Source organism: Hetaerina americana, unplaced genomic scaffold, assembly GCF_022747635.1.
Source record: "Hetaerina americana unplaced genomic scaffold, ioHetAmer1.1.p SCAF_70, whole genome shotgun sequence".
Lineage (NCBI taxonomy): Eukaryota > Metazoa > Arthropoda > Insecta > Odonata > Calopterygidae > Hetaerina > Hetaerina americana.
The window spans coordinates 1-288,358 of record NW_027287317.1 but is presented as its reverse complement, the minus strand read 5'-3'; the positions used below and the strand labels follow the sequence as shown (position 1 = coordinate 288,358).

Genomic DNA, 288,358 nt, shown 5'->3' with positions numbered 1-288,358 from the left:
CCCGGAAGATCTGAGGGCCGAGCGGTCCAAATCCCTTGATGCAAGAACTCCTTTGGAAAACGATTGATCATTAATGAGGGAAGGGTAACTTCCACTCCTCCCTCCACCCTGAATGCGTACATTTTTAAACACGCCCCCTTAGTGCTTAGTTCGGGTAGAGCTCTACCCAAACCAATCAAATTAACCCTTCGGATTGGTTCATACATTATTCCAAATATTTTACATTTGGCATTTCAGGGAGAAACACTCGGTTTCCAAAAGTTCAAAACTACACAAGTCTTCAAAATTTTGATTACAACGGCAGCCCCCCCCTCCCCAACCCACTTTACCGTTTCCTCCGCTTGCCGGCCGTTTCGCGAATCAGGTGTACTGCCGGCCATCTGGCAATTCCAAGTGTCACATGGATCTCGGCTAGGATAGAGCTACGTGCGCACGTCGTGCACTCTGGCCAAAAAGGCTCCAAGAGAGTTCACGTGAGGATTTCCTTCCTATAGCTAAAGCGCCTAGGAGTATGCTGAAACATGGATGAATACGACATTCATAGGATATACTAATTGCAACCGGAGGAATGTCACCAGTTTTCACGTATATATACTGACGTCAAGAAGAGTTTTCTATTTCGCTCTTGTTTGAGTTAATGCATAAAATAAAGAACAAACTATATTCGCGTGGCAAAAATTATGATTTCTATTCTTTACTCAACCTCCACTAAAACATACCGTTCGTTAGTTCTGGCATCTCCATTGTGTCGCTATCTATTGGCGCACAGCTGCTTTCAATATTTTGCCTCTAAAATGGCAACCAAATCCATCAACAAAAGTTAGAGCAACAAAATATCCCCCCTTATCCAGGACTCGCCATCCTGTGAATGAAAGTTTTCTGGAATAAATACTATATGTTGTAAATGGTAATCCTCGTAGTCCCAACATAGTGCCAAAATGTCTCGTCTTAATTTTTTGCAGAATGTCGCATCATATCTTATTTGTATTTTATGCACATCGAAACTAACTTCCCATGATAGTAAAACGGCAGTAGGCGCATCTTTTTATTTAGATTTTTTCCTCTTTTCCTATTAATTAAATATTTTAAATTTTATTCCAGTAAAAATATTCTCACAACAAAGTCGGTAAGTGGACGTTAATGAATAACCGAAGATTCAATGGAGATGAAGGAGAGGTTAACAGCATCGTCACTTTTCGTTACAAGCGGATAGACTGATGGTCATTAGCATGATGCAATGCAATGTTTATATTTATTTTGACACTAAAAATTCTCAAGCACACCATGTAGCAACGCAATACAGCTATCACATCGTATGCACGTTTCTCTGAGGCGACACTGCGGTCGTACTCAATCACATTCATCGTCAACATGTCATTAGTGCAAAATTTTTTTTTCCGTTACGAAATTTGAAGGGTGGGGGGACTATTGCCGGGCTGGGCGATTTTCTCTGTGGCCAAGCATGGAATGGAGGTGGAAAAAACCCAAAAAGTTGCGTTACTCAATGAATGGAAGGAATTCAACTACATGGCTAAATCGCCTGACTCGTTCATAGTACTCCGCGACGCGGATTCGATCATTTATACGCTCTACTCGGGTGTACACCGCGCTCGTTGGATTGTGTTGACCTGCCAACGAGCGCCCGAGTGACAATTAGAGAAGAATGTGGGGATTAAAGCACATAATGACCGGAAATGTTATTTTCATTCCAATTTTTGCATGGAATAAAATCTATTAGTTTCACCGCGAACTTCCACTAAGTGATCTACAGGTATAGCGCCTGATTTCTTGGTGTTTTGAAACGGTGAACATGAAGAAATATACGCTGATCGCTCGCAACGCAGAAAATAAAATCGATGCATCCAATCCATCTCCCGGTGGAGCCCGGCTTCACTAAATGGCGACTGTGAGCACGAGAGAGGCACGCTGGAATTGGAGACGCTTAGACCCGCACGTTTCGTGAGACTGTTTTAGAGTAAAATTTCTATGTATCGTAAGTCACATCGTGAACCAAAGGCCTTACGTTACTTTTCAATATTCAGAAAGAAGCCTTTATATCATCCGTGCGTCTATTTATTCGAGGTTATCTAGATCCAATTAACCTCGTGCTGTCGAGGCTTCGTTGACCACCCTTTTGGAAAGTCGTCACGTTGCTTGGTTCAAGGAACTCCTCACTCTCAATGTTTTCCAAGGGGAATTGAGCATCTGAGGAGAAAAAAACGTGTACACACGTAAAAAAAACCAAGACCGCGGAACGAACAAACTCGAATAAAATTTCTATCCCTGCGATCGAATTGCACTTTGGCGACACTCTTACGGATTGAAATTGTGGTTTGATTTCTAAACTCAGTAGAGTATGGTCAGGACAAACTACCGCAGTGGGTTGCGCTCCGAGCCGCGTGGACCCCCGCGGCCGCAGCTGGAAGGGCGAAAGGGGGACCTTTCCAAAACCTTGCGGAGGACGAGAATTCGACCGCCCGCACTCTCTCCCAGCGTGGCCTTCAGGGAACCACAAGAAGGGATAACACGAGCGGGCTTGCGTCTCGGGCTTTCGCTTTCATAGCGATGGCCGTGGATTTTAGACCATTCAGTTCTCAAGTCGAAGGCTGATCGCTCAGCAATCACACTTCCGAAACTAAGCGGAAGGGAAACCTAATTTAATTTAACGCATGTGGTTTTTCTATCAGTTCTAATTCCCTCCCGGACCACGCGCGATTGTGTAAGAGTTTATGGGCTGCACCTGCACACTACTTCTGACCAGTGGACGTCCACAAATCAAAAGAAGAGGAATATGGAGCACAGTTCGACTGCTGCGGACAAAAGAGCGAGAATTTTGCAGAGCAAAAATGATTCCACCAGGATTCGAACCGGGCTACTTCGATTCCCGATCGAATGCCTAAACCAGTTGCACCACCGACCTTCTTACACTGTTAAATTGTAAGAGGAGACCCATTGTTAGTTTGATAGGCTAAAGGGTTCGGATCCGAGTTCAATACCGGTCAATGTACATCATTTTTCCCCCATGAAATTTTCGTTTTTGGGTACACATTAGCGGGTGGCTCCGCTGAAGTCACTGTTTTGGTATTTCCTGAAGTTTTTTTGAAGTAAGGAACGACTTGTGCACTCCCACCCACATTCATAGCATAAGAGTCCCCATCAAACCAAATACCTCAAGTATACTTGAAATTTGAAGGATCAGTAGAAGTACCTATTGTTTTTCGAATACGTGGTTCTCTCCGTCGTGGTCCCTGGAGACTGTTTAAAATATGGAATCTAATTATCCTCCAGTGATTATCATCTTCAGCTGAAGTACGATACTCTCTTTATCCTTTACAAAACGGGGGGCATTTGTTATATTAGAGCTGTTTCCAGACTCATCATTTAGGCGCCTAAATCGCCCGATTTAGGGTGCACGCCATCTTGAAGTGTATCCAAACTCGTTAGGCGGCGAGAGGGCAAAAATTTAGGCACTTAATCCGGCCCCCGGATTTAGGTCATATGAAGTTTAAAATACGTCATATTGCAACCCCATAATTCGAAGTACTAAAAGCTAGACGACTAGCCGAAGAATAATCGCCATGGTGGGAGTGTATAATATTTGTTGATTACAATTACTTTGGTTATTTCTTTAAGACACTCTTTACTCGTTGAAAAAACATAGGGCTTTATTTATACAAGTTCGAAAAAGTCAGATCTTTTCAAAGGGAAGAGAAATTTGGCGTCTTCCGCATGAATTTGGTTAAATTCTTGTAATAACATTTTTTTATCAAGTTATCGGATACAGATATTTGGAATGTAGGGATAAGAAAATTTCATTGTTTGGTGCTTCATTTTTTGACTATGAACATCGTCTTTGTCATCGTGTTTGTATCCATGCCTCGTTTTTGTGCTTGTTAACTTTTATTTTGGTATAAAAACATTGCGGAAAATACCCTTCGAAAGTAATGTACTTGGAGAGCGTAAGCATTTAATAATACCCTTGTAAAAAGAAGGCTGTCTCTATGTATCCAACAGTGTAATCATAGGTCGTTCGCCAATCCTTTGCCAAAGGAATCTCCGTTTCACTTCGAGGAACCACAAAGTAACAGTACCAACAAAAATGAAAAAGCGCCAACAAAGACTAATTGTAGGATAACTATTGAATTAATGCTAAGCTTAACTTATAAATATAAACTTATAGCAAAAAAAGTACGCATATATATAAATAAACTAATCGCGACACAAATAATATCTTAAAACAATTACTGACTAGGATTAATGACCGAAAAATCACCCTTGAGTAAAATACCATATAAATAAGATAAGAAGTTTGAAATCATTGAAACTTAATACAATCTGGCCTAATAATCAAAACAAAATATTAAAAAAACGGATAATCTATAGAGTTAAATAAAGTCCGATAAGAGAAAATGAATACGAAACTAGTACTAAATATCACCCAAGATATTAAAATAAAAGTAAGAAATCGAAAACTTTCATAAAAGATTGCCGCATGAATTGTAAAGTGAACTCAGAATCACGCACAAACAAATATGCGGTTTTGCAACAAAACACAAATGTTTGCAGAAGCTATCTCAAATATCATAACATTTACACTCAGATATGGGTCGCGGTAGTCCAGTGAGTAGAGCGTTGGACTGCTGAACGGAAGGTCCCGAGTTCGATTCCCTATTCTTAGCTACAAAGATGTCAGTACTACTGCGTAGAGTGCCCAAACTCAAGCTACCTTCTGATCAGGCGCCTAGCATTTAGGCACCTGAAAGCATGCTCCCTAATGCCTTTCGAATCTGGACGCAGCTTAGGTCAAACTTTCTACCATGAGCAGACAACAGTGATTCTGAATGATACTAAAACAGTGAATTAAGTGTTTCTAAAGTATTGGGCCCGGGGCAGAACGCCCGACAGGCAGTAAATACCTTCGAAACGCACGGTGCTTATGGCACCTTTGGTCTAGAGGCATTTTTTGAGAAAAAACTCAAATGAAGGACTACGTGACCTCCTTTGCATTCACTGAAAGGATAATGACTACTAATATAATATACGGGATCAAATATAAAATTATAAAAACTACACGAACATATCACTTAAAGTTTTAAAAGCTGAAATTAAGGCAATAATTCTTGCGAGTCCATTTAGGATTAATTTCCTTACACCAATGAGCTCTTTCGGTAAATTACATTAAAAGTCTCGACTTTTCAACACAAAAAACGCACTAAACAAAACCTAAACTTAGTCACCTTTATAAGAATAATGTACTATGGATATAAAAATGCCCAGTTTTCATATGGTATATGAAACAAAAAAATTGCAAACTGAAATTAAAACCTACTCCGTTCAAACGGCTGACTACGACAGCTTAAAATGAGATATTTGCTCAAAAGTCAAAGAAAGCAAAAGCCGAGATATGCATAGAAATACGCAGATTATTACCCAAGAGATCACGTGCTCCTCAGTGGGCAAATTAATATCAAACATTTGAAATAGGAAAAACCGGAAGCTAAATGCTATTACGCGAAATGGCGAAAATTTTTAACCGAAAAAGTGTGGGTCACACCAAATTTCCGTATGAACGCAATGTAAACGCAAGCAAAGAAATTTCTAGCGAAACGCGTAATTAATTGCATGTATGTCACAAACATTTTTAAGCCTAATACATAAAATCTTTTCGAATTACCTGTGGAAGACCAATATTATTGGATGGGAGCGGAATCCCAGGACAGATATGTGAAAGAAGAGCTAACGCTTAGACAGGAGGAAGTTGGCCTAGTTAGTCTTGGGTTCCCATGGTCGAAGATACACAAAACAAGGATACACGAGATGCCTTAGAAACAGAACTTAGAATTCCGAGATGCACGAGATGCCTTAGAATTAGAACTGTGGGAAACGCGAAAGAAGTCGGAAGAGAAAGAATTTTGAAAAGGTGAATAAGCTCCCAGAATTAAACTTAATTCGGGATTTAGGGTTTTTTTGACTTTTCCACCCCTAATGAAAATGGCGGGAAGGGTATTTACGTCGTGTAGGGGTATTTACTTGATGGAAGTTTCTGATACCTACAGTAAAAAAGAACAAGGAATTTATCCAGTGTTTTTAAGGAAGAGATTGACTTACTGACCTATGCTGTACCGATAAATGTAAATACGGTGTACATCAATGCCGTGGTTTCATTTTCATAATCGATTGAAACAACAAACTTTTATTTAATTCGATGGTTTGAGGCTCTACTTTGCGAAAATTTACTATCAGTGAATATATAAACAGAATTTGTCAACACACTTTCACTTTTTTGTGTGAAAAAATATCAAGTTTATTTATTTAGCAATCATGAATTTTTATGAAGTTTTTTGTGCTTAAAATTAATAAGTTTATTTATTCGGTGAATATTTGACTCGGTTTGATATCCCAAGCAGCTAAAGTTGTTCTCAGGATCATTAACAAATGGATAGAGCAAGGCTAATGATTACTTAGGGGATGATCAGTTTGGGATTAGGAAGGGGAGAGGTACGCGTGATGCCATTGCAGTAATGAGATTATTAATGGAGAGGAATATAGAATACAAGCAGGAGGTAATTGCCTGTTTCGTAGAATTCGAAAAAGCGTTTGATAGAGTGAATTGGGAAAACTAATGAGTATATTGCAGAAAATAGGAATAGATTGGAGGGATAGGAGGCTAATCCGCAACCGGTACATGTCTCAGACTGCTCAGGTGCGGGTGGGGAACGGGGAGTCAGGATGGGCAGTGCTAGGAAGGGGTGTAAGGCAGGGTTGCCCATTATCGCCGTTGCTGTTCAACCTGTATGCAGAGGAAATGATCAAAGAGGCATGGGAAGAAGTCGAGGTAGGAATGAAAGTGGGCGGGGAATTCGTGGAATCAGTTAGGTTTGCTGATGACCAAGCTTTAGTTTGTCAGTCAGCCAAGGGGTTGCAAGCATTGCTGAGTGAATTAGAAATTCAGTGCGACAGGTATGGGATGAGAAACAATATTAATAAAACAAAGGTTGTGCGATTTTCTAGAAAGAAAAAGACTAAGCTAAACATTCAAATAGGAGGGCAAAAACTAGAGCAGGTAGAACAGTTTACGTATCTCGGTAGTGTTTTGGACCAACACGGTCAAAGTAGTAAGGACGTAAGGAGAAGAATTGCGCTAGGCAAAGAGGCTTTCACAAGGAGGAGGGAGTTGATGACGGGGACGTTGAGTAAGGATGTTAAGAAAAGACTCGTAAAAACTTTGATATGGAGCGTAGCTATGTACGGCGCGGAAACGTGGTCATTGAAGCAGGAGGATAGACGTAGACTGGAGGCTTTTGAAATGTGGGTGTGGAGAAGAATGGAGAAGGTGAAATGCACAGAGAAGAAAGCAAATGAGGAAGTACTGGGTATGGTGGGCGAAGAGAGGGGTTTGTTGGGAGAAATCCTATGGAGGCAGGAAAAGTGGATGAAGGGGGTATTGACCGGCAGTGGGATGTTGAAGACTATAATTGAGGGGAGAATGTTAGGCAAACGAGGAAAGGGAAGGAACAGGATAGGGATGTTGGACGGGGTGAAGGGAGGAAGAAAGTTCTCAGGGATGAAGAGGGACCTAAGGTAGAGTAGGATGTTCTGTTTTGCTAGGGGCCACAAATTATTTAATTAGTAAATATATCCTAACAAAAACCTATCTTAACAAGTAGATTACCTAATAATAATAATAATTCGGTGAAATTTTGTTTGTTGAGATAAGTCGAAAATATTTGTTCCATGCGGTGATTAAGCACTTCAATTTAAAAGGCTTTACACCGAATGAGATCAAAGTTGAGTAGCATGAAGTTCATGGAATATTTGGTCTTGTGTTCACGACTCTTTACAATTGGGTGAGTTTAAGGGTGGTCGTGTATCCAAAAATGTCGTCATCCGAAATGATTGGAAAAACGCACGAAAACATTTTGAGTGATCGACGAATCAAATTTTGCGAAAAAATTGAGGCCACAGACATGTCATAAGGTACGGTGTTTCCAACTTTGCACGAAAATATGGCGTAAAAAATCTGGGTAAGATGGGTGCCGCGTTTGCTCTTAGTGGAAAATTAACGCAATCGTGTGGTCAATTCGGACGCTGGATTGGCATTTTTTGTCGCAATCCTGACGAGTTTCTATGTCGATGCACTACTGTTGCCGAAACATGGATATACTTCTACACTAACGTTTGTAAAGGCTATCCGGCTCCGAAGAAAGCGAAGACGGTGAAATCGCTCGTCAAGGTGAGGGGGCTGCCCACACGGGCTAAGATAAACCGCTCCGGTAGGAGAGCCCCATATCTACCGGTCTTTTCGCGTGGTTCGAAACAATGGCGGGTTCAAAAGAATGATGTTTGTGTGTGGTTTTTCACTAGTTAGACCATTTTTCCATTAAAATAAGGGATTAGAATAATGATCAATCCTCAGGAAGTAATGCTCTATGCTAGGAAGCCGCCGTTGGAAGAAATTTGTAAGGGCAGAATAAGTGGATGCTGAGAGGCAATGGGATGGTAAAGACGTTGATAGAGGGGAGAAAGCTTGGAAAGCAAGGTAGAGGGTGGAAAAGAATGAGCATTTTGGGTGGAATTATATTGATTTTTCATGTAATGTGAGTCAGGAATGGGGAGTATTGTAGCGTGTAATACCGGGATCCACCTACCCTTAGCCAGAAGATTATTGGAATTTCAATAATACACTAGGTAGCCATTATTCTATCTCGCTCTTATTGTATTGTGAATATTACAACCAGGTGGTCTCACATGCGTTATGCAGAGCAGGTGAAAAGTTAGTGAAACCTTTTTTCTTAAGTTATGTTACTTCTGAGGTAGCCCTTAGAATATAGTATATATAACGTATAATATTGATCGTATGTAATGCAATGTACTGCACGTGTTAAAATACACTGCAGACGAAGAAGGAATGCCTAATGACTCGATGGGAGTAGAGAAGCTGACCCAGGCTAATACCTTCTGATACCTTGGAAGCATAACTGCACCCAATGTAAAGAGTGAGACCAGGACGACAGAGTAAGAATTGCCAATGGAGTATTTTAATTAAAATTCAGGATAAACTCAATGGAATCAGGCTTGACTACGTGAGAGTTCATCTTGAAGATTGAAGAATACAAGATATTAGTCCACACGCTTTCTATCTTCATTCCTTAAAATCAGGATATCATACATAAAACATATAAGTACATACATATAAGAATACATACATACAATATGTATGTATGTCTTCTTATATGTATGTACATATAAGAATACACAAAAGAATCAGCATATAACTGGCTATAAGTTCCATAAAAACATATTCGTGGAGATTGCTAGTGTCTGCGTGTAAGCCAGTAAGCTGAACCCATAAAGACAAAAAAAGTCATACTTTTGAAATCTGGTTACAGCACCGCTTGTTAAAAATGTACTGGACAGTCAATTCAAGCAGAGATGGAGTTCTGAAGACTGCGAGGGAAATGTACCGGATGAGAGAAGCAGTAGAAAACGGAAGAAGTAGGCTAGTATCTGATAAGGAATTCAGGTTGGAGTGTAGATCAGGGTGGGGAAGAATGGAAGCAAAAAGGAAACATGAGAAAATCTGATAAGGGTATTTTATGGTTGGCATAAAACAAAGATGTTTCCTGGTTGATGTGAAAGAATTGGAATTGAACAAAGAATTCATTAAGATATGATAACACATGCCTCCCACCAATGCTACCAGTTGAGGATATGGAAGGAGAATCCTGATGCACGTCCAGTAATCACCCCCTGCCATACATCGCAGCAGCTCGCAAAGTAATACATGTACGTAGACGCAGGCGAATTCAATACCTCTAGCATGGTTCATGCCCTGGGTTGCTGCATCCAACCCATTCGTTTAATGCACCACCAGATGAACACGTGATCCGACGGAATTGTGTAAGTTGCATTACCGTAATTACTGGTATGCGTTTATTAAAGGAATGGTTGAAGCCAACGAATTCTTTCGGATAAAATGATTTGGACTTGGTTCAGTCGTACTCGCGGATTTTCAAGTTAAGAATGAGAAATTTATTACATTATTTTGGACTCTTGTTCCTTTTGTTTCATGTTTGGTTCAACCTACCGCAGTAATATGGGTACTTCAATGTTTCCATAAAATTTTTCTACCTACTGCCTATGAAGCCATGTTTCTTTTCGACGGACCCGTGTCATTTCCTGCTATATGTAAGACATGGAAATTGAGAATTACAGTATGTAAAATTACTGAAAAAGTAAGCATTTGACTTCTTCCGAGTTACTTTAATCAATACTGAATACATATATGGTTGTCGCATTTTTAAAAACGTGTTTTCCACTCCATTTACTCCAATATATGTATCCATGAGTATTTTCAAAAATATGTAATTCTAATCCATAATCTTAGCACCATTTATTAAAAATTGCATCAATCTTTAGAGATTATTCAGTAATTTGCTGTCCTTTTTACTTATCTTGATGTTAAAATTCTATCGAAAAATAATCTAATACTATAGCACACAAGTAATGTTATGGATTTTAGGAATAGAAGTGGTCTCATTATTGTTCCTTGCGACACCTCGGATGTTATCTATGACGGTTAGAGCATTAAAATCACGCCTCCCGTGTGAATGAAATGCCGCCTAGATGTCTGCAAACTCTCATGCCCGGTACACGAGGCACCTTTCTGTTGTTTTCTCCTCGCACGTTGGATGGCAGCCACATGGCGCACTAGATCTGGTCGACGTCATGCATTTTGTGTCTCTTATATTCACGTCGTATTTCTCATTTCACAAGAAACATTTCCCCTCGGGGATCGGAATTCCCCACTTTGCAGGGCGTGAGGCGCTGAGGGACCTGCCCATCCACCCTTTCCCCCCCCCTCCCGGACGGCGGGAGTGTCCGGAATGCACCCTTGCTCTTCACATCAGAGACGCTCCGTCGAAAAATGAGACCAACTGCGTGTCGGCACATAAAGCCAAGGCCGCGGCACAAGAGGAGCGGGAGTAACAATAACAACTCCCATTTAACAGTGTCACATACACACACCTATTCATTCGCTGTTCGAAAATACGGCTGTAACTCTTTGAGTCTCGAGTTGAGTTGAAATGAGGGAAATTTATTTTCCGTAAGCTTTTCTAACTCTCGGAGAAATGGAACGAAAGAGTGCGCAAATATAGGCCACTGCTGGTAAACATACGCCTTTAAAGGCGAACTTTACGGTTTTAATCCCTCCACGGGAAACGCTGCGGTGCAGGTAGTAAAGTGGTGATTTAAAACATGAATGCGCGCCATCGTGCAATCTGCGTCATAACTTATGAAAGAATTTTATTGTCTTCCTACTCAGGTTGCACTACCCATGCCAAGGAAACTCGTATCTTTTCAGGAAATCAGAGATTCGGGCATACTATCTGAAAATAAGACGGTACGTAGTGAAAGGGTATTGGGGAAATATTATGAGAAGGCAAAGGGCACTGTTGATTTTTTTACTTGTTAGGCCTCACTTAGAATTTAGCCCATTACCAGTACATGGAGACATTGTGAGGAAAATTTAATTTCAGAAAGGGTAGTAATGAAATGAAGGACAGATTAACGTGTAAATTACACGAAAATAAACTTAATGGTTAGAAAATATTACTGGCGTAATTAGGGAAAACATCATAGATCGAAATAAAATGTCTACTCCGAAATATGATTACTACATTTTAACCATAAGTCTCTTCTGCAGATGCCAAAATCGAATTCAAAATTATGTCTTTACGTCACATCAAGGCTGCTTTGACATAAGTAGAAGACCAGAAAGATTGAATGTAGGACTGACGGGTTTTGTGCACGTAAGGAGAATTATGATCATTGAAATCTTACATCGGATACTTAGTGAAACTAAGAAGTCTTAAACATTAAATGCTGTCATGCATTTCAGGGATATAACATCGCAAATTTGCATCAGCTGTTTTCCTTCTTCCAAGAAGAGCTTGTAATAGAGCCTGCGATAACGAGGACTCAATTGAGCGATAGTAGTTCTATCTCCCAGCTTCGAGTTTAGAGAAAATCCTTAAGTATTTCTCATGCATGAATATTTGCTGGAACATGGACTTATTTTGAAGAAGCACAAGACTTGATAGAAATGTAGGTGAAATGTGAACGGTTCAGTGTGAAAGAAAAGGTGTCGGAAAGCAAAACAAATGTATTCGGAAAATTAAAGGTTGGTTATTAGGTGTCTAACTGGAGGGTAGACTTCTCAAAAATTAAAACTTATACGGCGCGTGAAAGTCACACATCAGGGTAGGAGAGCTATTTCCTTCCTCTTTGCTTCCAGGTGTTCCCCAGGAAGATCCCTTGCCAATAAACTCCACTACTTGGATTAAGCTAAGCTCACCTATAATCGAATCCGGGTCTTCAATCAGTTGCCGTACGTCGTACTCGTTAGGGTACCACGCTCCATGATTAAACTACAAGTAATTTTCAAAAGTGCCTTTTCATAATGATAAACTCATCAGTAATTTATCAACTGGAGAGTCATTGTAAAAATTTTATCACGTGTTCACTGTAATCTGTCAGTTGAATGGAATCAGTAAAAAAATCGCAACGCCTAGGAAGAGTAGGTACTTCATCTCCAATGTAACCAAATGAGAGGCGTCGAAATGTATTTATAAGACGATCTGGGAATATTACGCCAACCTATCATTCCTGTAGCATAAAAGAAATTTACTCAACGGTAAGTAAGTTGAAAAATAATGAATAAATATTGTACTCGCAGTTATTTAATTTGCCTTACATTGCAATTGCCAGCGTTGTTTTTTTGTCAATGGAATACCATAATGTGTCAACCTAAGGGGCATTCATATGACGCTAGGTGCCGTGCATTTCAATTCATATGTTTCACAGTTCACTTGAAAAACCTGACATTTTTTAATATTACAGGTATTTATTTTCATTTCGAACACTTCCAGCCAACCTGGAAGTTCCAATTCCCCCTTCCAGTCCCTTTCGCGACCTTCTCAAGAGGATTTGCGCGCTATCTACTTCTAAGATGTCAATCTAGTCGACCTTGGGTCGCTGGATGGGAAGCGAATACGATTCCTAACAATCAACTCGCAGTTTCCTACTCTTACAGTCTCAAAGATCACAGAACATATTTGCGGTTTGAGACCACGCAGATGACCTTCGGTGGCCATGGAACAACTGCACTTTACTTAAGGCACTTTGCGTCAAGCTGTAGCTCTGATACTCGTATGGGAGCTCGCTTCACTGACCTCAATACTCAAATTAAAAGAGCCGGCCTATAGCATTATTATATAATCAATTATAAAGTACTCTTTCAAACGACTAATAAATAAATTGAAAATAAATGCACAACCTGGGTGACCAAGCATAGTCCCCTTAAAAAACCAAAGGAGAATCTTGAGGAGCAGAAATGTACACATTCAGGTTGATTTTGATTCATAAGTTAAATTTCTTTTTGCGCGTTGTGCAATAATATGCCCTTAATTAAAACTTCCAAATTTCCTTGATAAGGTCAATTTCTTGAAGAGTCGACCTGGAATGAGCGCGAAACCTCGAACAAATATGTTCCCATTGCAGGAGCCCCGGAAACCAAGTATTATTTAAATAAATACGCCGCCGAAATAAGTGAATGATTTATCTTCCAACTCTGCGATCGAATTAAATTCGGCCACGGCAATTCAGTGGCGCGTCGCCCTGGCAAAGGTCACGCATCCTCGAACATCCATCCTCTGGCCTGGATGCTGTGTTTGCCCCAGGATTAAGCGCGATGGAATTCAAAAGAACGTAGAACAGTCCAGGCGACACACCTTCGCAGGGAATCCATAAAGTCCACTCATCCACTTCGTTTCTTCATCCACTATTCCGTGACGGAGTTCAATAAATTATAGCTGTGCGCATCAAAAATTTCCTTTTGAAAAAAATTGATCTTCATATAGATTTTCGAATAAAATTTTCATTCGTATTTTTACATGAGATGAAATTGTTCATTGATTTTTAATCATTGTGTTGATGAGTACCTTTACGGAGGAGACTATGCCAATAAACTTAGCATATTTTAACACCTAGTTTCAGCGCACAATCTGAAACGATTTAACTCCTTTTTTCTCGCTTATACCCACTCGTGATCCCCTGAACTATACATCACTTAAACAGACCCGAATAGGAGTGAAAGGGATTAGGCTTAAAGAAAATTGAATTTGAATTCCGTAATAATAACGCAAATGGTTTACAAATGTTTCACCTGCTAGTACTTGCCTTAGTACTAATATGGGTTAGTGGTGTAACTGAGATAACTGCTTTAATGAGCCATAGCGGTTGTGTGGTGCCCAAACAAATATAGGATTAGCATCTCGATAGCTCTATATGAATTTATTTTTTCGCCATTAAACACCCACATTTTTTTCTAATTTTGAGTTCAAGATGAAAATAACCGATTCCTGCTTTGATTTAATTTCTCCCAAATGACGAAAAAGAAATTTAGCCCTTGCCTCATTTTTTTCTACTGAATTAATTCATTACGCCTCTTGTATTTCATTCTTGTCTCTGCAATGCAATCCGCTTATTTTTCGCTAACACTACTCACGAAACATGGCTTTGGCTGGATGCGAAAACTTTGGTAAAGTTTACTATTGAAACACCTTGGAAAGCTTTACAGCCTACAACTATTTTTGCCAAGGATCGTGATGAATTATATACTTCATTTGCAGAGTCTATATGAATCCATAATTTGTGACAGCCGGACTACTGACACAAGCAATAGTGAATCTGCGTATGGCCTTTAATAATGGTTCTCCAAAGGGCAAAAATCCTGCTTTTCGTGTATATTTTTGCCAAATGATTACTGATGCTGGTAGGACTGAATAACTTGATGAACACTTAGGGCACTTAACAAATTGGCGCATCCTTGAGAAACTAAATAAAATAATTAACCCCATGGCAATGAAAACAATTAAATGGCTTACACACTGGCATGCATTTCAGTGGTATAACCTCGCGAATGTGCATCGGTTATTTTTCCTCTTCAAAGAAGAGCTCTTAATAAATCCCCCAGTGAAGAGGACTCAATTCAGCGATATGCGTTCTATCTCCCGGCTTCGAACTTATGGATAATCCTCAATTATATCTCATTCACGAAAATTTGCTGCTTCACGGACTTGTTGTATGCTCTATGGGTGTAATAATAACCTTCAATTTGCAATTAATACATAATTGGCTTTTTGAAGAAGCCTTTTATTTGAAGAAGAAGAACCATTCCAGTTTCCTTCGAGTGAACGAATATTAATGGCAGTGACCCCGAATAACTTAACCAAAGTGAACATGGCATGATTCTGTTGAGTTGATTGACTTATAGTTCACGTTTAGTCACTGTTATTTTCCCTCTTATTTCCCAAATATTTCTTTACACTTTCCCTACATGAAATGCACATAGTAAATAGGGCAAATGCCGGAATCGAATCAGCGATATTTGGCTTAGCAGACGCTCACGCTACCTACATAACCAGGAAGAGTATTCATTAGTTTAATCCTGACTCACTCCTGTAACTGTCATAACGAAAATGAAACTGAAATAATATAGCAAATACAAAGATAAATAACACCGGTAAAGACTAAAATCTATCAGAGGAAAACATACAAAATATTTTAAGCCATTGAAAAAATCTTTGTAATGTTGAAATCTATAATAAAGAAACTTCAGGGAGAAGTTTTGGGAGAACGGAAAATTGAAAACAAAAATAAAGCGAAAAAACTCCGATAAAAATTCTATAAGCAGATTGGGTAGAATAGCAGACCATAAGAGGACTTATTTGAACGTTTACACTTTACCAAATGGGCGCTGCATGTCAGATATGACAATTAAAAGAACAATAGTTATCTATTAGATTTGACAGCTCACAAGTGAGGGTAGAACTTACACCATACTAAACCCTACGGCGTATGAAGAATACCTAATACAGGGTGAAGCAGAATTCCTCCATAATTTTCCTATTCCTACAAAATTTTCCTTATGCAGGGTTATGACTCATTTCTCAAAACAGACATTTTTTTCCTCCATTCCTTAGCAGATGGTTGTGAGAAGTAATGAAAATTTTTGAGGCTTCGGCCAGTTATTAGTGAATACACTGATCTATTGTAAATGAAAGGAATTTGGAAATCTACAAATCCGTTTATTTCCGATCAAGGTTTTGACCGAATCAAAGGCCATTTTCGAAGTCGAATTTAAGTTGAAACCAATACCTTACCGTACTTAACGGTCATATTACGAAACCGGATTTTTAAATAAGAATTCTTGTTGACAACCTTAAATTTCTTACGTTTACAACATGAAAACCCACTAAACGTCGCCCGAAAAAAATTAATGTTAATATTCATTATATATTAGCTACTACCTTTTCAGTAATAATTCTTGTATTTCACATCAATAAGAATACTGTAATAAAAATTATAAACGTTTTTAAAATTCTACTGTGAAGCATTAAACATGCCTATTTTCTCAAGTAAAAAGCATACCATTTAAAAAATCCGCCAATGTAACAAATCATTGTATTAGATCATTCATTAATGTGTATTTTATGTGATATATGATATTCAGGTGCCTGTATGTACATATGTATGTCCGATCTCGTTTTCCCCCTTTTCCGACGATGATTACCGAAAACCATTACTTCACTGAAAATATGGTTTTGTCACACTAGCTTCGCTATAAACACGGACGAAAAGAGGACAGGAAATTTCTCGACAGAATCGATAGCAAAAAATAGTTTTGGATAGCGGAAAGAAATTTTTAAAGGCCTATAGTATCAACTTAAACATTTAAAAAAACTCTCAAAACTTGTGTGCAGATTTGTTTTCTGTGGCCGTGAAACATTGAATGCAAAACGAAGGAATGCAGAAGACTCGAACCCTTCAAATACATCACGATATCCAATATTTCTAAAGGCAGATAAGGAGACAAATTTTAAGATCCTCCAAGAGAAAGAAGAGTCAACGTTAATATTTTATTGCAGGGGTGAATGGCTAGGGTACGCGAGAGCCTCAACAGAATCATAATCGAGGGGGGAATAAATGGGAAGAATTTTTCAGGGAGAGCTGATCAAAGGGAGATGTGGAGAGAATGAATAGGGACCAGAAACCGACGGAAAAATTTAGCAACCGCATTTTAATCAAGGGGTTCAAAACCAATAAAAAAAGAAAAAACAGCAACCAACCGCTAGGAGTTCGAGTTTTCAACCTCAGAACAAAGGCGATAATATGATCTCGAGCAAGGCGATCCATTGAAATGCCCGAGCATTTCGGGGTGAATGGGCGGGAGCTGCAGGGGAGAGAGGCGGGCTTTGAGGGAGGAGGAAGAGCAATCAGCAATTGCACAACACTCCCGACCCGGACACCATCCTCTCGCCCCCTCTCTCAAACACGGCGACCCGCTCAAAGCGGCTGATGACGTCGCGCCGGTCGAGGTGAGGAGGTTTTTCGTCAACAAGAGTTCAAACCAATTCATCGACGGCATTAAGCCGGAGCATCTTCCAACCCCAACCCTCGCCCCCCCCCCTTCCCTTCCCGCCACTCGTTGCCCTTACAGTCCCATCAAAGGAAGGAATGACGAAAACAAACAAATTGACTGAAGGCAAGAGCAGGCCGAGAGAGGCACGTACACGTGAAGACGCATTTCACGGAAGATATTTATTTGGTCATGACCACAGAGCGCTTTGCCAAGCGCTGAAACGCAAATAAAAGTTTCACTGGATTAAATCTTCCCAGGTACCCAGTGCAATCAATCCTTCAGGCTACGTAGGATGGGGCAGCATGGTAGCCGAGTGGGTGCGGTCCGGCTACTTCCTCGGATTCAAGTCGGGACAGTTCTTCTGAACACCCTCAATTCAAATTCAAGCGGTGCCATCTGCTAAGCATTAGAAATTTGTGAAAACTGAGGTTGTGCATTGAGAGGAAACTGGCCTTACTTCGTCGTTGGAAGCTGTTCGTTAATCACCTATGCCCCTTCACCAGCCAGTCCACAACTACCCAACCGGTCCATTCTCCTTCGGCAAACTTCTGCATATTGCCATAGAATAGTGTTTTCAGATAAAATTAATAAGGCTTCCACGACGTCTATCTGATAAAGGATCCATGCTGCTTTCGGGAGTTGCCGTCGCGTAGGTTGATTTTTAGACAACTGTTTCGCCCCCAGTCCAGGTCTAAGTGATCTGCATCGCGATTTGAAAGAACCAATCTGAGCACTTAGGGCTAGCCAGCGTCTCCTATGGCAATTCCCGGAAGCAGCATGGATCCTTCATTAGTGTTTTCCGATACCATACAAGGGACGACATTTTATATCCCCTTAGTCGTAGTATTATTAGTTTTAGGTGAGGCTGACAGCTGATAACATTTGCGCCATTAGGGATGGGCAGGAGGGGATAAATGGTGGAGAGAAACCCGGCGTCGGCATTAGCCTACTCTAAACGAAAGGCGCCAAGGGGCTCGCGATGCCTTTCGTTAACGGACGGCGTACTCACTCAAAGTGCTCTCCACAAATCACCTCAAGTAGGGATCGGGATGCCGCTGAAAAATATTTGCCACCGACGGGAATTGAACCCGGGCCCACAGCGTTGGAAACCAGCACTTTAGCTACCGCAAAATTCCGATCCTTACTTAAGCCTTACTGGATGAAAAGTATGAGGGAGGAAAACGGCACGGATGCCAAAGAACTGATTCGTCCGGAAATTGAGGAACATTTAAAAAGGTTCACGGTACATAGGTTCAAACATTAAAAATTTACTATGCGTACATCCCTGGTTTAATATTAAGTCGCATCCTGTGTACCCTGTCTGCTTGAATTGAATACCGAGGTGTTCTATGCCCCCAAATACGTTCTTAAGGTCGCGGGGGAAACGCACACTCTCCTTACCTTAAGTTGTACATTCTGTGCGTAGATTTGCCTCTGTGGTATAATTTAATGACTTTAAATGAATTTAGGTTATATTTATCAGTTTTGTGTTCAAGTCCTCAATTTAACGTCTCAGTAGGACCGGGTCACCAAATTTAAAGGTCATGATCCGTAGGCATGGAGCTACTTTCGAATCAACCTAGACTAGAACGCGGGAATCTTAAGTCAGTAGGCGTTTTACTCTACTTTGAACATTACTGCATCCGAGGCCACTCTACCACTCACGGGAAATAAAACTTAAGTACGTGTCGCAGCGATCAAACCTTGCGCGAAGCGTCAATCCCTTTTCCTCAAATAATGGTTCAATACCTGCACATTTATTAGATCTTGATGAATTTCATCTCCCTCATTGATCTCTATCTTCTTCTATAGCGAGTAAATAAAGGAACTATTTTTTCTGTAAAATTGTGAATAAATAAATGGTTACATCACTTGTATGGTATCATCGTTCTAAGACAATTTCAAAACAAACCATCATAGAACTATACAATTTAAAAAATCATTTAGCTCTTACGTTCTCATGAATACATACTTCCGTGGTCTTTTTCTATGCATTTCCTCTCGGAATACCCACATGCAGATCCTATCTTTCCATTCATCACAATGGCTTTTCCGGGTGCTGATCACAAAATTATGGTGTTCCAGGTTACTGTATGCAGCTAAACCCAGCGCGATAATTTTATATAAGGGCACCGAAAAAATTTAGTTCTAATGATTATGTTTGAATACTGCTAATGAATATAAGCGAAATTGAGGTATCTCGTCACAAGGTTCTTTGGCACACTGGATTCAATCCAAAATCACCGTAGTTTATGACCATTTTCCGCTTATATTAAAACAAGAACAAACAGAACCTTCATTCAATGCGATATTTCATTTATTACATAAAATTTAAGCTTTACATACATTTGTGTGGCAAGCAACTTTTGAATGGCTGGTATGGCATCTGATGACTGTATCCGGTATGTATTTCCCTCCTCGATCTTATAAGGCTCAAATAAGACATCTAAATGATATGCGAAACACACCCATTTTATAAATCCTAGTTGGCATCGGTTAAAAATATACTCTAAAATACTTGAATATACCCTAAAAACCCCCGCCACACGCCCTTACGGCGGCTTGTGGGCTATTGTGATAATGTACTCTTACTATCGAAAAAGAGCATTTGAAACTGGAACTGAATTGTCCATAAAAGTTTGAAATATTTCGAGGTCAATGATGCTGTCTGTAGTTATTCGTAGGATCTTCATTATTTGGAAATTTTCATAAGGGAAGAATGGCAACTGACTTACAATCGGATTAAAATGAACCTATTGCCGTAAACTTGGGGAGTTTAAGCGTAAGCGCTGTAAGTTATGTGCGATGGTTTCAGCATGCCGCTTAAGAACTCTTTCAGAGCTGAAGCTTTATTGGCGTCAAGTTTCTGGAGTTGTTACGCAATCCCTTTTGCTGATGCCGTTTTGCTACCAATCGGTCATCAACAGTTTAAGGGATTTCGTAGGGCAAGCTATCATTCCCCTAAGGCCAAGCCATCTTCCTACTCAAATATGTTTGTAAAACTACCAAGCTCAAACCAACAGAAAAATTTCGATAAGTACCAAAATATTTCCACCACTGCGTAACTTTGAATATCGGTGATCTCATAGCATACAATGACAGCAGGCAATCAATCCAAAGGATGCTTTGATCGGTGATAGTAGAGTTCTCCTAATACTAGGCCCTATTCGGAGTTGGAAATTCACACATTAAGGCCACTGGGCGCCAGTTCCTTTCCCTGTGGCCTCCCAAGGACATCTGATACCCGAAAAATTACACAGCTATAGTCTACGGAGGCGTCAACCGGGGAATTGAACCCGGCACCTCCAGTGCATTATCCAAGTGGACTACCCACTTGATCAACACAACATCTCCCATTAAGAGTAAAAAGTATATTAAAAGAAAATTATAATTTCCTAATGCAAGATACACTTAATGATATTTTTAAAAGCTTATCAAAGTTGAGTGAACACAACAAAGATGGCACGTTGTATTTTTCTGTAAAGTTGGGATTTTAAACACTATCGCTCAAAAGAGGAGAATGCCAGAGAACAAGATCGGAACTTGGCTTAATCGCCAAAATTTGTTAACAATTACTTCAGAAACATTCCGGGATCCATTTTTTTTCATCTCTTCCCTCACACTTTTCCGTTTCTATGCTATTCCAGTCATGGAATTGCTACCATTGGTTGATGGAGCGATGAAATTCTCAACCAAGTCATTGCCCAAATATGTTCGCAGAAATTGGGCCGTTTCGAAAAAATGGGGTCATAGGCTGGCTTTAGGAATGATCACCTATGAGAAAAGCTAACTAAAAGAGTGTGTCATAACTTCATAACGCACAGAATATTAAAGGGGATGTAGTGTTGGGTACTTAAATGATGGGCATAACAATGAATCGTAAAGGGGATTCAAAACGATACTAAATTTTCCATTTGCGGAATAACAAGGAGAAGAAAATTCTCGGATTTGGTGTGAATCATCGGTCGTTAAATCGAAAGCACCTCCGTTTCATCCGAACTCGTCGAAGGGAATAATTACCTTAATTGCCCTAATGACATCTGGGAATGAGATCTGGGAACTGGCATGGAGGTCATAGTTAATGGATGCCTGGCTTATCCTCAACTGGGGATAACGCACTCCGTGCGAGGCAGACCAACAAAGGAAAATCATAAAACGCAGAGGGGAACACACTTTCATTTTTCACAGTGTTGAGTTGATCATTTGATTCTCAGGCTTAGGACCACATTTGTTGACTTAGCATCCTTGGTCTAGAGAGGACAGTAAGGAAAGAATGTGCATCCAACATCCTGGTTAAGCCTAAGAAGAATTTATGAAGAAGTGGGAGATTTTTCATCAAGTCCGTGTTTTTTCTTGAACGAAAAGTATATGAGAGTCCATTTGGTTTCGCTACTGAATGAAGACAAGGGTTCAACACTGGACGCTCAGGCAAATCCAAATCACGTGATTTTATGATAACCATTACTTTCTGAAAAGTTTTAGGCAACATAGGGAAAAAGACCTGCCATCCCTTAATCTGAAAATGCGAAATTCACACAAACACATAGCCTAAAACAGGGCTGTTTCCACCCATATCGATTGCACTGACTTTCTATATATACAGGTATATACACATTTATAGTCAGTATATATATATACATTCATATATATTACATATACATATATATAAACTTGGACAGCAGCAAACAATATAAGAACACATAAAAAGAGCACTCACACATTATTTCTTAATAATTTTGACGGAATTTAGCTCCGTCTTCCTCAGAAGAAACAGCAGTGCTGCTGAAGACAGCTAAATTCCGTCAAAATTATTAAGAAATAACGTGTGAGTGCTCTTTTTATGTGTTATTATATTGTTTGTTGCTGTCCAAGTTTTTTTTATTCAACACTTCCGTGTTACTTCGACGAAATCATATATATCTATACACATGGTCATTGAGGCAAGAGGATGAGAAACTTTGGAAAATAAATGTGGCATTGGTAAATATGGAGGAAATAAAGTTGAATAAGGAGGAAATAAGACTGAAGTTTTTAAATGTGTTGGGCGAACAGAGGAAGCTATTGGGGGAAATCAAGAAAAAGGTCGAGAAAAAGGGAGAAGGTTTTTGAATGCTAGTAGGTGTTTTAGAGATAAAGGCCGTGATACCTGTAGAAGAGAGAACGTTGGATAAGAGGGGAAGAGAATAAAGAGTCCCAAATCATTATTTCATCAAAAAAATGTTTAATTTTTTCCGAAATTTTAGGTCTTTTAAAGGAACAAAATGCATGACCTGCATACAATGTCAAATGTATTCGTAATCGGCCAGATATCGAGGGATCCGCGTTCGAAGCCCGGTAAAGGCGAATTATATTTACACCTTGAAAAATTGTGGCAAGAATCTAAAATTTTAAATGTGGTTACTTCCTTTTGTTTGTATCCATATAAATACACCGTTTAATCACTTACCACCCACATAATATTTCCAGGATCATCTTTCAAAGTCGACGATTGACGTTGATGCAGTGGGACATCTTTTCGACTAATACGGCAATAGTGTCATCCTATATACTGTACAATAGTGTCATACTCCTATCGTGTCATCCACCAGAACTATAAATTTAACGATACGAGGACCGTAAATGCACCTATTACCTCTGAAGTGAAACGAAGAATGAACCGTCACTGCAGGCGCTTCCGCTTTTGTCGCCACCTAATCATAGGCGTCTCAAAATGACCAAAGTGGAAGGTGAAGTTGATGTAGATTTTGTTTACGGCTGCATTCAAATAGCGTGAGATGAGTGAATTCCGAACGACCCCGTTCGCTGTAACTACCCTGTATTTACACGCAATTCTGCCATATTTAAATCGTGAAGAATGCCACTTACATATTCTGACGTGAAGTCATTGTTGTGCTTGGTAGGGAAGCATAATAGTTGTGGAAAACATTCGATGAATTATTTAGGAAAGTTCAAACTTAGGCTGAAAAATGAGTTTTCGGGCCTATAAGTAAATTTGAATGCGTTTAGAATCATGGTAGGCGCTGTGACGCGATGAAACTTACTCATAATGAAGGATCTCAGGTTTTCCCGGCGTATGGTATTCAAGAAATTCTCTCGGGTTTCCCACCGGGTCAGGTTGCAGTACACCGAAGTTTCGATGGCTGACTCTGCCATCGTCTTCAGGGTGAAGTTCAGAGCATGAAAAAGGCCTGGTATTTATACTCTCCGCCAAGGCTCAGGTGTGCCCTGATTGGTTGGAAGCGTTAATGTGCTCCGCGAAATCTGCGGTCGCCGAACATTGCCTCAATAACGACCACAGAATCAACTTCACCGGCACGAAGAGGCTATGCCACGCTAACGGCTACTGGGATCGCGTGGCGAAAGAAGCCGTTGAAATCCGACTAGACACTAACAATTTCAGCAGAGACAACGGATTCCAAGTCAGTAACACTTGGAAGCCAGTGCTAAAGAAAATAAAAAAATGCACGGGAACGCACCCGATTGGCCGTAGCGGAGCACATGAACGCTTCCAACCAATCAGGGCACACCTGAGCCTTAGCGGAGAGTATAAATACCAGGCCTTTTTCATGCTCTGAACTTCAGACAACAGGGGTTTCTTGAACTGGACCGAGGGTTACTCGTAACCATTCTCCCCTCTTCTCTTTGAGAAGTTGGTAAGTGTCCAATCAGGAAACTTCTGGCGATCTTTCTTGAACCCAGGCGAATCTTGGCAGGTTTTTAAAAATTTTTTACATAGTCTCCCACGAGAGATAGGCCCTAACGAAGTGAGCGCCCGGTGGGGGAGGCTAACTTAGACCCTCCTTCTCACCATCGGTGTGGTGTCACTTTCGTGTCCCCAAAAGGTCGCACTCCTCTGCAAACTGGAAAGAGGGCTTGCACCTCCTTGCACTTCCAGGGCAACAGGGGAGTTCCACTCATTAGGGAACTAGCTGGTAGGATAGTGAGATCTCTGGCTCAGACCAGCTGTGCCCTGTCCGCTCGTCGGACAGGATCGGTTGGGGGGGTCACTACGGGGTCTCTTAGAACCGCGTTCCCTCCCCTTTGAATAGCTTTCGAGTGGGAGACTAAGATAGGACAAAATGATCAGGTCCCCTGTTAAGAATAGCAAAACTGGGAATAATGACAATGCTGGGAAGCGAATACTTCCCCCGCAAATTACTTCGATTCTTTTTCCCGCTGAAAACAATAGCAAACGGCCATCACAAATAAGGAACGCAACTAGTTCAGAGAAAAAGACAAGGGAAATTGAATTAGAAGCGGAAATTGACCACCCTCCAATCACGGAAGGAACGTGTAACAACATGGACGACATTATTTTGACGGAAAATGACGCCGATACGCTCTTTGAAACTGTTGAACAGACAAAGAAGAAGAGACGAAGGGAAGATCCATCCTGGAATCGAGAAAAGTTCGCAATAGACACGAGAAACAAATATTCCCCCCTCCTAAATTTAAACGAAAACAAAGACGATAAAATTGACGCAATGCCACACGCCGATGCAAAGACACACGGAGTTACTCCCAGAAGTAAGTGGCCACCTTCTATCGTCATATATAAAATTCTTCATATGACGGAATTTATTAGAAAAATAAGGAATTTGGCACGGGACAAATCATTTACTATTAAAAAAACAAATGACGGGACAAGACTGCAACTAAAAAATAAATCCGATTATGACGAAGTCATACAATTTCTGGACGGAAACAAGGCACAATACGTAACCTGGTCACAAAAGGGAGAAGGGATAACAAGATATGTTATCCATGGACTTGACAAGGGCATTGATCCTGAATTCATCAAAGACGAACTAATTGTCCAAAAGGTTCCTTGTTTAGACATTAGACCAATTAACGAAAGAAACCAGGATATATATGTGGCAACCGTAAAAAAAGGAGGGGAATTTGACGTAAAAATTTTTGAAAAAATACGATACTTATGCAGTCATACAGTATCGATAGCTCCATTTATATATAGGACACCGCAACGTTGCTACCGTTGCAATAGGTACGGTCATGGTTCCAGATACTGTAAGGCAGAACCCCGATGTTATAGGTGTGCGGGAGAACATGAAGGGAAGGACTGCCCAAAGACCGGACCAATCAAGTGCTGCAATTGTGGCGGGAAGCATGAGGCAAATACCTCCGACTGCGAGGCTTATCAAAAAGCAGCAAAAAGGTACGACAAACGGCCCTCGGAGAAACAACCCACAGAAGAAAAGGCGAAATTATTCACCCCAGCGCCCAAGGATAGCCCGTGGATAAAAAGAAAAGAAGCTAAGGAAATTAAAGAAAACCCGCGAAATATTGAACACGGAAATGAGGCCGAAACGAAGGATAGCATGAATGACCTAGTGAAAGCCCTGACGAACTTTGGGTCAATGATGCAAACACAAATGCAAATCATGCAAGACATGATGACAAAAATCAGTGACATTTTAATAGCAGCATTACGCCAAAATGGGCCGTAGAACCGCTAAAAAATCATTGGTCATAATGATTTGGAATGCGAATGGTGGACTGGGTTACAAAACCCCAGAACTTTCGCACTTTCTAAATCGTAATAAAATAAGTATAGGCCTCATTTCCGAAACCCACCTCAGACCTGAGTCCGAATGGGAAGTTACGGGTTATAAAGTTAAACGGAAAGACAGAGATATGGACAAAAATCAAAAAGCAGCCGGAGGCGTAGCCATCCTGGTACGAGATAATATGGCCACAAGTGACATCGTAATCGAGGAAAATAAAAATCTCGAGAGTGTCGGAGTAACAATTGAAACCGAGGTAGGGTTAATAAAAACCTACTCGTGTTATCTGCCGCCAAATAAGAAACTCCTAACGGAAGAATTAGACAAAATTATTGACAAAAAAAATATAACAATACTCGGTGGAGATCTAAATGCAAAAAATATTGACTGGAATTGCCCCAATAACAACAAAAATGGAAAAATCCTCAAGAAATGGACCGAAGACAACACGGCTGCCGTAGTTGCCCCCAGAGAACCAACGAGATTGGGGGGTAGAAGCGTAATTGATTTCGCAATCACAAAAAACCTACGGAGACCAGCCAAGGCGATTACTATAAACAACCTCACAAGCGATCATTTTCCGGTCGTAATAAATATCGGGACAAAACCTCTCATAATAGAAGGAACGGCACCGGCAACTAAAATGTGCTATGGCCTAGCTAACTGGAATCTTTTCAGGAAATTAATAACTGATGAACTGACTCAGGAAAAAGAACCTACAGAACTGACTACGAAAAAAGAATTAGACAATATGGCCGAAAAACTATCGGAAGCTATACGAAAGGGAATGGAAAAAGCCATCCCAATAAAAAAAAAGAGACCAGAAGGTGCTCCCAAATTAGACGAGGCTACGAAATGGCTAATTAAAGAACGGAATTTCTATAGGCGAAAATATTTCCGAGTCGGTACACACTTCTATAAATTAAAAGTAAAAGAATTAAACAGACAAATCAAAATAGCCATACAGCAAAGCAGAGAGGTCTACTGGCAAGAACAATTGGAGTCAATCAGCGTAGAAGATGGATCAGTCTGGAAACTAGCAAGGCGATTGAAGAAAATCCCTCCAGCTGATCCAAATATAAAGACCGGAGAAAAAATCATCTGTGACGCCAAAGGTAAATCTAACCACATGGCAGATTACCTAGAAAAAACTTTTCAGCCAAACAAAGCGAGCATGAAAACACCAATAGTACCCATAAGTTACGGTCCAGACGAAATAAACGAATTACCAGAGATAACAATGAACATGATAGTCGAGGTAATAAAAAATCTGAAAAAAAGAAAATCGCCTGGTGACGATAAAATTACGAATGAAGCCATTAAACAAATTCCAATTACCGCGGGCAAATTCCTGAGGAATATCGCCAATGCATCAATCAGACTAGGCCACTATCCCGGAAATTGGAAACACTCTATCATAAGGTGTCTTCCAAAGAAGGGAGGGAAAACGATCAGTGAGAAAGATTTCAGGCCTATCTCACTGACTTCGAACCTTGGAAAAGTGCTAGAGAGGCTCATTGCACCACTATTATTAAGACATGCTAATGAAAACAACATAATACCGCCAGAGCAGTTCGGGTTTCGTGAGAAACACTCAACAACCCATCAAATCCACAGAGTGGTAGACTTCATCAGTGACTCCTTTAGCAAAAAAGAATGGACAATAGGAATATTCCTTGACTTGAACAAAGCATTTGACAAAGTATGGCACGATGGAATTCTACAAAAAATGGATAACTGGAAATACCCTGAATGGTCAAAAAAATGGATTAAATCATATTTGGATGATAGAAAATTCAAAATTAAATGGGACTCGGAACTGAGTAATGAAAGGGTAGTGAAAGCAGGAGTACCACAGGGATCGGTCCTTGGCCCACTCCTGTTTAACATATTTACGGCGGATTTCCCGATAGATGATGACAATAGGCAAATTTTGACAGCACTATATGCAGACGATGCAGCGATAATTGCGAAAGGTAAAAACTTAAAAAAGGCCCGTGAAAGAGCCCAAAATATGCTCCACTCCATAATTACATGGTACTCCAAATGGAGAATGACGGTCAACCCGAGTAAAACGAAAGCCATAATTTTTAAAAGGCCGTATATAAAATCCCCAAAAATACCATGTATTAGAATACGAGAACAACCTATTGAGTGGAATGTGGAAGCCACTTACTTAGGGGTAACAATCGATAACTGTCTTAATTTTAACAAACATGTAAAAAAGATAACGGGCAACGCGTACGCGAGCCGAGCAGGCTTAGCGCCAATTCTCCAAAACAGGGCTACGCCTCCAAGCATTAAAAATCATATTTATAAGGCAGTAATTCGTCCAACTCTTACTTATGCAGCCCCAGCATGGATGGGCCTATTAAGTAAGGGATGTTACCGAAAATTGGAAATAACAGAGAGGAACATACTACGATCCATTCATAGAACTAAACCACGGGTTAAAATAAAAGATATGTATATCCAGATTGGAGTGAACGAAGAACTGGACAAAATAATAAAAACATCATGCGAGATCTATTATGATCAATTAAAAGAAAACAGCAGCACGGCATTAGCTTATACAAAAATTGACAAAGGATCAAAAAATGACAAACAAAAGAGACCGCATAATATTTTAAAATAGACGACTACCAATATTCAGGTACAATAACAGTGGGTTAAACAAGTCATCAAAAAGGGACATAGAGCAAAAGCCGATAAAAGGCATCCTCTGCAATAAAGCCGTGAAAGCGGTATGACACGCGTTCGGCTCTGAACTTCACCCTGAGGACGATGGCAGAGTCAGCCATCGAAACGTCGGTGTACTGCAACCTGACCCGGTGGGAAACCCGAGAGAACTTCTGGAATTACTCATAATGATTGGAAGAGACTTGGTTAATTTCCTTATTTATTTATTACAACACTTAACCGGTTTCGACGCTTCGAATATAGTGCTTCTGATAATGATGTGAAAGCGTCGCATCAAAAGGACATCGCGCTTTCACTGACATGAAAAGTAAATTGGTTAAAGAGTAAATTCTTTAACTGGCAAAGCATTACATTAAATGGGTGTGAAAATTTACCTGGTGTTTTTCAACGATTTTGAATGCGTTTGAATGATTGTGTGGTTGAAAGCAATAGTTGTCTAGTGTCCTGTCTTATGGGGATACATGCGAGACTATTGACAATGATACCCGACGTACCTCATGAATATAGCGACTGAACTGAAGAACTACACTCGGAACTTCAGTGTACGTGTACACCAAAGTGATTCCTAATCTTGTGGGGGTTCAAAAATCAATACGTTATTTTTCTGGCGGTGACTCCTCTTTTCTAAAGAGAAAACACTTTGAATGGAATTTTTATAATGATTCGCATAACATTCACAGGGCTGGAAACACGAAGAGAGGCTCACGGTGTAATATTTCTTGAGAAAGAGAATTATATTACGGAAGCCAAAGAAATGAAGCACAAATAGGGAAACAGGCGATTCGTTACAGTTTCTCGCTATCTTAGAAAACAAGACATTGCTTTGCGTAGGCGCAACGAAAATTAACCCAATTAAAATGGTGAAATTTTATTGGGTTCTTCAGTGAGGAATTTAAGGGTGACATTTCATAAAAGAACATCCTCAAACATTAATAATATCTCAAGTTATCTTTGGTGATATAAAGAAAGACCTCACACTTCCTGCAAGTAAACTCACGGCTCGAGGAATTAAAAATGAAATTTCGAAAAACAATTGCGTGGCGATAATAATTGATGAATCATATCACTTGGCGATTTAGGATGCAGACAAAAATTGTTCACCCATACACATGACGGAGCCGTTGTGACTTCGGTGGAATTTGGAGGGCTAAAGGAAAAATTACGATTACATTGTGAGCATACTTTTTCATACACTGCTACGCTCGTAGATTAAACCTTTTCGCAATATCTTTCGCGTTTCTTTCTTAATCGGCCTTCTTCATGAAGTTCATTGAAGAGCTGTTGATCAGTCTTAATTGTTTCAGTAGCCCTTGGTTAAATAAAACAAAAGACTGAATTATGATTGCATCTACATAAATCTAAGTCTATATAAATATCCGGCGATCCACCAAAGAGGTATGTGGCAGATGTTTGTGGGGATGGGTAAGGGAAAAGGGAAAAAATATTCACTAAAAACTTCAAATAACGTGTAAATTTATGCCGGAAATCGTGATTGAAAACGAGTATTAATTTCACCCAATAATTCAGCTTTTTTTTACACAAAAAAGGAGGTAATGAAAATGAAGCACAATGATTAATGTACGATAGACCTCCACCTTACAGGTTATGCAGAACTGGAAAGTCCTATCAATTCATGGAGATGCAGCTCATGGTCCCCGCTACTGAGGTCACAGATTTGGGAGCCTATGTGAAAAAGAATTTTCTGTCCCTCGTTCCAACACGAGGGGACTTTGATAACCAGATATCGACAACAACACGCGAGCATAAAAATAGCATCGCTAACTAACTGGAGAATTTTTCTGAAAATTAAAACGCTGAATGAGATCATGCAACTGTGATTTCGGCAGGATTCTCAATCGATTTTTCATAGGCTCTAAATTTCATTCGTTTCATTCCTCATGCTGACATTTTATTTCAAAATATGCGTGAAAATATAGATATTTTATGCTTCAAATTAGGCAGTTTTCGAGTTAAAATTGATTATATTCAAAAGTTAAGGACGGCATTTTATATGCTACGAGGGCGCATGGGCGAGGCCTTTCTCGTTATAATTCATTATATATTTAATAGAAATAACGAATTTTCAAGACTATGTTCTTTGAGCTTTGAAGATCAAACATTTAAAACAATTTGAAGTGTCTTTTCTGAACGGGTACTATCATTCTTAAAAGAGAGCTATGACAGCTGTTTTTGTCATAATGATTCTAAGTAGAAAACCTTTGGTCATCCACACAGATCATGACATGAGGAAAAGTGATTTTAATTAAACAAATATTTACGTCCACTGAAATTATGTGGCGTAAGAGCGCAAAAACTTTTTCAAATATTTTAATTGTTCCAATCTTAAGTGCAAAGCATTCGTCTCTTGCCTAAAGATAATCACAAAATATCCTGGCAAAACCCAGGATAAAGATGTCCTCTCTTCACTGGCGTTTTTTCGGTGTCGGTAATTCACTTCTGGAAAAACTTCATACTGCACCGGCATTTGTAGATAAATCATTCCTATTTTAACCGATAAAGAGCGAAGACCAACGAATAAGTAAACTTAGTATTTTTTCGCACTAAAACTTATTCCACTACTACCGGTGACGATGCATAGGCGACATCGTCAAGTCGTAACTGGCTGTAGTGGAATATGTTTTAGTACGAAAAAATACTAAGTTTACATAATTTAATGATCATGAATTTTCATAAAGTAGAGCCTGAAACCATCGGATTTAAGGAGCGAAGAATTGAGTTTTCTCATTAGAAGTCAAAATAGATGAAATTAGTTCTTAAAATATTATCGAATGCTTTATTTTAGCTTATTACCCACGCATATGCGCATCCAAATTGGAAGAATGATGTAAAGACAGTAATCTGGAACAATCTTGCAATATACACCTCTGGCATTAAACTGAAGTATGTTGCATATCCATGTGGTAGTGGAATTTCGCTATCTTTATCAAATTCTAGTTTGCACGTTTTTGGATAAATTTCTTACTGCATGCTAAGTTGCCATTATTTGTTAGATAACAGTACATGCATTTGCATGCGCGTCGAATGAAAGGATTTTTGCATGAATGTATACGCCACTGTGGGTATAGTTTTGCATCTATGTGTTGATTTTGCATGTGGTTTTATTCCTTTTCGCGGGCGGTGACCTAATACCCCTCGCCACACGCCCTTGCGGTAGCTTGCGGGGTATTGTGTAGATGTAGATGGTGTTTATCATTGGTAAACCAACCAACCAATTATATTTTTTTAAAGATTTGCAATATCCCTTGATGGACATGGTAATTTTCAATAACCTTCAACAGAAAAAGTACATGGTAATATTTCCTTTCCATTGGACTTGTGCTGCAACTATATCTACTTAATACCCCGCAAGCCGCCGTGGCATGTGGTGGGGGGTGTTAGGGCACCACTCGTAACTAAGAAAAAAACCGCGCGCAAAAGCCACAAAATCATACAGTCCACAAACAAAACATGTTGTACATTCATACAAAACCTCCTACACCCCACGCACATACAAACACACAAACTATCAACAAACATACACATGCCATTGTTGTTAGGTGATAAAAAGTTACATGTAACAACTGCCTTTGAATTAACCTTGAGATATAATTCCTTATTACTATTACGTTGGTCGCGATAGCCCAGGAGTAGAGCGTTGAGCTACTAACGCGTTCGATCATGACCCGACGAACTTAGACTAGCGTTGGGTTCGACTCCCGGGCAAGCAGCTCCACCCAAACTGTGTAATTTTTCGGGCACAAGATCTTCCTGAGAAACCATAACCGGCACAGGGAAAGGAACTGGCCCCCCTACCCTGATTTTTGAATGTCACACGCCGTCTGGCTTAGTACTGGGCGAACTTTACCACCACCTACCAATACGACCTTAGGGTCGATTACTGTGGTTTTCATTGCCGTTTATTATTTTTATGGAATCAACTTATTATGTACGTGTCAATAAGTTTACAGCTAATTCAACAGCTGAAATGCATTCAGGATGACTCTTATTTCATTGACTTAATTCGGAAATTATACACTGACCACAACTTCTTATGCAGTGATTTTGTCTACGCTCAAATATTCGTTCATGATTTATCAATGACTAACATTGTTGTAAAATTTTGTTTCTTCGAATGCTTGCTATAAATTTAATTTGAATGGAAAGAAATTGATCAAGCCTATCAACACTTCCAAAATCCGAACTACCGAAGCAGAGAAAACTGAACAGTAACATGGAACACAAATTTTACTACTTACGCAAATAACAAGAAGGTCGACTTGAAGAACCATACTAAAAGAAAACAATTTTTGTCGTCATGGCTACGTGGTTCAACATTTGCTATTTGATGAATGAACCAATTCAATTTCATCATAGAGGTATGAGAAATGTTGACACCTAAAATGTCCCATCTCATAATGAACGCAGAGAAACCTTTCTTTCAGCATATGTAAACATTATTTTTTTGTGACTTGTCAGCTTTGTGGACGGTGTTTACAAAATTATGCTGGAAAAGTTGCCACACGCAACGGTTTCGGTATGCCCAGGCGATTCACTCGTATTACCGGTTTAACGGGAATGCTAGATTTTTCACTTTTTAAAAAAACCAATGACATTTTGGCCAGTACACACCGTATCATTTTTTGAACATAACAAAATTCCTTCATTGGCTTATTTTAAGTGTAATGTATTTTGTTTGAATTAAAATTTTGAATAGAATTTTGTTTGAATTAAAATTTTGAATAGAATTTTGTTTGAATTAAAATTTTGAATAGAGACGATGGTGAAAAAAGCCGAAGGATGATTGACAGTCTCTTATCGTAAAGATTACATGATAAATTTACAAGATAGTGTTGGGAGGGGTGCGAGCAAAATCTAGGTTCCCCGAAAAAGTCAAGATGTTAAATGAAACAGGGAAGCTTGGAAACCAGCCAAATTTCATGGTATCCCCTGCAGTTTTTTGAGTTTTATACTGAAAGCCTAGGAATAATTCTCCAAGGTAGAGTTGGGAGGAATGCGATTTAAGACTCAAATAGGCGAACGACCTGGATGAAGCAAAGAGAGTTACAGTAAGTGACAGAGTAGAATAAAAGGAAGACGTAGGAGTAAGAAATGAAAATTAAGAGAAAAGCTGAATGTGATGAAGCTTCCTTAGAGACTAAACTAGAAGAGGATGAGACACAACGGAATAAATGTGAGTATGATCATTTAAATACCTGGGAAGTGCTATCAATTTGAATGAATTTTGCACGCAGGATATTCGAAATAGGACTGGGAGCATGATTGGAAGCATAGGAGTATCAGCAAATAGCTAAGGAGAAGATTTGCAGCGTAACATATGCAGCAACTTTCCATGTATGTGAACGCGGACAATTAGTAAGAATGAGCTGGAGTATATCGAAAACGTTGTAGTGTGGCTGCGGCGAAGGATAAGATAAGAATGAGGAAGTAATTAAAAGGACTCGAGAGGTACAACGTATATTGAAAATCAAGAGGAAGGGGAAGGCAACCAAGATTAGGCGCGTCTTTACGTCGAGGGACTTCATGCAAAGATCCATCAGACACGTAGGAGGAAAGATTTCTGGGATGAGAGGAAGTGGGAAATTTGGAATGACTACCGATATTATGAAGGAAACAATGGAATATTTGAAGTGAATGGGTGCAAGGAAAATAAATGTCTAGAAGCAACAAGTTTATTAAGAGCTACCGTGGGACCGATGGGTCGTGATAATTACAAACTTAGGTAAAATAGTTTTCTGAATGGATACTCACTTCAATCTCCAATACTACCTCTCTAGAGACTTTTCAAATCATGTTCTTATGATTGATCTTTAACGGATAAGTTGGGTTTCATACCTCGAAAACTCATGGAACACTACACTTTTAGGAGCAATATTTTGATCCGTGGAAGTGAAATTAATCGAAACATTGATTTCAATATCGAGTAGGAGACTTGAATGCCGCACATGCTGCGAATTATTATTCAAGTTTCAACTGCTTAATTTTACTTCATCCAACTCTTTCCGCTTCGCCAAAACATAGCAAGACAGTGGCCGAAAAAATAAAGGATATGAGAGACTTTGTAGTAGTATTTATAGCCACGCCATCATTCATGAAAACTGCGGCACATGCCCCCGAGGTACGTAAAACCATTCCTAGTGAAGAACGTCGCAGATTTTTTAAATGTTTTTATGTCACAAAAATAGACACACTACAACACAAACCTTGAAACCATGCTTGGTTCCGCTTGAGAAACAAATATACAACGTAGTTAAAGTTAAATTATTTCGAAGGTCATAAATTAGAATAGCCATCGGTAACCAGAAAATAGGTACTTAATTTTGAAATGAAATGTATCCTTTCCTTTCATTTTGATACCCTTTCAAACAATGCCATGCATATTCAATCCAAAACAATAGATTTGCTAGCTACTTCACTCGCGCGGCTATTAATAGAAAGGTTTGCATCAAGAGTCGATAAGATTTGCCCCCAAGAATTCCTTCTTCATACTCTAACATGCAGGTTGTATTCGTCAATGGAGCCCTGTTCTTGAGGTTTTGGGTAATACATGTATGTCATTCAAGTCCAACAATAAGGTCCTGTTCTTTCTGACGCAGGGACGCTGTCACACGGTGCTACGGTGCTCCCAGAATCGCGCTCCTGGGGTGATATTACCTCGACATCGATTCCTTAACCCAACAAGCATCTCGTTTGGATTGAAAATTTGTCGAATTTCGCATTTAAGAATTCGCATGAAAATATTTTGTTTTCACCCTAAACTTGCCGAGATATGATAAAAAATACTACAATATTTTCTCAGAACGGTATTGGCTTCATGGGTCCAGGGCATCATAAATTTGCTTCCGATGACCAAACAATATGTTTATAATATTCTTAACATCTATGGAATTATATCATAAGAACGGCGAAGCTCTTTCGAAGAGACAATTGGCCCCTTTTAAAAACAGCTTTTCTGATAACACTATTATTTCTATTTAAGATTGTTTGTCGGAGAGAAATATCCCAACAAGATCTCCCGGGGAGTTTGGTGCGGACGACGCACCGTTCTCCTTTCAATAAATACTTAGCCAGTCGATTCCAACAAGAAAAGTTGCTCAGGAGTAGGGCACATAATCACCCCAATAAACTAAACAAGTTACGATCAATGGCACGAACCTACTGTCTTACAAAATCTTACAGTTCACATTTGTAAGTAATGTAATAAAATACCTCAACAGTCATTAATTGTCTTCAAGCAACCAGCAGGGCTTTAGAAAGAGCATATCAAAATATTTGCAGTGCCAAAACGAACACGGGTGAGAAAGTAAGGCGTCTCTTGAGCGAAGACTTCCAGTGATGCTTCTAAAACATTGGTAGGAACAGTGAAATATTACATTTTACCTGACGGACATTACTTGGAAGACAACAATTTAGCAAGAAGTAGCAGATCGTCCCCTCCCAAGGACTACAACCTTGACGTGGTGGAAGGGCTTGAGCGTACCGATGTCCCCTAGAGGTGAGAGCAATTGCTCCTGGTAGGGTCACCCACGCCAGATAGGTCAATGGCTAGGAGCTAGACGAAAGGTAGTCCACGCCGCGTCTGTTCCTCAGTGAGGCGGATGCAAAGAAGCCTGACCCCAGTGGTGCGGCCATTAAGTGATGGTGTCATGTTAAAATCATTATTTAGGGAGGTAAAGGGAAACCACCTCAATTCATATTCCCAAGACATTTATGATGCACAGTTTAGAGAATACCATTCCTGGAAACTACGAGACTCGGCCCAATCGGCCGTGTGTCGTGCCCAGCAGCGGGAGAGGCCAGGGTCAGGCCAGGGCTTCCAGGGTCGCCATCTCACGAAAGCTTTAAGGAGCAAAACCGACAGCTGCAGCGCAGGAGACGCAGAAGATGAAGACCGCATCAGTTAGAATAGGAACTTGGAATGTTAGGACAATGTTAAGGACAGGTAAATAGAGAATGCAAAGCGATAGCTGGAGAAAGCAAATATACGAGGGTCATCCGGAAAGTAGTACCCGTTCGTGAAATAAAGACACAAAAGTAAATATTAACAAACATAAAAAATTTTATTTGAAAGAGGATACTTTAAACTACTTCTCAACATAATCTCCAAGCAAATTAAGGCATTTGTCATAACGTGTGACAAGTTTCTGTATTCCTGCTGCATAGTCCTTCGCCGCCAGCTCATTGAGATACGCGAGGGACCCATCTTGCACAAATTTTTGCATAATGCAGATGGTGTTTAACAATTTCATGAACAATTGTTCGAGAAACATTGGGAAAATGCTCACAGATGTCATCAATTGTGACGCGCCGATCGTTCCTCACGAATTCGTCAACTGAGCTCACCAGTTGGTCTGTAATGACAGACGGTCTCCTCGAACGCTCATCGTCGTGTGTGTTCCCCCTCCCCATGTTGAAGTTGCGACACCACCGCCGAACAGACGACTCGTCCATTACATTGTCTCCATACACCTCCTTTAATTGGCGATGAATATCACATGGGCGAACGTTTCTTGCATTGAGGAATTTAATCACTGCCCTCACTTCACAACTGGCGGCGTTCTCAATTTTTTTAAACATTGTAAACAATCACAGAAACAACACAGGCAATGCTAGCGTCACGCAACTTGGCTCAGAGAAGGCAGACAAGCCACTGAAGCTATCTGACCTCGTCCAGCGGCTACTCGCGTCGTCAGCACTTCATGCGGCACGAACGGGTACTACTTTCCGGATGACCCTCGTAGATATTGTAGGTCAATGCGAGTTGAGATGGAAGGATAGCGGGGATTACTGGAGTGATAAATATAGAGTAATAAACGGCGAAGGGGACCATATCCAACGAGGGGTAGCCATTACATTGAATGAAAAGGTAAGAAGAGGCTTCGTCAACATATGGCAAACAATGAATAGAATATTACTAGTAGAAATAAAAGCAGAATCGACGAACTTGGTCATTGTTCAGGTATACATGCCACCAAGCAATCATAAAGAAGAAGTCGACAGGGTATACGATCAGTTAGAGGGCATAATCGCGTGTGTTCCTCCAGGGAAACATTTGATAGTAATGGGGGATTGGAATACGGCTGTAGGCGAAGGAAGAGATGGTGAAGATGTGGGGGACTACGATTTAGGTACGAGGAATGACCGCGGGGAGAAAGCAATTGAATTCTGCAGGAGACAGGTGTTAGTCATCATCAACAGTTGGTTTAGATACCACTAAAGGCGTAGGTATAAATGGAAAACGCCAGGTGTCAGAAAGGTATCAGTTAGATTATATTCTGGTTAGGCACAGATTTAGGAATAGTGTGATCAATTCGCTCAGCTTCCCGGGAGCGGATGCGGACTCTGATCACAGTTTAGTTGTTATGAAATTTAGCATCCGATTCAAAAAATTAGGCAGGGGCGACGGGTTAGGAAATACAATTTAAAAGTATCAACTGGAATGACACGGAAAGATTATTAGCGGGCTGTAGAGAAAATATCTCTCTGACTCTGATCACAAATAATCATTATGAAGTGTAGCATACGTTTCAAAAAGATAAGGCAGAGACGGTGGGTTAGAAAATGGAAGATAAAAGCATTAACTGGATTCACAAGGGAAGTGTATCCGCAGGTGGTGGAGAAAATCATGAATGAGGGAAAAGAGGTGAGTACTACCGAGCAAAAATAGAAATATTAAAAAAAAAATTTATTAAATAGCTGTGCCCATCCAAAAACCTACCTTAACCGGTAGATTACCTAATATATATATATAAGAATGTAAATACAGAATTAGGCAAAATGAAGTACAAAGAATTAAACAATAAATTGAGGCGGGCAACAAATAAAGCAAAAGAAGCATGGTGGAAGACGCAGTGCGAGGATATGGAAAGTCTGCTGAGGAAGGGTGAAATCGGTGCGCTTTATAGTAAATTTAAATCTTTATCGGGAAGTCAGAAAGGGAGATCAACGAAAGCAGTTAGAGATAAGGCGGGTAAGGTAATAGTTGACGCAGGAAAGATCCAAGAGAGATGGAAGGAATATGTAGAGGAACTGTATAGTAAAGAGCTTAGTCCAACAAAGTTAGACATAGAAAAGATAGAGAGTAGGGCAAATGATAACTTAGGGGATGATCAGTTTGGGTTCAGGAAGGGGAGAGGTATGCGTGATGCCATTGAAGTAATGAGATTATTAATCGAGAGGAATATAGAACACAACCAGGAGGTATTTGCCTGTTTCGTAGATTTCGAAAAAGCGTTTGATAAAGTGAATTGGGAAAAACTAATGAGTATATTGCAGAAAATAGGAATAGATTGGAGGGAAAGGAGGCTAATCCGCAACCTGTACATGTCTCAGACTGCTCAGGTGCGAGTGGGGAACGGGGAGTCCGGTTGGGCAGTGTTAGGAAGAGGTGTAAGGCAGGGTTGCCCATTATCACCGTTGCTGTTCAACCTGTATGCAGAGGAAATGATTAAAGAGGCATGGGCAGACCTCGAGGTAGGAATGAAAGTGGGCGGGGAATTCGTGGAATCAGTTAGGTTTGCTGATGACCAAGCTTTAGTTTGTCAGTCAGCCAAGGGGTTGCAAGCATTGCTGAGTGAATTAGAAATTCAGTGCGACAGGTATGGGACGAGAATCAATACTAATAAAACAAAGGTTATGCGATTTTCTAGAAATAAAAAGGCTAAGCTAAACGTTAAAATAGGAGGGCAAAAACTAGAGCAGGTAGAACAGTTTACGTATCTCGGTAGTGTTTTGGACCAAAACGGTCAAAGTAGTAGGGACGCAAGGAGAAGAATTGCCCTTGGCAAAGAGGCTTTCACAAGGAGGAGGGAGTTGATGACAGGGATATTGAGTAAGGATGTTAAGAAAAGACTCGTAAAAACTTTGATATGGAGCGTAGCTATGTACGGCGCGGAAACGTGGTCATTGAAGCAGGAGGATAGACGTAGACTGGAGGCTTTTGAAATGTGGGTGTGGAGAAGAATGGAGAAGGTGAAAAGGACAGAGAAGAAAACAAACGAGGAAGTACTTGGTATGGTGGGCGAAGAGAGGGGTTTGTTGGGAGCAATCATATGGAGGCAGGAAAAGTGGCTGAAGGGGGTATTGACCGGCAGCGGGATGTTGGAGACTGTAATTGAGGGGAGAATGTTAGGCAAACGAGGAAAGGGAAGGAACAGTATAGGGATGTTGGACGGGATGAAGGGAGGAAGAAAATACTCAGAGCTGAAGAGGGACCTGATGTAAAGTAGGATGTTGTGTTTTGCCAGGGGTCACAAGTTATTTAATTAGTTATTATGTCCATCGAAAAACCTACCTTAACCGGTAGATTACCTAATAATAATAATAATAATATATATATATATGGACCCTTGACTACCGCGACCCATATATGTATATATATATATATATATATATATATATATATATATATATATATATATATATATATAAGAGTTTTTGGCCAGATATCGTCCGATCAGCATAAGTTTCCATGACAAAAGTGCGAAAAACAGCAATATGTTAGCTTTGAAGGACCTTTAGTTTGTAATCACACGCAGCTAAGAAGTAAGTCATTAACAAGAATGAGACCTTAGAAGTAACGGAAACTCTGATAGAAATAAATATTATATACATATAACTAGGACGTTCTTGTTCTTTTGTGGATTGCGAGATGACGTTTTAAGAAATATATAGGTATAATTAATGACTGTATTACAGAGTACGAGTAGATGGAAGGGATAGGTGACTACTTGGAAACCTGTAACTATTGCGCACTGCAGTCCAGGTAGCGGATAGAAAATCAAGATGGACCAGAACAGAAAGGGCGGGAAGATACAGTACACAAGGTCTGTCCCAAAGATAGTGGAACTAATTTTTTCCCAGATAGACGGATGGACGGGAGGTGGTTTCTTTCGAAATAGGGGAGTCTCGGGAACGGCTGGAGGCCGGTGGCAGATGGCTCCCAGCCTTTTTGGGGAGCGGACCTTTCGGCTGCGACACCTATTCAACTTGATCTCGTTACGCTTCGTCATGAACTGGTTATTGGAAAAGCGCTACGCCATCAAATTTCGCGTGAAACTGGAAAAAACCGGGAAAGATCCTCATGACATGCTGAGGGCTGCTTACGGTGATAACGCCATGGTAGATCGGGTGTTTTTGAGTGGTACAAATTATTTCGGGAGAATAGAGAAGATGTTGAAGAAGCTGAACCTTCAGGACGTTCTTCGACCTGAAAAAGAGACGAAAATCTTGCAAGGATGATGGTTTTGTTGGACAGGGATCGTAGATTAAGTGTTCGCATAGATCTGATGATTTTGAAATCCCTAAAAGTGATGTGCATTGAGTTTTGATCGAAAAAGTGGGCATGAGAAAGGTGTGTGCGAATTTGGTGCCGCGAGTGCTCTCGAATGAACAAAAGAAAACTCGCGCGCGGTTCTGCCAAGACCTTCACGAACATGTGAGTGAGGGTCCAAATGTTTTAGACAAAGCCTCACCAGACTTCTTCCTCTTCCCCCGCTCAAATCTGTGCTGAAAGGACAGAGAGCCTTACAACAGGCTAGCAGTATCCGGGCGCCGCCTTCCAGAAGGTTTACGAATCGTGGAAAACCCGCTGGCAGCGGAGAGTACTACTTCGAAGACTATTGAGTGAATGTATCAATTCTGCCAATACATTTTTTGTAATGGACTCAGTCCTACTACTTTTGGGAGAGACCTTATATTATCACCTATTTTGCCAATTATATATGAGGAGGAAATTTTAAGTGAAGTATGATTGGGGCTGGAGGAAGTTGAAAAGGAATGAAAGTTGGAGGGTAACTCAACAGATCAGATTCGGGGATTATCATGCTTCGGTCAACCAGTTTGCGAAAGAGATCACAATTACTGCTGAGTGCAATGCAGAAGCAGTGTGATATATATTTAATGATAAAAAAATAATAGCGAAACGTTTTAGATGAAGTTTCCAAGGAACATGAAGGATAAGATAAACATTGAAGTCTTATAGGCATGAACAGAGCTTGAGGAGCAACTCATGTGTTCATGAAGTTTTGCATATGGAGGTGAGCAATTCTGTAATTGCATTAAAAGTATAATTTAATTGAGTAAAAAGAGCTTTAGAGATGAGGAATTATCTAAAGTGGATGACAGAGAATGCCATAAGAAGATATGAATGAAAGCTTTGATATGCAGTTTCGTTATAGATTTTTCCGAAACATGATTATAGAAGCCAGAGGAGAGGTGTAAATTGAAGTTGGATTTGGAGGAGTAGACAAAAAAGTGAGGTGACGTGAAATAAAAAAACAAACGAATAGTATGCTGGGCATAGAGGAGGAGGAGAGAGGGAGTAGTTGGGAGAAGTTAGGAGGAGGCAAGAAAAATGAGAAAGAAAGGCATTCTGAATGGCGATGGAATGCTAAAGGCCGAAAGATGGGCGAATGCTGGGTAAACGAGTCACAGGCAAGAAATGAATAAATTTGGACGGAATTAAAAAAGGCAGAGACTACGTGAATTTGAATGGTTTATTGGAAAGGTGTTTGGATGCAACGATCACGTAGTATGTTAAGGTGCTTTGTTTCGTAATGAACGAGGCTCGGCTGAGGTTTCTGTCGCTGTCCATCATACGATCTACCATATAACCATTATTCAACTGACAAACTCGATGTTTTCAGGCCTGAAAATTCATCTTGAGGAATGATGGATGCAGGGTATTTTCCGCATATCTTTTGTTTGCGTCCACACAAAGAGTGTGGAGAATATATATGTATTCTTCATTCCTCAAGTAAAATGACGTTCAAAAATAATCACAGGGGAGCTAGCAATGAAAACACTGCTATCAACCCTTAATGTGAAGTAGATAATTAATAATGGCGATTATATTCAACAATGGTCAAAGCTAATGGGTCAAAGCTAATCCAAGACAGAGATTAATAATTACATTTGTAACGTACTCCATTTGGCTGGCGCAATTGTGTACCAGAGCTTCAACTTTGGAAATGTTATTAGGTAGGCATTACACAGCTTCCTTTAACCAGAGAATTACTTAGATTCGGCCAATCCACCGAGCCCATCATTCACCAACACAAGGAAGAGAACCTATTTAACACGTGGCGTTCATTAAAAATATGGAAGGAAAGGTATTATCATCATAATCAATGGTCATCACCCCCGAGGTGTTGGACACCGCTCTCCAGTTCGCTTCCTCACTTCCTTCATCTGCTTACTTCTTCAAGTCCACATCTTTCTTCCCTTCGACATCCACCCTTACGTTTCTGTTCCATGCCTCTCTTATCCAGGGTCTTCTTATGAAGTTCCTGCTCACGTCTCCTTTGACATTTCTTCCATCCGACGATCATGTGCTGAAATGTGCCCGATTATCCCTTCCTCTGTTCAGAGTTTCCCTTAAAACTGCCTTCTCCTCCTACTCTCAGAAGAGCATCATCGTTAGTGAATCGATCCTTCCATTTGATCTTTTCCGTTCGCCTGTAGCTCCACATTCTCAAAACCTCCAATCTTTTCTATCTGTCATAACGCATCCCGCACACCCATACGGAACCACGTTCCAGAAGCATATTTCAATGAAGTACTTCACTTACTTGTAAACTTTTGTTCCCGGTTTCCAGTAAAATTTTTCTCCTGGTAGGATATCCTCCTTGTCTGGGATTTCCTTCAAATCATTTCCTTCCATCGGTGCTGATTCTGCTAGCCAAATCACAAAACTCTTTCAATTATTCCGCCATTTTATTCTCCAGTTTAATATTTGCACTGCCTACTGTTTTTTCTGCCATAAATCAGAGCCTTTGTTCTTTTTCATCTTCAAAGTTGTAACTCTTCGCTACCTCTGAAGTTAAAAAGTGCATTCTTCAGATACCCTTCTATCTCTACCGAAATGACTAATTATTCTGTCGGAAACACAGCCCACTTATTTTTTCGGCACCGAGGTGCAACCAGAAAGATTATTAAATTGTCTTTCTCTTTTACGTTTTGTACACTTCCATGATGCATATGTAGACTCTTCTATGTACTTCCTCATCTTCACATAACTTCGTAGGGGTGTACCTTTGTAGCGTAATGAGTTCCGTGGACTTGGTTGATATCTTAACCGAGACTATCCGTTCGTTACACCACAGGAAGTTCTCCACCAGCATCCCGGCACTCATCCTCTTGACTCCGTTTCCGTTTATATAACAAGTGGTTTCTTGTAGCTTCCGCTTTATGGGTCTTCTCCGAAAAACTTCACGACACTTAAACCTTAGGATCTAACTCCACGCTTTGCACTGATACTTAAATTTTTTCCAAATACATCTCTCCGGATATTGTACCGGATATTGTCCATCAAGAGATCCGAATGAGGAATCAGTTCGAACGTAAGGGATAAGGTTAATGTATAATTTATTCCTTAATGTATATTTTATTTTTCAAACCTGAGACTTTTGAGTCAGCAGGCGACCATGCTACCCACCAATTGGCTAACCCGCCCGGTATTTTAAGAATAAGATTATGAGAAGATTATATAAGCAATACCTTTTTTTTCCAGTATGCTACACGATATCATTCATGAGGAACAAAAAATAAATATTAGGAAGTTACTCCGCAAAATGCGTTGATACATTCGAATATGTAGTCGTAGTTTTAGGGGAGGCGACCGACAGCTGAGGTGATTTGCACCATTAGGGATGGACAGGAAAGGATGAAGGGTGGACCCGGTGTCTGCATTAGCCTACTCTTAACGAAAGACGCCAAGGGGTCCGCAGCTTAACGTCCCATTCGAAGGACGGTGTACTCACTCTAAGTGCTCTCCACAGAGCACCTCAAGTAGAGATCGGGATACCACTGAAATATATCTGCCGCCTCCGACATTCGAACCCGGGCTCTCTGGGTGGGAAGGCAGCACTTAAGCTACCGCACCATCCCGATCCCCTTATTGATTCGACTTGAAAAAATTAATTTATTAATACATGCCAAGGAAGACTGTTTGTGGCTCTTAACTAGTCAAGAACTTAATTTCATGCTTTATGCTTGTACACTCCCTATGCTTGTTTGCATGTAGAACCTTTGTTCAGAAAATAGACGATAGAAATTTGAGAAATGGTGAAGGGTTCTCAACATCTATTTAAATTTGCAATTGAAATCTGAACTAAGCAAATATTTTTAGAGATTCTAAATAAGAAGTTTAGATATTTTTCCGCAAGTACCTATTACAGTGAAGGGCTTAGTCATCCTAGGAATTCCACATAGGCTTGCGCCATGATGAAACAATATCTAATGAATTTTCATCAAGATATTTTCATTATTCCCAGTGCTCTCTACGACGTTCGAGACCAATCTCACCCTCCACATTCTCTCGCCCATCAGAATACACAATGCAATGGACCTGAAAATAGCCCCCCTGGCTGATAACTGGGTAGAAAAGACATTCCTGGACCAGGGTTGGCAAGCTCACTGACTATAGTGATAAAACTACCGAGAACTATGACTATAAAAAATTTCACAATTTTAATTACTTCACCACAATTTTTTCCATTTGAATGGATAGGTCGAGCATGTTGTGAATCAAGTTTTCTCGTAGAAAAAGAATGGAACACAGTTGTAACATTTTAGTAAAACCGTGCTTTCCATAAGCTAAAATGACTGTAAAATCAGTCACATACAAGGTAAGAATTGCCTCTACGGAGAAGTGTAATATTCGTAAAAATTGATACATGGTATGTTTAGTTCTGCCATTTTGAAATGTCTATCAATTGGAAATCCCCTTTATGTGCTTTTAGAAACTTTATATATGTATATATATAAATATATGTATGTATGTATATATATATATATATATATATGTATATATATAAATATATATGTATGTATGTATATATATATATGTATATATATATATGTATATATATATATATATATATATATATATATATATATATATATATGTATATATATATATGTATGTATGTATATATATATATATATATATATATATATATATATATATATATATATATATATAGGGAGATAGATTCCAAGACAGATAGGTACAAATACTCATTCTTTCCCCGAACAATCAGTAATCATAATAGCAAGAAACCGAAGTCACTTTAGAAATATTAAAAACTTTGAATTTACAAGTCGGAACAAAATTAAACACTATAGAGATGTTAGGTATACTTTCAGGTGCATGTGTATGTTAGTTGGTAGTTTGAGTGTTTGCATGTGTGTGGGGTGTAAGTGTTCATGCATGAATGTATGCCATGTTTTTTTTATATATGATTTTCTCGTTATTGCATGCGATTTTTTTTTTCTTTTCTAAATTATGGGTGGTGTCCTAGCACCCCCCGCCACACGCCCTTGCGGCGGCTTGCGGGGTATTGAGTAGATGTAGATGTAGATATATGTATATATATATGTATGTATGTATATATATATATATACAGAAAAAACATATATATTATAAGGTAATCTACCGGTTAAGGTAGGTTTGAATGGACAACTACTAAATAAATATTTTGTGACTCCTAACAAAACACAAAATCCAATATCCTACTCTACATCAGGTCTCCCTTCATCTCTGATTACTTCCTTCCTCCCTTCATCCCATCCAACATCCCTATCCTGTTCCTTCCCTTTCCTCTTCTGCCTAACATCCTCCCCTCTATTACAGTCTTCAAAATCCCACCGCCTGTCAATACCCCCTTCATTCACTTTTCCTGCCTCCATAGGATTTCTTCCAACAAACCCCTCTCTTCGCCCACCATACCAAGTACTTCCTCATTTGTTTTGTTCTCTGTCCATTTCACCTTCTCCATTCTTCTCCACACCCACATTTCAAAAGCCTCCAATCTACGTCTATCCTCCTGCTTCAATAACCATGTTTCCGCGCCGCACATAACTACTCTCCATATCAAGTTTTTACGAGACTTTTGCCCCAGTTCGTTCGCGAATACGAATGAGCATATTGTTCCTTTCTTCGGACACCCCTGGTGATCCGTGAGCCCCTTGGGATCCCGACCAGTTCTCAGGTCATCAGGTTTTCCAGGGGCCGAACCAAATCAGCTATATCCGAAGTGGGATACGAACCCACGACCTTTGGGCTAGTAGACAAACGTTTTAACCACCGGGTTTACTCTACCGACTTGCTGTAATAACGCAGTGTCTAAATGCTATATATATCGTTAAAACGCTCGCCTACTAGCCCAAAGGTCGTGGGTTCGAATCCCACTTCGGGCATAGCTGTTGTGGTTCGGCTCCTGGAAAACCTGATGACCTGAGAACTGATCGGGATCCCAAGGGGCTCACGGACCACCAGGGGCGTCCGGGGAGGAAAAAAGAAACAATATGCTCATTCGTAGTCGTAAACGACCTAGTGCTATAAAAAATTGCAAAGCCTTCGCAAACGTCAAATTCATTGTGGGCCGACTACTAAAAATGGCTCCCACAGATTTCGCGGGGGCCAAAAGTTTGAAAATGTTTTCATATGCTGAAATGCGATGCTGTTGTATTTCCATGCTAACTTAGAATATATCACAAAAAAGGATCACTTATTTCATAAAATAATTGATGACAGTACTCGTATGCCACATCATCAAATGACTGCTCGCACGGTGAATAAATGATCTATGTGATATTTGTTTGCTGTATTCCGTCCTTTCTTCATCAGAGGTGACTTCGGGATGGCGCCAGGAAATATCTCAAGTGCAGCAGAGTATCCGTCGAGTATAACCGTAGATGCCTCACACAGGGAGTGGGCCAATGCTGACGTCGGGTTTCCCTCCCACTTCCTCCGCCAGCTAATATAATGTCTATCTCTTTCGGGTACAAGCATAGGTGGCCTAGCGGGTGAAGAATTTTACGAATGGTTTCCAGGTTCAAATCTTGGCCGATGCTCTTGGACAACCCCATATAAAATCAAAGTGGTACGACTTTAAGGTCAATAGACCATAGTTATGAGTTTGAAAGACGGTCGTTAATTTATTGTCGAAGGAAATATAGTGAAATATGTTCCTATTAAATATCTGGATAGTTCAATAATATGAGATTGGAGTAGTACTGAAGATGGAAGGAGCAGGGTGTAAATGAGAAAGAACAATTGTTGACTGCTCAAAGGATTCTAATCGAATTGAGGAAGAGATTTGCTAAGTGTTTTGTGTTGTTGTGGTTTCGTATGGATGTGAAACTTTGATGATTTGGAAGACATAAGAGAATTATTTGGAAATATTTTTAACTTGGCCTTGGAGAAGAATAAAGAAAGTGAGACGCATTAAAAACGTGAGAAATGGCGATGTGTCAGGGAGAATAGGTGGAGAAAGGAAGCTGTGGAAGATGATAAGGAGGAGGAGGGCAAATTGCATGGACTGCGCTGAAATTGTATCAAGTTAGGATAATTGAAGGGGGAGTACGTAGAAGGAACACGAGAAAGGAGGGGATCGAGATGGCACGGAGGCTAATGCAGTGGCATCCCACCCAGACGGCTCCGGTTCAAATCCTGCTGGTGGCCGGATTTTTCAGAGGTCCTCACTTGTGGCGAGCACCTTGAGTACACCGTCCGTCGGATGGGAAGCTTAATTGTGGACCCCTCGGCGCCTTTCGTTAAAAGTAGGCTCGTTGACGCCGGGTTTCTCTTCACCCTTCCTCCATTCCCTTAATGTCCTACCCATACCAAATTACCCATAACCTCTGCTGTTGGTAGCCTCCCCTAATAACTGCTACAATTACTACTGCGTGAAAGAGGAAGGAAAGGGAAAAATTATGCTCAAATGAAGATGGGTGCTCAGGATTGAAAGAAGCAGTGAGAGCCCAGTTGAAGCCTATCAGAATACGGATACACCAAAGGGGAAGATGAACTCCGTAGAAAACCCAATAGTGGCACGGGAAGGATCATTCATCTTAAATCTCAATGTATAAATTTTATATGGCTCAAGGCCCAAAAGAAACCTTGAGGTTTACCGTTGCAAATTCCCTTATCTATTATACTCACTCAATCCTAAATACGAAGGTTACTTTAGCTTTTGATTGTTTCTCTTTATGAACACTAATACCTGCCTATAAAAATTACAATTACATTTACAAGTTCGGTGAAAAAGATTTCAATATCCCATATATACCCATGTGAATGAATATCTGTTCGCCATGTGGTGGGTTTTTTAAATTTCATTTCAATATAAAATACTTCTCGCAATATAAAATTTGGTTGGGATCTTCAACCCGGAGGACATGTTTGACATGCCCATATCACCAGCCCCGATTATCCACCTAAGCAACTGGCTCGAGGATCTGATAATTAATGCATAATGACAGTACATCCAAAGATTGGACAGCTTTCACAACAATAATCTTAATGTGCATAAAAAATAAACACCTCATAATAATATATTTCAACGCGCAAAACTAGATGGAGGGAAATCTAAAACGTGCGTAGTTGGTAACTGGTTAAACAGGGAGTTGAAGTTTTCAAAGCTTCGGGCCACACCGCAACACAACGATACCCCCGCACAGCAGCGGAACATCCCACCGCACGACCAGAACCGTCTGAATCCCTCCGGGTCATCCATCGACCTCCGTCCGACCGAACCCGCTATGGCACTTGGGGGTGGACTTTTTAACTCCGCATGTTTCGACCGACCGGGCACAACGGCATCGGTGGCGCCTCTGGCATCCTACGGAGCGGACACCTTTCGGGGCCTCGCCACACAACAAATCATTTGGCTGTCTTCACACAACGCCAACTAGTACATCCATCCCCCTACCCGCCCCTCCACTCCCTCCCACCAAGCCTCGCCTCGCCAACATTACGGCTTCACCAGCGCCGCCCCTCGGGGAGATTCGAAAGGGGGGGCGACGTTGGGAGGGGGTGGGGGAGGCATAGGAGCGCGGCGGAAGGGAGGGAGGACGGAGGAGGAAGAGGCGGGCACTATTAGTTAGGGGACGAAGAAGCGAGCCGCGGCAGTGCACCTCCGAGTGTTGCGACCGAGTGTTCGTCGTTTCACCGCTCGCCGAAGGACCGACCGTCGTCGCCGCCCAAGACACCATCGCCCACAGGTGAGAGAGTGTGGACGGGGTGCCGTGCTGTGAAAGGCCGGCCAGGGGCGATCTCAATTCATCCGTTGCGCGCTCCCCTGGGGACGCATCCCTTATGACGTGCGGTTTTTCCTAACAGGGAACCCCTCTTACGTATTGTTAGAAAAGGTATCCGCCCGCGACTAGAAGCGTGGGCTCCGAAGGAGGGAAATTTGTATTTATTTATATCGGCAGCTGAATTAACAGCAGTTAGTTACAACACAAATGGGAAGGTGACCACGGGATTGTGAATTAATTTCGGATCCGCAGTATCACCTCATGTGGGAGTGTTTCGGGGAACAAGAACTGGGGAGGGTACAGTGGGACCCGAATTTAGTACAAATTTTGGTTCGTTTCTTACTGTGCTGTTGATTAGACAATTATTTTTCCGAAGGTATGTGTGTGCTTGTGTTTAATATTCTGGTGACTTCTAGTGCACCTAGTGAAGGTAGAGGGTTCGGCTACCGACTGACTGACGGGAGGGCCAGGTTCGTGTCCCGGGGACGCCTCTGAAAACACTCAGCGTCACCCAAACTGTGCGGCTTTTTTCGGGTATCAGATCTTTCTTGAAAACCACTGACGGCACAGGGAAGGAATTTGACCCCCTGCCCTGTTCTGTGTTTCACACGTCGTTAGGCTTATATTGGGTGAACTCCACTCTAACCAATCAACCCACCTTCGGGATAATAACTACTTTTGGTGATAATGTTCTGTAAATAATATCATATTTTTCCAAATTGGTTTATTTATATCTTGAAGGAAAGTCTCACGGATATGATTAATAATTTAAATGGAGAAGCGAGATAGCGCCCTATAGGGAAAGTCTTTCCCCAGAGGAAGGTGTTTTGCCACCGAAAATCCGGAATACGTGTGAGTTTCATTTGTACATGTTTCTGTATTTTTGTTTGTTAGCTCTATCTCGTAACTCCGTTTAAATTATATATATATATATATATATATATATATATATATATATATATATATATATATATATATATATATATATATATATATATATATATATATATATATATATATATATGTGTGTGTGTGTGTGTGTGTGTGTGTGTGTACACATGTGTGTATAAGTATATATACACACACATATGTACATATATTTATATATATATAATGCTCAAATATTCTTCACCGATGCTTCTTTGTAAAAACGTTTATGTGACACACACACACTGAAATATGAATACGCGGAAAAGAAACATACAAAAGAAATAGCGACTCATTACTCGTATATTTTAGTTGGTCCTATGCGCCATCATCAGTGTGAGAGGGAGTTAGAAGCACACGCATCCACATTCATATGCTAAGGCGAGTTATATATAATCGGTATAAATAAGCATACATAAACATTTGTAAAAACGGGAAAATGGTTTTGAACATATATTTATATTTCCACTTTGAAAATTTCCCACGGAACGTAATCAGATAAGGCATTGTGTGTGGCGAAGCTCGCGTATGTTCCTCTTACCTCCGCCGCCGGGAAAGAGTGTTTGTGGACAATTGGAGGTGAGGGCGGAGTGTGCGTAAAAGGCAAGTCGTCTCACGGGCGGCGACATCAGTGGCCGGTCCATTAGATATCAGTCTCGTGGAGAGCTTTTTCCAACGCGAAAGTGTCCCCAGGTAGAGAATCCCCTGAGGGGCCGAGGGGGAGGGCGGGTGTGGGTAGGAGGCGGCGAACATTCTCCTCTCCTTGTGAGATCGTGTTCGCGCTAAGTTTCCTCACCGCCACCGCCGCACCTCGAGATTTGAAAATGGACCGTTGGGAATTACGTCCACGTCGAGATCTCATTGCCCCGTGGAGAACGTAATTGTTCTCTTTTTTTTAATCGCCGTTCTAAGCAGATGCTGTTAACCTCGGCTTCTAGCGTAATTTGTACCGGTTCCTGGAAAAAAATAAATGCTCTCTTTCAAGAAGCCGTTGAAAATTGTAGCCCTGTGCTTGAACAGAGCGCGTCCCGAGGATTTCCGACTGCTGGGCGTCATCCATTTGCGCGCGTGGTCCGTTATCGAATTGCTACACGATTGATGTTTTTTTCCCGTTTTACTTTAATGCCGACGAAAAGTGAGAGCAGTAAATCTTCCCCCTCCCTCCCCCCACCAGGGCAGGGCGACTGTAATAATAATCACGCGCTGAAACCTCCCTCTCCCACTCTCGAGAGACAACTGGGGTTGAAGCAGCGATGATGCCCCGAATTGAGAAGATCGCGGGAGAACGTTTACAGATGCGCTCTAAGCACGAAAAAAAATCGCCGCAATCGTCGCGAAAACAAATATTTTTAGACTCCTGGAACGAAATTCCGCAATGAAGCAATATTTTTCCAACCTTGTAGTTACAGCGTTCCGGCGCTATTCCGTAACGATGGCGTGTTAGGTAAGCTGTTTTCAGGACCGTTACCCGTCTCAGAGCAAGGACCGAAGTGATTACTGGCGTACCAGCGGGAATGGTCGTTGAATTTTCAAGTGCGCAGCGGCGGCCATCGTCGACGTGTGATGTTTACGGCCACATCTCGCTCCCCTTGGTCTTCGCTCTCTCACGAGAGCGAGCGCTCTTCCGCGTACGACCTTGTCATGGTACGGCGGGGAGGATTTCCTTTCTGCTTCGCGAGGGTCAACACCTCATCCACTCCACATACGCCTTTTCCCTTTCTCATCACCGTATTTCATTAAGATGGCTGCGGGCCGCGACATTACGTGGTCGACGCATTCCTTGACACCGTCCTCCGATATATTTCAATCACGCGCCGCAGTCCTTGATCCGACCACCCTGATGCTAGCCTCACTAATTAGAAGTGACACGGACGTAAAGAAGCGGATGGATAGTGTTTTTTCACACATCTGTGGCTGTGGACCATCGACCGAGTCAGTCAATGACCACGGTGTTAAAATGAACGTCAAAGCCGTTGAGAGTAAGTTTGGCGAAGTCACGCTTGTGCATCGCGAGTGTATTTTGGTTTACATGATGCCGCAAGATAAATTTCGCAAAAAAATAAACTTAGTACATAAAACTATGATAAAGCAAAATGTACATTTTCCGACGGACAATATACATTTTGCGGTAACCCTCTGACGTGAATATAAATTAACCACCAATTATCATCTATGACAAATCCAAGACTACTTACTCCTATATTTGTGATGCGCAGACCTTGATGCCACGTGCTTTTTTCTTTCGCGAAAACTTGAATACATACGTAAAATAATCCATACAATTCCGTCATCAACTCTTTTCTAAAGGCCTCTTGATATAACTCAAGGCAGTTCGCGAAATGCGTAGTTGTAACACCAGCAATGTAACTCAAGCCACTTCAATCTGCCGGGTTGACCACATATTCTAATGAAATGGCCACTGAGAGCTCATGACAAACGGAAATGATTGCTTCTGGCTTTGACTTGTGAATGCTTATCATACCCTGCTGTTACTGCACTTTCGTACGCTTTTCTGCTCTAAAAAAATCATCCCACTAAATCGAAAACAGTGATGAATACTGACTTTGCTTCTACAAAGAAACATATGCTGCTTTAACAGCATTGAGGGCTTTCCACTAATTTGTAAACCTAACTTTTACGCTTACCCTCTCGCAAATGAACTGAAAAATTAAATGATTTTCTCCTCTGAAACTGAAGCCTTGACGAACTTGGAACTGTTTCCCTGCTGTGTCATACCATTTGAACTTCACATCCGTTTCGTGTAAACGGTCGGCATAGGGGTTGGTCGCCCCGTTCCCCATCCCGCAGTCGGGGCGGGTAATTCACGAGGTATCATCCGTCCACCTTTGCGCAGCCCACCTGATGCTACGCGCAAACCAAGGTCGTAGACGCCATTCGTTGTCGTCTTTGTCCTAAGGGTTGTTAGCTTGTGGCCCGAGGGAGCAGAAAAAGCCTCTCTCCTCCATACCGCCCAAGGTGAGGAGGGCTCCCGCGCACTGAGGCAGACGCTCGCTGGAGTAACCCGTTTGACTGCGTGGGTGTGACAATGAAACCTGTTTCCCTATTGGCGATTTTCATGACCGCGGAGGTAGAAGTTCAAGGTTTCCCATTCGAAAAAAAATCGGACTAAGCGGAAGATTTAACCTTCCCTGAGATTTTTGACTGTCGAAGGATTTTGAAAAAAATTCTCTTTCCTGAAATCAAAACTGGGTCAAGGTGGTCTTGATCATATTGGAGAAACAGGGACTGGAATTTCATGGGTGGTCCTCGTTTATCCCCACCATCCCTCACAACTCCGATACCCGGAAAGGACGGACTTGGAGGAAAAATTTGAATTTTCCCCCGGGAACGAATGGCAGTTGTCGGCAGCTTTGATCGCGACTTTTGGCCGGCGACTCAATTTATGTTGTCGAAAATGAAATTTCCCGAATGATGCAGGGAAATTAGACTCTGAGATTTTAGAGATTTACAGGTAGAATTAACTCATCATTGTTCATTTTAATGCAACAATTTCAGAGCGTAAAAATCATTCGCCTTGACTGGGACTCGAACCCAGATCCCTCAATATCCGGTCGAGTGCTTTAGCCACTTAAGCTACCGAGGCGTCCCTGGACACCTCGGTAGCTTAAGTGGCTAAAGCACTCGACCGGATATTGAGGGATCTGGGTTCGAGTCCCAGTCAAGGCGAATGATTTTTACGCTCTGAAATTGTTGCATTAAAATGCACATTAGCGGATGACTCCGTTAAAAGTTACTGTTGCGGCATCTCCCGCAGTTTCTTTGGAATTCATCATTGTTCCTTTAATCCCCTCACTTTAAAAATGTCCATCCCTCATTTATGGTATATTCCCTCAGCCCTACTCCGCAAAGATTTGTTGACTTCAGCCGAGCACTCTTCTCTAGCCAGTTCTGATTGTCTTCCGTAAATATGTCTCTTCTTCGGTAATTTGTCCGTTGGTCTTCCACGTGTAGCTTTTCCCTCCACTCTTTTTGAGGTGAGATTTCAGGGGAAAATGAAACTAGACGACTCATTCCCAACGAAAAAAAATATTTTTCTTAGTTATAAAAATTTATGACGCCTTCATATCTTATTCTATTCCACATTCGCGAGCTTTTATACATACATTCCCAGACACCAAACTGCGATGCAACGAAAATATTTATTTTTAAGTGGACAACTTCAAATATGCGGAATACTGTTTTCATTCGTATAAAAAAAATCAGGTTAGCCATGATGCATCCATGATTATCCAAGTTCCTGTACCAAACTTCATGACATTTACATAGGAGTTTTACGCTTGACAGACGACTTGCGATTAAGACCGAAACTTCCGTCCAGAAAAACTATTGTTGTCCAAATTCGTTCGGATTTAATATGTCAACTTATGCAATCTCTGTGCAACTTCAGTTTGGTAAACGGACCCTCTAGCGATTATTTCTGCACTATTTGGTGGCCACCAAATGAAGGCTCAAACAAACATGGAGGCTGCCATCCACCCGGAGCATTGTAAGTTAAACAAATGCACATCATAATGGAAAAAAACTAATTTTAGAATATTGGATAAATGATAAGTTATTGCCGTGCGGCTCAAACTATATAGAACGGTGGAGCATAATAGTAAAACTAAAATCACTATACATTTCCTGTATGGGGCGACAATAAACACAGTTGTCGGTGCATTTGATACGGTAAAATTAAAAAATTGAATATTTGGGCTAATAGACGTTCTCATGGTTTTTTATTAGCAAAGCCTTAGCATGGTAAAAAAATTTTAATGGAAAGGGTACACAGGGTTAAGGGTACAAAATATTCATTCTTTTATTTTGAGTACCTTGTTTCAACGGCATCACTATAGTGTCAATAATTGGCGAAAAGGTTTTTTTGAACCCCCTTTGCGGACTAACTACTTTTAATGGATTTAATGTCACCAGGCAGGTAACATTTCAGTGTTCATTTATATTCCGTCAATACATTCACATTATGTGCATGGTCTGCTCCAAAATAACCAGAATAAACCCGGTAAACAAATTACTGCAGATAAAAATACAAATTACTAAAATTCTTCAGAATATCACCCTTGTGCATCGATACACCGGTGCCAGGCCCTCTGCTAGTCGCCGTACCCTTTCTCAAAGGAGTCAGCGGGAACCTCTTACAGGCACCTTATCACGGCCTCTTTGGCGTTACATACGGTTCCAAATCGGTTGCCTTTTGATCTCCTTTTTATTTTTGGGGACAAAAAGAAGGGCGTCGGTGCTACAACGGGGCCGTATGGCGGCTGGGGCAGCGTTGCCCCCTTGAGTTGCCTCGGTACAGTCCAGGTACAGGTACGAGGAAGGCGGAGTGTGAAGCCGTGTTGTCGTGGTGCAGCTCCAGTTGACAAAGATCTCCTTCCTGACGCATTGCTTTCTTTTCCGCGGCATTTCGAGGACTCCCACGTAAAACTTACCGCTGATTGTTAATACATGAGGCTCACACTCTATGTGGATATCATCATTTGAGTCGAAAAAGGCGACGAGAAAAAGACTACTTATTTTTGGGACAGACCATCAATATGAAATACAATTGATTGGATTTACTTGGAAAATAATCCGTAAACAGCCAGATAGCCCTTAACATGAGTCATTTTTAAACAAGGAATAGCATCAAGGATAACACAAGCAAGTTGACGGATATCCCTCCTCGGCGGAATACGAACCCATGACCTTTGGATTAGCAGGTCAGGCTGTCAAACTGTCACTGTCAAATCGGGTCTTATTTATCAATTAATTTAATCAAGGAAGTTTGTTACACGCACAAAGCACGCAACGTTAGTAGATTATTCACCGGCAAAAGGTTAATATTCAAAGAGTACACATTAGACGGATTCTGCCCCAGCCTAGTTCTGCTCTACACCCTTCTACCACCGAATGCGATGACACTCGCATTCCAGCAATAAAGATATTGCCATCGATACCAACTGCTCGTATTTTACACTCACTCTTACTTCTCCCACCTGCGCGACGCGTGAGCTAAGTCGTCGGACAACAGTTGGAAGTGCATTTAGCTGGCGACTCGATATACACCTGTGTGCCTGCTCTTGAGAGAGTCAGGCAAACGACCACCGACAGGGCCGCAGACCACATCGGGGCTGGCGGCGGTCCGACGATCCTTATTTTGCCATTACCCTGGAGAACCGGCCTCAACGGCTTACAAGAAGTGAACTGAGAACGAACAAATCCCCGGTAACTCTCCAGAGCCAAAGTGTGAGAAGGATCACACTCCCCAGTCGGGGTGCTCGGAAGTTGGTACCGCCGGCCAATTCTCTATTTTCACTGAGGGCCCAGTGAGCAGGCACACACATGTATGCACGTGTATGCTACTTCTAGCCAGCCTCACCGAAATCATGGCAAAGGATGCGTTTAGCGGGGCCTGAGACAAGAGAATCTGCTATATTGTCTTCACCTCGATAACAACCTTCGAAACAGGTTCTTTTGACGTCCTACGAGTCACTGAAATTTTCTATGCACCATCCGGTAACCCTGCAGCAGAAAAATCACCATTAATTCCCACCATTGTTCCTCTTTTGATTATTATTCCGCGTCCAAGGATGTAGCCACCGTCATCTTTACTTCAAATCCGCGAGAAGACCGATGCATTGCAGCAATAGTAACGACCTCTTCACTTGACATTTCCCATCGGGATGGATTCGAATGTCATCGTTTGGGAAAAACGAACCGATAGTCCCACGACCCAAAGCGCGTACTCTTCCGACGAACGAATCAGGAGTCGAGTCGCTTCGGGGTGGGGTGACCCCTCACTCGCACACGCCCCGGGTCAAATTCAACGTGGAGATACCCCCCCCCCTGCCCTTCCCGTTAAGCCCTTTATTCCCTACGACAAGGATGACGGCATGTTTGAAGAACCTGACCTCAGATCGTTATTTACCAATTTTTTTAATCTAAAGCCAGAACGCAACACTTTCCAGCATTTGTTTGACAATTGTCGAACGGTTTCCTTTACGCAACCACTATGGATCAATTGATACTTGCACGACGGTGAGATTACTTGGCGGGAGTCATAAGCCCTGAGATTTTGATACGAGGAAGAAATATGCTGGCGCATTGTGTACTTGGATGTAAATATAAATGCAAGCGATGGTGCCTGGGAGAGGAAGCGGCAGTCGGTTCAATGACAATCTCACCTGTTTGTGTCATTAGTTAGCCTTAATCAGAGAAACACCTATTCCTAAAGTGTGCTCTCCCGAAATGACAAACTACCGCAGAAAAAACCGTGAAAACGATAAAAACCGTGTCATTATCTCTCCCCGAATAAAACTCGCGTTTATTCAGTACTTTTATCGGATCACACTCTTTAGTGCATGGGCACAGATGAGGTGGAGATAACAACGACCGAAGACGTAAACACTCCATCAAGCTCGGCGGGCTTAAGGACTTGGATCTGCGACATTTGCTTACACGTATGCGCCATATCGGGAACATAGCGAAGGTATCCCCAAGGGTTCTAAAAATAATAGTTCGAAAAATAATAGGGTCACTTCCAATATCTTGATCGCAATCCGTTGCTCTCCTTCCGAATCGATCGTTTCCCCATCGAAGATATTTTAAGGTTTGCTAATGGACCAGGGAGAGATCGTCACGCAAGATCACTTCCAATTTTCAGTTCGACCATCGGTCGTAGAAGAAATAGCCGTGGCCACTGTTGTAAGAAATTTTACCAGATTATAACTGGCCGTCTAAGGTGAGGTCAACCATAGTTGATATATATTAAGACGAAGGAAAGATCTTTTTTCATGAATCAGCTGCTAATTTATATCGCCTTCAAGGGTATATTTGGATAGTATGTCTTCGCAAATAGTTTCTTTTTTCACTGATGATGGACAATTGGATTCGAGATCAATGCGATCCATCCCATTAGCACATCTCATTTCTCTCAACCTCAGTAGAAAATTGACGGCAGCAATTTGGTTTCCCGTAGCGGCGACTCCTGATTTCAAATGTATAGACATTCACGTATATTAGTCGGCAATATATTCAGAGAAAGTAATGAAACCTTTCATGGACCCCGCTGCAGTGCAGAACCCGGTCTACTTGACCCATTGGCCATCATTTTAGTACTCTAATAAAACTTAAACGTACGGGCATGGAGGGAATGAATACATCAGGGGACAAAACAAGCGACAGGTGTCATCTTCATAATACCATGTGATGCAATAGGTAATAGATGGTGCTGCATGAATGTGCACTCACCGAAATCAACGACATTCATGAACAATTGAGCATGAAATAGATCAGTGGCCAAAAATATTCAAAACTATTTTCGGCGAAGTATCGTGAAATTGATTAAAGAACCATGTGTAACGTATTTTTGGTTCACGAATAGCAGGGCCATAAATCTTAGCCGGGAGAAAAATATCCAAAGTTAGCCTTTAGTCTAAATTGCAGTTCCGATGTTTATAGATCCATTGCCACGAATATAGAAAATAAACAATCAATCGCCAAACTGACTAGCGCCGCAGACGTGTGTAATCTGTACTTTTACGTTAGTGCATTCAGGATTTTAGCCTGTCGGTTGATTTAATTTGCGAGGGTAAAGCATGTCTAGGGCGCGTGAAATTCACACATTGACGTAGGGTGGCTCCTTTCCCTGTGCCGCTTTCAGATTCACTGAAAGATCTGGTACCAGAAAAATCATTGAAATTTTGGGAAGCTGTGGGTCCTCAGAGCCACCATCCAGATTCTAACCTGTCAGTAGACCAGTACCCTACCCGCTGCCGATCGGTTTAAAATATGTAGTTCTGCAGTATGGAGAAAACCATTGACAAACCTCGAGAACCATCGTGCGTTTCAATGCATTTTGACCAAATCCAGGCCCCAATCTAAGAGATCAATTTATGAAAAATAAATAAAAAATTTGCTACTTTGTTGTTCGATTCATATATTTTAGAAAATGAACCTACAATTCTGTAGCAAAAGTACTGCGTAGTTAGTACCACACTCATCGGATAGACGAGACCCATAAAATTCATTTCCAAGAATAGACATTGTGGTAACTAATTGCAGTACTAGTGCGATGTAATCGGTATAGTAGTTTATTTATTATATAATAGTATATTTATTCTGTTAATTAAACCTTACTCTCTCCATCAATCCGCTGAGGACTGTGTAGCGCACCGACCCCCGGTTGAGATGTCTCACCGTCGTCCCCTTTCACTGAGAGACCAAACAGCCCAGCGCCGGCCGACACCAAGTTTCTTCTCACCCTGCCCCCAGCCTCCCTAAATATTCCTCCTCACCCTATTTTCCAAACTATCCTTAGAGACGCAAACGACTTCAGCAGCGCCTTCACGGATTAATGGTTATGAACCTGGAGAATCGAGTGAATGGAGAGGCGACACGTTAGGCTAGACTGTCAGCCCATAGCACGTCAGAGACAGCTGCGTTGACGTTATCGATGCTAATCATTTAAAAGGTAGCTAGTCATATAATTGAGTTTATTGTGGCTAATATACACGTACTTATAGCACCGAATGGGACTAAGGGAAATTGTCCAAGGAAAACGCTCATTTGTTTGGCTTTAACCTCGTGGAACTATGGCACTGTGCGCATGATTACTTGACTAAAGTTTTTGCGGCACTTCCCACAGTTCCTTTAAATTACTGATAAGGTACCAGATGCGCTACCGGTGTATCACAAAGACGACACTTCCGCTCCGATGAATGAATGCGTCGTTTCCTGGCAATGTGACTCATGAAACGGGCTTAGTCCGAAACTTAAGAGTAATGCCGTCAACCGTGTTAGGGAAAATCCACATCCATTTCATTCTGATAAAACAATGCACAGTCAAACTATGAATAACAATTATTGATTTAGAAAGTAGTATGCTTACCAGAACCATTTCAGCTTAGTAAAAATCAGCAACCGAAAAGTCGCTTACAAGACACATTTCGAGTTGACAACAACCATGTCATAAATGGAACTTAAACGCGATATGAAAAAACATTCCCAACGGATTCTTAGGAGCACATCACCGTTTGCAATTGAAACAGAAGAATATCCAAATTAAATTCTCATCAGATATAATTACATGAACATAATATAATTCCATCAGTCGAAAGCATGATTGAGAGAGCAAGAAGCTGTAAAGATAAGAAAACTTGGGCACATCTGGGAATTTCTCCCTTTTGATGCCTTCCTCGAAAAGAAATTATAAAGGATAGATGGACGGATAGTCGTCTTTCTTTTGGGGCGGGATTGAGACTATAGAGTCTCTTCAACCAACTAACCCCTCGTCACACATTTACAAGATTAAAATTACATATACATTTCACAAAGTATACATAAATAGCATATCAAATTAATACATACAATAATAGGACTAACATACAGCAACCCAATACATTAGTTGCCTAGTTCAATCGCTAGCTATAACACAATATATATGTATAGCGTACACACATACTATACAAACACATACAAATGCATGCAAACAATACCTGTAAAATAAGGAACGGAAGATGAAAAGGAGTCCAATGATAGGAATCCATGGTGAAATTCGCGATTAACGCACGATATTTTGACAATTAAACTGGTATCGATTCTCACGCAAGTTTGCATATATGCTCGTGTGACCATATGTGAAGTGATGCAAGGAAGGTAAGGCCCGAGGGCTAACTGCAAACCACTCGACGCGTGAAATCACTTGAGGGAAGAGGGTGTAATCCGTTTCCCTGCACAAACTTAGGGCTTTCGAGTAATATAGCTGATACCCAAACACGTCCAAATAACGTTTTAAATCTCCAAAAAATGCAGTTTTTTGCCGGATAAAATATTTTATTCGAATTATCATCAGGTAAATTGGATAGGCAGAGCAACAAAAGACACAAATTACTCTGAAGTGCGGGTAGGCAGTAAAGTCTATTGGAGCGCACCACAAGTAGAAGAGTGTAATTAGTTGGGCGATGGAAGTAGTTGGAGGAAGAGGGAAATTAGTTAGCTCATTGAAGAACATAAATAAAGAAATATTAAGGTGTAGTATTATCGAGGAAGGCTAAAGGTGAGCTATGAGAAACAGGCAATGGAAAATGTCTTCATAAGGAGCTATGAGGGAATGGAGAGATTGGCAGGGAACAAGAAAGTTTGGAGCAGCAAACCAATCCTCTGATTGAAAATCCGTGATGATGAAACGTAATACATCGATGCTCAGGTATCAATAAATTATTTTAACCAGTGCAAAATTTTAGTTTTTGTCAATCGTTATGTTTAAAATTGGATTACATCACACTCGATTCCAATCAATTTATTCATATTTATGTTCTCAATGAGTGGAAACGATTTAGAACGTAAATTATGTAAAAGGACAATTTAACATCCGGATGATCCCAATTTATCATCGTAGAAACAATTTGAATGATCTCAATGTTTTCAGGCACATTTGGGATTACAGAATACAGGTGAAAATGATCGGGATTGGAAAACTAAGGGAGGAAATATCACGTGAGAATTATCAACAGATCCTTCCGGATAGGGATACAAAAGGCGGGCTATCACTCTTACGACACGATTGTATTCATACAGGAAAGGGCGGTGCAAAATGATGTCGCCAAATTTTCAATGACGGCAAACAAATATATCGCAATGTAGATAGACGAAATCATACTTATGGTACATGAGGATGGTATGACTTTGCGGGATGTCAATTTGTAGACCGTATGGACGCCAGCAACATACTAGATTCATGAACGTATAGTTCACCGTCATAGGTAGCCCACCCATTCAAGGTTACGTCTTGAGTGACCCCTGACAACTATTATTCATACAATTCACCTGTACTTCGTCTTTAATCGCCCTACATAATTTAATTCTTTAGTTCTTCATACTTTTCCAGCGGCAACCATGCCGTCTAAATAGCCTATCTTCTTCTCTCCTTTCCTTCCTCTCTATCCACTTATTTCCTCCGATCTCCATACCCACACTTCAAAAGCCTCTCATCTACGCTCATCTTCTTGCTTCAAAGACCAGGTTTCAGATCCCTACAGCTCTCGTATCCACGTTTCAGTCTATCTCACTTCTCTTAACCTGTTTATTGGCGCACCCTCATCAATTCACATCTCTTTGCAAATGCTTATTTCGCATACGCAATTCTTCCCTTCATGTTTCAACTCGGTCCAATCGCCATTGAATGCCTGCTCATATATATGTACTCACCCATCTGCTCTAGTCTCTTCCCACCGACTGTAAATGTTTAGCTTAACCTTACTACTTTTTGAGAATCTTATCACTTTTTACGTGGATAAGGACGACACAACCCATAACACCCGCTGCTTTACATCGTAGTCATTTTAAAATCTAATAATAGCGTTAGCGCATGGTTAGCTTATTTATTTGCGGCCCTAAAGTCTTCCAAATTGCATTAGGATATCGAAACGAAACATTGCGCACCGCTATAGAAACATCACTTAGTGCCATTGCCCTTCTCCCCGAAGCGCTAGACGCAATGGAGGGGCCATTAAAAAAATCACCCGTTTTACGGGCCAATATGCGGTCCGTCATGACGCGGTCGTAAGAGTAAAGGTGTCCGCCTGTAATTGCGTTGCGAAATATAACGAGTGCGAAGACGCCGAAAGGCATGCGCCGGGGAGGAGCACCGCAGCACAGACGGAGTCGAGATGGGGAAAGGAGTGTGGGCGGCGAAACGAATGTCGATGCCGGCGGTAATCATCAGCCTGAGGGGTGTTGTGTTGGTTGATTAGAGTGGAGTTCAGAAGGTTCAGGGCCGGATGCTCGTAAAAGGTAAACAGGCTCAGGGCCTCTGCACTTGGAATGGTCACCTTCGAGTTGGATGCCGACCAAGAGCCTAAGGTATGGAATTTATCAGAGGTTGCAGACTAAGTATTACGGCCGGTTAATGCGTCGGATAATCCCGTGAATAATTATGCAAATAAAAGCATTCATCACCTAAACCAGTCAACTACGTACGCACTCTCGCACGACGACGGTTGTATGGACATTTGCATTAAAATTGAATACGATGTAACTCGTGGGCGTATTGTCGACTATGAAGTCACCTGCAGGGCAATGAAGCACTGAGTTGCTCGATTATTATTCATCGGATCATGCCATGTGACGAATGACCGGGCCGCAACCGCCATGTAGTGGGTGGCATAACAGAGTTAATCATTTCCCTCAGATGCGATTCTTTCCCGAGCTTCTTAAAAAATTCAATAAATTCTTCGTTTAACTTCATTAAATTGGTGCAAATCTGTGACTTCTACCGAAACTCCTTCTCGCTCGGAGAAGGAGTAATAAAATCCTTGGCCTAGAGAATGCGTTCTAGAACGAAATCTCCGAACAAAAAAGGGACCACATTTGCTGTTCGCGGTTACCTTGTCTCTAAATTAGACGTCTACACGCCACAGCACTGTCACACGTGTTAATGCGAAACAACTAACCGATTCAAAGAAACTGAACGAAAGTTACCTACTTAAACATGATAAAATCTGATTTCAAATCATTTTAATTAAGGGAAAGACCGTTATGAGTATTAACTTTGGGGCACAGCAGTTTTTAATTCCGTCTCGGTCAGTTTTAAACCCGGCCTACCTTGTATTGAGTCTAATACGGCTGAAATCGCACATTCCGTCACTTTACCTCGATTTCTTCTGAGACTACCGCGGTACTTACCACCCATCACCCTTTGTTCGGTTGTGATGATCATAAGGGAACAGCAGAATTCGAACTCAGGACCCTCCAGATCAACATGTTCCAGCTCCATTACGAAGATGAATCAGAGTAGGAGGCTGTAATTTGCACATAGTGTCGACATATAAGAGACAGCATCACTGGAATGCATAGAAAATACAGTGCTCGATTTAAACACCTTAAACTTTCCGTAGTAAGCTTAATTCTGATTCAACTATGAATTAACTGAATTCAACTATGTACATAACCTATTTTTCTCCCCCTTCTATCATGCACCATCTTAAGTAGGTATAATTCGGAAATCTCATACAGTATATACCATTTGCATACTAGATATCGTTTTCAGAGTTATAATTATGCTATGTAGGGGTCGATTACAATTCAATATTCTGCTGCCTATTAGAATATTGAAAAATACACTAAAAATGGTAATTTAATTGTCATTAGAAGGAATACAAAGATAAGTTTCTGTGGTCGGGGCACCAAAATATCTCGGAAATGGGCCTAGCAATGATGCACGGGCTAGTGTTATCACTTGTGTTGGGCAGTGCGCTTCACGGCCATGTCAAAGTTCATGCGTTCAAATCCCCATCAAGAGAAGATCTCAACAGCTTTATGGCTCCCTACAAACTTCCAATAAGGCCGGTGGCAGGAGGTGACTCCACACCAGGATTGCAATTTCCATTTTCCGTAATTAAGTGTTAGTCGAGAAATTGGAGGTGGCGTTCCGAACAGTTTTACAAGTACAACAGTAGCTAAGATCCTGTGTATGTAAAAACCCAGTCTCCAGTCTAAAATAAATATAAATGAGATGTTCTGCCAGTAGTAGTTTAGAATATGGAGGAATTAGGGAGTAAGCTGTGCAGACGATGTCATCATGTATGGCAGAAGATATGATGGGATTGCTGTCTATGGCCGAAGACTTACGGGGAGTCATAGCCAGTACACACAACTGCTTCAAAAGCTTAAACTCCCATGCATTCGACCATTTGAACAGCTAATAATAATAATAATTGTTGCTAACTGTACTGTTCTGGCGAAATATTTGTATTCGCATTTGCGACCGCGCGCTTCATCGAGAAAAACTAACCGATGGTTACATTTTCGGTGTTTCTCAAATTTTAACCACAGACATAAAGTAAGTTCCTCGGATATAAAGTAAGGTAAAATAAAATCTGCAATACTAAAACCAATGGTTTTATACGATGAGAAAATGAACTTAACTTTAAACAAGCTTTTGAAACATTTTGATATAGACGCTCTTTTTTAAATGGCTGAATATTTTCCATCTGTTTTTGTCTTTTAACCGCCCTGCATTCGGATAAGGCCATATCTGATTGATGTGCTCCACTCCAGAGTGAGAGCTAACCATCAGGAGGCGCTTTAATTGCCCATCGGTCAAGGAAATCAGAGCAAAGAAGATTAGGTGACGTGCTTATCTAAAGAATGCTCTCTCTTTACTCATTTGCAGAAAATTGGGTTCATATTCATAAAGATCCCGCGTGACATAATTGGGTCTCAGCCAAAAAATTCACAAAAAACCGGTGACAATAGATTAATGACATCGGTTAATCCCACCAAGACAAAACAAGGAATGTTGTGGAGGGAGGAGAACAAAAGATAATGTCATTCATTCATATCTGTTGGAGCTAAAACGGAATCCTCGCTAAGTGAAAATTGAAAAAGTGCAATTCCATCCATCCTGTGGCATAGAGGTGCAGGGCTAGAGCCTACCGACGTACACCGCTATCTTTGTCAACTTCTTCATTTTATCTTTCTTTCGTTCTCTGCCCCCTTCTAGTCCGAGCCCCCCAGACCATGCTGGAATCCGCGATCGGCATACACCCACCGCTCAGAGGTCTAGACGGCAAATCTTTCCCGCCAAAACAAAACGTTGCACTAGTTTCGTAATCCATCACTTTTATGTGCGTCAAACTAGAATATAGGTAGATTCATAAACCTTAAATAAAATGTTTCTTTGGAGTCAGAGAAAACCGATCATGAGCATGCCAAATATGTAACTATCTGCCTGGTCACTGCTCCTTTTCTGTGTGGAGGCGATTTTGAACGCAATAGCAATTTGATTTCGAGTTTCCATTCAACATTATGTAACACTCTCGCATTGATGTTTCGTACAAATCATTGCCTCACATTTCATTATTGAAAATACGTAAGCACATCAGTTTACGTTAATATGAGATTTTCTTGATCTGGACTATCTTCACCCGCGTCTCTTTATGTTATGATGGCTCAAATAAATTTCAATTGCCTCTGAAAGTTGCAGAACTACTGAAGGCTAAGGTGATGATACGTTAAATGAAGGGAAAATCAATTTGAGTAAAGTGGCCGTAACCAGTATCTTAATATTATTTTCATAATATACTCTTATTTTATGTCATTAGGCTTGCAGTATTGCCACAGATATAATTTCATTTCTTAATTAGTTTCCCGTCGCTACCTTTTCATTGACAACTATAACGTAAAATGCACGGACTTCAAAACGCATATAATGATGACAGTGAGCTGTAAAAAAATGATACAAAAAGGACAGAGCACAGTTACTAATTTATGGGAAGTCATTCCGTCTTCTAAAACTTAATGGGTCCAGGATTCAAAACGGAGTCATGGCTGCCTGTTTAACTCGAGCTGCGTGACGGTCTGTGTGCGAGTACCAAAGCTGTAGTGGAAGCCTCCGGAGGCGCAAGGGAATTATCTACTCAAAGGCTTTGAATGTGTGCTGAATTTAGCTGTGTCATTTGGCATTGCACGACAGGGACTTGACTCTTGCTGCCTATCAAACTATAATTTCTGGTTCAAGACTCGTTGGCACCCTTATTTAATATTACCGGAGAGTTTATGGCTCCATGCGCGGAGAAAGTGATATTATCTTCCAAGGTCTTATCCCAGTGGCTATATATCTAACGGTCTGTCTCCGTCTCAGGTCCAAGATATTGAAGAAATACGGTGGCACATTGAACGGCCGTAGGTATACTCTGCATGATGATGAGTACGAATTCTCACACGTCTATGCAAATTTCAATTATTTCTGCTAACTTCCAGGGGGGGTTAGAATGTTAACGCTTTCACGGGGGATCTTCACTGTGAAAATATTTCATCTCGAACGGTATAAAACAAAAACTCGTTACATTACCACACCTGAAATTTATTTACCACGTCTACGGTTTGTCTACTGCGTAGCATCATTAGGGAGCAGAACGCGGTAAACGAATACAAGCACGCCATGCATCAAATGGGCTTCCCACTCTGGGAGTACACAGGAATTAGGTATGGCAGCAAACAATGGTCTATAGGTCGTGTGGTTACCGCAAAGGGAAGTACATTCCGGAGACGAAACAAGTAACTTCTTTGTGCAAAGTCTGAGGTAGAGGCGTGCTAATCGACAACATTCCTATTCAACGGGGTATCAATAAAGCAAAAATAATTATAACCTTGCGAAGAGATTTGCGATGTAACGAGCGTGTAGTCCCGTAGATTTGCCGTGCATTGCGAATGTGTCTGATGACATCCCTCCTCCTCACAACCTGCTTTTTTGCATGACATAAATTTTGACACACGTAAATCATCTGACCTTCGCTAAACAGCCAACAAGTCACAGGCGTCTGGAGCGAAACACATCGGTCAGTGTAGTGTTACGAGTAAAACAAATCAGGCAACATATCGAAGATGCTTACGTTTTACTTTCCGAATATGTTGAGAGGAAATAAATTTCCAACACTCGGAAGACCGTTTAACATGAGAAATTACTTTGTGAAGGTTCATCCGAATAACATGCGCATGACGATAATTTTCAATGTAGTTCAGAAAATGCAACGAATCAAATACCATACGCTGTACCTTATAAAATGCTTTACTTTTTAATCGAATGACTCCGTGAATGATCTAACAGTGCACGATTTCCGCGAAGGCAATTTCGGTGTGAAATTGCTTTACCTGAGTAGTTGTACTTTATATTGTCCATGTTTGAAATAAAATTGAGCCGTGTTAATGCTAATGGATATCGTGTATCTGTAGGTATACATCACGCAATTCATTTTATTTTCATTTTGGTGCATGCCTCTGTGACAGGAAGTACCTTCTCGAACATTATCCAAAAACTAGTTTCAACTACATCAAAGGAATCTCCGAAAACACCAACTACATGTATATGTAAAACATATGCAAATAAAATATGCGAGGCCATGAAAGTATTGGAGGAAATTAGAGTAAAAGGGAGTTGGTGAGTTATTTGAAAGAAATTAAAATTTTCTTTTGACTGTTCATAATCAGAAATCAGACAACGCTGATTGGTGTACACGAAGCTACCCTGCATCTAAAACCACTGAGCTGGAAATCTCGAATTAATCCATTTATATTGAACTTGATAGGCCTTAAACAACAGATAATGGTTCATTTTCGTAAAATTTCAGCCCGGAATAATCGCTAAAATCATTCGCCTTGTAATACGAGACTCAATCAGGTAAACCAATGTTGGTTCCTATCAGTTTACTCGAATCAATTCATGCAGTATAATGCGCAAGGTAATGCACCTTGTAAAACGGCCATAACGCATGGACTCGTGTTATTTTACTCATTCTTCGTGCAGCATAAAATACCAGTTCTTCTCCCCCTTTCTAAAAGACGCAGCATACTTGTTCATAACTTCTCCAAGTTCTTCCTCACCATTCCAAATCTCCCCAAAACTTCTGCGAACTCCTTGGTTTACCGAGGGGATCGAGATGGTGCGGGGGCTAACGTACTGGCTTCCCACCCTGAGGGCGCGGGTTTAAATCCCGGCGGTGTTGAATATTTTTCAGAGGTATCTCGATCCCTACTTGAGGTGCTTTGTGGAGGGCACTTTGAGTGAGTACGCCGTCCGTCGGATGGGACGTTGCGGACCCCTTGGCGCCTTTCGTAAAGAGTAGGCTAATGCCGACGCCGGGTTTCTCTCCACCCTTCATCCTTTCCTATCCATCCCCTATGGCGCAATTGTCCCTCATTGTCTAATGTATTCGGCTTCCCTTCCCGACAAAATTACTCCCTCCAACGCACTAAACCACTGAGGTTATAAGTCGGGGAAATTATTATTGGCAATGTGGGAAGATCACAGAGACCCCACATAATTTTAATCCGTTAGGAATAAAATAAATGGGCGTTAGGTACGAATTGAAAGAAATATTTGGAGGTTAAGAAATTCCGTGTTATCCTGATGTTTTCCAAGAAAGAGGTCGATGGTTCCAGGGGCCAACCCGCTGGATAGAATACTGCAGTTTGAAGTGATCTTCTCCACGGAGAACCCGTGCAGGAATTGGACTAAGAGAAACCGGAGAATTCATCGAAGCATTCGAGCCGGAATTCTCGCGCGTGAAGATGGCACCGAAGCGAAGTCATCGTAGATCTTTCGGACCTTTGTTCTACATTTACTATTCCAAGCACCTTTTTCAGAGGTGCGAATATTCATTTTACGCCGATTATGCTACCAATCAATTATTTCCCCCTGTTCAGCTCTTCTTCCTCCGTTTCTACCACTTCCTCCCTTAAAATAGGAAGTTGAGTTAATTATAATATATATATATATATATATGTATAATTATTTATTTACAATTTATTTATTTAAGGTATTTACTATCGGAGGCGACCTAGAGCCGAGTCTATTAACGCCGTTGGGGATAGTCGGGTAGGTTAGGTACAGGTTGGGTAAGAGGGTGAAATTGGCAGAGGTAGGATGTTCAGAAAATAGGGAAGAAGGGTGAATAGAAAATAAATTACATAACCCACCAATTTGACCCCCTCTAATGTGAAACTAGTCAAGCAGCGCAATGCGTGACTTGAAATAGTAGACGATCTCGCTCTATTCGCGAGGAGGCATGATTAAATCGATAAATTATAATAATTTAAGTTTGCAAATGATTTTTCCATAATCAATCGTAGAATGATATTCTGCGAGTCCTAAAATAGGTTCCATATCGAGTTAAAGAATTCGTTTTCTAGTACAATCGAAAAAGTAATCTCAATATTTTGCTGAAAGAGCCCAATTTTCCCCCCTTAGTGCATACGTGGTTCGTATAAAAAGTATCGGAAAAATAGATTGATTTCTGATATTACTACAATGCCTCGAAATTCTTTAAATTACATCCCTTGAGCGTCTACACACTTTTGCCAGCGGTTTTTCCACGACCCGAAGGCTTCCTGGTTGGTGGATTCTGGACGGTCTTTAAGGGAATGCGCGCAAGCTTCTTTGACGGCACTTAGGGCCCCATGGTGGTGTCCTTTGAGAGAGGATATAAATTTTGGGAATAGTAAATAGACTGCTGGTGCCAAGTTGGGACTCCACGGGTGTTGGGGAATCGTCGCGATGCCGTTGCAGAAGGTCTTCGCTAGCACTCTACTCTGCTCTTGGCCGTCCGTCAAGACTTTCGGGACGAGTTGAGCGCAGATTTTTCGCATCACTAAATTTACAGTGACAATGATGTGTCCTGTCTTATCAATCCCAATACGATTTGTGATCATGCGCACACTTAACCGACGGTCTAAATTCAGCACTGCACGCACTCGTCAGGAAAATATTATTATTACCGATACTTTTAATACAAACCTTGTATTCAATCCCACTGCAATGAATACGGACATCAAATTCAATCTCAGCGTATAATTTTTATTTGCAATCAGTAATACAAGCACCATCCACGCGCCACGGCGAGCGATTACAGGGTGAGAGGGTTTGACGCTGAAGTATTTGCCGCCTCAACCTTGCACTTCCTACCCGGCAGCCTCGACGCATGACCCGTGATAATGCCATTACCTTCGACCTCTAAATGTAATATTTTTTCGCCCGTTTCCGGTGACATTGTAAACGACATCAAAATTGCAGTCAACATACCGATTCCTAGTTTGTGTCAATTTGGCACACGCATCCTCTAAATTCAATTGATTTCGACAGCGTCACGGCATTACCTGGGAAAGTTTGCGACGATCGGGGCAAATCACCAGCTCCCGCATTTTCTCAAAACCCTCATCAACGCACGACATTCAAGACGTAAACTTTGGCAACGAACCACTTTCCCAACACAAACATGAATACACACATGTAAGCAACACAGCAAAACAGGAAATTCGCAAACTCAGAACAAAAGAATGAGAATCAGATCTTTCTTCATTCACATTAGAAGACAACTCCCTCTGGGAAATGACATAGTCACTCAGGAAACCAAACAAGGTTAACTATTATCCTTTAAAAATAACGATAACCTATTTTTTGATCCAAGACGTAAGCCGAAATATAAGCGGACAGTTTACACCAAACAATAACACTGGACCCCTCTCCATCTAACGTCAATGACAAAACAGACGAAACCTTACACTTCCTATCTCAAAACCCCTCTGGCTTATCTCCTATAACTAGCACCTTCGAAATTATGTCCATCATCAAGACACTGCCATCCCACCAATCCTCAGGACTAGACTAATGCCCTTTTTAATCTGCCTCTTCTGTTCCTAAATTCCTCCTCTTCCAAGCCGACCTATTCAATCATTGTTACCTTGATTTCTATTTTCCTTTATTAGTCATCCTTATTCCGAAACCAGGCAAAGATCCCATCATCCCCAGCAATACAGTTAGCAATAGCAGACCAATTACTTTATTATCCAACCTTTCCAAAATTTTCGAAAAAACTATACTCACTCACCTGGAAAACCATGCTTCCTCCCACAATAATCTTCCGCCGGAACAACTCGGCTTCCGGCTAGAAACTTCCTCAATAGATCAAATTCTTCGACTGGTTGAATCGATCAGCCGAGGTTTTACTCCACGTCACCCCACAGACGCAGTACTCCTGGATGTCGACCGAGTATTTGACAGGGTCTGGCACAAAGGCCTCCTGTACAAAACTACATCGTAACAACTTCCCGCCTCATTTAATCCATCTTCCACGGAACTGCCTAAACCGTCGCATTTTCGCAGTCGCCGATGGGCACGTCCTGTCATCGGTGCGTCCAGCATCTGCTGGCGTCCCCCAAGGCTCCCCGCTTAGTCCACAACTTTTCAATATATACGTCAATGACCAACCCACATTACAATTCACACATGTACGCAGACGACACAGCTATATCCGCCACTTCAAGATCTTCCGATATGAACATAAGAAAATTAAACGGCCACCTTACAAAAATACATCGCTGGATGAAAACATTGAACATAGAAATCAACGCCACAAAAAGCACACTTGTACACTTCGAGCGCGGACGCAAACACGGCACTAATAACTCAACATGAATCAACGGAACACCAATCCCGAGGGCCTCAATTCATCGTTTCCTAGACGTAATATTGGACCGCGCACTCAGCTACCAGGAACATTTAAAAAAACCGGATATTAACTGCTCATATAGCAAGAATTAAATTGATAAGCCTGTTTACTGACCATTCCCCACTGCCCCACTCCACGAGAGTCCGTCTCAATAAAGCAATAATCCGCCCTAAACTGCTTTACGGTGGCGAAATCTTCGGTGCTGGAAACCTTCCAGAATAAAACTCTCCGTCTTCTGCTCAGACAACCTCGACGTACTAACATGCAGCACGTACGCTCGGCTCACAGACTCCCTAACATAGATTACTTTCTCACACAAACCGTTAGGAATTTTCGAAAATGCCCGCCACATACGAAAAACCCCCTGTTAACGAACATTTGGGACTATGACATCCCATACAACTCTACAACTAGATCGCCCAGACAAATTACTCGCCTTAGAGTCTATCATATCATTCTTTTCAGCTCTTAAGACTTACTAAACTGAACTGCTTTCAATTTATCTAAATGTTAGAAATTCTACTACGTGTATCTGTTAAAGTGATTATATTGTAGTATTTATTTGCATTATGGAAAACATACATTTGTCAATATGGGATTGTAGATTTTCGCGGCGTTCAGATGAAAGACTCTCCATTCTCGGGATGTCGACCATTCTCGATTCTGGGGTGTTTTTCGACCTGAAGACGCTCGTTGAAACACGGGCGAAACTGTTGTCAGAAAAACAACCTACGTGGTGACATCCCGAGAATGAAGAGTCTTTCATAAATTTGTCAAATATGTACAATTAAAAAAATAATAATTATAAACTTGTAATAATAAACTAATAAAAATGAAAAAGAAAAAAATGAATGAAATGAAAAAAGAGGGATATTTAAAGTTTTAAAAATATTCAAATAAAGTAATAATGATTACAATAATAAAAAAGTATACCTATCTATATGTAAATCATGACACTCTGTTCTCCACTTATATGAATATTCAAATTTATGTCCTTAATTTAGCACAGTCTGTAAGTTTCTCTTTTCACACAAACATACACCAACATATTTCACTCGTCACTTCCTCACTCAGCCGTAATTACTATCGATAGTGGTGGGATTTCCCCACCGGAACGGATAAACCTATTCGACACTATGTCGCATCAGACTGGTCTGGCTGTTTTCTTTCTAGAATCCCCCGTGGAGGTGAAGTGGCCAGTGTGCCCTGGCTTCCCACCTTAGAATTGAATGGCATAGTTCATAGAGGTTACCGGAACCCTGCTTAAGGTATCATGTGGAGAACACTTCAAGTGGAGTGCGCCGTCAGTCGGATGGGACGTTAAACTGTGAGCACCTTGGTGCCTTTCCTCCGAGTAGGCTAATGCCTCGCAGTGCACATATTTTTGTGTATATAGCAACATTCGTTCATTTCTATATCGACATTGTGTTGTCCGTACGGGACCGGTAAACACAAAAATTCTAGGATAAGAGTTCCTCATAGCCTCTTTCCACCCACTCTCCCCGTCTGTGCTCCCAACCCACTTCCCTTTACGACAGTGATTGGAGAGTACCTGGTCCAAAAAGGAGCGCCATGCCAAGTCTCATCGTGATTTTTCTTTAAAACTTCCAATGCCGAGGAAATACTAGATCTGTGATAGCACCTATTGATATTTAAGCACCATACAAACGTTAGGGGCAAAGTAAACGTGGTATCGGTACTTTTTGCTTACTCAGCCTCTCCGGGCCATTTCATTGGTTGTCATGTTTATTCTCCATCCCCTTGGAGAAGCTGACGTTTTGATGGTTTTTCTTCACTTAAAGGTTTGTCTCTGTACGCTGAAAGATACACCCCTCTCCGTAAGGGTGCTTGATTTTCATCGCGGTATTTCAAGTGCAAATCAGCTAGGTACTCTGGCGACAAGGCTATCGAATGTTGGGAGCTTTCGACTATGGAGCATAATTTTCAAACCCATGTAATGTATGCCTCTAAATCCTCCAGCATCACCCAAAGTTTTGCTGTGTTTCGGCTGACCGATCTCCCGTGATACTGCAAGCGACATAAGGAAAGAAAGCGCCCAGCAGCTATGGTGTAAATTTACACGCCGTAGGTCTTAGAACGAGATCATTTCTACTCACGCATATCAAATCATTATAAGGTCTACCACAATTTTTGGTTGATTATTGTGGCATTGTAGACGGGCAATGCCTCGTTTTAAGCAGCTATATCGATTTTTTTTAGTATTTCAATCCGAGGATAGGTTTACTGCAGCACAATTCTCTCCATTATACTGTATTTTAAATGCTAGACAAGGCTGCATATTCTTGGGAGAATAATGTGGTGGTTTCCCGTTGCCTTCCACATCGCAGTACTGCGGCCAATACCGTGCAATTCACTCTCGCCCGCAACTGTGGCAGCCGATGCCGGGCCGACCCACTCGGTCTGCGCCACCAGTGCTTAATGGTGGAACGTATATCGATATATGAGAATCTTTTTAAGGCAGTATCGATATCTTATCGAGGTTTCAATGCCCTGGGCACTTCTCTCATAACAGCTCTCCAACTCGAGCGATAAAAGGATTTGATACTCTTCTCAGAGGTGTGTAAAAGATCTCTAGTCATCGGTGGTAATCTCCCGGCGCCTCGTTGTTTTAGATGGAAGCGGAAGGCTTCGCGTCGACTGTCTCGCGAGGCGGCGTCTTGATCCATCTTTCGATCGCGGGAACTCCTCTACGTCCTCGCTACGAGGAAGTGATGGGGAAGTGACACACAGTGGCGGCATTTAAGAACTGATAAGATATCTTCCAGTTCCTTCGTTGAAATTCCGCTTAGCAACGCGCAAAATAGAGTAAACAAGAGGCGCATAGGCGTTGTGAGTGGAGGGTCATGGAGATTAAAGGCAGTTCACATGATTCGTCTTGTTTTGGTTTCCATCCTTTTTTATTTTCCTGTGTCATCAAGCCCATTCCAAATCCCTTGTAATAAAAGATCCACAGGAGCCATAATCGAGATTCTTGTGTAAATGTTAGCAGTGTGGGTGATTCCTGTGAATGTGAATATACTACAGAACAGCTGTAAGCCTTGGGCTTGACGGTAGTGTATCCGCGACCAGTCCAAATGATGGCTTGGTTTTCACGGACATGCTATCAATGTCAACGCACGTACAAGCATAGAGATGTAACATACATCAGAATGCATATTAGAGTTAGAGGGAACACGCATAAAAAAGAAACAGTTTTAGTTTAAGATGTAGAAGCAGTAACGCAGTAAATACTATTTTAGTAGTAATTGTTTATAAATTTAGACAAATGCCCTTTCCAGGTACTTCGCACTGCTACACGCTTTAATAATCAGAGAAGTATCATATGGAATTTGCAGGCGGAATATGAACCCGCGACCTTCAGTTTATCCAACGAGCGTATGGTTCAACAAATGAATCAACAGGGTCCACCAAAAGTATCCTTATTATTCTCGATGCATAACTTTAAAGATAATTTCCAACTTATTTTTAGATATCGAAAAAAAATGAGAGTGGCATATGTTAACACTTTTGGGGATAGATATGTGGCTTTTATATTGAGAACATCTTGGGGGCTCTTCATAGCCCGCCACTTTCCCGGTGAGTTGGAGGACTTCAATTGCATTTTTTCACGAGGCGAAAATAGTTTTTTTACGAGCCTGAAACTTGCCATTATTTCGTTACATGACCAAAGATTGTATGCGAAGTTGAGAAAAATGCTAATGTGGTCGTCGCGAACTTTCAATGCAACAATTTCAGAGAGTGAAAATCATTCGCCTTGACCGGGATTCGAACCCGGATACTTCGATGAACGGCCGAGTGATTCTGCCAGTTAAGCTACCGAGGCGTCCTCTCACACTCCAAAGTTTATTCAGTTACTGTGTCGGCATCTACTGCAGTTTCTTGGAAATGCGAACTTTCGATTGTATGATACCAAAGAACGCCCCGAAAAACCTTTAACCATGTGTTAGAACCACCATGACGTCGAAGCTAACCCCTAAAGAGGAGGATTCCCTCTCCCGAATAGTGACTGAGGAAAGGCTAGAAGGCGACAAAATCAGTATTCAGCGATCGTGCTCTATCTTTCAATAGCGGGTCGGTGGCTGCTCCATGACTCATGCATTCGCTCATTTACTTTCATTTCCTCTGAGTAACCGTGGACTCCATGCGATGAACTGTCTGGGGTAAGTCTTCGGGAAAATTCATTTACGACGAAATTCAACCCACACACCTATGGGCAGCATTTAAAATCAATGTGAATAATTAATATAGGAACCTGATGACGAATCAAGTTTAGAAGTCTTCATTCGTGTCCGAAAAGGAAGTCTTTCCTCTGTTAAAGGATATTTCACGCGAGCTCTTTTTTTTTCCCGAGCCAGTTATTCCAGAAAAATTTCTACCGATTAAAAGTCATAATTCAAGCAATCAAACTTTGTTAGGCGTTCCGTTTCCGATTGTACGTTCCAGCGAATGAGGGAAGGCTAAAAACGCGTCATTTACACATTCACAAATTTGTTTCTTGAGTCACTGAATTTCAGCTCTTGAAGTTCAGTTTTTCACCCTTATAAGTAAAATTGACGCATAAAAATGCCCATGGCCATGATATTTTGGTTGACAGTTCTCATTCAATGCATTTGTGTGTGCATGCCATGCCTTCTATTGCATTTTTTTCGATTACTAGCACTCTAAATCTTTACTTACGAACCTTCCGGAGATGTGAAATGATTTTTAAAAGTTTTAAAAGGTGCTTTATTATCGCGATTTCACGAAAGGTCTGTGACATATTACTTACCAAAAAACGCTTGCGATCCTTCCAGGAAGAGATATGAGAAGGCTCTTAAAAATATTTTAAAAAGTGCCTTATTATGGTGTTACGGAAATTCTGTGACATAGTAATTACCAAAGTATCCCAATTACTTTTATTTTAGGCCCTAAAAACAATGACCGAATGTGAAATTTATAGTCATCTCAAAACTTGGTGGCATTTGCGCAAAACTTTTCAGTGGAAGAGTGCATTGTTTAAAACACTTGCTCGACACGAGGGGGGATCGAGATGGTGCGGGGGCTAACGTACTGGCTTCCCACCCTGAGGGCGCGGGTTCTAATCCCGGCGGTGTTGAATATTTTTCAGAGGTATCTCGATCCCTACTTGAGGTGCTTTGTGGAGGGCACTTTGAGTGAGTACGCCGTCCGTCGGTTGGGACGTTAAACTGCGGACCCCTTGGCGCCTTTCGTAAAGAGTAGGCTAATGCCGACGCCGGGTTTCTCTCCACCCTTCATCCTTTCCTATCCATCCCCTATTGCGCAAATGACCTTAGCTGTCGGTCGCCTCCCCTCAAAACTACTACTCGACACGAGGGCGAAAGGCAGTCGTGAGCATGTCCACCAGGGTCGCTATCCTCCGGTGCATGCTCCCAAAATGCTCTTCCTAATAATCTCCTTAACTATAATATAGTATTTCAAAAATATTTCAAAGTGATATATATTATGAATAGTCTAAGGATTTGAATATTTAAAAAATAAGAATAACAAAGCAGTATACCAGAACAAAAAAATGCAGATATGAAAAATTACTGTCCGGCAAATCTCTTTTTTTAATCTAAATCAAATGATTAAAAATATAATGGAAAGCATGATGATAAAACCACAAGCTAAATTTGTAACACTGATTTGCATTCGGAGATTTTTTGCAAATTTCTAAACTCGCAAGTAAAAATGTTATTATTAATAAGCATCAGTATGTTTGTGAGTTAAAATTTGAGTTGATCTAGCGTAATGAAATCTGCACGTGTATAGTTAGTCTACGCCAAAGATGGGTACAAAGGAAACAACGAAACTGCAGAAGTGGAAAGAAATAGAGCGATATATGCATTTACGCGAGGGTATTGCGTCAACTCTCGCAATCGTGTTTTGAGCATGGAAAATTGTTATTGGCCTTCTGCATTCTTCGAGGGAAATACAAGTGATTTGGCTGTAGAGCCACAACGCGTCCTCCCATCCCTCTCCCTCCCTTCCTCACGTCACGCCTCGAGAAGGCAATTGTCACCATGTCATAACATTCCTATATCTTAGCCGAATATTTGGCCATCTTTGCGTAATTTCATATATAATAAAATCTTCTTCTTTAAATCTTTCAATAGCTTTCATTTATTACGAGTACTGCGAAAATTATGCATTCTCTTTTTTTATTGAGCTTTCATACAGGTATATATATATACATATATATATATATATATATATATATATATATATATACATATATATATATATATATATATATATATATATATATATATATATATATATATATATATATATATATATATATACATATATATATACATATATATTTTTACATATATATACATACATATATATATATATATACATATTTTTACATATACATATATATATATATATATATATATATATATATATATATATATATATATATCTTTTTTTTTGCTTTCGTAGACGTAACACGGAAGTGCCGAATAGTACATTAAACAGTAACAATATAGAAACACAAAAAAGAGATCACTCACATGTTTTTTCTTGATAATTTCGACGGAATTCTACTCCGTCTTCATCGGAAGATATTACTTCTCTATCTTCCGATGAAGACGGAGTAGAATTCCGTCGAAATTATCAAGAAATAACGTGTGAGTGATCTCTTTTTTTGTGTTTCTATATTGTTTGTTACTATGTAATGTACATATATATATATATATATATATATATATATATATATATATATGTATATATAGAGTTGACTAAGACCAGATTGTATTATTTTTCGTAAAACTGAAGGTTACCTTAAACCTCCAATTAAGGTCAAAACTTATGACTGCTAGTTAAGCTCAAAAACATCTGTTAAACAGCTCAATGGCGTTACTATAGTTGCTACGTTCACATGTACTTCTTCAGCGTCTTATTTTTTTACACAACCAGATTCGTCTATATTATCTAAGTTACGCTAACGTTATCATTAACTAACCACTAGATTTAACAGTATATTATGAAACCAGGCCTAAGTACCATATTCATGTAAAAATTTGGATCAACGCGCAGTTCTGAAATGCTTGAGTCACCGCTTCTATATATCTTTGATTTATACTCTTCTAGAAAACGCGTTCTTTATTCAACTACAACTTTCCTTCGATCGAAGCAAATGGGCGGGAGGGAAATCTCAAAAGAATCGATGAGCAATGAAATCGTGACGTCGGTAAATAATTAGTCGAGCTTGCGCGTACCCATTAAAATTAATCCATGACCTGCACTTATTTTCCCCCACGCGTTACGTTGCGAGCCAGGTCAATGCAAATGGACCACGCAATTTGCACATCCTCGGCAAACTGGCTCAATGCGGAAGAATATCCGCCAGAATTCGGACGGAAGTGCTGAATTAGCCGAAGAGTTAAAATGGCAAAACGCGGCGACTCGGCATTTAGTAGCCAGTGGGTTCATGCACACTTCCCACCTCCCTCAGGAGCAGTGCACGTCCTTAGGTCAGGTGTGATGAGTGGCACCTGAAGGACGGGGGAGGGAGGGGGTCGTCAAGGTCACCATGCAGGCAGGGAACATTTCGGGCCTCGCGAGTGTTCGCCGCCCAAGCAGACTTCCTGCTCGCGGGGCACCTGAAAGCTCGACGGGCCATGACAACACCTCGCGCGCCGGTTTTGTGGTGGAGTCGCGATTGTTTTGGGAAAAATCAGCGGAGAGTGTCCCTCATTCATCCTAACCGATTCACGGGCGCACGTGTGTGTATGTGCGTGTGTGTTGTGACTTTCGCGAACCTCTGGGGGGACGCCGACACAATTGAACTCCCTAAAGACTCGATCGAAAGACCATCATCCTCTCACGCCCGAAACTCTCAAAGTGTCCCAGGAACTCACGAGTCTTTGCGGAAACTGTCTCCGTAAACTTTCGCCCGCATGGAATGAATTTTATTTAGAGACCAGACGAATTTTCGAGATTTCAAGAGTTTTCTCATACCCCCAATTCCCCCATTCGAATGTCCTGGGGGGATCGAGATGGTGCGGGGGCTAGCGTACTGGCTTCCCACCCGGAGGGCCCGGGTTCAAATCCCGGCGGTGTTGAATATTTTTCAGAGGTATCTCGATCCCTACTTGAGGTGCTTTGTGGAGGGCACTTTGAGTGAGTACGCCGTCCGTCGGATGGGACGTTAAGCTGCGGACCCCTTGGCGCCTTTCGTAAAGAGTAGGCTAATGCCGACGCCGGGTTTCTCTCCACTCTTCATCCTTTCCTATCCATCCCCTATGGCGCAAATGACCTCAGCTGTCGGTCGCCTCCCCTCAAAACTACTACTACTACTCGAATGTCCTTGGCTGGAATTCGAATCTGGAGGGCCGATGAATGAGCGAAGCAAGTTTTCCGGTAGAATTGCAACGAATACTTCGGTGAAGGGAATATGGATGGCGGCGATATTTCGATACATTTCCCGATTGACAAATATTTAAATATACACTTGCATCTGTCATTCAGCGCGGCGCTGAAATTTCGCTCTTTCGGGGACAAATCGGCGGCCGCGGCCAAAGTATTGCTACTGGAGGCTTATTGAAAGACTATTCTTCCATGAAGCATGCTCATAAAATGGTTTAAAATGTTTAAAGGGTGGAGGCAACCAGTTTCAATGGATGGTGGATCCGCAGTGGAACTAAACAAAACCGCTTTTCTTAAATATTCAATATTGGCTGGAGGACCTTCCATATAACAACGCCATCGTAAGATAAGATCGCCGAATGGCATTAAGAGTACCACGAACAATATTGATAATTTCATTGGGTGCCACCCACACTTTGATAACAGAAAAATTGTACATGGTAAGTGTTTGTGGGCGGTGTGTTCTCAGGATAGAATAATTATATAATTATTTATATCTAAAATGTTTACTTCATATTATGGTCATCAAAAATTATTATAGGGAAAATATAATTAGAAATGACTCTGAATAATCGTTTAGAATGACATATCTACACTCCCGTTTTGAAAAAACCACAAAAAAAATGAAAATTGCGGCGTAATTTCGGAACTCCGTCTCTCCGAAATATTTCTTCCTGACAAGTCACCATATACCCATGAATACAATATACATATGATAGGGGACCCAGGGTTAAGAGCAGCGGAAACTGAATCTTCCCCACCAGGTGGCCGATAGAGAAGTACAAGTTACCGGATTTCGCATTGTTATCGGTGTTTTTCTTTCGCGAGAGGGTAATGGCCATTACTATCTTCGGACCAGGTGCGAAGAACCCAAATGCTATAGTAGCCTACCATATGCGGGCTCTTGCGTATCCTTGGGCCGCGAGCATTCCCGGTGGAGTATTGTTCGCTCGCTTCCACACAGCCAAAACACCGGATCAAATCGCTCGATTCCCTCAAACAGTTTTCATGTTGTAGCAATAAGGCAAAATTTTAGTTCGGCTCATCCTATTTCCATTTCACACGATACGACTCAGTGGAGACGAGATTTGACTTGGGCCGGACTTGAAAATGTAGGGACGCCGTAATCCCACGGGCAGAGCCTGGGGATGCTGACCGGAAGGTCCAGGTTCGATTCTGAGTGACGCCTCTGCACACCGTTGGCTTCACACTCGCGGTATTTCTTCGGGTACCAAATCTTTCAGGGAAACCCAAAGGTGGCACATGGAAAGGAACTTCCCCACCGCACCGAATGTGTAAATTTCACCCACCCGCATTTGGACTTAGCCTGGTGCAGCTCATATAAGTATATCATCATACGTAATCAAGTATCTTTCATACGGCAGTAAGACAAGGGATGTCAGAAATGTAGTATATATCCTTTAAATGTTGTATGGTGAAACTGTTTGTGAAATTTCAGTAAATTTAGCAGGGTATGACAACTATTTTATTAACTATTATGTGAAATCCACCCTCACCTATTAAATCGTCATGACGAGTTGGTAGCTGGGGATTTTGGTAAACGGAATTTATCGTTTCGTGGGTATGAACTGATATAAAGTAATTTTACCTTACAAATGTTTAAAGTGAATGTATCCGGCTTCAATAGACGAATAACGGATCGGGAGGGATTATACGTTTGTACCGTACGGTGCTTACGACAGCATGTCCCTATTAAAAAATAAAAATTACACCCACGGCAACTATCGTCTCTGTCAAACGCCCAAACACCACGACTTCCTCGCCCTTGGCCGTCGTGAAGCGCTCTTGGCGGAAATTTAGGCCATGCCCTAAACTGTTCTCGCCCGAGCTTCCGCGTGTAGTCCGCAAGATTTGAATCGGAGTTCGCGTCGGAGTCGCAATGTCGCGAAACATCTTACGGAAACTTACGTCGTGTGTCTTGATTCTGCAACAGCGTGGTGGGTCGGAGATGACCAAGGGTGAAGCAATTATTATGCGTGACGTTTAATTTCTTGCGAAAAATAAACTCAAACGTAATGGCATCCCGATTTCACCTCACCAGATGTTCTTTTCGGTGGTCCTCGGAGGGTCGTGGAATACAACCGCGCCGTCCTATTTCGCGAAACCCCCCACGCCAGGTCCCACGCGATTCTGTAAAAATGCTGACCACTATCGTGAAGGAGCGAAATATTTGTCGCCACGTCGGCATTTCATGTCATTTGGAATGCCAGCCGTGCGAAACGGCGGAGAAGAACAAAAAATACTTTCATTATAAGATTTTTTCATTGGGTGGGATCGAAGATGATACTCGTGTCCCTCTTAGAATTTCTGTGTGCTTAATTTCTTGCGCACAGGTTTCTTTTTTTTTCGGCAGTTATGCCACCCCAACTCATAACCACACTCCCTAAAAATTCTTTTGCAATCGCAAAAATTTCACATCTCCATCGGAAAATGTGTTGGGTGAATTATTGCGTATCCACTAGCTATTTCGAAAATAATATTTTAAACTTCAGCAAAAGATGTGCCATTTATATAGATATCTTGAACCACATGTTCATAATACCTCTTCAAAAGAATATTAGCTATGAACAGCTATTGATATCAATACGCACCGCAGAAAAAGTGAAGACTCCACATCAAAAATTTATCGATTTTATTTAAAAGCTTTATCTGGCATGGATTTTAAGCTTGTGTACTTTCAATTTAATTCAATGCAAAACTTTAGCAATGCAACGAGTCGTTACCATATGTTTTAAGCAACTTTTTGGCATACGTTTATGATGACTAAAATGCATCCAACAGCCGAACTGCGTGCATACACCGACATATTTTATATTTAATGTCCTGAATGATCTCCTTGACGGGTGCTTTGACGTTGATATAATTATCAAAATATAATCTTCACAAAAAAATGGAATAGCATTTCAACTGTCCGGTAACCGAGCCAAAAAGTGATACGGAAATTCTGATTTGTTGATATTTCAGGCATTTCCTTAAGAAAAAGCTTAACGAAGTTCAATTTTACGCAAATAAGATAAACCCTATGAAACCCATGTGCAAACACTGAGGTCAGCAATTAAGACGATCATCATCAAGACGGCCAAGTCGTGACTTACGATCCGGATATGAATATTGTCCCTTGAATTCAAATTTCCCCACGTCAGCGATTTTCAAAATCCATGCAATAATTAATATACGGAAAAATTTTCACTTCATCGCCGAAGCGTTCGGTGGCATTCTATTTCACTTGTATTAAAATATTTCATCCAACGTCTTCAATCACACTCTATGCGCGTATTGCTACTTTTTGGTTGCCATGTCGTCCGAGAACCCTCGTCGCCTGTGGTGTTCCGGGACTGGCTCCAAGTGATCACCGGTGAGGCGATGCGCGCCAACCCAAGCGTGGAGGCCATTCCGGGTTGATGGGACATCCCTCACCACCATGCAAAATTCTTCTCGCCATGTCAACTCAGCTGATTGATGATTTAGCCCCCTTAAAAGTACATCTCTCATCACTGAAGCCCATATATCCGGAAGCAAAACTTCACTTACTTTCCATAGTGATCTTTTGCTTTACTGGGAAGATTTAACGTGCGTGCTGACTATAGGTCTCTTTTTACAATGAATGACCTCAAGGAAAATTTACAGGTGCATAAAACATCGAGAGTTTATATCAGTCGACTGTACAATGATTGAATATTCTCCGCATTCCGCATAAGTTCAACATTCATCTCCTGATCGGAGCATCCGTGGTTCTGATCAATGTGTTGCCGCCGGACGGAGATATATGATCTTTACTTTTGGAGTCTTGACCCGCCCGTTTTATTGCGGCATGACTGAAAAATAATAAGTTTTCCTATCTAGAATGGAGAGAAAGCGGTGATCGGGATAGTGCGGTGGCTAACGTACAGGCCTCCCACAGAGAGGGCCTGGGTTCAAATCGTGGAGGCGACTGATATTTTTCAGTGGTATCCCGATCCCTGCTTGAGCATTTTGAGTGGGTACGCCGTCCGTCGGATGGGACATTAAACTGCGGACCCCATGGTGCCTTTCGATAAGAGTACGCTAATTTCGACGCCAGGTTTCCCTCCACCCTTACTTTCCCTTTCATTCCTAATGGCGCAAATGACCTCTGTCGGTCGCCTCCCCTAAAACTACTACTTCGGGGTAAAAGTAGAGAAAAGTTCATGATAATGCGTACATAATTAACTTAATGAAATTCTGCGATAAAAAAAATTACCTCTTTGAATTTGAACATAAATGTAACTAGAATGAAGTAGTGATGAAGAGGTACTTTTTCATGTTACGCTTCAGCACCAAATTTCCTTGACTGTTGTTCACATAAGATTTGTTCTAAGGTCGAGACAGAGTCGCGCCGATTGAAAATGTAGAAAGCAAATACATGCTTGTAGTTTCTCACTATGTTATCAAATGACTATCACTTTACAGCAATCTCGACGCCGTATAAACATATTTTCATGCTGATAAAAAGGCGATCATTAAATGTTAAAAGAATTTTCATTCCCATGGCAACCATTCCCTTGAGGTGCACGTGTCTAATACCATAGAACCGTATTTATTTCTGTAAGGGCCAAAAAACAATAAATAAGAGGGTGGCAGTAATCAGCAAAGTATTTGAGTATTTTTAAATGATAAACCACACCAGAGTTCAAACGCTCAAATTGTCAGGGAGAAAACAGATTTTCGAAATATTTTGATCGTCAACCGCGGTGAATTGCCACATTTGGGGAAATAATTGCTCGCGTGGACGACGGAGAGGTTGTTTTTGTGGCAGTTTTGGTCAAAATTCGGAGCTCACCGTAGGTGTTTTGGTTAAAAGTTGTTGAGCGAGATTTTCCGGCCACCTTCAAGGATTTCACGTAAAAGGCTATAATAAGGTAATGAGGAAAATAACTCATGCTACAGAGGTCACGCATGATTATGGAAATCTGTCGAGGGATTCGTCAACAATTAGCCATCTCTTTCGAAGGAAGTGAATTAGGTCACCATTAGCAACTTTTTGCAATGAAACTCCCAGAACAAATTAGACAAACCTCTCTCTTACTTTTTTCTTTTATGTCCTCCAAAAATACCCTCACCTTTTGCATGGAATATTTTCTTCTCCAAAGAGCGTACACTAATTTTGAAAAGACTAATTTAATATAGTTTGCATAGACAAATCTAATTAAGATTAAAAGACTAATTTTGTCAAACATTGTCATTTTTAAGCTCATAGAGGATTTAATGTAAACATATTTATCCGCGAAGAAGTAATCATTGGTTTTAAGTATTCATAAATAAAAGAAAAAATTATCGTGAATGATTTACGTCAAATGTACTTCACTTCAACTTTTTCCCCTTGAAAATTCATAATCTATTAAGAATCCGTTTGCATAAATTTAGGATATTTGCAACAACAGAAGGACTTTTGTGTGCTTGCTTACTTCTTGATAACATTACACGCAATTACCGATGCCAAGAATCATCAATATAGCAATGATACGTTCGCTACGAGTGAAGAAATTTGATTAAAGAAAAATCTGACACATGATCCATTGGAATTATACGCTGTGGAAAGGGAATCGTGACGATGCGGTGGCTAACGTACAAGCTTCCCACCGAGAGGCCCCGGATTCAAATCCTAGAGACAACATAGTTTTCAGAGGTATCCCAATCCCTACTTGAGGTGCTTTGTGGAGAGCACTTCGAGTGAGTACGACGTCCATCGGATGGGACATTAAACTGCGGACCCTTTGGCGCCTTCCGTTAACAGTAGCCTAATGCCGACGCCGGGTTTCTCTCCACCCTTTATCCTTTCCCATCCATCCCTAATTGCGCAAATGACCAGAGCGGTCGGTCGCCTCCCATAAAAACTACTAATACGCCGTGAAAATATCGACCAGTCTGAGGAGACCAATGGATCGGAAACAGTGACATATAGTATACAATATGAGACCAATTGACCGAACATAATATGGATACCGGATTTTAATCATTTTCTAAGATCACCGATTGCTCAATCCTTCAATGGTATCCAGGAAATTGAATTTGATCGAGAGCCTTCAGCGATTGAAACCATTATTGAATCCAGTTAATTAGGTACCATTATTTATGGAGATGAAGTGAAAGTATAGTGCTATATTTAAAGAGCACATTATGTTAAAAATACAAACATCAAGTGCCTGGTAATACTAGGCCCCACCCAAAACATTACCATGTGCCAAATCCGCGTGTCGGAAATTATTCAGGAGATGGGGATGTAACGGATCTCTCTAAAAATCGAAACTCTCTCATCGTTGCTTTAGTGATTTGGCTTTCACTCCTGGTGGCCGCAAAGCACCCGCGGCCCAATTTGAGCGCAAAATCGTTGGAATACGTTGTACCATGCGTAGGTAGTAAAAATCAATTTGGAAAATTGAGACTACGCCACTTGTGCTCACCTTTTGTCCAAACCCTCCCTTCCATGTCCTACCTTCGTCTGCCTGAGGGTGCGTCCTCGGCCTTCAAAAATCCTGTAAAGACAAAGCCTTCAAAGACACCTGTGCGAGAAGAAGAGCACATCGTGATTTAATCTTCCCATCGAGTTTATGTTTAGGCTTAATAATGTTTCTCGGAAATAATATCCGTCACTTTTCACGGAAATAATAAAACAATTAAGGGCGTCGCCTTGGAAATAAATTTTTTCACACATGGTTATAATTCCCAATTCTTACAAATTGATCATTTTAATGCTCTTCCTTCTGGATAGTAGACATTGACCCTTATTTTTCTATTGAATTATTTCATTTCGTTGGTCAGACCCAAATTTTTCCCTTCTTAAGTATTTTTTTCTGAACTTTAACTCCATATCCTCGGAACCTGTTTCGGAATCATCGAGAACATTGCTCACAACTGGTATCGTTTAATTTCGACTTCATAACCTCTTCAACACCTATCCTATGCAATATTACGCATACACTATGTTTCAAAGTTGATGGCATTTGATGAGGAAATTTGCAGACCTTGAAAATAACCACACTGGCCAAGGTCGATACATTTCCACTTCAAACTAAAGCAATTGACTAGATAAAGTGTTATTAAATAATTTTACCGTTTTATCTTTATCATTAGTATCATTATTAGTATTATTTTAATTTTCCCGGATTCAAACCGGTGTTTGCAGCACATGTGGCAATTGAAAGGCTTCAGAGCTGTCACATTGAGGCAACCACGTGCTTTTCATTCCTATCTATTCAGTTATCACTCGACTTGATAGATAACTTGCAGGGTCGACGGAAAAATCGCTGATCACAGAGAGAGACTCCCTCCCGTTTGAACAGATACACTCAAAACCCTTTGGTAGTCACAACGCACGTCCAAATCACGAGGATCTCATTTGATGCCACTCTTTCATTTAAGCTATCGTCTTAATATACGGGGAAAAACAACAGATAGCTCAATTCAATCAATGATAAAAAAACATTGACACAGTGATCAACCCTAAGGTGGGTTCGGTAGGTCATGATAGAGTTCACCCAGTACTAAGCCCTATACGGTGTGAAATTCACACATCAGGGTAGGGGGGTAAGTACCGTTCCCTCTGCCGGTTATGGTTTCCCAGGAAGACCTGGTACCCGTAAAAACACAGTTTGTGTGGAGCTGAGGGTGCCCTGAGAGGCTTGCCCGGGAATTGAACCCAGGCCCTACGGTCAGTAGTCCAACGCTCTACCCCTGGACTACCGCGACCTAATTAATAAACAACATATCACTCAAAACCATACGGAGGAAATGGATTCAGAATGGCGATAGTCAGAATGAAAATATGTATAGATGGCTCTGTGGCAGGACTGGTTGGGTAAGCATGTTTGCGGGACGGTATAATATAGTTGGTTTGCGTTAATCTGGGCGATGATGTCACGCGGGAGGGGAAATAAGGACAGGAGATAGGATATGAGGGACGTGAATCGACTTTCATCGCCGTCGCCATATCGTAGGGATATTGAAGACGCATCAGGCTAACCACGACGGACGCTGGTGGTCGGTCCGCAGTGGAGTCATGTGCGCCAACCAGAAGGCCCACGACCATTCGTATGCCTTCTGAAGGTGCATTATCTGAAGCCACTTTCATCATCTTTTACGTGATGAGCGAGCGAGTTGTCTTTTAATTATCTAAATAATCAACATATTTCTTATGTCTAAATAATCAAAATTACTTATCAAAAGTGTAACATTGGTAACATTTTCAAACCTCGTAGATGATAAAGTGATAACAATCGAATAAAATAGCTGCTGAACTAATTTCAGAATGACACTATGTATGCCACTAATGAAAGTAACTAACTGCTAGGTCTACATTTACGGCATGCATTAAGTAAAACAAATTTGTCATATGTTTTGCAATAATCTGCTGGGTTAATGTAGGTTTTCAATGGTATCTGGCACTAAACACTACTGCACTCCTAAGCCCCGAGTAACACGACACAAAATATCCCTAAACCCATTCCACGTATCATACTAACTCATTTTTTTAACGTTTCGTACTTTCTTCCTTTAATTTCATCCGAAGTTCCTCTTCTTTTTCACCCTCTGCCTCGCTCTCCCAGAAAACTCCCCTCCATTACTGTCTCCAGCATCCCCCTTCTTTTCATTTTCTCCTGTATCCACTTGGCCTGCCTCCTTTAAAGTTCTCCGAACAACCTTCTCGCTTCCCCAACCATGTTTTTAGCTCTTCATCGTTGGGTTTCATTTCCGTCCATTTCGTTTTCTTCGCACCCACGTGTCGAAAGCTTCAAATCTACGCTTATCTCTTTGCTTCAATGGCCACGTTTCTGAGCCATAAATTAAACCATACAAAAATGCCTTCCTTATTTAATTTTTCACTAGTATTTTCTTTGAATTTTTAATATAAATACCTACCATCAATTTGGTGATTCTTCGTAAAATCATGTTCACCGAACGCAATTCTTCTTTTAATGTCCTAGCTTTTGTCCTATTTTCCCCCCTCTTGATTGACACTTCTTAATTAGCTGAACTTTTCTACCTGATCTAATGTATGTCCACCCAAATAGAAATTGTACATACCTTCGCCTTATTCTAACGGATATCGCAATTTAACAACACCCTCTAATGTAGTGGTGTAGCTTCAGAAAAAATGGGACGCGGATGACCGCACGAGTACTCAGTGAGACGTGTCAACATATATATGAGTAAGGGATCGGGGATGAGTAGGACTTTTTGGGCGTGAAGGAGAAGTGGAGAGAAACAATGGCACCGGCCATTATCCTGTCCACTCTTCACGAAAAGTGCCGAGGGCTATACCGTTTCACGTCCTGTCCGAAGGGAAATCACCTCATTTGAATCCCTCTCCCTGAATCACTTACAACGGAGAACCGGAATATCACTGAAGGATTGATCAATTAGTGGCCTGGGAAGAAGGTTAAAATCCCGAAACCAGAAGTGCCAAGAATAAATTCCTATTTATATATATATATATATATATATATATATATATATATATATGTACAAGATATGATGGTGGATATGTACAAGAATACAGAATTGCAGAGAATATATATATACACACACACACACATATATATATATATATGAAAATATATATATATATATATATGTATATATATGTGTGTGTATATATATATATTCTCTGCAATTCTGTATTCTTGTACATATCCACCAAAAATGGTACTCGGCTTCAAATAAATTACCTAATTAACTACATGATTGCTGGGTAAAAATATTTTACACACATTTCCTCAAAGAGATGTATGTTCATGAGATTGCTAACCCTGACTCACCGCTTGATGAATTAATGGTGAGAAAGTAACTTTTCACTAATTAAGGTAGATTTCTTTATGCTTCACTTCCATTGAATTTGATATTTTTTAATCTTCTCCTTTGGTGTTTTCAGTGAACCGAAATGAGACACATGGCTTCTTTTTTAAGAATCAACTTTAATGACCCGAGTAATAATGAACTTTATTTTCCACGAGATCAGTCTTCCTTGTACATACTTCTTGAGTTCATAAAATAATTTTAAACTAAAAAGAAACATAATGCAACTGTTCTATAGGAAGTAATTATTTACAACAAAACGATAAAATACTCTTATAATGCTTTTCAACACGCTCGTTTTTCGGCGAAAAGTGGAGGACGTAAAATTCTTATTTTATTGCATTATTGTATGTGTTTTTTATTCGGACTCAATTCATCGGGCATCCTTAAAAGAATGTTCGTGGGTCACTTGCGGTTGAGTGTGTCGCAACGTGGAAATATATTTTTCATATTCTTACAAAGTTTACAAAAAAGAAGCCAGTGCCGTACAAATCGGGGTGAAACCGACAAATTCTAGACATCGTTAGGCTTCGTCCTAAACGCCAATGGCAAGATTAAGAAACTCCCTCATCCCTATTACTCATAACACTTCCATGTATTAATGTTTTTAAATGCATAGTACGGATTGATAAGTCATCAAATTCTTTTGAATAAATTCTACTTTTTATAGCAGGAAATACGCGTATCCTAACTCTTATCCAAGCGTTATTTTAAAAGTAAACCAGATCGAAACCCTGAGTATTTTGAGGAACATTGGTGCCTATTCAAAATATTTGATAATATACGTTTAGCAATTAACGGCAAATTCAGAACATTTCTCATTCAAAATAGGCCCAAGGTGGGCGACCAAGTCCGATGATGCAATGTCGTTAATCAGAATACATACCTCGGGCTCAACCTCATTGAAAGATTGAGGGGCGGCAAAACTATTTGCAACACAATTAGATGTTCAGTGAAATTAGAAACGAGGGTATTCTATTAAAATTAATTACTTTTATGGGTCCTGAGGCATTGAAAGGAACATCGATAGCGAAAAGTTAGTCAAGGATACAAAACCTTCTCGGTCCACCGAAGTGATCAACCTGAAGGTTGGTTTGATAGGTGAGGGTAGGGCTCACTTCGGACAAATGCCTACGGCGTTGCGTGTGAAATTCACCCACGAGGGTCGGTGGGTTTTTTCCCTGTGCCGCCCGCGGCTTCCCTTGGAGATATGGAATGTGAAAAATTGCTCGGCTAGTGGGTTTCTTAAGTCACTGGAATCCGAAAACAGGTTCTCAGATCAGTAGTCGACGCCCTAAACATTAGAGTATCTCGCCCCCTACATACTCGATAGAGCATAACATTTTTCGGCAACATCTTTGGAAATTCATTTGGTTAAAAATCGTCTATTCTCTTCGATCGCCTTCGTGAATAAAAAATTATCTGAACGTGTTCCCTCTCGTCAAGCCTTTTTTTATTTCATTGGTCATTAATATCATGGTACAATAATTATCTCGTTTTATCGGAGGGCGGCATTTAAAATTCGAGGGAAACCCTCAATTTAGACGACAGGCAGTAGCAGCAGTTGAATGCTTGTGGTATGATTTGGCGCGATTCGCCAAAATCCGTAATCCTGGTGGCATACTCTATTCTAAAGGAATATATTCAAAATCTATATTATGAATTCTATTTTCTGAAAACTAAGGCCCAAGAATAAAAAGATGAACAGCGGCAGTTGCGGCTTTGGGTCAAGGTGGAGGATCGGTTGGGGCCGATGTTCGCTGGATTTCACACATTTGCCTCACGGAAATAGAAGCAATTTTCTATCGTTAAAGATGTGCATATTTGGCCCCAAGAACAAGCATTTAAATTAAAATTCAAAACATCCCGATTAAAGAAAATGTATACTCGTAAAAGTCATATTATTAGTGGAGGTAGCCTGGGTAGGGGTAGGTCTTTGGACGAGCCTGGCACACCATTGCAAATTCTTGTAGACTGCTTGTATTTCCATTCGTATGAGAAATTAAACCCAAACCCTCTCGTTAGTCTCGAACCTATAGTTTATCCGGAAGAAGATGGTGTATTTTAGCCTTTGAGACATCTGTATTAATCAACGCCACCTGGAGACAACCCTGAGAATTTTTCTTTCATCCAATTCGATGGGAAAGGTCTAATTTGATTTTTTCTCTAAGAAAATTAGTAACTTAGCCCAATTATCTTTCGATTTCAATTAACCCTCATTACACGCAGTAGTAATTTTGATGAGAAGACATAAAAGTGCGATAACTCTAATTCGAGTTAGCCGGTAAACTTGTTACCCCGTGTGTTCGAGGCCGGTCAGCCTTACTAGACTTAAATGAAGATTCAGAATAGGGTTATCAAGGGAACCATTCCTATCTTCGTTCAACTATCAGATAAAGAATAGTTTCATTTTAAACTACTAAATATTTCAGTTGAGATAGCTCATTGTGACCACATCAGGTCCATGATATTATTGCGTGAATGAGACAAATAATTTACAGCAGTAGCAATTAATAGGGCGCTCCCATTTCTTTCTAACACAGAAAAAATAATTCAAGTTCCACAGTAGTAGTAGTAGTGTTTAGGGGAGGCGACCGCCAGCTGAGGTCATTTGCGCCATAGGGGATGGACAGGAAAGGATGACGGGTGGAGAGAAACCCGACGTCGGCATTAGCCTACTCTTAACGAAAACTCACCGAGGGGTCTGCAGTTTAACGTCCCATCCGACGGACGGCGGGTTCACTCAAAGTGCCCTCCACAAAGCACCTCAAGTAGGGATCGAGATACCCCTGAAAAATATTCAACACCGCCTAGATTTGAACCCGGGTCCTCTTGAGTGGGAAGCCAGTACGTTAGCCACCGCACCATCTCGATCCCCAAGTTCCACAGTACATAGGTAGATATGGCAATCCCGATAGAATACAGGAAAAGCATTGACAGGCGTAATCCTGGAGATCGGGATGGTGCCGTGGTTAATGCACTGGCTTCCCATCCCGAGGATCAGGACTCGAATCCCGATGGTTGAAGTACATTTTATTGGTATCCCGATCCCTTCTTGGCTATGGGAGCTATTGGGTGCTATGTGCAGAGCACTACTAGTGAGTCGGCCGTCCGCCGGAAGAGACGTTTGTGGATCCTTTGGCGCCTATCTTAAGAGTAGGCTGATTCCGACGCCGAGTTTCTCTCGATTTTTCCCCTTTTCATCAAAATACAACCCCTACCAAATTAAAAACCAAACCCTGACGGCCTTAGCTGTCGGTCGCCTCCACTTTTAGAATGACTACTACATTGTTCGTTCTTCTTGAACAATTTGCGACCATGGAGCTAAAACAGCCCGAATATTTTTCAAGGGAAAACCTCGTTTTCATCCACTTTCCCTTTTATGAATGCTTCACGATACACGAGAATGCATAATTATTGACAATATGAACAATTAAAAACATTAATCCTAACATCACCTTCCGTACGCCAGTGCGGCGATTTGCAATGTAACACTCTGAAAATCACCGCACTGGCGTAAATATGGTACGCTGTAAATTTCTGAACCATCATTACTTTTCCACCCAAAGGTTGAGATATGCGGATGAACAGAAGAATGGAAATCCCTAAAGATGCATCAAAATACAGGTAGGCTTAATTTTAAGAAGCATTAACGGGCCTTAGATAGGGACGTTACTTTCCTGACTTGGCATTCGGATTCCATCATCTTAAATAATTATGGGAAAATAATTTGTTCCTTGGTAAGGGAAGCGGTTTTCTTGCTCGTTCCAGTTTTTTTATAAACAGTTGGTAAAAGTCAATATATCGGTTGAGGATTAATAAAGAAATAGAAGTTTACGATAAATTTAAACCTGACGGTTTGCAATACGACTTTGATAACATTTGTTCAGCCGCAGATATTCAGGTTAATATCGAATTAAGGATAACGAGAGGGAATGTAACGTATCGAGTTAATCAAGTTTAGTAATTCTTCTTCACATCCGGTTTTCACATCATATGTTAGTAGGTACGTATTAAGACTGCGGAGGGTCACCAATAGAATGGTTCTCCCGATGAATTGGGCAAAGCATTCCAACTCTCTTCCCGATTCCCTTTTATTTCCTTCAATCCCTTATGACCCTTTTTGTCACATCTTCATCAATATCCCGAAACTTTCCCTTCCCCGGTTTTTCTTTCAGCCGGAAGACTTATCTTCTTCTCCCGACTGTCGCCATGATCTTCGCGAAACCATTGTCTCCAAGGGCGGGCCCAATTCAATGCGTTCCTAATTCGCATCGTGTGCCACGGAGCTTTCTCCTCTCCCGCGCACATCTTCGTGCTCCACTTCATTCGCCCACTAGTTTGCCGAGTGTCTCCCTTTACACCTACGTACGCGGAAAAGGAACTTAGAAAAATTTACAACAATTTTTCCCAGCAGAATTATCCATACAAGAGGGAAGACTAAGGGACTTCAAAATGACCGACACGAATTGAAAACGTTCACAAGGGTGGAAGGAAGTTTGAAATTAATAGCAATCCATTGGTCGTTTGCCACTGCAATTTCTGGGGTGCCTCTTCTCCAGCTCTCTCGCCTTCCGCTCTCCACGTTTGCATATCCTCTTTCTTCCCGAAAACTGTCCATAATTATCCTCTCCCTCCCTCTCCTCGGCTTTCCCAATGAAGTGCCTCAAACACACCGCTCTTGCGTTTCCGATCTTGCATTCAATTCAGTATTTTACTCTCCTATACCCTTCTTTGAGAATTCATTCTTTACTTCATCCGAGCAATTAATGTTTAAAGCTTTTTCCTCAATCCTTGCCCAAAAAACCCAATTACTTCACTGTTATTTTACTTCCACGTTTCACACATAAGCAAAATATATCTCCTGATTCCCTAAAGCATTTCAATTTTTTCCAACTCACGCTCACTCTTCTATCTTGCTTCAAGCATTCTCTTCCCGTTTCTTCCGCATGGACGTCGTACAATGTTTAAATAAACAGTACACCCGTCCCACGCGCCTTTTAAAGCCTCATAATCCTGAATTTACTTACTGTTGCCCACTTGATTGAGAACAATCTCCCATTACACCTACGCACGCGGGAAAAAAATGGAGAAAAATTGACCTCGATTTTTCTCCGCAGGTGTATTCAAACAAAAAACCTGGGAACTTCAAAGCGTCTAATACGAATGGTAAACGTTCACAAAGGTGAAAGGAAGTCTTATCGCGCCTTATCTTTGCAATATTGATTCCTTTTGTGCTTCCCTTCTCTTCAGTAAACTCCCTTTTCCATGGAAATGAGTATCTCTCTCTTACAATATTCTTCGTAACAAACAATTACGGTCCTTCTGCAATTCTACGAACTATAAGCTTACAAACATTTCTTCTTCCATTGGAAAATATAATTTTCCAATATAGTACCTCTTACTAACCTCATCCTATCTCTTAAGTTCATAATTTTTCTCAAATAATACTGGTCTCTGCCTCGTCATCTTCCACCATTCTTTCCATCCGCCTTTCAGTAACTCGTGAAAAGATTTTGAATGAATGATTCAACTGAGTGCTTGCTGCTTCTCACATTCCTTTTCTTCGTCCTTTTTTTCATTCAATTGGATAATTTCGGTACTTCGGTACTTTCGGTACTAAGTAATCATTCCATGATACAATCCTCTTTCAGCCCTTCTTCCCGTAAGTATCTAATGAACAAAATCGGTTTGCCATCTAACCCCGATGCTTTACCATTCTCTCAGTTCCCAATTAGAAAATTATCGTCCAGTGAAGAAGGTGGAGAAGAGGCGAGTACAAGGCAAACGATGAGTGGGCGAAAACCAAGGTATTATATATTGAGGGACTAAAACAAGAACTTATCAACTGAAGGTCACGCAAAAGGCTTTGAAAGTAACATGTCATGCATCCTCCTCAGTGGGTTCTTCGCAAGGGAATACGAGTGGGGGTAACGAACCCGAAGGTTTCGTCGTAAGTGCATGTGGAGGTGTTCGGGTACGAGACGAAAAAGAAGTCCGTGCAGGGAAGCACCTGATAGACTACCGTTTCCTCCTCCTCCTTGTGTTTTGACCCTGACTTATGCTGAAGAGAAACATACCATTAAGTATACTAATCAGTAGCTCATCTCTCTCATTTGGTCTCTATTACATATCCACGGTATCCATCCTATCCACGGTTTATATTAAATATTTATTCGCCGCTCCAAGTAAAACCGCACGACCGATACCTTTGCCATACGGTTAATGCATCCTTCGTGTCCTCGGGAATTTGCACCCCAATTTTTTGTAATTGTTTCACGCTTTATGTTCTTCTTGGAAGTTTCTCATTAGAAACTTTTCCCCGTAATCCTTCAATACTTGAAAGAATGCGGGAAGCTGTCTGAGATGGATTCCAAATACTTGAAGAATATTTTATGACAGTTCTGAGTACCAAGAAACAGTCTCTCTCCTTCGCGTTTTAATCTATCAATTTTCCAGCATTCATTTCTTTTCTGAAAGGTTGCTGTATTTGAGCGATATAGCCATCGCCAGCGCATGATTACGCCTACTACTACTCCAAAACGATTTATCTCGAAATCCGATCAAAACCGCAGCCGCCCGGTCTCCCCATACTAGAGTCCCCCGTCAGATATTTTATCGTCGAATTGAAAATTACCCCGTGTGACTTGGTCTTTGTCGCTCCATCAAGTTGGCCTCTGCCCACCTGTGGCTTCTTCCATGCTCCCTAAGGATATCTTCTTTTCTCTTCAGCTGACTTTCCTCATCCTTCTATTTTGTCCCCATTTATTATCATCTTATTTTCTTCTCCACTATTTTCTGCGTCTTGATTCTCAAGGATTCATAGTGTCTCCATACGCATCTAATCCACAGTTTGTCAATATTTTCCACACGGCGCTTCGCGTCGTTTCCGCGTATTCCTTTTATTTGCCTCCTCATTTCTCACTCTAAAGACAACCTGATTTTTCACTGAAGTAAAAAAAGCCCAGTGTACCTTTACACCAAATTTTGATTCGGTACAACTAGTTTCGACGCATCGACGTCATCTTCAGGTCACACTTTACCAGTCATCTGCTGGAGGAGGGGCACGCAAGTGAATTCACCCCCGAAATCCAGCTCCTTATTGGAAAAGGATGTCAAATGGACATCTTTGAAGAGCTGGGGATAGAGGACAAGAGGAAAAAGGTCATATGCGCAGTGATGTTGTTTTTCAAAAATATTCGCCTCTGATGACAACATCTCTCTCATTTGAGAAAATGCCTCGTAACCCCCAACCGTGAACCTTCCTTACCACCACCTCCATTCCCCCCCGTGCCCACCAATCAAATCCAGCCACACCTTTTCCCCCTCTTCACCTCCATATATATATATATATATATATATATATATATATATATATATATATATATATATATATATATGTATATATATATATATATATATATATATATAACCGACATGTATGCACCTGAGGATGACGCTGATGCGTCGAAACTAGTTGTACCGAATAAAAAAATGCTGTGGAAAGATGCATTGGGTGTTTTTTGCTTCAGTGACAATGGATTTCCACAAAGTTAAGCCCGAAAACATCGAATATATCTGGTTTTTCACCTACCGTCTTCAGACATGTTTCCAAATCTTCAAGTATTTTTCGCCTCATTTCCATACTGCTTAGGTTGTCGGCCCATTCATTGCCCACACTTTTGGAAGTTTTAGAGTCCTGCTATGTCGTAGCATCAGCCCGGATCATGGTACACTACTTTTAAATACCTAGGCCTCAAGGTTTTTTTTCAACCTTAATTGGAAAATATTTCATCATTCAATTTCAATTTCGTCTTGCGAATCAAACCCGGACCCTCCGGTCAGCAGTCCTATTCTATACCTGCTGGACTACCACGTCTAAATAAAAGTTGATTTAACGTCTGCATACTATTTTCCACAATTATTATGCAGCCTATACCGCTCTATCTTTAAGTATGACATGAGTTACGATTCTCGAACCACAAAAATAAATTTATTATTTCCTATGATTTTTCATCTCCTCAGAGCTCTGAACATTGATTCGCCCGCTCCACATCTGAACCGCAGGTACGGACGGCATTGGCGACGAGCGGGTACACGTGGAGTCCCCTAATCATAGATGACGTCTCGCTGAAAGCATGTTTCCAATCGCCGCTTCTTTGAGCATGATACGTAGTTTTTTCGTCGCGAGTGCCGGCTTTGCTTTCACCAATCTACTCTCAATTTCTATCGAATCTTTCTTCTAGCCGTAACTTGATTCTGGGGTAGTTAAAAGAATCCACGTGCGGATTGATTCTCCCCTCTTCGTCAAACCAACCACCTTCACGAGTCTTCTCGTTCCCCTCCACAGTGGTGTCATGCCTTGCCATTCCGAAGAGACCTGCGAGATGTCACGAGGTATCTATCCACCATGACCTGTGTTCTCATACGCAATTTAAATGGTGTGATCCGAGCTTAGGATGCATTATATTTCATTTTGAATGTAGATCCTCTTGTGTTTAAGGTGTTGGGTGCGATGGTGATGTAAATGAGTTCTCTCAACTGTAATTCATATCGCCCATCCCGAGTTATGAGCGAGTGAAAATCGGCTTACATAAAATGGTATCATAACGTACGACCATAATGCAAATGCGATCCATTTACGCTGCGATTTCGTTAAAGTGTCATTTGTATTATATATCACAGAACTCTAATTTGAAGGCGTGAAGATTTGGTCGGCGACCGCATACTCTTCTTCTCCGTATCTGCATTCCGTATCGGAAGACCTGATTTCCGATTGCATCGCATTTCCTGTCATTTTTTCCTTCTTTCTCTTCCCTTTCCTCCATTTTTCCATCTACCCAATCTAGAAACTCTGAGAAAGAATTCTCTACCCATCTAGAAACTCTAGAAACGCTATGATATTTTTTTAATTCTGTAGTACTAATCACAGACATTTTAGATATTTACTTTACAGAAAAGTTACTGTACATTTAGTATGAGCGTCTTATATTTCAGGCGTTAGATCAGGAAAAACTATGCAGACATAGATGGCAAATCCATTGAAATATTCTATGGAAATGTGTACATTTACCCTTCAAAGCAAAGCACCTCTGTATATGGTCCCACTGCTTGCGGGTCAGATATGTTTCAATATCTTTCAATCATCGCTTTACAAAGCGATACTAAAACAATTGGGTGGCACAAGTGTGGAAAGCGTCAAAATATAAGAAGCCCATAAAAAGAAACACGAAAATTTTCCGCTTGAACCCGGGCCCTCCGATCAGCAGTCCTACCCCCTGGAATACCGCGCCCCATCTAACATAGATAAGATACTGAAAATTATCGATAAACTGTATTTATTCATAGCGTTTACCCTCCATTAAAAACATCTTACAAGCTCAAATAAATAAAATAATGCCTTTCCCTGCAGCAGATAGGAGTATGTATAGAATAATGTGAGTTTGAGTGTAGACTGTTATGAATTTGAATTAATTTCCACGTGCCGAACCCTACTCGTAGCGCAAAGATAAAAGGAGCTTTAGCAACTGGTTTTTTGGAACATCACGACTTGCTTCAAGCCATTTGTTTTAATATTGATGAACTTAATTGCAAATAAAAGTCAAGAGTAATTTTTTAACTTTCCGAAAATTTACTTATTTCCCATTTTATGTGTATACGCTTATTTCTACTTGCATTTCCATAAATCATGACAGTTTTCTTTCTTTGGATGGCGTAACAATGAAATAATCAACGGAAAAATATTTTATACGAGGGGCAGTCAAATGAAAACCGAACACCTGCTATAACAACCAGGCCGCGCACCAACAAGGACATAACCCAACAACAGCGTGCGCCTATGAGTTGTCACTATGCAGTTCCCCTACCACAGCGATGGCCGTATCGAAGCGTAAAAAGTTAGCCCATTTTTTCATTTAACTGCCTCTATTAGAAGAGGTTGATTTTCCAAATGGTTGTTGACTACGGGCCACCAATAATTAAAAAACGAACACTTTATTTATAAATAAGAGAATAACAACTCAATTATTGGTAAGTGATAATTTCATTCATATAATTCGCTACCCTTTGATTCTTCTTAAGTATCCTCGATCGATGCGAAAGAGCATATGTCTGAATCTGTGAGATACCCGTATTATCTGTCAATTACTTTGGCATTCCTCCCAAACATTAGCTGCCAGAAAATAATCAATTGCAACTATCAAATTATCTTAGCACCGAATTAATACTCACTTATGTATATTTTTTTCAGCCTACGCTAAAAAATGGAGCCGGACGTCGATTATCACGTACAAGTTGAGCGCCGCGTTTACCAACAAGAGAAGCTTCACGAAGACTTTCACTACCAAAAGCCAAAAGTACCATGTGAGTACCTACCATACTCCACAAATTTCAATGACTCCATTTTACCTCAACATTCGTACGTGTACAAGGATGTAGTATACTCGTAAATTGGATGCGTTTTTTTTGGACGGAAAATGAATACGCTAAGATCCTTCTACCATAATCCAGGTCGTCTCACGGTGAAAATAACATCTTCCTTGAGAGGGGAGTCGAATTCGGTATATGACCCATGGGACTGTTCGAATTTTTCAATGCAAGCATGGGAATTGCCATACCAAAACTCCTTCGTAAGAACTTATTCATCTCAAATTTTACGGATGAGAAGTATACTTCCATATGACAAGCTGATCGGGCAAGGGGGACAAGCTGTAGTATACAGGATATAAGTACCTGTATATAAGTATGTGATTAGTCGTTATGATGTATTTTCTATGGTAACTTTGAAAGAAACAGCCCCTAGTCGTCCGATAGCACTAATTCACGGTAGATGCGGTTGTTCTAATTTAAGAGTATCTCAGTTACTGTGATAGCAGAAAGAGAAAAAAATAGCTCACCGGAATAAGTTTTTGGGAGGTAGGTTTTGTCTACTATTACGTTTCCAAATGTTTATTCTTGATTCCGCATGTACGAATGGTTTTATTCTTTCTGACAATTAGATTTCACAGTTTTAACGACCATATAAAATGAGAAAATGTAAGTTTTTTTCAATTTGGAAAAGTGCACTTTTATCATTAAGTAAAAACGAAGCTACGTACCGATATGATGCTCCCTTTCAAGACGCCTTAAAAAACTCAAACTTTTACGTGTTCAATGCGAAAAACCTAAAGCAATGAACTCCAATCCGTTTTACTCAACATGATTGTCCTGTTAACAGGATCCGTGGTTTAATGTACCCTCAAACTACCTTATCATTTCGCATTGTCGACATATGTGTTCCCTGATGTCACCATATACCTGTTTCAGTGTTGTAACATGCATGTTCTTTGTCACCGTTGGTACGAGTTTACATCTCTTTCTCTTAGATAAGTGGAATCACTATGTATGGGTACATATTGCATGCTGGAAAAAGAACTTTTCCGGGAGAATATTCTGGCAAATTAATCTCGCGGCATAATTCATCGCATGACCACAGTACCCAGAAAGTTAGAGAGAAATCTTTCTATGCTCATGTCGATCACTGATTAATGGTTTTCGGTGGAAGGCAAAAAAATGAGTAGCCATAACACGTTTTTAGTCTTCTAAATCAACAGCCTAAATTCTCCACTTGGCCAGCAAAATGTTTACACATTTTTGCTCTTCAATACATTTCCCGGGCTAAGTAATCAAACCATCAAACCTTGCGACAAGCGAAATCGCCTCTACAACACTAATCACCTCGGTCAATGCGATTTGTTTTGGGATTTTGATCTTTATGCGGGTGAAACTTTAATCATTGTTTACTTTTACACGTTTTGTGTCCCCAAACTATTTAATCAATCGCCAACACCCAAATTGTGACCCTAAAATTCCCTACTTTCGCTGGGAGAAACTAAAAAACTGTCGTACACTTCTCATAAAAAACATAATTTCCCACCAGCATGAAAGCTAAAACCCCAAAAGCAATTGCATTGCCAGAGACTGGAATTTCAATTTTTATTTTTGCAAGAGTTGATGATTTACTCCGATATCTCCAGAAAGCCCCATGCCAATAGACTATGACGTTAATTATGTTTAGCCCACCAATCACGACAGAAATCAAAATTTTGTGTACTTACCTTCAATGTAAGGAAAGAAGACACCAAAATATCTTTTCTCATTTTGCCTTGCCCTCGATAAACTCGACTCAGTGTTCTCATATATAAAAACTAAAGTGAATTTTGATTTTATAGGAAGAGAAAGAATGGAAACATGATGATATTTCATATGTATATTCAGAAAATAATGATGTAATATTTATTTAGCCTAATATATCTTATGACTGAAGGCTAGTTTTTAAGACTACTTCAGAGATTACACAGGAGAGTTTCAAGGTCTATGCCTAAATCCCTCATCCTCACTTGTAATCCATTAATTCAAGAGCTTGTTCTTCCATTTTGAATTGGGTCTTAATTAATTGCGAATTACAACTATATTCTTGTGCATAAATATTAATACCATAAATTGATGAGTCTCATAAATAAAAGTTTGAAAAATATATTTCCAGTAACCTCTTCCCCTTGACAAAATCCTACTTGCAAGCTAAATAATTAATATCCACCCCTATAAAAAATGCCCAGGCCGCTGGGTGCCTCAAATAATAATAATAATAATAATATTTTATTCATTTGGAAAAATGGTAGGAATGGAAAATTATAGGACTAAGAAAATATAGAGCTATTAGCAGAATACACTAATTTAAGAATCTCAAAAATATTGTTAAAAATCAGAAAAAAACCATTTGCAAGTACAAAAGTCTATGGGCCCTAGAGGCCTTTAAACCCATACCTTTTGAGTTGGCAAAAGTCATTTCCCATCCTGCTGACTGATTGTAAATCTCAAACTATGTGCTTCTAATACAATGAATACTCATAATTAAAGCCTGTTTCTTTCTTGTAGCATATATTATTGATCAAATTATATTTCTTTAATATTCATTTCAGTTAAAGACAAGTGTAAAGATGCTTTCAGTGATATCACAGTATGGGGCACCATAAAGAAAACTGTTCCTGTTTTAACATGGCTCCCGAGGTACAATTGGAAAGAAGATTTTGTATCTGATATTATTTCTGGTTCTACTGTAGCTGTCATGCACATTCCACAAGGTAAGAGGCCGAAATTTCCCTTTTCACAACAGATTTACCAAATTGTCTTCTCGCAAACCACACTTCCTCCACAGCCATGTTTCTTTCTTCAATGCCATGCATTTCTTATGTACAAATGTAGACCGGTAAATGTGGGACTTCACTCACCGGGACAGTATATACTTGCCCGTTTTGGCAGTCAATGAACATTTGGGCGAGTGCATAATTAAACTGGCATTTAAAAACTTAAGCATGAGTGATTCAGCTTTATTATATCTAGTATAATGTTATTACAATTACTATTAATATAAAAAATACACTTCAATTAAATGCTTTGTAAAATAGATTAAGTATACTTTAGCTGGTATTCCAGCAATGGACATTTATCAACTACGTTTATGCTGAACTTACATTTTGGGATGTGAGATTTGGGGAGACCAAGTTTTTAACTCATTCCCAGAATTCTGTTGAGCATATATTGCTAAGGAATAAGAAATTCATTTAAGTACTATGTCTCCAATAGCTAGCAAAATTCATAGAAATCTTTTATTTTTCTACAGCCTACAATTTAAAAATAAAATTTCCCTCAATTAGTCTTAGTTTTTCTTACTACTTTTACATGAACTATTTAACTTTAAATATCAATAGAAATAAAATAATACAATTTTAGGAAAGGCAAATTTTACTTATATTTGATATGAAAAAAATATTAGTTTTCTTGCTGTAAACCCAATTGTATGTGTACCAGAATTATCTATGAAAAATGGATGAATCATTAACTACTTGTAATTTGAATATGATTAGAACCCCATGCTTCCTTTCTCATTGCACAGGAGACATCAGGTTTTGGTACCCATTTATTTTAAGTGAATGCGAAGAAGCATATCTAAGAAGATATCCTTATGAAACATAACAGACTATGTGAAACCATCTTAACTTTATTTTGGAAAGAGGGATATGGTTTTATAAGTAAATGGCTCTAAATACATGTATATTTAAACTAATAAAAATATAGCTAAACGCCTATAAATGATAACAAATCTCTAATGACCACTTTCTGTTTCTTTCCAGGAATGGGTTATGCTCTCTTAGGAGGCGTCCCTGCAATCACTGGCATCTACATGGCATTGTTTCCCGTTTTTATATATTTTATATTTGGAACCTCAAAACACATATCAATGGGTAAGAGAAAACTTAAATCTTTCTGGTCTTGGAAAAAAGTATTCAGTGGGTGATCATACTCACCAATCCCACCGGGTCAGTGTCATGACTTCATTCATTTTGTTTGTAACATAAACCCATCCTCACAAAAGAAGTATTTGCACTACATTTGAAAAATATTTGAATATTTATACTTGTACATCAGAAGCATGAACAAGAACTCAAATGATGAATTCACTACAGAAGTGTGAAAAGCAAGCTTCAACATCATCCTCATCATGACTCTGGGGCTATGAGGTGACTAGGCCGGTCCTTCAAATGCTTTCGATATGTTTAATTATTACATTTGATCATTTAAGAACACTTCTGGATCCCCTCCTTACCTCTATGTATGATATTGAAAGATACCCCCTCCCACATCTTTATATTATGTTAGATATTGAGATTTAGACACTTGGCATATGGATCAACCCTTTAATAAATGCTTCATTTATTCAATTTTGGATCTTGATAGAAGAAGGAATTGGGGAGCAATGAGCTCATGAGATTGGCAATTTTTGTGAAGTTGGAAAAAAAATGCCAGATATTATTGCGCTTAAGAGTGAAACAGCATGGCAGCTGATGAGTTTTCCACAATCACTGGGTACTTCATGAGTAAAGCCTTCTCTTTGAAAACCAACTTTTCATTCTTCCTCTAACATTATATAAAATAATGACTAGAAACAAAATCTTGTCTTGTCATGATCATAGCATTATTTGCACTTAGATGCAGCAATATTGTGAATGGACACAAAATAACAAGGTAACAAAAAAATAACAACAAAATCCTTCCATCACCATCAGAATAATGATCATTGAAAAAGAAATACAAAATGGCCAAAATATTACTTTAATTTCCCCCTTCCATTAGATACTCAAAAGCCAATGGTTTCGGTTGAGGTCACTCAAAAAAGAGCAGCCTGATGATATTTTGACTATGAATTAAGTTTTTTTTAAACTTCATTTTTTAAGGAACTTAGCAGCCAGCCAGGTTAGTGATGTAGAACTAGCTGTCCTTAAGATCATTGGTGCTAAACAAATGAGGACATGTTTTTAAAATGGTTGCTGTTGAGTTCTACCTGAAGGTTTGATTCCCTTGGAACAAAAACTAGAGCATGCAAAAATGCTTTGACAAGAATTCTTGTAAATTAGATATTTGCATCTTGGAACTGAGGTTTAAAAAATCCTCCGCAGCATAGTATGGGTCCGCCCCCACTCTTAATTTCTCCAAGCATTATTATTTCATCTTCAAGCAGTTAGAAAATTTATGAGAGTTGCGAATTGAAACTGACTGGATCCTAGTGATAAAACTAAAATTCAAGTAGGAACTAGATCATGTATTTATATGGAATCCACCTCAACATAGAGGCATTTAATGAAGGAAAATGTTTAATTTATATCCACCAATAATCTGAACTGGTCATATGGTCAAATTTACATTAAAATTTTCTGAATATAATTAGGAATATCTTGTATGAATAAAGACCTCTCTATTGAAAAGACTATCTTTCTTTGACTTCAAACAAACTGAAATAACTCTTCTAAGTAACAATAATAAATATCCCTCAAGAAATATAATTATGTCCGAAAGTATGCATGTATTAATTTAATTTATAGCAAATTTTTGGAGATGTGAATGAGTTGAGTGCTCCTTATTGCCTTTTGTTCACTTGTGTTCGACATTTCTGAGTATCACAATAGTCAGTAAATTTACCATCTCAATAAAATAACTACAGTACAATTTACAATCCATAAGACTTGTGTGCATAAATAATGTTTAGTTTTTGAAATATGTGTCTCTGAAAAGAAAACAAAGTCTTCAAGATATGAAAAAAGAAAATATTAATGCATATGTGTAGTGATTTATGTTGAATATTTGAGAATGCTTCCGTCATTGTAAATAACCTCTTTTCCTAATAACATTTGAAATGAGAGACTAAACAAAACTGCTCTAGAATTGGAATTCCTATGCCAATTAATAGTAACACTTCAAGTTCTTCAGTCTTCCTGAGTTCTCAAATGACCTATTCAGCATCTCAAGCTGAGCATGATTTCCCTTAAGTTAATTTTAAAGATATATTATAATTACTACAAATAACCCAAACAAATTACCATTTTTCATATGCAACAGGAACATTTGCAGTAATCTCTTTGATGGTGGGGAAATCAGTCACCCATTATGCAAATGTCGAAGATGGAATACCTATTCCAGCCAACATGACAGAAACAGCTGTTTCTCCGATGCAAGTGGCCACAATGCTGGCTTTTATGGTCGGTGGGATGCAGGTAAGGAAATATTTGAACAATATGGCATTGGAGTTTTTTTTAAACTTAAACATAATATTCCCCAAATACAACTTAACCAGCTGTGAAAATATTTACCCAAATTTTCTGCCATTTTCAGTCACAAAGGCCAAAATAAATATTCATATTCATCTTTACAATGATATATTGAGTGCTCTACTCTCTCCTGTCAATTCAGGTACACAAATATTCCAGTCAATATTGGCATATCAGTATTGTAACTTTATTTTTTACTTATAAGTTACTTTTTGCATTGGTGTCAATCTAAAAGCATAATGAATATTTTTTAAAATGATTCCTACAAAATAAGAAAAAAAGTTTTAACTCAGTCATGATTAGAGTCATATAATATTTGGGTGATTGAAAGTGGCATCAAAAGAATCCCTGGTGTATTATGGGGCCAAATATGGTGGCTGAAAAAGTTTTCACCACATCACCAGGCAAACATCTTGGAAATGAACTTGAATGAAAGAGCAAAGTTTCTTATTTCATAATTTTTTTTGTCAGCAAAGAATTATCACTCATTAGATATGAGTTGATGAGATAGGTACCTAATTTATTTGTGACGACAGATTACAATAAAAATAGAGTAAAAATGATTTCTTAAACTTAATTTTTAAAATGAATTTGTTTTTCGCACTAAAGCACTAGAAAATGAGATCAGAATTTGAGATTTTCCATCAAAGAAACTAATCCAAGATCTATCTTAAATATAGCTCTTTTAATTTAAAAATATATCTTTAATTTGGTAATTTATTAGGAAACCCCAATATAGTATTACATAATATAATAAGTTAGCTCTATACAAGAGACAATAGCATGATATTATTAGTTGAAATAAGCTAATGTCAAAGTTCTCATCTTAATAACATAACCTTTTCTCCAAAAACAGATTCTCATGTCAATTTTTAAACTGGGCATTGTCTGCACATTGCTGTCAGAAACTCTAGTCAGTGGTTTTACCACAGCAGCTGCCATTCATGTATTTACATCACAAATTAAAGATCTCCTGGGAATAAAACTTAAGAAGTTTGAAGGAGTGTTCAACATCGGATATGTAAGTTAAACAAAAATTCTTTAAAATTAATAATAGCAACATACATATATTTCATGTTAAAAGCTCTATTGATTTTACAAGTTTTCAAATGAGTTATATATTTAAAAAGTAAGCTAACACCATCTGATATGTTTCTAATCATTTTTTCAGACATACATAGATATTTTTAGTAAACTAAGTACAGTGAACTGGGCATCAATTGTAGTATCAGCAGTGGCCCTAACCATGCTGCTGGTTAACAATGAAATTATTAAGGTAAGCCAATTTTATTGGTCTTCAAATAATAAACAATATTATTAAAACTTTCTGTAACTAAACTATACTAAGTGAACCCAGTCCATATTCCATTTCTTCAATTGCTACTACAGATAGGCAATCTGAAACTTATCGTTAGTAGTTTTTGAAGTATTATGATATTAAGTAACTTTGCAAAATAGCTATTTTTACAAGGCATCTTGAATATGAAGAAAGATTGAGTTACCTTTAGAAAATAGCCTTTTGCTATTTTGCATGTATTCACTAACAACAAATGGCTATTTTCTAAAGATAGCTGTCTTTCTTCATATCTGAGTTCATTGATAGGTTATATGAGTCATAAATTTTGAAAGAAAAATGGTATCTTGTAAGCACAGTTTTGAAATGGTAATACTGGATTGGTCCTCTACAATTGCCTAGTGTATGTTAACTTGCAATTTCAAACTGCACTTTTATGCAGTTATGCAGAACAAGTTAGTTCATACATTTACCACTTATTGCTAATTATTCGAAATTGTTGACAGAAGAATAGCGAAGTAATTCATTCCAATCACTTCAAGTCACCTTATTTTCTGTTTATTTAATTTTCTGATAGGTGCTTTTCCTCGGCGGAGACTAAGCCTAAAGTTAAATAAAAAATCAATAGACAATTCTTGTTCCGTTGTCCAGACTATTTTGAATATTCTATCATCATCTCCAGGCTTTTCCATCAACTTTCTCCACTCTACAACCACACATACATTGTGTAAGATTTTTGAAAGTTTCCCAGCGATAAATTCAATCAAACAATCAAAAATAACCTAGCATTTTCTTTTAGTAATTCAGTGAGGAATTATAATACATTTCTGATGACCATCCTTGAAAATTATCATAATTTTCCTCATTAATAAATGAACATGGTTCCATCTACCCCGAATTGTTGCAGAAGCCTCACTGTAATTGAGTATAATATTTGTGACTTTTAGTAAAGAAAAATTGCTCCATCTGCTATTAAAAAATAAAATAGTAGTTTGCTTGGGCCATTGTACGCAGGTTCTAAGATATGACGGTTGTTTCATTTTCTCACTCAAGAACGCTTTCGTAAGAGATTGAAATCATTTGTTTCACCTTCTACTTAATTCTTAAGTGCATATGGAAGTAGAAGGGGGGAAATAGTAAGTAGTCCAGAGTTTTTTTTTGCCAGCTTATCCCTAATAGTGGACCTCGCCACCATTATGCTCATTATCCTGATAAGCCTCATTTGGTTAATCAGCCATTTTCCCTGGGATCAAACCACTAGAGATAGAATGTATCTTCATCGCTCATACCAGGGATGCAATTCTTGGTATGTGTTGACTGGATTTACTGGATGGAATGAGCACCACCATTCCAACCTGTGGTGGCAAGAGGAGAGTGGGAAAATAACATAATGAAAGTTGGAATAATTGCAAATTTTCATTATCCCTGATAAAATCATTTTTTTATGATTTAATTAAAGTTGAGTAATATGAAGTAAATGACTTATGTTGTGGTTAAAATTAAAAATAATTAATTGTAATAGTCTTATTTCCACAAATGTCAATTCCATGTAAAAACATTCACGTAACGTACCTGTAAGTAGGTGGGCTATGTCATAATGTTGCTGTGATGTGCAGCATTTGCTCCATTTATGGTCTTAATGACAAAGGCAATACTCTTTTCAAATTTAAGGAATTCCTTCAGGGATTTTAGCTTTGCGAGTTTGTCAATTTAAAATGCTGCAAAAATTATTATCATGACATAGAAACTTCACATAATTATATCCTTCCTTGTTACTGTTAGAATATGAGACATTTGAAAGTGTACCAAATATGGCTGATAATTCAAGCATGCATTTGTGAGAAAAATATGGTATATTTTTCCACAAAAATGATTTAAATACCTCTATGCCTACTAATCAATATTCATTTTTTTTCCTTTCAGCCCCGGATTAGTAAATATTCCAGAGTTCCTATTCCTATTGAACTTGTAGTTGTCATAACTGGAACATTAACTTCAATTTACGTTAATTTAGAAGAAGAATATGGCCTCCGTACTGTTGGTCATATTCCAACTGGGTGAGTAACATTGCCATGATATTTCTTTTACTACTGAAATACTGGAAAATGATGAAAATTAGAGAGACATCATCACAGACTTAGCAAACAATTGAATCACTCAATTGCTTCATCTCACTGTGTTGGGGAGCAAGATGCTAGGTGTGGTTAATTGGCGTGACCTCTGACGAGACATGGACTAAAAGCATTTGACTGATGCAGCTTATTGAAATTTCTATTTGCTCCATTATCCTCATGGATTTTGGAATAAGATCTGGTCAAGTTAGACATATTCTATCGACTTGCTAAAAAGCTTTAAAATATTATCAACTTACAATTTTAACATCAAACACTTCGTGAACCATGTCTGGATAGTAGCATTTGTAGAAAGATGAAGCAAAACCTGGAACTTTATTGAAAGATAAGCTAAATCACAGTAATTCACTGATAGGTTGGTTTAAAGGGATTGGATCGGTTCACCTCAAATTAAGCCCTCCAGTGCATGAAATGCTCTCATCAAATTACCTTCCCTTGTGCTGCATGTAGTTTCCAAGGAAGATCTGGTACCAAAAACACTTGCTCAGCCTGGGCTGTTACACATCAGAATAAAAATATTCTACCCACTATCCTACCATTTCTCCAACTGACACTTTCACTATGAAACCCAGATGTATGCTTCATAAATTTATCCATCCAGATAGAAGGACGTGCTTATCAATCTGAGATTTTCTAACACAAGCCAAAGAATGATGTGATGAACATATACCATTGTTTCTTGCATTGGGGAAAACATTAGTAAAAAGCTCCTACCTATTGTGACCCAACTTAATGGAAAACATACCCTTCCCTCAGAGGCTGGGCAGCAGTCAACTAGAACCTTCTTCACTTTAATGGCCATCTTCATGATATGAGTCCATGGTCAAGTAATTGCTTATGCATTGTTTTTGGTAAAGTCATAGTCACTGCTTTCTCTAAAAATATGACATGAACTCCTTCAGTTTTGCAGTGGTTTCGATTTTTAAACAAAACCTTGCCATTAATATTAATGGAGATGTTGTGTAGAAGGTTTATTTTATAATAATGCTAATTAAGCACACTTATATATCAAGTACCTAATTTTACTGAGTTTATTTTTTTATTTAGTGGTAGTTAACCAGCTTATGGTAGATTTTGACGAACCCTGGAAAGGGACACTAAGACCTACTCCTAAGCCCTAACTAACATGACACAAATATCCATCCCCCCATACCATTCATTCAATATACAATTACTCAATCTTTAGCTCTACATTCTCTCTACCTCCCATAATTTAATCCAAAATTCCAATTTTTCTTCTCCATCTTCCTTGATTTCTCAGCTACCATCTATTACTGCTTACCTATCAGTATCTGCAGCCTTCAAAATTCTTCCAATCGCTATATCTCTTCCACTAAAAGTCTCATTACTTCAATTTTTTTCTTTTGTCCATTTTATTTTCAACATTCTCGATGTTAGCTCGTTGCATCTCGAAACAACTCATGATTTTTGTAATTTTCCCATGTTAAAACTTAATAGTCATATTTATAAATGTTAATATTTGGAATATGGAAATGGTTTTAATGCTAAATCTGTTATTATTAGGAGTATAAGGTTGTCAAATACAATTGTAAACAGACCAGAACCCAAGGAATTCATTTCTGAGATTATATTTTTGGAGCATGAAACAAATATTAACAAATATCTGACCATAGACTCACACTGTGTGGAGAGCTGTCAGTGCAATCGCAGGTTGAGGTGACCACTGCCATTTACTGCATGCATTTCTGCATGTTCCCAGCTGTGTTGGGCCTCAACTGGTAAAATTGCACATCATGGAGATTTTTCACTTTTAATGCCTTACACGTGTGTTCAAAATAGAGATATGGTCACTCATGGTAATCAGGGCAGTAGAGATATTTGAAAGTGTATTCCAATGGCATGAAACAGTTAATTGCCATAAGCTAAAAAATATGGCTGCGTAGGTTTTCGCGGCGGTGGTTTGAAGTACTCTGCATTATCGGGTTTCACCGCGTCGTTGTTTGATTCAGACAACGACGCGGTGAAACCCGACAATGCAGAGTACTGCTAAAAATTATATTTTATCTTTTTTCCAATTTGTATGTGATTGAAAAGTAAAATCAAACTCATAACAGCCATTTTCATATAGTATATACCTATATAAGATGCCCAAGGGATGGATTAGATTATTGGGTTGAGCATTAGCTATTGAACTGAGGACCTGGATTTATATCTGGATGACTCTCGAGTTAACTAAGCACCTTTGGCTTTACCCCTACTGTTATTGTTTAGGTGCCAGATATTTTTGGGAAACCACAGATAAAAGAACAGAGCCCCCTACTGTAATGCATTAATTTCATACAGTTGGTATGTAGTGAACTCTACCCTCATCCAACAAAAGCAACCTTGGATGGAATACCGTGGTGAAGAAAAAGTCAAGACTCATCCTAATGAAAAGGCTTCCATTTCAGAGACACTACGCATGTATGGGCAGAAATTTGTAGAAATAGTTCTCTGGGGTCACCAAAATTGGATTCAGATCAAAGAAATAGTTTTCAAGCCCAAAGCAGTAGCATACTTGCGCAGAGCTAGTTGTAACAATGATAGACTGGCCCTCTTCCTTTATTAGCTTTTCCAAAATTGTGTTTTAAATACATATAAATACAATGATGTTATATATGGGAAAGTAAATCTGCAAATGCAGACAATTGTGGTGTGTATTTGATTATGTTGCATGGAATCCATTTGAGAAATTTTGGGCAGATGAAATACCTGTAAAATGTGACTCAGTACTTCTATTAGGAACAGTTTCCGGAGAAACAAAATGAAAACATATGTGGAAGTTATGCCATGGATCCTTATCTCCTCCATCCACTGTGATGCATATTATTACAGTTCATTAACTACCTTGACAGCATTACATCATTTGGACAATTGAGTTACCTGCTAAGGGAATGTAGCAAGGATGAATTTTTACTCTTTCCAAACCAATAATCAATATAAATTTATAGTACTTTCTCCTCTTTATGATTGGCATTTGTGGTCATCAGATTTTTAAGAGATTTTATGGCCAATTTTCTCTGAAAAATCCATGAACAGCATGAAAATAAATCACAAAACTGAGGTATCCAATCTGTTTAGGTAGTTAGCTCAAAGCCTATCAAGCCAAATGGATCAACCTGAAGCTTTGCCCTATGACTATTGATATCACCATGATTTAAACATATGTAATCTTATGCTAATATTCAGTTTTATCAAATGCACTATCTGGAAATGCCTGTGAAAAATCTAAAGGATTAAAATATGAAATTCTATTTTGCAGATTGCCGGAGCCCAAACCACCAACTTGGTATCTCGTGAAATACCTGGTGTTGGATGCTTTTACCATAACAATGGTAGCATATACAATTGCTATGTCAATGGCTTTAATATTTGCACAAAAATGGGGCTATGAAGTGGACTCAAATCAAGAGCTTTTAGCCCAGGTAGATCTCCAGTGTGATTTTGATAGCAAGCAGAGCAGTAAAATGCATACCATTCTTTTTTTATAAAGACATGTTTTTTTTCAGGGAGCAGGAAACATTTTTGGTTCTTTCTTTTCCTGCATGCCTTTCACAGCTTCTTTATCAAGAACATTAATTCAAACTACAGCAGGTGGAAAAACTCAGTTATGCAGCGTAATATCATGCTCAATACTCATTTTTGTGCTGCTATGGATCGGCCCTTTCTTTGAACCACTGCCTCGGGTAAGCCTAGGACCTGGCCTAACATTTTTTTTAAGTTGTATAATATTTCATGATAAATGAGACCCATGTGAATAATACCTCTTCTTTTTTGGCGGAGAAAAAATATTTAATTTGTACTTATGGGTGAGCAAAGAATATATATTCAAATATGTATGTAGTTAAAATATAGCAGAAAGAATCGGACAAAATATGTCACTAGACTGGCATTTAAAATACTTTGGATAGCAATAATATTTATTGCCATTATTAATATATTAGGCAAATGAGTTCATTACTGAAAAAGATAAAACAAAATCTGTAAAATAAAGTAGAAAACATCTCTTAAAACAAACTACAATTATAGATGGAAATACCTGCAAATAAGGGAGTCAGATGAGAAGAAGGGTTCAAAATGTAATAAGTACTGGTAATCTGGTATTAGACAACTGGGCTCTTCAACTTCCAACGAAAAATTGGGTGTAGTATTTTTGTAAGCTTAGGATAAAACTGGGTCATATATATGCCATGAAATAGAAAAGTTAACTTCATAGGAAAACTCCTATATTCATAAAATTTCTTTCCTTTTCAGTGTGTACTAGCCAGTATCATTATGGTTGCTCTGAAAGGAATGTTAATGCAAGTCAAAGAATTATTTGTCATTTGGAAATTGTCAAAAATGGACGGGATGGTTTGGATCATAACTTTTCTAACAGTTGTACTTGTAGACATAGATTATGGCTTATTTACTGGCATGGGCCTGTCACTTGGTATGATTCTACTTCAAGGAGTTAAAGGTTACACATGCTTGCTTGGTGTAATTCCCAGTACAGATCTGTATCTAGACACCAGCAGGTATAAAGCAGTAAGTTGATTCTTATGACAAAAGAATTCATTTAATGCATTTCAAATGTATATACCCATTAGGTCTAACAGTACTTCTTACTTTTCTTAAGGCTAGTGAAATTCCTGGCATAAAAATTTTCCACTACCGTGGTGGCCTTAATTTTGCAACACGTGCAAACTTTAGAGATGAAATATACAGACTCGTCGAAGTACACCCACAAAAGCTTCTCCATACACGGAAGAAAATGGAAAAGAAACAAGCTAAAGGAGTCAAAGTAGATGAGGAGAAAGTAAGTATGACAACTGGTTGGTCATTATTTTTTTGTCTTCTTCAGTCTTTATTATTATTATAGGTCATGATAAATTTACTCAAAAAAGAACAGAATAATTTCATGAAGGTGCCGAGCCAGCAAACCGATGCCACTTGAATTGGTTGTGTTGTTTTTTCAATGAAAGATTATTTTTATATCTAGTGCCTATCCTGATTTTGCATGAACATTACACTTGATTGAAAGCATTAGAATATCATAAACTTCTGTGTTGATATGTCAAAAATGGCATGAGGAAAATTATTTATTGAAATTAAACAGAGGCATGAAGTCATTCCCAAATTTTTCCATAAATTATTATTATATGTAGTACATCAGATAAAGTTAGGTGTTGGATGGTCCTTGAAAGGCAATTCATGTAGGTATTTGTGGACTTCTGAAACATTTCAGCACAATCTTCTCCCTACCACATTGCCTTCTGCAGTCACTTACTTTCATCTTCTTCAAAATGTATCCCACCTTTTACACATTGCTACTGCTCAATACTGTCTCCATCCATTTTCCCCCACCTTTATATCCAGTTAGTCCTAATCCTTTCTTCTCCATACCTACACCTCAAAGGTTTCCCATCAGTGTTCCTCATCCTCTTCCCATAAAGATTATGTATATGCTATACTAAATATTCATCCCATTTAGTTAGTAAGAAAATTCCTGTCAATTGAATGTGAACTTGTAAAAAATAAATCTTTGGCCATGAAAGTTATTCAGAAATATACATGCAGATCAAGGGTAGGACTGAATTCAAACTTCAGTCCTTATGCATTTTTACTAATTAGTGAATAAAGCATAAGTAAATTTCACCTACAGTTATTTGCAAAATTTGGTATTTCCCATTGAAAATGACTCTTAATTTATATGCTTTTGTGACACAGTATTGAATAGTCTAATGGAGAAAATTTATTTTCAGGGTGGTGGATTTGTTAATTTTGCCTTCGTGGAAACAAATGATATTGGTACCATAACACAAAAAGAGCCACCAATACCAGCTGTGTATGAAATAAATTCATCCGTCACCAAACAGAAGGTAATCACGGCTCATTTGACTTTATTAATAATGATATATATGAAAGTTTACGAACCCAAAAATAGCACTAAATCCAAACGGAAGTTTTTACTACAGGTGTTAGTAAAATTTCATGGACCCGAATACAAATTTGAGATATTGGGGCTCCATCATATCAATTTCATAAGTCAACACTCCTCATTACATGAGCCCCCATAGTAATGGGGCTGGGTGTGTTTATTGCATTTCCTGCACTCCTGTCATTAAGGTGTTGAGTTTAGCACTCCCCTTTTGATTCAGTGTTTGACATATTTTAACACAAAAAGAGACATAATTTTTCACATTTGATGTGTTTATTTTCTAGCTCCAATGCATCATATTAGATTTCTCTGCTTTAAGCTTCCTAGATCCCTCTGGGGCTAAAGCTTTACAATCACTTGCTGAAGAATACAAACAGGTCGGAATTCCAATCATGGTTGCAGGAAGTTCAGGTTAGTTTTTGGCTGACTGTGCACTATGCATTTCCATTACCCTAACATAATTTTTTTATTCATTCTATTAGGATCTTACCATGGTATTTATTGGTAAATGACTTTGTTCCCAAATACTGTTAAGTTGGAGATTCATGCTTTATCTTCAGTCTGTTTAGTTATGGAATTATGATTCATTTATTGATAATTAAATTGTACGAGGTACTCAATAGTCTCTATAATAACATGCATCTTGGCTCAAGCTGAGTCATAGAAATATCAAGGCAGAGGGACATTAATCTGGGAATTTTTCAATAAATTATGCGCTTTGTCTCTAAAAAGTATGCAAGTCTGGAGCCTGTTTCTCAAAGCCACAAGACAAATTACACATATTTTTAGCTTGGTCATTCATTACCTTCTATTGGCAACTACATTTCTTTCACCAGTTATTATGTGTACATTTCAAAGCATATGTGGTATATAATTTTTAATATTGAGTCTGTAATTGTTGAAATTGTAAGTGCTATTTAGGGTTAAAAAAACCAAACCAAATTAAAATTTTAAGTATTTGAATTCCATTTTCTCCAGCTCTTAATGTTGATTTTCTTCTTTGACAAAAACATATGTCATGATGAAATTATGAAAATCAAAATTTAATTAAATTTAAACATCAATATACATTAGTTGTTCTAGGAGAAGTTAAGACATTACAAAAACACATCCTATATGTTACAAAGATAATTTACAACACTGTTATCTTTACTCTATCAAAATGGGACTCTTAAGGAAAAGCAGTCATTTTTCAGTTCACAATATGATATTTTAAACACATAATTTAAGGTCACTTACCTTTAATCCTTTAATTTAACATCTAATCTAGTTTAAAATATTAATAACATAACTTTAAAAATTATTTTCAGGAACAGTATATGAAAGGTTGAAAAAATTTGGCATTATTGGAGATCCTGACAAGCCCAGCTTTTCCTTATACGCAACTGTTCATGATGCTGTGATACATGCACAAACAACATTGTTGGATAGAAACATTGACATCAGAATGTGAAGAAGGCGATTTCATTAGTTGCATTAAAGAAAAGAATTCTCATTCATTTTTCATGGTAAATATTGTAGATGTGATTCATTTCAACAGTACATGCATAAGAATATATGTTAACATAAAAGTTTTGTGTCGTATTAAATGTCATATTAAATATTATTATGTTTTCCACAGTAAAGGTTTTTCATTTCATACAAAAGACATACCATACTTTTTTAATTTTCTTCTTCAAGATTTCTGATGCTTTGCCATTCCTATTACCTTTGCAACTCTCTCTCCAAAATGATTATTGGCATAGTTGGGTACTTTTGAAAAATTAATAAATAAATGTAGCATTTGAAACCAGGAAAATAGACGATATGCACACGTGAATAAAAACACTATGACATTTTCCACTTCAAAAGGGTTATCAGGAATTAAGAAAAGATGGTCTGCTTGCTGATTTAATTTCAAAGAGCATTAAGCTTACTACAAAATTTAACTTTCACACAGTAGATTATTGCAGCTATTGCTGTAAAAAAAAGTTCTTGCTAGTATATCACAACTTTAAGTCTGATAAGGGCAGGCGGAATGAGTGTTAGGCAATCTAATTCAACTCTTCTGCTAACCACTTTCATCTTCATTTGTTTTAACTTGATTTTAAAAACTAGTGGCTTTAATAATCCTACAACTTAGTTCAACTATTGACCTTTTATTGATAGAAATGAGCTCTTACGGCTAGTAATATTGAATGAATGTAAAACTCCAATAGCCGTAAACAGTTTACCTTTCTAAACAAAGTACAAATGAAATTAGTTGGCTAACGCCCCAAGTCAAGAAGGGGTAAAAGGAAAAAAGGAGAGGATAAGAAAGGTGAATACCAAGAGGGCTACTTTGTGGCCAATATACGCGTATTCGTATTCACCTTTCCTATTCTCTCCTTTTTACCTTTTACCCCTTCTTGACTTGTGGCGTTAGCCAACTAATTTCATTTGTACTTTGTTAAGAAAGGTAAACTGTTTACGGCTATTGGAGTTTTACATTCATTCAATATTGACCTTTTATTTATAAATTGCTTAACAAAATCAAATATATTATGTGCAGAGTAAGTATTAGCCACACGATCATTACATTCATTTGTAGATAAAAATAAAAATTACATTCATTAAACCTGGATTTGTCTCTTTATATTATTGCCTGAATTTTACAACCAGCCTTGAAATATTTGGCTATTAAATTCAATTGAATCTCCAAATTCAATAAATCATTCTTTCTGGGTATGAATGAAGGCATCCATCAACCTGGAAGTTATTTGGCTGTTCATTTTAACTTAAGAGTATGTTTGAGTAAGATTCCTATTATAAGGGTAATAGATAATACACCTACTAGATATTAGCTAATGCCGTGGAACCTGGGTTTTCTTAGATTTAAAAGTGAATTGCAGCATTGAAGTAAGGGTTTTATTTCTACCCTCACATTTGAATCCACGAGCTATGCAGTTAGGTCAATTTTTTCTATAAATCTTTCCAATTACAAAATACTGTTGACAATTTAGGCTTTTAATCATTGGTCCCAATTTTGCAAAATCTGGTCAAAACTTCTTCCAAACCATCATCACAAAAGAAGATAAGCTTTATAAAATGGGGCAACACGTTAAGATGAATGAATACATCACTGATATATTTGTTTACAAAATATCCTGATCTAAAAATTTGACTGGCTATTAAATTTATCGTGGTCAATTAATTTTCCATTTATACCTATTAAAATTAGTCTATTACAAAGGAAATAATGAAAATTCAGGACACCCATAAATTGGAAGATAGTAGCTACGTGACAATTTTGAATGTTAATACATTTTTCACATCATTAGACAAGGGCTTATTACTCTAAAATCAGGGACATGGCCAGGATTAGGTTTTATAGGTCATCCAACATACAACTCCTCAGTTAAGCATGATGAAGGGAACCACCCAACCCTTTTTTCAGGATGACTGAAATGTTTCATTATATTAACAATGTAGGTACACTTGAGTTATGGTCAAATATGCAGTTCACAAATGAAGTTTTTTAGTACAAGTAGAAATGCCCATGGAAATAAAAGCAGCTTCCTGTGACCAGATAAATTTTGGAGATAATTGACCAGGGGATCCAGACACCCTGCATTTCCTCCTCCTCTTTGGCAATATCTATATATACAAGCTTAAAAATAATAAGCACATATAGTATTAAACGAAGGTCAATCAAGCAGATTTTAAAGGTTCATTTGAATTCTGTATCAATAATATCTTTCCCAGACATGCTATAATCAATTTAAGTTGCACATACAAAGGCATCAATCTATGAAAAAGGAAACAGCAAGGGAATATTCACAGACTCAGTATCCGCAGAGAGTAAATAGGCTTTACAAGCATACCAACAATGTTTACCTCATGAATGAGACACATGGCATTAGATTTACTTAAGGCAAAACAATAGGCGTTAAGGTTACAAGGAAATTTCATGTACTTTGTCAACTTTCACCTATGTATTCAATTCACAAGATTAATTAATGGCACAATGAGCATGAGCCAGTTCAAGTTAAAACCACTTACCACAGTTTTTGAACAAATATTGTTATCCATATGGCTGATTTCACAGAATGATTGATGAAATGAGCAAGCAGCTAATGAATTCAATACAAGTAGCAGTATACAAAGCATACAAGATGAGAAAAAATCCCAAAGGATGGCTTGACACAATCCATCAAATTGCCACATAACTACATGGGCAATAAAAAATATGAAGACTCCAGTTTTGGAAATGTAATTTAAAGCTGTTTATTCGAATGTTTTATCTAATTCTAGTGATTGATTTCTGAGATGCCTTTTTTCTGAGCTTTCTTATTTTATGTCACAATTGAACGCATCAAAAAGGCCAAATAAGATAGGAAACTTAAGGGCTGACAACATAGGCACTGCATTGATTTCAATCCATACATGAATGCCAGTTTATCAGCATTTATTCATGGTGATCAGGTTTCTTTACCCAGATGGTTCTCCACTATTTAAATTTGAAAGAGAAAACTGGAGAAGAGGGAGCCATAGTTCCTATGAAAGACAAACTGTATGAAATGTGAGGATCCTCTTTGGAGGATGACTGATTTTTTTATTTCCATAACTGATTAAGAATAACCCAAGCATTAGCTCTTTCAAAATATGAATGTACAGGCAGAAAATCACATGGATTAAATTCCCCAATAAAATAATATGCAATATTATTTCATCCCATAAATATTAAACAACTTTAGTATTAATATGGTCCCATTAGATGATTATGCAGATATCTTATGTCCCACAGTTACATCTTTAGTTCATCCGCTTCATGCACCCATTCATAATGCAATGTAATGAATCAGTAGTTGCGAGTATAATCACCAATAAATCTGTATTTATTTTCATACGAGCACCTCCTGCTACTGTTTTTTATAAAAAATGTGTTTTTACCTATTAATTTCTTTTTAATAGATAATATGTAGAAAAAAAAATTGTCACTAATATTCCCTTCTTAGCCTAGAGATTTTCTTGAAATATATATCATGGACATGGAATGTTAACACATAGTATTTATATTTCCATAGTTTATTTTATTGCTCATTGGACTCTAAAAAAATAAAAATCGAGTAAATATAATATTCAAAATTGATTAGTAAATGGTGAAGTTCCTTTTAACAATATTTATTGCATAGGTACTATTACTACAACAATACCACTTAATGGAAATATTTCCTCACTCGTCTGACATGGTCCGTTAGTTTGAAAACGGATGTGTGAAGTTTTAGAAATTTACCCATGTACTGTCAACAGTAAATGCACACTAACAGTACATCACATTCAGTAATGGGTAAAATATTTCAATTCAATCAAAATTTTCTATTTTTTGTTCAAGTTTCTAGAATATTTCCAAATGCCTACAAAATAGAGGAAAATAAAACTTGGCCTACATCAAGTTTACTCTTAGTTCTTGATTTAATTCTCAAAAAATTTAAATTCATGGTTGACACATGGAAGCAAGTAATTCAGCCATTATTCACTTAATAAGCTCAAATAGTTTATTCACCTTACAGATTTTTTCCATAATGATGACGGTTTAAGTAACCTCTTTGGTAGGCATTGACTTAAAAAAATAGCTTAATTTTTAATCCTATCTCAGCAATATGAATACAGGTTGAATTAGTTTGTTTCAATTCGACTCTCCCTAGTCTAATCAGGTGGAAACTCATGTCATGGAAGTAAAGAGCCCCAATCCCTCATTTTTAACTCTATACATGAATTAAATTGGTCACTATATGGTCCTGAGAACATAACAATTTTATAATATCTTGAATTTTCAAGTTGCATGTATTAAAATCTATGATAATTGTGAAATCCTTTAATTCAATTCTTCGGCTTGACTAATTAATTCTATAGACAGAAAAATGTTTCTGGCATTTTCCTACATCTAGGAGTCAACAACACAAAAAGAAGCCATGTTTCTTTTGAGGGTGCTAACAAAATGCCGGCGGTTTTCAGCTAGTGAAAGGTTGCCTAATAATATAATGCACTAAAGGCACCCACACAATCGGATACCACTTGAGACGAATAACGTATCTCTTCACACCTATGTTTCCATCATACAGAACTTCCACGCTTATTGTCAATGCTTTCTCTGTTATCAGTAATTATGACCATGATATTTTTTGTAAAGCATGGCAAGTGCCACGCAAGTTTGACTGTGTAACCATTATTTTGTGTGACCCAAAACAAACAATTAGTTTTAAATATTGATTAAACCAATCAAACCTCTTACTCTAAACATTATAATTACATGGGAGAATTTAGCCTAACTTTGGAAAATCATAACAAAGATGGAAAAATCGTTATAGTTTTGTGAAGTATGGTGCATCATTGAAAACTTTTTATTTGTAATTCATTTGCATGTGTTGCAGTGGGACTAAGCACATAGGTATACCCTGGGAGGGCATTTCAATGGGTGGAGAAATTAAAAGGAAGGGAAGGGACAAAGTGAAGACATGAATTATTAGCCTGATTTTTAAGCATGCACACACATCACTAAAACACCAATCTATTTTTCAAGGATATGGGGTTGACCACAACATCTGATAAATAAAATAATAATCCAATATTGGTTTTAATACTGGACCAAAAGGAGAGCCTACATACAATATTTCTACGATTCCCCAAAAAATAAGTTTACTGAGGGATTAAAACTTAACTATATAAAATGTCAAAAAACCACCATTAGCCATAAAATAAATTAAAAATGCCATCAGTTGAATAGTCATTAAAATTATTTGAAGGCATATAATGATGACAAGGAGATTCCCAGAAACATTGGTTACTTTGGTGGGGGAGATGCAGACAAGAGCATGGTGTGCACAGAGTTGTAAAAAATGTTTAAAATAAAGATGGGTTTAGACCATGAATTTACAGCTAGCCAATTTTTGGTCATGCATCACAAGATTGGGACTTATTAGGAGAGGATGAGAAAGATGTCATGAAGAACTATTTGCAGATCACTTGGTCATAATGGGAGATGCCAAGAAGATATCTTAGCCATATGGAAGGGTCAAGAAGAAATCTTGAATAGAGGTGATGGTCAACATCAGGAAAGGTGGTTAAAATGTACAAATGATGAAAATAAAAGACCCGAGTTTATAACAAAGTGATATGATTTGCATACCTAGGAATATATTGTTGCACATTTGGTTGTGAACTGGAAGTGGATGAAAGAATAATGTCTGGGAGTTATGAATGACAAAATAATGTCCGTTAACCTTTCCCCTCCAAGGTGATTGCATGCAAGTTGTATTGAATATAACAGGCTGATTGTGCTAATACTGTCATCTATATATACAATGCACAATTACACAAAGAAAGTTAAATACTTAAAATCACAAACTAATCCTTTTTCACGTATTTTCCGTTCACCCTCTCCCAATATCTTCTCCACTCTTCAACCCCAGTATACTACTTGATCTGACCACAGTGTGCACATTTTATATCACAGGTGACAGTGAAATAATTCCAAAAATATCATGAAACCTTAACATTAAAAAAAATAACTGCTCTAAGCCCACTACTATGATTTAAGTCACAAAAGATATAACAGATATTAACCCAGGAAATTGAGGTGTATATTCCAGAAAGCAGCTAATTCATGCAAAGGGGATTAAAAGCACTCAGCAGACCTGGAACAGCTGTTGAGATATGCACTTTTGATACTAGAACTAGAAGAGATTGTGCTGAATAGGGCTGTAAGATAACTACTTTTTTGCAGCCCCACTTGAGAGTGAATAGTAAAAAGAGAGATGGGCATTTCAGACAAGAGAGGGGTAAGAAAAGGATACAAATAGAAGAGTTTGAGAGTGACAAAGAGTCAGAATTGAACCTAAATCCCTGAGGGGTCAAATTATTAAACGTTCTATTTAATGGATATTAAGAATGCAGAATTCAAATACATAATTGCAATGCAAATGGTAAGTCAGTCAACAATTTCCCACCCAAGACCCTTTGCAAGTCCCTAATTAGGCGTACATATGCGATTTCTTCAAATGTTAACTCTTGTTTTCAAACTTAAATGTTTTCAATGATTAGGAATAAATTTTAATTATGGAAAGAGTAGTAGGGGACAAGCCTCAACAAAATGCTTAGAGTGAAACTTATCCCATGATGCTGTAATTAATAAACCTCTTTCTCATCATGAATTAAATTTCAATTTTAATATATTTTCCCACAAGGTGAAACATTGAGCCTTTATGAGTCAATGCACACTTGGACCTAAGATTCTATCATCAGAGCTGTCATAATTTTCACTTCATGAAATCAATAACGAGACTAAACCTAAACAATTCTCACCTTAAAACACAAGAAAATGAGAAATCTGTTACAAATATAAATTAATACGAGGGTAGGCATTGCAGTCAATCGAGCCAACTGATTTTCTCTCCTTCATGTGATTGGGTAATGTCATTGCCTATCAACCCAAATCTTACAGGTTCAATTTACACCTAGATGGGCCATCCTCTACGTAGGACCTGGGTGTATGTGATTGTCATCTCGTTATTTTCATGCTAAATATCTGATTTTGAGGGCCATAAATGGATGCTTTTGAATTAGTGCTAAATCAATAACTGCCAGGAGAGCAGACAACAAACAGCAAAAGCAGCCAACTATGAGCAACAGAAGCTCGACTTGGAGACTACCCTTCTCGAAGGCAGAAGGGTAGAGGGAATGAAAGTGGGAACTCATCCTTAGGCAATGAGAGCAGAAATTCCAACATTGTTTCCTACACACATTTCATTTAAATGTGCAATAAAAAAAATCAGCAGATGTCAGAGACAGCAGCTGCTTGTGTGTGGCATGCTCACATTTAAAAAAATAAATTAGGATGACAGGTTATGCAACATGTAAAAAAAATAAATTAAAAAAATAAAGAGAGCATGCAAATTTTCAAATTCTTAGCTTTATTTTTTGTGTACATCTTATCCTCTTTGCTGCCCAAAATGACCATCACATTACAAACAAAACTTCCGTTCCTTCAAATTCCCTTTATCTTTAAATGCCATCATTTTATTTTCACTACACATTTCAGTACCCTTCTTTTCATTTCCAATAATCACACCATTCAATTGATTTGCATAGCTTACTACATTCATTTTAGAGGTCAATACTCCATTCATTCCCATTGAATCATGTGAAGTGCAGCTGAAGTGTAGGAAAAGTTTGCAATGGCTATGAAATGAGCAGGAGAGCAAGACAGTCATTGATGATAAAAAATTACGTCCTTCAGTTTTTGTTTTTCTGGTGGAATTTGAACGCATCAAAAACTTGATCAATCACAGTTATCACACCTGATGCAATACAATCATCATCTTCAACCTAGTCACTATGTACATTCTGAGATGACCAATATCTCATCATGACCAGCTAAAATTTGAGAGCATTCAGAGCAGACATACTGCTTGAAGAGAAGAAGTCTTAGACAGTTATTTAAATACTAGATTTGGACCAACAAGATGTAGCAGGAGATAGTTCCATCAAAAACCAATAAACGAATTTCAGTAACATTGAACAACACAACATAATACAAATAACAAAACTGGTTTAACAAATTCTGTGAGTACAATATCAATTGGAAAACTGTTAACGTTCCACTTAAAATAAGAGCAATTTCACCATATATTCCAACTGCAGGATTGGCAGTTACTGTTATATCCAGTTTTGAGATCATAATGCACACCTATTTCTTATAATTAAACAAACTTAATTACTTCTAAAACCTTATAGGCACATTTTTATTGCCTTTAGACTGAAATCACAAGGCAAATGGTGATAATCCAGGTATAGAATGACCGCATCAATTAGCTTAGCTTGTACTCCCCAAATGTTTACAAATACACTGGATGCTAATAAATGCATCACATTGATAAAATTATTCTCTGATCACTACTGAATGAAAATCAATGATTATTGCAGCACTCAATCGTCCAGTCTTAAAATAGGACTTGAAATGAGGAAGATGAAAGACCAGTTGAATGTGTAACTGCACAATAGATAAAGCCTTACACCATTGATTAAAAAAGACAGCAACTTTTCAGCTATCACACAATGCCATTAATTAAGCTGAAAAAACTAACAATTATCAAAAGAAGTCATTTCATTCCTAAAATAAGTAAACTAATGTTAAATCAAAGAAAACACACTATAACAAGCAGTCACAAAGAAACCTATTAATTCCTTCTGTTATTTTAAAACAAATAACATATCACCAAAAAAGGTTATATCTACAAATGGAATGTCAATACTGATTAAATTCAAATAATAATTGCTGGCTATTTCAAATAATTACTATTTATTAACAAATTATTTAAAATAAATATCATGATATAAATAATATAAGGACCTTGGAACAGTCCAAATAAAAACAACGCAAATTATTAAAATTTTTATATTAGGCCAAACATTCATAACATTTGAAAATTAATGCCAAACCTGATTAATGACGGAAGAAAACCTTGACAGAGCTATCAGCTTTGAAAGTTGGTGGCATTAAAACAATGAAAAAAGCAGTAACATGGAATGTAATAAGAAGCACAATTCTCATAATTGAATACTACAACATAACACATTAAAAACTAAAGCTTTTTATTGGAACATTTGTCATGATATTCCAAAAGACTTCTCCTTCACTTGAAGATAAAAATAATACTGAAATATTCTGAACACACCAATGAATTTACTAGTATAAAAGACAACAATTTCTCCCTAACCTGGCATTTGTATCTAAAAGATTGACTTCTTTTCTCTTCATGAATGTAAGAAAATACTTTGCAAGTATCCATGTCACCATTTGTAGATTATATAAAGCTGCCAGGCAGCCACCGAAATATCCACAAAAACATCTCCCTACTCACACAACTCACACAACAGTATCTTCCAACTATTTTTGACAAAAGATCTTACCCAGTTATGATTAATACTAACTGGACTGTTCTCAATTAATTGCATAATTGATATTAATCATGTAAGCACAATAACGCTAAATTTTAGCAGAAACCTTTTGAGTTGCCATAAAATTTCAAAGATAAATCCCACACATACAGTAAAAAACATTCAGTGAATGGAATGGAAGATAATCATGTTTTTACATATAAAATTTCACTGATTCCACAGCTTGTTTCCAAAAAAATGCCTGCAGTGAAGAAAAACAAACATTCAAAAATCTCATTTTTATGTAATCATCATGTAAAAAGTAAAAAATACATCAAGAAACTTGTTAGTAAAATAAATTAGGTATGGTCTACAAGACAGCATATTAGTTTTATTTTTTTGATTACTATAAATTTCACAAGGAAATCAGTGATAGCTTTGTTTAATGACAACATGCTTTCTAGATGTTTTGACTATTTCCTATTAATAGAAATAATGGTCATTTTCTTATGGAGTCAGTTATTTGAAAATTGAACTCTAAACATTATAAAATCATCCACGAGGTTCATATGTCACCAACTTAAAAACAATTATTAATCTCTAACACTGAAGCTGTACAAAATACAGGAACTGATATTTGTGCAGCTCTATCCTGAAAGGGAGGTACGAAATGATGTGCAATGTGCATTTAATGATATTACTCAAGAAAGTATTAAACACATTACATGGCACAAGGAAGACATTATGTTACAATGTCACTGATTTGGTTGGTATTTTTGAAAAAAAAACAGCAACAATTATCCCACTAAAATATCATTAAAAACATCACCTAATTCATCATTGCCAAAACAAATAACATTAGAAATTGATAAGAGTAAACAAAAATGAGGTGAAATCAGCCAATGGTTAACCTTAATACATGATATGTAATTAAAAAAATACAATTCATATACACATTAAAAATGATAAAAAACTGAGAGGTGTTGCTCAAGTAATGACACATCACATACAGCTATAAAAGTTTTGTAAAGTTAACACTGGGATACTTAAGAATCAACAGTGAGAGGAATTATAACATATGACAAATAGGGGTGTGCAAAGCTTTGTTATTAACATTTTCAAAACAAATCAGTCAAATTTCCATCAACATGACCCATGTATGTAAAAATTCATCATCAGAAATAAGGGTTACATAAAAAAAATTATTGTTCGCTGAATTCCGACACCAAAAGAATTGCATAAATTGACTATTGTCAAAGGTATTGGAAAATAATATCAAACAATGAAGTGTATGGCTCATGATTAGGAACATTTCCAGAAAGATTCATGATCATAAATATCCAGAGTATCTTAATTCAAAATATTGGTCAACTGGGTGTCACATAACTATGCCCACCACTGATAGAATACATTCATTTTTTAGACACTTCACTGTCATGCATAAAATCATAACTGGCAAAACGGGACAAAAAACAGTAATTTCTTTAGATTTTGCAGTCATATTCAATCTATCCACGGCTATGTTACTACTTGTTGAGACAATTGATAAGCAATGAAATATTTGTACAATTTTGGGTACCTACTTTCAACTGCTTGTATCATCATAAAAGACACTCACCATCAATACTTTGTGGTTTTCTTAAGATGTCTAAAATCCATAGTTTTCCCTGCCATTTCACTCAAGGAGGTATAGCATCCTCTCACATTAAATTATGATTGACAAAAGCACACATAACAAGTAGGCTATAACGAAGCATCATATTTTAGGAAACTGTAACATACTCTTACTCGAATCATAAATCAATAGCAAATTATTCTACCACTTACATTGTTGGCAATGTCTGTATTTATCAGTGAAACAATTTGTGGCACATCATTGCACAAGCCATTCAATATGAATGGGGTCTTCAAAGAATCCCATTTTGTCACACTTGGTCAATTGGCAGCCAATTAAGACTGTACCTTAATAGAAAAAAATACATCTGATTCCATTCATTGATTGAGAATCATTTAATATGCGCTTTCATTCACTGGGGAAAACATCCAGCTTTGCACACCCCTGAAGATGGATCACACAAACATACAAAAAATACAAACACTGAAAAAATATATTCACACATGCACTTGCTGTGGATATACTCCACCACGGCCAGCAGTTTGAGCCTTCTCCACTTCCACCTGAATCACTTCTAATGTCCTGTAAATTGTCCGAAAACTAGGGCGATTAGATGGCTTCTTATTCCAGCATATTTTCATTACATCATATATTGACTTGGGGGTGTTTTCAGGGCATTGAAGTATATGACCTTCCTTAATGTATTTCACTACCTCTTCATGAGTCATACCGTAATAAGGTTGAAGAGCAAAGGAAAAGATCTCCCAAAGGCATACACCATATGCCCACACATCAGACTCAACAGTGTACTTATTATACAGAATACTCTCCAAAGGCATCCATCTGATTGGTATGGCATCATGCTCTTCACCTTTGTAGTAATCCTGCTGATATATCTTTTGGGAGAGACCAAAATCTGCTATCTTCACCACCATGTCGTCATCCACAAGGCAATTACGTGTGGCAAGGTCTCTGTGTACAAACATTCTATCAGATAAATACACCATGCCTGCAGCCACCTGCTTGGCTATATTGGTCAACTCCACTGGGGTTAATTGAACATCACGGAATACCTCACGGCCTCCCTCTGAAGAGCTGCGGCTACGGACAATGTAATTAGAAGGGGAGCAAGAACGAAGGAACTCGTTCAAGTCACCCCGCCCCATGTACTCAAAAAGTAGACACATTGGGCGACCCACGGCACATACGCCCAACAACCGGATGATGTGCGGGTGGTCGAATTCTGCAAGGAGGCACGCCTCCCTCTCAAAATCCACCTGCATGTCCTCTGTAGCCTCATCTTTCAGCATTTTCACAGCAACCAAAGTGAAATCTTCCCCTTTCACTAAACCTGGAGCCTTTGCCTACAAAGAGGAGCTTACGTTTTCAATCATGCTGGAAAGGAAAGCTAAGGTTTTTCTGTGTAATGTGGTAGCATTTTTACATCACAGATTCGAAGTTACTTTGAGTACATACTGTGTATGCATTGATTGTTATTAAGTACAGTGAAACCTCAAATCCACATAATTTTAACACCTTCTTTTATCATCAGGATTGGTCTTCATATAAGTCAATGAAGTAGGTATGCCAAATTTACACTCATAAATTCAAAATTTATTAGAAACCTAACCCATCTTTTGGAGATGGCACTACATATTTTTGCCAGGTTTTATTAAAAAAAAAAGTTTTCATGTATATATAATTGATATTGTTCTGGTAAATTTACTTTCCATCAATAAATTGGTAATAAAGAAGTATTTTTATCAATATTTTAAGGGGTCATTGGAGAATTCATCCACTGGCATCTGGACTATGCAAAACATTGTCTTTATTTTTCCTCTACATTGTTTAATTTTAATATTGATTTATATTGCTTCAGGAGATTTAATGAAAATAAAAAAAGATTTAAAATCAGCAAAATTTGGAAGCTCTGCCAAAAATTGACACAGGTGATGAGTGCCAAATTTTAGCCTTAGTCACTGTCTAGTCTAGTAAGCTGAATATTCATCGAATTTGAGCACAATAGAAAAGAGAAGGGACCTGTGAAGATTCCATTTGTGAAACGGCTGAATGATTCGATTCAAAGTTAAAAAATCGATTTGTTGAATTTTAAACCCACATTTGTTATAATTTTATATATTTTCAATGCCACACCTATTTACCAACAAACATTTAAGTATTAATAACTAAACATTTATACATCAAAGCAAATTGCTTATATTTGATTTTCACCAATGAAGGTACCTGAATGTAAGTATTTGCCAATATTTTTCTGCAAAGTCCATCCAGGTACCAGCTCAATACTTAATTCACATTATTTACATATTGGTTGGTCATTTATTTTTACCTTCCCTTATTTAATAAGAACAGTTGTGAATTGATTTCTAATTTCCTTAAGAAATTTTGATTAGCCAATTAATTGTATGTACATCCCAGACCAGGTTTTCTGTAATGGTGCGCAACTTCAATGTCAACAGCTTGAAACTTATTCGTTGTCCTTCTTCATTTCAAAGATAATATTTCTTTCATCTCTTCCCCGGGTATCCTTACTCCTGGCCTCATTAATTCTCCAGTGTTCATCCACATGGCTCTAGCTGAGCCAACGGTAAGAAACCTTATCTCTATCGCCTCAAGGGCCAAATCTGCATTGCCTCGCCTGCAAGTTCTAATCCCGGCTAATGAAATGCACTCTCAGCTCTGCTCCATTAATGCAAACATTCATTGTAAGAAGAATGGAGGGCCAATAATGATTCATACAGAGTTCTTTTATGTCTCCTGTCAGTTCCTTCTCTCAATGTATCTTGAGAAGTTTGTTTCCTTGAGTCTCAAGGAATTGTGATTTTGGTGCCGGGTTTGTCTTGCGAGAGGGTTTTTTCAATCCGTATTTTTTTTAAATATTTAAAGAAATATTCCATACAGTAGCATCACATAGGAAAGAGAGTGCTTTGCACAAGAAAAATATTTTATTAGATCTGTCCACCGATGACTAGTTAGATTTGAGTATAATGAAGAGAGCGACAAGAGCAGAAGTGATTCCGATATGGTAGTGAAGGTAAGAAATAGAAAATCCACTTCTTTCTTGACAAATGCCAACGAAGGCAATAAGAGTTTATAAATCACTAAATTCTTAATTATAAATTCACTAAATGAATCAAATAGCATTCAATACAAAGGCTTTCCGCTCCAGACCACCAAAGAGTGGGCAACGAGTAGAGAGGCGCCAGATGAGTCATCTATGGAGGATAACAGTGATGATAAGCCAATGCAACATGCTCCTTCAAGGCATCACCCACATGTCTCTTGAGAGACCTTAGTAAACATCATCTCCTCCTTATCATGGGTGAGGGAAAGAAAAAAATACTACCCAAGAAGCTCCCAAAAGAGTGTGCTTCAAGAAAAATTAGGAAGGAGACGAGGCATGTGTGCTGTTCCAGCGATGTTCCACTCCACAAAGGAAAATTTTCATGGAGTATCGCACAAAGAGAAAATTCGAAAATTATTTGTAGGTATTACATACAAAATTCCATTTTGATTTTTTAATCTTCAAGAAAGTTATGACGATTTTACTGAAGTAATGCATGTTCAAAAACTTAACTTAAAAAATCCTCCGGAACGCAAAGTTAAAATCCATTTAAATACCCTAGTACCAAAGGTATTCAAAAGTAGACGGTCAATAAAAACAATCGTGATCTCTTAGACCCTTAAATATACTATTAGAATTTAATAGATCCACAGTAAAATACATAATGCAAAAATAAAGGCCCTTTTTTCCCTTTATTTCTAGATGTGCAACTTTAACTTCGACCTTATTGGCGTGAGAACATTTTCATTCATCGCATTTCCTGGCCCATAAGATAAATTTTTTTTACCCCAAACTTTGCTCTACAATCAGCCTCCATCTTATAGGCCAGAGGTTCAGGGTATAATTTCGACCTATAAGCGCAGGCCCATTCACTGGAAAAATACTTACTTATTTTTTTTCCCCACATCAGGCATTGAAAATGGTTGTCTGTATCAAAAATGTTGAAACTATCACTGTTTTGAGCCAATAGCAAGCAACAGTTTTAATATTTCATGAGAATTACTTCCATAAAAATATCCAAAATCAATCTTAAATTTAAACAATGTAGCACATTTAGTTTCATCTCACAAGCGGTGTTGCCATGAAACTTTATACACACTGAGCTAAGGGGGATACCATCCCTCTTCTAACACGTAAATACATTGTCTCTCCCAATAAAATTGAGTCTACGGGCCTTCAACCCAAATTAGTATGAATGCGTCGTAAAGCCATTAAAAATAGTTTCTTTTAATACAAATTGTAAAAATATGAAAATAATAACAGACACTAGTCGTTGCATAAAAAGTTGAAATTACAATAAACTCATGGGATTTTATGAGAGAAAAATGTCATAAAGTATTGCATTCAAACTTGAATTCATGAATTACCCTTCAGAAAATAAACCCTTGGGTAAAATGGCAGCTTAAAGATGTTTTGGCTCAATGATGATAAATTTCTGAGATTCTACGATGGCTAAATGTTGACATACCATAAAAACCATAAACTCAGTAATCAACCTGAAGGTCGGTTTGGTAGGTTATGGCAGGGTTCACTCAGTACTAAGCCCTATACGCTGTGTGAAATTCACACATCAGGGTAGGGGGGCCAGTTCCTTTCCCTGTGCCGGTTATGGTTTCCCAGGAAGATCTGGTACCCAAAAAATCACATAGCTTGGGTGGAGCTGTAGGTGCCCAGAGTGCCTTGCCCGGGAATCGAACCCGGGACCCTCTGGTCAGCAGTCCAACGCTCTACCCACTGGACTACTGCGACCCATTGTTGACATACATGTAACAGCTAATTTTTCAACGTAGCAAAACAATTTTCTTCATATTAAGTTCCAAAATCAAAATACTTTCTACTTTTACAGTCTGATCCAAGTATTTTTTGTAAATTCTAACTTGAAAAATCTGGGTGGGTCTTATGGACTGGGAAATATGGTACAATTATAGGACCTTTTTGTAGTAATAAATATTAGGTGCATAAACACTTAATTTTATGAAATATGCTATAAACACACCTTTTATGGGTAAATCATCAAAATACACTAGAAAACATTTTTTCTCCACATCTTAGGTTCACATATTTTTTTTCTACAGGCCTCCAAAAATGTAAATTTCAGGTTTCACTGTATTTAGGTGCTGTAAATACCTGGGTTACTATGCATTAATAATTGTTTACCTTCAGGCAAAAAATATCACATACAGGCAACTACACATTAATTTATTTCCTCAGAGATTGAAATCTATATGGAATGACTAAGTTAGAAGGTTCAATAGTAAAATCCAGGCAAAAAACTAATATAAGAATGAAATTTCATGCTGAAATAATGCTATTTTATGTAATTAAATACTTGCAAATGTGACAAACTGGCTATTACACCTATTGTCTACACACACTCAAATTAGGAGATAGAATTTGTATGCATATGCAATGCGATTCTGAATTGGACGAGTCATAACAAATGTCTAAAACATATGAAACTAAACGTAAAAAGGGATTATTTTAATTTCAATTATGAAAAAATGTATTAAGGATGATTCTAAAGTTGGGAGCATTGTTTAGGAGCACTAGAAATGTGGTAAAACGAAGAATAAAGAAAAATTTTGAATGGGTACCTTTGTTTGATTGAGTCAATTTGCAGAACTACAGCAGATTCTAAAAAATCTACCCATTTAAACTTGACAGTTTGTTACTTAAGTTAATTATATCACTGGAAATCTTTCATTCATTTTCAAAGAAAAATTCAGGATCATGCTGATCAGTAGGTGTCTTTTCAGGGCCATTTCATGAATTGGAAATAACATAACCTCACCCTGCCTTAAACCTGTCGAGTCTGTTGAGCCTTTGTTGCAGTTTGTTGAGTTAAGCTCAAACCAGAACATTTTATGATAGCTTACTCTGTTAAATGAAACAACACACTTTCACAAAGCTCTTAGGCGTGCATTTTGAACATAAATAAGCTAATAAAAGTCATATTTGATGCATTAATTTAGATGCACCATGGTAGACTTCAATATACACGTACAAATATAATCTACTTATTTTTGGGATAGACCCTGTACACATGATTTAAAGGGGATGGCTAAAATAGATATGAATGAGAGGGAAGACTAAAAGTAGTCAAACTGTAAGGCATCTTTCCAGGATGGCTTCTAAAGGGCTGGCCGACCATAGAGTAGGCACCCATTAGGGGAGAGGTCCCTAAGCTTTTAGGGATGGGCAGCAGTACAGAAAGTGAAACGTCACATAGATCAAAACATAATTTTCATCATTGACACAACATAAACCATTATATCAGCTACCGCTACGCTTAGTGGAAGGGCTAACGTACAACATGATACCTGATATAACCTGATTTGCACCCCAATTCTATCCCTTTAAATTGTGGCATGGATCATGGGTGCGATAGTTAATTCTAGGCGAGGGTTAAGAAAGTTGAAATAGGGAAGCAGGAGTGGTATGGATAAGACCAAAAATATTATATTTATAGACTTGGAATTTTCAATGAAATGAAACATAAAAATCATGACTCATCATGGTTAAAAATTATCTCAATTTATCACAAGAATGGCAGTTATGGTTCCCAGGATTTATGAGAGATTATACTGTACATTGCTGGTAACAATAATTAAAAACTAATAGTGAATATATTACAGAAGTTATTATTACACTAAACTGCTCTACAGACGTTGATTTTTAAACTTGAAAAATAGTAAACACGGCCACCATGGTAACGACAATTTTTAATCAAGAACACAAATGTGCCATGCACTAGATTATTTATGCAAATAATTTGCTTTACAACTTAAAGGGAGAAACAATTCATGAATTGATGAAGGTCCATTTGAGGTTACGCTCATTCATCCATTAAATCAGCACAATGAAAAAACAAATCTAACAAGTATGGAGGATTTACTGGCAATTTGCTGGAAGAAAACAACTTTTGAAAGCCACTTCATTAGAAATATGAAAACTGAAATACCTGAAAAACTCTTCCAAAGGCTCCTTGACCCAAATCACGTATGTAGACAATATCATTTCGGGGATATTCCAACTTTTCTAATTTTGGATTCAGCTGGGCTCCTGTTCGGTGGTAGGCCAAATTGCTAGGCAGCTTGTCTAAATCAATGTCAACCTCCTAAAGAGCAAAAGAAAGTTAAAACAATGTTAAAAGAAATAATTCCTGTTACTGACAATAAAAAAATGATAAAAATAATCATTACTTAGAAAATTAAAAAACAACAAAAAATTAATTCCCAGAAAATTTAAACAAATAGATAACTGAAACTTAGTAATTTCCTTAAGCTACTATAATTACCCTTGTAAAAGTCTTATGACACATGCTCTTTCAATAGATAGTCAGTGACAACAACGGATGTCACAATTTATATCTCCAACCACTAGATTTTCAAATATTATCACAAATGACACCGTGAATACCTAACATAGTGTTCATGGGGATTTCATGCGACAGTGCTTTTAGAGTGAATATTTTCATACATTATATACACATGTGCCACTGGAAAATTTCTCTAAAGATGTCGCGTAAAATATTCCTTCCATATTATAAAACAAACTAAAGCAGCAATTAGAACCATTTCATTTATAATGCGACACTATAATATTAAACAGATGATGAAACATTAACAAATTACATTGAGATTATACAGTACACCCACTCTCCAGGTTACTAAATAAGGTTCCATATGACAAAATTCTACATTATTTTAGTGTTTTGGCATATTTTTGTCAAGATTTCTTAAAGACTTATTCACCATAGAATTTTTTATCAGTTATTTGGGGTTTAATTGTTTTGCTCTGCAACATTTCCTATGTTCTATGCATCTGTCATGTGTTCTCAATACTGTACACTGGGTCTCAAAAATAAATATACTATGTAATTATCATATATTATTTCACATCCTGAGTCCAAAACATTAATTTTTCAAGCTCAATATCGATGGCATTAAAATATTGCCATTGAATTAAATAAAATTATATTGCTAAATTTTTCCAATGAAATATGGTGTTCTAGCAAGAAAATCCATTGAAAACAAGACTGGAAGACACATATGCCTCTCTCTCATTCATTTATTTTGGCCAACCCTGGTAAAACCACACAAGCTTAAATAAATATGGAGCTGGAGTATTGGTTGCCCTACACACGTCAACATTGCAAGATTAAGATATTTATGTAGCGGTATGGAAGGTGTGTCAATAATGCCTTGACAAGCCCAATGAACATTATTACATTACAAGAAACAAACATAAGCTAAATAAATCATTTTCACTAGGCTAAGGCCCCAGACTGTGAAACGTATGGGCATCACATTATCTAATAAATTGTACAAATTTATAAATAAGTACAACTTTTGTGTTTTCAATATTTTTGGCAATATCTATTGCAGTCCGCAAGATATAATGATAAATAAGTATTATGATTACAAGAGAAGCTTATTTTTCAGGTTTTTATTGTAACTAGGGAAGATTTTGTTTACAAGAATGTGGCTATATATCTCTAATTTGTATTTTCTTTTGATACTCAAAGCATCCTTGTTACACATTCACATATAGGCATTAAACTTGCCATTCCAATGTCTGAACACTTTTCAGTCATATCAATGGATAACATATGATAAATTACGTATGCAATTAGCATCACTATATAAGTCTGGTAATTTATACATATTACTGAGAACATTTTCTTAATGAGCAATTTTTCCGATTAAAAGCAAAAGTTAACCAATCGTTAGATTGAAATATTGAAGATGAGCCTAAGAAAGGAGTATCCACTGTTTGCATGACTTTATCTGGAGGGGTGGACCTATAGTTACGGCTGACAACCTAGACACTTCTTTTGGGCTGGCAAAGAAAATTGTACATATATCATGTGACCAACCTATATTCCCTAAGCATATGGAAATTGATGAAATGGTGAAGAAGTATTGCATAGGAGCATACTTATCCTCAAAGCTTCTGTTTCATCAAAACTAGATTAAGAGTCTAAAGAGCATGTGCCATAGAATCCTCATTGATCCAACTTCCCAAAAGAAACAAATTAAGTCCATGGCACTTGGTTAACAGCAAAATAAAGCCTTGAGAAATCAACTGCTAATTAAAACAAAAATAATAAAACTGGCCCCATACTCTTAACCTCATAATTTATGATGGTTCAAGCTAAAAATGTAAAGTAACCAAATTGAAATAACAAAAGCTTTGTGAGGCAACAAGCACAATGGCTAAAACTATTCATGCATTTTAGATATCATTCAAAACCAGAAATAGTGAAAACATGCCAAATCTGGATAGTTTTAACATTTGATAACAGATTTCTATGGAAGTGAAGCAAAAAATATCAACACACAAAAATTCAAATCTATGACTCTCCAATGGAATATAATGCATACTACCATTTAATGGCAGGCAATAAAGTGATAAAATATGCAGTTTATACTGCAGAAAAGATTCATAAGGATAATTATAATTTGGTAAGCCAATTCATAGAGAATAAAAAATATGCAGAATGTTCAAAACAAATTCACAGCATGGATAATCTGCAAAATGAGTAATCCGCGAAACCAATAGTCTGCACACAGATAATGAAGAATTTATGGTATTCTCATTTGGCCAAAATCACCCCACTCTCTTGGTTAATTTACAAGAGTGCTAATACTTAATTTTGAACAACTCTCTTTAATTTTATGAATGAACAGATATTGTCCAATATTAATAAAATGTTTCAATGAACTACAGCAGTAAGAATCATACAAAATATCATTTCTGAGGAGAGCAGTTTTTCTGTACTCACTTCATGAAACCACTACAATCGGTTACTGGTTAAACACAAGTTTTTTTTTAATCTGCACAATGTTGCTTTAATTATTGCAAATTGTTAGCAATGCACTGACAATCAAGTAGATGCTTGAAGCTCTATGATATGTACAAATAATATGGAAATGTTAGGATGTTTCACTTTCTTTGCTTTCGTTTGAGTGAGAAAATTATTAATGATCTATTCATTATTTTTATCAATCTCTGCTATCTTTAATGAGGAAAACATCAAAATAATTATCTAGTAAAAAGAATTCTCCAAACCTCAATTTTTGATAAACCTTGATTTCACGTTTCTTTTCAAAAATTTCGTAAATAGTTTGATTCTTGTTGTCCTTTACTGAAACATTTTGATACATCAAAATTAAGTGCAAGGAAAACTGAACATGAATAGTTTCCCAGGTCTAAATAAGAATTAACATTTTAAGCAAAGATTACTATTCTACTGCAACAACTTGTCCATACAAAACCAGAAAGGTGCATTATTATGATGAATACAACCAATTAATTACTTTTAGCAACTATATTCCTCCTATTGAATAAATTCATTTGGGATTGTAATGATTATAAGCCCTTTGCCCTTTCAGGGATCCAGCCAATATATCTCCAGTACCTAGAACCAAGGTACATGGCAATTCAGTTATAATTAAATTTGTTACATGTTGGTCAAAGATGGAATTCTGCCTTCAAATGACCAAGGAGGCCATAAACATTTCATTCCCAGAGCACTACTATCACAAATTACAGCAGTACAGAAAGTTCTACCGAGTCAAATTTGAAATAGATGAAACGATATATAGCTAGCTCATTCAGACACAGAACAAAGGCAATAAGGAAAAATTATTTAAAGTAGGTTACCTCAAAAACTAGATTATGAAATACTTTATATGATGGAAGTTTTCCTTACATGTTTCTTTACCTGAGTTGCAGTTGGGTTGTACCCTACTCGATGGTTGTATATTCGATGGCAAAGCAAAAAAAGAAGGAGCATCATTACAATACCAGCAAACCCAACTGCAGCTAGGATGAGCATAATAGTTGGTGTGAAGAATCTTTCCATATTAATATCTTTGAGTTCTATTTCGAAGGTTAGGTCTGTTGAGTTTTCTGTAAAATGAAGAACATCCAATGAGGAGATGGAAGAAATCTGCAAAAATATTGGCCATTAAGCTAAACATCAAGTAAAACATATACCATATTATTGCAATACACACTAATTTTTATTCTAGTTTCTATGAATTTATTCAGAGATAAATTTAAAAATGATGAAGATAAAAATTATGCCAGCTTAAGAAAGGTAAATTTATAATGTTTATACCTCCATCAATTTATCTTCATTTTTAGCCATATCATTTCTTAAAGCTTAACCTTAAGCAAGACCATTTTGCGCATATTTATGGAAACACTTTTCTCTCCCCCCTTGGGATAATGTCATTTATGAAAATGAGGGAAATTACCATGGGTATAAAATTTGAAGTGGAGCCGAATGTTTTCTATTGCCACCAAGCCCTTCATACACATGAGCAAATTTCACCCAAGTGAAAGGAGTTTTAGCCTCAACATGACTAAGAAACCATATTTCATGATGTAAAAGGCTGTCCTCCTCCCTTTGCTTGATCCAAGTGAGAGCATGAAAAGCTAGCGAGCTCAGGTTATGATACAACATTCGGCAATCTCATTTATATGACTTATTTTTGCTCATCAAAGAGCATGGCTAACTGGTGCACTGCTTTCCTAACCAATGATCAGCATGAGGAAAACAGAGAAAATGTGGTCCTTTTACATCCATACAGCCTTCTAAAGCATGAAAATATAGAACACATGAATGCAGAGGACTGTTTCGGTATTTAAGATGCACGAGAGGACATTGCCCACTAGCAAATTTTTTATACTGCTAGCCTCCGTACTCCTTTCTAGCTCACATTAATTAATCATCTATGCTGTAAGAAGAGGCAAAAAATATACTTAAATTAAGCATGAGTCCCAATGCAGCAGTCTCATACAAATATTAATTCCCAAGAGTGCACACATTACAACAATATTTGGAGGCAAATAAAAATTTTAAGTCACACATGGGTATCAAGCCAACGAAAAATAGGAAGAATGGAAAAATATAAAGATAGCATCAATAACAATTATGTCTAACATGAGTGTACATTTATGAGGACAAAGCCTCCTGAATCACTTTCAAGGAGGAGTTATCCTTAAACCATTAATAAAATCTTTGAATTTTTTAAATATTGACTCAGTTATCAAGGCTACAATGAAGAATGTGGATATGAAAAATAACATCCTTTTCAAATTGAGCATTAGCTAATTTTCTTTGGCTTTGTGAGGTAAATACTTCTTCCTAGCCAGCCTCATTAAATACAACCACGATCCTGATTCCCTGGAGCTATCATTTAATTGGCAATCAGCAAGGGAAAGAATATCACATCCCTTGAAGTAGTATGGGTAAAAATCGCAAGATAAATAGAAAGCCTTCAAAATCATAGCACATTAGACTTAGAAACATTTATCTTAAACAAAGTGTCTTCTCTACAATAGAAAATTAGGAAAACTGACAACAATATTTCTGATCCCCCCTAATGCAAACTTAAGCTGTTTAACGATATGATGACACCATCATGTGTTAAGTAATCATTTGCAAATTCATGGAGGAACTTGTGCCAAAACTACTGTCATTAAAATAAAAGCAAATGAAAGAAACTTTCACAGAAATATATGGGTGGTAAAACAATCCAAATACTACGGACGTATCATTTTTAAAATGATTGCCAAAAATTATAATAATTAGTTTGAATATTTAAAAAATATTATCGCTTCATTTTTACAATGAGTTGAAGCATAATATGTTTTTTTTACTTCAAATTTGAACCACTTGGCATAGCAAGAGTAGGGAAGACTGATTCACTACTTAGCCTATCAAATAAATATATTCTCTCACTACTACATTGATACCACTCTTACCACAAACAGGTATATCACAGTGTTGCCACCTGATGGTGGGATCCATAGTATAGCACCAAGGCATTGGTTCTTCACCACCTGCATTCCGGCAAAAATTTTCAGCACCTTGCATTTCTGGGAAAACATCAGGTGGGCGATTGTGAGTATGCGGTTCTTGACTTTCCCATCGTTGGCATGGCAACCCAGTTTTGGTGACATTCATGGTTCCTTGGTAGAAACGGCCTCTGTCACGCATGCAATCCACTGAAATGCAACATTTTCCAATGTAAAAATAGTTTTCACATTGCAAATTAACATTTTTCTAATGCCAACATTTTTAAATGTTGTGCTAAGGAGAGTTTTAGCAGTTCTAATGGCACATACCTCCTCACTTCAGAGAGAGAGGGAAATATAATTATAACAGCTGACCAGAAGTTAATTTGGAAATTTCCCTTTTCAATTTGGCAGGGTAAAAGAATACGATCCAGAGGCTCTCTTTACATAATTTAGACCAGGGACCCACTTCCCAAAGCAACACCAATTCACACAACGACAAAATTTTAAGAAAATTTATCATCCCTATATTTCACAGATTGTGATTTTTAGAATGCTTTATCACACATTTACACCATTCCTCTGAGGATTTCAATTTGCCGCTTTGAGAAATTGAGCCCAAACGCCACTCCTCCATAGCCAATAATTTACACTATTGCTTGTGATCAGACATTTTTCTGACTGGCCACCTGACTTAGTATGTCTGTAAGAGAATTTCTCAGATAAATAAATAGTGCCAGAGTTTCAAAAGACACTAGGTCAGCATGCAATTTAATTTATTCTAATCTTACACAAAAAAGATTACAACAACTGACTTTAAGATAGTGAAACAGAAGCAAATTAGGAACGAGTTTGCAACCAGTTTTTCTGGCATGAAACTAACTTGGTAAACAAGTCAACACATGTGTAACAGTCAACATAGAGTCTTCCAGATTTACCTATACTATTAACAATAATAATAATGTCCATAACTTATCATAAAAATTGGACTACTGACTGGAAGAGCCATGCTCGGTTCCAGGGGATGTCTCTGAGAACCTCCGGGCTCATCTACAGCCACAAGGAAAGGAATCAGCCCCAAACCCTGATGAGTGGATTTCAAATGCCATATATGGCTTACTATGAGGTGAGCTCAACCTTCACCTGTCAAACCAACCTTGGTCTGATTTCTGTGGCGGTTGGTAATCATAACAATTAGCTCAGAAGAACTTTGATAGCATTAAAATACTTGCTTTTTTAATAGATAAAAGAGGCCATGTTGGCTGTCGAGAGAAAAGCCAATTATCACCAAGCTACTTCACAGGGCAATTGCCAACATGCTGTTCTGAAGTAACCCATCACCTGGATGTAGTCAGATTATGCCACCTCACCCAGTATTCCTCATTAATCTTAACAGATATTTAACAACTGGGGAGAGGAAGGATTGAAGGAAAGTATAATGTAAAGTATTTCAATGCAACAATATCAGAGATTAAAAATCATTCGCCTTGACTGGGATTTGAATTTTACACTCTGAAATTGTTGCATTGAAATGCATATTAGTGGATGACTCCATTAAAAGGTACTGTTGTGGTATCTCCCGCAGTTTCTTTGGAATAAGTCATTAAGTAATTCATATTATTACAAAAAGAGCAGAGCATACAGATAAAAATAAGGTAGACAGAGAAAAATTCAATAACAGGCAATATTTTAGAGTTTCATGCACTTTATAACAAAGAATCATTTCATAAACCTACCTGTAACCTCATCAGTCTTAAGTTCAGTGAGTTTGGCATGGGAGCAGACTTGTGAAGAACTTGAGTACTGAGGTAAGGATTCACAGTTTGGCAGCTGAAAGTGGCCCCGTGACTTGAAATACACCCCTCTTTGCTTGCTGTCTTCAATGAGGGCCCAATCATTGAAACAGAAGAGCTGCCTAACTGCAATACAGTCCTCTTGACAAATTGGGAGGCCAATGGGATAGCCATCATGCAGCTCACACTGAGGAAATGCATATGTACACAACAATTTCTGAAATGGAAACACAATTTTTACAATGATCAGTAAAATTCAATTGGAAATCGATACAATCCTGAGGGGCAACTTATATTTTAATCTAGTGTCGATTTGACAACTTTAGGACCCTCAAAATTTGAATAAGATATGACTTAAGTTTTTACAAGCACCCTAAGGTAAGGGCAAGGAAATTCTGGGAATTATTATTGAAATGATTTTAATTTTATGAATGGAATGATTGACTAAATTTTTATCAAAATTACAAACAATTTTCCAATTTATCCATGAAAGATATCAAAATTGAATTATTATTCTTTAACTAGAACATAAATTGAAAGGCAACCAGATGATTAAATGATGTTACACATCTACCTTACCAAAGGAAGAGATTTCTCTTTTCACTATATGGAAAATCTTCTGATATGAAATCTTCTGGTAAAGCTTCATTGTCATCGGTTTTCTACTGATGAAATAGTTATGAGTTATGGAGAGTACCTGAAAACTATTCCACATCAATACTGTAGTCGCCACATTGCCCAGAAGTTAATGTATAACCTCATTTCCACACCACCAACAGCCTATCTCATACACAACGGCTCTGGGCTGCTGTCAACCATCAAAACCAACAACAATGTGGCTTTTGTTCAACAATTGTTGGACTCAAACCATTGATTGAGTAACAAGATGGTTGCCAATGAATTGAAATTATCATCTATAGTTGTATTTTGCAATGTTACTGAAGATTTAGAATTGAGGAAAGTGTGCGCCAAGCTTGTGCTCTAGATGTTTGCCACAATGTGCTACGAGTCCACGAATTCCTGGCCAAACACCAGCTGCCAATGCTGCCCACACACCCCTATAGTCCTGAGGTTGCCCCAGCAGACTCCTTTTTGTTCCCTCAGATTAAGGCTGCCCTAAAAGGAACCTGTTTTTTGTCTATAGAAGAGATCCAAACAGCCATGATAAAGAACTTGCGAGAGGTCCCCGAAGACGCCTTCCAGGGCACGTACTGATCATGGCAGAGTCGCTGGAAAAAATGTGTAGAGGCCCGAGGACAGTACTTTGAAGAATTTTCAGAGTTTGTGCAAATTTATTCAATAAATTACTAGCAAAAAAATAATTGCATTGCTTTTGGAACACACCCTGTGTCTCGTAGTAGGCCATTATGCAGTAACATGAGTACATTTTGTAAGTTTTAGTGCATTACTTGTACATTTAAATGATTGATTGATTTATTTATTTATTTATTTATTCAGTATTAGTCCGAAAACAGCACATTTTGGCCTTTACATTGAACTATTAACAAGGATAACAATGGTCACATTTACAAACACACAAGCCCTAGGTGGAGGAAAACTCACCCAGGCGGGAATCGAACCCGCAACCCTTGGAATGGCAGACGAGGACGTTACCCCGCCGCCACCGGGGTCGGCATTTACGTTGGGAATGTATTATAATTGAGCCACCAATAAGTGTTAATACTATAACAGTGTAGTGCATTACTGAGTGAAGTAGATCTTGCATGCTGTTCTTTTTTTGTATCATCTGCCTTGCACCAGTGCTGACTGACGTATGTTCAAACTTCTTTGCTGGCTTTCTGTCTCTAACATATTCACAGACGTAAACGCAAGGATTGTTTGGTGGCTATCTATGGCAGGTTGCTTGGAAGATGGACACATGCTCTGTAACCATTGAGGGAATACCATTTGGAAGTGTTGTGGCATGCTCTCCCTTCTCCAATCTCTAACATTACATTGCTGCTTACCTCGCATTACTAATGGACATAAATTCAGTTCTCATAGTTCTTTCAAGATAAAAGCAACTTTAGAGTTTTCTTAATTGCCAGCACAAGGTCTGGTTTCCCCTTCACTTCATATTTTATTCATAAGAAGAGAAATAGTAAGCAGAATTCCACATGATTGCCTGAAAGCAACCTCATCTCCATGAAATATAGTGTTACCTGCCCTTTGAGAGTTGTCCCTTCTGAAGAAGATGCAGAAGCCAGAAGAGCAGAGCAGAATATTAAAAATAATCATATGTCATGTGATTAATCATTTGTTACCATGAAACATATTTAAAAGTATAGGAAATCTTAAATTTACAATGCGAGAAGTGTTAAAATTGTATTGGTATGTTTACATTATTTCTCTTCTAGTTATATTAAATTTATGATCAAATTTGTTCTAATATCATGTTTTCAAAGCATATAGCGCTATGTCCCCATATTAAAGTCTTCATCAAAATTAAAATTGCAGCTCACAAACAGGAATTAAGCAATCTCAGAATCATCAATTCCAATCGATTAATAAATTCATATTTTGGTCATCAATCTCCTTAAATGCCATCACCAATATGACTATTTTCATAGTTAAATTAGTCAATTTGTTAAACATAACCTACATATAATTTAATTTTGAGCTATTGCACCCTTAATTCAGCATTTCATAAAGAGAAGAGCAAACAATATACATTATCTGTACTATATCAGCTATGAAGCAAGGATTTTCAAATATCAAGATGCCCAGTCACTGTAGAGGATACACCAGGGATGAGCATTTCATATGTAAACTACATGACTGGCAGAGTTTATATTGTTGTTTACTTTGAATACAGTATTAAACTATTGTTTTAAAAGGAATTAAAATTGAATTTTGAAAATTTCTTAATTCAAAAGTAAACCAATTCAAGGGACTATTGGTAATATTTACATTAGCCAATACTTCCAATTCATGATCCTCAACTGCTACTTAAATTTTACTTGATGGTACATAGACTGGATGGACTTCTTTAAACAAGAGAGCTTGAGCATTAGCCAGCTCATTTCATTGACTAACTTAAAAATATTTTCAAAGAATGCTTGAGGTCATAAAAAGCACTTTGAATCAACTTCAGAAGCCATTCCTTACCTCAGCTGCACTCCTGCATGGCTCTCTCAGTTTGACTACCATTTCCTCCCAAAGACCTGAAGTAATCTGCTCATTTAGCCATCCTCCAGGATTATCATGTGATATATTAAACCAAACCAGACCAGTGCCATTGAGGTAATGCTTGCACACTTTTCCATTGTAGGGAGCACAATACCCAGGAGGGGGTGTCAATGGCTTCATCGCTGTAAACAATGGATGGATATTAGCATGCATGTACAAAGAGGGTGGCCAATATTTTTGTAGCACTTAACAGGGACTTAGAATTAATTCCATAGGAAAAACAAGTGATTTGATATTTGATGCACAACTATTCTGCAACACTATTCCTCAAAAGGGAATTTCTTCCTAATTCCAAATAGATTTAACATCCAATATCTTCTTTTTTCTGGTATTTGAAGGAATTCCTTTGTTTCCTTGAGAATTGTGAGTCAAAAGGTTGAATACTTTTTCAAAAGTTCTTACCAATGTACTAATGTACTCATTACCTTTCATAATTTCTACCTTTTTGGTGACTTTTGACAAAAGTCACCCCCCCCCCCCAATACTTCACAATCATTTCCTCCTTCCAATACTTAGCTTACCAGTAAACACATCATGCATACATATCTCTTGCTTTCGTGTGCACAGATTTCCGGCATGCAAAATCAAATGATCAAAACATTTGCCAGTTTGAATAATAAAATGATCTTTTTCCAAAAACATCCTGATTTAAATATTATGAAATCAAATACTATCAATTTCCCACAGAGGAAGAGCCCCTCACATTTTTTGGAATTTCTAATCCAACTACCATTAGAGAAATGACCTCTCTTTTAATGGCCTTATTTAAATTATATTCCAGATATTACCATCATATTTAATTTCATTCATCACCAGAGAGTAGAAATATTTGGGATACAAAAAGCTTGATGGAACCACACTGACCTTTAACAATTTGTGTGACTTTGAGTTCAAATGATCTTGAGTCCACTGTGTGGTTCTTCCCGGGAGTGACATTCTCTGCTATGCACGTGAAGACTGTACTCTCGGTAGCATTCAAACGAAGAACAGATCGGGAGTAAAGGTTGAAAGCCCTATGCTCTGGAGGTTCCTCCACCTAGAATATTCAGTTTTGTATTAATTATTTGAAGGAGGAGCCACAACTATGGACATCAGGATTTGGTGGAAACAATGAAACTTCGACCTCCGCCGTACATTTTTTTCATATTACACTTTTTTTTTAAGCCACAAACACTTGTGAAAAAGACTTTAATTATTCACACAATTTTATTGCTTATAAAATAAATGTTTCCCTTCATTTTTTTCAACTTCTACCTGCAGCTACTCATTTACAAATAGAGGTTTTGATAAGCAATGGCCACCATCTTCTAATTGTATCCATTTAAAGAATGGGAAGGAAGCTAAGAATTAGCTTCGGAATTAGCTCAGGAAGCTAAGAATTCCAACATGGATGAAAAGTAACAAAACACCTGGTGGGCAGGGAAGTTTGATTGATGCAGATTCTATTTTATTTCTATGATGACGCAGAAAATACGCTCTCCTGAACCAGGTATGAAACAACTGGTATTTGGTTTTCATGAATGATACTCTCCCACTGGGCCATCCAAAAATAAATATCCCTGGGCAACAGGATGGTCATTTGTTTATATGTCCTATCTATGACAGAGCCTCAGATAGAATTGTAAAGTACAGAGGAAAAATAGAACCTTGAAAAGCATGTCTACCTGAGGAATAGAGCTCAGGAAAAAAAAGTTGGAAAACAGAAATTAATAAATGTATTCTGATCCAAGCTTAAGGTCTCTATTTCTCTGACAATGTTGGAGATTATTCATAATATTGAGTGACCGAGATGGATTTAGCATTTAGGTCTCATAATTATCACTTTACATTTAAATCCTCAAGCACTAAACAGTACCTTGGTCATTACGTACAGCTAAGTAGATTGAAAATCCTGACACATGATTCTACTTCACCAGTCAGTTTCCTCCACACTATGATTTTTCAAATCAAACAGGATGAGTCAACAGTTTAACATACATATAAGCCAATGGATATATATATTAACCCTACATGCACTAAACACAGCATTCAAGCACAATCAGATTTTCTCTGAACCAACCGGTTAGACGGCTCATGCAGTGATTCGAGCACAGGTCATAATCCTGGAATATATTATACAGCAGATTGGAAAAGGTTGCAAGGGTTTTCCTGATTAACCTACTCATTAAATTTTACCAGCCTTTATAGTAATTTTCTGCTTGAGCTACATTTAATTTATAACTTATCCGACATGAGCTTTGTCACAACCTAGGCACCATTAACTTTCTCATAGATTTTGACTTGAATGAAAATTTACGAACAAAAATAAATTACTTAGAATCCAGTCATGCTGACTGAATTGCAGTCAGGTCAGCACATAATGCTTTGAAGTAAGAGGTGACTTCTTCACAAATACTCCCAAGGTGCTTCCAAATCAGGAAACAGGTTAAATGAGAGCCCCTAATGAAGATCAAAGACCCAGACAGAAAAAAAACAGCAAAGAGCAAAATTTATTCTGGCAGTAAAAAAAAGGCAGAGTAAACTATGCATTATCATTGGGAACATTTGGTGAATTTCTTAAGCTAAAAAAATCACCTCTCTCCACTGGCAGGTTTTTTCTTATTGTAGCATTTAACTTCACAATACCCATGCAGTAACTGAAACATTTATGAATCACGTTAATGAGAGAAGGATAATAATTGGTGGGTGATTGAGACAATTTGAAGGAATTTATATAGCTTACAGCCACTCCATCCCGTAGCCACTGAATTGATGGAGGTGGACTGCCAGTTGCAACACAGACAAGTTCCAGGTTGCTCCCAAATCCCACTGACTGGTCCAAAGGGTATTCAGTCAGCACAGCAGCATCTGAAACAAGTGAGAAAGCATTAAAATACTTGTACTACAACAAATCAAGCAAGAAATGGTTGGGCTCCAAAGACATGGCCAAGGTTTTGACAATAAAAATGTAATCTATTTATATCTAAGAGCCTACCTACATGTAACTACATAGTTTAGGCATAAAAATAGTTCTGAGAGACTGAAGGAGTAGCATTCTGAGAGGTAAACTAAAAGCAGATGTTTTTATTGGGTAGCTTATCAGTTTCTACTATTAGGATTAACAATGGTAGACCATTCAATAAGGATAGTTCCAATTGGTATGCCTTTCAGTCTTTCCCTAAATTGAGTTCCACTCTTAAGGAGTTCATTAAAACTGCAAAATAATGCAACTATGAATTTCACCTTACTCCCATCACCTCTATTTCACTAATGGATACAAATGCACTGCTTGGAAGTTCGTTACATTTTGAAAATCACTATCTCCTACATGTTTCATTTTCATGTTTCATCCAGCAAAAAAAAACTGTTAGACATTGCAACTACGAGGGTCATCCGGAAAGTAGTACCCGTTCGTGCCGCATGAAGTGCTGACGACGCGAGTAGCCGCTGGACGAGGTCAGATAGCTTCAGTGGCTTGTCTGCCTTCTCTGAACCAAGTTGCGTGACGCTAGCATTGCCTGTGTTGTTTCTGTGATTGTTTACAATGTTTAAAAAAATTGAGAACGCCGCCAGTTGTGAAGTGAGGGCAGTGATTAAATTCCTCAATGCAAGAAACGTTCGCCCATGTGATATTCATCGCCAATTAAAGGAGGTGTATGGAGACAATGTAATGGACGAGTCGTCTGTTCGGCGGTGGTGTCGCAACTTCAACATGGGGAGGGGGAACACACACGACGATGAGCGTTCGGAGAGACCGTCTGTCATTACAGACCAACTGGTGAGCTCAGTTGACGAATTCGTGAGGAACGATCGGCGCGTCACAATTGATGACATCTGTGAGCATTTTCCCAATGTTTCTCGAACAATTGTTCATGAAATTGTTAAACACCATCTGCATTATGCAAAAATTTGTGCAAGATGGGTCCCTCGCGTATCTCAATGAGCTGGCGGCGAAGGACTATGCAGCAGGAATACAGAAACTTGTCACACGTTATGACAAATGCCTTAATTTGCTTGGAGATTATGTTGAGAAGTAGTTTAAAGTATCCTCTTTCAAATAAAATTTTTTATGTTTGTTAATATTTACTTTTGTGTCTTTATTTCACGAACGGGTACTACTTTCCGGATGACCCTCGTAATTTGGCTTCTATGGCCAAATTAATAATGCACATTTTAGTCCATGCCATACCAAAACAAATGGGAAAAGTGCCAAATTTGCAGCCAGAGTTCCAATGATTAAAGAAGAAATCATTGAGAGGCTTCCTCATGTAAAATAAGCCTAATCACTCAAAATTGGTTCATAGAGATAAATTATGTCAACATTTCCTTTCAAAAGTGATCCACTGAGAATCTTCACGATGAAAATGTTTATTAATGACAGTATGAACTTAGTATCCTAGACTGGTTATGTCTCCAGATACCTTTAAGCCAGCATAGAATAATAAAGAGATTGAAGAGTTAAACAGAAACTTTATTTCCGCACTATTCATGTGCAAAAACGCCAGTAATGCTATTGCACTTGAATTTCACCTCTTCAAAATAAAATTGCCGTTAAATTCACTTATTTTCGTCCCCCCTCCCCCTCAGGAACAGAATTCGGAGGTCAGGAGGAAGGGGTGGGTGTTCTCGCTCGCCGCTCTTCTCTCGCCCCCCTCCTTCCCCCCCTCCTGAAGACGACCTGCACTCAGAATATCCATCGCCGATGTGGCGACTGGGGCGGCCGCGGGCCTCCGCCTCAGAGATTAACGGAAATGGAGACCACGTGGGGACGGGTTCACGGCGTGGGAGGGAGGAGGACCGCCGAGGGGCGCCCCCGCGCAGAGACCGCAGGAGGGAGAGGGGAGAACAGAGGACGAGGAATGAGGGCAGGCGGTGGGAGATTGCCCGCATCCCGGGGGCGGAATGGTGCGACGAGGGTGCGGATGCGGGGAATTGGAGCAGCGTGGGAGCGCTGCGTTCACACCCATTTACTTCCCGGCGAGGCGGCGACGGGGGTTGGGAGGGCCCTAGTCCAATCCCGCCCGCCACTTGCCTTGGACTCCACGTTCCACTAGTATTTGTACCGACACACTTCACGCATTTTTTTCGGCCCGCACGTCTATGGCCCGAGACCGGCAAAAGGCGGAAACATGGAGTTTGGTCTAAGGAACAGTTTCAGCCGTAGCTATTGCTGTCATTCTTTATCTGAACCACAGTAGTCGTCCCGAACGTTTGTTTATAGATGAGGGTGAACCTCAACTGACACTCAGCCCAACAGCGCGCGAAATTCACGCATCAGCGAAGTTCCTTTCCCTGTGCAGCCTGTGGTTTACCAGGAAGAAAAAAATCACATAGCTTGGGTGAAACTGAGTGTGCCCAGAGGTATCACTCAGAATCGAACCCGGGCCCTCCAGTCAATAGCCCAGAGCTCTACCGCGACCCCCCCATTTTTTATCTTAAGACACTAGATATAATACCATATTTTCATTTGAAGGGTAACATTCATATTCACAGCACTGGTATCGTTATGGTGGTATATCGTGAGCTGGCAATTATTGTATTGATTGAAGATTACGGATTGGCCCAGAAACATTCTACGCAACGTAGTGGTCATCAAGAAAAATACCTTGGATGATCTTCAGGTCCACATAATTCTCCCTTCCCCCATGTCAGCGGCAGGATTTTTTTCTCGCTTTTCCGTTCATCCAACACCTTACCTTCTACCAATGCCTTCTACATCACGCAACCCGTCAATATCTCTTCCACAAATTAATTCCAGCCGTCTTCAACTTTCAAGGGCAATTATCCCTCTTCTCTTTCCTCGCCTAACACCTCTTCGTTAGCCTTTTTCCCTGACCATTTTTACATTCTCCCTCATCTCCAAAACTCAAAACCTCCTGTCTCTTCTCATCTTTCATTTAACGCCACTTTTTGAAACCATATATATTACTGCTTTCCATATGAGAGACTCAATTAAAATTTTCTCCTTTAGACCTCGAATGTAGAGCCAGATTGCTATCGTTTAATTTATACAATTTTGGCAAAGCTTCCGAGGTTGCGCGATAGCTTGGCCCCGGAAAGTAAGTATCGTAATCAGGTAACATTATTCGCTACCACTATCCCCCTCGACTGAGTTTTGGCTACGCGCCACGAACACGGCTACCCAAAATTAACAAGATGGTAACTACAGCTGTTTTTATTTTTTTGCGGAATTCTCTCTCTCATCTTCACATATAAAAGTTATTTAATTCCACCGAAGAAAAGTTCCAGATTTCATTGGTACAGTGTGTTTACAGGGCGAACAAATAACCTCAAATGAACATGAAATGATTTTTCCGTCGGGAGCTTAAGGTGCCCATTTTTGTAGAGGATGAATTGTACCGAGTCAAAAAGTGATACATGCAGATTCACGTACGCAAGTCTAATGAGAAAGCCAAATGACGAATACAATAGTAGGTTGAGGACATGAATTAGGAAAAGAGGAAATCATTAGCAAATTTTCGCAGACGTGGACGCGCATTCAAATCACAATTTAGCACTCTTTGAAATATAAGGTAAAATTCAAAATGATAAAGAGGGAAATGGATAAGAAAATGGAATCTAAAAAGATTGAAACGAGACGAAAAGGAAGGAGAACGAGGGGCCAACTGTTGAACTTCTGAGGGAGAAGAGGGGGGGTGGGGTATCGAGGAAGACATACGGGAATATCTAAAAAAAAAGGGATAGCAAAAACTTCAAACGTAACAACATGACCGGTGAAGAGAAAAGGACGAGGGAGCCATGCAATTCAGTTCAGATGAATAAAAACACAAAGGAGAGGAGGGTATGGAAGAATGTAAACACAAAATTAGGAGGGAGAAAGGGCCAAAAGCTACAAAAAGAAACGAAGGCAAGGACATCATAGGTCGAAAGAAGCGTGGTGGGGGGAGAGGTGCGAGGATTGTGGTACGTTTACAGATACAGGGTGCGCTGTACAGGAATTTGAAATAATTCACAGGAAAGGGAAAAGGAAAATCCATGCACACTATCAGAGATAAGACAGGAAAAATATTAACTGACCCAAAAAAGGATCAGGTAAGATGGAAAGAATACATAAGGAGGAGCTACATTTTAATGATATTGTGCTAGCAACTTTAGACAGAGATCATTTAAATATAAGCGCATACAGATATTGTCAGGTGACACACAAGTTCCTAGAGTCGCGATTCTGCACAGAACAATTACAAAAGCGATCATAAAAAGAATTGATAATATCGGAGAAGAAATTACTTTGTTCTTCCACACACATTTTATTATGCATGCACAAAGTTATCATTAGATTTTTAAGCCGAAACCTAGGTCGTGCATAATAAAAGATGTGCGGATGAACAAAGTAATTTCTCTCCCGATGTGAATCGCTTCCACAAAGTGACGCCTCACAATATTATATTCAGAATTAATCATTCATTCAATCGTTAAAAAATCAAAAATAAACCGCTACATGGGCAATCAAGGAAAATACAAAGTAATACCAGACGCGGCCCAGCCCAAAGTAATACCACACGTGGCCCTACATTACACCACGTCCAAAATTACGCACAGCCCAACATCACAGCCCGTCCCAAATCACGTCGACCAACACACATCCCGTTCGACATCACTCACCCTCAAAATTCACCCACTATCAGAGTCCCACTTCTCACTTACATGCACACCAAAATTGCACACGGCCTTTGCAGAGTTTATCATCAGGTCCTTTGCCCAGTGACTGCCTCACAACTGTTTTTAAAACTCCTAACATTTGATGTGAAGGGCTCAAACAACCCACCGGGCAGCTGGTTCCATTCAATAATATGTACTTTTATTTAAAAATGAAAACTTTTTATTGTGTAATTCGTGGTCTTATTTTTATTTGAAACTGTTTTCGTTTCTCTCTTTTCTTCCTTAAATCTTCCCACCCGCCGTCATTTTTAAATACTCGATGTATCGCACCTAACCTACTCCTATTTTTCTAACTCTCCCATTTCAGAATACCCAACATGTTCGCTACGCTATTTGAGCTCTTGTACTTACCCGAGTACGTATCTGGTTGCCTTCCGCTGCGCTTTTTCTATCTTTTTAATACGTCCCACTTCATACGGGTCCCATACTATGGACTATTATTCCAGGATAGGGGGAACCAGGACCTGGTTCCCCCTAGAGTTTTTCATTTGTGGCTACGCTACTTCCTTATATATTTCTCATGACGACGCTATCAATATGACGCCGACAAGGATTAATAGCTTAGTTCAGGTATACTTGAATGTCAGAAAGAAAGGTTGTAAAAATTCAAAACTACATCCGTTCCCGAAAAATAGTTTCTATGAAAAAAATACACGCATAATTTACATTTCGACCAAAATAAACAGGATGTCTAGCAAACTTTGCCGATCAAATTTTCGGAATAGTCCCATTTTTCCTGGATTTATTTCAGAAGCATTCTCGGATTGAAACAATCTGTTAACTCGACAGATTCGGGAGCATCGCCTCTCGTCCCCCCGCTCCCAATAGTGGGAGGCTCTCGACTCAACTTAAATCCATCTCTCCGACCACATGGGGCTTGCTTGAAAGGCGGATTAATTCACGATTCAATTGAAATTGATACGAACCTTAAAAATAGGGAAGCGGTACCATTTGACGCGAATTTTCTCCCATTGTTTTCATTATATCGTCGATAGCGAGTTTAACACAAATAATTCCGGTTTAACATTGGCATCGCAATGAAAGAGCGTGCGCAAATTGATATTTTCTACTCACTTCGGTATGCAGGGTGTCGCTCTACCACTTGAAGACTTTCTCTCATTGGGCATCTTGATTTCATCGCCTGATTACGGCGTTTTAAGTGGCAGGTAAAACCGCCGCTTGTGCAACGCTCACAATACATACAAGTAGAAACAACGCATGGATAGTCAAAGCAAAAGCCCAGCATGTGGCAGAGAGCATTGAATATCACTAATGATGGCCGTTTTATCTGCAGAGAACGAGCTGAAGCTCACTTTTAATAATCTACTATCTCCACCATCGCATGGTGGGCTACCTAATATTTATTTTGGTTCGGCTAACGGATTAAACTCGTGTGAGAGTTTAGGAAACAACCTCCTGATCACTTTGCACTTCCCATTTCTTTCCTCTCCTGAAATTTCCGTACTATTTCTATCGTGCCATTTTCTGTTTACAGAGCGATTTCACCTTGTCTATCGATGGAAGGTATTTAGTGTTTAGAACTTTTTTGCACCTCATAAAATTTTCTTGATAACTGTGCAAAAATAGCTGACACATCACCGAAAATACGAAGGCCTTTCATTGGCAAACTTCATGATAAAAAAATGCAATAAAACTAAAATCATAAATTTGCGCGCGTATTTGTGAGCTCTTCATACGAGACCTGACTATGCCAACATATCTGGTTGACGTAGTACAACATTTATAGATTCCACTTTTCAAATTTAATAAGATCAGAAAATGAGAAAAAGAAATTTCACAAGGCGGGCCTCAAGGAACGAATCATACTGACACAAAACCCATCAATCCTCCGCGATCCAGTCGTCACATCAGCATTACTCCAACTGGGTACATTTTTGAGCGGTCTCTTTGCACCACCATAACCCGGTGAAATTTCTCTTCACATTAATTGGACGCATATTTAACACATACTTTTAATGTGTGGATGCATACATTTAGTTCTGGCCAGAAGATATTATAAAACTCTCACATCGGTTGAAATTTCCCGGAAAATTCCTGTATTCCTCGTTACATTGATATTCCGATTTTCCCGGACGCTAGACACACTGAATAAGAGACCAGCTGGGCTTCGACTTGAGACTGTCAAACCTGGAAGTGTGGTTCAACAGAACCTAAAGGCTGATCAGAGTCATCAACCTGAAGGCTAATTAGATAGGTGAGAGTAGGGATCACCTGAAAATAACGTCCAAGTGCTACGGAAATTGACACAATTTAGGCAGATTTGCCAAATATTTTCCCTGTGCCGCCCGCGACTTCCCAACAATTTTCAGCATACACAAAATATTTCACACTATTTGCGTGAAGTTGTGGTGTCCAGAGCCATCACACAGAATTGAACCCAGGACCAATCCGAGTTCAATCCCGGGGATTGAGCCCGGGATGGTCCCGGGTTCAATTACGGGGACATAGAATCAATAACCAACTCCCAACTCATTAGACCACCGCGCAGCCTGAATGTTAGGGGAGTTCTCCGGTAGAAATCGAAGAAGAGCACCGTGTTCCCAGCTTACGTTTTCAATCATTGCGAATCTTTGGAGGATTTTTTTTATTTTTCAACCAACCAACGCGCTCCCTATCGCGATTCAAATCGATTCGTTCAACTCTCCGTAGATTACCTGAATCCACCAATAACTTCCACAACCTCCCACCGCCATTGATGCCGCGACATGGCTCGTGTTCCAAGTTTAATAATGAACATTCGCTTTGATGTGGAAGAGGAAAACAATCAACTTCCCATCGATTCCGTCACAAATTTCAACGCGCTCCACAAGCCGCCTATGAGCAATCTTCCTGCGGGCGGAGCGAAAATGAGTCCGCATTATCACGGATATATCTCCGCCCCCCCCCACCCCCCGGGGTCCGACCCACGAGCATCCCGTGATAATAACCAAAAGGTATGCCAGCGAACTACCACAGAATTAAATGGAATACCTCGCCATTTCCAGAATGAGTTCGTCACCACTGGAAATTATTGCGTATTTCGTAGGGAGCCGGCTACAGAGTTTGGGAAAGTCGTGAGGAATGCCAATGGTCGGAGTGTTTTCTCTCACAGATTCCTTACGAATTTTTAAATCGTTAAATTACAGCTCGAAAATTATCGTTTGCATAGAGTTACAGAATCTTAAGACCTCAAAATAAAGCGAGCATTAATTAAAACAATCAAGGAGAGCGTGATGACCTGGTGACGGTCCTGTTCCAGACGAGCGACCGCCACGATCGGTCGACCCACATTCGCTCAGCGATGCGTAAAACCTTGAATCCTTAAGTGATACATTAGTGTTTCCCGCGTGACCGCGGCGGATTTCCCCAATACTAGAAAAACTTAAAGCTGCAACGGCGTGACTAGATTTAAAGTTTTGCCGTTGCATTAATACAGTTCTCGGCGATGTAATGATGGTTCCCATTTTGACATTTTGCACACAAGAAAAACGCCTATGTGTTTTGAAGTTAGCAGCAGTGTTTATTAGGGGAGGCAACCCACAGCAGAGGTCAGTTGTGCCATTTAGGACAGACGGGAAATTCGGTAGGGGTAGAAGTGCTCTCCAAAAAGCACCTTGAGTAGGGACCGTGATATCACTGGAAAAGATATGCCGTCCCCAGGATTCGAACCAGAGCTCTTGGAGTGGGAGGCCAGTACATTAGCCACCGCGCCAACCGATCCCCGTTGTTTTAAGTTTTTCCAGCCTCGATTATTTGTTCATGCCCTTTTGTCCTGAATGAGCACGCGGCAGCAAATTGATTTTTGCAACCATAGATTGAAGGCTCCGATGATTTATAACGAGCGCATATTCGAGAAAACGCTGCGAGAGAGAGAACTTATCAAACTAACTAAGGCATAACACAAACCAGTGGACAATTATGAAAATACAAATAGATGAGGAGTAGAACGATAGAGGAAGATCGAGGATGGATCACTTCAAGTGTGTAATAGAAACTGTCCTTTGATTACTACATCTACTTATTACCCCGCAAGCTAGGGCACCAACCGTAATTAAGATAAAGAAAAAAACGCATGCAAAAGCCACAAATTTATACAATCCACAAACAAAACATGGTATACATTGAGTAGCTTCAGGCGTGATGTGGTGGAAGTCGAACATTATGAATATGATGATGTGATACATCGTATCCCGGTCGTAAAGTAAACATTTGATCAAGTGGAAGTGCTACGATCAGTTATTCACTATGGTATAGATTTCAATTGTTTCTGGCTCAACCTTGTGGAAATTCATTTTAATGAAATTAAGAATACAAAGTAACTTTCCACTGTCCTTTATTAGCGTACAACCGTATTATGGTATAGATTCATGCAAAAACCCTAACGACCCATGCACCTACAAATATACCTGATGTCTTCGCAATGTTTGATTTTGTTCCGACTTGTAAATTAAATGTTTTTAATATATCTAAAGTGACTTCGGTTTCTTACTATTATGATTTCTGATTGTTCGGGTAAAGAATGAGTATATGTATCTATCTGTACTGGAATCTATCTCCCTTTTTTAATATGTGTGGCCTGATCTACCCAAGTAGTGTAGGGCCATTATCATTCCTTTGGGGTCATCGTTCCACTCGTTTGTTCTCAGCCTTTCCAAAAGTTTAAGTCTCGCTTGTTCTCTTCGTATCTCAAGTGGCTCCCAGCCTAAATCCACTAAGAGAACTGTCACACTTGTGCTCTTATTATAACAATTTTTAACGAATCTGGTGGGATCTAGTAAGGGATTTGGGTGGGAGGGAAGGGGTGCTCACAATTTCAGTACGTTTCCTTACAGGGGGATGGGGAGGGGGGGACTCAAAGAGGAATCTTAAGTAAGGTTCATTTTTGAATTATTTCATACACACCGTCTATGAATAAAAAAATTTAATTATTCTCGATCAACAAAAAACACACTGTGAAAATGTTCACTAATGATCCAGTCGCTTCGAAATTATTTTAGGCAATTGTCAACCTATTGCAAGAGCTCCTAAATTTTTACTTTGGCGCAAAGCGCTCCGATCCTTCTGATACGGTGCTCCTCTAGATTCTTTCAAAAAGAAATCACCTTCTTTTGGGCGAACTTTGGATGCATACAAGGAATTAAATCAAAAACCCATAATCATTGACATTCGGGTCAAAGGAAAGGCAGCATGCCTTTCGGATGAAGAGACTGATAATCCTGCAGAAAAGAAAAAATAACGGCTGCTCAAAATAATTGATGAGCGGATAAAAGACACGATACGGCGTTCATTATTCGAGTAAACCCGATCGTGCTGTAGTTTACCCGTGCAATTTCGGCCGGGTGCTTCTAAAAAGGCGAGGGAACGAGGGCGCAACTAAAGAGGTAACGGAGGCGAGATGTTTCTTTTCTCACCGAAAAAAATTATTTTTTCTCCCTGTAAGTAAGATCATTTCCTTTATTAATCATCGCATGTGGGTAAATTCAGTCGGTTGAAAGGTTCATCATGAGGCGAGATTGCATTTTGGCAATAAACGAGAGTCGCTACGCCACATGCATTCACCAAAGGGCTCCTAGTGCAAGACTAGCCGTCCTGAAATCAAAATTAATCAAAAAAATAATTAAAAAAAAAACCACGAATGCCAAATCAAATGTGAAGTAATCATGATATGCACGAATATAAACAAAAGACGGTCCATGAAGGTGATACGCGACACGCGTCAAAATCATTATGCAACTTACACTCCATTGATCATGTGTATAGGCAGGTAGGTTATCACGAAAAACGGTTTTAATTTTGCAGACCACTTGAGATTTACTTTTGATTCAATAAATACTGATCAACCACCTCCTCGACGTGGAATAAACCCAACAGAAATTTTCCCAAATAAGTGAAACCACTCGTATGACTTCGAGGGGCAATGCGTCCACCGCTGTCAAATTTCGTACTCCATGATCTTCGACTCGAGGAACAGATCAGGGCTTACATCTACATGTACACAATACCCCACAAGCCGCTGCAAGGGCGTGTGGCGGGGGAAGGGTGTAAGGTCACCCGCCATACATGCACAATCCCTACGGATAAATGGGACAATAAAAGGATGCTCATTGACTTGATGCCGATCAAAAGTCAACCTATGCAAAGTCGATGCCTGTCTAAAGTAACTGGATGCCCTATTCTCATTATTTTGCACATTGTACACCTAATGTAGCCTGCCTTTCTTTTGTTCATTGTTTTTTCAAGCCTCTCCTCCCATCCCTTTTCTCTCTCTTTGGGGGAGGGGGGGGGGAGCCGCCTCACACCGTCCGCTGCCTACAGCGGGGTGTCACATTCCCTCCCTGCGCCTTTAGGGGCGGAGACTATGAGTTGCATGTCCATGTGATAGTAGAATTTCCCCCTCTTACTTTTCAATTCTGTATTACCTGTCTTGTTATGGTGGGGACCTGTCGTATAAATGGTTGTGGTTCATTTTTATTCCCTTTTCTCGAATAACAAATAACTAATTTATAACGTTATTAACCCTTGTTTTGAATCTTCAAGCATGCATACGAATTTGCACGTTATTGAATACATTTTTATTACATTCGTAGGTGCATGTGCATGTGTATGTTAGTTTATAGTATGATATGCATTTGTATACGTGTAAGTAAAATAAGTTTCCGCATGAATACATACGCATCTGTGGTTGTACATTTGCATGATTTCTTGGTTTTCTATGTATTTCGATTCTATTTTACCTAACACCCCCCGCAACACGCCCCATCGACGGGCTTGAGGGATATTGTGTTGATGTAGATGCACAGAACCATTCATATGAATTTATATTGCTTGTGGGTCCATTATAATCGATAGATTATTGGGTTACCCTAGGACCTTCAGCCAAAAGGTTCTTTAAATCAAGTTAAGGATGAATTCAGTTTTCCTCTAAAGGGATTTATGGGGAGCGGTTTGGCCACCAGGCAATCAACGATCACTTTCCATTGCTCACCGTTACCTTCCATATTAAGTTGAGTTATTTTTAGCATATCGCTGATTGGCTGGAAACCTTATTAAGACAGACACAAACCTAAATAAGAAGTTAGGAGAATATCCAATCTAAAATACAGTACACACTGACGCCATTTTCATTGTAAATGGTAATCAACCAATCCAGGTAGGTAGGTTTCTGCTGGGCACAAAAGACTACTACTACGCCTCATCCACGGCACAACGTGGCACACTACCCAATACACTCCCTTCTTCAATTCCTCATTCTTTATACCTCTCCTTCGCTTTCCTAACATTCTCCGATTCCAAATATCCTATCCTCTTCTGAGAATTCTAAAATCTCATAACTTATCCAAAACACCCCGCATCCATTTCCTTGCTTCCGAATTTCTCCCAACAAGTCTCTCTCCTCCTTCACTCTGCCTAGTCCTTCTTCGTTTGTTTTCCTCCCCGTTCATCTTCCTAATTCCATTCTTCGCCACAGATACATTTCAAAGAGCCTCTTATCAACGCCTAGACGACAGTTTCCGATCCGTACAAAACAATGCCCCATTTCAGCATTCTCACTCATCTTTTCTCTGCATCCTTAATCTTGGTAATATCTATCAACTCCCTACTCTCTGTAAAAGCTTCCTAGCCTGATGCAATACGGCCTTCCCACGTCCAATTTACCATTTCCTCCGGCTACTCGTTCAAAAGCACGGGTGATAATGGACAGCCCTTCCTTAACCATCTGTCTAACACTGCTCATCCCAACTCTCCAACTGCGATCCGAACCCGTGCAGTCTTAGACATATAATTTTCGTACTAACAGAATTTGAGAAAGATTGAGACGTTCCTCAAGGTGACTACTAGGCACTTGGCTGCGATAATCGCCCCAACAGACGCAAATGCTTGCTGGCCTATGAGTGCGAACAAAAGGAACATTGTTTACTTTTCCTTTTTCATTTAAGTTCACTTAAGTGACTGCCAACAGACTTCTGGAAAAAATACCGAAGGTTTTGGTGAAGTCGCCAATCCATCCGGTCTTCTTCCATCTTCTGCTATATACCCGTATTTATTAATTTTAATCCAATTAACTAATTTAGTCAATTCCTTTCTCCAAATTCACGAAATAAATACATATACATATATCCTGGTTGCATTATATATTTCTTTTTATCAGTGTCCTCATTCCACCTATGGCTGCAAAGCGTATCTCTCCAATTTCTCAACCTTAACTGATTATTCCCTATGCAATCTCCTCTCCACCCTTTTGTTGATGACCCTAAGCACTGCTTCAGCTGCATAAGAAATATAATTCATCCTGTAGCAACAGAGATTTAGGTGTGATGTGACGGAATCGTTCCATAATGACAGAAACAGAAAAAAACTAGCAATTTTCCACTTTATAGATTATTTAGTAACGACTAGTTTCGATGCACCACGCCATTTTCAATTGTACCACTTGTACCAAGTGCGTCAAACTTGAAAATGGTGCAGCCCACCGAAACTAGTTGGTATGAAAGAATTTGGAATAAATATATATATATATATATATATATATATATATATATATATATATATATATATATATATATATATATATATATATATATATATATATTTATATCTATATATATTTCTATATATATATATATATATTTATATCTATATATATTTCTATATATATATATATATATTTATATCTATATATATTTCTATATATATATATATATATATATATATACATATAAATATACACGCACACACATTTATATATTAATAAAGTGGAAAATTGCAAGTGTTTTTCCTTGTTTCAGTCATCCTATAGCTTTCGTCGACACCTTGCGATTAATTTAGACTTGATAAGAGGCGAGATACAAACAGCAAATAATTAGTTATCTCGATCTGAAATACGACGATACCCGATACAGAGCGGATGGGATTCAGTGCGCCAAAAATTTCATATCACTGATAACAAAATAATACAAAGATATACGATAAGAGAGTCTGAGCCCGAGAGGCTTGAGAAATGCAATGGGTGGAGGTGATGATGCTAAATTATGTTGTAATGCGATCAAATGTAAGCTTTTAGGGATTGAAAATGTAATGAAGTCCCCTAGTGCGCTTCTCCTCGTTTGAACGAAGGTATTTTTGATTGTGCTCTGATATTCTTGGTTTTCTTTCTTTTTTCAGTGTTTCATGGACCTCGCTGGCCACTGAACCCCACTATTAACCCCACGGTTATATTTTCTTTCCATATTCCACTTCCGAGGTTACTTTCGTGACACGCAAGTCATACTACTATCTCAGGTTTAGTGCATAAATAACATTTTTTACGACATCTCACTCGACTACGATGCTTTTTATTCTTTCGTTATTTTCTCTTGGGCTCTAAACAACTGATTTTTTATATTTTTCTTGAGTACACATGCATCATACTCTGTGAGCCGTATCATGGATTTCTACGAGAGCTGTGAAAACAACAAGACTCAAGCTACGGTTCAGGGATTGGAGTTTATTCAATTGCGCGAAGAAATGTTCGTAAGAGTAAGGGCAGGAGTCGGGGATGATTGTGCGTAAGTCAACTATAATCATCTCGGCAAGCCTAAATATGGCTCTTTTTGGGGTTTCAAGCACCCGCGCCAACAGCTGATGTACCACCTACCATCCCCGAGACGGGCCTCGAACCCACGAACTAGGGTTCAGCGGCCGGTCGCGTCACCCACTCCATTATCGTATCTGCAAAGTCTTTAGTGTTTTGGCGGAGGCGGGTGACGCCGGGAAATGCCCCGACGCGTTCAAAATTCGTGCACGAGTCCCGTGAATCACCTCGGATTACTACTAACCCCCCCCCCCCCCCCCCCGCGTCGTCATGCTGGGAAGAAATTCTGAGCGGACGGTTGGCCCTTTGATCCGGGAAATCGCCAGAGTCACGCGTCGTGGACTCCCGGGTCCGCGGGGAGAAGCCAAGTCCGGCTTGGTCCTTGACGGGTGGAGAGAAATCAAAGGGAAGGGGAGGACGAGTCGTTCTCGACGGCGGACCTCCCTCTCGCCGGGTGAGTCACACGGTCGCGTCCCTATCGGGGATCCCGTCGTTCCTTGGGCGGGGTGAGAGTGTTTCACTATCGCGGCGGGGAAGAGGTAGGAGGTTCGTGGGGGAGGGAGGAGAGTGTGTGGAGTCGAAGGGGTCACGTGATGGGCGTCGTCTCTGCACGCCGACCTGCTGCAAGCCCGCGCCGGGGCGTGTGGAGCGGGGTGCCAGGGCACCACCGACCGTTGGAAGAAAAAGGAGCGACACACAGAACGTGAGCAACTGAGCGATCGATGGAAGGGAACATTTTTGGAATAAACATTTGATATTTACCTTGTGTAAATGAAGAAGCATGTCCAGTGGCGAAGGGGTGTTGACTAGTGCCGCGCACGTAGCCAAAAAAATACACGCGAACAAACTCAGTTTGTGGTGAATATTCAATTTTTTTCCCATCCATCATCTGGAATTTATCCTGTCTTAGAATCCTAAAGCTATCAGAGAGTTCACGCAATACTTTATGCAGACATTGCCTCCCACCATACCACCGGAAAATTAACTGAACAGTTTAGCAGTTAAAAATATTTTCGCTTCATCATCTCCACCCACTCCCATTTCTCACACCTCTCAGGTTCAGCCTCTCTATCCGTTTACTTTGGTATTCATGTGCTATACACAATACAAGAAATTAGGGCACTCTTATCACTAACCAAAAGTAAAAGAAATAATAATATGATTGCGACGAAACGTGCGCAAGAAAGGTTTGCAATCGTCGACTATTGGGAATTTAGACCACCTAACCCGGAGCGTTAATTTTTTCTAATATTACCACATTTTCCTGAGAGTACTTTTCCAGTTTATCCGAGGAAAGATTACCTTAGTAGTACATTTGTAACTACTTCTCATACATGAGCTAGATTCCATCAGTTGTAAACCTAATCACTGAACGGACACAGAGCATTATCGTAACTAGCGATAAAGAATGCAGCGCCTGCGGGCCGAGGCATAAAACCAGGTAACATAAGAATATACTTTCATCGAGGAAAATTAAAAAAAAAAACAAAATCTTTACTTTCAAGTGTTCGGGGGTGACTGCAATTTAATTATTTAAAAGCACACTTTTCCCTAGCGCCCAGATTCTACCCTCACCATCAATTGCACGGGTGTGCGTGCGGCTTCGGCATATTTACTCCTCGTTAGACAGGGCATGGGGTCAACACTGTCAGGGGTTCAGTGGCCAGAGAAGCCCATTAAAATCTTAAAAAACGGTAGGAAATAATTACACAGTAAGATCGAATATACAATTAAAGCAAGATGACGTGCGCTAGAGGACAATTTTGAATCCACAAACCTAAAAGATCACATTTGATGACATTACAAAATAATTCCGCCTCATTGCATTCACCACATCGCACTTTCCACACTATTCAGCTTAAGCTCCTCTATCTACGTAGACACGTTTAATTACTTTTATCACGCATTATCAAAGATTTTCTCGCGCGCTACATTATGAAAACATATGTTGTGTGAATCGATAAAATACGTCAATCCAAATTGAACTTAATGCATCACTATGCTGCATACATCATATATTTTGATTCTATGACTTCCAGGGCTGGAAAAACTCCAGTAAGAGAACATGAATGCTGGAAGCACTTCTCGTGGCCAAGTTACACTTGTATCTACTCCGATGATGTGTAAAAGCGCTCCGAGATGTTTCTATCGGTGGAACCTTGGGCAGGGCAATTTCGGGATGCCACCTTTTTGACATTCGGCACGCAAGAGAAGCGGATTTCGAATACAGATGAGCGTTCGAAGTTTGATTTGGTTGGGGTGAGCTGGGATGTGGGGAAGGGGAAAGGGGTAGGGTGGGATGGGGAAGAGATGGGAGGGGCAAAAGGAGGAGGGTAAGGGGTGAGGGACAGACGACCAAGTCCCAGTGGATTTTTTCGGAATCGTCCCTATGCATAGATGGGAGAGTTCGCCACAAAATTTACCTTATGCAAGTTGAAGTTAGCTCTCAAAAAAATTAACTCTGCACAAAAAACTATTTCCAATTTTTTTTATTGATTAAAGTTAGGCCGATAAAAATATCAACTAAGCAGAAACATTAAAATTTACATAGAAGCTTGATATTGATTTCGTATTTTTTCTTGAAGGCAAGAAATTATCTCAAGTTGAAAGTCATGCCCTGATCTTATCAAGTGCATTGGACGTAAGCATTGTTTTAGTAAAAACTGGTGCCCTCATAAAGAACGGTAAAATTAAAAATTAACATCTGGGCCATAAAATATAAGCTGCTTTATGATTTTGATTCGCTACAGACAATTTTCTCATTTTTTTTCAAAAATTAAATTCCTTATTTGAAGACCATTTTTCACTTGAATGATACTATATTCCTTCTTTCCGTAGCGTGGCATCTACATATTAGGCCACAGGAAGGCGTGTTTACGACGCAAAACCCCAAAATATATTAAGGGTGGTTTGCTTTACGATTAAAAAATAAAAATCGGAAAAATGAATTTTTAAATATTCGACCCAACTGAATAGGTAAAAAAAGTGCTTTCGACGAGTTTACTTATATCCCGCAGCGCAAGGAAGCAAATCAAAATCTCTGAAAGGCTTCAAAAGCGGGAGTGGCTTCTGGTCGGGTGGAGGGTGCGGGGGGGGCAGGAGGAGATGGAAGGGAGGTTACCCTTGCGGTGGGGCGGAAAGTCAGGGGAGAGATCGGGGGAGGGGGGAAGGGACAGGAGCAGTAATGAATTTTCGCCGCGTCCGCCACAGGAGTGAGTGGCAGCTCGCGTCGGGCCTTTCGACAGCGATTCGGGGAAGACGAGAGGAAAGCGATTACACGAGAGGAGCCGGCACGATGGGGCGATCGACAGCGAGAAAGAGAAAAAATAAACAATTTGGAATGGATAATACATGAAATTAGAGAGAGTTCGGAAGCACCCAGGGTCTCCACACGTTGGACATCAGTCCCCTATCAAATAAATAATGAGTTTTCAACATTTACTACACTGTCACACCATTAATGAACATTTAAGTAGGATTTTGCCAATTAAATTAATTCAACGCGCCCCCACCCGTTCTTCGGCCAATGCCTTCGTTGGCCATGCAATTTGGAAGCTCCTTGCACGCCACGTACACCTCAATATTTGCCGAATATCTCCGAGTCCTAGGTTGCATTCTCGGTGGCATGTACTTGAGGATACGATGACAACAAAGTCAAAAACATAACTGCAAATGTTGATCAATCGAGCGGTGAAATATGTTATCAAAAAGCAATCAATAGTTTCTCTCGCAGCAAACAAACGAACAAATTCATAATAATCACGAAAAGGGCGCTAAAATTCTAAAATAAATAAAAAGCTAAACTGCTCTTAATAAAGATCGTGCACTGTTAAAGAGACTTGCATGTATTTATTTGTGCAACTAGAAGGCCAGCACTTTTTGAAATCAATGATATTATCTCCTATTTCTTGCGTTTACGAAACTATTTCCTTTTAAATTACGTGAATTGAGGAAACGAAAGGCAGTGATTCCAAAATTAACTAAGTAATGATAACCTTTTTCCAAAAGTCCGAAAGTTTCAGTCAGTGAAAATGAATCCGTCTATGATAAGCACTTGATTACTGGAGTAAAACAATCCATCGTCTGGGGTTAAAATGCTGACATTATCCCCAACTTAATCTGATTGAACAACGGATGGGAAAGTAAGGGTGGAGGGAAACTCGGCGTCGGCATCAGTCTTAATCTTTTAATCTTGTCGAAAGGCGCCAAGGGATCAGGAATTTAACGTCCCATCCGAAGGGCGTCGTACTCACTCAAAGTGCTCTCCACGTAGCACCTCAAGTAGGGATCGGGATACTACTAAAAATATTTGTTGTCTCCAGGATTTGAAGCCGGGCCCTCACGGTGGGAAGCCTGTACTTTAGCCACCGCAACATTCCGATCCAAACGTTTGTTTTTTTAAGTAATCTACCGATTAAGGTAGGTTTTGGGTGGACACGAATACCAAATATTGTCCATCATTTCAATCTTGGGTATGATAATTGAGGTGATTTCCCGTTGCTTCCTCAATGGTGTTTTTAACGTGACACCATCACATACTGGCCTCCCCACTGGGGTCAGACGCCATTGCAGCCGCCTCACTGAGAAACAGACGCTGCGTGGACTACCTTTCGTCAGGCCTAACCTTCGACCTATCTGGCATGAGTGACCCTACCAGGAGCAGTATCATTACTCCCGCCAGCACAGCTCTAGGGGTCATCGGAAAGCACAAGCCCTTCCACCACGGAGAGCACGGGAGCACGGAGCACGTCCATGGGAGAGCACGTATATTTACGCAAAAAAAAGTCATATCCTTTCTCACGAGACTGCGATATGACTGACTTGTTGAATCCTCCGCAGGATAAGAATACATAATAGAATTAAATTAATACGAACAAATCTAATTTCAAATCAAGCCATTAACTGCTCATCATTCTGTGCATGACACATCTTTGATATACGCCCGGTGTGTCCAAAGTGCTTAATTAAGTCAAGCTCTCAACAGAACTGCATTCCAAAATGACCTTTGACACATGATGAATAAGAATATTAGGAAAATAAACTAAGCAAGCATTCTGCTTAAACTGTTACGATTAAACATACTCGACCAGAAACATGTGTGTAACAAGACTGAAACTGACACCGATTCTGAGAAAAAAAACACTCGAACTCAGTAACCGTACGAAATTATTAATTTGAAAAAATGTGAAAAAATGAAATTTTAAAACTTCATCAAATTCCCATCTTTCCAACTTGTTTCAGTACACTAATTACATTTCATTAAATAATAAAGCTAAAAATATTTTGATGACTTCTTTGTCTCAAAAGAATGAATAATCTTCATATAATTCCTTAAGAGGAATCTTTTTATCTTTAACACTTGACCATTTTCACAGCGAAAATTTGTTTGCCGGTAAAGTATTAATATCAAATCGATAAAATGAAAACTAAAACACTTATCGACAAATACAAAAATCGAGCACTAATTAACTGAAATAAATCTCAATAAATGCCTCAAGTAAAAATGTTTCAGTACGATTTAACAATGATACGTTCAAGTCAGAAGGACTTAAGCCGTCACTATCGATCCCAACCCCTTTGAACGACACACGAACGTAACTGGTAATTTTCCGGTGACAGTATATCAGACCATTTGGAGTTGGCTGTGCCTAAAAGCGAACATTAAATGTCAGAAAATCTTATTTATTGCCCAAAAAAACAAGTAATGATACCAAGAGAAAACTCTTCTGTCACCTGAAATCCAATAGGCATAGCTAATAACAGCTCGGTGAGTTACGGGCCTAAAGTGACATAAAAAAACGAATTATTATTCGGAAAATGAAGGAAACTGTTAATTACCGATTATTAATGGAATTTAATTTGATATTTAGACTTTAGATTTTAACATATTAATTAAATTCCACTTAAGCGGCATTTTTTTTCTCAAAATAAATTAGTTTATTCATGGGAGACGCCACTACCTTTCACCATTATTCCCGCTTAGTTGGCATATCCCCGATTAATTATGTTTTCCCGGATTATTGCGGTTTCCTCCGGTTTATTACGGGTTTTCCCGGTTGCTAGAAAACTTAGGGACCAAGTTTGGTTGAATAGGATCCGTAGTAAATTTACGGATCTATAAATAATCTATAAAATTAATATCTACATAGAGAAAGAGTGCGTAAACGTAAGCAAGCAGGCTGTAATGAATGGGAAGACTAAAAGAAGAATTTTCTCAAAATAAATTAGTTTATTCATGGGAGACGCCACTACCTTTCACCATTATTCCCGCTTAGTTGGCATATCCCCGAATAATTATGTTTTCCCGGATTATTGCGGTTTCCTCCGGTTTATTACGGGTTTTCCCGGTTGCTAGAAAACTTAGGGACCAAGTTTGGTTGAATAGGATCCGTAGTAAATTTACGGATCTATAAATAATCTATAAAATTAATATCTACATAGAGAAAGAGTGCGTAAACGTAAGCAAGCAGGCTGTAATGAATGGGAAGACTAAAAGAAGAATTTTCTCAAAATAAATTAGTTTATTCATGGGAGACGCCACTACCTTTCACCATTATTCCCGCTTAGTTGGCATATCCCCGAATAATTATGTTTTCCCGGATTATTGCGGTTTCCTCCGGTTTATTACGGGTTTTCCCGGTTGCTAGAAAACTTAGGGACCAAGTTTGGTTGAATAGGATCCGTAGTAAATTTACGGATCTATAAATAATCTATAAAATTAATATCTACATAGAGAAAGAGTGCGTAAACGTAAGCAAGCAGGCTGTAATGAATGGGAAGACTAAAAGAAGAGGGTCACAGAAAATATACTAACGGAGAGTTAAGAAGTATATGAGAAAAATGTGCCCAATTAGGGTTAAGACGAATTATTATGACAAGGGAAAATAAGGGCAGCAGCAATTAATCTTTAGTGAACAACTAAAAATGACTTCTCCCGAACATATGGAACGATATTTATTAACAATTTAACGGTCACCTTAATAATAAGCTAATGCAACTGACGGCAGTCGGCTGTTTTTATGGATAAGTAAATTGTATGTACTCATTAATCCTTCTCGATAGAATGTTCCACAATCATAAACATTCCGGATGTATCTCTCTCTCGCAATTACACCCCTTGACATACATGGCTGCGCGTGATTTTATCCAATCAGATAGGGTCTCCATGAAGTTTATGCATAGATTGCTCATTAATTCTGATATTAATTTGATGAAATAATAACTAATGCAACCAAATTCATGAATTATGTCACTCAAGCCCAATTTGGAGCGAAGCTGAATATCCTGAGCAATCAAATTCTTCGAAGACTGAACAGAAAGTAACTTAAGTTCCGGCCTAGCGTGGCGGTAGGTCGGACTAGAGACACCATCTTGGTGTCTTCATGTCCCTACACTCAGTACGCATCCTACTGTGGTAGGGTGCACATTGTGGTTCTTCAATTTTGCTCACTGCGAATTGAAATAAAATTTAAAATACTTCGCCTTTCCACATAAACCACTTTTATTACTACCTAGGTTTCGTTATGGTATAACATCATCAGGTACGAATATGGTAAGTAATGGTATACCATAACGAAACCTAGGTAGTAATAAAAGTGGTTTATGTGGAAAGGCGAAGTATTTTAAATTTTATTTCAATTATGAAGAATTTCCACCAAGTGACGCCAGAAACTGTTTCATTCACTGCGAATTGTTAAAATGCGCGCTATAATAGAAAATTCCGCGAGTTATGACGCTAAGTTCGGCTTCTTCCTGGTAAAAAAAACACAAGCCAATTGAAATTCATAGGCAACTTTGTCAAGTGAACAGAGCGAATAATGAGCGAAGGCGGAGTGAGGCAATGGTGCATTCAGTCCTAAAAATGGCGGCACCGATGTTCACGAAGACCACCGCAGTGGTCGGCCAAGCCTTGTGACAGATGAAATGACGGTGTAAAATCAACCGAAATATTCGTGAAAATCGCCAATTTACGATTACGGATCTCTCGCTAGACGTGGCTTGCAACACAGTCCTCTTGCCCAAACCGTAACCATCCTAATTTTCTGCGCCTTTCTCCTCTCGATCCATCATTCTTGAAGTCTTAAAAAAACTTCTGACTTAAAAGAATACTGAAAACGATCGCTGTTAACTGAAATTTAAATGGCTTTATCGGATACTGAAACGGTGCGGAGGGAGCGTAAACCACGCCCATAAGTCGACATAAAAGTTAAGAGAGGACACTGCTTAAAGTTTTTTGAACGACCAGATTATTAGAAAACCCAGAATAAGAGCCACTCGAAGCCATACGAATATTACATGCAAGACTTATCCCCTGGGACGCTGAGTGCATGCAAGATTTAAGCAGCCGCCGGCGTCTCTTCAGCCGCCGTTTCGGCCAGGGCCCCACCCCTCCCTGCGCAGACGCCAGTGGGCAGTCGAGGCCGAGGCAAGTTGCTTACTCGGGCCAAGTGCCTATTCTTTGTCCCTCCGGAAAATATTTACCGTGCTATATTTACGTGTTGCTGCGGAGACACGGTGAAAACAAGTGCATTCAGCGTGCTCCTTGTTATAGCGGCCTTATTCCTACTTCGCTTTTTACCTTACCTTATAGCAAAATAGACATGTTTTAAAGAGTGCCTTGAGGGGCGACTATTTTCCAAATTCAATTAAAAATCAATCAAGTCATAACTGAGCGCTAAATTAAATTAACCTAGCTACATACACGTTTCAAGCTCCTTTTTTTAAGAATAATGGTTCGATAAAAATTCAATTAAATTCAATTCCCCCTTTTAAATGGTATTCTTCATAATAAAAATAATTACAAACAAATCTTTAGTGTATTTACACTATTTTTAAGTTGTAGTCGAGCATTAAAATAATTTACTGATACACTGAATACAAGATATAAAATAAAATTAAAGTTCATAACTTTCTAACAAATAGATATTTCCTGAAATACTAAAATAAAATCCCACTGTAAAAGATTCAGCTAAAATTTGCTTAGCACTGCCATTAAGTATCATTATCATACCAACATTGCTCCATGGTTGGCCATCCGGAAAAATATAAATAGTACGATTTTAATTACGTAATCCAGGGAATATTTATTTTAACGTCATATAACTACAATGGTAGGTAATACCATCAAGCGAGGCCAAATGTTAATCGATTCGAAACAACTTTCGCATTTAATTCTTTTTCTCACGCACAATTTACGACCCCACCAGTAGAAAATATTAAGCACAATTATTCAGGCAAGCCTCGAATCAACAACTACCCGTCTCTCATTTTCATGACCAAGTCGCAACTTTCCCGCCATCAATGTTGATCCAACACCCACGGCTGTTCGCCGTCTTGACGGCATTTAACGTTACATTTGCATGAGAAATAACTATGGTCCGACGGCACTGGGAACTGCGGCGACGCCTCCATCCTTCGGCGCGGGCAACCGGCACGGCACTTCTGTCGAGAGGCATTGGCGACCTTGCCCCACGCAGGGGATCACTCGCGCGGCGTGACGGGGAACAAACAATACGTAAGCATGCCCTTTTAATACGATGCCTTTTACCACCCAAAAATCAAAACGTATTTTTCGAAGGAAAATACGTAGAGAAGATGTCTTTTTTTCCTCACAAACACTAAAATCCCATAAATAGCCCTTTCATCAATTCTACTCATTTCTTCTTAATCGAGGGTGTGGCAGTCCATTGGGTAGAGCGCAGGACCGGAGGCCCCGGGCTCGATTACCAGCTTTGGGCACTCGCAACTTCACACAAGTTGCGTAATTTTTCGGGTATCAGATCTTCTCGAGAAACCATAGGCGACACAGGGACAGGAACTGCTCCGCCAACCCACCCTGATGTTCTTCACAAGCCATGTAGGACTGGGTAAGAGGCGACCTCTCCTTTACCATTTCCTCCGCATGTACATCGAAAACAATAGGTGGTAATGAACATCTATAGCATCCTCCCTAGCATTACACTCCCCATCCCTAATTTACATTAGCAATCCACAAATCGTGCAGTCTGAGGCATATACAGGTAATGAACAATGATGAATTCTTCAAGGGGTTTCCACCGGACTGTGTTCCGTACTCCTGCTGACGTTTCAACGGATGATTCGTTCATCGGCTTCAGGGCTGAACGCCGCGTCGCTGTTTCTGGCCAGTGAACACTTACATACTCGCGCCGGGGGTAAGCTTGCTCCTGATTGGTCGATCTTCCGAATTTGATTCGGGCCTGCATGCTTGGCCGTGATTATGCTCTCGACTTAGGTGCGCTTTTTCAAAATTGGTTTCCGGTCATTGCCGAGAAAAAATCCGCAACTTCTCCGGAGATTATTTTTCTCCGGCCGGATCACAACGGTTTTATTTCTTAGCAGATTCAAATAGTTGAATGAGGGGCAGAGTGATTTGATTTGGTCCCATCCGATGGCGTTGTCCATATTGATGCTCTGTTCTGCTACGGCGGATTTCACCGGCTGTCCAAGTCTGAGATGTCTCTATTGCTCCTGCTCAAAGCGATCGATTGCTCGACTCCTCTCTCCCACATAGACATTCACCACACTCGCATGGGATTTGATTGGACTCCCGGTGTCATGAGGTCGATGCGAGCCTTCGCTCTCACGAGCTGTTCTTGTCGTTTTCCCGTTGGTTTGTGAACGGTCTCGTAATTGTACCTCTTCGGGATTATGAAGATTTACCCAGAAACCGTGGTTGATGGCAGTATACAATCAATCCTAAATACGCTCTTAAGTGCATCTTGTGGAAGGGGCGTTGAATTTCCAAAACGCACAACCGCCCAACTACGCACTATCCCCTCGTGCGTGGAGAATCCCAATGATTGCATGACTGCGCTGAGATTCCTCTCACTTTAAACATTTGCAATTTTTGTTTGAATTGCAATGACTGCCAACTGAGAAAACCAAAATTCTTGGTGTGATTATACATAATTGTCATAAATTATGAAAAATTAAACTTAAAACAATTTTTTACCAAAACTTTAGTACACTACTACCAGTTTCGACGCAGCGGCGACATCTTCTGGTATAATAATAATACCAAATGATGTTGACGATACGTCAAAACCGGTAATAATTTTCACAAGTTGGAGCCTGAAACCATCAAATTCATTAATTAGAAAAACTTTTGTTGCTATAGCGAAAGCGTAGCGCTCAAAACAACGGCAAAAATACACGGGTACACAAAAACCATAAATAGTAGGAGTAAATTTTGGGCAAAAAATACTTAAAAAAATTAAGGCCATATTTTATTTACGCCTCCCATGCCTCTTCACTGTCTGTCCTGAGCCTGTCCAAGGTAAGGAGGAGTTTCGAGGGAATGTTGTGCGCCACGGGGGAGGAAATAAACTGCATGTCCTCTACTAGTGGCAAAGATCCATCCGCATGGGCCCCAGTAGCGCCTACTAATCTCACGGAAATCAAAACCCATCTTTTCTTACTCTTATCACCAAATTTACTATTATGGTTCACTTTAATACCGTTTGGCACGAACGAAAACATAGTAATCGACCGGAAGGTGGGTTTTGATCCGAGGGGGGTGGAGGTCACCTATTGCTACTTAAGTCCAACGGCGCGTAAAATCCGTGCATTTAGTGTAGGGAGGACCCAGTTCCCCTCGGTTTCTCAGCAAGCCATGGCACGTACAAAATCTCACACAGCTTGGATGAAGCCGAGGACGCCCATAGGTGACACCTGGAATCGAACCCTACCCTTCCGGTTAGTATCCCAGTGCTTGACTTAGGGGGACTACCAGGCCTCCAATTATTTAAATAAAATATGGAATCTATTATTTTTCAATGATAAAAATGTGTCCTAAAGAGACTCGCGTATTAACATATCGAAGTACAGTTTCATGCCGTGAAAATTTAGTCGCGGTCTTGTTCTTAATTTGCTTATTTTTTACTTCCTTAACACTAATGTTTGTCAACTATTTATGCATATGCTTATAGGAAATTAAATTAAAAATTGACATATTGCCCTTTGAGGTCCTTTTATTTTTGATTGATGAGAGTAATTCTCTCGTAGAAAAGATACGACAGGGGATAAGTCAGGAAAATGCGTCCGATCACAAACGATACGTGAATGATATATGATTACCATTGGAAGGTTATTTGGAAAAAATTTAATTTGGAGAACCGCGCCGCGTCATGAGCACGGGTACACCACCCAATAATAAATTTTCCCGCTCGTGGCCACAGCACCCCAACGGTGGATTGGATGCAAGGAAGGATGGCGAGTCAAACGTATTCGCGTTGGGCGAAGGTTCAGGACGCCGACACATCTACATAATATCCCGCAAGCCGCCGCGAGGGCGCGCGGCGGGGGTGTTAAGTCACCGCCCGTAAAATAAAATAAAATCACATGCAAAACCAAACAAATTCATGCCAACCTACAGCCACAGAGGTGTGATATGCAAAAACCTTTTCAACTAATATGCATGTAAACACAAATGTAGACCATCAACTACCATACACATTTAAATGCGCATCGAGGGAGCGGTGGCAGCGAGTGCCTAGAATGGAACAAAATCACATCACGCGGTTCACGAGAAAGCCTTTGAACACGTTCCTCCGGCGTGGTCGGGTTAGAGAGCACTTCCAAACCTTTTCCACCACATTTACTAAACCGTTTATCTTCGACTGCTTGCGGAACCATCCCTCATGGCCTTAGGGCATGAATCGGTTAAAAAAAATCCCCCACAGGGAGCTCCCGGGATTATTTACTTGTCGGATCACAAAATGGGGAACGAACGGGGAGAGCGGAGAAAATACGGAGCACAGCCATCCCTAAGCAATGACATAAATATAAATGATTAAGTTTTCTTCGCGCTTACTTCCTTAACGTTTATCTACTTGGTCGCACATTTTCACGGGTTGTTTGTTTCTGGTAGCAAATTTGACGAGAAATATCCAGCAGTTCCTTTTCGGCCCTAAGTGCCTCCAATTAGGATCATTAACCTATGCAGTTGTGCTAGTAACTTTCCGGTATCCAGTTTAATTGCCCTAGGTAGCAACCCCTACATTTTTTCCAGCCATCATTCTTACTTAATTAAAGGCATAATTTTTCTGAATGTATTCATGAACAAGAGCATTTATATTCAGTCATGGATCCGCGAATAATGTTCGCATTTCGCCAATTTTTAGCAACGCGTGTGGAAAGTGCATTTTGCATGAGCTGTTCCTCGTAGGAATGCACCGAGATGGTATCTTCCAGGGATCAGCAACTAGGATTATTTCCCCGAGAACTAATGCTGAGGGACTTACGCGTATTTTTTCTAGCCTTGAGACAATTCCCCCGGGGGTTTTTCTTAATTTTTTGTTTTTGTAAACAATGAAACCCATTTTGGGGAAAATAGACAGTAAATCTCCTACGTCTCACTAGCTTTCACTAAGCAGTACCACTTTTATCTTCAGTTGATTTTACAAAAGCTCAAATTCTTACGTTCACGCACATTTCAAGAAATACTTTCTCTTCAATTCATATGGATTAGACCTAGGAATGCAAATATCGCATTCCTTCCACCACCCGGCTTTATCTAAGACAAAATGCTCTATTTTTTCCTCCGCAAGCACCCATTCATTCAGCAGCATCAATTAAAATTACCTACAATATCCAGTATCATTTTCGTCGTGGCTAAACCTAAATATTTATCCTCGTTTTCTGAAAAACCAATAATGTCTCGACGGTGTGGACTGATACTCTCAGGAATGAGAGAAAATATTTTGAGATTCTGCTGAACGACTTTTGCCAGGCAAGCGCAAAGCAGTCTCAAAGTCTGCAAGCACTCCCCCATAGAGCTACTGCCCCCGATTAAAAAGCACATTCTGAGAAATATCGTCCCTGGATGGATTTGTCCCACTTTTTAATGATACATTCTTTAATGCCTGCATTCTGCCGTCGCTGCATTCTCTCATGGACTAAAGACACCCAAAAAGGAAAGGAAAACAAGAGAGAAAAGCATGGGACTTCGAAGCCATCACTACGGACTTTAACCCGAAGCTCAGACTTAAACGTGCGGGTAGAATTCACGGCTCAGAACACGTCGGCGCGGAACTATATTATACAAGGTGTGATCAAAAAAAGACAGGGCTGAATTTATAACTTGTTTATTTCGACAAATAGAGCCTAATCGAACTTGTCGCCCTCAAATTACATGCCTTGGCTGACGAAACGCCTTTGCCAACGTTTCTTCCAGCTCTCGAACCCAGCCTGGTAAGCCGCCGTAGGGATCCTCTTCAGGTCCGCCGTACAATTAGTTTTAATGTCCGCAATAGAGTCGAATCGGCGCCATTTCAAGGTTGATTTTAACTTTGGAAACAAAAAAAGTCTGATGGAGCCACGTCTGGAGAGTAAGGTGGCTGCGGGATCACGGAAGTTCCGGTTCTGGCGAAAAACTCTGTCACGATCAGCGCCGTGTGAACGCTGTTCCTCTAGCTCCTTCATTGTTGCCGTTGCACGCGGCGACGAACAGGTTAAGACACGTACCGCTGCTACTGCGTAACGACTCGACGTAAACAAACGCAACACCTCTCGTTTTAATCCTCAGATGTGTCGCTAGATGTCGCACTGTCTCGTTTCGATCCGTTGAACAGTTTGCGCAGAATAAAATCAGTCCAGTCTTTTTTGATCACACCTTGGACGTACATAGTGCCCAAATATTACGTCTGCCCGCGAAAAAAATGGACTTATTTTTAAACAATGAGGGTCTGCATTGTGGACTTAAGTTACTTACTTTTTTATTTCAATTCAATAGTCCACAAATATATTCCCTCTCCCGGTCTGCAGGCTGTCTAGTAGAACGCGCCCATAAAATTCCAGCACGATCTTGGGTTTCCCGGGGAATTTTTCGAAGAATTCCCGGGTAAAAGAAATAAAAATCCATCGCCACCCATCACCGTAGATTCTCCCCTCTCCAAACATATTTCTCGTAAGAACTACGACGAGGCGCTTTTAAGGGAGCACACCCGTCTTTTTTCCCATTTATTTATATTGAAAAAAATAAAGGAAATTCCCGCACGTTTCATACAACTACACAACGTGCATCGACTACCGAAATACCCAGACGCTGCAAAAACTGATTGTGAACCGAAATGTGATTATTTAAGATAATAATATATATATATATATATATATATACATATATATAATATCTATATATAATAATATATAATATTATATATATATATATATATATATATATATATATATATATATATATATATATATATATATACACACACATATGGTCACTGGAGGATTTGTCGACTTGGATCTTCCCATGGATAAACATTTATCGTTTTTTTACTTACTATTCCTGAGAAATGTTCAGGCGTGCATCTTTCCTTCGCCAAGAGATGGCTTGAAAAATAGGGAAGCTCACGTGTAATAAGAGATCCGCAAGATAAATTAAAGGGTCTTATTACTTTAAGGTCGCATACGGCGAAGTCATTGATTGGCGTGGGGTATCCGTCGAATGGGGATAAGGGCGGCGCCCCATTGTGCCATTTGATGCTGGAGAGATTTTAGGGGCGATAATTTATAGCATACAAAGGAGATTAATAAAGGAGACCTGTTTTTGACGGACGCAAAGATACGGATGATCGTGCTCCACGAATTTATGACAAAAAAGGTTACCATAGAATTTTAACGAAGACTTCAAAAACGTAATACTTCCCTATATTTCACAACAATGAGTCGCTTAATTTGAATCCTTTATTCAGGGTTGTTTTTTGACATCGTTTTGCATCATTTTCATATAATCCTCTCAAATTTCAACAAATGGTAAACGGATATGCCTTAAATGCTAGGGAATGCCGACGGAGAAAAAATACCGATAAATCGATAGCCGATATGCAGATTTTAAAACTACCTCATCGTGAAAAAATACAGATTCATCGCTCAAATAATTATATGCCGACATTCACTGTATTACTCACTTTACACATACGTAATTTAAGACTAAGTTTAGTAGCTGGTGTACATTTTTGATAACTAATACTGAAATTCTCTCAGGAGTCAGTTGTTTTAAACGTAAATATTACTGTATGAAAACATAGGAAAACGTTGCTCCCGTAACAATACCTACATCTAACATGCTTTCAGGGTTTATACTTGAATGCATTTGTCGGTTGGTACTCACGTTTCACTTCATTCCATTTTTGACACAACATTTGATGCAAATTCTTTCACCAACATATTTTGATTGCAGAAAATTGCCGAGCACACGAAAACAAGTCTACAATTTGTATCTGTCAATAGCAAACTAAATATTCTGTATTGTTGACACTTTAAACAAATGTTTGGGACACGGGTACCAACACAACTAAACAAAAAATCAAATGTAAGTTGCCCGCGAAACTTGAAAATTCACCTTACTTTTTGAACATACGAGTATCTCGTGCAAAATACTGAATTGCCTCATAGCCCATCCTATTAGCCAGGGAAATTGCAGGAAGTAGATTTGCCAATATGGTGAGCCCATTATCTACGTGGTCAACATAAAACAGCAATTCATATTACGAATGCAATGTACTTGTGTGGATACACAAATAATAATATGAATGCAATGTACTTGTGTGGATACACAAATAATAATATGAATGCATAGAAATTGAGTGGATATACACATTCCGAGCTTTTATTCAATAATTTCTACATATCTATGGATTGACCACATTAATCATTTTACTCACGGAAGAATTCCTATTTCAATCCGTCTCTTTATCGCCTTTGCTGGCGACCCAATCGCTAGAAATTTGCCTTTCAAGGAAACGTTTAATGGGGTTCCTGTACACCGTCACACGTAAATTCTCCAACAGTGCCCTATTCAAATCTTCGAAAAAAAACAGTGTTCACAACAGTCAGGACATTCATTTGAAATTCATGGGATAGAACGGTTTGCGCATGTTCAGGCGTGATTTTGGTGGAATTGGAATGCATTGATGAAAAAAATTGGCTACCTTTCACTAGCTAACGAATTTCTGTCCGGTTACGTTTCGATGCACTACAATATCTTCGGGTGCAGAATGGTTGCAAGTGCCGCCTCTCCTTCCACCTAGAGGAAAAGGCATAAATTGTACCTCTTAGACTATACTTCGAAAAGGGGGGATCGAGATGGTGAGGTGGCTATCGTACTGACTTCCCACCCTGAGGGCCCGGGTTCAAATCCCGGCGGTGATGAATATTTTTCAGTGGTATCTCCCTACTTGAGGTGCTTTGTGGAGGACACTTTGAGTACGCCGTCCGTCGGATGGGACGTTAAGCTGCGGACCCCTTGGCGCCTTTCGTAAAGAGTAGGCTAATGCCGGCGCCGGGTTTCTCTCCACCCTTCATCCTTTCCTGTCCATCCCTAATGGCGCAAATGACCTCAGCTTTCGCTCGCCTCCCCTCAAAACTGCTACTACTTCGAAAGGGGCAGCACTTGTGCAGCCGGAATCGTTTCACAGGCACCTCTTCTATACCTAAACCACAGGAGCTTAGGTGAAGACGAGTTTATGTCAGGTCATCACTCTGATTTGAAACCTGGAACTTCAGTCCAGGGATCACCAGGCCACCACAGCACCAAATGTTCAGCGAAAAGATATATTTGCGAGCTTATAGCGTTTGATTTATTGATGCTAGAGGAAAGCAAACTATTTTCGCAGATTGAAAAAATTACCATTCATTCAACCATCTCTTTGTTTTACAATATGAGCGAGAATCTATTCTTAATTTTTGATGATTTTTTTACTAGATAAAAAGGTAAAGTCAGCAGAGGATTTACCATGAGCGGATGGCGCAATGAATGATACGTAGAGCAAAGATACAAATAAATAACTAGAGAAGAATTTACAATGAAACGATTGCGTGATTCAAAATACCAAAAACTTAATAAGATGAGCATATGAGAGGATGCTTTTGAGAGATGGATATGGAAAACAATGAAGAGGAAGTGAGATTGATGAAAAAAACCATCGTCATGTTACGGGAAGTGATCTGGGTAATATTGAAAGAATTCCGAAGGCTGGAAAACTGGATGCGTCGGATTTATCACGACGCAATTGGCGGCTTAAGATTGCGCATGTGGAGAGAATGTTGGGTAAGCATGGTAGATGAAGGCTAAGGTCGATCGATCGATGAAGGAAGAAATTTCGTGTGTGTAGCCGGAGAAGGAAGCAATATACGGCGAGGGTGACTATATTTGAAACATGCCCTGCGGAATTTCTTTATATGCCCACCTCGAAGTGTCTAAGATTTCATGAATCGTATGAAATATAGATTCAATGCATACGATGTCTGTCCAATAAATACGCTAACGCGTCATGTCCGCCAGATTGCACCAGTTCGCGTATTTATTGGGCAGACCACGTACTCCCTTGAATGACAGACACACACTATCCTGTCTTTATCATATCATCATCCTTATCATCTAAACCGAATTTCAACTTGCTTCCGCCACAAATATATAAGCGGTATTATGTTCATTGATGCAACCAAAAGTCAGAAGAGTATACTACAAACATTAAAAGAAAAATAATCACGCTTTATATGGCAGTTTAAAAAAATATATCCCGGTAAGGTAGGCCGCTATTTATTTACAGAAAAAGTTCTCTTTTCTGTGCTAACACAATAATGTGTTATCGAGCCCTTCCACACGAATCTACAACAACTTAAGATAGACATGTTAATAATGAAAGGATATGAAATTAAATTAGCAGTCCCGCAATTAAAGTCGGGTAAATCTTGGCGATGAACTTACGCGAGGAAGTGTAAAATGAGCCGGCTGTGAAAAGGTTTCAAAGGTTTTTTTAAGGGAGACCTTCCATAGGATGGTTGGAAATCACCTCAAGGAACAGGCTCAGAAGCAACACCCTTCGAGATAAAGAACCGGGACAATTTTAATGCAGATGAAAGGAACAGATAAAAAGAATATCCACAGCAACTTTTCAACAGAGAAAACACAGTTCACAAATGATTTAAGAGAAAACTGACCATGGAGATTCGACTTAGCAGTGAAAGAGCTGGCCACAGCAAAGCCCCAGGGATCGTAACAAACTGTGTTTTTTGCATATTTTGCATTAATCTCAAACTAACGGTTTTATCGGAAAATAATAACGGTATATCTGATGTGTGAGTGGATGAAAGTGTACCGATAATTTTCAACAGAGGAAAGCAAAAATATATCGGCATGTTTTATCCATCCCTCTTTTTCATTATTTTTCCACTTTTCTTCCAAGCGTAAACAAACACTTTGTAGGGAAATGTTACCAGAGGCAAGCGACCCTTAAGACTCAAAGCCTGGTGAGCTTCACGTACCCATGACACCCGACACATTTAATGACTCTCTGACTTTTCCCTCTCATTTTCTAATTTTCACCGTAAAATCCAAATTTCCCATATTGCCTCTAACATAAGCTCCTCCTTCATAACCACTAAAATCATGATTTTACAACCCATTTCACAGATGAAAATAATTAGTGAAGGACATACGAGGTCTGTTCAAAAAGTATCGCGACTTTAGTGTTTTTTTTCAAAAATTATTTATTTATTCATGAATATCTATTTTGTCCCATTCAAAGTATTATACACTTGCGCCAACGTTTTTTCCAATCCTCGAAGCACTTCAAAAAATCATTTTTGTGGTCTTGTTCAGCTCCTCCTTCGATGCAGTTTTTACCTCGTCTATCAGAGCGTAGCGTCGTACTTTCATGGGCCTCTTCAGTTTCGGGAACAAGAAAACGTCACTGGGGGGCTAGATCTGGGGAATACGGTGGCTGCGGCATCATTGGTGTGTTGTTTAGGCCAAACATTCGCGCACAAGTCACGATGTGTGAGCAGGAGCGTTTTCATGGTGGAAAAGGCAATATTTGTTCTTCCACAAATCTGGGCGTTGGTGGCGGATTGCGCATAACTTGCAGATAATATTCCCTATTTACCATTCTACCCTGTGGCAAGAACTCATGATGCACCACGCCCCTGCAATAGAAGAAAACTAAGCAAAACTTTCACATTCGACCGAACTTGGCGGGCTTTATTCGGTCTTGGCTCGTGCTGCAGCTTCCATTGGGGGGATTGAGCTTTAGTTTCCACGTCATAACCATAAACCCATGATTCGTCAACAGTTACGACCCTCTGGAGAAAATTTGGGTCGTCACGGACAGAGTCCAACACCTCATTAGCGTTGCTGTTTTTGGTCGAAATTGAGCAATTTTGGTACGAATTTCGCGGTGACTCGTTTCATACCCACTTGGTAAAAATCATTGGTAAAAATTGAGTGGCACGAGCCTATCGATATGTTTAGGTCCTCAGCAACTTCTCCAACGGTGATTCGACGATTGTCCAATACTATTTTCTTCACTTTATCAATGTTTTCGTCTGTTGTGATGTGCTCGGGCGTGCACGCTCTTCGTCGTTCACATCCTCTCGGCCCTCCGAGAACATTTTGTACCACCAATAAACATTGCTTCAAGGTAGCTTCTCTATATGCCACAGTCAACATTCGGCATGCGTCCGCACACTTAATTTCGTTTCCCACTCAAAATTTGATACAGATTCTTTGATCCATTTTTTGGAATAGGCTAAAATCGAAGACCAGCCAAAACGCGTCCCAGCAAAACAGCTGTCAACAATTAATTGAACATTCAAACGCTCATTTGTTCTCCCCATGTTTATTATGTTGCACGCATCGGGTGATATACCTGCGGATAACCGCAGACAGCCACTGGTTTAAAAAGCCTCGAAGGAATGAATACTGATATTCCACCGACAAGGGTTTATATTCTCTCCTGTTGCGAAATAGCAGCAAATTTACTGTTCCAATGTTGCCTATTAGTCAAGCCTGTATGATTTACTCATGAAACAGAGTAAGTACACAAATCAAATGACAATCATTTTACCTGATGCAAAATTTCTACTTTGAAGTAAAAATTTAGCCATGATACCATTGGTTGGGACTTAAGAACGAGGTCCGCTTCGGAAAATGTTTCACTTTTCCTTATGCATAAGGCTCAGCAATATCACTCCGTAAATAAATTAAATTTACGACTGAGATGGAAAAACCTAGTTGTTAAGCTTAAGTTTAAAATTGCTATGCGCTTTGGCTAGTAGCAAAAATTATTATTTACTACGAAATACCTCATTATCAAACCAAATCACACATGACATCCAAAAAAAGCTAAAAATACCGTGATATAAATTAAAATGTTTCAATTGCCTAATTATCCACTAAAATGTAACTTTCAGGCCTCGCTACACAAAAGGTTAACCTTAACCTCGGATCACAGGCAAAACTAAAGGTTTATAACTCTTAATTTCAAAACTGACCGTTAAATTGCTTAATGGACGGTGTTACAACGGTTAGAATATTCACACTCATTAAAGTGCAGCCTTAACTGTTTATAAAAATGTGTTTGTCGGTTATCTCCAGGTTAATTGAACTTCTACAATAACTGACGATTAGATTTTACGAGTCATTATCAAACCCGGCCCAAGTTCATCAATCAGTGCACCATTTATAACGAACCACATGTTCTGACGAATAATGGAAAAAGCCTTTGGAAAATTAAAATTGGGGAACGATTAGTTTAATACTCCTCGACCAGGTTCAATCCATTAAGCCGGGGAGACAACAAACAATTATTAAACTCATTAATACTCTTGGAAAAACAACTACAAAGCTTTTAAGTTTCTCCAGTCCCTCCAGTTAATCTCCAACGGCGAGGTGGGAAGAGATGATAAACGTAATGATTTCCATGAAAAGATAAACTGACACGCAGAGAAATTTTAAGCTCTCATTAATATTTTTTTCGATCGGACAAAGCAGCATTTAATTTTTCGACAAAGATGCGAGGTACGACGGCGAATGAAAATGTAAAAAAAGTTAATGCTACACCAAGCTTCCATCAAGAAAATTCTCGGGCGCAAACCTGCGCAGTTTCGACGGCGAAAATTAAAGAGTAGAGTTCGAACCATTACAACACCCACCGTATTCACCATATTTGGCCCAAAGTGACTTTTATTCTATCACCAAACTTGAAAAAACATGGCTTAGCGGAAAACGAAACACGTCGAACGAGTAGGTGATCGCCGACACATTTACCTATTTTGAAGACCTTCCGAAATCCAATTTTTTGGACGGCTTAAAAAAGTTGCAGAAACGCAGGGAAAAGGGTATCGAGCGAAAAGGATATTATGTTGAAAAATAAAAATACATCTATCCCGGTCGAAAGGAGAGTTGCCTGCTGGAAATTGCCGGACACGTATTTGGACCGGAAGCCTCCACCCCTGCCGCCCCAATACTCCTACAGCTAGGCTCCAGCTGCATCACTTCGATAAGCATACATTTACTTTACGCGTCAATGAACATACATCCATCGCGATTACGGATCAATACTTAATGCAAACCTTTGCAAAAAATCACACCGACAAGTAAATAACGAGTCGAGTTTCAAAGCTTGAGCACCATTAGGTGATAGCACCCGATGAGTTTTCTTTTTTATCACAAATCCTTTTTAACAGCCTTTTTAGGCCTTTAACATCCTAATTATTAGCATGAAAATTAAAATGAGGACCATCACAAACACCCAAGCGTGGGTGGAGTAAAACCCTAATAGGCGGGAATCGAACCCGCGAGCTCTGGGTTGGCAAACCAGGGAGAGAGACCCTGCCACCACCGGAGCCATGATTATGCTAAATAAGTGAAAACCGGGAGGTGGTCCATTCATAAGTTTGGCTTCTGGTATACGTTTACTGAATTATTAATATTTAATGATGATGACATTTCAAAAATTTAGCGCAAAATAAATTATATTTATCCACGGCGAGGACTGGGATTACAATTTGAACTCTCCTCATTTTCCTCTCCGTACATAACGCACGGTTTCAATGCTCGCCTGAAATTATAGAATAGGCCGCTAAGCGATTTCCACAATTTCGGTACAAGCAAACCGGCCTATTACGAGGGCGAATCAAAAGAAATAAACCCAACACTAAAAACGAAAGGGATGCATGGATAACAAAAGAAGAGAGTGAATGGAGTCCAGGGAGGAAAAATGGAAGAGCGAAAGAAGAAAAAGACAAGTTTTATGAATCAAATAATTTAAAAATTAATAGTAGGGGGTGAGCCCGGAGGAGAATGAGAAAATAATAAATGGCAAGTGGGGTAGAGAGGCGATCGCCTGGGCACAGGAAACCCGGATGTCGCGACATTCATCAGAACATGCCGCGTGCGTAGCGATGGAGAACAAGAGTGAAGGGATGTTTTCTAAATGGAAGTGCCCACTCCGCACCATGAGCAGCGATCCGAAAACTTTTTTCTCCATTTTCATTCAAATTTCAAGGAATTATAGCGACGCGACATGGGGGGGGGGTGAGGTTGCGAATACCCGGCGAACAGGATATTGCAACCGGAAGTGAATATCTGAGAGTGTGGATCCGATTGGTGAACAATGGGCGCAAAAAAATTTATGGGACGGTTCAAGCGAGTACAATGGTTGCCGAGGACGAAAAATTGTGAATCCAACTGGTGAGTGGCATTCCGGCGAGGAATGACTGCAACCACCGAGTCTTCAGAGACAAAAGGGGTGGGGGAAACGCTCACATTCCATCCCGCGGCGAGGGAGGGCGGGTCACCCGGGGGTGGATCTGTTCGGTCGGTGCCGTGAGGAAGAGTACTCCCCAGGCCGACGGTGGGTGATTTGGTAGAGGTGGGATTCCCACGGAATGGAAGAACTCAAGTTTTTGCTTCGCCGAAGAGTTTAAAAGTTTAACGTCTCATCCGATGGACGGCGTAATATTCCATTCGAACTGATTTCTCAAAATGCCACCCCAAGCAGGGATTGAGACACCAATTAAAAAATATTCTCCCCCCCCCCCCGCCCCTCCGCGGGGGTTCGAACCCGGACCCTCGGGCTGGGAAGCCATTACACTCCACCAACCCGGTTCCTACTGCATACTTCATCCAGTGCACTTCTATGCCATATGTTAAGAATGATCGGACACGTACCGTCGACTATTTACGAAAGCCACCACACCCATGGACATTACATGGCACGGGTGCGGTTGACGGCGCTCTGCAAAATCAGTGGACCAAGCCGCAGGACCGCCATTCCTGCTGATTTCACCAACATTTTCAGGTTACCCAGCCCAAATTTCAATTTCACCAATGGTTATTTAAATAAAAGCGAGATCGAAGGGGTATTATCCTAGGGCACGTGGTGAAAATTTGACTTTCCACCGTCAAAATTACTATGTAGTACGCGAGACACATTATAAGTACCACTGCGGTGGAGACACGCTACAGGATACGCTCGTATGTAGGCCCGTGCCTTAACATATATAACGACATATGTTCTGTGGCTATGAAAAAGTTTTAACAAACTTGCACTTCGGTATCCGTGATTCATAGACATGGTTCCCTTCCCAGGTTTTTATCCAGAAATCTCGGAATTTCCCCGAACCGGGCGGTCAACAGCTAGATAATTTTGTATTAATTTTCAAGGATAACAAAAAATCGTGTTTAAAATTTATGCACTGCCAGTTTTACTACCATGCTTCATCCGCGTAATCCAACGGACACGACTTAATTCACCTGTGCGAATATTTCCACATCTTTCCCTGCATCATAGGCAGGGAAGATAATGGTTCTCTTCAAAGGATTTGACTTTGAATGAATAGATAAAAATTATTTTTAAAAACGATGGCCCCACATAAATAAAAGTCTCGTTTACGGTTGATAGATTACATCGCTTGGATTTTTGGATCCCTATACTATAGTTTTTGACTTTTTAAGGCATCTAGATGAAATTAATCCTACCACGAAACCTTTTCGTGTATGGCACTAAGCATTAAGGAAATACAACTACGTGAGGGACTATCAATGCATGCTCGTTAAGGCTATGAATAGGGAGTTAACATGACTCAGCCAGGTATTGGCGTTTCCTCGAGGATTAACTACTAAAAATAGAAAGATACCGAATTTTTAAATGCTTTATATCATTCTGGAAATACCCCATACATAATCGTAAATACAAGACAATATTAGCACGTGTTGTAAGCGTAAAAAATCATTCCTATAACGGAGTGCTTTTGATTTTGTCATTCAAAGTTGGAAATACTTAATGACTACCACTCATTTGCTGTGAAGCGGAAGTTAGGTGATAGTTTCGTGGCATGACTCTCCCTTGGAACGATTAATTGCACGAATCCTACTGCGATATACACAGATGTGACGTAAAATTCTTTTCCTTCTGGCAGAATACGTAGTTTGTGCAATGAATACGCGAACTGGTGCAATCTGATGGCCATAACGCTGGACTTCAGCCTCGCCCACTAGCGGCGCTAGTTGCCTGAGACCCAATGCGCTTGGTGGATCGTCGAGCTGTGCGTATGGTGCCATTTATGTTCGTTTCTGTGGTCCTTGTTTTTACTGTTTGTCGAAAATGGAAATTGACGAACTCGCGGAGCAAGTTTTTTGGTAAAGTGCGGTAAAAGTTATCAAGGAATTACTGAAATGTTAACAGCTGTTTATGGTAATGATGCTCTGAAGAAAACATCCGCTCTGAAGTGGATTAAGCGTTTTAAAGATAGCCGACAAGACACCACGGATGATGCAAGGCCGGGACGACCTTCAACCACCTGTGTTAACGACAACATTGATCGTGTGCGGTCCCTTGTCTTTGCCAATCGTCGGGAAACTGTCCAAATGATAGCCGATGAACTGAATTTAGGAAAATCAACACTGCACACTATTTTAACCGAACATGATGGATGGATCCTTCACCATGGCAATACACCTGCAGATTCGGCATTGATTGTTCGCCAGTTTCTGACAAAAAAAGTCAATTATCATCCTTGATCATCCTCCTCATTCGCCAAATTTCGCCCCCAGCGTTTTTTTTCTATTCCCAAAATGCAAAAATGTGACAATGGGACATCACTGGGAAGATGTGGACACAATAAAGCAAGAAACGACGAGACAACTAAAAAGCCTAACTGCCGAGGACTTCCAAGGGTGCTTTAAACAGTGGAAAAGAAGATGGAATAAGTGCATAGTAACGAATGGAGGGTACTTTGAAGGGAACAAAATCTATTAGACAGACGTCGTACATAAGGCATATAAAACACCCAGTTTTATAAAATTCACTGAATTAAGCCAAATAAAAAATAGACGAGTAATTATTTCCTTCTGTTGTCCGCTATCTATTTTCCGGGACAATAATATTACTTCTTCACATTCCATATTACACTCCTCAATCCCTCTTCTATTTTTCAGTTTTATTCTGGTTTTCTCAACCTACAAGGTTTAAAGGATGCCTGGCAACCCCGATTTATTTTAATAAAATTGGAATACCATTGACACACAAACACACGTTTTTTCCTCAGTCCCACAAAATCATCCCCTTCCCTCTCACCACCTACCTTCCCCAGCCCCCTTTCATTCCTCCCCTCCCATCAGCTACACTCTCCGAACGCTGAGGCACGAGTTTTTCACTGCGCTTTGCTTATTTAGAACCATGTGCAAACAGAATGCCGAGGGCTGGAGGCTATATATTCTTAGGAGATGTTTTAGAAATTTGAAAATGGAATGCTCTCCCCAAATACGTTTTTCTTTTTATCTTCAGTAAAGAAAAATTTACCCGTGGGGTGGGTGGATTTCATGTGTTTGATGTGTTTGCGACTGTAGCCTACGAAATGACAAGAGTGCTAGGTCTTTGAAGCCCTTCAAAGAACTTCTTGTGGATGGATCCTACCCTGGCTTTCGTTGTAAAAAGGCTGATGGCGACAATGACTACCCTCCTGCCTTTTCTCATCTCGCGAAAATCTTACCTGGTATTCTCATCACTACGAGGTTCCTCATGTTTTTCGCCAGCATGTTCTTGCGCGCTTCTTTTCACTCCATCCGCAATTTTACTAATTTTGCCAAGTGTTAAAAAAAATAACTTGGTCACGTTTGTTAACTTTGGTGCTTTCGGATCTGTAATTGGCTTTCTAAGCCCTTCTCTTAGATTTTATATGGGGGCTGGAGAAAAACGTTCCCGAAATTTGCGTAATGGCGAATAAAAAGTTAGCATTCATACAAAGGATACGTGGGAAATGTAATGAGAAGGTAATAATAGGTTTGTTATTGTACGTTAGTTAAGCCCCACCTACAGTGCGCTACGAAGGTATGGGATCCTCACGAGGCAGGCTGCGTTTTTTAACTGTATCGAGAGCAATGTCAAGCAGCTAGGTTTGTGAAAATTTGTTGTCAACAAGGTAGCAGTATCACGACACTATTGAAAATAATTAGGATGGAAGCCACTAGGGACTGTAGGTTTAAATACATCTTAAATTTACTGCGTAAATTTGAGGCAGGTTGCCTATTTGAGGATGTTAAAGACATATTAAAGGCCCCGATCACGTACGCAAAATCAGGGAGATCGCTAGCAGAACGGATAATTTAAAATGTCATTTTGATACGAACGCAGTCACGAAGAAAATAATTAGCACTGATAGTGCATCTATTTTGTCAATACCCTGCATGCATTTTAAATAGACCCCTTCTTTTAACTTTGCTTCCGCATGATTTGAATGAATTCCTTTTAATGAATATGCAGAATTTACGTTTAAATGAATATACTAAGGTACCTGATGATGACGCCGTTGCGTTGAAACCGGTAGTACGAATAAAAATTGTGTGGAAGTTACAAAGTATATTCATTTAAACGAACATGAACCTCCACAAAGTTGAGCCCGAGACCATAGAATTCATGTAGAATTTAATTAGCTTCTTTCGTAAAGACCAATTTTGTTCGAGTGCATGATCGAACTAAATCTCTGTAGAGATGTAATGATCGTGTATCCATGCCTGGTGACCCGCTACACGCCTTTGCGTCGGCTTGAGGGGTATTATGTAAATGCAAACTTGACTGCGTTGGCTCTGTTATGGTTTAAATTCCTAAATTCGTTAAGTTATTCTCTTAATAAGATATCTCTACTTTGATGATTTTTCAATATGGTTTTAATAGTGTAACATTCATCATTCTTTCCATTTGAACTAAAAATGTCCGGTACTTCGCGGAAAGGAAGCTTCCTTCCTCTAAAACGAGACCCTATATTGGTCCCGACTGATACCCATGGCAACCGGCCGGATGGAAGAGGGACCCGACTGCCCTAAGTTCACTCGAAATATGTACCTTTGCTGCCCTCTGACATTATTTCCACTGATCGATTCGTCGGACTAATTCAATAAAACAGTATCACTATAACGTAACTAATAAACTCAAAGAAGATCTGGTTACAAAGAAGGAAGTCGAGAAGGTGAAAATATTCGTGTGGTGAGTTGCAGCATATTAATCAGGGGCTTAGACAATTTAAAAATCAGACTGGACAATAATAGAAGTACTTTTGTAAACAATAAGAACCTGGGGAATGAAGTAGATGCTTAAGTTCGGAGATAGACTCAGAGTAGTAAAGAATACGAGGAATAATAGAGGGAAATACCACTATAAGGAACAGGACGAAATTATTTATTTAACGACTTTATTGAGGCGAGAGTGAGACTTCATGGTCCCTTCTTCCACCTAACTCCTGTACATTACATTGAAGACAATCATAAACGCCCAGGCCCAAGGTTGAGGTTAACCTTTCTCGACGGGAATCGAACCCGAGGGTTGGGTAGGCGAGGACGTTACCCCGCCGCTAACGGGGTCGGCATACATTGGAGACATCTCGAGAGACAGCGCCTCTGTTTGGGAACAAAACAGAGGGAAGACTGGAAGGTCCCACGTGAAGCACGCGGGCTAAATAATACATTTCCCAAATAAAGATGTGTGGCACGGAGGAATGATCAAAGCGCTGGGTAAATAGCGTTTGAAGGGGAAAAACTGGTGAGCTAGCATCAATAAAACATCGGGCCGAAACAACAAATGAAGAAAAGAATCAACTCCTGTGAAATCTTATCAATAACTAACGAGAGCTGAAGTTTGGGTCGTACTTAGGACATTACTTGAGGCCGAATCAGAATCTAAACACTACCTTCCGACTTCACTGCCCTATTCATTTCCATCCCCCCCTACTCTCACACCTATCCGCACCAAAGTGGGCCCACTCCCACCCTAATGGCCACAGCTACTTCATCCGGGGAAGTGTGGTCGGGAGGGGCGGCGGAGCAGTGGGGGGAGCGGATGATGGAAGCGCCCTGGGGGAAAAGTCGCCAGGGCACACGCGGGGAATCAACCTCGCACGTTCCGAGTCCTGCCCCCACTACACCCTTTGCACCCTGCCCCCCCCCTCTTCCCCCTCCCTCTCTCTCTCCCTCGCCCACAACAACCTCGTCCCCATGCCTCTCTGCCCCTCCCCGCCGCGAAGGTGAATGCCTCTGGGAGCAGCGCGCGGACCGACACAGCAGCAGAGAGCAGGAGGGGAAGAAAAAGAGGGGAAGACAAGAAAGCAGCGCAAAGGAAACGAGGGACGCGTCGGGAATGATTACACCTGGATCTCAACTCTCCTTTTTTTTGCATCCCAGCGGTAAGAATACAATATTTAAGAGCTTTCCCAAACCCTGTTTGCGCTGCGCTCCCGAATCCTTTTCCTTCGGCCATAACAATAGAGTCTGGGTGCGCCTGCTACTATGGCCATGAAAAAGATCCTGAAACTCGAGCATCTGACGATGCTGCCTGCGTTTCTTTATGAACACGATTTTGATAGACGCACGAGTCATTACTCACTGAATAATTACCTCGCCGCACCACAGAAATTTTTAACGTACATTCTTTAATACACATTAAATTACGAAAACTATAAATTATGCGGAAAAGTTCGACTGCTCTTTTTACAACGCACATTCAAAACTTCCACGCGGTGATTCCTGAAGCAGTCGAGTTTACGAGCGACAATTTTTAATACCTCTAATCATTTTTTTAAAATACACTCCCAAAAGTTTGTTTAAGAGGCAGTAATTCGGCTAACTATAACGGAGATAGCGCCTATAATTCAATATCGAAATCCCGTGATCTTATGACCCTCGCGTACGGCCTTGCGTTTTTCATATTCCAGCAAATAGTGTCCCAACATTTAGTAGGAATACTATATGGACGTAACCCACATTGCAGTCTAATATTCTATCCCAAACACGACTGGGTTAGGGGAGACAGTGCCTCCTGTCCTTACCAGAAAGAACCCTACGGCCCCCGACTACACCTGGAGGGCTTCTCTTCTAGACATGATTAGTTGAGTGAACGACGAGTCCAGATAGACAATAGACCATTCCATATTTCAGACGAAGGACAGTTTAATGTGACACAAACTCCTCTTCTTCGGTTCGCCAGTAATCGTCTTAGATTTGAAGGCGACCCCCTAATTATCTCACCGTCGAATTCCAGTATAATCGCTGGCTACTATCACCTGGAATATTAAATTAACTCAAACCCGGGAGTTTCAGCTCGGTCTTTAGGTTGTCACTGTAATCCAAACAACGACGTGACCAGCATCACTGAACAGAACGAGAGAGAGAACTGAACCTCAGAGAACAACTCTACCCGAAAATTAATGAATAGTTAAACGACCCCACCGGAGTCCACCGATATGGAGAACCGTAAACGGGCCACGGCCACCGCCCGAAAAAGAGGGTGGGACCACTATCGCAACTTCACCCACCACCCTCTGGGTTCCCGGCGGTGGGGGGAGGTCCCTCGCTTCTGTTCTGCCGCTCGGACCCTTCCCACCCTCCTCCTGGACCATGTTTCTCCCACCGAAACCATAACATGCGGTACATTTGCAGTTTCATAAAGGAATATTACGTGAGAAAATCTAAGTAACGAGTGTAAAAACCGTTACAGACCTCAGCATAGGTTGCGCTTTTCAGTGTTAAGTGGAATATTTGAAAAGAACAAGTGCAAGGGTGATTTTACTTTGAAACAAACACAATTTCAAAAGATCACAACTTTAAGTGTGTCCCACCGAGGCACGAGTTGTCAAGATTTCGCAAAAGTTTTGCCGCATGTTTATTGCTATTAGCCAGTCTACCGTTTTAAGGTAGGTTTTTGGATGCACGGACTGCACACCCCCAACAATTGTTAGCCTCGCACATCAAGACAAAACCTGTCACCCTACTTTAGAATACTAAAGGGTATAATTTCTTAGCTTCGTCTAACACGTCACACCCTGGCATCCCCACATCATATTAAAATGTGCTCCAATCCGGCATACTTCCGTTCAACATCCCTCTATTACTCCTCCCCCTTCCTTGCCAGTCGTCCCCCCTCCCCTATCACAGTCTATGGCATTCCACCACAATCAAAACTCCCCGCATACACATTTCCTGCCTCATCTGGCGGGAAATTCGCACGCAATTCGTTTTTATTCCTTTACACATCCTTCCCCACGCCCACATGACAAAATCCACCAATCCACGTCTATCATCTTACTTCAACGACCATGTTTCAGAGCCGCACCAAAAAGTTTTCCGTCGCATGATGATGTAGACTTAAATATACGTGGACAAATACCCCCCAGCCTCTCACAAGAATCCTGTAGCCGCCTCGATCGGAGACGCGGCAGCCGGCTTCGTGTTTGTACATCCTTCCGAGCCGGAGATTGATTGATGAGCCGCCTGTGGCCCTCCTCTCTTCCCCATCAGATACAAACCCCCTCACCCTTCGATGGCTCCTCCATCTGACATTCCCCTTCCTTGATTTGGGAAGCACAAGCATTTGCCCCCTGCCCTCCCCCCTCATCGGGGAACCTTCACTTCCCCCTTCCCCCCATTATGTCCCTAACAAATCCGTGGGGTCTCAAGGGGTGGCTCATCCGGTCTCTCTTCCCCTTTCCATATTCCATCTTGCCGTCTCCCCTCTGCACTTCCTCCTCCATCGCTGTACCTGTCCATTTGAGTGAATTCCGAAGACTGTCTTGCTTGCTCAACGAACAAGAAAACCCTATTTTCCACGAGGAAAAAAATAATTTATCGCGACCCACGCTTCAAAGAAGCCGCATCGAGAGAGCATGCATTTCATTTTGATAAACATTTTTTCTGTAGTTGTCATCGCATATCATCCCTAACAAATGATGGTGATACAGCAAGACCTTCCCGTGTTAATTGTCATAAAAACTGACATCGCGACATTTGATGCATTCTCCTGTGGCTGAGGAGGACTGACACTCGAAGAATTACGGATTGATGGTGGAGAAATACAAGTCCTTCTCACGAAAAATTAAAATATCTTGCACGCAAGGATGTGAGTTGCAACGGAAATAGCATAACACCGCCTACCAGCCTTATTTAAATTATATTAATCAACCCCTGGAGAATAAAGAGCCGAAATCACACGGTTTTCAAAAACTGGCGCCCCAGCATTAGTCCAAAACAAGTTTTTGAGACCGTTTCAAAAATTTACATGAAACTCAGAATTCTTAAAAACTGCACACTCGTATTTTTGGATTGCGAACTACGGATGAATGGGTGTTACATTACTCCGTATCATTCGCCATTGGTACGTGAATTTAGGTGAGACATTGACTCGTCACGATCCAACCTCCTTAAAACATCACGTCGTCATCAGGCGCAGCTTTCAATTTCCTAGTAGTAGCAGTACTTAGGGGAGGCGACCGACAGCTGAGGTCATATGCGCCATAGGGGATGGACAGGGTGGAGAGAAACCCGGCGTCGGCATTAGCCTACTCTTAACGAAAACGCACCAAGGGGTCTGCCGTTTAAAGTCCCATCCGACGGACGGCGTGTTCACTCAAAGTGCCCTCCACAAAGCACCTCAAGCAGGGATCGAGATACCTCCGAAAAATTTTCAACACCGCCGGGATTTGAACCCGGGCCCTCTGGGTGGGAAGCCAGTACGATAGCCCCCGCACCATCTCGATCCCCTTCAATTTCCCACCTGCTGACAATGTAATACTTTGAAACCCCAAGACGCAACTGCAATTTCTACGCGTAGAATTGGATTTTTTGGTAATCAACATGCTCTAACTCCCCCGCAACGGGTTCCACTCAGTTTTCTAAGTATGATTGGTGTAAAGCGTGGGCGCACTTGCTTTTTCAAGTGGAACACACAGAAAAGTCACGGCATTCATTGGTATTGGCTCAAAAGGAATGAGCGGACGCAGTCAACCAAACTTCGTTGCAGTAATTACAACGTAGTCATCAGAAACAGCTGCCGATATCAGAAGTAAATCTATGCATCTTATAAGGGTATCCTTTAAGCAACCGCTATTATGTGCTCTACAGGATGGAATGAGCTATCATCCGTTATAACGAATGCACCTTCTCTTCCATCATTCAAGGGCGAACTACACAAATCACTAATTTCCCAGCATACCAACCAGTGAAAACACAGCAGTAAACAGACTTTGAGATCCTTCCTTTTTCTTTCGCAGGAGCATCATACTTTGCATTGGCGTTTGTAAATATTACGAGGAATATTGTTTTGCAAGTATTGTTTGCATGTAGTGTTGTGTGTATGTATAGTATTTGTATGTGTCGCATGTGTATATACATGTGTCGTGTGTTATAGTTATTAGTTAAACTATGAAAGTAATGTATTGTGTTGCTGTATTTTAGTCCTAAGATATTGTATGCATTTATTTATACACATTTGTGAAATTTATCTGTAAGCTTAATCTTGGAAATGTGTGACGAAGGGTTAGGTGGTAGAAGAGACTCCATAGTCTCAATTTCGCCCCAAAATAAAGACGACTATCCATCTAACTATCAATCTATCTAGCTATAGGATGACCCCACACCAGGCATACAACACCAAAATTAAGTGTTGCTTCAATGTTAGCTTCTAATAGACATTTTTAATGATCCCAATGCTGGAAATAATTTCCAAGCATCGGCTATTCTCAAAAATAGTTCATCAGGGGTCATCACAGTTGCACATCCCATCCGGCGTACGGAGTCATGCCCTTGACACTCGGAGGTAAGCCAGTAGTAGTGCCCCCACACCAATTCAAACCCTGGCGATCAGCTGATTGATGAAGAAAGGGACAAGAATTATCAAAATACCGAATTAAATAGTAAAAAAAAAGTCCACCATTCGAGAGGGGCATACTGATTTTTAAAAAATGTCACTCTTCCCACAGGGTCCCTTCCTTTTCATATTTTAAAAATCCTTTTTCATTAGTTTATATATATATATATATATATATATATATATATATATATATATATATGCTTTCATAGACGTAACACGGAAGTGCCGAATAGTACAATACACAGTAACACATAATATAGAAACAAAAAAAAGGAGAACACTCACACGTATTTTCTTGATATTTCGACGGAAACAATCCGTCTTCCTCTGAAGATATAGAAGTAATGCCTTACTTCTATATCTTCAGAGGAAGACGGATTGTTTCCGTCGAAATATCAAGAAAATACGTGTGAGTGTTCTCCTTTTTTTGTGTTTCTATATTATGTGTTACTGTGTATTGTACTATATATATATATATATATATATATATATATATATATATATATATATATATATATATATATATATGTATATCGTGGTAGTCCAGGGATAGGTATAGCGTTAGACTACTGACCAGAGGGCCAAGGTTCGATTCCCGCGGCAAGCCTCTCTGGGCACCTGCAGCTTCATCCAAGCTATGTGATTTTTCGGGTACCAGATCTTCCTGGGAAACCATAATAGGAAAAAAGAAGCCTGGGGTAGACGAAAATCTGATGCCACCGGAGAATGATGAAAATAAACGGATTGTCAGAGTAATACATGAAAATTAATTCAAAGCCCGAATGACGGAAGATGCCGACAGAGAACACTTAAAAGAAGACGAGGGAATTTCACTGGACACAACCTGAGTTACGATCGCTTCCTAAAAGCCATTAATTTTGAAGTAAAGGTGGAATAGAATAATTACAGGGGATGGAATAGGATGAACTTCGAAAAATGTTGGTGCAAAGGGGAAGCTAAGGGGGGGTCGGGTCTAAGGGGGAAAGAACAGATTGGATGGGATGGGATTAGTTTGGATGAGCTGCTACCAACCAATCTTCGGATTGATAACTCCTAATGATGAGCGTCAGCCGAGGATTATTTCCATGGGCACACCATGGTAGATTGAGCAACTACGCAACGTCGCGCCGGGGGCAAAAGGGTAGGGGTAGTCTATCACACTGAATAACACGCTATTTCCCATTTATGTGCCCTATTCCCCCTCGTTAGATTCGCGACAATGAAATTGGCGCCGGGATAAAGTTACACCTTCGAGCAGCAGGAACCTTCTTCCCAGGAGGGCGGCGGCAGAGCTGCTCTGTCCGCGTGTGCGGCTTCGACCCTCCCCACCTCTCTGCCCCTAGAAAGAACAACCCCCGCCGAGGTGACTCAGACGGCGACATCCGAGGAGAGATACAGCGAACGTCCCCTCTCCTCGCCCCCCCCCCGTCTCCGCACTTCGGGAGAGCAGCACCTTGAGCGCCTCCCCAAGCACACCACACGCCCAAGAGACACACTCGGGCGACAAAACGACACGGAGGTAACAGGGAGGGGGGTTCCACACACACATACAAAAAAAAGGTTCCCCCTCCACCACACGCCCCCTAGCCATCCGTCCCCTTCCCTCTCTCCCTTCCCGCTCGATAGAGCGGCAGAAAGGGGAATATAGTTATCCGCCCCCCTTATCGATCCCGGGAGCGGCGTGGGGGCAGAAGGGGAGGTGAAAGGAGGGTCGGGAGGGGTCGAGTGGCGTGGTGTGCGCTCTCCCTGCGTCCCCCCCCCAACTGGGGTTCTCCCTCTTTCTGGATGGGCATCCTCCCTCAGCCGGGTCCCCCCTGACTACCGGAGCTTGGGAGCGGCGTGCGCGTACGGACGTCCATGGGGGGGGAGGGCTGAGGCGTCCCCGACGCCTCACCTACCTCCCCCTTCCCACGCAGTCCACGCAGTGTGCGTGTCTAAGGGTCCGCGCACTCGCGGACGGGGTCGCGGAGGGGTGAACGGGTGAGGGCGGGGGGGGGGGGCGCAGACCACCTCTCCCGCTCGCCCCGCCAGGGCCGTGCGTACGTGCTTGCGTGCGATTTGCAGCTGCACAGCACCGGCGGAAGCTAAGTGAGCATCGCGCCAAGAGCGTCGCCTCATCCCGCCGCACCGCCAAAAGCGCATTCATTCCCGCCGCACGTCGCGTTCACCGCTCGAATGACCCAACGGGTGCCCGTCGACTCGCCCACGCCGTGCCAATAATGGCATCAAACGCCCCGAACCCTCCCCCCTCTCAACACCCGCCGCTCCGTCCGACCCCGGAGTCGAGAGATGCATCGATATGCCGCCGCCGTCCACCCCGCGAGAGCCTCCATGTGCACGCCCTGCGGTGCATATGCCGCGGGTGCACGTGGAGAGGAGAGATGACACTCTTGGGTAACATCCCATCAAATCTCACATGGATATGACAAATGAGGCGGATGAGGAAACATCTCGCCATAACTTCAATTTCATTGCTCCTCCAAAATCGGATATTTGAAACCTATTTCATTACTTTTCAATGTTGAACTATTGGCATTGAAGACGAGTAAGGTAATCCAGTGGGTTGAGTTCTAGGCCATTGCCAAGAGGTCCCGAGTTCGACCACGGGGGACGCCTCTGGGCGTCTTCAACTTCACCCAAGCTGTGTGATTTTTTTCGGGCCGCGGAACTTCCTGGGAAACTATAGATGGCACAGGGAAAGGAAGTTGCCCCTCCCCCCTTCCGCGATATGCGAATTTCAGTACCGTATTAGGTTTACTTTGTATTAATAGAGCTCCACCCTAACCAATCAAATGAACCTTCGGGTTGATTACAGTGGCGCAAATCGCATCACAAAAATGACACGTTATGCTTGATAGAGCTAGATACGCGATGCTTAAAATATCGATATTATTCGACGCATTTCATCGAATGCATGGATACGTCCGCTCTATCATGTCAACATCACCTCTAATTGTTGCTAGCAATGCGGATCAGTATCGTTGAGGGAATTTGTACGTACTACTGGTATGCGGGGAGGAAACCGCCCACAACGCCTGCATCCCCATCCTCGGCGGATGGGCATCGCGTCGCCCTCCGCCCATGGCGAAATCGGACGGCAGACTCCGGGGCGCATGGGCTGCTCCGTAGTGGGAATGCCTCTCCCCCCCACCCTAGTCACCACATCCCCGTCGTCCCCCCACTGACCCATCCCGACCCACGCCCTCCCCCTCCCTAAAACCCACGAGCGCGCACCAAACTCGATCCGCGCGGCGAGAGAGACAAAACAGAATTTGCGAGCGGAACGACATGCCGTGGCAAGGTCAAGGTTGAGCAATCATTTTTCCCCGCGTCAATTCGGCCTGCCACATTTCTCGTACCGACGTGCTGGTACTCAAGTACTGGGACGAGGGATAAACGAATACTAAAGAGGCATGCGCACATTTCGGCGAGGAAAATAATCGAAGTCATTGATCCAAGCTCTATTTTTTTCAGCGCACATGAGTCCCATTTGCTGATTTTATCGGGATAAAAACTTCTTCCGCGTGCGCTACATTTTCCTTGCAAATTCATTTTTTCCGAGTTCATGAACGTCGTCACTATGTTCCCATGGCAAGTTGGTGTGGATGCTCCCTATTTTTTAGCGGGATATCTGCTCGATATTGATATTTCGCCCAAGTGTTCCCTTAAATTAAATGAAATAAGCGACGTAATCGCGGAAAGTCATTAGCAAGTGGAACTTGCGACGCATGACGATCCCAAAACTCAAACATTTATGATTCCGATACCGATTACTCATTTTAAGTAATTCGAATTCGACGCGAAATCAAGAAAATTTCATCGCAGAGAACCGAGAACAAGTAGCAAACCGATCAAAGCGTGCATCCCAAAACGGCACAAATCTAAACAATTTATTTCTTCGAGATACGATTGCAGCCAAAAAATAGGAGGCGCACGGCAAATGTTGCTGTCTAGAGCGGCGATGTCAAACCCGCAGGCATATATCAGGGCGGAAAACCTTAAAATGCGGCCCGCGAGGAAATTTAAAGGTAGGATTTTACTGCTGCTACACATTCCATTAGCTGTATCCGAGTGAGAGCGAGAATTAAAATTTATAGTTATCCATAAAAGAGGTGAACGTAAATTAAATAAATATTTATTTCAGATATGCGTGTGTGTGTGTGTGTGTATATATATATATATATATATATATATATATATATATATATATATAATAAATATATGTTAATATACACGAACACGTATAAATAAATTAAGACTCAAGGAGAGGATTGAGTCCTCTCCTTCCCACCACCGAAGAAGTTAGCCGGGCCACCGAAATTTTCAATTCTCGGGGGACTCAATATTTTGTCTCCATCTTTTTATATTTGTCACGCATGTGCCAACCGTTTAAATAAATAAATGGGCATGTGGATGACGAAATCACCAAAATTAATCCCCAAGCATCAATGTCCATTCAGACAGCGGTTACCTTCGGAAGCCAGTAGGTGACCCGCATCCATCCCCTAAGGGCCAAGGTTACCTCTGATCCGAGTCTTAAGTGATACTTCTGGAATGACGAAAATATCCACGCCTGCTTGGAAAATAAGTGAAGAAAATCATTGTCGGGAGGGAGACGATGGGAGGAGAGGGTGGTCCCGAAGATACGACGACGCCTCGGATCGAATGGGCAGATACCCGCGGGATATCACTAGGATCAGCGAGGCGAGTACGAGTATTGTTAGCATTGAATAGGGTCGACGTTCCGCGGAAAAATCAATCTCCATTGGGGAAAATGCGAGACGCGGGACTAGGAAAGAGATTGCCGAGGCTCGGCCGTCTTCCGCGCGACTGCAGAGCCCATTATGAGTGGAATGGAATTGGGAGCTCCTTCTACTGTCCCAGTACGATTTTCAAATGAGGGGCATTGCATACGGGAGTCCTTAAATGCATGACGGTAACCTTTAAAACCTATTTCAAGCACACTGGGAGAGAGGAATCGCAACAAATAAATAAGTAGGTATCTCGTCTTGAAAAAGCAGGGAAAGGAAGGCGGCTTTCATCCAGATTTTTTTTTCTCCCGGAGGAAACGCTTTCAAACATTCAAACTCTTTTAGGCATAGAGTAAATCTGCTCATCCCCTCTTAATTAAAAATTTAACTTCAAACATGAGTTCAACACACGATGAAGTTTAGCGTTTTGTTTATTTGTGATTTCATTTTAGACCCGGAGTATTCAGGTTGGAGTGGAGGATAGCGAGGGGGCGCTCTATCCACGCGGTTCGAAAACATTACGATACAGAGCTCTAATTTCTGCCAATGTCACTTTCGTAGAGATTATTATTTTTTGCCACATTGGCTTCGCTCATACACTCCGAGAAAAACGGTCAAACAGACATATTTAAGCATCTACTAGTTCATTGATACTCAACCCAAAAAAATGCTATTATGGCTGAAAATGTAGCCAACGGATTTGTTTTCAGCTACAACTAAATAAAAATGTTTCTAACATTTTCAAGCTTTTCTAAGGGTAACCTAAAAAATTACATGTCTCTAAATTAATTATACTAAATATTTCATTTTCACTATTCAGTCTTTTAAAGTCTCTAAGAGATGACACTTAAGGTTAGCTTAGGTATTTAATTAACACGCCCGGCGCGCGACTTTGTACAGGTCAGTGGTGATATCTCATTTTTTTTGTTTCGACAATACTGAGATCTTATGACATCACCCGTGCGCAGGTAATACGCACGAGGCCATTTCCGGGATTAATAATGCATTTCCTCGAGGAAAAGCAGGAATAAGGACGCGGAAAGGGTTCGGTTATTCTACAGCTAAGCGGTTGTCATCCAATTTCGCAGCAATTAGGATTATTTTCCCGGGCAACGGAGGCTCTATCACGTAATTAATAAAACACGGAATGATACACTAGGGTGAAAAAACGCACATGACCCAAGATGAGACTCGAATCCTGCGACCTATATTTTATCAAGAGAACGCACCACCCAACACAATTTCCGAGCCGACACATACCCATGAATAATTGAACGCGGAAGTCTTTGTTCCAGCATGATAGCTTGCAGGTTCGGGAAATTTTGCGCCCGTCTATAGGATACAAATGCCGGACAGAAACGAAAGCGGATGAATTAGGATTGCCCAAACCAGTGCCACAGCGATCGAATGCCGGAGGTCCGGCCCCGCTTTCAACAATAGCTACGCACACCGCCACCGGCGGTGCCCTTCACGAGTAGCGTCCCACCGCGCCGCCATGGAAACAGTTTCTCCACCATAGGAGCACATGCGGGGCGGAAGGGCAACACACTCGCCACGGAAAACCCGACGAGCTGATCCCCCGTGGTGCGCTGCATCACCTGCATTTGAATGATGCGAGCCATGGCATTGATAACACCTTGCATTATATTTACTAATATTACCTATTGTTTCTCGACGGGAAAAAATGAATCTGAAAGAGCATTCCAATGAAAGGCGCCCAGATACCACGTGCATCGCAGGAATTCACTCTTTACGAAATAAATCGCTTTAATGGCAACAACGCGCTTTCATACCCCACAAACACTAATGTGGATACAATAATACCGTAAAACTAAATGTATATTTTTTCTTGCGAAACAAAGATAATGAGTGGTATAGCGCGACCATTGTGGCTGCTCTTGACTAAATCGTGCTCTAAATATCTTTATTTATTAAGAATATTATACTGGCGAAGGTATGGAGTGACTCAGATGCTGTAAGATAATTGAAAAGGTTATACTTTGGTGTCTGTTTAATGCCATTTTACAATACATAGGATATTCTTGAGGTATGAACTGGTACATAGGTAGGGGTGTTACAATTTCACTACCACCACGTTAGCATCACCCCGCAGCTCCCAGTCAGGACTCATTCTGGAGCGATTGCTCCTTCCAAAAATCCAACCTAAGTTTAAAGGGTATTTCAATCCGTGTAAATGTGTTAATCCCCGTATTTTGAAATGGCATATAAATTCATTTTCTCGTGTTTTTAGTTTCTGAGAAATACGTATACCATCACATCATTTTAGATGTCAAATGATATTACACGAACCTGAAATCCCATGCGGATTGTCAGATTCTTTTCGGGAACAATTGGGTTTCGCCAACCATTTGTTCATCATACGCCCAAGTCTTCGTCACGTAACTATCAATCACCCCACTCCGGCAATACTCTATTTCATTGTCACTCCGCTAAGGTACATACCATGAATAAGAAGCCTATACGATACGCTCATTGGGTTATTATTTTATCAACGTATCACTGATAAACGCCACTTAGACTTAATCCTGTGCACTAGTAGTAGTACTAGCAGTAGCTCCAGGGGAGGCGATAGACAGCTGAGGTCATCTTCGTCATTAGGGATGGATGCGAATGGAGAAAGGGTGGAGAGAAGCCCGGCATCGGCATTAGCCAACTCTTAACGAAAGGCGCCAAGGGGGTCCGCAGCTTAACGTCTCGCCCGACGAACGGCGTAGTGCTCACTTGAAGTGCACTCAAAAAAGCACCTCAAGTAGGGGTTAGGATACCACTGAATAAGATCTGCCGCCTCCAGTATCCGATCCCGGGCCCTCTGGATGTGAAGCCAGAATATTAGCCACGGCATCATCGCGATATTCGATCCTATGTACTAGGCGGCTATTTAGATGCGGTTAATGAACAGAGGAGTGCGCACCTTTATAAAATGGTAATATTATTAATTTAACAATCCATACAGTCAATTGAGCCCCTTGCATTTGAATGCAAATGCAAATAGCACAAAGAGAGGAAATAAATAAATAGGATAGGCTAAAAAATTTGTCTATCGGAAAAAATAGATATTAAAGCAAGAGTATTAGCCATAAACCACAGGGAAACACAGCATTTTTTATTTTTTTAAACTTTCGTTTGCGTTATTTTTTTCCTGCTTCATTACTAAATTGCGAGAGCAGAAAATATGCCTTTCTTTGGTTTGCTCGACAGTGCAAATCCCCGTAATTGGCCACTGCGTGTCGCCTGCGGATGATAGGAGTTTGAATTATTACCCTGGTTTTTTTTAACGTGAACTTAGATGATTTATGTGCATGTTTTTCCGCACGTATGGTAGATGTGCTATCATCGCCTCTCAACATTTTTCCATTTTTTCCGGTCTTTTAATAACCGTATGCCCGATTTCATACATTCTGCGTAATTTTTACCGGAACCTAATCCGCGAAATAGCTTTCTCCGTGGAGGATCCTAAAACTCTCAACCCAATTAATAAATATTTTCCGCGCAAAGTCGGATGCTAAAGCGAAGTGCAATTATTCCACCAGTTCCGAAGTGCTCGCTCCCCTCCATACCCATAAGGGATTGGGGAGGGGGATAAGTCAGAAAGGGAGATAGCGTCGTGATGTCTCTACCTTCTCCATGACCCTGAACTGCCCCCCCTGACGATTCAATTGTATGGATCTCTCTCCCCCTTTCAACTGACGACCCATGAGGACAAAGTTGAGATGGCCCGAGCGCACCGCACCGCTGGGGCACAATTCCGAAAATATTGATTAGGTTTTTAAGATTTATGAAGGACGGTAATCTGTTCAGTCTTTCCCAGAATATATGACGTCCCACCGAAAATTTTAACGAAAAATGTTTTTCTCTTTTCATTAAACGAAATTAAGTTGACATGCTGATATGCACGGATCCTTTCACTTCTATTAGGACCGAGGTCATACGAGATTCTTAGCCATGCGACTTTGGACGAATACATACATAATTGTACAAAATACAAAACGTACAACTGACCTATGCCGCCTAAAACCAATGAATTATCCACAATTGCACAGCCTAGCGGTACTAATACTTCGTTCTGTCCCTGTACGTGGTGCAATGAAGCTACTAGTCTAGAAATTTCATTTAATTAAAACAAAATCAACGACAGTAAAATGTGTTGGATTAAAAAAGAAATTGACTTTTTAACAGAGTTTTTAAGAGCTTTTTTCAGAAATTATGAAGTATTACACGTAGTATTAGTTTGTTAGGGAAGACCATTTGCGCCATTAGGGGTAGGTAGGTAATTCGGCAGGGGTGCGTTCTTCAGGGAATGGTGGAGAGAAACCCGGAAAACCGTCTGCATTAGGCTAAACTCAACGACAGGCACTACATTTCCAAATTTTAACGTACCATCCGATGGACGGCGTAGTCAACTTGAAGTGCCTTCTATGTACATAGCACTCCAAGTAAGGATCGGGATAATACTTAAAAACCCATCTACTCTGGGATTTGCGTCCGGGCCCTCGGAGTGGGAAGCTAGGGGAAAATTTTACATTAAACCACCTTCATGATAAGATTGATGAAATCCTCATCACATTTCAACAAACAATCCGAATTCCGTACAATTTCCATCGTCATTATACCCAAGACGCTACCCAAAATTAAATCCTCCCACAAATTGTATACGATACCTTAATGGCATTCTGCATGTTTCTTCTTCTTACCTTGGCATCAAATCTTCTCATACATACTGGGAAAACATGAATTTCAACCACGGTTCAATGATGAAAATCAATTTTTTCAAGATTCTTTCAGCGAAATGTCCGTGGACTCCGGAAGAGTCATTTTTTTACGGACTGGATGTGATACATCAAATTCTTAAGGAGTCAACATCGCTTATTTTACACTTTTAATTTAAACTCGGACGTTTCTTGATAGGCTTCATTTCAACGTTTATGTAACTAGAGATTATAGTTGCATTCGTGAAAATTGTTGATTTCTCCACTGTGTCTATAAATCCTGACTATTCTACTTATTTCATCACCAATTCGTTGAGCGCGGATACCGCAAATGTCTAAAATAATATCGAAATATCATCACATTCCGAAAGGCTCTTACGAACCAAAACATTTTAGAGTGGACACCGGGGTGGCCACAAGGTTCATCAGAAACTGGTCGTTTCCAAAACCACACTTTCTCTAAATTGCGTCAACTATCAAACAATTTGCCCTTGACTAAAACTTGAGGCGGTTGGTTTCTGCAGTATGAACTCCATAAAAAATATTCGGGTACGGTCACCTTCCTTTCCCATACACCGCTTCCGACAACACTGGCTACGACTGGCCGATTGAAATATTCTCTCGCGAAATACTCCTCTTCCAATTCCATCCCAAAGGTTATAAAATTATTTTACGAATATGTCCCTCGATCAAATGCAGACATGGCAATCGAAGCAGAAGGAAACAATTTCGCTTCGACCCGCCGTGAAACGAAACCAGGAGGTCAGCTTTTGCTATCATCTCCGTGCAAAATGAAGTGTATTTTGGAAGGTTGACTTCGACATGAGAGCGGAAACAAAACGCCTTTGCCTCAGGTTAAGTTTCACATAAATCGGTAGCATGGCGAGGGGGGGAGAGAGAGACGAAAATAGCTGTGACCCTAACGTGCGTCAAGCTTTAAAATAAATGAAAACGAAAAAGGTTGAGGGGATATGGAAACCGCCACTGAAGAACCATTTACAGTCAAAGGAAAATGTGATCGGTGAAGAGTTTTTATGGTCTCATTCGAGAACTTTACGAGGGGAGAATTTTGTCGGGCGAGCCCGTTCGATCGGAGCAAATCTCCATCTCCAAAAAAGGATCAGTACGTGAGGAATATGTACCACAGATTTGATTTCGCATGCAACAAAGGCAGCACATGAGAACCCCGAAAAGGCTGGAGAAGTAGGTGAATGGGATTGGGGGAAGGGAAAATCAAGAATCACTTTCAAAAGGTTAGGAGTACGTGTGATGACGTGGCACTAATGAGATCACCGATTGAATTTTATACAATCAACGGATGTGACGCAGAAGATTGGAGCAGATTGGAGAGGTAGGCGACGTATCCGAAACTTGTGCATGTCACAGACTGTTCAGGTCCGTATGTTGGATGGAGAGTCGAGATGGGCAGTGTTGGGCTGGGGACTAACACGGATGCCCACGATCACCTGTTCTCTTCAATATATATGCGGAGGTAAGTGAAGCATGGGAAGGGCTACATGCTGCAGTGAAAGTACGTGGGTAACTCTTCCATTCCGTTAAACCTACGAATGTTAAAATGTTATTGAGCTTAAGGTATAAAATCATTACTTAGCGCATTGCAGAGTCAACATTATGCAGATGAGATTGAGTATTGATTATAGGAAAACGAACGTATTGATATTAGTAAATTTCGCGGAGATGGCCGACGGCTAAGGTCATTTGCGCAATTGGGGATGGATGGGAAAGGAGAAAGGGTGGAGAGAAACCCGGCGTCAGCATTAGCCTACTCTTAACGAAAGGCGCCAAGGGATCCTCAGCTGAATATCCCATCCGACGGACGGCGTACTCACTCAAAGTGCCTCCACACAGCACCTCAAGTAGATATGGAGAAAGCACTAAAAAATATTTGCAGGATTCTAACCCGGGACCTCTCGGTGAGAAGCCAGTGCGTTAGCCACCGCACTATCCCGATACCCCAAATGTATTGGTATTCCCGCCCCCTTTACAACCTAGTGACAATCAAGTTTACGGTCTTGACTATCTCGTTTTCATGGCTTCACGACCTTAGGTACGTTCATTTCATATTTACAGTATTTGTTAAGATAATTTTTTGAAATTTGTTGTCTCCGGCGTAATTTTATGGAATGTACATAACATATTGGAATTAAAATATGGACGTTGTACTTCCACACACTTTATTTAAATACACGACCAAGGTTTCGAAGTTGAACTTCATCATCAGGTGGTCCTCATAGAAGCAAACTTGGTGTATACCTTCTGATCTGGGGAGGGGGGGGGACTGGTCAGAGAGGGAGGGTAAGGGAGGTTGGAGGGGTAGAAAGGTTAGAATGCAGGTTCGAGGAAAAGAGAAGTACACCTTTCGGTGTCAATCGTTGACTTGAAGGAGTGGTAGGTCTGGGAGTGGGAGGGATACAAAATTTCGTTGGCAAGTTCATCCTTGGAACGAACGCATTTCAAAATATCCACCTGCTCCAACGCATCGAGCATTGGACCTTCATTTTCGAAATGAAGAATTTTAGTAAAAAAGTCACTTTTGTGGTCATTCTCGATGAGCTGCTTCTCAAAGAGGGATGTTATGTTCCAATTCCTTACACATGGTTGGTGTTCCTTCATCCTTTCTTTAAACTTTCGTCGTGTTTGCCCAATATACTTCGTGTTACATTACGAGCACTTTAATTCATACACTCTACTCCTCTCTTTCTGGAATTTTTTCTTTAGACAAATTTTTGATTGCTTTTTGAGAGAATATTCATCGCCATTTGGCAGTGGGATCTTTTAAATATTCGGGGTTGTAAATGTGGCTTAAGGCTATTTTCGAAAGTTTCTTCCGGTAAAGTTTATTAATTAGATCTTCTGAATAGCCACTGGTTACTGCTAACGTTTTACTTACATTAAGTTCCTTATTCATATTTAATTTTGACATAGGGATAGAGGCTAATCGGTAGATCATTGCATGAAATGCCGAAACCTTTTGAGCAAAGCAATGCCTTGAAGAGGAATTTATTATTTGGCCCGTATACATCTCCTTCCGAAAAATGGGGTACTGTTACCCATCTTCGTCTTTACAAATAGATAGTTCGAAGAAATTCAGGGAACCTTTTTCCTCTTCTCCACGCGTAAATTGTTCATTAGAATTGACAAGAATTTAAATGTGCTAGAAACTGATCTCACGAGAACGTTGGTACGAAACAGACTGAATCAACCTGACTCGTGGATAAAAAAGCCAGTCAGCGAAGGATCTCCGACCATTGCATCACGGCACCAGTGTGAAGTATGTGGAATGAGTATCAATCATACGAAAAAAGGCAAAGGTTTTCAATAAAGAGGATGACAGCCTTAATTAAATTTGTAAGATAAATCACAGTGGGTACAACAGTTCACCCATCTGGGAATTATTTTAACACAAACGTGCTAAGCGTCAAGGGCATAAATAAAACTGCGTTAGGTAAAGAAACTTGGACAAACAGGAGGAAGTTGCCGGCAAGAACCTTAATTAAATATTAAAAGAAAATATGAGTGAAAGTTTTGATACGGGGCATAGTTTTGCATGATTTTGAAACTTGGTCGTTGAGACAAGATGATAAGCGCAGATTGGAAGCTGATATGATGCGAGTCCGGAAAAAAATGGGAAAAATAAAATGGACGATAGGCTAAAAACGAAGTAGTACTAGGCATTGCAAGTGACGAGAGATGGTTGCTGGGAGAAATCCGTCTAAGTCAAGACAAGTGGATGAAGGGACAATGTGAGGGAAATCAACATCGTAGACTACTAGCGGGAATAATGTCTGCTGAGCAATATGGAGAAGAGATAAGAATCAGGAAGTTGGAAAGAAAGGTAAAAAGGATTCGGTGCCGAAAAATGACTAGCGGCGTGCTAGTGTGCTTGGTGCCACGTTCGGTGGAGCTTGCAAGTGAAGCAGTGCACAGTATCTGAGCCCACCAAACATCTACCTTGACCTGTGCTAAAAATAAAAATTGCATTTAGCCGCAATTTCGTCTTCACGTATCGTGACATCAGGACAGTTCACCTTAGTGACGACAATCGGGAAGCATAGCGCTCCATATTTAACTCGAAGTAAATAAAGTCACGACCAATGCAATAACGTGAACATTTCCATCCTAGGTGCCATCATCCACCAACGACCACCACCACTCGATCTTAAGCGCGAAACCAAGCCGCACAAAGAACGTTTACGTGAATAGTTGACACCTGTGTTTAGTTTCGTTACAGCAATTTTTACCCTCGACTCCAATTTCACTGAGTTTCACTCATAGGGTTTCCTAGACACGAGTTTTTTAGTTCCGATCTGAGACCATAACCACACCCTAGACGCAGCCAGATTGCATGCTACTATCTAAAGATTTAGACCAGATATCGGAGTGGTGTAAGAAATAGGGCTAAAATCAAACAAAAAAATTTACAGCACTGACATTTTGGAATAAAAGAAAAACAAGACGACCATTGAAATATAGATTGGATCAATGTAAGCATGTCAGGGCAGTTCAAATACTTGGGTGTTAACTGACATCAAACCATTCACGGGGCACACACATCAGAAGAACGGTCATCTATCCAACATCTATACACTACCCCGCAAGCCGTCGCAAGGGCGTGCGGCGGGGGGTGTTGGTCACCAGTCATGCATGCACAATCCCAATAATGCCATGCAATTAGATAATGTTGAGAGAAAATCTGCTAGATTTTATACTCTACGGATTCAGGCTTCACTTCGCGAAAGTACTTCATATTCACATTAAAAGATTTTGCACTTCCCCACAGATTAAGTTCACAAGTTCGTACCTTTCCACAGTTCTATGAAAAAGTACAAAATCCTTTAATAAGGGTATCCGCTAGATTTGTTAAAAACTACTACGAGAAGATAGTAAACGTCACGCGTATCCTGGATACTTTAGACTACAAGTATTGTAGTAATTCTCGAAGACAGCAGGAAATAACTTTATAGAGTTTTATAGGGCACCTGATTTATCTTGTCACACAATGAAAATTATATTGGCAATAGATTAAACCGGTAAATTCGAACACCGAAACAATATAAGAGACATAGACACCGTCACAGACATATTCATGAATTCGCTCTTCCCTCGCATGATACCCAATGATAACAAAATCAAACTCAAAGAGCTCGAAAAAATTAACTTGAATACTAGAAGTTGGCGAATTGGCCAAAAGCAACAATTATTGCATTAAGTATACAGGCACGTATGTACACGGGCGCATGGGAACATGCGTTCAAATGTACGTGTAGACTACTGATTCTGCATTTATGGCTGCTGTCCCAACACCCCCCACCACACGCCCTTACGGTGGTTCGCATGGTATTGTGTACATGGAGATGAAGATGCCTACACAAAAGATACTTCAAATATACGATATTTTTCAAAGTCTGCTCGGTTGAAGTGTTTCGAAGAGGGCATGAAAGCGACTCCTCTTTACTTCGCTGAATTCTATTCACGTCCGTCCACGGTTTCGTTGGATTGCAGGGTTAACCGGCGAAATGATATTGCACGGTGCAACCGTGTTCACCCCCTAGCTGGAGGGGTGTGGGCCCTGGGCATCAGGGTGGGGTGGGGAGTGGCTGAATAAAACAGTAAGGGTGAGAGAGTGAGGAGGGGAGTGAGGTGGCGTGGAGGAGTGGAAGAGACAACAGGGCATAAAGAGGGCGTAAGGGGAAGAGGGAGGCGTTTGGGAGGTCGGGGTATGACGTTGAGGAGGTGAACTCCGAGCGAAGGCATCCAGGCAGGAGGGTTCGTCGAAGGGAAAATTATCACCGCGGGACAGGAGCACGTGACATGTGGAGTGGGCACGGCTGCAGGGCCAGGAGCGTTTGGGTGGGCGAAGGGGGCGGCGCGGAGAACTTGGTCGACGGCGACGAAACCGTTGGAAAATGCTACGGAGGCGATCGGAGTGAAACGAACACGGGGCGTGGAAGATACACGACAGTTTTGCCCCGCCTTGAACGAGTAACTCATCACAGCCATCCTTCAGCGGGAGTATTGGGTTTCCGGTCGCGAATTCGCAAAAAAACGGCTCACGCGAGGCTAGTAAAACTTTCTACCTTGCTTTGGGATATAGGTAGAGCATTTTAAACGAACGCGGTATGAAATCATGCTCATAAAATACACGAATGCGTGAAATATTGATAACACTTTGTAAGTAGATTAACTCTGCCTCGAGCACTTTGGCAGAATTCCAAATCTGCCAACGAACTCCCCCCCCCCTCTTTTGCTCCGCCCAAGTTTAATGAACACTGCACGCAAAAAAGACCATTGCGTGAGCGTTACTCATTGCTGCAACCATCTATCCCCCCCATCCCAGGGCAAACTCATACATGCCCTCTTCACAGCACATTTTATTTTTTCCCCAATAATGAGGGAAAGGATGAGATTCTGCTGATTAAGAGATTTATGCGAGAATCAAGGGCATATGCGGTACAGATTTATTCATTGCATAGACGAAATCCTTCGAGATGTCAGGGGGCCAAGATTAAAAAAATGGACAGAAGATTGAAGGTCCGAGTTCGATTGCCGGGCAAGCCTCTCCGGGCACCCTCAGCTTGACCCAAGCTACGTGATTTTTCGGGTACCATATCATCCTGGGAAACCATAACTTCCACAGGGAAAGGAACTGGCCCCCATACCCTAATGTGTGAATTTCACACGCCGACGGGCTTAGTTAACTGGTGAACTCACCTACCAAACCGACCTTCGGGTTTATATATATATATATATATATATAGATATATATATATATATATATATATATATATATATATATATATATATATATAAACCATAAACAATACTAACTAATACTCGTGTACGTACATGTGTATGTAAGTATGTATATACACATACACACACATTCCATCTAGCGTAAATTAACACAAAATAAAATAAATCAAAAAAGTAACAAAAGCTCTTCTCTCGAGCACTCTGGGCGGTGGGAGATTTTTCATCTATCCTTTCAGCTTTGGCATGTGGGGGGTGGACAGGGGAATTACCCCGTCAGCCCCAGCCCCGAGGCACACCGATGATAAGGCAACAAAAACGATTCACTCAGGTATATATAAAAAAATAAGCTAAGTCATTTTTCTAGGATTTTTTCGATTCTGATTTCCAGGCGAGGATACGTCACAAACTAAGTGTACATAAATGTGTTTAATTATGCTAAGAATATTAAAAAGTTGGAAAAATGTTAGATTACTTTTCATCCTGGAGTGATTTATTGAACCGCCCCAAAGAGATATGCTGACGACAATTCGGAAAAAGGGAATGATCCACTGAGGTATCGATTTACGCCCATTCAAGCTTATATTATGAGCGTCCGTGTATAACTAATAAGCACTCATCATATCTAGAAAGCATTTGCCTTCTGGATCGCGAAAAAAAATACAAAAACCTAAAATAAGGAATAAACTTCTCAGAATCCTTCAACAAATATCTTTATTTTCAAAACACGTGAAATTTCCCGCAACTGCCGCATTTGGTGAAAAACGACGAATGCCTAAAAAAATAATGAGGTGGTCAATAACCGATAGATCATTAGCACACGCCGATCGAGTTTGTTGAGTTACTAAGGAGAAGTGAATGAAATATATGAGACTGAATCAGTAATTTGTAAATCATTATTTGCATATATATTGGTAAAAAATATTCGAAAATAATAAATTTGCACCGATGAGCACTCGATGAAAATCTACGAGAAGAAATAATCCGGAATTCGATGAGAAATTCACTCACTCGTCGCAGACAACCTGGAGGAACACACGAGGTACATATCAATACCCTGCATCATACAGTAGGGGCGGTAGATTGTTTTCACCAAAAACCTTTCCTTTGCAGGAAGAGTCACGAATGTACTGGCTCTGGCTCGACTAAACAAATGTGACGAGCTCCATTTTAACCATTGGAATGGATGTCGTGCCAGTCCAAGGATTGATTATTTAGATTCAATAGCGCAATGGAGCCTTGGTTCACTGGTGCCTATGGTGGGAGCACCTTATAACCGAAATATACCACTACTCAGGCTTATTTGTAACTCAATTAACACACTACTCCCTGAAGGGGATGAACGAGTCGTTTGATCATTAAACAACTCGAAAGCGATCTATTTCTTTCGGAAAAGTATTGCTATTTTTGGAAGGAAAAAATCTCTAGCCTTTATGTCGCAGTAACTAATTCCTTTGTTCCTAGTTTGAAATGTCTTCAATTAACGGCACGAAACAGGCCATAGCAGTGACTTAGAACAGCTGGACTACTGAAGAGGAATTTGGAAAGTTAAGGAAGCCATTGAATACTGCTACTTCGGGACACCAATTACGGACGCCACCCAATGCAGCTCTGAGGTAAAGAGAAGAATAGTCCACCTAAACTTTCCAAGATGAAATACAACTGCAATCGTATAAGCTCATCAGAACTGAAATCAGAAAAGAATACCTAAAACTTCTGCATGGAACGTTTCATCCGTTTGGAGCGAAAACTGGAAACTTTGAGCAAGACTGCACAGAAGTAGGAGACTTGCACAGAAGTAGGCGCCTTCTTGGGAACGAGGCAATATTCTAGAAGCATTACGACCGAGGAAAAACGTAAAAAGAAATAGTACGTCTTTCCCCGTCGTTTTAAGAAGGTAAATGTTAAAGGAAAATAGAAGATTATACAAAAACCGCATTAAAAATTACAATGAGAGACTTATAACTGAAGAGAGCACAGAAAGAAAGTGGAGAAAGATTGAGGGGATAATATTGATATGATATGAGGGTAAAAAAATACGCCAATTGATATAATTAAGGGCATACAACCAGACTCAGTACTTAGGTACATAGAAAATATATGGAAAAATATTCACGGACGACTGCGCTACCACACATGCACGCCTTCAAAACCCTATCCTCTTCCTTCATTCCCTCTTAATTACAAGAGATCTTTCCCCGAGTCCCCTCATTCCCTCATGTCCAAGTCTCTCTCTTATTTTCGGCTATCGACGTGGAGCGAACATCGGAAACCGTTCGCGAGCAGGATAAAATTTATCTTAAGACGCTGAAAGTTCTAGCTAATCTTCGGTACATGCTTGATTAATATTTGGGTTGGAATTCCACGGGTGTCACTTAGGCTTGGATATTAATGGAGCGTGATGCACCGATAACTCGAAATCAATAGACGACACAGAGGCATCTTGATCCAATTAAATTCATACATTTGCGAGTTTTGGAACACGAGATTTTCAACAGAAATAAAAATAATAATACGACAGAAAATAAAAGAGATCTTTGAAGACAAATATAAGTCCGTGAAGGCTAATAGGACGATAAATAAAGTTTAGCGTTCCTCTAAATTTGTCACAAATTTCTGCGTAAATTAAGCCATTAGGACGGAAAGGAAAAATGGAGAATCGGAGAGAGAAGAAGCCGTTCCAACACGAAGAGAGCGAGCGAGACTGAGGGCTTTAGAATGGAATCGGGCACTCGAGACCATTCACTTATGGCACCCAGGAAATCATTATACCCACGCCATCCCTATTGCTCTATCGGACCACCTGGATAAACTACGAGATATATGCTCTTCTACTGACCGATTCAATCACTCTTCCTACCTCCGTACATTTCACGATAACCATGGAATCAAGGTTCAGTTCTTCCAAGATAATAATAAAACAATTCGCACTGGAATTTCTAACGTTCTCATGCAAATTCTACACTTTTACAAACAATTACACAGGTAAAATAATCTCCTACTGTTGAAAATCTCCCTAAACTAACTAACTGATTTTTGACGCACAATGCTCAACTTTTTATGATGGCTTGCGATGAATAACAATATCAGCTGTTCGCGGAAGACACGGTGATTTGCCTGGAAACACTTAGGGATGGAGCTTTACTTGGGACCTTCAATTAATCCATAGAAAATCCAAGGTTTACTTTAGGTAAGCCTAATCTCTCACTAGATTGCTGTTTAAGTTTCAGCGTGATTAAACATTCCCATTTAAAAGGCTTGAAACCGAAAGAGATTAAGTTAAATGAAGGTTTTGCCAGAGTTGCCCCTGTATTTGCGACAGTTTACAATTGGGTAAAATGAGTTTAATAAATGTAGCCGCGCATCCATGAACATCGTTCGGGACGTCCAGTGGAAGTAACCTCCTACGAAATGATGGATCAAATCCACGATATAGTTTTGAGTCGACGACGAATTTAAGTTCGCGAAATAGTTGAGGCCACAGGGATATCACAATGTAGGGTGTTTACAATGTCGCATAGAAAATCGGACGTGAAAAAAATCTCGGCAAGATGGGTGAGGCGTTTGCTCTCAGTGGAGAATAAACGCAAACGTTGTCGACCAGGAGGCTGGTTTTGCGCTTTTCCGTCGCAATCCTGACGGCTTTCTGCGTCGATATATAACTGAGAAGGAAACATTGATACACTACTATACTCCACAGACAGTCGAAACAGAGGTTCTAAAGGGGATCCGGCTCCGAAGAAGACAAAGACAGTTAAATCGGCCGAACAGATGACAACCACGGTTTTTTTGGGTGTTCGCGGATTCATCTACGCCGAATACTTGCAAAAAGCACAAACGAGATATGAAAAGTATTACGAGTCGTTTTTACAAATTTTAGCAGGGATCAAGAAAAAAACATCCTCATTTTGCAAAGAAGAGATTTTCGCCCATCACGAAAATACACGGGTGCACACCTACGAAGTTTCACGGTAGAAAATTATGGAATTAAGGTTCGAATCATTACAACACCCACCATATTCCGTAGATTTGGCTTATTTTATTTAAAAACTTGAAAAAATAGCTCAGCGGATAAAAATTCACGTCGAACGACAAGGTCATCTAACGCATATTTATTTTGAGAACCTTCAGAAATTCTACTCTATGGAAGGCTTAAAAAAGTTGGGTAAACGCTGGGAAAAATGTAACGAGCTAAAAGGAGATTATGTATAAAAGAAAACATCTGTCCAAAAGAAATTTGATATTTTTTCTACGGACTTATAGGACAACCCACGTATAATCACTATCTAGTATCTCGAAAGTGGTGTGAAATGGCGCACAAAATGGGCATTCGATTCAATCACAACAAATACTCGAGGGTAAATATCTTTAACAGATAATACCTACACACAGAAACTACCTCGCAAGCAGTCTGAAAGACGTGTGGCACGGGGTATTAAGTAAACAGTTATTCTACTTCTAACACACTACTTCCAAACGAACATGTCACCCCGCAATCCACCTTTCGGCGAACGGACACCATTTATACCACATCCGTTTTCACATTACTAATATCATACTGTTGGTAACTACTCCGAGGACTACACTGATTACACATACAAGGAAAACCATTCAAAAGAAAGGGCTCAATTCAACGCAGTAACTAATTATCAGGTAGAGTTCTACTCATTCAGATCGGAATTTTCACAAACGGATTAGCTCTACCACTTAATTTAGATTAGGATATGTTCTGGTGAAAAGACATTCTTGAAAGTTGCGGAATGGTAAATAAAAGGTTAGGATTCATAGAAAGGAAAATTGGGAAATATAATGATTGGGCTATGGAGAATTGTGACTGTACGTTAGTTAGGCCCCACCTAGAGTATTCTGCAGGTGCACGGGAACCTCATGAGGTAGGCTTCATTTTGGGATTAGATCGAGTCCAACGTAAAGCAGGTAGGTTTGAGAAAATTTGCCATCACCAAGGTAACAGTGTCACGATACAATTGGAATAATTAGGATGGGAACCACTTTTTCACCGTAGGATTAAATAAAGGTTAAATTTACTGCGTTAATTTGAGCCTGGTCACTTATCCAAGGATGTTAAAGGAATATTAAAGGTCCCGACTTACTATGGTGGATCAGATCGCATACGTAAAATCAGAAACATTTATTGCAGAACGGAAAGATTTGAAATGTCGTTTTTCCTTGTACTATTAAAGATAAAATCATCATCGTATCTAGAACCTAGAGATCTATACTATCGCACGAAGGAGATAGGATTAGTAGGGTATATATTTTGTCGATATCCTCCATGCATTTTAAATATACCCATCTTTTCAACACTCCTTCCGCACGATTATAATAAATCCCGTTATTGAAATTTTTTGCACTTAAGCACCTCCTTTCGTGTGATGAACTTTCTTGCAATTCATAATCAAAACGATATTTGTGTAGAAGTGTCATGATTGTGATTTTTCATGCATGGCAGGTGATCTCGTAACAACCCCCTGCGACACGTCCTTGCGGCGGCTAACTTTGTAGATGTACAACTTACATTACACGACACCCCGCCCCCGACACACGCAACCCGCCACCCGGCCCAAGGGCACGAGGCGGGGAGGCATTAGCACGCTAGCCATGAAGTTCTTTGACGGGAAATGTAATTCGTTTTGTCCAACTAATTTCGTCCGAGCGTAACCATGCTTGTCTTAGGGTTTTTCCCTAATGCTTGTACCTATCCGTTCGGCAGTCTATTTCTCCTACTTTGTGACAATATTCTGCCCTGATTATGCATTTGGAGGGCTGAATTGTATACCTATTACGGATGCAAAAACACAAGATTGGAATCGTTGCAATGGGCTTAATCTAACTCCGAGTCTTCGAATATATCACAGGTTGCCATCCCAGATTTTGTGGTACATGTGCGACACTGAGAATTCCTTTCCAACAATTCGTTACATGGAAGCCAGTTTCTTAAGGTCCCTTCCTCATAAAGTGGGTATGTGTTTTCCCAATGTGAGATCGGATACGTAGGTGACACCCAAGTATTTTACGTGGTCTGCGAGGTTCATCCAAACACCTCCGAGTGTGTAAGGCCTTTTACCTGGTGTTACCCTTTTCACCTGGTGCTTGTAGCCCCTGCCACGTACCTTTTTCGTGGAACGTGAGGTATTTGTGTGGATGTAAATGAACTGAAAATGAAATATTCAAAACCCCATTGGGCTTTTGAAATTCAGGTCTTAATGCACACATTTTAGTCGCCATTACGGTTCGAATTGGTGGTGTACGTATTAGTCTAGTGGGAAGAGCATTCACATACTGACGCAGTCTTGGTTTATTTGTTACATGCTTTTGCATTGATCACAGAACAATGACAAACTGACGAATTGTGTATCAAAGAATAATCGTCATCAACATCACCTGACACAGTATGCAGGACTAAAGAATGAAGAATGGTAATACTAATAAATTTACATCTACTCAATACCCCGCAATCCGCTTTAAGATCGCGAGGTGAGGCACCGGGTAATACCGAGCATAAGGATATTCGTGTTTCACGTAATTTATGGCTTAGAGTACCGTATGGTGTTGTGCAAAGGTCCATTAAAAAGCCACCATTAGCAGGTAGGCTACTGAAAAGAAATCATCAACTGATAATGGAGAAAACGATACTCTTGATTGAAACCCGGGCCTTGGGTTTGCTGTTGTCCGGTGATGTACGTAAGATAGTGTAACTAATGAACCAGTTGATAACGGAATGAATAATGTCAAAATAAAACTTTGGAAATCAACGTGTACATATAAAATAAACTTTAATGCGATCCAGGTTTCACTCAAGTGCAGCATTACAAAGCAAAGAAGTCACATCCATAAAGATACATAAAAATATTGGCTTTGGAATTTGGAGAGGAATGGGCTGGCTGTATTAGGAGCGGTATAACACCGTCCTTGACAGCCGATTGGGTTGTTTGGGACGAAGTAAGGGGTGTCGCGGGGGGGGGGGGGGGGGGGAGTGGCCTCCTCTGAACCGAAACCTATGCGTCCTGCCTCCCCGAGGTGAGGGGAGGGGAGTGAGAGGAAAAAACAACGCCATTCCCAAATTGATTGTTTCTACCAGAGTTTTTCAGAATCTCCCGCTGTTCAAAAATGTCCAGCCTGACACCTTTGGCTTTCAAAATGTCAAAGTTAATTTTTATATACGTGGATTCACGGAGTTTAATTTTGACATCATACATCATGGAATAATTCCTTAAATGTACGCCAGAAACGATTGATTACAATAATGGAATACCCGAGCATTGACCGAGGAGCGAGTTCTATTGACTGGCATGAAATCCCAGGGTTCAAATCCAGAGTGACTCCCTTGGACGACCCAAACGAAAATCCATGCGGTGGGACTTTCGACAACTTGGCGGTAAATACGCGGGATGGCGGGGCGGGGAAAGGGGAACTACCCCACGTCCGCCAGGATGAGCCAATTCCACACGGCTTAACGCTCAGCTTCGGCTGAGCTCTGCCCTCGCCCACCCAAATCAAAAACAGCCGCAGAGTGGATCACTCCGATGATGACGACAATAATGACTACGACCCCTTAAGCATCGAGCATTATCAGATCAAGGGCACAGACAGAAAGAAATTCGGAAAAGCAGAACGATGATATTTTTATTCCGATAGCGGAGGCGAGCGGTAGACCGCCCAGTGGTCTCCACGTCTCTTACTTTCCTCTCGCCTGGGGAACAAATTGAACGGCAAAGCAAACCCCCTTTCGTGCGTCATACCCTCATTTGCTCCATGCGTCACGATTCCCAAAATTCTTCCGTATTTTTCTCCGTGGCCCCTCCCGCGCGACTGCCCCGGGAGAGAGCTCGTTCCTCCCGCCACCAGAGGTTGCTCAGTAACTAAAGTAACAGTCGACTTTTGCTATCCCCCACCGGTCCCCCCCCCCCCCCCCGACCCAGTTCTCCAGGCTAACATACAACAGGTTAATGTTTCACACAAATGCAGTCGATACTTCGAGTGAATTATTATAGACAGCAAAAATTCCATTTGCCACCCTACCGTCTAGTTCGACTCAACTGCATGCACTTCACCAACCTCGTGTGTTTTGTTGTCAAAATCCTTCCCGCGTGACAGAATTAGAATGCCATTAAATTATGTAGTGCTCTTTACAATATTGCTTGCTCACCTTTGTCTGTTTTAATATTCCCCTTCCATCCCTCGTCTCTCTTGGTGGGGGGGACCCTCCCGCTACCTGCAGCGTTGGGCCGCATTCCCTACCGTTGATTTTGGGGGTGAAGATCTTTGTATGTTGCATGTCCTGGTGATAGTGGAATTTCGCTTCTTAATTATCAAATCCTAGCTCGCACGTCATCGGTTGATTTTTTTACTGCATCCTAAGGTGGAATTGTTTGTCATTTGATAGTATATGTATTTGAATTCGTGTAAATTAAAGGATTTTTGCATGAATGTATACGCCACTGTGGGTACAGGTTTGCATGGATGTGTTGATTTTGCATGTGGTTTTGTTCCCTTTTACAGGTGGTGACATAACACCCCCTGCCACACGCCCTTGCGGGGTGTTATGTAGATGTAGATGAAGTGAAGGAGAATAGGAATATCGTGAATGTCAACGTGAACTGCTCGTCGACTGATCAGAGAGGTCGAAACTGAAAGAAGGCAGAATTATTTCACATTTCGAAAGGCCGATGCCACGACGGCCTTGAAAATCGAGGGAAGAGCGACCAGCAGCGACGGTCTCGCAAGCCACACACACACCTCCACCACCACCAATCCTCTCCATCCGCGCGGCCAACCTCGCCGGCCGGCATCATGCCAGGGCCACTGGAGAAGGGAGGAGGGTGGGGGGCGGCGGCCGCGGATGAGTAGGAGAGGGCCGTGCGGCACTGAAGCCCCCTTTACACCACACGCACCACTCTCACATACGAGACGCGGTCCTCTTATGACTCGGTCCACATACGGTCCTCGCATGTATACCGAACCCAAAAAAATTCACATATTCACCGATTTCTCCAGCCCGACAAAATTCCCCCGAGGTTCCCTGGGCTTACAGACCGCTGAACATCTTGAATCAGGATTAGAAGAGAGAAATGAATCTGGATATGGTGCGTTCAAACGCTAATGGAACACGTCTTGTGCCCAATGCCTACATGACTTGAACTGAGTTTATGTTAGCATAGATAAGGAGAGCAGAGAAGGTACGAGTACTCTCTTCGGTCAACTCCGAAAAATATGGTTTTCTCATCTCTTCAACTAGGTGGGCATCCGCCGACATGAACGGTGCAGGTTTTTGTGGCCAACAGAAGTTTACTTAATGTCCGCACTCAGGATGCCTTTAAAAGCACTGCCCTGACCCCTAATGGCGGGGGGAGAGGGAAGAGCGTGCTTCGGATTCGGCGACGAGAGCTGAAAGGAGAGACCGCTTTTCGCCCGAAGAGCGATCGTGCCTCCAATCCCGCGGTTCCCCCATCGGGCACTCCGCGGATTAAAGCTGCCTCCCATCGAAAATCATCTCCATATTCATTTCTCAGGTTAGGATTCGAAGACGGAGTAGAGGGATGTCCTTAAATGATGCAAGGCCACTCGCCATTTTTTTTACCCCCTCATCCTACTTTATTGGGGATCCACATGATATAAATCCCATCTCCCCCTCTAACGTCATCATGTACGCAATGGTTAATTAACTATTAAATAGGCAACTTTTTCTGAAATAAAAGGAAAAAATCATGTTTGAAGAACTCGATTATCCACTTATCACTCGCTCCATTTAATTTTTTGTGCTGTATGTACACCAAGTTGATGGGCAACTTGCTTCTATTTTAATTTAATGGCATGGCATTAGGACGCTAACACAAATAGGAAAAACGGTGCGAAACCTTTAACAGCAGGATAAATGTTTAAATTATTCTGAAGTGAGTTTCATTAGAAAGAGCATTTGCACTGCGTAATTATTTGGTGATCAAGAACAAGGATCATTTCTTCGTAAAAACTGGCTGAAACAATTCAATAATAATCCGTAAATAAGATTCCTCCGAAATACGCCCACCCACACCCCATTAGGAAACGTAATGAAATGCATAGATCTCCATCCCCCCCCCCCCGCCAAAATCCTTGAGTAATTCAACGGCAGCAGCCACTTGCTTGGCCGGATTGAGACGGCGAGCTAGGAGACAGCAGTACGTTGCGTACGAAACACTGGAGTCCACACATTGAAAGCAACCCGGATCTTCCCTCACTAAAGCCACGTCCTATGTCTACCAAACCGCTCTCCTAGGAGGGAACCTTACTCCACGGGGCAGCCACGACATCAAAATCTCGACCGTGTACTCGATAGAGAGGAAGAGAAAGGAATCGAGTACGTGAACACAGAACGCTTCTGGCCCTCTCGTTAGTGGCCCTGTGGTGCTCATCGCTAAACCCACCGATCCAGAAGGGGTGGCGGTAAATGAGCTCGGAGGAGAGAGTAATTTGGGGGGATCCAATCGATCGACCCCTTGATTTCAAATGCAAACCGATGCTTGGGCCTTGAAAAAAGTATTAAGCAGTATTTTTTCAATATCTTTTAAAACCCTGCAACCCACCGCTAGGGTATGTGGCAGGGGGTGAACACACACCAGACTAATTTTGACCCTAATATTTTTACCCCTTCCATGGTCGTACAACGTTATTCTTACCCCTTATCATTCGCGGAAAAAATGACACCTTAAATATCTCTTCCACACTTAATCTCTAATTTAATTGACATGGTCTCGCCTAACGCAGTATGACGGGGCTTCATACATCCAAAACATATCCTAGAACTTCCATCTATTTTCCTATCCTAGAACTTCTATCTATTCTATATTTCGTCAATTGTTCTATTGTCCTCATAGAACAATTGACGAAATAACTGATCTAATTTTTTAGCACTGCACACAAAAAGATCCCTAAAATGGGAAACGAAAACATGAATAATATCGACTGGCACTTAAAGAGCTTAAGGAAGTAGAGAAACGTCACCGCATGATAAGGAGCAAGTAAGCTCTGAGTGACGAGAAACAGCAAAATGGACGATGAGAAAACTTAACCGAAACTCCCCACGACGGAGCACAAGGGAGGCGTTCAAGTGGATGAATCGATAAATTGATGAAAAGTTTGAATGAAACTTTCACCAAGTTTAAACCAATTTTATCGGCGAAGTCTTCCAATTTTAACACAGCGGCACTCACTGTTTTAGATGACAAGAGCGATCGGTCTTCATGAGAGTACTCGGGAGACGTCGCACACCTGGAGGAACACCGAGAGGTACACAGGGACGCGTTTCTCTCCTCCTATCGCCATTGGTCACTTTATTTTCTTTAATTTAAATGATTAATGATATAACCACTAAACATAACTCGTCTCTGCATTTCCGGGTTCTTCATCCGCATAGGCTGTCTTCCGGCGACGACAGTTTCGCCGGCCATCCTGCCTGCGTCTTCAGGTCGAAGATATTTTTCGAAGCTTTCTTTTCCGCCTTATATAGAGCTGAGAAAAAAATACCTTCGACCTGAAGACGACGGCAGGATAGCCGGCGAAACTGATGTCACCAAAAAACAACCAACGCGGATGAAGAACCCGGAAATGCAGAGACAAGCAATTCAACGCAACCTTCGCACAAATTTTACACACCGTAACGACTTTATCCATAAAAGAAAGCTGGCACATGAGTGCCCAAAGTTTCCATTATTTTTCTTACGCTGGACTTGGAATTTATGATTGGGTCTGGATGGGCCCAAACGCCTTCATAATGGTGTTAAACGCACGGAATACGCGAGAACCGAACATGTTGAAACATACAAATACATATATATATATATATATATATATATATATATATATATATATATATATATATATATATATATAACTGTAACTACATAAACCACAGCTAGTGGCTAGCCGAGCACTTAATCAAGCCTGTAAAATTTCTCAAAGCAGTCTGGTGAAATAACCCTTTACAAACTCGTCGACAGGCAGCTTCCGGAATTAGACCGAACCATTTCCCTCAGGAGCGTACAGTCACGACCATGGAATCATAAGAGCTGGCCTACTCTTGACTTGCGACCATGATCTCAAATTATGTTCGCCATCTAAATTTATTCTTATTGAAAGGAAATGAAATACTTGACTTTTGGAATCCACACACTTCCTAAAGTTTGTGGAATTACAGTCAATTATTTAATTTCTATATGTTATGCAAATTCAATAAAGTTACGCCGGAGACAACATTTTTTTTAATTATTCTATTGACTATGCCACGCATGCATAGGCATATGCATGCCCGAAGAGAGTCAACACTCCAAAATTAGAAACATATTTTTGAAAAAACTAATAAATAAATAAATTAAAAAATAAATAAAATAATATGTGGGTATGTTTTTCAAAGAAATAAACTTTCCATACTTTCATTGTAATCGCCCAAAACAGTAGGAGTCTGCAAATACAGGTAATGTACACATGCTGCATCGTTTTCTAGAAAATTGCGAAGCATCACTCCATTAATATCTACATAACACCCCGCAAGCCGCCGCCAGAACTATTGGCGGGGGTTGTCAGATCACCAGGCGTGCATGCACAATCACAATCATGACACATCTGAACAAATATTAGTTTCACCGTGCACTGAAACTAAGTTAATCACACGAAAGAAGGTACTTTAATGCAACAATATTCAACAACAGGATACGTATATTCAAATCATGAGGAACAAGTGTAAAGATGATGGTCTTTTAAATAAAAAAACATTCAGGATATTGACAAAATACGAGTATATACAATGCCAATGCTAATTATTTTCTACGCGATTGTTATCATACCTATTTTGATATCTAATGGCACCAGGAATAATCGAAAATTTAAATCCATCCGTTATACTATCTACCTCCCTGATTTTAAGCACGTGATTTGATCTATCACAGTAATTTGGGGTCTGTAATACGTCTTTAACTTCCTCAGATGAGTATCCTGCCTTAAGTTTACGCAGTAAATTAAACCTGTATTTCAACCTACGGTCAACCAGCGGCTCCCATCCCAACTCTTCCAATAGTGTCGTGACACTGCTAACTTGTTGATAGCTTTTCATTAACTTAGCTGCCCTACGTTGCACTCGATCTAGTTACACGCCAATATTTTACCGATTCTACGTCTGTTATGCTGGTTCCCTGTAGTTTCGTTTGAGATTAACTTCCTCCAATAATTTATCGTAAAATTTATTCAAATTTAATTGTAGCTCCGGCGTTTCGCACCTTTATGGGGGAGAACAATTAAACCGCCCTCTGGGACGGCTTTCTCTGGAGAGATTAATTTTTTGGAAGCAATTTAAAAGCATAAGTGCTCACATCCAAGGAGTACGGCAGATGATCTGGGGTTTCCCATTGCCACCACACGGATTTCAATTCGGCTGTGTCACTCCATACCTAAGCCATTACCACCATTGCAAGGGTGAAATAATTAATGAGTTTATTTGTGTCATCCACTTTTCCCAGATCAGTGCATCCCACGTCTTCAAATCCCACGCAATGAAATGTACTCGATACCAAACAATGGCGTCGGGAGCGCCCTCCTCTTTCAAAATCAGTTTTGTTGATACTTTTCTAACGCCCCTCACTTAATCAAATACAACAATTTATTGTAGCCCCTTTCCGTTTATTTCCAGATAAGTTACATCCCGCGGTGTGCGTCAAGAGGTTGGAGAACAAGTCTATTGATACGCTATCGGAATTCAAACAATTGAGCAGCAAAATCCGTCATGGAATGACAAACAAACATTTGTTTCATTAAAAAAAAACAAATTTTAAGAGCACCTGGGAGTCTGATAGTAATATATAAAAATAGCTACCAAAATAAAATTAAAAGAAATTTCTTCCAAATTTAATGAAAAATAGTGATAAAATTGGAATTGAAAATAAACAACTTGGCTTTCCCACGTAGATATTTTTTATTTACGAGCTAGGTTTCGTTATGGTATAACATGTTAAAAATACCATACGTTAAAAATACCATACGTTAAAAATACCATAACAAATACCATGTTATACCAAAACGAAACCTAGATCGTAAATAAAAAATATTTTCTATGCGGAAAAGCTAAGTTGTTTATTTTCAATGTTAATATGAAGGTTTTCCACCAAGTCACGCCAGAACTGTTTTATTCAATAGTGATAAACATTCTTTGGGATACAACGCCTGATCCTGCGAAATTGAAAGCATTTTTCTGGAGATCGATTTCAGCAAACGGGTGACTTTTTTCATTTCGAATTGCGACAGAAAAATATTGGTTTAAAATCGGGAAAATATTATTTGGCATGTAGGTAAAATGAGCTCAATGCGTTTAATCGCGTCGCATATTAAGTAATAAGTGAGAAATAAAACACGTATTTCATTCTAAGCAAAATACACTTTGAGGTCAAATGCAGCATGCCGATTATGCCAATCATTATAACTGCTAATATCACTGAGCATCAATCCCATGATAGTCTCACACAGCTCTACTATCCCTGTTCTCCGATCGGCTGACTTCTTCGTGCCTGGAAATCGAGATGGTGCGGTGGATATCTTGCTGGCTTCCCACCAAGAGGGCCCGGGTTCGCATCCCGGCGGCGTCGAATATTTTTCCCTGATATCTCGATCCCTACTTGAGATATGCCTTGTGGAAGGCACTTTGAGTGAGTACGACGTCCGTCGGATGGGACGTTAAGCTGCGGACCCCTTGGCGCCTATCGTTAAGAGTAGTTTAATGCCGACGCCGGGTTTCTCTCCACCCTTCTTCCTTTCCTGTCCATTTCGCCGGCCCAGATGGTGGCGAGGTAACGTCCTCGCCTACCGATCCGCAGGATCGCGGGATCGATTCCCACCTAGGCGGATTTTCTTCCATCTATGGCTTGGCTGTAACTAATTGTCTTCGATGTAACGTCTGTTATACAAGGGTTATGAGTAAGAATACACTATAAGTCTCAACCTCGCCCAATTAAGTCAACAAATAAATAAAATAAATTTCCTGTCCATCCCCGATGGCGCAAATGACCTTAGCGGTCGGTCGCCTCCCCTAAATACTACTACTACTTCTTTGTGCCTCGGCATTTCTCATTTTTCACATCTGAGAACATTTGCTTCCACCCACTCCCGCCTCTTTTGCCCTTCAACCGTCTTCAGCGAGCCATTGCGCCACAGCATGCTTTGATCAAGCTCGTCCCTCCCTCTCTTCTCAAATTCGAGTGATAAATTCAGCGCTCCGAAAACCCGACACCAAAACCCACACTGCCGTACAAATTCATCCTGCTGTCTCAAAACTGACGGACGTCTGTCAACTCCAGGGACATCCCCAAACGAAGAGAGAGTGTGTGTGTGTGTGACTCAATTCTCTCAATTTGCCGGTCGATCGCCACTCACTGCCGTCGTCACATTTTCCCCACCACGTACCAATCCTCCCCACTCCCTTACCTCCTTCCCACCCCCCATCTCTCTCTCTCTCTCTGGCAGACCGGCTTCCCAGAGACGAGACGCACAAATTTCCGTGTGCCACAGACACAGACTTGAGACAATGGCGCAGTCGAAACGCTCCTCGAATATACGAGTGCATTCGAACGCCACATGAGACGGCGAACGACCCCCGGGAGTGAGGTGAGCGGGGGGGGGGAGAGGGTGTTGGTGGTAGGGTGCCCTCGCCGGGGTGGAGGAGGGGGGGTGGAAGGAGCGTCTCGCCCTTCCGGAAAGAGCCCCACCCCGTTCGGTTACGTCGCATTGACCGACCCCGCCGGTGACAACACTGACCGCAGGCGCATGAATCCGATGCCTCTGAATTTCCGGGTCCTTCCGCTGCCTCGGCCCATCGTCCAGCTGATTGGCAGGACGCGGCGGGAGGGCTCGAACGCATGGAACCTTTAGAGCGGAATCGTATCACGCTGATGCGAAAGACTAGAGCAGAATGGATCTGAACTTGAGACATGCATTCTCCTCTTACCCTGGGAGGTACAACTAGAGTTTACATCCGTAATCCATTCCAAAGAGCTGCGGCTGATTTACAATTCCTTCCGTGTTGCACAACTATCAAAATGAGAGTTAGATTCAGTTTCCGAAGAAAGATAATATCAGTTTGGCGACAGTGATTTTCCAATCGGACACTAAAGACGCTGGTGAGCACTCCGCTATGAAGAATTATCCACGAGTTTAGTACGCTCAAATTGAGAACTGCTCAAATAGGCTCGGCCATTTGGGGGAATGCAGGGGGGGGGGGCAGGCTGAAGAAAGACTAGGTCCAAATTCTTTTTTTTAAATAATGTACGTAATTATTCGGCGTATTAATTCATCTACGATAAATAAAAAACTAACATTTAAAAATATCAAATATTTTTACTTCAGTAAGATTACTAATGAAGAGAATGTTTAATATGACACATCTAACATTTGACGACACATAATGGCATAGATTGCGGCTATATTGAACAATATTTCAAGGCCATCTCTGATGCACATTTTTCTCGTTTTAAAACTGGCACGCCGTGATTTGCGAGGAGGGAATTTCGTACTAAATAAATACGTAAGTCCATCGGAGCTGATAATTCAATAATTTCTTTATGTGATATTACGGCAAAATATTTCAAATAATTATCACATAGTGCGACTTTTTGAAGGTGCATCTCGCGAAGCAGGAACTGAGAACGCACGTAATTACGAAACCATCGTCGGTCATACAGGAAGATAACGCGCATGGCAATCAACGGCAGCGGGGGCGAGGGAATAAACCATAGGAAGAAGTAAGCGTTCCGGCCACTCGATGTTTCAATTTACGCCTTCACAAGGTAGACAGGAATTTTTTAAAAATTTATTTTCTTCATTATAATTATCATTAAGCATTAATATGTTAGAGACGTAAATTCGTTCGAGTAGCCAGAAGCTACGTGGGTCGTTCAATGACACCTTGGAAAACTCGAGAGATGGCGCTCGTAGTATCGGAAAAGGCTGGTTTACAGTAAGTCTCATCTCTTACCGGGCTGCTGCTTAAGATTCAGCTTTATACATCCCACGGTTTCATTAGCAGAGTCAATCACAGCAACAAACTTTCATTAATTTAGACAAACAGGAAAAATATGTAATTTCGAGCGGTGATTAAACACTTTTCTTTAGAAGACCTAACAACAAAAGAGATCAAAGCCGAGTTGGATGAGGGTCATGACATATCTATCTACCCTCGTGTTTGTGACAGTTTACAATTGGGCAAATGAGTTAAAACGTGGCCGTACATCCACAAATGATTAACATCGTGCGCGATAGCATTTGCGCTCCTTAAATTTTTCAATTTTATTTCTCGCTCACTTCGACTTTATCATAAAAGCTAAAAACGCATACGAAAGAACGAAGACAAATAAAAAATGATAATAAACGCATAAAAATTTTATCCATTTAAATTTCAAAACGTTGCGAACTCCCGGTGGACTTCCAATACACTTATGTGCCGCCCTTCACCACCGATTCTCGCCTCTTCATCACTGAAAAAAATATCTTTACATAACCGAAGTTCTCGGCACGGCACCTAACATTTTACTTCCTTATGTAGGCACTCCTAAGCCACCTCTACCCAGTTATTTCCACCAGTCCTTTTATATTTTCCATTTCATTTATCCCATCTACGGCACCTCCCATTGCTAAGCAATTTGTAGTGGTGGCAAAGAAAATAATGCTAACACGAAGAGAACCCCAAAGGCAGTAAAAATCAAACGAACCGTATTTTTCTGGGAACTTGCTACTTTATTTGTGAAGTCCACTCGCCTCATCACCCACCCGCCCCGCAGCGGTGGTCCCAATGCTCACAGTTCGCCGTCCGCAAGGCTCGAGTTCTCTCGCAAATAGGAGCGCTTCCCACTCTCGAAGCATCCAGAAAAATGACCCGTAAACAATTGAGCCTTGGAGGATAAGGAATTAGCATGCTTCCCTTGTTTTTTTTCGATCCAGGGCACACACACTAACGCAGCCGAAGTTAGGAGGAACTGTTTGGGCGTGCTACTGCTTTGCTCGGAGACAATTCCGATGGGATAAATATTAGAAGATTGTCAGAATATTTTCTTAGTCCCAAACACACAGAGATCCAAGCATAAACACCAAACGATTTGCACCTTGTGCCCACCTGCACGGACCGCTAGTGCAGTTAGTCGTGTTGGGTTCAGGAAATACCCGTAACTTCACCGGGCGAATCCTAAGTAAAACCCGACCGATAAGCTCACCATCCAGAACAACTTACACACAATTGAAAAAAAACTTCAGTGTTTGAGAGCAACGAATGAACAACGAAATCAGTAAATAATAAACACCCTTAACCGTGAATAGAAGAATGCTTCCAGCAGGTGATCGAAAAATGCAGACGCCCACAACATTAGGAAGGCAAATAAAGAATTGGCAATAAAATAATCCTCATCTCAGTGGTTGGGAATGATTCAGTATTGCTTAAATCATAAAAATACATTCGCATTTAAATTTATATCGATATGGTAACTGCCCTCATTTCAACGTGTTTCGTATATGTGTGCATTATACTTGCAAACTTGGGGCGTGGAAGACATTCGTTTGACTTCTCATCGAAGAGCGCCAGTCAAATCCCGGTTGATTTTAGACAAACCCAGATTTAGACTATAGGTGCGACTTTTCGGGTATCAAAACGTATTGAAAATACGCGAGCGTCACAGGAATAAAACACACCCACCTTCATACGTGAATTCTGAACACGTGATAAATATATGAGATTCTGATAACAACGGTAGACCTGTCGAAACGTCAAAACTACACATGAGAGTGTCCTTTCTTTGTGTTTCTATGTCTTAAAAATCTACATCTGTGTTTTCATATATTTTTGCGTCGCCAAAGAGCGTTCCATTTCGAAGAAATGTTTACATATATATATATATATATATATAATATATATATAATATATATAAATATATAATTAACTAATCTACCGGTTAAGGTAGGTTTTGGATGGGCACAGCAACTAAATAAATATTTTGTGGCTCCTAACAAAACACAAAATCCAGTACCCTACTCTACATCATTAGGTCCCTCTTCATCTCCGAGTACTTTCTTCCTCCCTTCATCCCGTCCAACATCCCTAACCTGTTCCTTCCCTTTCCTCGTTTGCCCAACATTCTCCCCTCTATTACCGTCTTCAACATCCCACTACCGATCAATACACCCTTCATCCATTTTTCCTGCCCCCATTGGATTTCTCCCAACAAACCCCTCTCTTCGCCCATCATACCAAGTAATCCCTCATTTGTTTTCTTCTCGGTCCATTTCACCTTCTCCATTCTTCTCCACACCCACATTTCAAAATCCTCCAGTCTACGTCTATCCTCCTGCTTCAATGACCACGTTTCCGCGCCGTACATAGTTGCGCTCCATATCAAAGTTTTTAAGAGTCTTTTCTTAATATCCTTACTCAACGTCCCCGTCATCAACTCCCTCCTCCTTGTGAAAGGATTCTCAGTCTATATCTGTCGCACTGAATTTCCAATTCACTCAGCAATGCTTGCAACCCTTTGGCTGACTGACAAACTAAAGCTTGGTCATCAGCAAACCTAACTGATATTACGAATTCCCCGCCCACTTTCATTCCTACATCCAGTTCTTCCCATGCCTCTGTAATCATTTCCTCTGCATACAGGTTGAACAGCAACAGTGATAATGGACAACCCTGCCTTACACCTCTTCCTAACACTGCCCAACCGGACTCCCCGTTCCCCACTCGCACCTGTGCAGTCTGAGACATGTACAGGTTGCGGATTAGCCTCCTATCCCTCCAATATATTCCTATTTTCTGCAATATACTCTATTTTCTGCAATATACTCATTAGTTTTTCCCAATTCACTCTATCAAACGCTTTTTCGAAATCTACGAAGCAGGCTAATACCTCCTGGTTGTACTCTATATTCCTCTCGATTAATAATCTCATTACTGCAATGGCATCACGCGTACCTCTCCCCTTCCTAAACCCAAACTGATCATCCCCTAAGTAATCATTTGCGCTACTCTCTATCCTTTAGTTTATGATCCTGAGAACAACTTTAGCTGCGTGGGATATCAAGCTTATTGTCCTGTAGTCCTCACATGATGTAGCCTTTACCTTTTTTGGAATAGGAACTAAAACTGATATCACAAAGTCTTCCGGCCAGATTCCTTCCTCATAAATACTACGAATCAGCCCATATAGCCTCTTCCTCCCACACTTTCCTAAACATTTCAATAGTTCCGCGGGAATGTTATCCACCCCCACGGCCTTATTTAGTTGCATCTCCCTTAATGCCCTTTCTATCTCATCGTCGAGTATGCCTGGACCTAAGCTATTTTCCTCTACGTCATGTTCCTTTTCTATGTCTAACTTTGTTGGTCTAAGTTCTTTACTAAACAGTTCTTCTATATATTCTTTCCATCTCTCTTGGATCTTTCCTGTGTCAAATATTATCTTACCCGCCTTGTCTCTAACTGCTAGCATAGATCTCCCTTTCTTACTTCCCGATAAAGATTTTACTTTGCTATACAGCGCACCAATTTCCCCCTTCCTCTGCAAACTTTCCATATCCTCACCACCTCTTCGTCCATGGCGTCTTCCACCATGCTTCTTTTGCCTTATTTGTCCCCCGCCTCAATTTATTGTTTAATTCTTTGTACTTCAGTTTGCCTAACTCCGTGTATACATTCTTCCATTTTCTCCTCTCATCCATCTTTGTAATCATCTCATCCGTGATCCATGGTTTCCTAGTCCTTTTCGCGTTAACGGTTCCAATAGTGTCTTTTGCGACTTTCGATAACCCTTTCTTGACCCTTTCCCGTTTTTCTCCGATAGTACTTAGCTCTTTACCATCCTCCATGATTTTCTCTACAGCCTGATGGTTTTTCTTCCTTGTCAATCCATGTAATGCTTCACCATTCCATTTTCTAACCCGCCGCCCCTGCCCTATTTTTTTGAAACGGACGCTATATTTTATAACAACTAAATTGTGGTCAGAGTCCGCATCCGCTCCCGGGAAGCTGTGCGAATTTATCACACTGTTCCTAAACCTGTGTCTAACCAGAATATAATCTAGCTGATACCTTTCTGAGTCACCTGGCATTTTCCACGTATACCTGCGTCTTTTGTGGTGGCTAAACCAAGTGTTGATGATGACTAACCCCTGTCTCCTGCAGAACTCAACTGCTTCTCCCCGCGGTCATTCCTCGTGCCTAAACCGTAGTCCCCCACCTCATCACCATCTCTTCCTTCGCCTACCGTCGCATTCCAATCCCCCATCACTATTAAATGTTTTTGCATCCCCGGAGCGGTCGGCCAAAATGCACCACTACCCCAGAAAAAATTGCAAAAGTGCATTAAATGGTAACGGAGGTTCGCCGATTGAAAGTGCGAGAAATCACCGAAGCTGTAGGGATGTCTTCTGAACGGCCATATCACATTTTAACGGTGGGATTGGATATGAGAAAATTATCTGCGAGATGGGTGCCGCAGGATCACAAGCGCATCAGAATGGAAATTTCCAAACAATGTTGGACCCATTTATAGAGCAGCTAAAAATATTTTCTATGCTTGTTTGTGACCAAGGATGAAACTTGGGTCCACTGCTATACCCCAGAGACAAAACAGCAGTCAAAGCAGTGGAAACATATTGATTCACCACCACCAAAGAAAGCAAAGGCATTACGGTCGACCGGAATGGTGACGGCTTCAGTTTTCTGGGATGCGACAGGGATTCTGCGGATAGATTACCTTCCCACTGGTCAAAGAATTACTGGACATTACTACACTAAAAGATATAAGACATTACTACAGTAAAAGACATTACTACAGTAAAAGATATAAGAACAAAGGGCCAGGTTTGGCAAGGAAAAAAGTCATCTTTCATCAAAACAACGGACGCCCATAAACAAATGACGTTGCCATGGCAAAATACGTGAACTAATACACGCATTGTTGCCATACACCCTCCTCATTCGCCTGATTTGGCACCATCGGATTTCAATATCTTCTCAAAGCTCAAAATTTTCCTCGGTGGACGGAGATTCTCTTTAAACAAAGAACTAACAGCCGAAGTAGATGGGTGTTTTGCAGGCCTGAAGGCATCTAATTTTCGAGATGGAATCGATGCATTGGAGCATCGCTGAACCAAGTACATCAGTGTACAGGCAGACTACATTGAAAAATAAAAAAGCGTCACTGAGGTAAGTCGTTTATTTCATTCCCATTCCGAGAACTTTTCTAATAACCCTCGTTAATAAGGAAGAGTAAACGACCTATGACGCTAACCTGAGGTGCCTGGCTGTTATTTGTGCATAATTAGAGCTTGAGCCATTTATTACAACTTCTTGTAGACATTAGGAAGTCCTGAATCGAGTTTATTACATTTTCGTTTAATTCCGTTCCATCGCAACTGGTATATGGATTGGGTGTGTGGGACATTATCCAAGGCCTGTTTAAAATCCAATAAAATCGCATCTTCTTGTTTGTTCCTTTACCGCGATTGAAGGATATCGTGCGTGATAAGCTCCGATTGAAGTTCAAATGATCTCTCCTTCCTGAATCCGTGTTGTTAAGATTGTGAGTGTCGAGGAATGGCACATTGTTGCTAACAATTATATATCCTGGCATATTCCAGGAGTGAGAGATAAAAGAAATTCGCCGGTATTTACAGAGGTCTTGTTCATTTCTACTTTTTAAGATGGGTGTGCCTTAAGCTATTTTCCAGTCCAGAGGAACGGCGCCTTCCAAAATCGATTGGCAAATACGTACTCTAAGAAGGGCGTAATTTCGGAAAGTTTCGTTGCTCGGGCAGGAATGCCCTCTGATCCAAGGGATTTGTTTTTTTTAAGTGGAGAAGTTGTTGCGTTTACACTTTGCTTATAATTACAATGCCATTTAATATTCTAATTAGTCTTACTTCCCTGAGCATGTTTTTGTCACGAGAAAAGACGATTTGAAATTAACTACGTAGAACATTCGCTTTGAAGGTGCTGTTTGTTAATAATATACCATTTTGACCTTTAAGGGAATCTATACGCTTGTAAGTTTTCCCAGTAATTCCCTAACTCATTTCCATGATTCTTTTTCTTTCATTACGTGTTAGATATTTTTTGCGCATCTTCAAAAGGCGATCCTATGCCGGTTTTGATTTTATTTTTGTGTATGGAATGCAATTTCTTTTGTTGACTCAAATGTCTGCTTACTTCACAGTTGCACCATCGTGAATCGTGCTTTGTTTTGCTGGAAATAAATGAGTCCATACCGTGACTAATTAAATTTAAGCAACGTTTCCGTGTGGCTTCACTTCTAGCATTGTGGATTTTCCTCACATCAAAATACAGATTTTTCCCCAACATAATCGGAAAAAATCCTTGAAATTACCTTTCTCGGAAAGATATATCTTTCACCTGGGTTTTACGATTTTATCGAGACATGTAATTCGGGAGCATTGGCTTTTGAATCACTTATCCCTTCGGTTGCAAATATATGTGTGATCATTTCAGGGTGGTTTATCCATAAGATCTACATATACGCAGTAACTAGCAATCCGCGTTAAGAGTATGTGGCGGGGGTATTTGGAAACTTACCTTCAATGTGCGCGCATATAATAAAATGGATAGCACGTGTGTGTGAAAGTAGTGGAGTAGAGGTACAACAGCTGGTTACCTATCAATCCCTGCCATACGTCCTTCAGACGGCGTGCGGGATAGCGTATATATGTAAATCCATTAACCATAGTATGGAAACTGGTTGCTATTATTACGTGCGTCTCTCATTGACATAACACCCTAATGACGAAAAGCGAAATCTATTGCTCAGGACTAGGCGACAAAACATTTGTTAATACCACAAGAAGTCGTCTTAAACATGGTATGCGTTAGATAAAAGCACGTACAATATAAAATCAAATAAATAATACAAATATTAACGGGTTTTTCGTAAATTTGTACCTTGCGCGCGCAGAAGAAAATGATTAAAACTGCAATGATTACGAGGATTTGATGGCGAATAGTGAGATAACAGGAGAATATCAACCTCTACGTGTACAAAGAGAAAAAGGTCACTTAAAACGGTAGGGAGTCAGTTTCCTTTCCCTCCACTGCCTAAAGTTCCCCGGGAAAACCTGGTACCAGTGAATCGTACAGACTCAATTGGGGTATATAACATACCTAGGGGCATTACAGTTTTTTAAAAAACCAGGCTCCCGGGGACGTCGAGCCCAAATTCAACCCGCTCGACTTCAGCGTGTGAATTTCAAAAGAGAAAATTATGAAACACCATCGGCCTACAATTAAGCGCCTGCCATAATATTCGATGATATCAAAAATCCTAGCACGTAATACCTTCGTCCTGATTTTCCACGGTGAACTTTCCGATACTGAAGATAAACAATGTGTAGCTTTCACCTAATACTGCATAAGATTTTTAATACGGTAACATAATTAAAGCAGGACATACTGGCCGGAGATCGGTAAATTTCCATTCTTAAACTTAGCCCATTTCGCATGGTATACCATGAGAGACTACGGAGACGCACGACAACATTTAATGGTAAATAATCGATTGTCAGTCAACATTTTTCCTTCAAAAAGGCCATTTATAATTTAGCACTCGGCTTAAAATCGATAGTTTTAAAAAAGCAGAGAGCATGCTTCCGGCAATAGACCGGCGCACAGGGAAATTTGAAAAGACACACGAATGCATGCGTTTAGAATTGTCCTATACGCGAATTTAATCAAATGAAACCGACTATATGCATACTTCCGGCAATAGGCCGGCGCACAGGTAAATTTGGAAAGACACACGAATGTATGCGTTTAGAATTGTCTTATACGAGAATTTAATCAAATGAAACCGACTATATGCTTTGAGAAAATAAAGAAGACAAGCATATCTGTGCATCATGCACAGCATGGCAAAAACTGATGGAAACGCAATGACCTAGTTTCCCGGCTTTGGTTACGATCAGAGGTCGCTAGATGGAATATTGCTATCCGCCATCGTCTATTCCCTCCCTCCCAAATGCAGAATCGTCAGACGAAGGCACAGTAATGGAGTACGGGTCGCCGAGTTTTGATAGACGGTAGCATATGGTTCTCTTTGGTAAGTCCTTTCAAAGGTCCCTCGAATCCCATCCCTTAATCCACTCGGCCTACGACCCTCCCATCTCCCATGAACCCTACAAATCAAGGCGAGGTAAAGCATTCAACCAGTACGGTCTGGAGAACTTTTTTACTGGAGCCAACGGATAATTCACCCATCCATCGGATTACCTGGAGTCAGAAAGTCGTCGACAAAATTAGCCAGCGACATTAATTTACACTCAAATCATTGAATTAATAATTCTGGGCCCCCTTTCTTCCGTGAATGTAAAAAAAGCACCTGTATGGAGTAAGCGGATTGTTACACCGTTAGCATCAATATGCCAACACTAGTCTTGCGCTACATACAAGAATGCCACCCATGCACGATACCTATTTTGCTTTAACTTTTTTAGATTTGGTGTCTGTGATTTCCGAGTACAACACCATTCCCTCCAATTTTCCTTACTGCCATGTATGCTTGTGCGGTTAGTCTGACATGCAATGGTTTCCTCGCTCCCGTACGCCCGAGAGAGCAAAACTACCGTTAGCCTTGCTGCAGGAGCAGCTCATGCGTACCAAGTTTTTCCTCTGTGATCCTTGAGAAAATGAAAAAGGAATGGCCTCATCTTCGATGCAATCCGTTATTTAATGTATTTAAGAAATTTAACTAAACCTCGTAGATCTTACTCTTGTATCCTTCACGTGGCTATTCATTCTAATTTACACTTAGAAGTCAAAGAAATTCTGAAAAAAGGGCGATAAAACTTCCAAACAAAACTTCAGCTTAACTGAAAGAGGATTAAATCCGAAAGCCATCAGCTACTGGATGCATTCGACCCCCCGGATATTAGTCAGGATGGTCACCGCTATGCCATAGGATGCTTCTTTTTTCGATAAATAAAGGTGAGTTTCTCTTCAGGGCCTCAACGCGAGGAACCCTGTGATCAAGAAGTTGAGGAGAACACGACCCTAAGGCTTTGATGAAATCCATCCCTTGCACAAACACACTAAAGATGGCATACATCAAAGGATGCCAGACCGTCTCCCAACTTCCGTCTTCAAAACATCCAAATCAATTGAAAAAAAAAACTAAAATACCTATTACGACGACTTCATTTCCTTCACGATGAACTCCCGAGGGAGAAAAGACGGAAACGGGAGGCTTTCGAACTTTCCAAGGAGGTGGACACGACGAGAGATCACCGGCGCCTTTGCCAAATTCGTAAGGGCGATGGGGCGGGCATTTAACTCTGTGACGGGCAGGCATTCGTCGAGGACGAAAACTCATCACGCACCTGGAAATGAAAACAGACGGGCCTCACGACGGAACTGAGTGAATGGCTCTTTCGAGGCATTGCGGAAATGCACGGCAGGAGGCAATTGAATTAACGAGTGGAATTACGCCACTTCCTAGTTCTACGCATTCTTTAATCCCACCGTGCCCAACACATCAACCTAAAATTTGGGACACAAAAGGAATTAAATATCCATAATTCATTTAACTCGAAACTTACTATAATAACGAATTACAATACCGAATAATTGAGAATCACAGAGTGCACAAGACTGAAATACTAAAACGCAATTGAACTAGGGGCTGACTTATATAGTAAGCATTCATTTAAATATGTATAGCTTTTTTTCATTAAAACTTGCACGGAATTTATCGAATTATGGCACTAAAACATGAAAAGAAGTTATTTTATAAATTGCATTTTACCGTTTACGCTATAATACTATTCTTAGTTGGAGTTTAATTTCTGAAATTCGACTAACACGATACACCCCGACACCCGTAGGCTACATTAAACTGTTCTTCAATTCCGCATACTTTCTACCCCCTTCCATTTCATCCAACCTATCAAGCCTATCCTTTTCCTAAGCCTTACTAGCCTGCTTAACGTTCTCTCCACTTATCTGTCTTCAGCATTCAATCGCCAATCAAAATGCTCCACATCCACTCTTCGGCCTCCTTTGGATCTCTCCCAACAATTCCCTCTCCACTCCGTATCTTCATTTGTTTTAATTTCCGTCCGTTTTTTTCCTACAACCACGTCCCCTCGCCGTAAAACACCATGCGCCATATAAAATTTGTAATGAGTTTTTCCTTAACATTCTTACTCAACGTAATCAATTGCCTCCTCGTGAAAGTTACTTCGCTTAACGCAATCCTCCATTTACGTCCATACTACTGGTATAAATCTCATTAATATGATTGCATCCTGTTTATTATAACACAATTTACGGGACTATGTATTACCCATCAGGCAATCCTACTTTAAGTACCAGAGAGCTTAGGAAATATCGCTAAGGTCACACACTTGATGAATGGAAAATCCTGACGACCGCCTCCACGCAGTAGAATGATGGCACGTTTGTGCGAGCCAAATGGCTTAAGAAAACACGGAGTTTCTCCCGTGACAAGGAAGTACCTCTATCAAGCGCCAACGGGCTCCTTGGAATGGGAAACTTTCCCTCCAGGTGAAAGAGCCACGACGCCCAATGGAGTAGCGCGGAGAAGGCAAAGGAATACCAATTCATTAAAAACCTAATAAGCTTTTCCAACTGCTAAGAGCGCGACGTGTGGGATACTCATGATCACTTGGAAACACTTCGATCAGTTGGATCATAGGGCTGGGGAAATGATTCCATATGGAGGAGTATATGAAACCAGAGTAGAAGACATCCCCAAGGGAGAGGGCATATCCTACGCCATGAGAATGAAAAATTTGGAAGGGTGATGACGGAGGGAAGAAGATGCCGAGCAAGGCCTCGTCACAGAAACACATATACATATATATATATATATATATATATATATATATATATATATATATATATATATATATATATATATATATATATATATACATATATATATACATATATATATACATATATATATACATATATATACATATATATACATATACATATATATACATATACATATATATATACATATACATATATATATATACATATACATATATATATATACATATACATATATATATATACATATACATATATATATATATACATATACATATATATATACATATACATATATATACATATACATATATATACATATACATATATATATATATACATATACATATATATATATATATATATATATATATATATATTACATATATAACACACAGTAATTAACCCGAAGGTCAGTTTAGTAGGTGATGGTAGAGAACACCCAGTACTAAGCCCTATACGGCGTGAGAAATTCACACATCAGGGTAGGGGGGCCAGTTCCTTTCCCTGCGCCGGTTATGGTTTCCACCTGGTACCCGAAAATGCACTTTAGCTTGGGTGGAGCTGCAGGTGTCCAGAGTGCCTTGCCCGGGAATCGAACCCGGGACCCTCCGGTCAGCAGTCCAACGCAAAACCCATCGGACTACCGCGACCCACTACATACTCGTATATATATATATATATTACATATATATATACATAATAGATAATGGAAGATGCTTACTGAAGTAAAAACAACAATGTATCTTTCCACTCAATTTTATTCGGTACCACTAGTTTCTTTTTACTTCAGTGATAATGGATTTTCAAAAAAATTAAGCCTGAAAACATCGAATACAGGAAGATGCTTACTTCAACGATTATTCATAACTAGAGCCAACTGGAATAGCTGCTGCAACGCGAGGATTAAAAACCGAATAAGAAGAAGATTTTCCATAAATAAATTTGTTTATTGGTTCTCTTCCATATGGACAACCACCGTAACGGGGTAACCTTCGCGTTCCGAAAACCCAACAGATAAATGAACAGGCAAATTGCCGCAGGCGAGCAAAGGCAATTTCCGGGGGCCGGGTCACCCACGAGTGCTAGGTACATCAAAATTCAGGGGTTGAGAGAAATGCACTAATTCAGCGTTTGCATTGAAGTCGGGCGGATTTAACGCCATATGTGGATGGTCATTAAGTGATGGGGCCACGCTGAAACCACCATTGATGAAGACAAAGATAACCTCCTTCAATTAGCGTCTACTGAAATTATGATGGACACAACAAACGTAGCAATCGACCGCGGCAGTTAAGACTTGCGCAAGGAGCGTAACGCCGGACGGATTATATTGAGAGTAAATTTCTTGCGTTGAATTGAACAAAATACTCATTAATATGCTCAAACTTATTGTTGTCCTCCAGGAGGCGCCTACTCAGAGCATTAATTTGGCAATTAAATTAGGCACAACAGCACTGATCAAACAAGACAAAAACAGAAATGAAAACAATCACGCGCTCACCATTTCATAAAGCAATAGTCAGTGGTTACACCTTGCAGATTACTGAAAATTTGCAATCTTCAGTGGAACGCCTATGAGGAAAAGCAAAATGACCATGCAAGTGAAGCGGATTGCTTTTTCCACAGCTATTTTAACCACGCGACGATAATTAACACATGCACCATTCTATTCACTCGCCATTTCATCCCATTATCATATCATCACACTTTGTTTGCGGATTGAAAGACAGTAAGGAGTACTAGAGTGTGACGGAAGCCCTAGAACCGCCCGTGCGGAACATCGCGGCAATCATTACGCGATTCTCTGGGAAACCCAGCCCCTTCTCTCAAATTCCGATTCGGGACTACACCTTACTCCCCTCTCACGAAACAACCGTACAACAATAGACAATTCTCTCTTAATTTTCTATCATGCTAAATAAAAATGCGCCGATGCAACAGGAGAAGCACAATGGGGCCAATACAAAATTTAAAGTTTCAATTTCCGATAAACTATCAGCCCAAAGAACCGGAAAACACAAATTAAGGTAGAGGTTCTTGCTATTGGATTTTTCTCGATAGAAAGGGCGTTATATTTTTCCTACACATTTCTACATCTACATAATATCCCGCAAGCCACCGCAAGGGCGTGTGGCGGGGGGGGGGGGGGTGTTAGGTCAGCACCCGTAAAAAGGAACAAAACCACATACAAAATCAACACATACACGCAAAACTATACCCACAGTCGTATATACATTCATGCAAAAATCCTTTCATCCTACACGCATGCAAATACATACAGGTATACTATCATCTAACAAATAATTGCACCTTAGGATGCAGTATGAAATCCATCCAATTACGTTCAAGCTAGAATTTGACAAGTAAGAAGCGAAATTCCACTACCACAAGGACACGCAACATACCTTCCATCTCCTCCCCCAAGGATACAGGTAGGGAATGTGACCCAATGCTCCTATTAGTTTAAGCCATCAATGGCGGCTACACTAGGTGTCAGCCGGAAGGTAAATTACGACAAATGCAGGGAGCCAACGGATGAGGAAACCGAACGAACAATCCCATAAAAAGGGATACAGATTTGAAAATTGCGAAACATCAACAATTTGTTTTCTTTTGAGAGGGAGAAGACAACTTCAAAAGTGGTCCAAAAGGCTCTCTTCGCGGAGAGGAAGGAGACAGGATCGATCAACTCGCTAATACAAGGATTTTTTACGGTTTCAGAAAAGGAAAATGCTGTAAAATAGGGTGCACATTAGGCGAACTCGCCAGAATCATACAAGTATTGTAGTCACTTAAGCATTCCACACGCTCTGGCGTCATGGATGCATTCAACTGATCTGCATACTAACTGCTTGACCTCATGGGCGACATAATACGGGCAGCTAAGATAATTACACTTATTACCACGCTTCAACCAATGCCGTAATTCCTATCCGTCACACATTGTCACCATAGAGTACCGAGCTTCGAGCTGAATTTATTATTAAACTTATGTTTCAGAATACTTAAGATTCAATTATTTCTGCTCATTCGCTAGCCTTATAACTAATATGCATACTTAAGAAGCCTTCAAAAACATTAATCGTACCAACTATCGCGTACTTTCTTTTCCTAGGTCTCATCTTATAGCCGTGGACTTTACTTCAATTTACTTTCCGTGAACTAATATGATGATTACAACTACCTGCGGCCTTCTTTTGAATAAGAGTGGTAATAATAATGCATCCGATGTGACCATACCGCGGCTAATTGATCCCTCGCTCAGAGTACGCTGAGCTATGAGGTCGCATTAATCATACGACAAGTACTTGGGGCCTATCCAATAGAGATTAATTGATGGGAGTACTAGTTATTCAAAAGAGACAAATCGGACGAAAAATTTCGATTCTACACGCTACCAATGGCTAAGATTACATCTCGTAATCTAGACTAGGTGAAAAAATTGCAGGGAGTGCTTCTTAATTAATCCCGGCGGAGTCGCCCGCTGCTGTGCAGCAAATACGTGCATTTCACAGCGTACAAATTATTCATCTGGGCTGGTATTCACGGTGTAAGAGAACGCAACGGTAGCTAAATCGAAGGCATTGAGCGGAAATGGAGGGATCCGAGTTCGAATCCCGGCCAAAGCAAATTATTTTTGAATTGTGAAAGTACATCAATGTTAGCCAATGTAACATCTGGAACAAGCGACTACTTCTAGGACAAATAACACGATTTCACGAGTCGAGATTCGGGCCCGCGACACCTTCATCCCGGTACCAAAGCATACCGCTAAATGAAGTCGAAAGATATTCGCTGAAATTCCAAAGCAAATAAAGAGAAGTAAGTTTATAGGCTTATACCGGAGAAACTAGGGCAGGAGTCACTCAAGTTACAAAGAGAACACGTCATACTAAGAATGAAAGTGGAGACCAGAGACTGGAGGACACCGATTAAATCATTAGGAGCAGCGGCGCATTACTTCTTCCAGATAAAATATTATAGAGATGGGAAATTATTAAATTAAAAAACACGACAGAGACAAAACCGGATATATTACGGAAAGCGGATAGCAGAACATATTAGGACAAACAGGGTAGAATATCGGTATAGTTTTGGTAGAGCATCTGTCTGGCAAGCGGAAAGTCCGTGGTTCAAGTCCAGATGATAACCTTTTTCCGCTTGTAATCATCCGCGCCCTTCCACTTCCTCAACAACCTTGCACGTTTGCCCTTAATGTGTATTTATACCCCTTTTCCTTACATGAATATCCGTGAGAATGCGTTTGCTTGCACGATATACGTACAAAATGTTAGTCATACGGGTGGCGATGGCATATAGTATAAAACTTATAAACACAAACAAGAGACAAAATCAATATTAAAAAGAAAACAAAATTTTGAGTGCCATTAAGGTCTCTTTTATAAACATTTTTCGTGCGTGTGTATATGTATGCATGTGTGTGTGCATACAGGGTTCGTCCGGAAAATAAGTGTACTGATTTTTTCCCGCCGCTCCAGGCGCGCCCAGCACCGCTCTGACGGGCTACGATTGGAGGGGGGTATGTTGGCAAGCGACGCTGAAAAAGGCAGTCGGCTCTGAGCTGTGGTGTAGTGAGGAGCTCTGTTAACGCGAACCTCCACGCTCGACCCACGTCACGGAACGCGATGCCGAAGTTTTTGGAGCAGCGTTATTCCATCAAATTTGCGGTAAAGCTTGGGAAATCGTCTACCGAAACTGTCGGTATGATTAACCAGGCTTACGGGGAGTCAGCCATGTCCAGAAACATGATCTTTCGGTGGCACAAGATGTTCGTGGAGGGCAGAGAAGAGGTCGACGACGAACCACGGCCTGGACGCCCATCAACGACACTCACCGACGAAAATGTGCGAAAAGTTCGCGATGTACTGAACTCTGATCGTCGTCTTAGTGTTCGGATGATAGCAGAGCAGTGTAATCTTCGAAAACGAGTCGCCCGCGTCCGGCCAGCGATCAAAAACATCTGGTGGCTGCATCACGACAATGCGCCGTCTCACACCGCGCTTGTCGTGTCGGACTTCTTGGCCAAGCACGGCGTGGCAACGCTGCCGCACCCGCCCTACAGCCCGGACTTGGCACCACCGGACTTCTTTCTGTTCCCGAAGATAAAGAGGAGTTTGAAAGGAACGCGATACGGGACTTTGGACGCCGTCAAAGAGGCCGTGACGACGTGTCTTCGAGAGGTTCCCGATGATGCCTTCGCGGGAGCGTTCCAGGAATGGGAACGCCGCTGGAACAAGTGTACCGACTCACATGGGTCCTATTTTGAGGAATATTAGCTTAAGATATGTAAAAGTGTAATAAAGTTTTTTTCCTGAGCTCAGTACACTTATTTTCCGGACGAACCCTGTATATATCTGCATCAACTTAATACCCCGCAAGCCGCCGCAGGGGCGTGTGGCGGGGGGTGTTAGGAGACTACCCGTTCTTAAGGAAAGAACCGCATGCAAAGCCACAAATGTTTACTATCCACAAACAAAACATGGTTTAAATTAATGCAAAAACAACCCACACACATGCAAACACACAAACTAACTAACATACACATGCACCTACAAATGTACCTCATGTCTTTGCTATGCTTAATTTTGTTCCGACTTGTAATTAAATGTTTTTAATATTTCTAAAATGACTTCGGTTTCTTAATATTATGATTTCTGATTGTTCGGGGAAAGAATGAGTGTATCCATCTGTACTGGAATCTATCTCCCTTATTTTATCTTTGTGGTCTGTTCTACATAACTAGAGTGGGGCCATTATAATTCCTTTAGCGGAGTCGTTGAACTCGTTTGTTCTGAACGTTTCTAAAAGCCTAAGTCTCGCTTGTTCTCTTCGTATCTCAAGTGGCTCCCAGCCTAATTCCCCTTAGAGACCTGTCGCCCTTGTTTTTATTATAACAATTTTTAACGAATCTGGCGAATTTTCTCTACACTTCATCTAATTCTTTTTTGCCAAATTTGTGTTGCCAAACCTTAAGTACTATTACGCAGATGTTAACAAACATATTTATTGAGGCAGTTTATTTAGGACAAGATTTCTTCTGCCTTGTTGACTGCTTATAAGGCTTCCACGAAGTGCGAGCCAAGGCTTGTATCTGATTCTTAACCTGAAAGGTTAAAAATAGAGGCTGAAAACTTCATTGTATTGATCGGAGGGAGTAAGTTTTTTAATCCATTAGCTAAGAAAACATTTGAGAAAACCACTTCATAAAATTAAAGAACGTTATCAGTCAGGATTAAAATATAATGTACAAATCAAGAACTCACTCCCGCGATCCCTTAATAATCAGTAAAGAACTAGTATTCAGAATACAGAATAGAATGACAGAATGAGAGAAGAGAAGGAATTATAGACGAAATATATGAGATAGCGGAAGCAGTGGAGGAATATGTTGAGAAGCAATATTTTTTTTTTTTTTTAAGTAATCTACCGGTTAAGGTAGGTTTTTGGACTGACATAACTACCAAACAAATATTTTATTACTCCTAACAAAACACAAAATCAATCATCCTACTCTATATCAGGTCCCTCTTCATCTCTGAGTACTTCCTTCCTCCCTTCATCCCGTCCAACAACCCTATCCTGTTCCTTCCCTTTCCTCTTTTGCCCAACATTCTACCCTCTATCACAGTCTTCAACATCCCACTGCCGGTCAACACCCCCTTAATCCACTTTTCCTGCCTCCATAGGATTGCTCCCAACAAACCCCTCTCTTCGCCCACCATACCAAGTACTTCCTCATTTGTTTTCTTCTCTGTCCATTTCACCTTCTCCATTCTTCTCCACACCCACATTTCAAAAGCCTCCAATCTACGTCTATCCTCCTGCTTCAATGACCACGTTTCCGCTCCGTACATAGCTACGCTCCATATCAAAGTTTTTACGAGTCTTTTCTTAACATCCTTACTCAAAGTCCCTGTCATCAACTCCCTCCTCCTTGTGAAAGCCTCTTTGCCTAGCGCAATTCTTCTCCTTACGTCCCTACTACTTTGACCGTGTTGGTCCAAAACACTACCGAGATACGTAAACTGTTCTACCTGCTCTAGCTTTTGCCCTCCTATTTATATATATATACACACACACACACACGAGGGTCATCCGGAAAGTAGTACCCGTTCGTGAAATAAAGACACAAAAGTAAATATTAACAAACATAAAAAATTTTATTTGAAAGAGGATACTTTAAACTACTTCTCAACATAATCTCCAAGCAAATTAAGGCATTTGTCATAACGTGTGACAAGTTTCTGTATTCCTGCTGCATAGTCCTTCGCCGCCAGCTCATTGAGATACGCGAGGGACCCATCTTGCACAAATTTTTGCATAATGCAGATGGTGTCTAACAATTTCATGAACAATTGTTCGAGAAACATTGGGAAAATGCTCACAGATGTCATCAATTGTGACGCGCCGATCGTTCCTCACGAATTCGTCAACTGAGCTCACCAGTTGGTCTGTAATGACAGACGGTCTCCCCGAACGCTCATCGTCGTGTGTGTTCCCCCTCCCCATGTTGAAGTTGCGACACCACCGCCGAACAGACGACTCGTCTATTACATTGTCTCCATACACCTCCTTTAATTGGCGATGAATATCACATGGGCGAACGTTTCTTGCATTGAGGAATTTAATCACTGCCCTCACTTCACAACTGGCGGCGTTCTCAATTTTTTTAAACATTGTAAACAATCACAGAAACAACACAGGCAATGCTAGCGTCACGCAACTTGGCTCAGAGAAGGCAGACAAGCCACTGAAGCTATTTGACCTCGTCCAGCGGGTTACTCGCGTCGTCAGCACTTCATGCGGCACGAACGGGTACTACTTTCCGGATGACCCTCGTAGTTTACGAGCTAGATGAAGGTATACCTCGAAGACTTCGCTTGAGACATTTAAGAAAGTATTTTATTCGTTCGCATTTGAAGGTAGTACATATTTTTGAATAATTCGTATTCGAATCCCATTGGGATGCAGAGGATAACTTTAACTTTTGCACTTTTTCATGCGCTACTCACTCCTGCCTTTTTACGCCATATCAACTCCATCGGCATTTATCCCCCCAATTCACGAATACCCCGTATCCCATTTCCGACATGCTCAATCGACATTTCGGTCAAGTTTACTCGTATTCCCGTCGTGAATTTACACCCTTACATTTCAATGCAATCATACTTTTTCCATTATCCCATTAACGATTCTATACCGGTCACAGGGTCGTCTGACATTGAGATAGGCCTCTAAGGCAGAGCCCACAGTGGATGGAAAAAGCATTTTTGCTCAGACACACAAAATCGTTCTCTTTTGGTGTCATGGGACATTAACGTGACAAGCCCACTCGCTGAAGGAGTAGGAGCGAACAAAACACGATGATGTATTCACGTCGAGAGCGTGCGAATGGCACACGCAGTGCCGAATACTTCGTGGAGCCGGACACGGAACAAGATTAGCGGAACTCTCAGCTAAATTGTTTCAACGTACGTATGTGATCGCTTGTCGACGTTCGATTGTTCCGGCCAATGTGCATCGGCTTCATTTACAAGGCAAGCTTCCACTTGAGCATGGCGTCCATTGTTTCTGTCTGATGAAACAAAAACGTTTTTCTCCGACACAGTGAGCGCCCGGCCCCAACACATTCCCTTGCATGGAGGCGGTATGTGGCCAACATGATAGCCCCGCAGACAATCGGGAGGGGAGGCAAGGGTGGGGGCACGACCGCAGTGACCGCACCCGCGTGGACACATGGCTTCGGAGTGGAAGATAGTCTTATTTGTAGGCGCGGACATCGGAGCACCGAAGTGACGCGAAAATTGCGACAGGACGTGAATGCGGGTTGCCTGCATGAAAAGCCTGTAGAAAACGGCCGTAATCGGGAAACTTTGCCTTCCGAAACAAAACCCGCAGTTGGATATATAGTACATCTACTAGGACATTTAGCCCTCTGATTCCAGTAGCCTATCCTATGAGACCCTCCATCCTGATTTCAACTAAATGCCCGTATACTGACACGGATTAAAATATCGTTAACGCTCATTTAATCGATTTTATTTACTCCAGGATATCAAGCAGTACTAAATGTCGTATAACACTGATATCAATCTTAAACCCATACAGTTACCTCGTTGCGCTCATTGACTAAGAATCGCACATTCAAATGAATAAGATTAAACTGAGTAGCTTTAGGCGTCATGTGGTAGAAGTCGAGCATAATGAATAACTGATCGTAGCACTTTTCCACTTGATAGTGGAAAGTAGTAATCAAGAGGCAAAATGCTACGATCAGTTATTCATTAATTAGGATTAGGTGAAAACATATTTCAGAATCGAAAATATTGATGAAATATTCGTGTACAACGCCTTAAAAACATAGATGTACACACTGAATATATTTAAAGCACGACTCCGGCGCATCAATTGACGTGAAAACCCATAACTTTAACATACTATAAACGATTTCACATACATAGAGTTCTTAAACCCTGATTTTAATGTAGGAAAATACTGACAGAAATTCTGCAAAATACATCATAGCTTTTTCCTGGCTATGTTATACATCGAATTACATGTACGTAGTCAATTGTGAAAAATGATACGTACGACATCTAAATTAAAATGAATGCAATCTCTCTCATGTGGTCATGGAGAATTGGAGGAGTTTTCCCTCTCCTCCAAATTGTATTATGGTCTCAAAGCCATTGTTAAAAGATCACAAAAGACCATTGGGTCCGCTCAAGCGGAGAACTCGTCGGCAGCGACTGATGACGCGGAATGAGATGATATCAATTCCTAGAATGGAGGGCTGCCTCCGAGTTCACTGCACACGGAAGAATGGCATTTTGAGAAGCAATTCACGTCAAGGGGAACAAGTTGAAGAGAGCCGCTGAAAAGAACCGGGTCTTCGACTTTTGTAACGCACGGTCGTGTCTGCTCTTGGAGCCTAGCATTAGGACCTACGAGTCTTTTCGATGCCAGTTCATTTAGAAAGCCATTGAAAGAAATACACTAAGGCTCTTGGACGTTTCGGGGCCAAGATTAGACGAGTCTTCTGTAGATGATTGGGCGGAACGCCCGTCAGGTGAAAGGAGGTAGATAAGTAAGAAAAATGGTATGGGAAATACGCGATTATATCATTTATCTTTCCTGATGTGCACTCATTGGTAATTTCAGATTTGGCATAACTTGCAAGAAAAGCTCGGTTTAAGAGGTATAAAAATTATTACCCCTAGCAGATGCATGGTTTCTTTATTTTTAACAAACATTAGCACACCCATCCTCCTGCTTTTAATCGTTCTTGGCACGAAATTGGATATGGGCGTATTACTGTGTAACAATTCCTGCACATATTGCAAAAAGGAAAAAACTTTTTAAAGGCCATGTGTTTCAATAGATGAATTCATACTTGCAAGCTATGGTTCGTAAACAACGTAATCGAAGCAGACAGAACTTGATAGTAAGTTTTGCAGTTGATACCCCTGGCCTCGAGTACTCCCGCGAAATAGGTATTTAGCTTTTATTAGCTTACAACGTTGTTTGCACAACATCAAAAGTAGAGTACAAAATCCTGGTGAAGAGACGGATTTTAGCTAGCCGAGATCCCGAGTGCCAGGGCATTTTTACACTTGTCCGTAAGGGTTCAATAGCACTAAAATGGAACTGCAACAAGGACATGGGCAACAAAAATAAGATACGCATCCCATGAAAGACGAGAAAAATTGCGGACTTCGTAGAAAACGTAGTTTCATCAGGTTCATTAAAATGATGATGGAAGACTTTCTGCTGATATCTACGACATATTCTTTTATTTGCATGGCTAGGTTTAAATTGTTCAAAATAAGAACGTGAGAGACGGCGACGAATGTGCCACTGAATTAGATTTTTTAATGACAACGAAGGCTATGTTACGCCATACTGAAAAATATTAGGAATGATATCTCTAGCGAAAATAGGAATGAGATCACTTTTGATTACAAGAGATCTAGGGCGCATGCCAAGAACTACGTTCGGAAAGCGTTAAGCGAACTCAAAAGGAAAAGATTAGCGGAAAATTTTAAAGAGAATCCCAAAGCATTTCGCTCATACTTCAGAGGTTCAGGGAAATAAGTCAACAGTTAATTCCTTCAAAATTGATAAAGGCGAAAGAGTAACCAGCAGTTTGGAAAAGGCTAACTTATTCAATTCCTTCTTCCACAGCGTCTTCACCAATGTCTCACTGATTGTCTCCAATAGCTTACCAAATCGTGCCTGCAAACCGATGCCCAAAATTGAAATCTCATATTATAGAATAGAACATTTGCTGAAAAAAATTAAGCCTAATAAATCCCCCGGGCCCGATCAAATGCCCGCTCGTATATTTAAGGAACTGGCGTTGGAAACTGCAACGTACCTAGAAATAATATTTAAGATGTCGCTAGCAGATCACAAGGCTCCCAGAGATTGGAAAAAGGCTAACGTAACACCAGTATACAAAAACGGAGACAAGGAGGAACCGAGCAACTACAGACCTATTTCCCACGCATTCATCTGAGGCAAGGTCATGGAATATATAGCTGCTAGTTCGATCGTGAGACACCTCGACAGTCAGAAGTTATAGATGAAAAGTCAGCGCGGTTTCCAAGAGGGTAGATCCTGCGAGACAACTTGCGCTTTTTATTCATGATATTCTTATTTCGGGAGGGAGCAATGTTCCAGTGGACGCGGTTTTTCTAGATTTTAAGAAAGCCTTCGCGAAAGCACCTGATAGTAAAATACTCACATAGCTATAAGCAAGTGGCATAGATAAAAATATCCTGGGCTAAGTTTAAAACTTTTTGAATGGTCGGGTACAAAAAGTAGTCATACACGGTGTTAGATTTAATGCATTAAAGGTCATCTTAGGTGTCCCCCAGAGAACCACTTTTTGGACCACTTTCACTCCTTCTTTACTACATCACATCTAACTACATCAACTACGTGGTTAATCGTAACATACGTTTATTTGCCGAGGATGCAGCGATTACAGAGATATCCGTCATCCTGAAGACACAGCAGCTTTAGCGGATGACCTCAATTCTAGCCGACGCTGGTGCGAAAATTGGCAATTAAAATTAACCTCGAAAAAGGGCGAAGTGATGAATTTTTGGGAAAAGAGCAATTCCCTTCCGAACGGCAACTGCATCAGGTATACGAGAATAGAAAGTGGAGACTCGATTGAAGACTTAACGTTACACTCACTCACGACCTCTACACGAACACGTACGGGGAAATCGTGAAGAAGCTAACAAAAAAGTTAGAATTTATCCGAAGAGTCTTGGGTAAACGCGGCGAAAAGGTCAAAGGGAGATATCATCTTTCGCTGATTAGAACTCATTTAGAACATGCCCCTAGTAGAGAGGATCCTCACGAAGTTGGATTGATTGCCGAATTGGATCGCGGGCATCGTAGAGAAGCTAGATTTGTAAAACGTTTTCATGATAAACTAAGTAGCGTATCCAAAATATTAGGAGCCGGGTTGGGAATCACTCACGGAGTGAAGGTGACAGTACAGATTAAATCACTCGCATAAATTGGAAGGATGTCTCTTAGCAATGATGTTGAAAAATATATTATCAACCCCGTCTTACTACGATAGGAGAGATCATGTCAATAAAATTAGAGAGATTAAGTGTAGAACAGATGTAAGATGTCACTTTTCCCACGGACGGTAAGGGCTCAGAATAATATTGTCCAACCGCGGTAGTGGTCATGTTCGGGTCAAAATTAGTCCGGTGAGTATTCACCCCCTGCCACACACCCTCGAGACAGACTGCAGGTTACTAAAATATCTAAAAAAAAAAACATCTACGAAGCACAAGGACCTGATCTTACCCCATACGTGTTTATGTCCCCACCAGGTATTTGATCAGGGAGTTTCATGTTTCAGTAAAAACGAAGAATACCAAATAAGCATGCTACCTCCGAAGAGGCCAATCTTCCCTCATGAATATTTGACCGGCGGAGGTCACGAAATGTCAGCCAGTCAGAGGTCACCCGCTTTTTTCCATAAAAATCCCAAACTTGCGAGGGAATGGAATCACGAGAATATATTAAGAACTCTGGAAAGGCTGCCATGCTGTTGGAAAACTTTAACGGGGTGTGGCGTATTATCACATAGAATGCTGTGATCCTAAAATCGCGGCAGGGATAAAAACTCATTAAATATTATGATATAATTTCGAGCCGGGCTCGCCATCATTGCGCTCGTTGCCGACTGGCTATAAAACGAGTTCCACGTAAAATAAAATTCATCGTCTTCACATTTTTACTTTATTGTCATGAAAAGAGTCTGCTTGGCCCGTGATAAATTTATTTCTCAAAACCCCTACGTCTAATTCAGTACAAGGAATTAATACAAATATGCCATACTCATTTTTTCGAGTGTATTCAAAGTAACTGGAAAACCTGAGTCTTTATTGTCGGTGGCCAGCCTGCGAGTTACAGCTACAATGTTATACTAGAAATTGATTAAAGCGATTTACGATTACCATTTCGAGATAACACTCAGTTTAATGTATTCCTTTCATTTTGTTCACGTTGTGAGGCCCCATGAATGTTGACTTTCTCCAAAAAATTTCAATACGAAGCAGGGTATAAAGTGAGCTTTTGTGGCCACGTCAACTAAGATTTTCTTCCTCCGAGCAACTTAAAGTCCAATACTTGTAATGTTGATGATGCGTAAAACCTATTGAATTTCGCTCGCTATAGACCCAACCAGGGGAACCCTTTATGCTGAGGTACTTTCCGTGTTTCATTGATTTGACTGGCAGCAACTTCGCAATATACCGTAACAAATACATTAAAGAAGTGCATTCAATTTGATTCGCTAAAATATTAGCCACAAATATTCCTCCTCAAAACCTATATTTCAGGACTATTTCACTTCTCCCTGATTGTAAATTACCTCAAACAATATTATAAATGTTTGCAGAAAATGCTTGCAATAATTTTGCATAAAACACAACTCTAGCGGGTATGGACTCCAAAAACTTGTATTCTAAAAAATTCACGCAACCTTATCGTCCAAGAAATAATATATGAAGATCTAGCTATTGCGCTGAACATTTTTCATAAGGTAACCATTTGATTCCTTAAAAATAAATGACGACTCCACTGTACTCTAGACAAAACGATTTCGAATGAACTTCATATCCATTTATGAAATTAGACCAAATGCTACCAACAGGCAAATTGGTAGGAGAAAACGGGCGGGAAAGCGGTCCTTACGTACACATCTGCTAAGGCTTGGGCGTTGCGCTCTACGCAAACAAACGGCGAGGTTAGGGCGGTGGTCGTCCTGTTTGAGCAACTGTGGCGAGAGGATGGTGCGTCCCTCTCGGGAAACTGCGGGGAGAGTTCCTTGAGAACATTTCGCCCACCCTACCCTTGAGTAAGGAACTACGGGTGAAGGCTGAGGAGCCCAGCGTTTCTCCCGGGGGGAAACGCACGGTATACCGCCTTATCTTTACCGTCCTCTCACAATACCCCCCCCCCCGGTAAGATACCTCAGCGACCCTTCACAGAACACATCTTCCCACTCCTCTCAATTGTAATCCATTCGCCGTCTTGTACGATTAAGTTTAAAAGGAGCCCCAATGTCCCCAAGTACACGGGCAATTGGATTCGATACACTAATTACTCCCGTCCGAACACGTGGCTGGTTAATGTAACGAACTATGTCTCCGCCCCCCCCCCCCTCAGGACACAGCGGTCATATGACGACGTTCCTCATTGGCATCAATAAATACTACGTGCGGAGAATTTGATCAATGACGAGACCTACGTTCAACGGCGACAAAGAAAAAAAATAAACTCTAGGTTGCGGAAAACTGCATCTCTTATGACCAACATGGAACCGTTACACAACATCGGACCTGACTCGCCAAACTTTTTTTCATTCCTTAATACGTTCCCATTCATTGGGATACTATCATATTTTTTTCGACAGCACCATATTAAAAGCCGCACTCATTTGCGTTTGCTAAAATGGAATACGCATGCACAAATATAGATCAAATAACATGCCGTACCATGAGAATTTAGACACGTACATATCGACTTCAAAAAAAGGCCGGCTTTAGGGCACGTCGCATCCGACTGATTTTTGTTCTCGGTTAATTGTCGTCACGTCTGCATTTAAGCAGCAGCGTCAGTTTGAGGAAATGCGTCAGGGGGAGGGGGGAGGGGAAATGACTTCATTTCAACGCATTCTTTCGAGTGAAAGGCGTGCGTTAATCATTTATTTCATTGCTCCTCGGGCCTTTGCGCATCAATGACACGGAAGATAAGACCGAAACGCTCATAGAACACTTTGCGCGTGTATTTTCAATGAGTACCCCTCGAAAACTTTCCCAAGGACGCCACGAAAAGTTTTACTTTTATTTATGGATAACGCAGATATTATTTCACTTGGGCTGCTATTCCGACTGCATTGGACGTGCGAGCAGTGCGTAACCGCCATGGGTCCTGATCTCAGTTTTAGCGAATTTACCACAAAGTAAAATAGCGTCGTCACGATAATAACCCCCTATTCCTAAAACCCTATTGGCACCCATGACTGACTTCCGTGGACTCCCTTCTACATCCATTCGATTCATCTAAATGATAACCTGAGAGCTCTGCTTAGACGCCGACCGTCATAAAAGGAGTGAGAAAGCAGAAAAATAAAGAAGGAAATACAAAAATCAGGGTAAGGATAAATTATAAATAATATATAAGAAATGAAGCCGGTCGCCGGCCCCGGTGGCGGCGGGGGTAACGTCCTCGTCTGCCATTCCAAGGGTCGCGGGTTCGATTCCCGCCTGGGTGAGTTTCCCTCCATCTAGGGCTTGGGTGTTTGTAAATGTGACATTGTTATCGTTGTTAATAGTTCGATGTAAAGGCCTAAATGTGCTGTTTTCGGACTTATTCTGAATAAATAAATAAATAAATAAGCCGTTCCGGTTGGCCAAAAATATGGACATTCACAATTTTGTACACACATACGAATGCGACTGATTTTCCTTCCAATGATGCGGACTATCGTCTCGAAAGATATGGAATTAATAACGAGTAAAACCGCGAGCCCGCGAAATACTTCCTCAGCTGCGCGGACGGGAAGATTTATCCGATATAAATGTACGATTCTCGCGAAAATTTCGGTTCTTCGGCGCTCCAACGACCACCTGAATTTCACCCCATTACTAATCCCGAGGTAACCAGCACTGGTAGCCGATGCAGGATTCGAACTCGGCTCCCCTCGACCGACCTGGCGACATTGGTTGAATTTAAGGATCATCGAATTTTTGTGGCGCAAATGAATCCGTATTCCGAATGTTCCGAAATTTCCTGGGTAGGCAGCCATTCGTGAGGGAATGCGACCGACATCTGGGATCATTTGCGCAATTGGGGATGGGTGTGCGATTTGGTAGACGGTAAGATTTTTAAATAATGGAGGAAGGGTGGAGAGAGAATATCAATTTCTTTTTTAACGGATGACGCAAAGGGATCACAGAAAAATCAACGTTACTTCCGACGGATGGCGTATTCCACTTTGGAGTGCTTTACATGTGGCACCTAAGTATCGGGATACCTCTCAAAAATTCAATCATTACCCGGATTCGAACCCGAGCCCTCGGGGCCGGAAAGCCATGCATCAGCACACCAAACCTTTTCCAAGCCCTTTTCCTGTGTTTGCATCCACTCAATCCGCACTTGAACCTAAATGTGACCTGTGATGCCATTACTTCCTGCGTCTCTCCCAACACAACGCAAAGCAATAACCACGATCACTCAACTAGCAGTTTGATCGTAATCGAAAACCCCAGGGTGCACATTCAAAAGGCCCATCTCCGAGATTCAGATGAGTGGGGGGGGGGGGAATGCAGCGCTAAATTGTTCGGAACTAAATGCCAGCGCCCGGGTTTCCCTCTCCAAATGGGATCGTGAGCTCTTCGAGCGTACACTCAACAGTCCCACGGAATGCGGGCGCGTCGGATGCAGAGCGAAGTGGAATTAATTAACTCTCCCAGGATAATGAGTCATCGGACCCACCCATTCCACCGGCCCGGCCTGGGTACCCCTCCCCCACCAAAGCCCACACACACTCCCAACCCCTGCACCCCAAGGAGGGTCGATGGCTGCCCCCATCCCCCGCGTCCCTCCCCCACCTCCTCCACCACCCCCCGGATGCCACGGTTAACCGTGATGATCTTAATTATTCGGGAAGCATTAACAAATACATCGTAAATAGACATTTAGCTGCTTTCCTCGAAATAAGACGATCAACCTAATTTGAAGGATATCCTCTTCCCCCTCTCTCCGGATCCGCATTGAGATCCCCTTTGTTTGCGACTAAGTCATGGGAAAAATGCTCGCGTCTGACCAAGGGATTGATCTGATCCGGGTGTACTGAGAATTCGACCTCAACCTTCACGAACTCGGAAGGCCACGATGCACATTTTCTTTTACTGCCGCGAAACCCATGCACATTACCAAAATGCTTTCAAATTGGTCTTCGAGATGTTCAATCATCGGCGAGGCTCCACAGGCTATACCTCACAATTTCCGGCCCCGAAACAATCCCGCAATATACGTCCCGAGCTGCCATGCACAGGTTGCATCCCTCGCGAAAAATCAACGACGATTAGGCAGACAAGGGCGGGCGCCAAATTACGCGCCCGTCGTCGCTAATCGATTGTCAAGGTGTGAATCGGTTCGGCGACTTCAAATAACAATGCGCTGGGATAAGACTCGGCGGATTTATGGAAATCATATCATGAGTTTTGGCAGGGGGTCGATCTCATCGGAAATGCTGATTCTGCAACACCACCGGCGAATCAATTACAATCGTGCGCGAGACGGGGGAACTGCGTGGCGGCCGTATGCGGTCACGGCCGGGGGGTAGGGGGTTAAACCCGGACGGAGAAACCACCCTCATCAATTCAGATCAGAAGGACGCTAAACGAGAGAGACTGAGAAATGGTCCACACGCGGGGTACAAGCTAGACCGCGAGCTAGCTCGCGGCCAACCTCCCGGCTGCGCGGCCGCGAACACCCCCCGCGACGGCGGCGACAACCGCCGGGGAACTAGTGAAGCGGCACCCACTGTTCTCATGCTCAGCCACACTTGGGTGTCCGACTAGGAGGGCACAGAATGATGTGCTCGCGAAGAAGAGGAACAACAGCGAACGCCACTTCACGCGAAACTCACGAAAAGTTACGAGGGACACACCCTGGAATGTTTCAAAATAATTGACTCCTAGCAGTATCCTGGTAATATGCATATTCCTTCCTGGAAGGCCGGGTCCGGAAATTTTCTCTCCCGTGATAATTTCTGAGCCTGCCTGGTCGCCTCTTTAACCTGAGTTTTCAATCGGTTGCGTTGGAATACGTGAGTAAAACAATTCGTTAATGTTCCTGCCTTCGAAACCTTAAATATTCTATACAATTCCGCCCGGTTCTTCCACAAGAATTATCCGTAATACTATGTCTGAACCGTTATGTTGAGATAATCATTACGATTTTTCTTTTTTTTTCATCATACGCGCGAAATTAGACGAGAGAAGGGGGTGGGGGAGGACCTCCATTGCCCCGTGCTTCGTAAACTTAATAAATTCGGGCAACAAAGTTAACAAGGCAATTGAAGGGTCATTTGCTCCCATTCTTTGCCCGGAAAAATATTTCGTTCAACCCAGCCTTCGTCGCGAAGGCGGATTGGCAAAGAAGGGTAGAGATCCTCTCGGACCTGTATATGCCCGTCCCACGATTGGTCGTCGACGTCAAGTGTCAAGGCCCTAATGATGGTATCTTCGCGCCTTGCCTTCAGTGGCGTCCAAGGCAAGTCGCCAACGTGATCTAGGATAGTCACGTCGGACTACTTTGTCTACGCTAGTTGAGTGAACGCCTATTATCATCGGATGGTCGGGTAGGAGATGGAGCTTTCTGACTACTCTCAGGACGAGCTGGAGAAGTAACCACCGTTACCAATGAAGGAAAGTGGGATTTGCGATCAGGGTGGCCAATTAAATGGATTCCCATTTCTGAAAATTTCCTGACGATCATCAGACTCTTTCCCCGATTTTCTTCACGACTACGTCTTAACTCCCCATGTACTCTTAAGTTTGATATAGTGACGGTGCTCGGGAAGCTTTCCATCAAACCTAATATTATAGTTACCGATTGCTTCAGAGTTAGGGTTCAACTTCAAGAAAAATCATCTTTTCAATCAAGTGACGCCTAAAATGTAACCATCCAGTACTTCGTATTGTGACACCATACAACTATGGGTTTCATGCTCATTGAATAGGCTTCGGACATTTAGGCACTATTTTGAAGGGAAAAATTTTCATAATACGTCCCATTAAAGAATTGTGCTAATTATCACAATGGAACGCATCACTGGACTCTACCCGGAGTATTCACAGGCTCTATTGCATGGATTTGAACCCAGGTTTGATTTGAACCCAGATTTGAGTCTACTGGTCAGTAGCCTGATGCACTAACCACAAAGCTTCCATGCCAAAAGTTTGTTACAATTCAAATAATGATAAATATTGAAGTTTCATTCATAGATAAACATTCTCCTATCAATTTAAAATGCTTAACAAATTCTGTGGCCGAGTGAAAAATGGCATAAAAATTAATTTCCTAAAATCTTATATTTTGCCCCATTTTCAGCGTCTACTTATGTGAACCCACTGAATTTTGGGCACATTTACATTTTGGGACAAAACACTCACCTGCTAACCACTAGAGTACGAGTTCAAGTTCTCTATCTGTGAAATGTAGAGTCCAAAATGCTTGACTTGATTGCCTATTATGTCTCAAAGAGTATCTCCATTAATTTCCTGCCTGTTCACCAAGTGAGTAAATATTCACCTACTGACCATAATTTTCCTGGTTCAAGTAATCCCCAGCTAACTCCCTGGGAAACTGAATGATACAGGAAAACGAACTACCACAGTGCACAGAAATTTGTGAATTTTATATGGCGCAGGGCTAAGTGCAATATGAGTCCTAATCCTGCCTATCAAATTGGTCTTCAGATTAAAGATTGAAAATTTAAATTAATCAAATATAGCTCAACTGCCAATGGTCAAGTTATAAACTTAAGTTTATGATCAAATTTTGAAAATCTCATTCTTTTCTGCATGAGCAACGAATTAAGAGTCCCATTTTTAAAAGAATTGTTGAAAACTAATTTACAAAATTAAATAATTAAAATATCTGGGAAATAATTTCCATTACTAAAAACTACATTACTCATTACTTCAAAAAAAAACAATTTCTTTTGGCATCAACGACTCGACAAATTAAGTAATGGTAAAAAATAGAATTGATTCCATAAAGTAATTCCAAAACACCAATCTAGCACTCACCTGAGAACATTTACATAATCATACAAGAACTCAGAATAAGGACAATTCAGATTTTTTTTCACATTTTTATCGGCTATGAATAACATATATAATATTTATAAACACTTGGGCACTAAAAATGTCACCACTCTTTAGCACAAATATCAACTCATGCACATCTCCAACCATGGAGAATACCAAAATTTTACCATTAAACAAACCTTATTTTGGGTTTGATTAGCTCTTCCATTGTAAAAATGGCCAACAGAATATTCGTAATATGAGCAAAAAAAGACTTGGTTGATAAACTCAATGTAATTGGAACATTATTACCATGTCAACACAGAGTATCAACTCATGCATCACGAATATTTGTGATTCAATTCCAGATTCCCTAATTTATCAGCCTAAAAAACATTTTTTGCCCTAGTCTCTCATTAACTTGTGTATTGACATTTAATTCCATAGAGGCCTCCCTCCTTGAAATATCATAGCTTTCATCAAATATGAATATGAACTGATTATTTGTATTAAAATTCTGCTTTAACACAAGAAATAAACCTTGGCAAACGTGATACAATGCAATAATGTACAACACAAAGTTGTTACTGAAACCTCAAAATTGATATGCCTTCAAACCTATGAAGTCAATCTAATCAAAAATAATTGAAAAACTCTAGAAGTATTTGTTCAGCATAGTGTGTAACAAATTAGCTGCCACGGAAGACTAGTCCAATTGAGCAGAATGTCTTAAGAAGAGAAATGTCATAAATAATAATCCATTCCAATATCAAACTAATGATGAGAAGCTCCCATAATCCTACACTCTCTTCACCACAGTAGATACATTTATTCACAAACTACTGGATGTATAACCATATGATTGGTACATCCCCCTCAAGTACACACAGTACGATGCCAATTGCTACATTCATTACCCAACATGAAATATGGATTCTAAGACATTTTTAACAGGAGACATTTTTTCAAATAACTAATCAGCGCGCGCGCAATAATGAAAATCCCTACTATAACTATGATATAAAACCAGCAGAACAGCATAACTGGTCATAATCTCGATAGACAATGCCTATGTATCCTCTATTTATTTCCTTAATAGCTTAAAATCGTCGCAGAATATACCTTGACGAGGAGGCTGAATCATTAGCAACCGCGCAGCCTTTCATTAATCACCTTAATGTTCAATAAATACCATAAAACAGAGCAACTATCTATGATCACTGTCAACGTAAACATTTTAAGTAGAGTACAGAGGTTTGAAAAAATCACCTGTTACAGCGTCAGCAGACCCAAGAAGGTGTACAATGAATAAAAATATGCTCCAGAGCTGAATATCCATCGCTGAAGATGATTTCAATTTGCACAATGAATCCAAGTCCTTAGCGGAATGGACACCGGGAATACACAGCATGGGCATCCTAGAAAATGTGAAGAAAATGGGAATCGAAATTACGATTACATGAATATGATTCTATGAAAATAGGAACATGTTTGAAGAGTTGTAATCGTGTTCCAGGAGGCTTAAACTGTTGAAATCACCTGAAAACCTATACCTCGCATTTGCTGTGTTTAAGTAAAAATGCATCCATAACAAGAGTTCATAAAACTATATAAATACATATAGCACACAATATAAGGATCTACTTATTGGGAGCTTACCTTACAATGCGGCTCAAACGGCAATGTGAAGATTTCTAAAAAGTTCTGAGGAGGAACGAATGTCAATTTTAACCCAGGATAAAGCCAACATTTATTAATTTTATTACCTCCGTTCTCTCCCCATATAAAACGAGACAACCAAATGTGCGAAATATCCCTACCATAATAAACTTTATTTGAAAGCGCTATTTTTGTACAGCAAAGCAGCAGAAAAACATTCCAATAAAAGACTTCAGCGTATTCCCACTGACTCACTCTAAGAATCATTTCGTGAAACCATGGAAAACCCCAGAAATGTCATCGTTCATTTCACATGATCAAACAAATAGTCAGTGTGAAGTACCATCTCAACATTTTAAACTGGCAAAAGAACTAGAACCGGGTAAAACGAGTGTCAAATATAAATATCCTATCACTGGGACAAAATTAATTAGAATATGATATAAAGAACACAACAGAAACATTCATACAAAGTAAATCCCTGCATGCCCGCTAAACTACGGTAATACACACCATTTCGAACTAGCAGCAAACTTCTCCCTAGTCGACTCAGCTGTGGCGGCGACTAACCATGCTTTAAGACTCACCATGTAAACAATGTGATAGGTGGCAGCGCCTGTCATCACAGCGGATGCTGCGATGGAGTACCAGCGAGCCTCAAAATTAAATAAGCAATCACAACAAAAAATATGAATAGTTTCATTATTTACTCAAAAATAAATATATTTTGATTTATAAACACTTCATTTATTCCTATAATTCTTCTTTTCATATTTAAATGTCTCGATTGCAGCGCTAGGTGATCGTAGCGTCTAATCGGGAAAGTTACTTGATCGCCGCATAAGTTCAAATCCCAATATCTGCGAGACACAGTGTGTATATCCGTCATATCATATTATTATTACAGTTAAACTGCCGGTTAAGGTAGACTTTGAATGAACACATACGACCAAAAAATTTTCTTGTCTCTCCTAACAAAACACAACCCGACATCTCACTGTACAACAAAGTCCCTTTTCATATCCGTATACTTCCTTCCGCCATTCATTCCTTCCAATATCCCTATCCTATTCCTGCCCCTTCCTCGTTTGCCAAGCATTCTCCCCTCTATCGCAGTCTTCAACATCCCACTACCAATCAATATAGTCTGCAACCATTTTCCTGTCTCCTTATGATTTCTCCCGATAATTCCCTCTCCTCCCCCACCATGCCACATCCTCATTTGTTTTTCTTTCACTTTCACTTTACATTCTCCATCCTTCTCCACTCTCACATTCCTATCATTCTACGCCTATCATTCTGCTTCAATGACCATGTTTCCCCGCCGTACATAGCTACGCTCCATATCAAAGTTTTAACGAGCCTTTTCTAAGCATCCTGACTCAACGTCCCTGTCATAAATTCTCTCCTCATTGTGAAAGCTTCTTTACACAGCGCAGTCCTTCTCCTTATGTCCCTACTACTTTAACCATTTTGGTCCAGAAGATTTTTGCGATATTTAAACTGTTCCACCTGTTCTATTTTTTCCCCGCATGTTTTAATGTTTAACTTAGCCTTTCTCTTTCTGGGAAACCACATAACCTGATACATTTTCGACCATGCAATGAGGTATAAGAAGGTTGAAAATTAAGTTCTAGTTCCAACATCACTTCAAAAATGAAGGAAAATCGATCACTTTAATAACTTATGCAAGCATCTAATTTGGAAAAATTATGAATTGATAAGTAAGAGATTAGAGCTCAGCGCAGAAATTCTCTCACTTTATAATACAATTTAAATAAGTGAATTGGATCCAATAGAATATAATAACATAAGTATGCAATTAGGAATTACCTACACACACATTAAAGGCTTCTCCCCCTTTAATGGTGTGTGAATTTGAAGCAAAAAACGATCAAAACCTAGCATACATAATTTATAAGGTTGCTGTTGACAAAGGAAGCAAAATTTCTCACTCATAATCCTTCGATCAAAATTCACTATGGTAGTTAGGAATTGTAAAATGTACTACTCAAATGATTCCATTTTTCAATTTAAAATCTTAGACTCTACTAGACTGCATTTGGATTCAATCAATTTTTTATATGGTGCCCATTTAGCAAAGTACCTAAGAAGCAGTTATGGATTAAATCCATCAAATAATGGTCCATCAAATAATGCATATATTGTGTATTTGGAATCCTGCCTCAGGACTGAATACATATATGTAAAACTCTGGTGGTTGAACTTAGGAAAACCTGATTACAAAATAAGGATAATTCAAATCTTAGCGGGTCACAACCCATCAAGAGCATCCACATAGCAACAATAAAAAACCATAAACACATTAATCAACCCGAAGCTTGGTTTGGTAGGTGATGGTATAGTTCATCCAGTACTAAGCCTGAAGGCATGTGAAATTCACACATCAGCGTAGGGGGGCCAGTTCCTTTCCTGTGCCGGTTATGGTTTCCCAGGAAGATCTGGTACCCGAAAAATCACATAGCTTGGGTGAAGCTACAGGTGCCCAGAGAGACTTGCCCTGGGAATCGAACCCGGGTCCTCTGGTCAGTAGTCCAACGTTTTATCCCTGGACTACCACGACCCACATAGCAACAATAATACACAATTTTTACTGTACAATACATTAGTATAAATAAGATAGGTTATCATAAGAAGCAAATATGAAATAACTTAAATGAAAAATAAAGTAAATCATTGCAGTATTATACCTTTAATAGGAATCTTTTACAGAATCAATTTTAAAATACAAAGTAATTCCATAAAGCATGTCACTGATACAATGAAGATTTAGAAATGTGAAAAATGACAGCAACTACTTACAAATTATAACTGATACCTGCAAACGAAACAGATTTTTTTTCAAAAACAACATAGATAATCATCATCCATTTTTTATTAAGTATTAAACTTGCCATTCTACTAAGAATTAAAAAAAATCTCTTCTTTTATTGAACAACTCCAAAATTGTCTCTGATAGTAAATGTTCCCCGTTTTATATGATGAGGTGTAGTGCGCTCAACCATACTGAAAAAAGAGAAAAAGATAAAAGTGAAAAAAATTGACTCATCTTGTGCTAATAGCATCAACCCAAAAGTTTTCAATAGATTGTTAAGTTAATAATCTATAGAAATAGTACATAATTCTACAATTCAGCTCACAGTGAAAATGTAACTAATTGTAGGAGTATTATAGGCTAACCAAGTAGTTACTTGATCTAAGATTATACTCAAGAAAATTTGTAACTAGCATTCTTGGGAATTACATTACATTTCTTATAGAGGCAAGTCACCTCTCCAAAATTGCAAGAATCAACATTGCAAATCAAATAAAATGTCTTCAATTAATCTTAACAAAAGAAACCATTAAAATACCTTCCATTTTCTCCTCTAAATCTTCTATACAAAAATGATTAAAATCTATGATTTTTTGCTTCCAAATTTAGTCAAATAAAATAACTTTATGTGAAGGATTTCCGTGTAATAGATTTACACAAGGATGTGGCAGATATGTAATGATAATTGGTTTCCTTGACAAAGAAGTCTAATGAACAACACCACATTAATGCTGTCAACATAGAAGCAGTGACAAATAAACTGAAAAATGCATTGGCCCAAGGAATCCAACCATCCAATAAATTTAAAACTCACCATAACTTATATTTTGTCAACCATACACACCAATAGATGATTACTTTATCACACTCTTTCATGAATTTTAAAATAGAAACTACTTTTATAGAATTATCAAATTATTTTCCCAAAAAGATACCGCGGAAAAGCACAAAAATATTTAAAGACTCGGAGTACAAAAATATCTGCAACCCCATGTTGATCACCATATTAAAATTAACTTCTAGGAAATCAATTATATTATTAAAATATGAACTTATACTATACCTGATGCAGTCAATAATTGGGCATACAGAAAGGCACAATGTACAACCAGTGCAATCTTGAGTGACGTGTGGCACATGAGTTTCACTATCAAATGTAATAGCTTGATAGCCAGAATCGTTACAAGCCATGTAGCATTTTCCACAGTTGATACACATATCCTTAAAAGAATGGATTATACATCACTGAAAGCATGGTTTCTGAATCGTGTTTCACACTACCAATTCATAGTCTCTTAATTTCTGAATCAACACTAGCATTGGTTAAAAATGATAAAATTGAAAATTTATTTCAGTGCTATGGGATCTGATTACTATCAAAATGGAAATAAGTAAATACTTACATCATTTATAAGAGCAACAACTTGTTTTCTGTTGTCTAGACGTTTGTAGGGACCTATTGCCTTAAGTGCTTTACCAATTTCATCTTTAACTTCTGGAATTTTGGAATTGGGTTTGTTTGGAGGCCTGTTAGAAGGCGAATTATTTTTAGGATCGAGTAAATCCTCTTCAATTTTTAGTTGAGCTACTATTTCTTCCCTCTTCTTTTGATATGGTCCAAAATAGGGCAGGCTCTGAAAAACAGTATCATAAAGCAAATAATTAAATATATTTAATAAGAACATATCTATTATTGAGTTATATTTTATTATCAACGGAATTCCTTCCATAGATACAACACACGCTGAAATGAGATACACACAACCTGATTTCATTGAAATCAGAGCTACTTTATAATATAATGTCAATGATAAATAATAGAATTATTCAAAATTTGAACAAAATAAAGAGATATTCATCAGAATCATCAAAGCAGTGAGGACATTAGTAGAGATGCATTAGATAGAGAAGCATATACAAAGAAAAGGGAGTTGATGATAGGGATCTCAATTTAAATTCTTCATAAAAATAGCAAAATCATATGCATGGAGTAAAGATTTGAATGGGTTTAAAACTTGGTCTTTGTAGAATGATGATGATATAGTATAAGAGACTTTTGAGACATGTATATTGAGTAGAATGGAGAAAATAAATTGGACAGTGAGGAAGACAAACAAAGATCTCATAAATATGGCATGGAAAGAAAGAATGGATAAATTAGAAGAAGGGAGATAAAGTGGAAGGAGGGGATACATGTACCATGAAGTGATGGGATGTTGAACACAGTGATAAAGGGAAGGGTGTTCAGTAAACAAGGTATTGGAAGCTAATTATTGGGTATTTGAATAGAAAGGGAAGAGTTGGAAAGCATGCAGAGCTGAGGAACAATTTGGTGTAATGTCAATGGTTTTTAGCTTTCAGCATTCATCTTAAAATATACCTCTGGCTGGGGGACTAACTCTAGTAATAATGTAAAAGATAGGTATTTTTTAGAAATAAAACATTTCAAAGACTTAAAATAGTTGAAATTATTAACCAAAATATTGTAATAAAATAGTTGAATCTAGTTCTACAAAATACCATGCAAGTAACTACAAGAGTATGGCCGCATATTCCTATGGAGATACTATTTAAATGCTAACCTTTCCATCAGAACCTTTAACTGGGAAAGTTTTTTTCCCTTTCTGATGGATACTAGTTGGTGGTGATTGCCCATCCCAGCCCTTCAGCTCTTCAATATTTCTCAAATAGAGCAAAGTTTTAAGGCCAGTGATATAGTCATCCACCACTGTGAAGTCTTGATTTTGTACGGCACTCCCAATCTGTAAAAGTTTTCAAATTGATTACAGAATATGCACGCATAAAGAATAAGCTTCAAATATAATCATGAATACACCCATGCATCTTTTTGTTTGAGACAAAAATGAAAACCTCAATCTTGTAGAGTAGCATCTAAAGTAGTGAAAATAAAACTATCATTAATGAAAATAATTCTGAGTATGTGATATGTATCAGGCCAAAGTCAATGTTCGAGAGTTTTTAAAACCAAGTCAACTCATTCAATATATGTAGTCCTCTTATGGAGTTATACATGTAAGTGTATTCTGAATGAAAGCTGTTCTCAATGGAATCCAGTTGTCAATTGGAATTGAAAAGTACCAATTTCAGGGATTGTCATTGGGTGTTTCTCCTACATTCCAAATGAAGAAATGTTATGATATGTAAATTAAGTAGAGCATTAAAGGAAAAAATTACATCTAATTGAGTTTCATGGCACTTTGCTCAGTTATTAAGCATTACTCCCGCACATTTGGTCTAGAAATAACCATAATGCTGAATTAGTTAGAAAAAAGATTTTACCAATAAAATTGCTAAGAAAGATGTTGAAAATCAAATGACTGATGGGGATTAGTTTGATGCAGTGGCAGAGTTGTGGCATCCTGATCCCTACTTAGAGAGATGTCATTCCTTGGAGGAGATGTTACATTGTGCAAACCAGTGGCACCTATTATTAAGAGTAGGCTAATGCCAATGCCATGTTTCTTTCCACCAGAGTAGGCTAATGCCAATATCAGGTTTATTTCCCTATGCCGTGAAAATCTTACTACCCCCAAATTAACTACCAGTCCCCATGGCGTACATGACCTCAGCTGTCAGTCACATTCCTTAATAACTACTGCTACTACTACTCAAATGACCAAATGAAATGATGAATAGCAGGGTTATATTTTTTTACAAATATTGGGGACATGAGTTCACATTAAGCCTTACTTATGACTGCTCCATTACATTTAATAGTGATATAGTATGTAGTGATCTATTATGTACTAGGGTGCAGGTCAATCATGGGAACTGACGGGCACAATCATGAGAGTCATCCAGAACTGGCTAGAATAGAGCTCTGTTTACAATGATGCATTAAGCTTTGTGGATTAGCATGATTAACAATTCTGACATTATTTTTTACTCTTGACTAGTCAGTTATGTGTATATAAGTTTGTATCAGTGGACTTAATCATTATTTCTCTTACCTGCAATACAGTGGCACCAGCATGAATAAATTGAAGTGCGACATCTGCTGAGTCAATCCCACCAATACCCATTATTGCAAGTCCTGGCAGTGCATTGGCTATAGCTGAGACGGCACGTAGCCCCATGGGACGAATTGCATTCCCTGACACACCTCCGTATGTTGTGTACTTATTTGGTCCAACTGCAGGCCAAGGTGTGCCATCACCCCTTAAACTCATTAATCCTGATACTGTGTTTATGGCAGACACCCCATCTGCTCCACCTAGATAAAGGAAACAGCTCAAAGCACAAAGAATTCATAAAGAATCACCAATTGTTAATTCACTGTACATCAAGTATACCTTGTTTGGCTGCTTCTGCAATTGTTACAATATCAGTTATGTTAGGGGTCAATTTGATGAAAACTGGGATTTTCACATTGTTTTTAACCCATCTTGAAATATTCTCCACAAGTTCAGGTTTCTGTGGGAATGCAAAAATAAGTTAGTTTTAGGCAAGAAGTCTCTCAAATTTGTGCTAAATACATCCAGGGTTTTTTTCTAGGATTTAGTCATGTGCTTAACAAATCTTACCTGACCACAAGCCAATCCCATTCCAGATTCGCCCATACCATGAGGGCATGATAAATTCAATTCTAAAGCATCTGCTCCAGAATTTTCTGCCATTGAACTTAGTTCTATCCAATCTTCTTTGTTATACGAACACATTATGCTGGCTATAACGATCTAAAGGAAATAATAAATATAATATTTATATTCATCACATTGTAAAGAACTTAATCTGATAGCACACTGTGAATTTCAATCATATTAAAAATAGAAAAGAGTGGCCAAGATGTCTTTTACAAATACCATTGAAATTTGTTAAAAATTTCCATTAAGGAGTCCTTGGACATATACTACTCCATTTAAAAATCAAATAATTAATACTTATATACATGCTAATAATCCTAAGACGCTTTAAGTCATTAATACCCCCCATATTGGGTGTAGGGTAAAGGAATAACAGTTTAGGAATCAGATATTCATTAACACAAAAGATAAACAAATTACAACAGAAAAAATATGACACCATTGGGATCTGAACCTGAGCCTCTGACTTTCCTTTCAAGTGCCATACCAATTACAATAATATGCCAAGTTTCCACAAAAATACTAAGGGTATATTTGGCTGTGCCAGTGTTCATGACAGACTCTCACCTGAGAAAACAATATTTTCACACCATGAAAAATAAAGACACACACACTGACAACTGTCAATGATCTGTTGATTCTAGAACTTTTAGCTATTTGAAAGCTTTTTCATGACTGGGTATCACCATTCTTCTAGCAGACAATCCTGTGTTGTGACCATGAACACCAGTCACTATGATATGGAAACATTCTGACCACTGCAGAATACAAAATTTAATCAACCCCTTTCTCATGATCCCAAAACTGAAATTCGAAGCTTATATAATCTGATACTGCCATTCTTGCTCCAGAACACATGTACATGCACTTCTCTCTTTTACTTGCTTCCCAAAGTATAAAAACCAAAAAACCCCGGTGCCTCAGGCAGCCAAGGAAAAAGGATATAAATGCACATAAAAAATGAGCAAAATTTTAGAGAGGGAATTCATTTAAACTGAGCCAATAAAAGAATTCAGAAAAGAGATTGTTTTGAAGCACATATGTGAACATTTAAGGGGCACAAGACAGCCCCTTCATCAGTGGAAAGAGACTCACTCTCTCAAAAGGTTAATTCAAAAATTCGATCTTGGCAACGCATGCTGTCAGTAAGTTTTTTATTTTTACAGCAAAAGAAGAGAAGGTATTACCTTTTCAGGAAAATCATCCTTCAGTTCAGTAATACTCCTACACCAATACTCAGCAGTTTTTTCAGATATTAGTTCTATATTTAGAAATGAACCTTGATCAGGTCCATAATGGTGGCGAGATGTGCTCCCTTTCACAATTCTGGGTGATACATTAGTTACTAGATCCTGAGAAAAGATTATTTCAATACATGATTAATTATTTGCCTCAAGATAATTTAATGTATGATGATGCAAACCTCAAAAATAACTTTTTTTGGAGGAAGGAAGTTGAAGAATGAAATCATCCCACAAAAATTTAAGATTATGGAACTTTTGTGAAAAATACACAATATTGGACCTCATCATTTACTACTATGTGCTACAATCACCTCCATCATTTAATAAAAAAGAGTGCTCATGACCTTCCTCATTTTTACTTTATTTTTATGCAATAACAGTGCACTTAGGTATATAAAAACACTTTCATTATAACCTCAGGCTAGGAAACATTGATTCTGGATCTTGCTAAATTGGTACCTATGGTTTATGTCTCTTAAAAATTCAGCCATGCTTTTGGAAAATATTTAATTTTTTCATTAAATTAATTTTATTAAACCATTAATTACCTTATTCAAGGAAAAGGTCTTTGTTACGGCAAATGACCAACCAGCTTCAAAACTTCTACGGATCATTGCACTTGTGGTGGCAGGAGGTGCAGATGCCAAACCAAATGGGTTTTCAAACTTCATCCCACACATTTCCACACTAATATCCACTAGGTCAATAGGGGTGTAAAACTTGGGTAACTGAGGTGTTGATGGAACAATTAATCCTTTTCTTTCCTAAAATAATTGAAAGGCAAAGTCTATACATACAAATAAAGAAATAACTGGAAAATAACATCAGTGTCATCCTTAGAAATGTCTTACTTGCAAATATTTGTGAATGGACCAGGCAGCCACCTTCCCATCATTTGTTGCCTCTACTGTTGTTTCAGCAACTCCTGCTATATCCCCTCCACAGAACACACCAGGCTCACTAGTTTCCATGGTCTTAGTGTTAACCTCTGGTAAACCATACTTGTTGAATTTTAGAGGAGCCATAGCGGCTTTCACTGGACAAGATAAAATTGGGAGGCAAGATTATTGGAAGTTTTGAAAGGTTACCACCTATGATTAAGATTTAGACATCTGCATACATCACAAAAGTATCATTTTTCCCTCTGAAGTTAATATCTGTAAATACGTTGTCTAGAACTCAAGTGTTTCCTAAAAATGGCTAAGCATTTACTATAAAATTAAATTTAAAATAAAAAAATTATAACTGAAATGAAAGCATATGGTAACACTTTGTTTTCAATGATCAATGGTTTTCTAAACAGTTTATGGGTCAGAACAGATTACTTTTAAGTTGATTATGTTTCATTGTATGAGTTTGGATATTTTACGGCCCAATCTTTTTCTCCCATTGCAGAAAGTACTTGTGCTCAATAGTGAAATAAAGATTCATTATTCAATGCAAGATAAACATTGAGCAATAAAGTACCCCAAATGAAGAATGCTACATCAGTAAACTGTTAGGTTTTAATGAGACCAATCAACAAGAAGATCACAAGGTTTTGGAATTATACAGCCTTATTATATAGCCCTGATATATGATACACTTTTAGTGAGAATTGAAAATGCAAATTAATTCACTTATTGCACGTGAGATAGGATGCCTATCGAGAGCAAGATATTGGCTTTCATCAGAAACAAAAAAGAGCATAACAATTTATTGTTTTTGTTTTATATCAAAAAGTTAAAGAGATGACCTTGTTCACATTTCCTACTTTCATTATCCTCCCTGCCACTGCCATGTCAATCCAATCACCTGCAGTTAGAAGGTAAGTAGTCACATCTAAAAGTCAAAGGTTATTTGGTGGACCCAAAGGCTAAGCACTAGTACTCTAATCATTAACATAGGCCAAAAATATATATCTCTTGATATTACCTGTTTTATGCGCAGGAATTGGTCGCACAAGTAATACATGTACTTATATATGCATGCATAAATATAGGGGCTCTAAAAGTTGATGTAAACTAATATCTGCATGATAAATTATAATCAGTTATCAAGAGTATACCATTTATCCGAAATATTAATAAAGTATTCCTAGTATTTTTTATAATACAGGATTTCTCATTTCTCAAGAGTGTCCACTTACTCTTATCTTTGGAGTGGAATGGAAGAAAAATTACTCCAGCGATAATAAACAAAGTTTGCTCAACTGTGAGTTTCCAGCATGGTCATTCAAAGAGAAATGGAGGTGCTCTATAACTGCTGTTTTCAATTTTCTTCTACATTGTGTGATATAAATGACATCACAGTCATTGCGAAGGAGTTTATGAATTCATGATTATTATAGAGGATCTCATCCATTTTTGTCTTTGATTAAAAGGTTATGCAAGTTGTTTTATTTGCAATTTCTGAATATATAAGACTTTTTGGAGAAGAAATTTGTTACTCAGCAAAGTCTCTGCCCATTTTGGTACATTTCCATGAAAAAAGTTTTAAATTAGAGGATTTGAATAACATTAGTGTGTGAAATGCATTTAATGGCATCAAGGTCCTTTTTGAATTCTCAGCTAGAGAGGGGAATATTTATGATTTATTTCATATCAATCAATCTCTTGAGTATAATATAGAATACCAAAACCTTTGGGTAGAATTGATGCTTAGATATGGCGTGGTCTGGGTAAGATAGTCTTTTAATAATGAAAAAAATAGAAAAGTAGAATACATATAAAAGCACCTTATTATTTTATGTAAACACTTAAAAAGTATTTTTTACTGTGCGACTGATCCCTATTCACCAAGTGAGGCCTGATACAGTAAATCCCATTGTACACTCAGAATAAGAGAGATATTCATTTTTAAGACTAGATGCAAACACAATTACCCAACCAAGCATCAAACCAACCTGACACAAAAATGAAGCTAACCTCGTAATTCTGCTGAATGATGCATTGATCTACTCAAAGCTTGCACGGCCAATTTCAACCTTATCAATGAACATTATACCAATGGCCCAAGCTATGGAGCACACTTCCATGCACTTCCCAAACTGCACTAAACCCAACCATGGTTCTCATAAAGAAAAGAAATGGCAAATCCGTAATTTTTCAATTTCATAAGTAAATAATGTTTTGCAATCCATCATCACATTCTTCAACTATTTATAAAATGAGTTAAGGTCTCTAAGGTTCTCTACTACATCAGGTCTTCCTTAGTCAATATTTCAGTGGATACCTTGTCCATTTTCCTCAGGGTTTTGAGCACTGATTTGCATTTTGTCTGTTGAATAGTTTATAAACTGAATGGAAGATGAATATGGGCAGTTACTCATTGTCCTGAAGCTGATGGATAAGTTGTTCACCAAAACAAATTCCCATGGAAGACTTGGCCAGAGAACCCATCTCCCTTGGAAAGCGCCAGATCATTCTACTTTCAAGTTATTGCTATTTACATCGACTTTATTACAAATATTTTAGTATGCCATCATCAATCTTATTTATGAGTTCCTAATTCTCTTGGGTAGTATACTTTTGTCTGAGGTCTTCCAACATATAACTCACCATTTTCATCAGATAGTCCAGAGCCAAAAGCTGATATGATAAAGCTGGCCTTTAATTTCATTACTTGGTCTTTCTGCTCTTCCCAAGTTCCATCATCAACTTCCTCATTACGATAAAACTCCATTCCAATAATTTGATTTCCTTTCAAAATAACTCCCTTGGGAGATTGAAATGGAATAAACTCACATCTCTCTTCAACTGCCAGCTGCATCTATTAATTAAAAATGGACTTCAGTTGATCTGTTAAAGCTAGCCAAGGTATAATAAGGAAATATGACTCTCATCTTTACCTCTTCTGGAACAGCTCTGATATTGGTAAAGCCCCTTCTGAAGACTACGAAAACCTTTTTGGCCCCACATCTCAAAGCTGAAGTAGCACAATCAAAGGCTGTGTCTCCAGCACCCAATACGATAACATTCCCATGAAGTGAAGGCAGAGAAGCTTTGCAGGCACAGACCCCTGTTGATATACATTTTCATTAACTATCTATTACCATGTAGGGAGAGATATTCTTTTATTGGGGCCCACAACATTCCAAATGGGAGTTACATTAGGGTCTTGGTATTACACAACAGTTAGGTATAATCAAAATAATAATTTTAACTTATAATTATAATTCATCCATGATAAATAAGTCATGGCTATAATTGATACATGATTCTTTCATTAAAATTCACTGTCCACACTACTAATGCCAAAGAGAGAAAATCAATGTAAAGCAAAAATTACAATTTATATAATGTTATGAACTTTTCCGAGCCCTCCCATTCCTGAATTACAGAATATCAAAAATTAGCATTCTCATTCATATACCATTCAACTCTTAACTACCATTATAACTTTGAATTTTGGTTCAATATGTGCTGAGTAGTTGCATTGGATGAAATACACATGAAGGTAACTTAGTTTCTGACTTTTATTGTGTTTATCTCACTGTCTATAATAAATTCCATTACCTAAAGGTACTGTTTAGCTTACTTCTGCCTTTTTCTACCCATCCCCATTTCAATGTATTGCATTAGAAGTAGCGGGATTAGTATACTTTGTGACAATGTTTATTGATGGCTGCCAGTATACCACTCCTTAAGAGATCTACTAGAAAAGACATTTATACTTTTAAGTTACCTTTGGATCCCTTTCCACTGCTTGTGTAATTTAGTATTCATGTGCCCTCCACTTAAAAAGACATACATTATGGAAAATCACAAAAAAACAGACAATCTTCATAACTCTCATTACTTACTAGTTTTAATAATTATATATATATATATATATAAATAAATAAATAAATATAAATATATATATATATATATATATAAATAAATAAATATATATATATATATATATATAAATAAATATAAATATATATATATATAAATAAATAAATATATATATATATATATATATATATATATATATATATATATATATATATATATATATATATATATATAGGGTATAATACTATTCTATTTATGGACACTTTAATTTCATTACTTACCTGGCTTGCTTCCTTTGGCAACTGCTGGTAAAAATGATTTTGAAGTATAAAATCCATTTTCCTCCATTAAGTCTTTGAATATCCCAATTTTTTTTGGCTGTGGTAGTCCAATGCCTATGAAAATTGCCTTGCAATCATCATTCCTGAGTTTCTAAAACAAAATGTTGAATATTGCAATTGAAATACGATGGATGCATAGTATAGAGTTAAATATTGATTTCATTGCACATCTCAATGGACATATAAAGCAATTTGTGGACAATATATATTTTTTTTAATTTTAAACAAAACATATTTATTTGTGCAATATATTTTGAAATGGGTCACATAGTTATTTGGTACAGTGAATGTATGGTTCCTGACAATGATAGAATTCAACATACATTAGTACACAATTGAATATGCACTGAATTACTAATTCAGTTCCATTTGTGAAATGAATTAAAAAGTTCAGTATTACCTTTATATTCTTACATTCAGTGTATAGAAATAAATATCAATTAAAGAATATGGATTTCAGGCATATTGATTAATGTATTTAGCTATAAGATTTGAATTGCATAATAATGAGATTTTAATTAAAAAATAATTGTCAATCCAAATCACTGAGAAATATTTCACATATAGATAAGTTTAAGTATTTTTCCATTTCTAAAAATTATGAAAATCAACATATGACTATACCTCCAAAGTTAAATCTTCAATGGATAATGATCGTCCAGAAACAATTTTTACACCAATATCCTTTGCCAAATCCACTTCAAAATTCACTGCTTCGAAAGGTAACCGATACTGTGGTATTTCAGATGTACTAAAGTAATAAAAAATGTATATTAATCATTGGGTTATCATATTCTCAGTAATAGAAAAAGTAATGAAGTTCTCTATTTAACATACCTCAGGCCACCATGAAACTCTTCTTTTTCATATATTTCTACATTTTTATATCCTAACCTGGCTAGTAATGTTGCACATGACAAAGAGGCTGGCCCACAGCCAATTAAGGCTATTTTATCATACTTAAAATCAGCTGGATCAACCATGCATATTTGAGGAATTTTCATTTCTTTAAAAACCTTAAAAAAGATAAATTAATCTTGTAAATTTTTATATGTACATAATCCTGTGTGGAAGCTATTCCTCAGTGAAATAATATATTAAAGGAAAAAATTATGAATGAAACTTTTTTAAGAGCTAGCTAAAATCAATAACTTTGTGAAATATAATAAAAAGAGAATAATAATATATTATATAATTAAAAGGGCATTTTAAAGAGTAAAAATTAAAATGAATGGATTATGAACACAGGTTGAGGACAAAAAGAGCAAAACATCATCATTAACCAGGAGCGACTTTATGGACACATCAATTATGACAATTAAGCTTCATCAACTAGAGACTGTTCAGAATAAGCTGGCCACCACTAAGTAATGTAATGCACAGGTGAGTCTAGTCCACCTTGGATAACATGGGAGTTAATACTCTCTTGGAGGAGAGACTTGTGCAAACAGCAACTTGGAAAGGAAATATTAAATAAGGGTAAAGATTAGGGGAGGCTGATTTTCTTTCTTCCTCCCAAATAGGCAAGTTTGTTTCCATTTGATTACATTTCCACAAAATGAACTTCCTTCAATGGACAGTATTCTAGAACCGGCCACATCCCAACCAAAATCAGTCACTAGGAACAACATTTAGCTTGTGCATACCATTGAGAAGCACCCCCTTTTGCATAACATCATTGGTCAGGCTTGATGAAATATGTTGCCTCTGGAAATAATATCCTTAGGAGATAAGAAATAAACTTTTCTGAAGTGTGCTCCAATTATAACACATTGATGAGCATTTAGCATCATCATTATCATTTCGCCTTCTTGGTACATAGCTGCTACCAATTATCTCAATAGGCTTTGTTTTTGGCTTTATTTGTTTAAAATAACCTTTCTTTAAAATAGAAAAGAGGGTATGGCGACTCCTTAATTTTACTAAGAGGTGCAAAAAGCACCCATCCCAGCTAATAAAGGTTGATATTGGGAATCGCTCAAACAGAAAAGATGCAAATTTAGGATACCTTATTCAAATGGATATTGACCTAAAATATAATGTAAATCATGGCCTCAAATTCAAATTTAGGTGAGTTCTAGTGTGCAACCAAAATGGATGAGAGTAGAGCAGTGGGATGAGCTATTCCATTTCAATCATTCATGCAAATATGGGATCCCCTTATCCCTCTGGGATCAATCAAAACATTTTTCATTAACGACATGTCACACATCATATTTTATCATTTTTATCAAGCCTCCATTGTCTATATTATTTTTCATGTTAACCTGTGGCTCAGAGAAAATTATTTCAAATACCAGGCACTCCAGGTCAAACTCGGAATGATGGCAACTCCACTTAGGTAACAGTAAACTAAATCCACTACCCTGTATCTTCTGAAATAAAATGTATTCTAATGCCTCTGGACTTGGGCTTTTGAATATATTTATTTGAAAACTCACCTCTGTGGCAAACTGCTGAAGACCACCAATATTTATTGCTCCTTCTTCCGAAGCATGCAAATTGCAACCTCCAACGCATAGATCACTGGTTGGACATACCATACCACAAGTCATACCCAGTGGGTTATCTGATAATATTGCTTGAGCTGCTCCATAATAATTCTGCAAAAAATAAAAATTGTTCGGACTTGATTAATTGGCTGGCCACTCCAAAAAGACAGATTTGAAAGAAATAGAAGTAGATATCATTATTATCATGCTCATTCGGAGGAAAAAATCTAAATTAACAATAATTGAAACTTTAACTACAATTTATCTAGGCAAAGACCATCATTTGAGAATTGTAATTTCAGAACTGTAAAATTGCATGCCAAGTTTTTTCTCAAGAACAAATCTATTTGTTGATCCAATTCATTTCACTAACTTGGGGCAGACTATTGTCGAAGTCTACATTTTATACAAAATAAATACATTTTTTATGCATACCAAAAGAGCTAAATTTCGATGGAAAATATCTCTCTATGTCATCTTATAGTCAACATATTCATTTTATATAGTCAACATATTCATTTTATATAGTCAACATATTAATTTTATACAGTCAACATTAATCAAAGATTTGGCTGGTGGCATTATTAAATTGAATACATAAGTGCAAAATCAATCTTATCATGATGACTGAATTCAGTAGTGATTTATGAGTAATCATTGAGCAAACTGATATTTTCATCAGGGATTGGTTACTATAGTTATTATTCTAGGTAGCAGTAGTCAGGGAAAGAATCCTAGGTTGGTACTTAGGTACTCATCGCAATATCAGAACCAAATCCACACTTTTGTGGATTCAGCAATGAATATTACATGAAAAGTTTTACAAATCACAACTTGAGCAGTCGCCTCTTGAGAGAAAAATAATTAGAAATAAAGCATTTTAGAATTTTGCCATACTTTACACTATAGCCAAATTTAAACCATTGGACATTTACTGGTAAAAAATACTCAATGAAATATTTGAACCACACTGGCAGTAGGTACCTATGCTCCAAAAAAATTAAATGCATACTTTCCTTATTTATTTGGCTTAAATGAATGCTGAGTTAGAAATTTTTATGAGAATACTGTAGAAGAACAGGCATGTCCTTGGATGAAACAATATTCTTCTCTTACCTTACTGGATATGCTTGAGATAAATTTTTTGATGTCAATTTGAGTAGGGCATGATTTTTGACATGGAGCATCAGCACACTTTAGGCATCTTGCTGCCTCTCTCAATGCTGCCCGCTCACTCAAAGTGGTATGCTTGATGTCATCAAAATTTTTTTGAAGGGATACACAACTCTGAAAATAATAAAATTATAGGAATGATTATTCAGGAAAATTACATTATAATTTTGATTAATAATGGACTCTAGTCCTCCTAGTTTCACTATCATGGAGCCAAATGTCGATTTGAACTGGAACCTATTGTGATGACTATGAACACATAAATCAGATATTAAACCAAATCATAACATGCCAGGGAATCTATAGAAAATCAATCAGCGAGTCAATGGAAATGGTATAAACCCTTTGAGTTAGATGCAGCAAAGCCTTATAAAGAGCTAAGTATTTTTGGCACTGCCAACTCCATCATTGCTTTCTTAGGAATTCATCTCGTTTTCCCCTCCTTGCATTTTTTTTGAAAATACAGCAGAAACCTCTAGCCGTGTCTCAAACCACTTGGGAATTTTAAAATTTATTGGTGATCCTTAGGTTTCAATTACACGCTACGTATGTTGAGAGATTGAACCTCGCCTGGACTGATTACTCAGTTATTATTTTTGCCTCAGTAGCCGCCTTGGCCGACTATAAATACATCCAGTACATTAAGACTAAAATTTCAGATCGTGATAGGTTATCCCGCCTCTATGATCCAGTAAGTCTCTCAGCGTCCCTCTATGATCCAGAAGGACTCTCAGCGTCTTTGTTCGCATTCGTTTCCGAGTCACTCAACAGCTGTCGTGAAAATTACCGCTTAATTTTCTTTGAAACGTTTCCGAAACACAGAAGTAGTTATGACATTTGTTCGATGACCTAGAAAACCCCTGAAATGCTCAACATCAATCGGAAAGCGTGTATCGTCGACTTGATTTGAAAAGAACGACATCATATCCTGGGGCCCAAGTCTGTAACTTTTCTCTCCACGAGAAAAGAGAAAAGAGTTTTCTTCTATAGAATTCTCCCGGGGACGTCTGTAACTGAGCGAGCAAGCTCTTTCTGCCTACCGGAAGGAAGAACAGTCTCTCCCCCACCCGGCGTTTAAATACAAATAAGCTTAGCCAGTCCGAGCGGAACAGGAAACTTCATGAACACCAAATTACCTTAGTTGAATTATCATCTGTATTCAATCTATAAGCATCAACCGCTGGAGAGATAGAGCTTCCTACCATCAATGATTTATTTTAAAAATTCGTATCATCTTGTTGCCCGGTTTGGCAGGGTTCTACCAGCCGGAAAAGGTCCAACTCTCATACTAATGCATAAAAAGTTATTAATATTTCTCCACCGTTTGTAAATGCTTTTCTTAATTTACGCTGAGACACGAAACACAAAATGCAACGCGTTATTGAACACAATGTGATTAAAACTCACAGAAATTCTCCCACCGGAAGGGGGCAAACTTATGAAAATACAAGGAAATGAACATATTGCTATTCCTATTAGAGAAACCTACGTTACACAAAATGTGACAATTTTTTTGGAAATAATTTGAACAAAACACGAAGTAATTTTATTTCAAACTCAATGAAAGTGAAAAGAAATTAAAAACAGTGAGATGTTCTTAGAATAGTTTTAATTTGAACAAAAATCTCACCACACAATATGAATAAAAAAAATACCAATAAATGCAGGTACGTTCTTGTTCAACACTGCCAGCGTTTTTACTCATCCGCGGAAGGTCTGGGGACATATCGCCCGTAGGTACGTTGGTACTATTGAATATATCATGTCAAAGAAGCAAGATTATTTTATTAACTTGCATTAAAACACTCTGCCATGAATACCAAATACATTTTATAGATATAAGATTCTTCTGCAATTCAACAAACTGTACTCAATTCAATAGTAGGCTCCTGTGATTTAACCGCATGAGTTAGGTTGGAGCAGCTTTTTACGCACGGAAATAAAATGTTAGGTACTTACATGCAGTTGGAATTAAGAATACGAAGGGATGCAGGATAGGAGGAAGAGTATGGGCCAAGGTGAATGGGCCTTGGTTCGTCACTAATGAAAGGATACCTCAGTTAAGCGGGGATCGGACCGGTGCGGTGGCTAACGTACTGGCTTCCCGGGTTCGAATCCTAGAGGCGGCGGATATTTTTAAGTTGTATCTCGATCCCTATTTGAGGTGCTTGGTGAAGGTCACTTTGAGTGAGTATGCCGTCTGTCGGAAGCAGCCCTCAGCAGTTCGTGTAGGAATCTCACAACACAACACTCAAATAAGTGCCATCGCACCATTATAATATTAATCAATGATAATCCATAATTCTAGAGAATCCGACCCTGACGCTTTGTGTGGGAAATGAATATAATATGTAGCTATGTGGTCGAGCTTAAATTACGCAGGGCCAAATTGAATTTTTGTTAGGATCAGTATCATATTACTGGACCATAAACGTATCATCAGCCATATCATTAATGGGAAATAGGATAATTTTTCTGAAAAAAGAAAAAAAAATACCCACTCAAGTTTGAAGAAAGCGTTTTTCACTATGTGCACCAATCAGTAAAATTATGCGTCGGCGCTGAAAAAATTGTTACAGCTTAGAAAAAACAGTTTTTTTTAATTTAGGGGTGTTAAAATATGTGTAGTGAAATAAAGCAAACTTATCAAAACTATTTTAAGAGGTTAATAATGCTTTTAGGTGGTAACGATAGACACGGTAGACACGTTGAACACGTTTAACCTTCAATTTCATAAAGGTTACTTTTCATTTCCCTGCGCCACATCGTTTTTTCTTTTAAGTCCTAGAGCTGGTAAAATCATAGATTTAGCTGTGTTTACCCGTGGTATCACCTGGATTTGAACCCAGTTCTCTTCATCAAACCAGTGAATTCTCCATCCATCAGGCTAAAGCCACATTCAACAATTTTGTCACAAAATTACACAATTGTGACAAATTTGTCGAATGGATTTTTTCGTTTGAATTAGTGATTAAAAGTTCCCAACATTTTGAGAATGACCGAGAAGTCATCGTTGTGCTGCCTTTTTGACACAGCTTGTAATTCAGATGAGTGTATATCACTCAAATTCTGTCGCTGACCAAACTCCATCCAGACTCTTTTCATAGGTTGAAATTCAAAGTTGATGAAGCGGACTCCTGCCACGTTCAATTTTACTTTGTTATCTTCTAAAACTTAATGAGTAAGTCCCTTTAATCATTTCCTGACCATATACTTTGAACAGCACAGGTGATAATGGACAACCCTGCCTCACCCCAAGTAGTAGTAGTTTTTATGGGAGGCGACCGACAGCTAAGGTCATTTGCGCCATTAGGGATGGATGGGAATGGAAGAATGGGGAGAAACCCGGCATCGGCATTAGCCTACTCTGGTCGAAAGTCGCCAAGGGGTCTGTAGTTTAACGTCCCATCCGACGGACATCGAACTCAATCAAAGTGATCTCCATAAACCACCTCAAGTAGGGATCGGGATACCGCTGAAAAATATTTGTTGCCTCCAGGATTTGGACACAGGCCCTCTTGGAGAGAAGCCTGTACGTTAGCCACCGCACCATTCCGATCCCCGCCTCACTACCCTTCACTGCCCATGCGGAATTTTCCTCAACCATGAGTGCGGGAAAGAACCTGAGCACTATCGAGGAAAAATGGGAATGTATCAAGAAAGGGATATCGAAAGCCGCAAAAGAAACTATAGGAACTGTTGATAAGAAACCATGGATTCCGGATGAGATGATTAGGAAGGTAGATGATAGAAGAAAATGGAAGAATGTAAATACAGAGTTAGTTAGGAGGAAGTACAAAGAGTTCAATAATACATTGAGACGGTGGATTCACCTTTTAAAACTCCTCCCCGATTTGAATTTGAACATGCGTGTCCAATAATTGAATTGTGCATGCATCGCTGGTGACCCACGTCCACACGCCTTTGCGGCGGCTTATGGGATATTATGTAGATGTCGATCTATGACGGAAGAATTTGGCTGGAAGACTGTAAGATCGGTATAAAAACCCATCACAAATAAGGTAAGATCAGAAATTTGTTATCGCACGCGGCTAATGCATTGCTTAGGATCATAAAAAAAGGGTTGGAAAAAAGATCAAAGAGTACTTACGAGGAGATGTTTGGGTTTAGAAAGAACAAGGATATGTGTGATGCCATAGCAATGCTAAGATTTCTAATAGAAAGGAGTATAGAGTATGATCAGGATATATTTTAAAGCTCCGTGGATTTTGAGAAGCCATTTGGCAGAGTAAACTGACCACAAAAAGGACATTTTCCAGAAGATAGGAGTAGACTGTAGGAATAGACGATTTATTCGCATCCAGCACTTCTCAGAATTCACCCGTGGGAATAGCGAATAAAAAGTCGGAATGGGCGGAGCTAGTCAGGGGAGAAAGACAGGGATATCCATTATCGCCTGTTGTTTTCTTAATACCTAAATGCATAAGAAATGGTAAGGGAGATATGTGAAGGGTTGTAGGCTGGAGTGAAAATAGATAAGGAACAAAGAAGAAAGGGGAAGAAAACTCCAATGGCCGTAAGGATTAGTTGCCAATCTCTCGTCAGACCAATTGTTGTGTTGGTGTGACGGGAATCACGTCAGGGACCAACCACAACCTCTCGACCAGAATACCCTCTGTGGTGGTTTACGGGAGATTAATCCGCGTCAGGGACCAACACACAGCCACACGCACACTATCCTGCCTGAAATCCTTCACGAGGCTGTGAGACCCTGTTAAAGAATTTCAGATGGAGATGGAATCCTTCACGAGGCTGTAGAGTAGACCCCGTTAAAGATTCCAGGATATTCTCAAGCACACACTCTGTGGCGGTTTACGGGAGATTAATCCGCGTCAGGGACCAACACACAGCCACACGCACACTATCCTGTCTGAAATCCTTCACGAGGCTGTGAGACCCTGTTAAAGAATTTCAGATGGAGATGGAATCCTTCACGAGGCTGTAGAGTAGACCCCGTTAAAGATTCCAGGATATTCTCAAGCACACACTCTGTGGATGGCACAGACCAAACACACACACAAGCACTCGAGAAACGCACACACACTCAAAAGGGCCCAACTTCTGGGAGAATCTGGACACAGGATAGCAACTAGGAAGTGCGTCGAACACGCGTGTTTCGGCCACAAAGTGGCCCTCTTCAGCGAACCGAAGGGAAAACACCTCCAACACAAGGTTGAAAGTAAACAACCGTAGACAAACGTCATATTTATATAGAGACTGTGGGAGTTGGGGGGACCAATCGAAATAGGTGGAAGATGGAAAGGGGAGGGGTACTTTAAACGTATTGGTGAAGAGGAAGGAGGGGGGGGGAGGAGGAAAAACAGATACCAAGGGACTGAGTGGAACGGGAAGGAGTAATTATTGAAGGAGAAGGGGGGGGGAAGAGGGGGGGGGTTGGGTAAAAGTGAAAGGTATCCGAGTAACGGATTATGAAGGGGAATTGGGGGGGGGGTTTAAACATATTTCCGTTGGACCATAGTCCAACGGAAATATGTTTCAAAACTAGAGAAGTCATTTCAAAAGGGAATAAAGTGGGGAGAATGGAATCGGCCCTTTATCGTTGTTGACAACCACATTTCTAAATTTGTGTATGAAAATGCTTTCGTATGCGTCTAAAAGGTGGTTGGGGGTCTGTTTGATCAACTTCAATTCCTTTTCTGATGTTTTTATGGTCTTCCTTGAGTAAGTGTAGGGCAATGCTCGATTTATCTGATCTGTTGTATCTGTAATGGGCCATATGTTCTTTGAATCTAGTTTTAATATTCCTCCGCGTCTGGCCGATGTAAGTTGAATCGCAGGAGGAGCAGTTTATTTTGTAAATGCCGGACTTGTTTGAGGCGTCGATTTTGTCCTTAGTGTTGCCTAATAGATGTTTTAGTTTGTTGATGCTGCTAATTGATATATATTCAGTGTCAACGGTCATTAAAAATTCTTTCCTAGCCCTTTTGTTATAATGTGGGTGGAACGGCAGTTTGACTATACCGCGGGGTTTTATGTTGTGTGAGGAGTGGTCGTGTTTTGAACTAGTTTTATTATGTTTGTGCTTTTTCACTAGAATTGTCAATTATTGACTCTTTGAAAGCCATTTTTAAAAGCTATAAGTTTGATTGTTTTTTAATTCTTTGTAATAGTTGTTTCTATATTAATGGAATATTTACTAGTCTGTGTACAAGGGCATGGAAGGTGCCCAGTTTGTGACTGTTGTGTGTGAAGGAATCATGATGTATGTAATTGTTGG

At 39.8% G+C, this 288,358-nt stretch overlaps 3 protein-coding genes across 6 annotated transcripts; 1 reads left to right on the top strand and 2 right to left on the bottom strand.

Annotated features, from left to right (window-relative positions):
- The first annotated feature begins 49,629 nt into the window (after window positions 1-49,629).
- Prestin (solute carrier family 26 member prestin) lies at window positions 49,630-118,540 on the top strand. 2 transcript variants are annotated; one of them, XM_071595903.1, is made up of 16 exons: window positions 49,677-49,737; window positions 94,505-94,562; window positions 101,185-101,297; window positions 103,895-104,056; window positions 105,107-105,217; window positions 107,367-107,521; window positions 108,432-108,596; window positions 108,747-108,851; window positions 110,793-110,926; window positions 114,264-114,426; window positions 114,511-114,687; window positions 115,256-115,528; window positions 115,620-115,799; window positions 116,746-116,862; window positions 117,206-117,332; window positions 118,232-118,540. In XM_071595903.1, the coding sequence occupies exons 3-16, from the start codon at window positions 101,198-101,200 to the stop codon at window positions 118,372-118,374; spliced, it is 2,112 nt and encodes a 703-aa protein (XP_071452004.1). In that variant the 5' UTR covers window positions 49,677-49,737; window positions 94,505-94,562; window positions 101,185-101,197; the 3' UTR covers window positions 118,375-118,540. The 2 variants fall into 2 exon arrangements, with proteins under 2 accessions (XP_071452003.1, XP_071452004.1); XM_071595902.1 differs by lacking the exon at window positions 94,505-94,562 and having other exon boundaries at window positions 49,630-49,737.
- Window positions 118,541-127,313: 8,773 nt separating this feature from the next.
- Window positions 127,314-265,202, bottom strand: LOC139697237 (tyrosine-protein kinase transmembrane receptor Ror2-like). 3 transcript variants are annotated; one of them, XM_071595909.1, is made up of 10 exons: window positions 265,163-265,202; window positions 264,260-264,408; window positions 150,032-150,156; window positions 148,174-148,345; window positions 147,229-147,431; window positions 144,064-144,337; window positions 142,295-142,537; window positions 140,232-140,431; window positions 136,476-136,631; window positions 127,314-130,796 (listed from the first exon to the last, which is right to left on the bottom strand). In XM_071595909.1, exons 2-10 carry the CDS (start codon window positions 264,405-264,407, stop codon window positions 129,930-129,932), a joined length of 2,388 nt encoding a protein of 795 aa, XP_071452010.1. In that variant the 5' UTR covers window position 264,408; window positions 265,163-265,202; the 3' UTR covers window positions 127,314-129,929. The 3 variants fall into 3 exon arrangements, with proteins under 3 accessions (XP_071452010.1, XP_071452012.1, XP_071452011.1); XM_071595911.1 differs by having other exon boundaries at window positions 140,244-140,431; XM_071595910.1 differs by lacking the exon at window positions 265,163-265,202 and adding an exon at window positions 264,655-264,727.
- Window positions 265,203-267,354: 2,152 nt separating this feature from the next.
- On the bottom strand, window positions 267,355-282,213 carry su(r) (dihydropyrimidine dehydrogenase su(r); the record flags this gene model as incomplete). Its single annotated transcript, XM_071595893.1, has 17 exons — window positions 267,355-267,676; window positions 268,549-268,706; window positions 268,889-269,119; window positions 270,068-270,247; window positions 271,457-271,719; window positions 271,799-271,919; window positions 272,030-272,182; window positions 273,277-273,441; window positions 273,882-274,097; window positions 274,185-274,369; window positions 276,873-277,083; window positions 277,163-277,332; window positions 278,375-278,525; window positions 279,059-279,185; window positions 279,272-279,450; window positions 280,876-281,037; window positions 282,043-282,213. Coding segments are annotated over 17 exons (2,922 nt in total), but the record flags the coding sequence as incomplete, so codon positions are not given.
- Window positions 282,214-288,358: the final 6,145 nt, after the last annotated feature.

Bases quoted from the DNA above. Each gene is read 5' to 3' on its own strand.
- Prestin (XM_071595902.1), top strand. From the start codon at position 101,198: ATGGAGCCGGACGTCGATTATCACGTACAAGTTGAGCGCCGCGTTTAC. The intron at 110,927-114,263 runs GTGAGTAACATT...TCTATTTTGCAG, and splicing joins GTTGGTCATATTCCAACTGG to ATTGCCGGAGCCCAAACCAC. The intron at 114,688-115,255 runs GTAAGCCTAGGA...TTTCCTTTTCAG, and splicing joins TCTTTGAACCACTGCCTCGG to TGTGTACTAGCCAGTATCAT.
- LOC139697237 (XM_071595909.1), bottom strand. From the start codon at position 264,407: ATGCCCATGCTGTGTATTCCCGGTGTCCATTCCGCTAAGGACTTGGAT. The intron at 144,338-147,228 runs GTAAGGAATGGC...TTTCCATTTCAG, and splicing joins CATGCAGGAGTGCAGCTGAG to AAATTGTTGTGTACATATGC. The intron at 130,797-136,475 runs GTATTTCAGTTT...TCCTCTTTGTAG, and splicing joins CCTTTGGAAGAGTTTTTCAG to GCAAAGGCTCCAGGTTTAGT.